This window comes from Misgurnus anguillicaudatus, chromosome 4 (genome assembly GCF_027580225.2).
Source record: "Misgurnus anguillicaudatus chromosome 4, ASM2758022v2, whole genome shotgun sequence".
Taxonomy (NCBI): domain Eukaryota; kingdom Metazoa; phylum Chordata; class Actinopteri; order Cypriniformes; family Cobitidae; genus Misgurnus; species Misgurnus anguillicaudatus.
In genome coordinates this window covers 21,783,300-22,071,657 of record NC_073340.2, presented here as the reverse complement: position 1 = coordinate 22,071,657, position 288,358 = coordinate 21,783,300, and the positions used below count along the sequence as shown (strand labels likewise).

General features: G+C 38.4%; 6 protein-coding genes across 13 annotated transcripts in view; 4 read left to right on the top strand and 2 right to left on the bottom strand.

Annotated features, from left to right (window-relative positions):
* ndel1a (nudE neurodevelopment protein 1-like 1a) overlaps positions 1 to 3,200 on the bottom strand; it is a 14,794-nt gene extending 11,594 nt beyond the window's left edge. For 3 of the 6 annotated variants that reach the window (XM_055176099.2, XM_055176103.2, XM_055176102.2), the window contains exons 1-2: positions 3,068 to 3,200; positions 1,240 to 1,336 (exon numbers count right to left, since the gene is read on the bottom strand). In XM_055176099.2, the coding sequence (XP_055032074.2) occupies positions 1,240 to 1,325 (86 nt within the window). In that variant the 5' untranslated portion in view covers positions 1,326 to 1,336; positions 3,068 to 3,200. Of the gene's footprint in view, positions 1 to 1,239; positions 1,337 to 1,593; positions 1,755 to 2,935; positions 3,032 to 3,067 lie in introns of those variants that run through there. The other 3 variants (XM_055176100.2, XM_073866982.1, XM_055176101.2) reach the window with 3 other exon arrangements.
* Positions 3,201 to 6,773: 3,573 nt separating this feature from the next.
* itgb3b (integrin beta 3b) lies at positions 6,774 to 29,026 on the bottom strand. Its single transcript, XM_073866981.1, has 18 exons — positions 28,981 to 29,026; positions 28,650 to 28,725; positions 27,337 to 27,458; positions 26,040 to 26,261; positions 24,878 to 24,963; positions 23,817 to 24,021; positions 23,472 to 23,724; positions 21,158 to 21,320; positions 20,885 to 21,046; positions 20,691 to 20,786; positions 20,440 to 20,529; positions 17,268 to 17,402; positions 15,672 to 16,098; positions 11,576 to 11,798; positions 9,232 to 9,332; positions 8,987 to 9,106; positions 7,890 to 8,056; positions 6,774 to 7,375 (listed from the first exon to the last, which is right to left on the bottom strand). Exons 4-18 carry the CDS (start codon positions 26,200 to 26,202, stop codon positions 7,307 to 7,309), a joined length of 2,460 nt encoding a protein of 819 aa, XP_073723082.1. The 5' UTR covers positions 26,203 to 26,261; positions 27,337 to 27,458; positions 28,650 to 28,725; positions 28,981 to 29,026; the 3' UTR covers positions 6,774 to 7,306.
* On the top strand, positions 28,759 to 44,497 carry synpo2lb (synaptopodin 2-like b). The gene is made up of 4 exons (XM_055176087.2): positions 28,759 to 28,892; positions 32,763 to 32,914; positions 32,996 to 33,702; positions 39,848 to 44,497. Exons 1-4 carry the CDS (start codon positions 28,791 to 28,793, stop codon positions 42,493 to 42,495), a joined length of 3,609 nt encoding a protein of 1,202 aa, XP_055032062.2. The 5' UTR covers positions 28,759 to 28,790; the 3' UTR covers positions 42,496 to 44,497.
* A 3,013-nt stretch (positions 44,498 to 47,510) lies between these two features.
* Positions 47,511 to 52,067, top strand: myoz1b (myozenin 1b). Of its 2 annotated transcripts, none has more exons than XM_055177105.2 (6): positions 47,511 to 47,663; positions 48,285 to 48,378; positions 50,478 to 50,647; positions 50,843 to 50,927; positions 51,054 to 51,228; positions 51,345 to 52,067. In XM_055177105.2, exons 2-6 carry the CDS (start codon positions 48,294 to 48,296, stop codon positions 51,574 to 51,576), a joined length of 747 nt encoding a protein of 248 aa, XP_055033080.1. In that variant the 5' UTR covers positions 47,511 to 47,663; positions 48,285 to 48,293; the 3' UTR covers positions 51,577 to 52,067. The 2 variants fall into 2 exon arrangements, with proteins under 2 accessions (XP_055033080.1, XP_055033079.1); XM_055177104.2 differs by having other exon boundaries at positions 51,051 to 51,228.
* A 910-nt stretch (positions 52,068 to 52,977) lies between these two features.
* Positions 52,978 to 258,204, top strand: usp54b (ubiquitin specific peptidase 54b). Its single transcript, XM_073866980.1, has 29 exons — positions 52,978 to 53,117; positions 111,358 to 112,105; positions 132,019 to 132,111; positions 143,326 to 143,460; positions 149,618 to 149,731; positions 151,004 to 151,086; positions 156,186 to 156,291; positions 163,235 to 163,381; positions 167,291 to 167,440; positions 167,546 to 167,717; positions 171,926 to 172,102; positions 172,619 to 173,234; positions 174,757 to 174,882; positions 174,991 to 175,151; positions 175,739 to 175,858; positions 180,313 to 180,481; positions 184,743 to 185,680; positions 185,770 to 185,891; positions 186,948 to 187,088; positions 238,930 to 239,072; positions 239,753 to 239,886; positions 244,120 to 244,323; positions 244,406 to 244,577; positions 245,234 to 245,398; positions 247,571 to 247,678; positions 250,510 to 250,696; positions 250,871 to 251,083; positions 254,125 to 254,190; positions 255,232 to 258,204. Exons 2-29 carry the CDS (start codon positions 111,959 to 111,961, stop codon positions 255,415 to 255,417), a joined length of 5,295 nt encoding a protein of 1,764 aa, XP_073723081.1. The 5' UTR covers positions 52,978 to 53,117; positions 111,358 to 111,958; the 3' UTR covers positions 255,418 to 258,204.
* Positions 258,205 to 268,565: 10,361 nt separating this feature from the next.
* ldb3b (LIM domain binding 3b) lies at positions 268,566 to 286,767 on the top strand. 2 transcript variants are annotated; one of them, XM_055176492.2, is made up of 9 exons: positions 268,566 to 268,711; positions 268,944 to 269,136; positions 278,803 to 278,954; positions 282,087 to 282,162; positions 284,149 to 284,171; positions 285,141 to 285,359; positions 285,649 to 285,812; positions 286,046 to 286,082; positions 286,187 to 286,767. In XM_055176492.2, the coding sequence occupies exons 2-9, from the start codon at positions 269,041 to 269,043 to the stop codon at positions 286,281 to 286,283; spliced, it is 864 nt and encodes a 287-aa protein (XP_055032467.1). In that variant the 5' UTR covers positions 268,566 to 268,711; positions 268,944 to 269,040; the 3' UTR covers positions 286,284 to 286,767. The 2 variants fall into 2 exon arrangements, with proteins under 2 accessions (XP_055032467.1, XP_055032468.1); XM_055176493.2 differs by having other exon boundaries at positions 268,662 to 268,812.
* Positions 286,768 to 288,358: the final 1,591 nt, after the last annotated feature.

Below are 288,358 nucleotides of genomic sequence, written 5' to 3'. Positions count from 1 at the left end.
ATAGTTCCTACTCATATCTGCCTAGAAAATCACAACTTTTTACTTTCCGTCGGTCTTAGTACACGATGTAACTACAGAAGGGTCAAGTTTTAAATAAGAAAAATATCCAAACTCTTTGGTTATTTTTTAGCGCGATGCTAATGGTCTAATCAGATTCAATGGATTATGCTAAGCTATGCTAGAAGTGGTAGCGCCAGATCCGGAGATCAGCTGAATAGATTCCAAAACAGTAAAAATCAAATGTTTAACTCTAGGGAAGCTGGAAAATTTGCAATTTTTTTTATTTGAGTGTCCCAGTGTCCCTTTAAATTATATATTTTTGGCACCTGAATTTATCTCTGTTTATGCAATTTAATATGTCTTGACATCTGGCAGGCAAAATCATCCAAACCTCAAAAAGATTTGAGCTATTCTTTATGTCTGTAGCATAAAATGTGGGGGATGAGTTACGTGCCAAAATTTATTACTTGGGGTTAGAAGTTCAATTACCTAACAAAGACATTTATTAGACTTTTGTATACAAACTAACACATGTATTATTATTTATTATTTCGAGTCACTGGTGTATAAATCAAAGAGGAACTGGGTTTTGTAGATTAAATGTTTCATTCATTTTAAGGATGTCTTGTAGATGTAAAACCTCCATCACCATACTGTACAGTACGTTATTTTCCTGCATAACCAGGTGTATACGCTTCAGATCATATATCACAAAGTTGGGTGTGTACGTGTGTTTAAATTTCTGCTTTGATGCTATCAGCTACCACTGTTTCTGCAAAAGATCTGAGCGTCTTTACAAAACCATAAACCAGCTTTGATCAAGAAATGCAGTTTCAGGATACAGTTTACAAAGCAATGGCTTTCAGTCTGAATCTTACTCAATCTTTTTAAACTACAACATTGTCGAGAGCTTTTCATGGGGAAATGAGCAGCGGAGGTCTGTGTCCCATCACAAAGATTAACCCACTACAGAAATTCCCTACTGTGATGAATTGAATTACAGGCAAATGCGACAAAGACGAAAAATCTGATTCTGAATATTACAAGACATACAGAAACTGTCTTAACATGGCTCTTGTAATGTAAATAAGCCAGCATTAAAGCCAGGTGTTGATCTAGTTCAAGCAAATGTTCACAAAAACATTGTGAACAGTGCCTACTGAGGACAACATGAAAGAAACCTATCAGGTATCAGACCACAATACCCGAGCTGTGTCTGAGTAACGCTCTGCGACTTACTTTTTTTTGTACTTGAGTGAAAGAGTCTTCCAGAAGTCAATTTCCTCGTCTTTGGAAGCGAATTTTGGGATCACATTTGCATCCATGACAGATAAACCTGAAAGATGAAGCAGTATTTGTGAACATACAGTACTACTTAACTGAGAAATTAAGCCATTTATGAAAATAAAGGTTTAAGACCCAACACAGCAAAAGCAGACAAACGTCCCTCAAAAAATTATAATAGTATAAAGGACAAGTTTGCAAAGGGTGTTAAATCAATGGCAAATCAAAAAACAAAACACTTCGTGGTCCACAAAAATGGATTTTTCATGAAATCTGAACACAGTGCCTTTAAACTGGAACAGTGTGTACCTCAATTGACTTCTAGAGAGGACTTTGCTGATATCCCAAATAATCAATAGGGGTAGCGTGCAGACTGACCCAGCCTGTGATCACATGACCACCCTGTGTTTGTAGGACCATGGTGGATATCACAGCCCAGCAAATATTACAGCTATCTAAAGAATTGCAATCTCAAAACGAAAACAAAAATTGGTGTGTGAACATACAATAGATTCAATTTAATGCAGCCTTTATTGTACAGATCTACAAAGACATTGTGCTTGATGTCAAACAAAGAATTTTGTAAAGCATGAGGTCATCTCAATTCCAGAACACCCAAACATCACAGCATTATTTTTTTATTTTCAAAAACACCCAAACATCATTGCATTGTTCTTTCTCATTTCCTTTTTTTATACTTTTTATTCATACTTTCTGATTGTCATTATATTTCAAACCTAAGGTGGTATAAACCAAAAAATGACATCCATCTCACTGGACTTGCTTTTGTCTCTATGCAGAACTCACTGGAACTACTGTAACCTGTTTTAAGAAATGTGTATATTCTAAATTATTACTAATAATATTTTAGAAAAATAAATGTAAAAGGAAACAAATAAGAAACACATTTGAAACAAATAAGAGCTGACAAAGACACACGAAAAATGACCTTCAGGTAATGTAATAACATTGTAGCATATTTATTAAAGGTAATTAATTAAAGGTAATTAACACCAAATAATATAGCAAAAACAATGTAAGGTGGATTAATTAAATTTAAACATCAAACCTGTTGTTGTGGTTGAGCTTGCCATGGTACATAATAGATCATGAATGAGCTCATACAGAGATAAAAACTCATTTTCAAATAAATCTAAATATCTAAATAATATAATAATATATAAAAAATAAACAAAATATTGCCAAAAATACACTTAAAAATACAAGTTTATTAATAATGAAATAATATTTTAACGATGATTAATGACCATTAGCCTATAAACTCTTAATGACCTATGGTGACTAACTGCTAAATACATCACATACATATTTAACACAGTCTACCTAACAACCAAACAAACACATATCATGTCCTTTATCGTATCTACCGCCAACAAACGTGACCAAAACCATCAAATATATCATATTTGTGTGATGATACTGATACACCTGACACAATATAATCGCTCTTTAGTGAATAGTAAACCACAGCGAAGCAAGTTGGCTATATGCTAGCAGGCTAACAACAACAACAACAACAACAGTGATGAAGCGATTTGAATGCACAGTGATAATGACAAAACAAATAATGTCACAAATTTATATTACTGACTTTTTACGGTTTAAATTAAAGAGATATGTCTAGTAGTACCGTTACGTGGTGTTGATACAGCGCACGTAGGGTGTTGACATTTGCAGCAGTAAATCAGATCATCTGTGCAGTTTAAAGGTTTTTCATTATATGTAAAGAGAGAGAGAGAAAGATGTGATCTGAACAACTCACCTGAACATTTCCAGTGTATTTAACAAAAATAAGAGGACTGACTGTGCTCCTGGCACAAGCCTTTAGTATTTCAGCATCCTACTACACCCCTCCCTCTCTCCCTCCCTCTCAATTTCTCTCCCTCCCTTCTCCTATTTTCTTTCTAAATCATTAATTTACTCATTGGTTTAATTTAAAAAGACTTACAGTTACTTCAATAAATAAACATATGTCAACCATTTATTCAGTTAAATAATATTTATCAGAGAAAGTTAAATATCAAATACAGTGTTAAATGCGCGTTTTAAAAGCATGCGCATTCGCATCTTCTCATTGATAAAATAAGCAAATGAAAACTACCCAAAAAGTATACACAAACTTTATCTACTAGATTAGATATTTTAAAAGTAGATGTTTATTGTGAATGTTTTTATTTATTCACATTTCCAAAACATAATAATGCTAATGTCGGTTTAAATGCCACATTAACAGGTAAAATTCGATATTATCTATAGCAGTGGTTTTGCATCCATTTATTCATATTATGGAAGTCTATTTCCGACACGTTTGGGTAACCTTTTTTAGATTTCCTAAGTCATAATAATGACTTAGTATCTCATATTAATGACTTAGTATCTCATAATAATGACTTAGTATTTCATAATAATGGCGTAGTATCTCATAATAATGAATTTGTGTCTCATAATAATGACTAGTATCTCAATAGGTTTGTTCGACTTCATGCGGCACTGCAAGAACCGACAGGCGGATGACGTCAAAGTACAGCGAGAACGATTAGAACAAGCCTAATGACTTAGTATCTCATAATAATGACTTATTATCTCATTATACTGAATTAGTATCGAATAATAATGACGTAGTGTCTCATAATAATTCATTAGTATCTCCTAATAATGACTTACTAATGAGAAACTAAGTCAAAATCTTGAGAAACTAAGTCATTATTATGAGATAGGCATTATTATGAAATACTAAGTCATTATTATGATAGCCTATACTATGTCGTTACCATACTAAGTCGAAATAATGAGATATTAAGTCGAAATAATGGCTTATTTTATTTTCAAAATTATGACTTAATTTATTATGAAATACTCAGTAATTATTATAAAAAAGTTTCTTATTATTATGAAATACTAAGTTATTATTTATCAGATAATAAGTCATAATTATGAGAAAGTTTCTCATTATTACGAAATACTAAGTCATAATAATTTACCCAAACGTGGCGGAAATAGGCTTCCATACTTTATGGCCACACAAAGAAATTTCATGACACCAGATCCCAAACCTAGAATTAGAATTGAACCAAAACAAATTACATTTTAAAAAACTAATATTTTTTGTTGGTATTATTTCTCAGACGTAAGGAATTTACAATAAATTAATATATTTAATTAAATGTTAAATTGTGGTCCCTGGTTTGAGGACCACTGATACACAGCAAAACTTTAGACCCATTATCTTTTATATATAAGAATAAATCATATTTCCCCTGATACATTGTCTCCTCTTTTGCCCAAATAGTTTGTAAAATAAATACCTTAAACAAGTTTTACCTTACTTTTTCAAAACGGTAAATTTTAAGTAAATAATCTGCCAATGTCCCCTGTAAAACATTAGGAAAATGCAACAAAATCTCTCAAACCGTGATGGTAAAATCATTCCAGCAGATGGCGCTGTAATTCATGCCATTCACAGTCTTACTATTTGGATGCCACTTGAAAAATATAATATTATCTTCATAACAAGTAAACAGGTTAGACAATTTAAATAAAGTAAAATACGATTTAGTTATTACTCTAAAATATAACACAATATTATGAAAGACCTTTATTAATCTCATATTAACATCATTCACAAACAATGAAATAAGTACTGTATTATAATACTTAAGTTAATGATGTTACACTTAATAGTGCTTGTTAATTCAACAAGTACTATGGTCTAACAGTGCAAAACTATACAATCCAGGAGTTCATATAATGTCCATAAGGGGGCACTGTTACCTTACTGCACTTGAGATTGGATTTTTGTTATTCTATTAGCCAAATAATTACTTTTTATCCATTTATTGTTTATGTACATTATACAGTTGTGTTCAAAATTATTCAACCCCCCAATGCTGTTAAGGGTTTTAGGGAATTTAGTGTACATTTGTAATTGTATTCAGAATGAAATCCTACAATGACTTCTTAAAGAACCATATGCAACTAAAATGACATCAATTGGTTTTGTAATATAGTAGTAAATGTTTCTTTTGTGAATTCTTCATTGACACAATTATTCAACCCCTTAAAGAACTACCACTCTGAAGAACAGAGGTTCATTGAAGTGTTTTCAATCAGGTATTGAAAACACCTATGGATGTCAGGGAACAGCAATAAAGCCTAATAAGCACCAATTAGGCAGCTTTAAAATGACTGTGATACTCAACTCCTTCTAAACATTTACTGGTGTGGTTACAAACATGGTGAAGTCAAAAGAATGGTCCAGGAAGACAAGAGAAGAGGTGATTAATCTTCACAGGAAGGGCAATGGCTATAAGAAGATTGCAAAGATGTTAAACATACCAAGAGACACCATAGGAAGCATCATTCGCAAATTCAAGGCAAAGGGCACTGTTGAAACGCTTCCTGGTCGTGGCAGAAAAAAGATGCTAACTGCGACTGCTGTGCGCTATCTGAAGCGTAGAGTGGAAAAAAGTCCCCGTGTGACTGCTGAGGAACTGAGAAAAGATTTGTCAGATGTGGGTACTGAAGTTTCTGCTCAGACAATACGGCGCACCCTGCGTACTGAAGGCCTCCATGCCAGAACTCCCAGGCGCACCCCCTTGCTGTCTCCAAAGAATAAGAAGAGTCGACTGCAGTATGCCAAAAGTCATGTGGACAAACCACAGAAGTTTTGGGATAGTGTTCTGTGGAAAATTAGAACTGTTTGGGCCCATGGATCAACGCTATGTTTGGAGGAGGAAAAACAAGGCCTATGAAGAAAAGAACACCTTGCCTACTGTGAAGCATGGTGGGGGGTCAATCATGCTTTGGGGCTGTTTTGCTTCTGCAGGTACAGGGAAACTTCAGCGTGTGCAAGGTACCATGAATTCTCTTCACTACCAGGAGATATTGGATGACAATGTGTTGCAGTCCGTCACAAACCTGAGGCTTGGGAGACGTTGGACCTTTCAACAGGACAATGATCCCAAGCATACCTCCAAATCCACTAGAGCATGGTTGCAGAAAAAAGGCTGGAACATTTTGAAGTGGCCATCGCAGTCACCAGACTTAAATCCGATTGAGAACCTCTGGTGGGACTTAAAGAAAGCAGTTGCAGTGCGCAAGCCTAAGAATGTGACTGAACTGGAGGCTTTTGCCCATGATGAATGGGCGAAGATACCCGTAGATCGCTGCAAGACACTTGTGTCAAGCTTTGCTTCACGTTTAAAAGCTGTTTTAACTGTAAAAGGATGTTGTACGAAGTACTAAGATTGAATGTCACTTGGGGGTTGAATAAAACTGATAATAATGTGAGCACAGAAAAGACATTTGTGGTTATTTCATTATAAATATTATGTTATATTTGTCTGACCTACACATGCCTCTTTGATGTAATTGTAAGCAGGATGACTGAATGATCAAAATCAATGTCAAACCGGCCAAAACAATCAATTTCAGGTGGGGTTGAATGATTTTGAACACAACTGTATATATAAGTGTTTACAGGACCTGTGGGTTGGATCTTAGCTTTTGGAGCCAATAAACATACACAACCAATATTTTGTACATGATCAAGCTAAACCTTTAGGATGTTGTAGTTTCAGAAGATTAAATGCTCTAACTACAGCTAACAGAACAGTTTATAACATGAACATGATGTCATTCTAATGAAGAGTTATACAGTGTTATCACAAGCCATCAGTAGTTGCAACGATTGCTCGGGCTGTTCGCATTTATATCTGCCACAGCACAGAGCTCAAGAGTAGAAGTGGGAGGAAATGGTTTGGCGTGTGCTCCTGCAGTGATATAGAGATAATCCTTTATCCAGTGACAAAAAGAAGACTTTCACAAAGAGATAGTATAAGTCTGAAAAACCTAGTCATTTCGGACTGTACATATTTACATTGATAAAATGTACAACGCTTTTGCATGATCTTGAAATGTTTAAGGAATGCTGGGAGGGAACTTGGTAAAGATTGACATTATCTGTCAAATCTGTCAGAAGTTCATCCACCGGTCACTGTGGTCAGTCCTTGCCTCGATACGTGATGTTGGTGAATGTTGATGTTGCCCCTTTGTAGAGAGGGTTGTGGCCCTACGCGTTAAAATAAAATAAAACGCAAAGTTAAATAAGAAATGTTCTGTATGCATTTGCATCCGACTAAATTTGATCCTCAAACACTTCTGTAGGCACACATTACTAAGATAAAAGGTTTAGCAGGAAACATGGTGCTAAACAGCAGGGATCAGACAGTTCACATGTGGCTAGAAAAGCCCTGTCTCGAGACCTCACCAGGAAAGCATCATTAGCATTGCCTAATTTAAAGCAAAACTTGCCCAGGGGTATGAAGGCGTTTCCTTGGTTCTGTAAGGAAAGCAACATGCCGCAGAACCAATAAAATCATCCTGCCAACATCTATAACTCACCAAGACACTTAAACACAGTAACTTGAGGTCTTTACATAAAAAACTGGTGTGTGTAGTATGGCATGCGTGTTTTTATTACAAAAATATATATCCAGTTAGCTAAGTGTCTGATGTACCTTAGATACACACATACACAATGTACATAGATGAAACAACTTTAAGTGTGTTGTTAGCTCACTAACCGTTTCCCATTTGGCACGCGCCCTTTCCTCCTCGAACTTTGCAAATTCACGCCGATCATGGATAGTGATGAGAAGTTTCCAGATCAGCAGTGCAGCCAGACCCAAGAATAAGATGGCACCTGCTACTGACAGCAGCACCACCAAAATATCAGGGCCTTTAGGACAATCTGATGCACAGGAAATGGAAATTAATTAATTACAGAATACGTTGATTAAAATGAAAAAATCCCACCAAATTTACTAAATGAACATCTTAAAGGAAAACACCACAGCTTTTCAATATTTTACTTTGTTCTACCTTAACTTAAATGAATGAATACATCCTATCTTTTTTCAATGCGTGCACTATGAATGTGTTAGCATTTAGCCTAGCCCCATTCATTCCTAAGGCTCCAAACTGGGATGAATTTAAAAGCCACCAAACACTGCCATGTTTTCTCTATTTAAAGACTGTTACATGAGTAGTTACACTAGTAAGTATGGTGGCACAAAATACAACTTTTGTTTGGAGCCATAGGAATGAATGGGGCTAGGCTATTGCTAAGCGCTGTACAAAGATTAAAAGTGCGCGCATTGAAAAAAGATAGGTATGTATTAATTCATCTAAGTTGAGGTAAGAACATAGTAAATATTGAAAAACTGTGGTGTTTTCCTTTAAACTGACAGCAATTTTCAGTACTTTTGTACTAAATATTCAAATGCATAATTTTCCATAGCCAACATATTCTTGTTGTAGATTTTCTTTTCTCTGAGTTTATACCTCCTGTCTGATTACTCAGTATGGATTGTAGCATGTCAGCATGTTCCTCAGTGGCTTGGATGTTGTTTATTGCTGTTTTTACAAGACGGGTGCTCCCTGGGTTTTGGGGATGTGTTACTTTCTAGGTAGCTAATAGAGCCCATGTTCCACATATGGGTCCATTAAAGTACAGCAGCAGACTTGGACAGCAGGCTTTTGTATTTACAACCTTAGCTACACACACGCACACCTTAACAGCGCAAACTTGCAACACTACAACCCTATGTGTAAAAAACATAGACCAAACCACAGCATCCGCTGGGCTTTATCAGCAGTGAAAGTATAAATATAGTGTTACCTGGTTCTTTAACCAGAGACAAGATGGATTTGCCACTGTTGTCTTCATAATACTGAAACCTTTGCACACAATCGTCTTCATCTTTGTAAGTGCAATTGACTGCATTCTTATCATGGAACACTGTAGGATAATATAAGGTTACAAAACAAGATTACAAAACTGAGCTAAATGTCTTTCATAATTATGTTTCAAATTTCAAAATTTGTTTTTGTTTTAATCAATGACAAAAAATGCAATAATAGTACCCAGATCATCCACCAGACTGATTTCATCTCTGCAGATTCGACTGCACGTCTCATCATCGAATAGCTTGCCCCTCTTAAAGTGTTTACACTCTACACAATCCCTACAGCACAAAGAAAAGTAAAGAAAAATTTTTATGTAAACTCTGAAAAAAGTTCATAATGAAATAATAATTTACTGTTGTGTTAAATGCAATGCCAATATGCAATGATAACAATTTTAAACAAAGTAATGCTACACTGCAGTCACATGAACTCATCTAGTTGCATGTTTTCAGTGCTATTGAATTATCGGCCTAAACAAAATGTTTAAAGGTCCCGTTCTTTCTGGGTTTTTGAAGCTTTGATTGTGTTCACAATGCGCAACACAACATGTGTTCATGTTTCACGTGCAAAAAACGCTGCATTTTTCACACAATTCACCCATCTGTATAGCGCTGTCCTCACTGTCCTCAAAACGGGCTGATATCTTCTTGTTCTATGAAGTCCCTCCTTCAGAAATACGTATCGAGTTCTGATTGTGTCGTTTGTTTAGTGTGTTGTGATTCGATAGCAGCTTAGCTTGCCGTTAGCTTAGCTTGCCGTTAGCTTAACTGGCGACTGACGTATTCCTGTGGGCGGAGTTAAGTCAAAAAACTGTTCTACTGACATCATTAAAGCAGGAAGTAGAGGGCTGTAGTCCAAACCGGCCGTTCGCTGTAGGCTTTAAAAGGCGAATTCTGTTAAAGAAAATATATCACCTGGCAGTGAACTTTTGAGCTCAAAGTTCACTGCCAGGCGATATATTTTCTTGAACATGTTATATTGCACACTGTAAACACAATCAAAGCTTCAAAAACAGAAAGAACGGGACCTTTAACTTATGGTAATCCAATTAGAAAATGATCCATCAGGTCAAATGCACTGCATTGTGGGATACAGTATTCTAATGAATTTGCTTCATAATATACTGCAATTTTGAAAAATAGATTATCTGGGTGTCCTATGCATACAGAAAATATAAAGTGTGGTATAATCCTATTTTAAATGCAGCTTGTATTTTATTCATAAAATTTGTCCAAAAATATTAGATATATAAAAAAATTGGGCACTACTATTGCTTTGAATGGAGACAATGCATCACTCAATAAGGCCGCTCTGGAAACGTACCCCCCGCCTTCAAGGTAAAAGAACAAATCGTTAATCAATAAAGAAGACTGACGATTCTCTGGGGGAGGGGCTTTATACAGAGTGTAATGAGACGCTTGTCAACATGTGCGTATGCGCAGTAACCTCAAAATAAGGTGTTTCAGCGCACTATAAGGAATTACATTATATTACAGTTGATGTCAGGTTTAATTGTTGGTCAAAAATATGTTGTATAATTGTGATTTGATCACGTGATTTCAGAGATCTGCACTCTAAGAAAGGATGTGTTCATTTTTTACAAATTTTTTGTGTTATGCTTCAACACATGTGTCATTTTGTGTTGATTTTGTGTTAAAAGTAACACAAAATGTGTTGTTCCAATAACAACCCAGAGATATGTGCATTCTGGGACTAATTTAGTGTGTTGTCCCTAAACCAACACCGATTGTGTTGTTTTAACATGGTTCCCACACCTTAGTTAACTTCAAATTCAAGGACCTTTCAAGCACTTTTCAGGTCCAATACCCTCAAATTCAAGGACTAAATGTGGGGACACAGTTCAAATGAGAGGAAGGTTACATCGTGTTACCTTTTAAGATACATTGTTACAGTTTCCAACTCGTGCTGCGTCACAGCGGTTCGTCTGAATGTGTATATCAAATTCAACCAATGGTGAGGTTTAACGACAAAGACAGGGTGACACGGGAGCCAGGAAGTATATCGCTATCTGAAATATTGCCAAAGACGACGTTACAGGGATGCAGGAAGTATGGCAAGGGAGATGGAGCGGCTCGTTCCTTTATCAGGGAACAACAGTTACATACATAACCTGAGACGTTTTCATGTGTCAAACACAACTATCCAAAAAAGCATTTTGGGATAAATCAACATTCGCAGACAGAAGATATAAGCATTTAAAGCAAACAGTTTAGCACGTGTGCTTAAAAAGTCTAGAATTTTTATGATATTATCCTACACTACACAGGGAATAATATGGATTTTTTCCCCAGAAAACTTCTTGCATAAAATAGATTCAAGCACTTTCAATGACCTGTATCTATGTATGTATATTTTCAAAACTTCCCAGGGCCTTGAATCCCCCCCCCACAGTTTCACAAACTTTCAAGGATTTTAAGGACCTGTGGAAACCCTGGAGGCGCTGTAAACATGGCCGACTAGTGGTTCAACTTCCTTAAATGTTCTTAATTAACACACTTACTTCTTCAAGGTGCAGGCATCAGGGCAAGTTGGGCATTTGTCGCATGTAGAGCCGTAGGCACCAGGTTGAGTGCACTCACAGCTTCCACACACACACTGGCCACGCCCACTGCACAGCAGACCCAAGCTAGACATACAGGTGTCTGTACGAGTAGAGCAGTTACAGTTTTCCCCCTTCCAGTCTGGATCACACTGGCAAAACCCACACGAACATGTTCCATGACCTGGAATAAGTCAAGAAAGGAAAAATGAACAACAAGCGACCAAATGACCGGAAAACAATTTACAAACAGATGACTGTACAAAGCTCAGTTGGTCATATGTTTTGTTTTATTTCAGCCAAACTAGACATTTCTAGGTTAATTTTAACCCAACATTTGGGTTTGTCAATATTTAATCCAACCTTAGGTTAAAACACCAAGCTTTCATTGCTAGTAAGACAAACTTTGAACCTTGCAAAAAAAAGCATTTCTGGTTCCTTGTAGGAATTAGGTTCATAAGCAACTTTCAGTGAGGTAATTTTGAACTTAAGCCCATAAAATTGTAAGAAGTTGTACATTCCAAGCATGCATAAATTACTCTTTCCCAAAAATGCGCTGATGACATGGTTCACAAATCAAACTCCACTTCAAAAATATTTCATTTTATAATTTCTTAAAAAGGGCATATGGTGCTGGGGAATGTCAGGAATGTGACAGGTTTATGAACAGCTTTGATAAGCTTCATATATTTCGACAATATACTGAGGCCCCATTACGTGTGGTTTGTAGTTATAAACACATTTGTAGGCGATTACTATTGTTTATTTCTTTGCATAATGGTGGTGTTGTTAACTGTATTTTTGATGAACAAAGACAAACATTCATTTTGGAAAAGGAAGTGCTACAGACAATGGCTAACCAAACGTAAAAATAGCAGCATTTTGGATGTAATTACTCTCTTACCACTAAAAACAATACAAACCCAAAAACCATTTTCTTCCCCCGCTGCTCTATTCTTAGTTTAGTGACATCATGTACATGATAATGCAGAAAGCTATTTTCTGGATAACGTTGGACTTTTGGGATTAGATTTAAGTCAGACTTAAGAAAAATATGAAAAATGTCTGCATGTTATATGTAAATCTTTTCCTGATACTTAAAGTTTGTTACAGCTAAAGGGCCGCAGCAATTTTATCAAACTTCAAAGGCCCATTATGAAATCTTCCAAAATAAAGAATTAAGAGATCTGGTTCTGCTTAAACAAGAAAGGACATTTAAAGAGGTGCACAACAGTGTTTCGTAATTGTACGCAAACTATGCACCCATTCTAACCCAAACGCACCCCGGTGAAACATCAGCACCTCGTTTTTAAAGCAAGCACTCTGGACTCAAACAGGTCAACATATGGTTTAGTCTGCCAAGTGCCCCGGAGCGTGTTTATTTATATGAGGAGCAAGAGACGTTTTAGTGTTATTGTAGGTAATTCTTTCGAGGTGAGGTGAGGCAGGGAACAGAAAATCTCGTAAAGAGAGGCTTTCGAGCGAATGTGTTGCAGAAAACATAGATACACATTCAATATACTGTTGTATTTTGGGTTACTAAACATGACAGTGAATAATATCACAAATATAACAGTTTAATAATAAAAAGCAGAACTACTTTAAATACAGTAGACCTGTATTGCACCATGTAAATAGTGTGAACAAAGCGACTAGTTGTCATATGCGTGTTTTGTCACAATATATGCATTAACCAATAAGATTCGATGTTATCAACATGCCACCATATTTGAACTTACCACACTGATCTATCTAATTCACTGATTGCTAAATAAACTCAAAATATTCAGTGTTTCTCTCACAAACATACAGAATCAGCATTTCACGACTACACATACAAGCCAGCTGGAGTCATTTGGCTTACTTTAATGATGGATGTACTGTGTGTTTTTTTTGGAGTTTAATATTAAAAAGCAGAACTACTTTAAATACAGTAGACCTGTATTGCACCATGTAAATAGTGTGAACAAAGTGACTAGTTGTCATATGCGGGTTTTGTCACAATATATGCATTAACCAATAAGATTCTATGTTATCAACATGCCACCATATTTGAACTTACCACACTGATCTATCTAATTCACTGATTGCTAAATAAACTCAAAATATTCAGTGTTTCTCTCACAAACAGAATCAGCATTTCACGACTACACATACAAGCCAGCTGGAGTCATTTGGCTTACTTTAATGATGGATGTACTGTGTGGTTTTTTTTGGAGCTTTGCCATGTTAGGCCCCATATAAGAAGAGTACACGACGGCATTTTAATCTTTAATTGTTTGTGTTTAACTTAAAAACGGAAGTCATATATATATCTGGGATGCACAGGCAGAGTTGATAAGTTTTAAATTAATGTAATAGAATATGAAAACCCATTTTGATGGGTAGACCAGACTACTTGAGGTGAAAATAGTTTTAATTCATTTAAACTACACTCACCTAAAGGATTATTAGGAACACCTGTTCAATTTCTCATTGATGCAATTATCTAATCAACCAATCACATGGCAGTTGCTTCAATGCATTTAGGGGTGTGGTCCTGGTCAAGACAATCGTCTGAACTCCAAACTGAATGTCAGAATGGGAAAAAAGGTGATTTAAGCAATTTTGAGCGTGGCATGGTTGTTGGTGCCATATAGGCAGTCTGAGTATTTCACAATCTGCTCAGTTACTGGGATTTTCACGCACAACCATTTCTAGGGTTTACAAAGAATGCTGTGAAAAGAGAAAAACATCCAGTATGCGGCAGTCCTGTGGGCGAAAATGTTTTGTTGATGCTAGAGGTCAGAGAAGAATGGGCCGACTGATTCAAGCTGATAGAAGAGCAACTTTGACTGAAATAACCACTCGTTACAGCCGAGGTATGCAGCAAAGCATTTGTGAAGTCACAACACACACAACCTTGAGGCGGATGGGCTACAACAGCAGAAGACCCCACTGGGTACCACTTATCTCCACTACTAATAGGAAAAAGAGGCTACAATTTGCACAAGCTCACCAAAATTGGACAGTTGAAGACTAGAAAAATGTTTCCTGGTCGGATGCGTCTACATTTCTGTTGAGACATTCAGATGGTAGGCTGGTGGTGGTGTTGTAATGGTGTGGGGGATGTTTTCTTGCCACACTTTAGGCCCCTTAGTGCCAATTGGGCATCATTTAAATGCCACTGCCTACCTGAGCTTTGTTTCTGACCATGTCCATCCCTTAATGACCACCGTGTACCCATCCTCTGATGGCTACTTCCAGCAGGATAATGCACCATGTCACAAAGCTCGAATAATTTCAAATTGGTTCCTTGAATATGACAATGAGTTCACTGTACTAAAATGGCCCCCACAGTCACCAGATCTCAACCCAATAGAGTGCATCAACTGCAAGATGCTATCCTATCAATATGGGCCAACATTTCTAAAGAATGCTTTCAGCACCTTGTTGAATCAATGCCATGTAGAATTAAGGTAGTTCTTAAGGCAAAGGGGGACAAACACTATTAGTATGGTGTTCCTAATAATCCTTTAGGTGAGTTTTAATAAGTTGCCCTCTATTGCTAACCCCAAAGTATTGCAGTACTCTTGTTCGTCAGTCAGTGCACCCTTCCCAAGCATAAACATCTGCCTAAACTCTGCCTATGCTGGGATGGCAATGAAGATAAGTAAATTATAATATTTAGATTTTAAAGCAACACTATGTAGTTTTTTTTACCTTTAAATAATGTCTCTAAAATTATTTCAGTGATAGAACAACTTTTAACTGGACAAGTTGTACTGTTGCTGCAACCTGAGCAGCCTCCTAGCTGCTACAAGCACACTCTGAAAGTGCCGGTGGAGGGTAGAGCACACAGCCCCGCCCCTCCCCCTGCCTGAAGAAGAGTGTCTGATACTGGCACTGTTGCGCTTTTCAATCACATGGGGGAGCTGTAAGTCATTTTACATGGAAACTACATAGTGTTGCTTTAATATATGGGTGAACAAATGTTGCAAATGTTAAAAGTACATAAATTCATTTCATAAGTATTATGCACTTAATTTTAAAAACCCTAATGCTTTTAAACTCATACCTGAGCAGAGCTCGCCTTTGTACCGCAGGCAGCTGAAATCATCACATTCGCATCTCTTCCCCCACACCTTGCCGAAATCATTATTGTGGCACACGCACTGGCCACACACGCAGTCGCCCCGGCCGCTGCAGATCACTTTGTCCGGTCCGGTGCAGGTGTCCTGCTCTGTGGGACTGTAGTCTCCCTCTGCACACTCACACCTGGGACCCAGTCGTCCCGGGTTACACAGGCATATTCCACACTCGTAGGTGCCATTGCCATGGTGACAGACGGGACTGTCGGGCACGGCCTTCGCTTGGCATTTACACTCGCACTCGAAGTTGACTGTGATCTGCAGGGTGTCTTTAAAGCCCACAGGTTTGATGGTGAAAGTCTTGCGTTTCTCCTTAGGACAGCCCCTGGCTCGAGCCTCTACTGTAAATGACACCTGGAAAGATGGTACAGATTAGGAGGAGGGTGAACACTACCAGTCGATAGGTTTATGGTCACTTACTCGTTATTTATTTATATTTTTTCCATGATAATAATAATAATTCCCTATTAAAATGCAAAAGTAGCCACCTCTAGACTAATGTATTCTTGGCATTTTATAAAAAAACTCCTTGAGGCCCACTCAGATGCTTTTTAACATTTTTGTATTTAAAGTGGTTGATTTGGAGCAAGTTGATTATTACACCAGAATGAGAGTATAGTTCCTAACCATATCTGCCTAGAAAATCGCAACTTTTAATTTTCTGTCTTGGTACACGATGTAATTACAGAAGAGTCAAGTTTTAAATAGGAAAAATATCAAAACTCTTTGGTTAATTTTTAGCGCGATGCTAATGGTCTAATCACATTCAATGGATTGTGCTAAGCTATGCTACAAATGGTAGCGCCAGACCCGGATATCAGCTGAATGGATTCCAAAACGGTAAGAATCAAATGTTTAACTCTAGGGGAGCTGAAAAAGAGCATATTTTCAAAAAAAGTGGAGTGTCCCTTTAAGCCTGGATTTCACAGACAGGGTCACATACATGTGTAGGTGCGTCTATGTATGATATACATGAGTCTTATTATTCCAGTGTTCACAGTGAGTGTGCAGACAGCTTGGTGTAATACAGTACGTGACTGGACTGGACTGACAGACTGTCTGAACTGAGGTCATTGTGAGTCACACCAGAGTACAGGAAACAGACAAGTCTGATGCCCAGTTACACTCAGCAAATAGAGCTAGCAACAGTTACTCCCACTTGTCATATGTGTGTCTCTCTCTCTCTCTCTCTCTCTCTCTCTGTGTGTGTGTGTGTGTGTGTGTTTACAGTTAAGCACTTGTTAGGAAGGGAGTGAAACCAAAAAATGTCATGCAATTCATTTATCAAGGAAGGCAGATTACTGCACATCAGAAAAGTCATTTCCTATTCACACTCCTCCTTTATATCGAAAGGATACCAGACTAGAGGGAGTGCCAGATCTGACATTAAGGGAGTTTTTGAATAAACACTTTAGTTAAGCATTAAGAAACATTTTACAGAGAAACTGCAATAAAATAAAGAGTGAATAGGATGAGAAGATGAATGAGAAAAAGAGAAACAGAGATATAGAGATGGTACTAACTGTATCTCCTCTTTTGAGGCCAGAGCAAGATCTCATGCCTGGGATGACCTCTCCATTGAGACACGTTGCGTTAAATGTCAGACTAAGCTCTTCAGGGACATTCAAGAGTTCCAGCTCAACCTTAGAGCGCAGTTTCTGTTATACAAACAAACAGATGATGAGTGAGCACACACAGCTCAATCTGAGTACTTAAGAGATATGGACGACAGAAGCATTTTACAGTAAGGTGACCAGACGTCCCCGTTTTCCGGGGACAGTCCCGTTTTTTGGTGTTCTGTCCCCGACTGAAGCTGTCCCCGGAAATGTCCCTGTTTTACAGCATGTCCAAAACAACCAGCAAATACACTGATAAACCCGATCAACATAGCGTTTGTAGTACCATACTGGAGCAATCATGTAATGATAATTTTCACCAGCAGAGGGGGCCGCAAGCTACTGATTACTTGCGCACCCCACTGATTTAGCGATGAAGAAATTACAACGAGACACATGAGAAAGCATCATTATCATCACTCAAGTTATCATAAGATATGAAAACAGTTAAAGTTATGGGGGCTTAAGGTACTAACTACTCATGTTAAATTAAAATAATAAACCAATGAAGTGAACTGATCACAGTATGTTACGGAGCATTTGTTTTGTGTAGGCTAAATATGTGTACATTTTGCATTATTCCTTCTGTTCTTCACGTTTACAATGTTATGAAATCAGCTGAAGTAGTACCAGAAGTCATTTTTGATGAGGTATGTCTCTTGTGTAAAAAACGGGAGAAAATAGAGTTTTAGGCTACAGAAATTGTTCAATTAATTGAATTAGAAACAATGCAAAAATGACTTTCTTATTAGTATTTTTCTCTTGTTTTCAGACAAAAAAATTCTTAAGTCAAGATGCATTTTCTTGATGGGCAAAAAGACCTAAGAACATAAGTCTATTTTTTAGACCAAAATATCAAATTTGTGCTTAAAACAAGCAAAAAAAATCTACCACTACTTAAGTAAAGAAAAATATTTTTGTATGTTTTAAGCACAAATTCACTTAAATTTATTTATTTTTTTTTGTCTTTAAGCTAGATTTTTCTTAGGGGATTTTGCTTATCAAGAAAATGCATCTTGTTTTAAGATTTTTTAGATATTTGTATTGAAAATAAGAAAAAATTATATTAAGTAAGAAGAAATTCATTTTTTGCAGTGAACCCACAACAATAAAAAAGAAAACTTAAAAAAAAAATTTGTCCCCATTTTTTAATTTATAGATAACAACAAATGAGATTTTAATGATTTTTCAACATTTAACTAGGAAATGTCCCCGGTTTTCATTTAAAAAATCTGGTCACCTTATTGTACAGGAACATTTCAGGTTTTGAAAAATTGAAATCGAAAAAACATCATCAAGCATCTTAAGCATTTAAAAGCATAACTGCAAAACTATTTAAAAATCCTTTACTGATGTTTAAAACGTACAGGGTTTGATTTAAATGGAAACAAGTTGGATACAACTTCCCACAAATAAGGCCGTAAGTAAATCTATTGCGCTAGCCTTGTGGATATACTTTCAAAACAGTGTATTTATCAGTGGCAGCCAGTGACTTTTTCGAGTGTGCTCGATGCGAAGTTCGTCACAACATGTATGTACCCGTCATGTGTGTGGTTCCTTTTTTTAAATATGTGTTCTGTGCATCGAGAGATCCTGTTTGCATCACGTGTCTTGTCAAAACAAGTGCCTGCCGCAGACGCGCCCAAAGGGTCCATAATAAAAGAGACGCTCGCGTTTGCCAGATACTCTCATAATCTCATGCGTGATCAGAGTTTACTGTTAAGGGAGTGTCTTGCGTGTATTTATTTTGTGAACGTGAGCGTTTCTTTTATCACAAACGGTTCCGACGCATGTGCAGCAGGCACCCACCTTAACAAAACACGCGATGCACATGGTTTACATGACGCAACAAAAACATATTTTGAAAAAGTAAGCAACACACATGACACTCTGAACACTTATTTTGAATTAGCGCCCCTTAGATGAGCAGTTACAAGCCGCCACTGGTATTTATTTAACTTATTTAACCCTGATACAGAGTATAGAGGGTATGCACGTGAGGTGACATCACCTTCTACGAAAGTGACTACGGTTATGCCCACTGAGTGGCAAAAGACAGAGCGGCAGCATTTGTGTACAGTGTGAAATTAGCAAAAATACGGTGAAAACGTGCCGAAATGGGAAAAAAGCTGTTGTGCGATAGACTGTACTAACAGATTAACAAGAATTCGGAGCAATCGTTTTACAGACTGTCAAAAAACACTGAAAGGAGAAGTAAATGAATCATCCATGCCAACTGACCACAGGTGGGTTGATAAGTTGCTAGGGTCACTATCAAGCAGAGGTTTACTTTCTACTTAAAGTATTTTTTCAAGTATTTGTATTTTATCAGTGTTTTCCTTTGGAAAACATATATTCCAAAGCATATTATCATAATTTTTACTCTATTACATTTCATCAATACAAGTTTTTGTTTTACATTTAATATTTAAGTACATTAATGTCAATTTTAATGTAATTAGGTATTAAATACATCTTAATATGCAATATTAAAGAGTACGATTCTATGCTTTAGATATAGTGAAGTAAAAATTTTCCCAATACAAAAACCCTAATAATGCACAGATGCTTGAAAAATTTAACTAATGTAACAAAGTATTGTCCACCTCTGCTATCAGATCCAACTAAATTCAATTTAAGCTGATAATAGTCAGTTTTACTGGCATTTTTGCAGCAGTCACTATGAAAACCAGCCATTGTGTTGAACGTTTGCTACTCAACAGGGCGAGTTCCGGGGTGTGGTCACGTGCAAAAGTGACGTCAATGCATACCCTCTATTGCACCACAAATAACATGTCTCTAGCTGTCACTGGGCCAGTACCCTTTCAAAAAGCACACTTTTGCACCTAAAGAGTTCATATTAGTACCTCAATTGGCACCAAATGTATACATATTTGTACCTAAATGGTACATACTGGGACCTTTTAAAAGGGTACAGTCTGGGACCATTTTCTTTCTGACAGTGCATATATTTCTAATAAACTATTATTATACATTATTACTATCTCATTAAATCTGACTGACAAATTGAACTATAATAAATCCAAAACATTGCTTAGATAAATGTAATGTGTATTACAGCATATGCGTCCTGGATTAACTGGATCACGTTATGTGAGTCTTCAGAAAGAGTCCCCACTGCAGTACCAGGAATCAGTTCACTGTAGTTCTACATTAGATAAAGAGAGGAACAGAACCATGATATGGGGAGAGAAAGGTCAAGCCAAAATCATTTAAAGTGTGCCTCAAAATAAATCAAAGTAATACCATTGGCTAGCCCCCCCCCCCCTCGGAAGACAAGCAGGTTTGGAGAATGAAAGGCATTTTTACCTTATATAGTGATTCTACATGGCTGGTCACGGCAAAAATCAGATTTATGTTGTTCTCAGACATTTTCTCTGTGATTAATGCCAGGGATGGATAGTCCTGTTAAATAGCATTGAAAACGTGTTATCTGTTAATATGCACATTAATACCACAATATAGATTAGATTTAACTGACTTATGTAAAAAGAGATCAGTACCATAGTTGTTGACATGTTGTAGACGTTGTCTGTGCCCACATAGCATTGACCATCATTGGGTCGCACGATGCCTGCCAGGCGCCCGTCCAGTGCAACGTGTGTCTTGGCATCTGTGGTGAAAACCAGCAAATGAGACGCATCTGGCCTCCAACCAATTTTTTCCTACGACAAAAATGGTCAAATAAGAGTGCTCACAATAACAGAAGACTAAAAACCACCTATTTAAAAGCTGTTTATAAAAGTGTGCTGTTTGTAGTCGGTGAAGTATCTAACCTTGCACACAGCTGCCTGTATGATGGCGTCAAAGCCTCCCTCCGGAGCATCTCGGTTTCGAGACACCTTCTGCTTCTTCACCTCCTCTGTAAAGCGGTTCACCTCCTCTGTCAGAGACAGAACGTGTCTGTAGCCAAACTGAGGCTGGCATTTATATGGGATTCTACATCATATAAAGAATAAAATGATTGTTGGCTTATTTTTGGTGTTAAGCACTTTGTTAAAAATTGAATGTATTTATTATTTGTTAGTCTATATTTGAAAATACCATTCAGAATAGGGGAGAAAAGCAATTATTTGAAAGCAATAAATAAAAACATGAAAATTATGAACAATAAATAAAAATGTGAAAGACCAGAAAAAGGCATTAACCCAACAACTGCTGCACTGTGTATGGTATTGATAATTGTAAGAAATGTATTATTTATTAAAATGAGAATCTTTGTTTTGTTTTGTCGGTATCTAAACTTTACTAAAACAGGTATTTTCATGTTAAAGATTCATCATTATAGATGCTGGTGACAGAATACATTTACATTAAAAACAAAGATACATTAAAGGGCACCTATTGTGCCCATTTTTACAAGATGTAATTTAAGTCTCATGTATGCGTGTCTGTGAAGTTTTAGCTTAAAACACACCATAGATCATTTATTATAGCATGTCCAAAATGCTTCCATTTAGGTGGGAGCAAAAACGTGCTGTTTTTGTGTCTGTACCTTTAAAGGATTAGTCCATTTTCTTAAAAAAAGCAAATCCAGATAATTTACTCACCACCATGTCATCCAAAATGTTGATGTCTTTCTTTGTTCAGTCGAGAAGAAATTATGTTTTTTAAGGAAAACATTCCAGGATTTTTTTCATTTTAATGGACTTAAATGGACCCCAACACTTTACAGTTCCAATGCAGTTTAAAATTGCAGTTTCAAAGGATTCTAAACGATCTCAAACGAGGAATAAGGGTCTTATCTAGTGAATCGATTGTCATTTTTGGCAAAAAAACCTTCTCGTCTTCCTCTGGTCCTGTGACGCATCAGCGCGACCTCACGTGATATGTCATCATGTCAAGAGGTCACGGATGATATATGCGAAACTACACCCCACTGTTTACAAGTGTGAAGAAAGAGGACCGCTCCGATGTTGTTGTTTGTTGAATGATACTAATTAATGTCTTTGTGTCAGTTTATTGTTTAAAATGGTCCGCAAATGTGCATTTCATATATGTAACACGTGACCTTTTCATGGGATTACGCAATTACGTGAAGTCGCGCTGGCGCGTCACAGGACTGGAGGAAGACGAGAAGTTGTGGTTTAAAAGTGCATATTTTTATTTTTATTGCCAAAAATGACAATCGTTTCGCTAGATAAGACCCTTATGGCTCGTTTGAGATCGTTTAAAGTCCTTTGAAACTGCAATTTTAAACTGCATTAAAACTAATAAATGTTGGGGTCCGTTAAAGTCCAATAAAATGCTGTAATGATTTTTCTCAAAAAACATAATTTCTTCTCGACTGAACAAAGAAAAACATCAACATTTTGGATTACATGGTGGTGAGTAAATTTGAATGATTTTTTTAAGAAAATGGACTAATCCTTTAAATGCAAATAAAATACTGCTCCTAACTCCCTTACCAAAAGAGACAGTGATACATTTGTAGATAAAATAGATCTGATTCCTGTGAATACAGTCTGAGACAATAGTATTTTACTATTAAGATATGTCAAAAACTATCTGTCAGTCAGTGGCTATGGGCGTGGCTTCATTAGTGTGATGTCACATTACCAAGGGAATCCAAATGTCATGACTCATGTCTTATGAGACTGCTCTGGTTTAATGTGAATTAAAAAGGGAGGAGTGGGTGTTTTTTTCATTGTAGGGTGTTTGTGTTCACACACTACCAACACACATTTATATCCAAACACCTTGTAAAAGTGGATTTTGCATAATAGGTGCCCTTTAAAAATATGATTCTGCCATGAAAGATTGCATAAAGGAAAATAAGCAAGTTCTTAACATATAACTGGTTAATGTTAAACCCTGTAATAACGCCAAAGCTGGTGATGAGTGTTGGTCATTCACTAAAACCTTTCCTGGGGCAAATGAGTCACATCAGTCAATGAGGTGTTTACCAAAACTGCTTACAATGTATCACTTTTGTGTCTATCTCAGCAAATAAGAAACCACACACAAGACATTTCAACCATAAAAGCAGTGATCAAATTCTGCCGGCCAACAAGCACACCACCCATTTACATCATGTCATTAAAATCCCTATGTAATTTAGTGTAAATATACGTGTTTGTCATCACTCACGAGTAGCAGGGATTTAACACAGCCTCCCGAGGGGAGATGTACATGTACGGAGACACCGGTTTATCCACGAAAGCTCCGAAGCCCATCCGCAGATTACTGGTGGTTTTACTCATCTCCTCAGCCAGGCCCCGTCCCAGCCTCCGTAATTGAGACAAGTCATCGTTCATGGAGTATGACAGGTCCATTAGATAATACAGATCCACAGGGTAGTCTTCAACTTGCCGGACTTTTAGTTTAAACACTTGGGAATCATCTGTAGGAAGCCAGATGGATATGTATTCCCTTCAAGATATTAACCCATTATTAACAGAGAAAATCACACATTAGATCTGTACCCGAACTCACCAGGTCTAAGGGTGATGTGCATGCGCTGTGGTTTGATCTGTGTGACGTCGGTGGTGGATCCCGAGGCCTTGTCACTTAAAGGTTTGTCCTCTATCACAGACGTTTTGCTGGTGGGATTCTCCAGTGCTCTTTTACCGCATCCTGCTTCAATAAGATTCCTCTTTAGGTCACACCGGGATGAACCAGAGACATTGTGTCCAAAACCCTGATTTAACAAATACATTTACATTTATGCATTTGACAGACACGTTTTTGAGAGTGACATTACAAAGTATCCATTTTATTACTGTGTGTGTTTGCGGTGTTAATGCACTGTGAGCTTAAGTTTTTCAGTATACTTAATTTGACCAAGCCTGAATAAATAAAGTCCTGCCTACACAATAATGCAAATGTCAGTAAGTCTTAGTGGGATGGGTCAAATAAACCATCTGCAGTTCTGTTTGGTGCAGCCTAACACATTGTCTTTAGGAAACAGCTCTTGTTTTATTTCCTGAACATCAAAATTTTAGAACATGTGAGTCATAAAAAGTTTTTGAAACTCTCTGTTAAAATAAAAATACAGTGTAAGATCCTTTTCCCTTATGGTAAAGATACAGTCCATTGCAGTGCTTACAATAAAAATGAAAACATAGTGCGCTGTTATATCTAATTAAAATGTTATTGACTACTCTCTAAACAATGTGGAGGGTGGTAATACTCTGTCAAACCATAATCTTTAAAAACATCCAGCCATAATAAAAATACTAATTCTTATAAAGTTGAAACATATTGTTACAAAACAAATCCTTAATTCTGAAATTAATAAGCTTAAAACTTTAGTCTGATCACAACAAGCCCTTATAAACTTAATAATCTAAACATCTGCATACAGACTGTCACTCATATAAAAAGGGTCAACTATATCCATTTCCTATATAGTAAGCTAAATGTAAATTGTATAGAATTGTAAGTCTGATTGTTATCTTAATCCTATAGCTCTCCTACAGTATATCAATCCTATATTACACTCATCGATCTCAGCTATAAATAGCACATTTTTTAAACATTATAATGCACCACACCTCTTCAAAGCACCAGGCACAGGTAGGATGCACAGCCAGGCACTGCTGACATGTGCTGGCTCCTCTCGAAGTACAGATGTTAGAGCCTGAAAGAAAGAAAAAGAAGAACATTTATATTTGATTTGGAGGCGGTTTCCCGGACAGGGATTAGACTAGTCCTAGACTAAAATAAATGTAAGGGTTGTCCAAACTGAAAACAACTTGCACTGACATATCTTAAAATACATCAGTGTCCTTTGTTTTGCCTCAAAATGCACACAAGTAATTTTTTTAGTAAGGCCCGTTTGTTACAACTAGTTATATTTCCTAATTAAACTAAGGCCTAGTCCTGGCTTAAGCTAATCCCTGTCCGGGAAACCGCCCCGTGATGTCCAGTTTTATTTAATCTGTTACACAGCATCCAAAAACATAAATATGTTTGTAAATGTTAAACAAGGGAACTGATGGAGCAGTATACCGAAACATTAAGGGGTGGTTTCCCGGATGGGGATTAGCTTAAACCAGGACTAGGCCTTAGTTAAATGGGATATTTAAGTCATTTTTAAAAGCATAATTTATAAATAAACAATACTGGTGTGCATCTTAAGACACAACACTCGTACTGATATATTTTAAGATATGTCAGAGCAAGTTGTTTTCGATCAAGACAACGCTAACATTTAAGTTAGTCTAGGACTAGGCTTAAACCCTGTCTGGGAAACCGTCCCTATGAGTTATTGCTATAAAAAAAACACACCTACACCCCTGATCAAAGGTCAGTCTTTCAGATGATTGGAAAAGTACATAATTTAGTCAAGTGCATATAAAATGAACACATGCCAAATTCTTCATAAGAAGGAAAGAAAGAAAGAATGCTGCGACATACTTTAGTATTTACTATAGCAAAATGTAGTTCATTGTAATGGAGTGTAGTATATAAAAGAGTAATTTCTATACATTGCTAATGTATACTATAATATCTGTAAGCATTAACAACAGTAACTTGACAAATTGTAGTAAATACTGTAGTAGGCTATACTTGAAAATTTACTGTAGTGAGGTTTTAAAACTACAATCTAGGAATTTTGCTTTAGCTAACTAATTAAGTGTACTACAATATTTTTCATGTGTAGAAAAAGAAAGAAAGAAAGATCTAATAAAACTGGAAGAACAGAAGACATACCTTGTACAACATCTGTTAGGAGAAGACAATAAATCCATAAACTGTAGGTGAGTTTGAGTGAAGTTTTCTCCATCATCTTGTATGGTTGTTTAGTAGATAAAGGCGTCTGTGCTACAGCTCTCGGCCGGTCTGTACTCTCCTCCCTCCTGCTTCCTTGCAACATCACAGTTAAGTCCAAATATAGAGGCAGATCTGCCAAAAGTGAGTTTGTTTTCCGAGGGGCTGGTGGGAGGCAGAGGAGTGGTTAACTAACACATTTACTACAACTGCTAAGCTTAAATGCTAACCTTACATTCTTTCATCATGCCATAATGATTAAAACATAGAAAAGTGACTTGCAAGGATCACTGTGTACCAGATGAAAAATATTTTTTATATTATTGCAAACCGTGCTAAGATTCCTGGAATGGGGGTTTTGACCTTACCATAGTAAATATTAAAGTATACTACAATTTACTATAGTTTGCTCTAGTGAGTATACATTTTAGTATACTAATGTGCTACAGTATATATATATATATATATATATATATATATATATATATATATATATATATATATATATATATATATATATATATATATATATATATATATATATATATATATATAACTAAAAGTGGTTCTTGATTCTTGACCACAGTATATATATATATATATATATATATATATATATACTGTGGTCAAGAATCAAGAACCACTTTTAGTTATATATATATATAAAAAAGTGGTTCTTGGCTCGTAATAATAGGGGATCCATTTTTAGTGCTATATAGCACCTATGAAGAACCATACGGGGGTCATATAGCACCACATATGGTTCTACATACCACAATATGGTTCTTCACAGGTACTTCATCAGTGCTATATGGCACTTAAAGTGGTTCCTCTATGATTACAAGCTAAGAACCACTTTTAGTGCTGTTTAGCACTGTTTTTAGAGTGTACTACATCATTTTTCATGTGGGACTTCGTTACATAAATAACATACAGAATAAAAAGTGAATTACCGTTGTTTATTAATAATATTATAGCTCTGTATGATACAATTTGTGTGCAGTAAACTTGTGAAATGTTTTTAATCATTTTAGACCAAAATTCGATAAAAAGTGGCAATATGAAAATTATTATTTTACTTTTTATCCGTTTCTAAGATCTAGTTTTTGGTTACCTTACATGTAATCTTTCTGATATCATAAGTCACCCTCCCCTGTCCTTATGAAGGTGATTCTGTTACCTGATATGCATAAAGGTTTTTATCCACACATCCGCCCATTCAAGCCCCTATTTAACTCACCCAGATAATATGGCAGCTGTACTCCCTCTAGTGGTTGTTGTTATCCTATGAAGGTTTAACTTGAGTTCCTGTGATGGCCTGGCCATCTATCCAGGGTTTAGGACAGGATAACGTGCACGTGGCTGGGATAGACCCAACCCCCAAAAGACAAGTTAGTTCAGAGAATGGATGGATTTTGTAGTCAGTAAATATCTTGTAGTTAAGTTTGTAGAACATTATGTTCGGTCACAGAGTAAATGCAGGCTACTGATAAATGTATACCTTAAATGCACTATAAGTGGATTAAAGTGTCTGTCAAATGCATAAAAATGTAAGAGAAAAACATATGCTCTTAAACTTTTAAGAGTCTTCTGTCTCTGTGTATTATTAAATGTTTCTCAAAAAAAAAAGATATCATAACCCACCACACAATTTGACCAGACACAGCAATTACTTAAAAGGGCCATGGAATGAAAATCTGACTTTTTCCATGTTTAAGTGCTATGATTGGGTCCCCAGTGCTTCTATCAACACAGAAATGTGAAAAATTTCAACCCAGTAACTTAGTTTTGGTAAACCATTCTCTACAAGCACATGAAAAAATAGGTTGTTGAAATTTGGCTCTCCTTATGATGTCATAAGGAGCTCTCATTATAATAATACCAGCCCTTAATCTGCACTATCCAACCACAGCACTGCCATTTAGTGCAGAGAAAAGCACAATTAAGTTTTAATTGCAACAAACCACAATCATTGTGATCAGTGTTTAAATTTCATCAGCTCATTTGCGTTAAAGGACACACCCAAAACTGCACATTTTTGCACACACCTACAAAGTGGCAATTTAAACATGCTTTAAAAATTATTTATATGGTATTTTGAGCTAAAACTTTACATATGTACTCTGGGGACACCAAAGATTTATTTGACATCTTAAAAAAGTCTTGTGCTATGGCCCCTTTAAATTGCATGTATGCCTTTGGCAGACATTTTAACCTGAAGTGCATTCAAAATAATACTAAAAAAAAGTCCTCTAACAGCTCCCTTCAGATTCTGAAGGCATTTACAGATAAAGCTCGGTGGGACTGCTGGGATATTTTTAGAGCGTCTATCAGCATCCTTGGATGTGGTTGTGGATTGACAGGACAACTGTGGCTATCGGGATGAAGGAATGAGGTCCTGGATCTAGACCATGCTCCCCCACTCGCCGAACAAGCATTCCAATAAAGAGAGAGCGAGAAAGATAGCGCCTGTTCGCACTTCCTCCCACCCCCTTTATGCTCTTTCCACACTTCACAGGCTCATGACCCGTGGGGTGTGTTATCTACAGTCACCTCTCAGGACGGGCAGAAGCACTGCAGGCAGTCACAGGCCACCGAGGAGGACTGAAGATCCAGGGATGGGACAAGTCTACTGAAGACAATTAGAGACATTAAAAGAAACATTGTAAGAGACCCAAAGGAAAATTAGGAAAAATGGTGGCAGAGGAAGTAGTAGTGACCCTCTCCGGAGGTGCACCATGGGGTTTCCGATTACAGGGAGGAGCTGAGCACCAGATGCCCCTCCAAGTTGCAAAGGTAAGCGGACATGGTTACCTGGATAACCATGTTATTCATTTGATTGGTAGTATATGAAACAAGACTTCGTAGTGATGTCATACTCCACCTGTCACAACCACATCATGCTTAGTATCCGTCCAGATTCGTCTGCAACTTTTTCGTATAATACAAAATCTGCTACACAAACACAATAGTACACTATAAATGATTAAATCATTGATTTTGTCAGAATGTGTAACATAAACTAATACTGTAGTATACTTAAAGATCTAGCATATTATATATTTATAAACCGTACCATAGTAAATCTTAAAAAGTATACTTCAGTATTACTACAGCTTATCAATTATCTATTGTCAATAGTACAGAGTACTATATTAGGCCTATACATTAACAAAATGTAATTTATTCATATACTACAGTTTACTATAGTAAATGTGTGCTATGTGGGATGATAAGCCTTTATAAGAGTCTTATTTAAGGGATTTTACATGCTCATGTAGCCCATACTGTCACGGGAACAAGTTTGTATTAAATTATAAAAACAAGTATGTACTAATAATACTATATGTTTATTTATGTCATTTGTGTGACATCTTGGTATGACACTTGGCACGCATATTAAATAAAGCATATAACATTTTTCATAACCTGAGATTTACACACACGTATGCATGCACTAAATGTCTTTTATTTAATAAACACAACCATATCAATAAGATAATACAATCACATCGTTTTGTAAACTACAGGCCCCACACTACCTCCTTTATCTTGTGATAAATGTCTGTTTAAGTGCGCTGCTGCAAGCATGCCTGGTCTATAGATAAAGCTGCAGTGCTTTTCACCGTGCGCCTCTTCACTCTTATCTAATTGGCAGCTTTTTGTACGGCTTTCTCTGGAATCCAGATCTTTCAGAGCAGCATTCCTAAACAGTTATATCTAAATGAGGATGTTATTTCAGGAGTGAGTAGTATTACAGCCCCGCTCTCTACTTATAAACCCAGTGCGCTACATTTGTTAGGTGACAACTGTGTGCAATGCATTTTGCCTGATCTAAGGGCTATTTTGGAAGGTTGAGCAATGACAGATACCATATGGGCTACTCTGAGAAATTTCTGAGATAATTGGCTTTTGTACATTTAGAAAAATCTTTTTTCTTAAGGAAAAACCACCCAATTCTATCATTAAACCCAAGGTCACCTAAGCAAAGTCTGTTCTGTCTGTTTCCATTCATAGTGTGGCTCTTCTCCACGACCACCTCTACTTTTATTCAAGCTATTCTCATCCTGCACGATCTCTGATTTCTTCTTTTAATCCTGGCATGTCGAACGACCTCAGTGACACTTGCTCGGCCAGCAAAATTGAACTCTCAAAATGCTCTGGCAATGCCCGAAGGGTTCATAATTCAATGTACAGTAGGGCTGGTGCTTATAACGTCAATGCCAGGTGGCTTTTCGGATACTTTTAATCCACCATTGGCTCTGTTTACTTTATTAGTACGCAGTCCACTTCAAAGAAACAGGCTTTTGTTGAGTTTTAGGTGAGGGACAATTGACTCTTTACAACTTTATTTAGGATGTGAGGAACAAATGGTGAATGCATGGCATGCTCTGGTTCAGGTCTGCCAAGAGGTAACAGCTGCCCTGGCACCAGCTGCACATGTTGTTCCCTCTACTTGCATTCTCAGACCATTTGATCGGCGATAAAAAAAACACGAAAGGTAAACGATCGGAATCTATTTCCCCTAATGCCAAATATTTGAATGTGTCCCTAAAGGCATTAAAGCTTTGCACATTGTGTCCCTGCTTTTTAAGAAGAATGTGTTTAGATTTTTAACAAATAAAAGCTCTTTTGTTTGTTCATTTAGATCGATGTTTCAAGCTTGCAATGTGTTGTTTGGACAGAAACAAGAGGCGAAGTTGGAAATGTGGCCAGACTTTTAGCCTGGTACGTGTTAGAGAAGTGAGTGTGGTCATATTTGACACATGACCTCAGTAAGGCTCTCGAAGGAGATGGAAAAAAGCCATGTGGGCTTCCTTAGGGCTGTCGTCCTCTCTGCCAATTTGTCATTAAATTATTGCAGATACAAAACCAACTGGATAGGACCTTTGTGTACAGTTATGGCCTATAGTTGAGTCCTAACATCAGGTTTTGATGTACTGTCTATGTGAAAAGTAGTCTAAAAAATAGATAATGTTGCCATTTGCTATTATTGATTGTATGCCAAGTCCACCAAATGTAAGCTGAGGCAATCAGTGAGCTGCCCGGATCAACAGATTGTTCATTGGTTTATTAGTAACACATGTTGTTAGTCATTGTAGATATTTATGATGTGCGTACACGAGGGAATTTGGTTGCAGTAAAACCAGAAAGTATTAAGTCAGTTTCGTTAATAGAGCACTTCACTTTTCACAATCTGTATTGTTTTAAAGCAGCTTTACAGAAAAATACCGTGGTGGTACTAGTGTAGTAGTAACTAATGTCTTGCTTGGGTAGTTACATTAGATGTAGTCTCAGCCTCAGACGTCACGCCCACAAACTGTATTGAAGGTCTGGCTACGCGAGACTACATTAGATGCAACTTTTTTTAATCTGCTGAACACAAAGTAAGATATTCTGATCCATGTTCGTTACCAAACAGTTTTGGAGCACTATTGACTTCCATAGTATTTTTCCTACAATAAATTAAATGGTTCTCCAAAACTGCTTGATTACAAACATTCCTCAGAAAATCTTCCTTTGAGGGGTTAGTGATGAGAGGGGTTAGTTTTTAGAAATGCATTCAATATCATTTACTAAAAAAGTAAAAACTTCATTAGTTTTAGCTGTTGTCGAGAGAAATAACCTTGGGAGAAACTCAGCTGGAAGACCAGTTCTGGTGGTCTAGCTATAAAATGTAAATCTTGTATCAAAGCTAGTTAACTAAGTTTATTAAAATGTGTATTCGTTTTGTGAGATTTGTGTACTTACACAATATGCTGTACTCGGTTAGGACATTTGTGTCAAGGAAACTCGCCTAGCTCCGCCGCCAAAAGTACCTCACGTGTGTTCATGTTTATCCGCCGCTGCGCACAATAATTCGCTTATGACATCAGAGTACCGCGAGAGTAATTCTAAATCAGCGCTTTTAAAATACTTCTCGCGATACTCGCGCATGTCATACACTGATCGACAGTGAAGTATTTTTTTCTGAAAAAAATATAAAGAGGATTTTTTAAACATTTGGGTATTTTGGAATACAAACAAAGTAATTATCTTTTATTCAATTGTATATATATATAAAAAATATGTTATTTTCTTTTACGGAGAAAAGGACTTCTTTAAAGGTCACATTTTCTTTTTAAATCCTATTATAATGCAAAACTAGAAGGACTATGACTAAGACAATGCTTAAATAATTGTATTTTATACCCTCCTTATACTTTTTAATTGTGTCTTTTTCATTTATTTTTTAAATTCAAAATGTTATTTGTGCATTCATAAGGGCTGTTAAAAGCTTTATGGTGGCTGTTTACAATGTATGCAAAAAGAAGAAGAATATTTCAAATATTTTTAAAAATTTGTTAATAATATTTTGTATTATTATTATTGTTTTTAGCTGCAATGGTGACATATTTTAATTATTATAATTATCACTTTTATAATTATTTTCACTAAGACCAAAGGTACGGAGCACATGGTAGGGGCTTGAGCAAATATAGACAAAGTCAAATATAGACATTTTCAAGGCTTTTAAATCCAGCCTGTGGGTTGTCCAGCCATAGCTTGAAACAACTCAACAATTTTTAGAGTGATTCATTATATATTTAGATCCATGTACTCACTCAGCTTACTGTGTTTTGTAAAGCACATTCATGCTTCCTCTGTCTCCCCCTGCTGGTATAGGTGAGAAAGCGCAGTAAGGCTTGCAGGGCCGGGCTCAGAGAGACCGATGAGCTGGCATCAATCAACGATCTCTCCTGTGAAAACCTGTCTCATGCTGAAGCTATGAATCTGATTGACAGTGGCAGAGGAACACTTCATCTGCGAATTAAAAGGTGAGAGTAAAATCATTCTTGTGTTTTTTAGTTATGTTATTAAGTTTCATCTGATTTAATCACTCTGCATTTCATATTAAGGGCCCCAGCTGCCTTTCAGTCAGTGGTGCTCTTGGGTCGGGCCCCCTCTCCCCGTATTGATAAGGAGTATCGTGCAGCCTTAAGAGCTCTATCCCCACCACTCGTCTCTAAACCGTCTGGTGTTAACAGGGCATCGCTCCTGTCCCCTACTGGTGGGATTGGGTGCCTTACGTCCCCTCCAGACAGCGAGGCGTACTACGGTGAGACAGACAGCGATGCAGATGTGGTGGCACAAGAGAGGCAGCGCAGACAGAGACGACGAAGCCCCAGTAACTCACCCGCCAAGAGCCCAAGCCAAGTCTCACCGCAGGAAGAGGAGACATCAGAACTTAGCGGCTATGAAAGTGCCCAGGATGTGTGCACTTTCCCTCAGTCACAGAGCTGGGGTGGGTCAGGTGTGAATGAACAACAGCACGTGATGCCCGGGGTGGCCCGCAGAGAGGTGGTCTTTCAGCCTCCCCAGGTTGAGTGGTCACACCAAGGAGAAAACTCCTCTGATAATTCTGATCAAAGTCCATCAGGTGCTGCAGAAGTGGACAGCGGTTTTCAAGAGCCACCCTCTGTACCTCCTCTTGTTTCTCCAGAACGGGCCAGAGGAGCTCTCATGCTGGCATCTCACAGACAGATGGTACCCATAGTGGGCCCTGTGATTAACCCAGTGGATGAAGAACTCAGTGTTACATATATGGACAAGGCCAAGCAAGCTAGTGAGTATAACTCAATATTTTTGAACAGTTTATTAATAATGCTTTTGAATGAGAATAAGTTCAGTATTTGCAAATCTATTGTCTCCGTCTTATTAGCTTTATTATGGACCCTGCAGCATATTGCATTTACATTACATTACATTTAGCAGACACTTTTATTAAAAGTGAGGAAGACGGCAAAGCGATACATTATAGGAAAGCAATAATACGGGAGGGCTATACAAAGTAAATTTCTGCTCACAAAGTTTAAGCATTCTTTAGAGAAACAACCTGTTTGGAGAGAGAGAAAAGATTAGGTTTATTTCATATGCCTTTTGAAAATGTATACATTTCTAATATTATGAGAAACTCCAGATTTTTTTTTAACCTTAAGTTTATGACTTTGTGGCTTTTCAATGAGAAATTATGATAGATGAGCAATAAATAATGTCTGTAGTCAATGGTAAATTTGTTGAAATTTTAATGTTTGCATAAGTATAATTTTTTTTTAGGAGAAAGTACATCAGCATCTTTCTCGTACTTACTATGTCATACTTATTATGACTTCTCAACCCATGAATACGAATTTCCCAGTATAAGGGATTGGGGAACTGAATTGTCACTAGTTAATTTGCCTTTTTTGGATACTGTCATAGAATTATCTGAACATAAGCTGGACCTAATTTAACTAGGCAACATTTGTTTAAAGGGGACATATCATGAAAATCTGACTTTTTCCATGCTTAAGTGATATAATTTGGTCCCCAGTGCTTCTATCAAACTAGAAAATGTGAAAAAGATCAACCCAGTAACTTAGTTTTGGTAAAACATTCTCTGCAAGCATGTGAAAACATGAAATTGAAATGTAGCTTCCCTTGTGATGTCAAAAGGGTATTAGTTCTCATTAATCTGCAGTATCCAACCACAGCACTGCCATTTAGTGCAGATTTCAACTCATTTGCATTTAAAAGGATACACCCAAAAATCGCTAAAAAACTACAAAGTGGCAATTTTATCATGCTATAAAAAATCTATATGGTATTTTGAGCTAATCATTCACATATCTACTCTGGGGACACCAAAGATTTATTTGACATCTTAAAAAAGTCTTGTGAAATGTCCCCTTTAAGTGCTCTAATACAAGATTTGTAACATGAACATGATGAATAGGACATGTGGGTTTGTATGGTTAAACGATAGACATCTATTATCACTTAGGGTGTACTCACTTTTGTTGCTATTTTGACATTAAAGGCAGGATAGGCAGGAATTATCAAAAAAACTTTTTTACAAATTTTACAAAAACTGTCTTTATATACCAATACAATAATTAAAGTGTAAGTACTCTGAAAAAGAGAGTATAAAACTCGAGTGTCTGTAGACCTCTCATGAATGTTTTAAACACAGCTAATTATTTCCATTCGGGACAAAACAAATGATTGGCTTGCGCGACAATCACTCTCTCTCGCGACCATTGCACCACCCCTGCTGCTAGGGGTCAGCCCACACATGCACACATCCGATTGATTTGAGAGTGCACGAGGCACCCTAGGAAGAGAAAAAGTATGGCAGAGAAAGAGCATTCAGAATCAGAACTCACAGTACCTGCATATGCAGTCAGCGAAGGCAAACAAGGCAAAAAAAGGAATAAACGAAGAAATCAAACGAGAGTAAATATCGCGTGGCTTTTTCCCGAGTCAACGATGTGGTAGCGGTATTGTCTCCGGAGTCTAGTCCTCATCAGAGTCAACAATGCTTTCATCACGGAAACTCTTACATGCAAAACACCTTATATGTTATGAATCTTCCACGAAATTCACCTTCATCACAGTGTAACTGATAGTAATAAAAAAAACTTGTATCAATGCAACCTGTTTTTAGCTTTGTCTTATAAATATAACTAGCTCGTTTGTTACCGAATCAAACAAAATATATTTTAAACTTTACCAGTATCGGTATGCTAGCTTAATAGTGAGTACTTAAAGCTATCGTATTTGTTTTATATTCATAGTGATAAAGTTAGGTGTATTATTACATGTGATTGTGACATGATGTTACTACATCCACCGCACTCCTTCCTCTCCGCTCGTCTGAGGTAAATGCCTCTCCCAGCAGAGTCGGTCAGCGTTGCGCGTTCATGTGTTTGGGGGCGTGGCTTTAGAAGAAACCCAGAAGGGAGGGGGTGGAGTGAATGGAAAAATTAGCGTGAGAGGTCTACAGACACTCGATTTTTATACTCTCTTTTTCAGAGTACTTACATTTTACTTATGTATTGGTATATTGAGACAGTTGAACCAAATTTGGAAAAAAGTGTTTTAGACTTTTTTTAGACTTAAACCTGCCTACTCTGCCTTTAATGGCTATATGTTAAGTTATTTTCAGAAGACAGCAAATCTATACTGCTATACAAGCAGCACATTGACTACTCTAAAATATATTCAAATTTCATTATTGTCTCTTGAGAAGATATACATAACTATTTGCTGAAATGGCAGGGGTGTACTCACTTAAAAGATCACTCACTATAAAGATATAGTATATATATATATATATATATAAACTTTATTACAGGCCTAGACCCAACAAGAAGACATACAACATAAAAAACAAACAAACAAAAAGGAATAGATACATAAACACATAAAGACATAGTGGTGGGTTATTCTGTAAAATACAGGTCTATGCTGCACAGAATGTACTTTTGGATTTGAGTTGAAGCAGCTGGCTAAAATCAAATAAATAGATTAGATGCAATGTAAAAATGTCTGTGTCTTTAAGTGAAGAAAAAGTATTCCTATTGACAGCAAATCGGATAAGGCTTAACTGGGAATAATCATAAGCTTGATGTGTGGGATTTATAATTAAAAGAGTGGTAAACACATACAGATGATGGTGACAGGGGTTCCTACATATCCCTCTGCTTGTTTTAACATTGGGTAGGGTGATGTACGCAACCTAGAAGACAGCTAGAAACTATATTTGTACTCTGACTCAGGCCTATAATGCAGGCCTGTGTTGCATGCTAGGAAAGGCATGTCCAGTTGCTCTGTAGTGTCAGTGTCAGTTCATTTTCTCCGTTTAAACTTTTTTCATTAATAGTGACACAAAACATTGCATCACAGGAAGTGTTTTCTCTCTTTATTATCTCTTTTTATTATTTTGTGTGTATTATTTTATTTATACATTATTAAGCCTTATGGGTTTTTATTTTTTTAACCATTAATAAATGCTTATCTTAGTATATATTTATTTGACAACACCTTTAATGGCACTGAATGATAAAAGTAAATGCTCATTACCTTAACAAGAAACAATATACGGTAATAAGAAGCTTCAGGTACAAAATATTTTATTATTAATAGTACAATATAACATTTAGTCATGCCTGTTTGTTTTTTCTAAATCCAAGGGCAGATTTAAGTATCATACGGCTTTAGGGATTACTGTTAGATGAAAGCTTATTCATCCCTCGTATTCAAATACAGATCGTAAAAACGTAATACAATACAAATACAAATACAAATAATGATGTTTAATGAGAAGTAGACTGTTTTAGAGTCAAACGAATACTGTATAGGCTATCTTATGTGAATTCTCTGATGGGGTGCGAATTCCTCGCTCTAAATGCCTTTGGGCTTGGTTGCAGGTAATGATGCCATGCCTGAAGGTCACTTAGCTTTCTAAGACTCTGAGAACTGTAGTAACTGACAGTCTGAGCCATGAAAATATATTTTTTGGCATTTATTTCACCTAGAAACATCTAGAAATGTTGTTTGCGAGTTCTCGTGTGCGTGAATGGAAAGGATCATTGACAGCTGCTCTTCATTTGTCACAGTAAGTGGTGATATTACAGAATAAGCCAGGGCTTTCAGACAGTCTTGGTAAGAAGAGATGAAGTGTGCACACCTGTTATTGTGACAGCACAGTGGGGGGTCAAGAACATAGGGATGGACAAAATACTGATGCACCCATCAGTAGCTTTAAATATCTTTATAGATAATAAACCAAGATTAAATAACTTTTAAAGAGGAATTGTTTGAATACAATATATTCAATTGTAGTTACAAGCTTAGAAATGGTTAAAAATATGCGCAAATATTGATATATGTTTAGTAAAATACTCTACAGTGTGATATTAAATTTTCCCACCGTCAAAATTTTACCTGGGTCTCTGTTTGATGTTTGAAGGTTGAGCTTAGATTTTGAGGTTAACACATTGAGCGGTAAAGATTTTGATCTTTGTGACCCTGCATGACAGGTCACCCTATGCCTCCCATCCAGCCAGAGACGGAGGTGAGCCCAAACAGGTGGGAAATATCCGTTAGCAGTGGTCACCGACTGAAATAGCCCGAATGACATAATGGGGTTTCTTTGGGCCTGTGACAGGGTGTTGTGGTTAGACAAAAGGTCTTTAAAAGGCCTGACCCCTTTCTACGGACTGGGTGATTTTGTACCAATGTGGGCAGAGGACCCAAGTAATTCTGGCTGTGCTCCACTTGTATGTTTGGGCATGTGCTGCCAGTGAGGCTGGCTTGTTTTCTCACTGAACAATATGAGAAGTCTCATATCGCCCGGAGAGGCTGAACATGAACGACACATCTATGCAGGTAAAGACCTGAGGGTTTCTGTAGAGGTTTGAATTGGTTTTGGATTGAAATGCTGGTAGGGAGATGTTGTTTTAGGGACATGTTCTTTGTGGAAAATATGTTCGATAATGAAATGAAAGGCAGAAATGAATGTTTACAGTGCCTTTGCTTTACTACTGTACTTAAATGTTTAGATACATTTTTACTCTTGGGTTAATATAAAATAGTAATATTTTTCAGTTTTTTTAAAAAAAAAGATTGTTTATCATAAAAAAATGTGATGTTACAGTACATGTAAGTTTTGACATAAGCAGGTATTTAATAGTTAGTCCATCTTTGATGTAGGGTTATCAATACTAGGGTTTAATAATTATAGATGTACATTTAGATCTTTATTGCACAAAACTCTCACGTTGATCATACTTGGATGTATTTAGGATGTTCAAAATATATGATATATACATTATCAAAGCATCTTGACTTTTTGGGGTTTGTTTGTAAAGCCAGATGTCAGATATCAGATGTCTTTACTCTGTCTTTTAACATAGACCCTCGTTCTCCAGGGGGTTACTTGCTCAAGCTGTAAGAATGTGATGGGCTATTTGTAGAGGAGATTGAGCTCAGTGATTTACCATGAGGGTTTCTGCCAGACATTTCAGCATCCAACCCAATGCATTATAGTGTCCTATATCAGAGCTATTCCGACTCCACTTGAAAGTCTGTTCCATTTATTACAATGCCAACTTGATTTATCACAAAGTGGTAACTGATTTTGCTTGTTTTTGCTTTTAAAGGTACTGCTTTATAAAAATCATAAGTGTTAATATACTGTATGTCTAGAAAACTCCTCCTTGAAAAGGTAATGGAGGTAATGGAAAAGAACAACACTGTTATCCTGTGTCATACAAATTCAGACGTCATGTATTAAATATGAATAAAACACTATATGTGTGTTAATGTCTCATGAATGTACATCAATGAAAATTTGCGATCAAATGTTTTTATTAAATTCCTCAAAAACTACGATTAGGGCAATTGTATGTTACCTGCATTAATTTTGTGCCCTATAGTGTTAATAAATAGAACCAATTGTCTAATTTGTATTTACTTTTTACATTTACATTTTAGCAGAAACACCTAAAACAAAGTTGATACTAAACCTGTATGGTCCGGTTTCACAGACAAGGCTTAAGCTTCCTGCCAGATGAAAATTCATATTTGAGATGTCTTAACTGAAAACAGCTTGCATTGACATATCTAAGAAAGATCAGTGCCATTGTTTTATCTCAAGATGCACAACAGTAAGACACATTTATAAAAGTTACTTAAATGTCTTAATTTAACTATGGATACCCCTGGCCTAACCTGAGCCCTATCTATGAAATCAGATCTATATCTACAGTACTAAACTATGAAAGAACAATTATAGAGCCATATAATCATCATCTGGGTATTCGTACATTTGAACGTAATATCTCATTGGCATGTGCCATAAACTGTCATTTTTTTGTTACATTGTTCAAGTAAACACCTTGAAAGTATTTCTTACTGATCACTACACACTCTCTTTCTCTCCTTAGAGCTACACAGGGGTGAAAGTTTACAGGATAAGCAGGTGAAGGAGGCTAGATCCAAGTGCCGAACCATCGCCTCGCTCTTGACCGACGCACCAAACCCTCATTCTAAAGGTGTGCTTATGTTTAAGAAGCGACGACAGCGTGCGAAGAAATACACTCTTACTTGTTTTGGCAGTGTAGACGGAGAAAGCTACAGTACCACTGAAGGAGAAACAGAAGACGAAAGCTTCTTTCCTGGCAGTGACTCTGAATTTGATGAAGACGGTTTTTCTGCCGCACCAGACCCTACTTGGGATAGCGGTTATCTGGATGTTCTAGACAGGAGAACTTCAGCGTGTGTTGCGTCTGACAGAGATGTAGAGACCAGTCCAGGCCTAAACGCCACCTCAGGAAAAGGAGCTCATCTTTTTGAACAACAAAGGAAAAGAGCAGAAGAGCATATGTCAAACCTGGTTACATCCTCTGCTTTGCCCAAACCACAGCATCAGGAAGACTCGACCTTGACATATACCCCAGTTACTCCAGTTGCACCCCTGAATTCTCATAGTACCAGTATGCTGAACGGAGAACCTTTGGTGGTGAGCAGGACAAGCGTTGTGTTGTCCTCCCCTGGCCAGACACAGATGCCATCAATGGCAGGAGCTTCACAAGAACAAACTGACTCGTCGGCTGCCAGCTCAGTGCACAACAGAACCGCCAGGCCATTTGCTCCTGGCTGTGTAAGCCACAGAGCGGCTACTGCTCCCGTAGTCTTTAAACCCACCACTGCCAAAAAAGCTGGATCACAGATCCAAGCTGTGTCTGTGGCAACAATCCCAGCATCCTTTTCTCCTGCTAGGTCAGAGGTGAAGAAAGCCATATCAACAACATCACTGTTTATTCCTGCCAGACCAGCCACCTACAATGGTCCTTCCTCTTTGCTTTCTCCTTCCTCTGTCACTTCAGGTCCATTTTCTCCCCCCGCTTCAAATGCTCCACATTACTCCTCAGCCTATTCCAGTCCCTCTGCCCCGTTTTCTCCAACAGCTTCCCATGTATCATCATTGAATTCACCACATGGTACGGTTCAGCCTTATTCTCCATCTCAAAAACAGGCAATGCCCCTAAGTCCTCCTTACCAGGCGGTTTCTTCTCAATATCAGCCACCACCACCACCAATTAATGTTACAGAACAGCCTTTCTCTCCCACCTTCACAAATGCCCCAGCCCTTCACTATGTGTTTGCTCCTGCCCCTGTCTCTGTCCCTGTCCCTGCCCCTACCCCGGCCTCTGTACATACCAATGCTCCAGCAACCCCAAATGTACAGTCTTGCCCATCCCACAAAGTTTCTTTCAACCCATTTGTTTCTGTAGGATCCACTACCCCAGACACACCAAATACACCAATGCCCCAGCAGTATCAAGAAGCAAAATCCACTGACGGGATCTCTTCTCGGGAACAGCGGGTCTCTGTACCGGCTGCCCGCACTGGTATTCTGCAGGAGGCTCGTCGTCGTAGTGCCAATAAACCAATGTTTAATCCCCAAGAGGAGAAAAAGCCTCCTTCATACAACCCTGAACTACTGTCTCTAGTACAGAACCTGGATGAAAGGCCCCGTTCTGGTGTGGAGGCTGGGTTTGAGTCTGGCCCTGAGGAGGACCTCCTCAACTTGGGTGCTGAGGCTTGTAACTTCATGCAGGCCCAGAAGAACAGGATTCCACCACCAGTGGCTCCTAAACCAGCTACCCCAGCTCCCGAGATTTCTCAGATGCGAGGGAAGGGGGCAGAGTTATTTGCACGCAGACAGACTCGCATGGATCGTTATGTGGTGGATAAGCAACCTAAATCTCCAGCCCAGCCTCGTGACCCTTCACCCACACCCTCTCTCCCAGGTCACTGGAAATACTCTCCCAACATCCGTGCCCCGCCACCTATTAATTATAATCCACTGCTGTCACCATCCTGTCCTCCAGTGGCCCAGCGTGGCACCAAGGCTAGTGCTGCATCAAAAGTTGGGGTTAAAACAGTGCCTGGCCAACACAAACCAGGCATAAAGGCTCTTGACTTTGTGAGCAGGCAGCCATACCAGCTCAACTCCTCCATGTTCAGTTATGGCGGTGGAATCCCTCAGACCACTGCCACTTATCAGCAGCAGAATGGTGTCAACATGACAGGCAGTTCCCTAAACATGCCAAAGCAGGTTCCTGTTAAAACAAACCGTGTGTATGAAATCAAACGTTTCTCTACACCTCCTCCCATGTCTGCACCCACAGCCTTGACCCCTATTGTAATTGCCCCTCGCTCTGCCACCACTCTTGGTGAGCCGATGTGGCGTACTGATATCACTTCCCCACCTCCTGTTGCTCCACGACCCATGGCACCATTCTCCCCACCACCTCCTGCCCCTACAGCAGCTCTGCCTGCTCTCCCCAAAATGTCCACTACCCCTGTGCTTAATTCAGTGCCTGTTCCACAACCAGCGCAAGCCTACACCCCATTCCAGGCAGCTAAGCAGTTTCAGAGCGCCCCTGAGTTGAGTCCTCTATCCGCTGGTGTGCGATCCTCAGTGTCTGGGAGCAGCCAAAACCTGCGGGTACCCAGACCCCGCTTCAGTACATCAAGTATGGGAATCCAACCAAATGTGTGGAGGCCTGGCTCTGTGCATTACTGAGAATCCACTTTGACACTAATTACCAGCCAGAGGCAAGAGCACTCATGTGCTTGCTCTGTTCTGTCAAATGAATTGTGCGACTACAGTAATATGACAAAAGGCATCAGTCATAGAACTGATGCGTTTTCCTGCATGTTCACAATTTTAGCACACGATTGTACTTTGTTTGTTCATTACTCAATGACACCACTATTAAGGGGTTGATTCACCTAAAATTAAAATTCAGTCATCTTTATTTAACCTCACGTAACCCTACTCGAACCCTGCAGGACTCAAACCAGCAATCGGCCCGGCATGGGAGTCAGGCACTCTAACAGGGAGGCTCAAGGCCACAATCTCTTGAGATTGGGAAATAAAGTTCAAAGATGACAATTTTCATTTTCGGAAAACTATTCCTTTAAAAGAATGCAGTAATATCACACTGTGAAGACAAGCTTAATTTATGGTGATGAACAGATGAAATGCACACTGTCACTATTTGTTAGATGAACTAAATTAAATATAGCCACTAATGTCTGATAACCATCGCTTTTGATGTTATGTACAGTACATGGGGCCACAAGGAAGATAAGTAATACTGTATTAATGATTTGTATTGCTGGTTTATTCACTTGGGGCCACAAGGATGTAATGATAAAGGTTGAGAAAACTGTGTAATGACAAGACCCTATTGTGTCAGAAGATATTTAAGGCCAGAATCAAGTGTTGTAGAATGTTCAGAGATGTATCTGCTCAAGTTGTATCAGGGTCTATGTGACAAAGAGATGAAAGAGGTGTATAAAGATTGTGACAACAGCTGAAATGATAAAGAAGAAGAGTCCTGGAGAGATGGTACAAACCAACCATGCTTTAACTCATGCTTTTGAATTGCTAGCTTATCGACTTGCTTCCGCCGATGTCTTGTTACACTATCCATCCTTGACAGAGAGCAAAATATCTCTTGTGGCTGAACTGCAGGCCTGTGTAAAGAGTGTTGCTCAAAGGCTTTGCTTCTTGCTTGACGGGGATCAGAATGGATGCTTGATGCATGCACTCATTTCATCCTCATAATGCTACAAATGCCGAGCCTGAGACTGACTGAGTAATTTGAAAAGCATGTCAACTCAACACTCGGGAATTGTGCTTGAGCCTTTTTATACGACAGCCGAAGAGACAGAGATGCTTGATGACAAACTGATTGCACTGCTTTATCTTTGTAACATATTATGTGAATGCGACATCTCACCACTTTCTGCTGTGCTTGATCTCATTGTGAATAATGCTTATGACAAACAAGTATTACATTCATATAAATCACTTGTGTGAGCCGTTTGGCAGCAGTTGTGAAATATGGACATGCCTAGATTGCTTGCTTTGCTTATTTTATGAAAATAATAATCGATGGTCAAAATAAGGGTCATGTGATGGTGGGTACCATTTCTTAAGGATACACTCTAAAAATGTTGTCCATATTTGACCCAACTATGGGTTCAAACAACCCAACATTTTTAGGGTGTAAGATGGTTGATTGGAAGTAATATTATATATTGTTGTCATATAATTATAAAGTGATACCTGATTCATTTTAATATTTGAAGTATGAAGCAAGAGAGAAATATTTTAAAGCAAGAATGGAGGAAAAGGCAAGTCAGTACTTTTCTGACCTTGTGGGTTACTGTGTTGCTGTATACACTAAAATACAGTAATGTCGTAGAGTATGTGTGAACCAATTGGACTGTCAGAATGTATGCCATGCATCTACACAGCACATTTATAGGTATATTTCTTTAGTAAAAGTGTTATATGTTTGCTTTAAATATTTGAAAAATAGTGTAAATTAAATGAATTACACTTAGTTATATTGCTTTGGGTAATTTGAAGTTAATAGCAGGATTGTGCAATTGCAGAAATTGATGGAGTAATGGCGTTTTAGTTTTGGGGGTTGTGGGTTTGGAAAGAGAACTAATTTGTACTGTCTGAGACACTAATGTAGAATAATTTAAATAAAAATTTAAAATTTCAACTGTGTATTCCTTTTTTGTTGTTAACACACACTTCTGATCTTCTCATGGGGTGCACTGCATAATTCATAAGACAATACGTAATAGTATGTAAATGTAAGAGCCATGGTCTCAATGTAATGTCCATGGTTTATCACATTGGTTGCCAACCTGTGTTCATGACCCCCTAAAAGGGGATTTTTATATGCTTTATGTTAAAAAAAAGATGCATAAAATGTTCTACTAACTTTTTAATTTATGCTTGCAATAAGACGGTAGGCTAGTTAAAATGATTTTTTATGTCAAATGTTTAATAATAATTTCTATAATATTTACAATCTAAGTTCCCCAACCATATATAATACGCACACACACGCATATATATATATATATATATATATATATATATATATATATATATATATATATATATATATATATATATATATATATATATATATATAATTAATAAATAAATGAATACAAACAAAATAATAAAGAGAGAATAAAATATTGTATATACACACATACATACATACACACACACACACACACACACACACACAATATATATGACATACTGTACAAAAGGCCACCACCACCAGATTGTTTTAGAAGTTGTTTTAGAAGTTTTAATGTCCGTTCATATTCATATTCATTTTTACATTTAGTTTATTAAGAAAATAAGGAATAAGGAATATGTACAAAAAAAAATGTTCAGGCCTAAATGTCTTCTTTAGGCATCGTCTGTGTTTAGTGTGACCTCTCTTGGCAGAAATTAGGATTTAATTTTATTTAGGTTTAAGAGTTTCCTGCTGTTGCTCAAGTGGAAGGGGAATTTACCCTAAAAACTTCACACATCAGTTTACATTTTTATACAGTTTTTAATACTACATATGTAACAGTATGTGATGATTCGCCACACATACACATTTCTGTATTTCTGGATGTATTCTAATAAAGAGACTGAGAAATAATAATACATTGCAAAAATAACAAATCTAATTCTGGCATGGTGGCCTATGACTTTTGCACAGTACTGTACGGTAGTAAAATATTTTCATGACCACACTGAAGAAGTAAAGTGACTACATAGTTAACTATGTAACCCTACCTCCGCTCCCAACTGAACCGCCTTCTGATCCTTCTATGGTCTATATACCATGATCTTATGTCACAAGGTATCAGGTCCTAACTTTAGCCATAGGTCTGTGTTTCTGTCAGGAGCCACATTCCTTCACTCTTTGGCCGATCCTGCTGTTGACGACCAATGATAAAGTTGCTTTGTCCTGTCTGGAGTCAACCAAACACAGCCATGTTATTACAATGCAAATACTGATTTGCTAGGTTTCTGTAATGTCAACTCTACCTAGAAGTTAAGTACACCAAGACCAATTAATCTTGTGACATGCAGCTTACCCAAACACAAGTTTGCAAGTTAAGCAACTTGCATAAGTTAAGCAAGTGTGTGACAAATAAGATCTGCCCAAATGTTTCTTGAAAATTGGTAAAAGGACTGATTTTATGCTTTGGATTGGACAGAAAGAAAGAAAACCATATTAAGGTTTACTGTGCAGACTCCAAACTTGTAAAGTGCAAACTATAAATCTTGACTCCTCTCCAGCAGTAATATATCTTCATTACGGATGTCTGTCAAATGCACCACTGCCTGAATCTGCTTCTCAATAAGGGGACCGCAAAATATATTGCAGAAGATCTCAGCACAGTATCAACATCATCACTTTATGAACATACCAGCATACTGTATAAAGAATTTTTATATTTTTATGTAAAATATATATTGCTGCATACATATGTAGAACCTGCATAAAAACATTAAACTAATTTGCATGACATTTGTGAAAGGCAAAACAGATTAAAGATGGGATAGACAATTTTAGGAAAGGCTAGCCATAGCAAGCTAGCTTTGAAAGCATAAGATTCCACCCTCCCTTCAGAACTCTCCAAAGCCACACCTCCTATTTCTTGATTCAGACATTTTCTTCTTCATACCTGTAGCTGCCTTTAAAGGGACATTCCACTTTTTTTGGAAATATGCTCATTTTCCAGCTACCCTAGAGTTAAACATTTGGAACCCATTCAGCCGATCTCCGGGTCCGGCGCCAGCACTTCCAGCACAGCTCAGCACAATCCATTGAATCTGATTAGACCATTTAGCATTGCGCTAAAAAATAACCAAATAGTTTCGATATTTTTCCTATTTAAAACTTGACTCGAAAATAGTTCCCTTGGTTACTTTCAATGGCAGGGGACTATTTTCGGGCAGTGCGTAATATCACTACGCCTGCTGCAGCCATGTTACATCAGCAAAGTCACTGATTATTACGCCAAAATGAGAGTATAGTCCTAAACATATCTGCCTAGAATTTTCTGTCGATCTTAATACATGATGTAACTACAGAAGAGTCAAGTTTTAAATAGGAAAAAATTTGAAACTCTTTGGTTATTTTTAGCGTGATGCTAATGATCTAATCTGATTCAATGGATTGTGCTATGCTATGCTAAAAGTGCTAGCGCCAGACCCAGAGATCAGATGAATGGATTCCAAAACGGTAAGAATCAAATGTTTAACTCTAAGGGAGCTGGAAAATGAGCCTATTTTCCAAAAAAGTGGAATACAATATATAATACAATGATTGGGTGAACATTTTATGGTCCTGCGCCTTTAACAGAAGATATATATGTATATAAATATATTTAGACCGTTTTACTAGTTATTGCTATCAGGATGTGTAAAGATTTTTAATAAGCATAACAAAAAAAATTCTTGACAAAATCACCATACCTAAAAGATTCTTCTTAATGTACACCAGACACTACATAATGCATGCAAAATTTAGTCCTAACAAAAATGTTAAAAAAGTTCTGAACATCTAAGACTACAAAACACAAAAGATAACAAGTGATAAATCTTCAAGAAAAGTATTTCCCATCAGCCCTGGTCTATCCTGAGCTATCCACAGCACCCTGGAGTAAACCCCCTCCCAAACCCCTCACCCCCAAAGATCTGTTATCCCTAATGCTGCTAGTATTTCACTCTTCCCGGGATGTAGAAGAGAGCAGTAGTGGCTGGAATCCTGGATAAACTCAAAGAATTGGATTAACTTAACAAAGTGTACTCCTGGGAACCTTGGTTTGATTTTTAAAACACTGCTTGTGAAGTCTCAGGTAAGAGGAAATATTGTGTTGTTTGAATGCTTTGATTGTCTTCATGCAGGCATTAAGCATAGTGAGCTTAATCTAATCAGGCTGGTATACTGTACTGAGAGATAAGAATATCTCAATATAATTCATTATTGTATGACATTTTGGACATTTTAAAAATTATTTCTTGGGAAGGGCTGTTATCTCGTCCTTTTAATAAATACAGTTGTATTGAGTTAATAAATTATAAACATATATAAATAAATGAAAATCACTGAACAAAATACTAAACACTCAAAGAGAAAAAAACACTCTTCTATTTTTTCATTGTAAATGTTATTGGTATAACTCTTTAAAAGAGAGATGTAAGTTAAAACATGCTTGTCCATAAGGTACAGCATGCATTTGAGGAATTTGCTGACTAGTTGTGCACGGTGGACTTATTTAGTTTGCGACAACAGAAATACCCCTCTTCGCAACAAGAGACCGGTGTCTCACATACCGTAAGGTTTCTACTTTTGAAACAGAAACAGTTTTTTCATAAATATTCAGTAAATACTGTAAATATATAGCAATGTATCTTATCTATACTCTTCCTGTGTATATCTAAAAATACATTACTATAATCATTTATTTCTAACCCAGTTTGCAGTTATGCCTGTCTCTGGACCACCTGTTCCACCCAAGAAGAAGATGCCTTTTAAAATCATCACAGATCTTTCAAACATCTCACAACATGGTCAGTGGTGTGCATTCATGTTTATTAATGCAAAAACACTCATAGTACAAATACACAACATATGTATATACACACCATTCTCTTTACCCTGTGAGGGTCACAATTACCAAAAGCCTTTGCCGGTGTCCTATATCAACTTATTGTCAAGTACCAAACACTCACAGGCTCTCACTAACTTTCTCCAAGTGTAAATCTCATAGTGGAACACTTAATTCATGTATAACCTTTAAAAATAAAAACACACACACACACACACACACACACACACACACACACACACACACACACACACACACACACACACACACACACACACATTCTGGTTTCCATGTTTTGTGGGGACATTCCATAGGCGTAATGCATTTTATACTGTACAAACTGTATATTCTATTTCCCTTACCTACCCCATTCCCTAACCCCAACCATCACAGAAACCCTTCTCCTACTTCACATTTTCAAAATACATTTTTTTTATTTGATTTATAAGCTTGTCAAAATGTCCCCACAAGGTCACAAAAACACTGGTATTCCTATCTTTGTGGGGACAATTGGTCCCCACAACTTGATAATTACCAGGTACACATACACACACACACACACACACACACACACACACACACACACACACACACACACACACACACTTGACATAAAGGCGTGCAGTTATAGTACTGCAGGACTCTAGAGAACATGCATGAGAAATCTTGCACATTAATGTGTGGCTGGATCTCAGTTTGATTTGCTTTAATGTACTGCCATTACATTCAGTGATATGTCGAATTTGAACTATTGTGATGACAGTGCAATGCAAACAATCTCTTTTTGAAAAAATGCGGCTGCTATACATTAAAACCCAGTGTAATGAGGGGTTAGCATAAACATTATGACTGGCCAAATTTATATGGAGCTAAATCTCAAAGGCATTGTCAAAATGTGGGACTTCACAGCTTTCCTGTAATGAGCAGCTCAGTGTTTATTGTAGGTGATATGTATGCGTGTATGTGTGTGTGTGTTTGTGTATGTATGTGCATCTTTCTGGCAGAGAGCTCCTAACGGGCAGTCTGTTTACAAGACAAATTCTTCCAGATAACATTTCAGAGCCAATTAAATTAACAACTAAATTATTGCCAATAATAAGAGCTGTTCAACAGATTTCAAAGCAGTGTTTTTTCTTTAATCTATTTCAGTCCGGTCTGTCTCAGAAGCATTCGCACACTGGGATATAGACAGTGTGATTCATGATCTGTTAAATCTCATGAATTCATAATGAGAAACCAGAAGGATCATTGTGGTCAGAAGCCTCAAAAGAAGCTTTAATAATGTGCTTGTATTTCACATGTAACCCTGACCTCTGTAAAAAATAATGAAAGTACATTTAAGTAAACAAACATCTCTCTTTAATGTGATCATGGTCTTCATGTGCCATGTACATTTTTATGGTATATAAAACACACGGGCATACTGCGGCTGAAGCAGGCCAAGGTTTGATTTACAGGACAATGCAAGTAGTGCTCAGCACAGCATCCTTCTTGTTGATGTCAGATGTGGCTTGACTCCAGATATTAAATTGGAAAAGGAATATGTGTAATTAAACTGAATGAGTGCAGGGCGTGTGTCCTGTCAAATAGATTCTATTTATTCAAACCAAAAAGTTTAAATAATGTTTATAGTTCTGAAAATGATGGGTCTTTTTTAGTGCTGGGCAAAGATTAATCGCGATTAGTCGTATACAAAATAAAAGTGATTTTTTGCATAATATACGTGGGTGTACTGTGTCTAATAATTGTGTATATTTAACCAGACACACATTCATATATTCATTTCAGAATTGTTTTACTTATATATAATTGTTTTTAATTTATTTTTAATATAGAATATATAAAAATATAAATAAATATATATAAACATGTAAATGTTTCTTAAATACATATATGAATGTGTGTGTATTTATTTATACATAATAATTACACACAGCACATACTCATATATTATGCCAAAAATCACTTTTATTGATTTATTTTATTGACAGCACTTTTTTTTATATGGGTTTAATATCATAAATCTTCATTTTCCTTTCCAATGATGCTAATCTTAACCAGGCGAGGAAGACGAGAAAGCTGAAGTCGCCGAACTGGACCTGGGGACCAAAATCAAGGCCCCTAAAGATGTGATGTTGGAGGAACTGTCCCTCCTAAATAACAAGGGCTCCAAAATGTTTCAGATGAGACAGCAAAGGGTGGAGAAATTCATCGTCAGTGATGAGCACCTGGTCAGCAAAAGCAGCATGAGAGTGACAATAATTATTTTTAAACCGTAAATTAACTAAGGCCTAGTCCTGGCTTTAGCTAAGCCTTTTCTGTGAAACCAGGCCTTGAAGTTTAGGTCTTCACCCAAGGCCAACTAGAAATTTTTTGGCAGATACACCTGCTAGATAAAAAAGTTTTTTGTCTCTTTTGCTTTGTAGAAAAACCTTCAGAATCTGGCTCCTCCTCTTGGCTGTGAAATGGCAACTCCACCTGCGCCATCTCCCAAACCTGAGCCACCTCAAGGTAAATTTAACCTTAGACAGTCTCATGAAAGGTGTAAAATGCTTTATTTTTTATGAAGCATATTTGTATAATCTATGAAAGTAATTATCTGGCATTTGTTTCATTCATTAATCATCTTTATGGCAGATGAAGGAAATGCTGAAGAGGAGAAAGAGCAGAGAAGATGTGAGTATGTTAAAACATATGTATCACCATGGGAACGTGCTATGAAAGATGATGAGTCACTTAAAGAAACCATGAAGTTGAAGATGCCAGGGCCTCAAGTTTTCAAAGACCTTCCCAAGTACAAGAGCTTCAACAGGTAATACCGCATTATTATTAAAAAAACTGCAAATACAAATATGTAGCAGCATGATGTATCGGATAACTACAACTTGTTAACCTATTCACCTGATCACCTGCTTGTTTTTCCATAAGAATGGCTCTTCCCTTTGGAGGATTTGACAAGGCCTCTCATCTTCAGACCTTTGAGGTCCCTGAGCTCAAGGACGCTAGTGAAGAACCACTAACAGTGCCTGTGCTACAGTATAACATTTGCTCTCGTCCATCTTTCAACCGCACTCCAATTGGCTGGACGTGTAATGAGGAACAGAGCCACATAAACATGTTGGATAGCATCCCCTTTGAGGGAGAAACTGACGACCTTTGAGAAATCTGCCAATCACAGGCTGAATAATGCAGACATATACATACTTAACTTTAAGACCATATGTAGATGCATACACACATACACACACAAGCAAATAGGGACCTTATGCACTCTTATCCACAGCTGGCAGAGGAAGACATTTAGGTGATTAGTATTTATTTACATTTTACATGAAAAGCTTATAATGTAAGAAATGGTTTGCATTGATCAGCCCATTGTTTTGTGTGTTCTTTGCTGATCTTGTTGAGTGATCTTATTTGCTGGTTCATGCAGTATTTGTTTAAACATATTGTGCCTAATTTACTGCCTAAACGAATTGTTCACTAAAAAATAAAAAAGTTTCAAACATCCTATGACTTTTTTGGAACCAAAACACAACAAAATCTTTATTTTTGGGTGCAACTCTTCAGAAATAGACATTATAGTAGAATATGTACACAGTTAAAATGATCTCATCCTAACATTACAATAAATCTTTATCCCTAAAGAGACCATGGTGTGATTTTCTCATACAAAGAAGCTAACTGGCTTGTATTGTTTTGTGTACTGCAACAATGCTTTTCTCTCTTCTTAAACAAAGAAAGTCCAACCATGAAAAGGTAAAAGGTTTTCAATTATGTCAAATGTCTGTAATGGCCCTTTAAAATTGTGATTTGTTCCACATCACAGATCTTGTTCCTTTCTATCCCTACTGAAAAATGCAGATAAGACCAGCATAAGCTGGTGAGCTGGTTTTAGCTGGTCTCGCAGCTTGGTTTTAGCTGGTATTGCTGGTTTAGCAAGCTGGTCTAGCTGTGTTTTGGTCACTTTTTAAGATGGTCTAGCTGGACTTAGCTGGTCAGGCTGGAAGATCAGCTTAGACCAGCTACTGTCTCTGCCACCTTAAACCAGCTAAAACCAGCTACCAGCTAATGCTGGTCTTTGCTGGATTTTTCAGTAGGGATTGCATCAAATAATAAAATAATGCAATCTTATATTTTGATTTTTTTATAATTTAAATTAAATTATAATAGAAAGTGTGATTTGTGATTGCTAATTAATTTTAACTACAAAAAATACCCCGTTCTAATGATTTACAATAAACGTGTCTTTCTGAACAAATAATTTTTTTTAAATTTATATTAGTTTTATTATTTTATATATATTTTTAACAACAATTCAATCAAATTAAATCCATTTATGAAATGCAGATAGATGTCATCAGTTATTTTCTTTCGTCCGATTAGTAACCTTATTATGCTGGATTTCGTTAATGTGCTTCATTTAGGATCCATGCCCTCTAAAGAAACTAAAATCGATTACGTAATTGTCCTCGACGCACAGTAGCCACCAGCTCCACTAGAGGGCCGTCAACCTGAAGAGAAGAAAGAGAGAAACAGTTATCGCGAGATCTGTATTTATCCGAACCTCTGTTCTCGCGAGAACTTTATGCATTTGCTGCGGCGCTGGATGGCGCTGGTGGAAATTTGGGAGATCTCGTCCAGGTTCAGCTGAGCTCGGACAGGACGCGAGTCTGACTGCATCTGTGCGCAGATAGAAAGGTGAGTGAGCACTCTTTAAACTTGATTTACGAGAGCCTTTTAAGATAAATTGGATATATGCGCAAATTAAAAATAGCCGTTAACGTGTAAGCGCAACTTGATGCTTTCCAACACGCGTTCCAGATGTGTTCTCGGTATGAGATGTGAAACTGCTTAACACCAGCGTCTCCCTGATTAAAGTCATTAATGCTGTGAGCTTAGCTGGACCATCTATTTGCTCTCTAAAACATGTTCTTAATAACAGGTATAATAAGGTCGCTAGCGGTTCTTTTTGCAGGCTCGTACTCAGCATCTTTTCCATTAGTTCAGATTGACAGCGCATATGTATTAACGAATGTTCTCTGCCTTCTAAAATGCTTGCTCATCTATTAATGCGTTACTTTACACATGTATTACATTTTAGTGCGTGCTGTGTGAGCAGTTGTTTTGTCTTTGTATACGATAGTGTGGATGGCTCTCAAACTATTTTTTCCTGCAGTTAACATTGACTTACGGGCGCGGACAGCACATGGTCGATAATGATTTAGCCTTGCGGTTTTATTTTATGTGATTAAATTAACCGGCCGGTTAGCGGACTTCATCGCCTGTGTTTCTGCGTGTACCTCAACACATTTTTGGGCGGCATATGCATGCATGCGTTCACGCGCATCATCAGCTGATTTATAGCGTGTCCGTGATGTTCGACATACACGTGCCAGCCTTGAGCATCAGCACCCCGCCGGTTTCATCAGCACACCCCGAGGCATTGAATTAAACTTAAATCATTGATAAAGTTCATTAAGACATTTGTTTTTGCAGTTCACTCAGTTTTATTTGTATCATAGCTTTGTTTAATTGCATACATTTCAAGAGATAACACATTTATAGTGTAGAGTAGCTTAAAGACATTTTATTTCAAATCAAATGCACTAATATCTAGGCCTTCGTTGAATGCATAAGCATTAAACACATTGCAGGGTAATGTTTTAGTTTCACAGACGCATTCATAACTTGGTGTTGTTAGATGCATTCACACAACAGATGCTCATATCGGCTGTGAGATCACTGATCACTTTAGATTTACAGCTGTTTCATTACAGTAGACAGTGATTGAGATAATCTCCATTAATATTGAATGATAACCATATAATTATTTCAGACGCAGTGCTTTTTGTTTATTGTTTGTCGGTTTTATCACATTAAAGGCATGCAATTATGTCAATGACGGTCGTTCCTTAGAAGAGCTGCTGATGCCCATTAGGAGTCCCTTGTGCTTTTATGCACTACATGAGTGGTCCTCATGGCGGTCATCAGTCAAAAGGTTTTCTCCACTCCACTGAGAGTGCATGGTAAAAGCATGAGGAAATGAAATGAGGGGGTTTCAGTGGCCACGTAACCCTTTTGGTTGATTTCATCATGAAACTCAGGTTGTAGTTCTTACACAACATGATTACAAAGCTGTTTTAAACCCTCTCTCGGAGCACGTCGCATTCCCAGTGTTTACGGCTGGGGGCGGGCATTTGGAAAAGATTGAATTTTTATCAGCTTGTGCGATTATATTTCTTCTCTAAAGGCGGTGGTATTTGGCTTGGTTGTTAACAGGTAAAAGTGTACAGGTTGGTCATAGAGAGCTTGATGACAGGTTTTTTACCACTATAATTTGTCTTGATTTTGTTTTCAAAGGTAACACACAAGATGTGTTAAAACAATACAAAATGTGTTGTTCCAATAATAACACAAAGATGTGTCTAATTAGGGACAACACATTTAATATGTCGTCCTTAACTAGACACAAAATTTGTTGTTTTAAAACAGCTGTTTTAAGAGTGTATATAGACATTTTATGAAATGATGATGCTGTAAAATTGATCTCATAGTACTTCACAAAACATCAAATGCTCAGTTAAGCCTAAGGACTGAAATTGCTATACAAATGCATTCCTTTGGACTGATGATGTCTGGCGTTATACATATTTTAAACGCTCTGTGCTTTTCAGAAGACACACATTAGCAGAATATAAAATAAAACTATGTGGTTTTAGAACACAGTGGTTTAATGTAGTTAGATTTGCGACTGTGGTGTGTTTTCAGGAGGTGCTTATCTAAATACAGTCATCTTTCTCACTTCTCCAAGTGTAACACCAAACTGACATACACGTCATTTCTGTGTCATTTTCATTATTTAGCATATAGCCTGTGTCAATCTGAGTGAAATGCCACTAAATCTAGACAGGCTCGGCGATGGGGAGTGAGATAGTAAAAATAAAGGTGACACAGCGTCTCTCTCCACTTGTCTTTGACACCTTGTATTCTGTCTTATCTTGTCTGTTAATAACGCATTGTAGCATTAATGAAACGTTGAGCTGTTTATGCAGGTAAATACAAAACAAAGTTTGTTTACATAGGATTTTTCAAAGTCATACACTGTAAAAAATGTCTGTAGAAATTACAGTATTAATGGGTATTACTGGCAACTAGCTGCCAGTAACTTACTGTAGATTTTACATTCATGTTATTTACTGGCAACATTTTGTTCAAAGTTAAATGAACATGACATTTTTTTTGACTTTATCTTCTACAGTAAGTTACTGGCAACCAGCTGCAAAATTACAGCAAATTTTTTAGAGTGTAGTAATTTTTGATCTAAGGGGTCGTTTACATGACAACGTTTTTATGCGCTTTGGCTGTTCGTTTACGTGAGTTGGGGTCCTGAAAATGCGAACTTTTTAAAGGTCCTGTTCTTTCTGTGTTTTTAAAGCTTTGATAGTGTTTACACTGCGCAATATAACATGCGTTCATGTTTCACGTATAAAAAACGCTGTATTTTTCACACAATTTACTTATTTGTATAGTGCTGTTTTCACTGTCCTCAAAACGGGCTGATGTCTTCCTTGTTCTATGAAGTCCCTCCTTCAGAAATACGTATGGAGTTCTGATTGTGTGGTTTGTTTAGTGTGTTTCGATAGCAGCTTAGCTTGCCGTTAGCTTAGCTGGCGACGGACGTATTCCTGTGGGCGGAGTTAAGTCAAAATACTGTTTTACTGATGTCATTAAAGCAGGAAGTAGAGGACTGTAGTTCAAACCGGCCGTTCACTGTAGGTTTTAAAAGACGAATTCTGTTAAAGAAAATATGAGGCTGTTTACACTTGGCATTAACATGTGTTTTCGTCAATCGGATCACAAGTGGACGACGTTAAGGCCAGGTGTAAACGGTGTTCAAAACGTTTTGAGCTCGTCCACTTTCGACCACTTTCAACCACATCCAGAGGTGGTCGAAACCACTTTCGATCGGATCGCTTTGGAGTTGCGGAACGCATATGTGGTTGAATGCGTTCGAACAGCCACACGCGACCGCCTTCTCTCCGCCCATTTATCTAATCTGAGGTATTAAACACAAGTTTCACATCTTTTTTGACTTCTGGCATGAACATTCGGTGAACAGCGCTATTTTTAGCCTTTCATTGATAAAACTAAGCGGCTGATCTCCGTAGTTTCGTTTTGAAAGCGTCTGAAAGTTGCGCGATCCTATTTCATCAATTGCGCTGAAAATTCAAAGAAAGCTCTTACATACTCATGTACAAAACACTGTGCAGCATGTTTACTTGCTAAACAAGCAGTGCACTCCGACATTATATTAGTTTGCGTCCATATAAACTCATAATTACTCCCGCTCGGGTTTGAATGACAGCAGAGAGACTCGCCCACCGTCTCACAGACCACCCCCTCATAGTATTCAGCACAGAAGCGGTTGAAAGTGGACAAAAGAGACGGATTTAAATACCAGGTGTAAACGTCATGTGTCTCTCTCGTCCACTTGTGATCCGATCGATGAAAACACATCTTAATACCAAGTGTAAACAGCCCCTATATCGCCTGGCAGTGAACTTTGAGCGTTATCATTTTACAGGTATTATTTATGCTATCATACCAACATTACACACTAACTAGGGTTTAAAAAATGGGATCAGAAAGAACGTGACCTTTAAGATGAGTTTTAGAGCGGAAGTTTTTAATAACTACGCCTTGTAGTCTCCGTGTAAAGTATAGGGATGTCCCGATTCGATATTTTGGATTGGTATCGGGGCCGATCCAGGCTTTTTGGCTGGATCGGACATCGGATCGAGGACCGACAACATGACCGATCCAATTTCGATATGTGCTTTAGCCATGGTTGTTACTGACAAGCTATCAGTCAAAGTTCAAAATAGTTTAACTTTTGCGCTATGCTCTGTGACGATTACCCACGCGTCCAATAGAAACGGGGCATTCAAACAAAATGGACGAAGAGCTTATACTCCGAATTCCCTGAGCTCCTACAGAGACATCGGAAGGAAAGCCGTGTCATGGAAACACGTAGCAATTGAAGTTGGCATGTCAGGTGTGTTTTAAGTCAAGTAGTTTGTTGTAGGTAGGCAGCTTAAAGATACGTGAAATAGAGACGGGCAACATCAGTCTCTGTATTCCTCATCAACTATTTAACCCAAATATAAACACTGTAGTGATTTATTGAAAACCCCGCCTACTTTGGTCTGGCCAGCAGAGCACAAATCGCTTGGCTGCGCTGAACCCAGCGGCGAGCGCAGCACACACCGCTTCCTATGTGAAAGCCGCATAAGCCGTTAGATGGATGCAATTCACTTTGTGCTGAGCACATGATAAATCTATTCTCTTTGTGTTTTAACAGTTATGAACTTGCCATTGTGGTGCGAGGATTCTCATGAGAGGATGATTCAATTGCATCAATTCTGCACCCAGGAAGCCCATAAGCGTAGTGTACAAGATGTGTAGGTGCATTAATTCTGCACTCGGAATGTGCAAAAACTCCGGTCAAGCATAATTCCCAAAATAACCATCTGCACACTAAAGCTTTTTTACTATGACATGATATAAAAAATATTAAGCATAGATAATTGATCAAACGTACCTATGTTCTCCTAAACACTGCCATGATTAATACTTACTAATGTTTTCTGTAACTTGTAAATTATTTTAAATTATTGATTTTAACATTTAAAATGATACTAGATGTAGCAAAAAGCACTATAGCACTATATAGTGTATCGGATATTGGTATCGGCGGATATTCGGAATTCTGGTATCGGAATTGGATCGGAAATGAAAAAGTGGGATTGGGACATTCCTAGTAAAGTATTACACCTAGAGATCGACTGATATATCTATTTCACAATATTTTCTATGATATATAAGCATTTTTCCTATTATCGTGTATTGGTTTTGTAAAATCGGATTGACCGATAAACACCGTCATTCCGCCGGCGTATTTGCAGTGCCTCCAGGTCTTGTTAGAGCAACACATCAAGACCTGTCAATCTTCATATTATGTCAAAGTCCCTCTCCCAGAAAATTCTAATTGATGATTGGCTCTTTTTACCGGAATAATAAACGGAAGCTCCTAGAGGCCTACCACAGATGGGGTAAGTCACAAGAAAGCTACACACACAAAACACTATCCCGGTATCTCTGGATAACAAAACACAGACATTTAATACAGTTTTACTTACCGCCTGCGACTCATGACCCGGCTGTGACTGCCCCATTTTAACAAAAACCCAGTTAAACAAACACACACGCACAACCCTGCTACTACCCCAGATAAACAAACGAAATATATTGTTTCCATAATGTTGGGTTTATTGGGAAGCTGAACAAGCTTACATTTTCCTTACAAACAAAACACACTTCTCTGGTAATGTTGATTTTGTATCAGCTCTTGGTTGGTGTGTGTGTAAATGCGCTTTTCTAGGACTTCCACTGTACGTCCTGCGCTGAAATTGCCCATAAAAGAAATAAAGCAAGATTGTTACATATGAATCTTTCATGTTCAAAAAACACTTTCAGAAACTTGTACAAACCCTGGTGAAATGCATTCACAACAGAAATACTTCAACTGCTACAACTACAAGTGATTCATGCAACTGCTTTTTTGACAAATTGCCCATGTTTAGCATAAGACACCCTACTCTTTAAATGTGTTAATAAGTCAAAATGCATGAAATAGCTTTAGACCCCCTCCCCTTTAAATATCTTTGCCGTTACCCAGCAGTCCATGCGACGAAGTGTCGATTAGAAGGAGGAAGATGAGGGCTAAGGGAGCCATATGGAACAAGGCCAAACTTGACTTAATTAACATCTTGTATGCGTAGTTAAATTATTTTGGCCATACTCATTCTCTTAAACCAATATTTATTCTTCAACAGGCTCTTAATGATTTAAGTTATTCTAAAATAACAAGGTTTTATCATCGCAAACATGCCTTCCTTTCCCCTGTTGATACATTGTTCCATTATTCATAGATGTTCAGAAGTCTTTGATTCTACTTTGTAATTATGAATATTTAGTTTTTCCATTGTTTAATAGGTGCTGTTTGTATAACTGAGTTGTGGTGTGTCAACATAATTCATTGGGAAAAATATGCACCAACAATAGCCAAATTAGGTAATGAACCTACAGAATCATTGAATGCAAATTATTTTTTTTCCAGTTTTGTTAATAATGGCCATCTAGGCATTTGAGATGTTCGCTGCCTTCTAATGCATTTTTGAAGTCGGATGTAGTTTGTAGAAGCAATATGTCATATAAAATTAAGGCACATTTGCTTCAAAATGTTTGATTTATTTACTACATTTCCATTATGTGTGCCCCCTAGTCATTTTTAATGAAGTGGCATAATGCTAAAGCCAAGATGCTAAATGTAAAGCCATTTTTAAGCTGTGATAACATGTAGATGTGTAATCAGAATAATTTACTGAATCAAGTCTAGACAGTTCATTGTCATATCCAAAAGAGTTTCAATACATTCTAGGGGCCATTTGAGAAACAATGGGAGCCACCTCTTCACAAGAGTCATGTAATTGAAGCACTGCCTGCAAAAGCTCAATTACTTGGGCTATATTCATGAAGTAATAATGGTGTTCTCATAGTTTGTCTTGACGGCTTGCTTTCCACAGAAGTTAGAAAGCATTGAAGAAAGTGAAGAGTATGAACTTGGGTCCTCCCCATTGTCAGCTATGTCTATTTGGAGCTACACATAACCCACTTACTGGAAAACCACATTCTGCCTCCTGTATTAAGTTTTGAAGGAGAGTACGAGCAAGGGAGAAAGAGAGAAAGGACAAGACCAGAACTCTCACACTGAGTTGTTGTGTAAGATCTGTTCTCTGTCATCTATCTTCTGGTGAGCTTGGGGCAGATCATGTTTTTATCACGGCTGGCTCAGTTTTTTATTTGCACTGGGGTTGGGTTTGTGATCTAATGATGTGGCTTGACTATAGGTAGGCTACATGTGTGTTTTGGATGCTGACCATAATCTCCAGGAGCTCTAACCTGCATTCGAGGCTTTGTTTTTCCATGAAGCTGAGAAAAGTGTAGAGAGCTTGTATAGAGGTGATGTTGAATAATATGCCAATCTCTTGTAAGTGTAGATGCCACCTGCTGAGGCCACCTTTCTAATGACTCTCGCTATCACAGCGTTGACATGGAAACCTGTCTCATTTCAGAGAGTGTAACCTCTCCTCTCCATCCCTCTTCATCTTCTTATGAGTGGTGAGATGGTGCTGAGTTGCAGACACTGATGCTCACTGCAGACGTGGTATGACCAAGATGGCTGTCATCATCAGATTAATGCCGCGATCACACTAGACTTTGAGCATGCAAGTATTTGTCGGACATTACTGTGAATATTTGCTGGGAACGGTTTGTCAGTAAGATCTCTGCCTTCGTCCATTTGTGCTTATTATGTAACGTTATGTACCGGTTTTCTACTGGTTACATATCTCAACGCGATACGAATTCGCAGGTCAGAGTTCACCAGACTTGAACTGTGGTACGCAGCGAACTGCTAATTACGCCGGTTTCACACCGCATGCGTGAGCAACGCGTATGCGTAGCGTGAACAGTGCGTGAGGAGAGGGCTTGCTGCGCGTGGCCATTTTGCTTTCACACCGGCTGCGTTTGCAGCCCATACTGTGCAGTTTAAATAACAGTATAAAAATCTCAAGTTCACATTACATTATTTTTTAGGGATGCTCATATCAGTTAATTTTCCTGACCGACAACCGTAGCTTCTAAACCGAACATTAACCGTTAAGATTTTAATATGAAATTGTCATTGAGTAAAAATACAGTTGACGGTTGTCTGTAAACTAGTAAAAACAAAAGATTTAATTTGAACGTGCAAACAGCAGCGACAGATCAACAACAGAAGCAGGATTCATACATTATCAGATATTCACGCAACATTACCTTATTAAAAAACACACGATCAGTCCAGAGGATTAATATCCAAAAAGGGCAGATTGTCTCCGTTTCATCTACCACAGTGGTCATTTCTAAAGCAGGATGCTTTTCAGAAAGTTTTGCTTTTGCGTCGTCTTTCTCCGTTTGTGCAAAAAGAGAGATGTTTATGGACAGGGTCAGAGGCCATCAGCGAACGTCTGTCCGGATGTGCGCAAGACGGACCGCGTCATCTTGCGCGGACACGCGCGCGTCTCCATTTAGCTTCCAAACACGCATACAAATTATTTCTCATACAAATGATTACTTTATCAGACCGTCAGGGCAGCAATAATTTGTGTCATTTACAGGACATTCACAAATTGAAGATAGAAAAAGTGGCGAAATGTCTGTCGGCTCATGACGACACGCACCATGTATTAACAATTTTTTTTTATTTTAACTGATAATGTTAATCGGTCATAAATTCTTACCTTCGGTTAACGGTTAAACGGTCAATGTGAGCATCCCTATTTTACATGCATTTATGAGCAAAACCTCTTCAAGACGCTTTTTGAAGGTCAGTGTAATATATATAACTGTGATTTGTTTAATCCACATTGTTTTCGTGCTGTTCTGGTCCGTGTAATGACAAATATAGACACAAAACACAATTATAGACATAAAAAGCCCATGGCACATTATAAAATCTGTTTCTCTGAAGTTTTACGATAAAATAAAGAATTCACTCAGTGATTGACGGCATTAAGCATTCGATCGTGTTTCCCTTCAACAGTTTAAGCATAAGATTTAGATTTATAGATGAATCTATTTCTCTGAAGATTATTAAGATAGATGAGGACTCATTTGCATAGAGTGAATGCACGCAGTCTTCTGGCAACAGTGTGTTAATATTTCATTGTTTTCTTTTAAATTGCTCAAAGTCATGACTGTTTCAAACACACTTGGCGTCACATTCGTGATTTTACTGTAAAATTACACTTTTTCGCGTCAATCCACGACCATTTAAAGCATAAACAATGCACTGTCACTTTAATTGGGCGTGAGCAGCGCAGCAAAGATAGAGCCGACGCCGAAACGATAGCAGCACTGCTGCTTCAGCGACGCTCCTGCCACGCGAGCACGCGCTGCTCACACGTGCGATGTACATGCTTTAACTTGTTAACATGGGAGCCGAAATAACCATGCGCTGCTCACGCTTGCGGTGTGAAACCGGTGTTATTGTCACACAAGCTTGCGTTTCTGTCTGACACATTCACATGCGTATGAATAGAAATCAAGTGGAATGAAAAGTCTAGTGTGACCGCCCCTTAAGGCATTGGTTCCCAACCTTTTTCACTTTTTCAAAGGACCTCTAGTTGCCCATAACAATATTTGAAGGCCCCTGCAATTAGTTCATTTGCATACTTCAACTGCACAACTTTCTGCATACAATTACACTCGAATCTTTGCAAGCTGGATTCCAGGTTCCTCTGTAAATACACAGTGGGTCGACGCTCATGGAATTGTGCACGCATCGGTTTCAGTCCACGGCGTCCTGCTAATGGGCCAAACGAAGGTAGAGAGGAAAATCGCACAGAGGGAACATTTGCACCTTAATTAACTTTTTTCCTCATTCCGTGCATGGGTTGAGTATTGATTCAGTGCAGGTGGGATGTATGAACTCACAGAAACCGAAAACATATTGACTGGATCACTTCAGACAGAATCAATTTGTGTAATATGACAAGAAAATGAGCAATGTGGCAGATGGGCCATTGAGTAAAGAAAAAATGAATCCGATATGATTTCCCTGTTTAAATGTCACACGCTACACAAGTGTGCTTCACGTAGTAATGAGGCACAGTTCTATTGATGTAAATTTTTTAATTTAGCCAATCTCTAATACGACTTGGGATGGGTCTACAGTGCAAGGTGCTTCAGATGTTTGTTGGTTTGCGCTGGCTTTTTGAGAACTTCATCTATACACATTCATATTCAAAGCTAGAAGTCCCGAGTACTAACGTTTCGTTACGCGGCACTTATTTGTTTTTACCGAACAACACGTCTTACATGAAAAAGTCTGATGGAGGTCATATAACCCAAGTGAAAAAATTACATTTTTAATTATAATCTAATTGGATGTATAGTTCATTTCATCTTATTTTAAATTAGTCTATTAGTTATTTATATAAGGCAAACAACCAACTGGTCAGATTTGTATCTCTACTAAAACTAAACAAAATCTTGTTTAGTTCAATTTCATCCTGAAAACGTATGGTAAAACTTCATTACCGTTTTTCAATATTTTACTATACATACCTACCTATATTTTTTCAGTGCGTGCACTTAATCTTTGTACAGTGTGTCGTGAATGTGTTAGCATTTTGCCTAGCCCTATTCATTCCTTATGTTGCATTTACACCAACCGCGTTTGAAGTGTCAAAATCAGTTTGCCGCTTGAACAGTTTTAATGCATTCGCGCGTTTAGAGTGAAGTAAACGCGTGGAAAAAGCAAGCATTTGACTCGCGTCAGAGGCAAAATCCGCTTCTTGTGGGAGGGGCAAGTGCTATGCGGTTGTCTGTTTGCAAGATGACTGATGTTGATTGTGCATTTATCGAGAGAGTTACCGGTTTGTATTTGGTAACCTTACTATAGGGGGAAAATTAACGGCGCGGGTCGATAAACGTCACCTGACTCAAAAGTGAAATGTGTATTACAACTTACCAGGTTGCCCAATGTCCTCCCTGACACTCTTCCAAGCGAGGTCTTTTTATTCCTGTCTCTATAGAAATAAGAACTTGTGTCTTATAGCTCCGGGTGACTCCTTACGGACAATATCAAGCGTTCCTTCAGGTTGAATGAGTGATTCCGGGCGGGGCTGCCGCCACAGCAGCAAGCAGGCTCCTGATTTGTTAATGCGGCGCAAAAATTTTTTTTCAACTTGGGCCTCAGCCGCCAATTCACGTCAAACGCAAAATGCACAAAAAGCACCATTTGCACGCGAATGAGGCGGAATCGCGTCTTCCGCACCAAACACCTCATTCGCGCCGCGAGACCTCCAGACGCGTGTCAACGCCTCTTCACATTGACTTAACATTGAAATCACTTGCGCTTCATGCCTCTACCGCGGCTGGTGTAAACGCAGCTTTAGGATCCTAACAGGGATGAATGAAGCCAACGGGCTCAGTAATATTGACAGAAGTTTGAGCGAGAGGGGGTTTGTCAGGAATGATGATGTTACTGCGCGCCAAGGTCGAAGTGCTGCAAACTAAGTGCTCTTCCGCCATACAATATAGTTCTCATTTTTATTCACTTAAAAATCGCCACGTTTTATTTTGTGTCACCATACTTACTCGTGTAACTACTCATGTAACAGTCTTTAAATAGGGAAAACATGGAAGTGTTTGATGGCTTCTAAATTCATCCCTGTTTGGATCCTAAGGAAAGAATGGGGCTAGGCTAAATGCTAACAGAGTCATGACGCGCTGTATAAAGATTAAGTGCACGTATTGAAAAAAGACATTAGGGATGCATTAATTTGTCTAAGTTGGGGTAAGAACATAGTAAAATACTGAAAAACGGTGGTGTTTTCCTTTAAGGCATCATCTTGCTTTATACAACACATTGTTAATTCTAATGAACTTGCATGCATTTGCCATCGGACACAAAACATGTCATCTGCATTGTAGTAAATGTGATTCCATGAATATTGGTGAGAGATATGACAACAATCGCAGCCACGCAACAGCGGCTGAACAAACAGTTCCTGAGATAGCCTGTCAGAACTACCAACAATTTCAGTGCACACGCCAGCTCTCTTTACCCCTGCCAACACATACGATGCCCATGGGAGAATTAAAAGCTGTTTCCATGTGAATGGTTCTTAGGTGTAGTGAGCAATATCAAACTTGCAATGGACCCTTTCGATAAAAAAGGCAAATCATAGTGGCAGATAAAGATTTTTCTGTGATTTACAGAAACTCTTGGGATTGATGAAATGACCCGATGACCTCTACTGATGGCTGGTTCCTCATGATACACATTAAGGGGTCAAGGTTTGCCTGCTTTGCATGCTCCAGTAAGCCCATGCTGGTAGATGCAGTAACTGCTCCATCTGCTTAAAAAATGCATCTTTCTTTACTGACGGCCATTTTAAAGAAGGGCTCCCAAGGAACACACAAACCGATAAAATGCACCTTGAATGGGCTATAAGTACATAAATAAACGTATAAATGTTATGTTATCTTAAAAGTATCCATGCATTCTAATAAATATATTTTTTGTTGTTGCAAAAAATCCAATATTTCATTATATTATAAGAAAAGTTTGCTTCCTAGAAAGACCGTGTGCTTCCTTGTGGTACTAGGGTAGCTAGTCAACATTGTCTGGATGTTTTTCCTGACAAGTGGTTATTCACGTAACATTTATACCTCACATGTAAAGAATAGAAACTGCCATTGAGATGAATGGGAATCCAGGTATCATACACCTGCTGTATCACCCAACACTTAAGGCAGCAGGATCACCTTTTGTGCGCCTGAGATGCAGTGAAGCCTTAAAACCGTTGATAAATAACCGTGATTTGTTGTGTCGCATGGGTCGGTTTTTCTGCAAAGCAAGCAACAGAAATAGACGGCACAAAGTCGGAAAGTGCTGGCTGGAGTAAAGCTGTGGAAGGTGTGCATGGGGCGATGGCAGCGTGCCGTGCAGAAAGAGGAGATGAACTTGGCAGGCGAGAGGAGATACTGGAGGGAAGTGTAGACATGGAGAGGGATGAGTGCCGTTAGCTGGGCGGGGCAGCGAGGAACGAGAGGTCTGGCAAAGTATTACACTGAATTTTGGGGTTAAAAATATTTTATTTCATTTGATTTGGAAATTGCAGTTTGGCAGACACTTTTATCCAGAAAAGCTTACAGTACATTCAAGCTTCACATTTTGTCATCTTTTTACAGGGGCCATGCTAAATCCTTTTCTCAATTGCAGTATATGTGCTGTAATAGTGATGCAAAGTACAGCTCTGGCCAAAAGTGATGTCTGGAGGTGGAAATTTGTACAATATTTGCTTTTAATGCACCCTCAGGTGCACAAAATGATGTGTACAGTATGTATACTGTAGATTACAGAGAATAAAGCATACGCTGAATACATTATGTTATTAATATCTGTTGATCTTCTTTTGTGGTAGTATTTTGTAGTCTTTATCCTGGGCTATGTCTTTTTAAACTTTGCACATTGTTGTGTATAATTCTGTATGCAACATCAACATGCATACAACATTTTTTAAGAATCTTTAATAAAATATTTGAATAAAGAGCAAAGATGTCGATTGTTCAGAGTTGGACATCACTACTGTACATGCAAACTTTGAATAAATCATGTATGCACAAATATATGTAGATGACAGATTAAAGTCACTCTCTGATTCAGTTCATCTAATAAACGTGCTTCAGCAGCACCACGACCCAACATGACTGTCTGATGCTCCGTGTCTGTGTACAGTTTCAGGCAGCCTTGCGTGACCTAGATATGAACTTGTGGTTGAATTTGTTCTATTGTTACATAAGGTAATAGGATTTAAAAGCAAGTTTCATCCCACCCCAACCTTGAATCAGGGTGATGCTGTGACTACGTGTCCCTTCAGGAAATAATAAAACCAAATTTTTACATGTTGTATACCTTTTTGTCTCTAAAATGTGTGCGTGTAATACTGCAGTGTGCTGAAGGTACATTACAAGACTGCCTGCGATAAAGGTCTTCAGTAGAGATTTTAAGATGCTCTCCTTAGCAGGTGACCATAGTGTTTACTGTAATGAAAGCATTTCCCTCTGGGCAGTTTGGAAACAGGCCAGTAAAATAAGACTGGACATGATATTCTCATCAGTGGTGCTGTCATTATAATATTTATGCTCTCTCTCTCTTTCTGTCTCTCTCTTCGTCTCCCTCCTTCTTTTGCGCTTTAGGTCATGTCTGTTATGCAGTACATTTTCATGTCCACATCAATTATCTATGTATTATATTGGATAAAAAATGTTATATATATATATATATATATATATATATATAACACTGACTACGCTTACATGTACACCAATAATGGGATTATTTCCAATAATCAGAGGACTTGATCGCTGTAAGATGTTTGCATGACTGGAGCTACCCTTTACTTCTGTTTACATTATTCGCACATAACCCAGTCCCTCCAGAAAAACGTTATTATGTGATCGCATGATTCAATGCATAATCAGCCAAAGTCCGCATATTTATGCATGGGCCGCATTTTTTTTACGCCGCACTTTCGCTGCAAAAGTTGCAGATTTCTGCTCGCAAAATATGCAGGGCTTGGATGATTTCATAATCCCTGCATTTTCTGTAAACAAAAACAGTATAACTAACTTACAATGGAAAGTACCTGGTACTCAAAATGTGCCAAAAAGTTTAGCTAACTATTATTTTTGAGTTCATTCAACATCTATCATAGATTTAAGTTAACAGTAAATATTTTGTTGAGTTTTTACAACTACACTAAAGTTGAAGAGTTTAGGAAACTTGACATTTTTTTTAACTTCAAACGCCCTCTAAATTTATACCAAAAAGTGACATCATCGTTGAATGGGCACGCAGACGTGTTTCAAACAGATTAACTTGCTCTTGGATGAAAATAATTACAAACTTTTGTTGGTTGTGATGAGTTCAATTTGCCAGGTAAGCTAAGAAAGAGTCTGGCACTGCGAATTTACTTCAGTTTAAAGTTAAATCAACACGATTGGTTGAGAAGGTTCCAGTTCCCAGCATGCTTTGCATGAGCCCGCAATATGACAGCATTTTTTGAAATTAAGTGATATTTTATGTGGTTTTAGTAAAGAAAAAGACTCAGTAGTGTTAAACATTTATTTATGAAGAGTTTGCTATTTTTTATTTTTTTTGCTTACCATTGTTCAGAAGTGTAGTGCCTGTGCTTAGGCTGTAGGTCAATAATGTGTTGCTTTATAATCTAAACAAACATTTTGTGAGAGTCAGCACTGAGTTAAATCTCAACACACTTTCACTGGTATTAAAATTTTATGAGTCACATGAGTTGTTTCTGTGATTTAAGAACAAAAATTAAATTGTAGTTGGTTTACTTAAATATTTTGAGTACTCTGAACTTGACTAGTTTTACAGTGTACTATTAAGTTGTGAAATGTAAGTATTTGAGTACAGGAAACTTATAAAAACAAGGCAATCAGTTGCCACAAAATATTTAAGTAACATTATGCAACTTAAATTGTAGTAGTAAAGTATATAATTTAATTTATATGAAATTTAAACTAAGTTTAGATAAAATAAACATTTTGATTTGAATTGAAGTTGTCAGTAATCAAAACTTTTAGGTTTGCAAACTTTTTGGAGTTAGTAGAATTTATCCGGGTTTACAGTGTAGCAAAAAGTCACATATATCTTAGCAGAAAGTTGAAAAATGTTGTATTTACTTCACACATGCGCAGCCATGTCCTCTGTTGTCATGGGAATGTTAGGAAGTGATGAAATTATGTGACGTGAACATCAATGAAAAGCTGCAAAAAGTTCACACAGTTTTTGCAAGTTCCCGCAATTTTGGCAAGTTCCCGCAATTGCCTCGCATAAATTGCATAAATATCCCGCATATTCACTTGCATTTTTTAAGAAAACATGCTGCAAGATCAAGGATTTTTGTTCTGAAAACGAGGTGTGTTTAGGCTCATTGTTGGCATGTTGCTATTTTGAGGCAGCTTAAATTAGACTATGCCATTGACCAACTAAAACCTAGTCTAAAGTCAATCGTACAATATTGTTTTTGTTATTTAATGAGCGCGTTAATAATATGCGACAAGGCGCGTTTGCTTATCTCACACATGGATGCGCAGCAGCACATAAAGTTTTTAAATATAAAAAAATAGGGAATCAGCATGGTGCAACTGGCTTTTGAAGGGGGTGAGAGCTGAGACTCTCATTGGTTAATTGCACTTTACACCCAAAATACACTCATTACGAGAATAGGAACTCTTTTAGACTGTGTGCTTGGCGCACAAACTATTTTTCTGTCATTAAATTAGCAAAAGTGGATTCGGACACACCCGTTTAGACAATGCACTCAGATAGTTAAAATAGGGCAGTGCCTATTTTATACGCTGCTGTCACGTTATTTGAGCTGTTTCTAGATGAAGGCAGACTGCTTACAGCGAGTCATGTTGACAGAGAAAAGCTCTGCCTTGTAAAACGCGTTTTCTGATGCCTCTTTTATCAGATACAATTTTAGCCATTTCAAGCGCAAAATAATTTAAGACCTTTTTTTTTGGCAAACCTTTGAAAATAACCCAACAATTTTTAGAGTGTACAAGTAAATAGTTTTAATAATCAGGTCTGATGCTTTTATAGCGATTATGGCACATGCATATTTATTTCAAGTTATAGAGTTCAGAAAGTAATGCATTAATAGAAATGACTCCTGTGCTTTTTTGCTTCAATCTGACTCGCTCTACATGTTCAAATCCAATATTTTACAATCATTAGAAACTAATGTATTTCCTTCTGCATCATTAATTTTGGCTTTATTTCACAATTACCCATTTCAGCACAATTCTGTCTCAGTGCTGTTTCTGTCCTGTTATGGGAGTGGAGAGGAATGGCGATTGCCGACTGACAGAGAGCTCAAGCTCCACCGCTGTCCATGAAAATCACATCAAGCGTGTCGTCTCTGAGTCAGAAATAACATCCTTAGCTATGTATGATGGGTCTGAGTGGAGCATTATGGGTCTGTAAAGGTTGCACTGTTAAAGAGTTTATAGATAGACACATGTTAGGCAAAGAGAACTGTGCAGAAGACGTGAGAGAATTACCCAACACCCCCCATTCCTAATCTGACCTTTCCCTTTGTAATCCTGTCTGACATTTTGGGCACACAGCTGTGTAATTGATGCAAAAAATGGAAAAGAGGGACATGAAATGCCAGCTGTGTGCGTTTGACTGCTTCAGGCGTACACATACCATTTGTACAGGTGTCTATACCAGCCCTGCTTCTGTGATGAACTGATTGTGATGGTATTGCGGACACTATAAAATGTCTGTTTCATAGAAAAGAGAGGTTTAAGGCTTCTGGCTCTGGTGTTTGGGTGTTTCATCAGGCTTAGCTCTTAGTTGGTCATCCATTGCCGCAGTTTAATGCAGTTTAATTGCCTAAATGTCTTTTCGCTCTCTCTGCTGTGCTTCATGTGTGGCAAGCATTTTGTGCAATTATGACAACAGTACATTAGAGGTATTGTTCACCTAAAATTTTGATTCTGTGAATACATACCTGTTTTAAACGTACCTTGTTACCAGAAGCTAGTTATTGCAGTTCATAAAGTTTGAAATATGAATATTTTGAAATATGGATATTTCTCATCGATTACCCGCTAAAGACTTTATTAAACTTTTGGAGCCGTATTGATATAGTTCTGTGAAGGATAGATGCACTTTTTAGGGGTAATTTTGATATTTGGCTGGAGTATCCCTTTAATGTCGAAGGCAGCTCATAGTGAAAAAAGGCTGGCAATCTTTAATACCATAAAAGCATTATAACAGTAGTGCATTTGATTTGTCCAAATAAGTGAATATTGACCTCAGATTTCAATCTGTTCATCTTACAAAGCTAATGTATAAATTAAGATAACTTTAAAGCTTATGGACGAGATGTACTATAAAATTGTTTTAGGTGTATTATGTCCTTTCTGAGCTTGACAGTTTGTGGTCGCAATAACTTTTTGTTCTTTTATATGTGATTCTTAAAAAAACCTGTATTTATTTTGGTATATTCAGGGTTTCCACGGGTCCTTGAAATCCTTGAAAGTTTGTTAATCTGGGGGGGAAAATTCAAGGCCCTGGGAAGTTTTTGAAAATATACATCCATATATACAGGTCATTGAAAGTGCTTGAATAAATTTTTTGCAAGAATTTTTCTGGAAAAAATCCATATTATTCCCTGTAGTGTAGGATAATATCATACAATTCTAGACTTTAAGCAAACGTGCTAAACTGTTCGCTTTAAATGTTTATATCTTCTGTATGCGAATTTTGATTCATAACAAAATGCTTTTTTGCATAGTTGTGTTTGAGACATGAAAATGTCTTGGGTTAAGTATGTAACTGTTGTTCCTGAGAAAGGAACGAGACGTTGTGTCTCTCTTGCCATACTTCCTGCGTCCCTGTAACACCGTCTATGGCAATATTTCAGATAGCAATATACTTCCTGGCTCTTGCGTCACCCTGTCTTTGTCTTTAAGCCACACCATTGGTTGAATTTGATATATACATTCAGATGCACTTACCCCTGGAGGCGTCCTCAAAGTGTCACCGTAGTGACGCAGCGCGAGTTCCCTCGAAAGAGAACTTTAACAATGTATCTTAATAGGTAACACGATGTAACCTTGCTCTCACTTGAAATGTGTCCCCACATTTAGTCCTTGAATTTGAGGGTATTGGACCTGGAAAGTCCTTGAAAGGTACTTGAATTTGAAGTTAACTAAGGTGTGGGAACCCTGTATATAAAATTTTGGTCTAAACAACACTTTTATGTACTTATGTATACAAAATAAATTTTTATATAGCTTTTACAAAATTTAACTTAAAAAAACCCCTGAGACTTTCTCTTTCTTAAAGCTTAAATTTAACCCATTATTAATTTTTCATTAGTTTATTCCTTTGAAACTAAGTCTTGCCGGCGCACCTCGTTGTATTTTAATCACAGGTCACGTATTGGCACACATTATCTGCTGTTTTGGCCCTGGGAATTCCCAGGGTGCACTTTTTTTGTCTGTCTTTCAAAGCTTGTACATATTTAACGGCTAATTGTTCCCAAGGGCACGTGGCAAAGGAGGGACATTGATGGATCAACCAACCAAAATATTTTGGACTCGGCTTGTCTCTGCTAATATACCCATTAAATGATCTGTGCGTGTGTGTATTGCACATTAAGACCCTGCATGTTGGAATGAGACCAGCATTCAGTCTGATGGAGGAGGCAGGTAAAGAGGGAAAGGTGATTGTCAGAGACGGTGAGAGTGCTCTCGGATGGGTATTCTGCAGTGCAATGCTGGCTGATGGATGGAAGGACTGTTTAGAGAGATAGATGGCCTTATAAGTGTCTGATATGCTCCGAATGCTCTCAGAAGATCCCTCTTGCCTGTGCTGCAATGCATTTTAATGCACATGGAATGAGAAGGAAAAAAGCAAGTGTCATTTAATCTGTAAATTGCTTAAAAAAGCCATTAGCACCTTTCCACAGGTCTCAGATTCATTTTAATGCTAGTACACACACTGTTGATTACATCGCTCGGCACACATGCATTAAGTCAAGGGTTTTTGTCACATGGGAGACTGCAAATCCTCCATGAATTGGTTTCTTTAATTACTCGTTCGCTGTCCTCATGCTGTCCACATTGGACTGGAAGAGGCTGTTCTAATGCAGGCTAAAAGGCCCAATGTGGGCATCAGGGACATCTTTGTTTTTTGTTTCGCTGTGAATCATGCATTGTGTTGGTCCTCGTAGTGTCGCTGACCTGTATCAGGCTGAGTCAACTATTGTTTTTCATGTCATTCAAAGAAGAAAGGACAGACACAAAAACTGTTTATTTCATCGGAAGGGGCATCTGTTTGTGTCACCTGTGCAGGGTCCAAAATTAACATTCGCCAAGAACCAAATGCAAGAATTGTGTGTTGGCAAGTTGCTTGCCAGTAGATACATAATACATGGTTTGAATTGCGTAGTTAGATTGATAATAGTACTAGAAAACACCTGTTATGACTTACGAATGTCTTTGACAGCTTTGGTAATAGATAATATATGTAATGTTTTTCCACAGAACTCCCATTTGGCACAGACTGTTCCCGAAAAATAATGACCTGTGCAAGCAGCTTATTACCGTGTAAAGTAAAATTTTGAGGGAAGGAGGTTGTTCCCCAAAATCTCACAATACATGGCCCCGGTCATCCTCCATGATGCTACCACCTAGGGGTGGCATGGTTCATGAAAAAAATCTGAACCGTTCGGTTCGCTTGTCTCGGTTCGGAGCCCTGTGCGTCGCACGGTTCAACGGTTCATGGCATGCGCAATGTAGCCTCATGCCCTGTATATGTGACCTCAGATAGCGTGTTTTCCTTTCACGCAAAAGAAGAGGTGACTGGTTTGGAGTGTAGTACTGCAGGTTATGTTACGTGTAGAAATGGCAAGTGGGAGAGAAAAGGAAGTCTGCCCGGGGTTGGAGGATGCGCCAGCGTCGTATAAGTTTGGTGTGTGGAAACATTTTTTATTTCATGTTACCTATGATGACAGCGGAAATAAAAGAATAGATAGAACTGCAGTCTACAGGTTGAATGTGTCCGAACAGCCACAGGAGACCGCCGTCTCTCCGCCCATTTATCCACCTATTAATCTGAGGTACTGAACACATTTTACGTCTTTTCGTATTCAGTGCTATTTTTAGCCTTTCATTGAGAAAACTAAAGCGGCTGATTTCCGCGTAGTTTCATTTTGCTAGCGTGTGAAAGTTGCGCGATCTTATTTCATAAAATGCTCCTCAAAGTAATCAGGACAGAAGTGGTCAAAAGTGGACAAAAGAGACGGATTTAAATATTACAGGTGTAAACGTTATGTTTCTCTCTCGTCCACATACTCTCTGCAGTATATAAGCAGCCTCTCAGTGATAAATCTAAGAGCTACACTTAAGTTGGCATTTTGATAAATGCAAGTTATCTTTGTGTGCTAAAAATGCACATAAAGTTCATGTAGATGGCAATACACATTCTCTTTTTTGCCAAATAAACGAAAAGCATGTTGAAATCATCATTGTCTTCCCTCTTGCTGTATCAAAATCTCACCTGGCTTTCCTCAGGGTTGGTCCCAATAATGTGCTTAAAGTCAATTTCAGTTTGTACGTGATTACATGATATAACTTTTTTAATACTGTATCCTAAATTATGGATAATTAATACATTAATAAGATAATACATTTCTGGAGTGTTAAAATTAAAAGAAAAAATACAACCGTACTGAACAGAGAACCGTGACCATAAAACCGTGATACGAACCGAACCGAGGGTTTTGTGAACCATGCCACCCCTACTACCACCCCCATGCTTCACAGTAGGGATGGTGTTCTTGGGATGGTACTCATCATTCTTCTTCCTACAAACACGTTTTGTGGAATTATGACCAAAAAGTTATATTTTGGTCTCATCTCACCATATGACTTTCTCCCATGACTCCTCTGGATCATCCAAATGGTCATTAGCAAACTTTAGACGGTCCTGGACATGTGCTGGTTTAAGCAGGGGAACCTTCCGTGCCATGCATGATTTCAAACCATGACGTCTTAGTGTATTACCAACAGTAACCTTGGAAATGGTTGTATGGGGTGGACAGGTGTCTTTATGCAGCTAACGACCTCAAACAGGTGCATCTAATTTAGGATAATAAATGGAGTGGAGGTGGACATTTTAAAGGCAGACTAACAGGTCTTTGAGGTTCAGAATTCTAGCTGGTAGACAGGTGTTCAAATACTTATTTGCAGCTGTATCATACAAATAAATAGTTAAAAAATCATATATTGTGATTTCTGGATTTTTTTTTGGTTATGTCTCTCACAGTTGACATGCACCTACGATGACAATTTCAGATCCCTCTATGATTTCTAAGTGGGAGAACTTGCAAAATAGCAGGGTGTTCAAATACTTATTTTAACCACTGTATCTATCTTCAGATTTCAATGTTGATTTTTTCACTTGTGACAAAGGCCAAATTGTGGACCCTGGATCTCCACAGAAACCCTTCCAGGACTCATATTGTCGACCATTTTTCATAGCTCAGATTAGGAGAGCCAGTAACCTTGGGATTTGAGCGTTCCATTTATATTTGTGAGGACACACTGTTATCGCTCTATCCCCCACTGATGATTTGGTAATGTGTGCCAACGCCCCTTGTGGAGTGTTTAGTTTAATTAGTGCTGACTGTTCAGATAAATGTTTAGATCAGAAATGCTAACGCTTCAGATCGCTCATGAAAGTTAGGATCAAAAGGGGACGCCGCTAGTCTCCCTTCGTATCTGTGCCTTTGAGCGTTTCTGATAATGAACGTTTATACGAAGCGGAAATTGTGATCTTTGATCAGTTTGGTTTGAGTTCAAGTCAGGTTCCACCAAGAGAAAGATAGGGGAAGAAAAGGGCCATTACCAACCAAAGTGTGCTTTTGATGTCCTGTCATTTTGATAGAGGAATCAAGAGGGTTGAAGGGTTGATTCCCAGCTTGAACAAGCGCTGCAGTAACTCCATAAGACTTTCTGATCTCATACCTTGCAAAGTTGATGGTAAAATTTATGCTGCATTGTTTAACAGAAATGGCCTTTTATTTTCTGTATGTTATTTCATTAGGCTGGGTTTTTATACCAGTGAAACTAGGGTTTATGCTTTAACAAAATTCATAGGGAGGTCACTGGGGATACTGTTAAACCTAAAAGTTGTATCTTGATATGATTCAGCCTTTTACTAAATATTATTGTTTATGTTTTAGCTCTCAAATGGTTTAAAGCGTTGTTTTTAGAGAAATAAGGATACATGGTTTAAATTAGACTGTAAATTTAAAGGGGATAATTTAAGATATAAACTAAATCTTTGGTGTCCCCAGAAGTGCGTATGTGAAGTTTTAGCTCAAAATACCCCATAGATAATTTATTATAACATGTTAAAATTGACACTTTGTAGGTGTGAGCAAAAGTGGGCTGTTTTTGGGTGTGTCCTTTAAAATGCAAATGAGCTGATCTCTGCACTAAATGGCAGTGCCGTGGTTGAAACATGCAGGTTAAGGGGCGGTATGGTGCATGCGGTATGGGTTTTGTAGAGGGGACAAAACGCGCTATTCGCGCGTAGTTGAATGCTTGAACATTTGAGTTTACTCGCTCTACATCATCATTAACTAGGGGTGTAACGGTACGCAAAAATCACGGTTCGGTGCGTACCCCAGTTTTGAGGCCACGGTTCGGTTCATTTTCGGTACAGTAAGGGAAACATGCAAACATTAAACTGCAGGTTGTTTACTATAAACTTTTTTACAATTTGTTTACACTTTTTAAACACTTTTAATTAAAATATAATATATAAAATATATATAAAATGAAAAAATAATAAATAAAATACTACTGCAAAGTTCTTTTTTACATTATTTTATAACAGTAAGTAACTCTTTTCTTAACCTTCTCTTAAACTTTTTCTACTTAAACCTTGCACTAAACTAACAAATTAAATTCCTGAATACATTTATGAACTATTAGCCAACATTTTTGCCACCAAACATTTTCTGTTTTAATTTATTTTGGATTGTTTAACTCACAGTATTGAATTGGTTATGTACCATCTCTGTATAAAAATAATATTACTGCTCTATGTGTAACTGCATAGCAAGCAACATGATGATATACTTATTATACACTCATTTTGAGATTAGTGAGTTGCATACATAGCCATCTTTGATCTTTTGCACGTTTCTCCTAATCTTTGCTTGTGTTGTCAATGTAAGCTGTGATTTAAACTAACGAACCCCTCCGCAGCTGAGTAACAGCTGAGTAAGCCCGGGTTACAGCTCTTCTCTGACAACAATGATATGATTGATGTGAGGTGCAGATGAAAAATCTGATCACGCATTCCTTATTCTCGCTGTCACAGAAAGCGCGTCTCATGATTGCGTAGCAATGAAAGACGTGCATCCTCTCACGCACTTTTGAAAGAACAAAACAGCGCGTTGACGCGCGTTTAACATGCGCTTTTAGACACGACACGTAAACGTTTACATCAAACGAATATACAACTAAGTAAATAAAAACCTTTCTGCGGGCCGAATTATGTTATATGTTTGACAGAAGACTTGCGCTGAACACGGAGACTTCCGCCACTTAATATGTTCGTGTGGAAACCCACGTATTGTGTTCCGCACAGCCGCACATAAAAGATTGCATTCGGCCTTTCGGTGCACATGTGCACCGTGCCGAAAGCCCTGAACCGAAACGGTCTGATACGAATACACGTACCGTTACACCCCTATCATTAACAGTCGAAGTTCAATTCCAATTCTCAAGAACACAAGTACAAAGGACGCATGAAAATACCCGGATGAGTTCTTGATTTCGAGGATGCATTGAGTGCAGAAAATATCTGATACGCTGAAATCTGGGGAGGTCACGTGACCAGCAGGAAGATCGCACACATCTCAATTCTCACAGGTGCGTTCTGTGTTCTCGCGACCTGCTGAGTTTGTTCTTTCGAGGTCGCCTGGCAAGACCAGTCTCCACGAGAACACAAGTCCATTCTTTGCGTTCTTGGAATTGAGAAACAGCCTTTGCCACTCCGCATGCTTCCTCTAATCACGTTACTACTACAGTTAGGTCCTGATCGGTTAACTCGTCGCGGAAATCCGCCGAAGTTCAGATTTTTCAACTCGCCCGTTTTCCGTGGCAATGCTCAATTCGCACAGAACGCGCCTTCAATGCGTTCTGCGCCTTCCGTGCGTTCCGTGCCTCTTGCGCCATTTGCGCTGCGCTTACCGCGTGTACCCTGCCGCAGAATGCCTAATCGCGTATTTGCATTGACTTAACATGGAAATCACTCGCGCTTGCCGCGTCTACCGCATCTGGTGTAAACCCTGCATTATCCCCTTCTGACATCACAAGGGGAGCCAAATTTCAATTTGCCTATTTTTTCACATGCTTGCAGAGAATGGTTTACCAAAACTAAGGTACTGGGTTGATCTTTTTCACATTTTCTACGTTGATAGAAGCACTGGGGACCCATTTATACAACCCAGTATCATGAAATTACGTACCTATGATCACGTCATTTTGTGAGTCTTTTCCGTGACACTGACACGTTTTTCCGCCTTTTTCCGTGAACATGTCACGTATTTATTTTTACGTGTCACTGTCACTTATTTGTTACTCAACGGTTTTGTCCTGTTTTCTTATCATTGTCGCTTCGGTTTAGTGTTAGATTTCCATAAAATGAAATCCTTACCCAAACCCAACTCTAACCCTAATGCCAGGCGACAATGGTTTAAAAATCATGAAATATAAAAAAATACATCATGAATAAAAGGTATGAACCAATTGAATACTTAAAGTGACATCTTAACGCAAACACCAAATCTACCCCTAAATCGAAGCATCAGTGGTTTGAAAATAGGACAAAACAGTTAAATAACAAATACGTGACAGTGACACGTAAAACAGAAATACATGACATGTTCACGCAAAAAGAAAGAAAAACATGTCAGTGTCACAGAAAAGACTTTACGTGACTATAGGTACATAATTTCGTTATACAGGGTTGAATTATAGCACTTATAGAAAAAGCCTGACTTTCATGGAATGTCCCCTTTAAAATGTTTCATGTAAGAATTAATTAGTAGTACAAATAAATTTCAATAATAAAAGGATGTTTTTTTTTGTATTTCCAATGAATATTTTAAGCATACTGTATATATTAAGCAATATAACGCATATTAAAGTAATTTTTGTCACCAGTTAAATCAAATTTGAGAAATGACGGTCAGAGTCATTATATTATTGTATAGAATGAACCTGCCAGAGGTCAACACAAAGGACGATTGTTAGGATAAACCTTTATAAGCTATATGAAATAATCTTTCTGCTATAATGGTTTGTTTAATCTGATGCATAAAGGAATTCCAGTCCCTCAGGAGCTGAAATATTACATCTGTGCAGTCTGTTGAAGTCTGTTCTTGTTAATATTTGTTTGCACGCGGGCAGCCCCGTGAGGGTCATCTCATCTGGCCAGACCTCTCTCTTGTGGCTTTCGTGAACCCAGCACAGCAGTAAATCTCCTTCGGCCCAGCATCACCACACTTTAGCAATCAATAAAAGATTACTTCTCCTTCACGAATCACTCGCACTGAGAATGCATTAGCTCATCCCTTATAAAGCTTTCTTTATATTTTGGCACTGCTCTTATACCATTGTGGAGTGCAATTTAATATTTGAATTATATGTGGGCTTGCAATCTGATCAACAAATTGTAGAGAAGCTACATTTATTTCTGTTCTTATTGTGAGGCAGTCTGAAGAAATATTAAAACCACAGGATTCAAAGCCTACAGTAGTTATTAAAGTGTGTAAGTGAACTGTCTATATCTATGATGATTGTTATTATTAATGCATAAACTCATTTTCTTAATAAAATCTTTTTTCCAAAGTGACTTACAAGGACATTCAAGTATAAAATTTCTCCTGTGAGATCAGATTTTTGTCATAGAAAAATTGTGCCTAAAATGTTAAAGACAGAAGAGATGATGGATATGCGCACAGGATTCTCCCGAAGTGTTTGTTTGTTTCTTGGTGGCGATGCACTGTTGGTCCATCTGATGTGTCAGTTGAAGATATAAGATCACGCCCTCTTTTGTGAGTCACTGGATGAGTCATTTTGGTCTTCAGGGACCTACAGTCATCAATATGCATTAACAGCACCTTGGCACTTTGCTCCTTCTCTTGTGCTGAATCTGCGAGTTTAGCCCTGTACATGGCCCAACACTGTAGAGGAGATACACAAAATCGTTTCCTTTAATCTGCCTGACAAAACCAAGCAGGATCTCATGCACAGCTGTACATATAATCAGGCGTTATGTATGTAACTAATCCACTTCCACACACTACAGTAGGCTATATGATGGAGTGAGCCGTTGTTAACGCTTTGAATGAAGCATAGAAAAAGATGCATTTATCAATTATTGACACTGTCCTTCTCCATCATACAAACAAATATTAAGGTAAATGACAGCTTAAACTGCATCTAAATGTAGTTTTAAACGTAGGTTCGGGAGGAGCCTAAACATTCAGGCCTGTCAATCATCTTTATGGGCGTATATAAGGCAGCCCTCAGGCCTCCAGGTCCAGATGCAATTTTTCTGTCATCCCTCCTCCCCATCTCCTCCTTCACTGCTCTCTTTCTTCCTCTGTGCAGTTCTGTTGTAGTAGGGTTAAACTTGGGGCTAGATCTGAAGGTTCAGAGCACTGGTGCAGAGCTCCCTTCGAGGATAGCAAGCCAAGTTTGTTTACCATTAATCATTAAGATCTGGATGCGCAGGCGAACTAGTGAATCATTTTCATTCATCTTGTATGGCTACAAAATGTACTCATTCAGAAAAATTGACTGTCCCTGTGTTGGTGAGATTTCGGGTTATATTACTGGAACATTCCAGAATAAATACTGTGTTGACCTCATTCTGTTTCAAATTGATATGACTATTGAATGAAATGACATTTTTTCTATGGAACAAAGAAGAGAAATTGTGAAGAATGATGATGTTGTTCTGTTTTCCATATTATGACAGTGGTGACTGAGGATGTTCAGACTTCGCGATATCATTTCAATTCACAATCCATTCAACATGTGATGATTGTTTGGAAAGCAATTTTTAGTCTGACGTTTCTTGTCTACAAAATAAGAAATTTGAAGTAAAAATTGTACTGTATACCATATTATACCATATATAACACGACAAAAATCAGGACAGTGAACATAGAATAACGTCTATTCTGTTTCAGAAAAGGAAAATGTTATACACTCACCTAAAGGATTATTAGGAACACCATACTAATACTGTGTTTGACCCCCTTTCGCCTTCAGAACTGTCTTAATTCTATGTGGCATTGATTCAACAAGGTGCTGAAAGCATTCTTTAGAAATGTTGGCCCATATTGATAGGATAGCATATTGCAGTTGATGGAGATTTGTGGGATGCACATCCAGGGCACGAAAGCTCCCATTCAACCACATCCTAAAGATGCTCTATTGGGTTGAGATCTGGTGGCTGTGGGGGCCATTTTAGTACAGTGAACTCATTGCCATCTTCAAGAAACCAATTTGAAATGATTCAAGCTTTGTGACATGGCGCATTATCCTGCTGGAAGTAGCCATTGGAGGATGGGTACATGGTGGTCATAAAGGGATGGACATGGTCAGAAACAATGCTCAGGTAGGCTTTGGCATTTAAACGATGCCCAGTTGGCACTAAGGGACATAAAGTGTGCCTAGAAAACATCCCCCACAACATTACACCACCACCACCAGCCTGCACAGTGGTAACAAGGCATGATGGATCAATGTTCTTATTCAGTTTACGCCAAATTCTGACTCTACCATTTGAATGTCTCAACAGAAATCGAGACTTATCAGACCAGGCAATATTTTTCCAGTCTTCAACTGTCCAATTTTGGTGAGCTTGTGCAAATTGTAGCCTCTTTATCCTATTAGTAGTGGAGATGAGTGGTACCCGGTGGGATCTTCTGCTGTTGTAGCCCATCCCCCTTAAGGTTGTGTGTGTTGTGGCTTCACAAATGCTTTGCTGCATACCTCGGTTGTAAAGAGGTATGCACTCGGTTGTATTTTGGTTATTTCAGTCAAAGTTGCTTTTCTATAAGCTTGAATCAGTCGACCCATTCTCCTCTGACCTCTAGCATCAACAAGGCATTTTCGCCCACAGGACTGCCGCATACTGGATGTTTGTCCCTTTTCACACCATTCTTTGTAAACCCTAGAAATGGTTGTGCGTGTAAATCCCAGTTACTGAGCAGATTGTAAAATACCACACCCCTAAATGCATTGAAGCAACTGCCATGTGATTGGTTGATTAGATAATTGCATTAATGTGAAATTTAACAGGTGTTCCTAATAATTCTTTAAGTGAGTGTATACAGCTAAACAATACTTTTTAGATAATTATTTCATGCATCTTAATGGTTGAACAAAAATACAAGCTACCGTACACATTTCTTCTTTCATGTGCAATTACACTATATAAATTGTGATTTAAGATAACTGAATGTTGCATCAAATAATGCTTTAGGAAAGCTTTAGGCTATTACTTTGAGGTATTATAGTACTGTAGAGAGCACACTTTTATCTTAGAGTCAATGGTCAGACTTTTCATACCAAAACAAAATATGTTCTGGGCAGAAACCAAGACACTGGAGACACTTGCAGGTCCAGATGTGTGCTAACAGCAGTAACATAACTGGCAAGCAGGTGATCTGGGGTAGTGAGGCGTGTGGGCAGAAAGACACTACTTTAACGGCAATGCTTGTTTGTGTACAGTCAATATCTGCTGTCTCATATCACTCTCTTCCCAGAGCAGAACGGAAATGAAATGATATCAAAAACAATCCATCATAAAAATAAGGGGCTGGAGGGAAAACCATTTTGTCTGATCAGCTAAGGTGTGTTGACGTCCTGATGCACTGGCTGGAGTTGCTTTGTGACATTTACGTGCATTTTAGAGCTTTACTTTAAAAACCACACGTAGTTCTCAGGCAGCAAGTTTCAACATTTAGCCTACATTTATTCATTTGGCAGACACTTCAACTTACTGTAGCATTCAGTCTTTACCTTTTTTATTAGCAGTTTATTCAGCAAGTTTCATGGAAGCCTTCAAGAATTTGCTGAGGTCTTTCTTTGGCTTTGTTTAAACCCACAGCAAAAAGCTACTTTTAAGCATGTCCATCTTAAATAGGCTTTGTATTTTGTAGTCTGAACAGCCCAAGATCATGTGAAATCAGAGTTTTTTGTTTACATTTTTTGTAAAGGATTCAATTTTGTTCTTATTTAAAGGGACACTCCACTTTTTTGAAAATATGCTAATTTTCAGCTCCCCTAGAGTTAAACATTTGATTCTTACCATTTTGGAATCCATTTAGCTGATCTCTGCGTCTTGCGCTAGCACTTTTAGCATAGCTTAGCATAATCCATTGAATCTGATTAGACCATTAGCATCACGCTAAAAAATAGCCAAAGAGTTTCGATAATTTTTCTATTTAAAACTTGACTCTTCTGTAGTTACATTGTGTACTAAGACTGACGGAAAATAAAAAAATGGGATTTTCTAGGCCAATATGGCTAGGAACTATACTCTCATTCTGGCGTATTAATCAAAGAATTTGCTGCCGTAACATGGCTGCAGGATATTACGCAGCCGAAATTAGTCACCCTTTGTAACTTTCAATAGCAGCGGACTATTTTTCGGGCACTGCGTAATATCATTGCACCTCCTGCAGCCATGTTACATCAGCAAAGTCCTTGATTATTACGCCAGAATGAGAGTATAGTCGTTCCTAGTCATATTTGTCTAGAAAATAGTCATTTTTAATTTTCCTTTGGTCTTAGTACACCAGTGGGGAACCTTCAGGGCCTTCTACGCCTTCAGAGAAGGCCTAAAAAAATTAATAAAAATATTTTTTATAATAATACTAATAAATAATAAAGTATTCAATAAAAATATGTTTTTACATGTTTAAATTTATATTTAATTTAATTTAATACATGTAATATATTTTCTCTCATCTATGTTCTAACGTTAAGCTTACTGTCAGGTTCATATCCAATCAGAATCGTCTGTCTCTATTAAGGCCCGGTAAACTGGCTCATTCATTGGTTAGGACTTCAAGAATCCCAAGGAAGGCCAAGCTATGTGTTTTGGTGTGGAGAGTGACGGGCAAATCGACCAATCACGCTTTGATTTCAAGTGGGCGGGTAAAAAACAAAGCATTGTAAGCCTTCATGAAGTCCTAATCATGCAACAAGCTGGATGCGAGCTGCCGTAAAACACAAAAGAAGAAGAAGTCCTAATCATAGACCGTCTAATGGCCCGAATCTCTGCGGTGAGAGTGGTTGAGGTAAATGGCAGAAAACGTGATTGACGTTGTGGCTAGTTTGATAGGGCTGAGGTAAAAACGAAATTACTTAAGCGGGTACTCGTGAAGAGCACAGCCGAGAGATGCGCGTGCAGCTGCGCTGCGCATATCAGACATGAACACGAGAAAAATAATGGGTTTAATTATACTTTCACTTCCTGACAGTTTTACTTGAGGATAGTAATGACTGCAGGCGACGCCGAATTACATACAATATAATTACCTAACTAAATCTCAGAGAATGCAAAAACATTCACCGGGGCTCGGGCTAGGGATTTTGCGAGCCCGCAAAATATAACAGTTATAAGCCACAAGGAGGTGCACTGAGAACGCAGGGTGCTATATTTCCCCTTATGAAAAAAGACTAACAAGCTATCCTACAGCTAAATATATATTTACAAAAAACAAAAATTAAATGCAAATTTACAGAGCACCAGAGTCTGTATTTGTGTTTATCAGTTAGATTAAAGTAATTTTAAACTTTAAAACTGCATTTAAAGGCAAACGATGCCTATTCTGTAATTTAACTTTGCGTGCTCAGAATTTTTACACGTTCACTGTATGATTTAACGAAATACGAATAGCCTAGTATTATATTCTGAATTTTAAAATTTATGAAAAACAAACTACTCTCAATTTATTTTGGTGTTTTTTCCCCCATGCTCACTTGTCTCCATTTTCCTGTTTTTAAGAATTAAGGCGGTGTAGTAAGTAGAACCTATCCATTAAATTTGTGACTTTCATTTATTGCGCCATGCGTAATTGCGCATGGAGAGGCATTTGCACTTCATTGCATATTTTGAAGGCCCAGCTGAAGTACTCACGGTTCGCCACTGTAGTACACAATGTAACTACAGAAGAGTCAAGTTTAAAATAGGAAAAATATCCAAACTCTCTGGTTATTTTTTAGGTGTGGATTGTGCTAAGCTATGCTAAAAGTGCTAGCGCAAGACCCAGAGATCAGCTGAATGGATTCCAAAATGGTAAGAATCAAATATTAAACTCTAGGGGAGCTGGAAAATGAGCATATTTTCAAAAAAGTGAAGCGTCGCTTTAAAGTATTTTCTGGACACTTACAAACTCACTTTCCCGTTTGCGTTTAAACGTAAAGAGAGGGACTCACCCACAACCCCTTAGTAATCAGGAAGTGGTCGAAAGTGGACAAAAGAGATGGATTAAAATACAAGGTGTTACTCTAAATGTGTCTCTCTCGTCCACTTGTGATCCGATCGACCAAAACGTATGTAAACAGCCCCACAGAGAAGCACAGTGTGTGATGGTGGCAATGCAATGTTTTTATGGCCCTTAGTCAATTGTTAGAATCAGTATTGACAGTATTGATGCACCCTCGAGAGGTTTGTCAGTGTCAAACATGTTTTTGAGTCCATATCTCAAGGATGATCGCCACCAAAGATGATAAAGGTTTTGTTTATGTAAGAATATCCAAACAGGCATTCATATGCTAATGCTTAACAGTACATTCCCTCTGCCCTACTTAAAAGAAGTTGGCTATAAAACACATTGGCATATCTTTCCTCATTACGCATACACCATACACCACCCTTTGGCCAGCACGTTCTTCACGACTCCTTGTAGGGGCTTTGATGGCATTTGCCGTGTTCCTACTTAAACCAGGCTTTCTCCATTCTCTGGCTTAGATTCAGGTCACTCCCTAGAACACAGATGGTGCCTAGCCCCAGTGATGGATGCCCGAGTATCGAGCGTTTCCGCAGAGCGGTGAGATACATATGAAAGTCTTATCGTACCAGCCGATTGGCAGTCCATCAGAGTGCTGAAGCCTTTCGCTATAACTCATATTCGAGCGCTCCGTCCTTATTTTCCCTTTGCCTGTCTCTTGCTGTTTGATACAGCTCACTGTCTGATAAAGCACATACAGTGTGTTCCCTGATTTGCCTGTGGGGAATAGACCTGCAGAGACGCTTCATAGGGAAAATGATTCATTTCTGGGTGTGATTAAACTCATGCTGATTTAGCCTTTTCTGTGATATTTGGGTTATGTACAGCTTCAGTCAGTGGGAGACCTTGAATTTAATTTTTCTACTTGATAAATCTTCTCAAAACACTTATTAGTTGTATTTTAAGGGGGGTTCTCAACATGGTGAAGAAATTATCTAACTGTGGTTAAAAGAAATCTCTCATTTTTGATCAAATCTGCAGGATTTAATACAGGATCAGGCTTAAGAAATTTAAGTAGAAACCGGAAAAAGTCATAAGAGAAATGTCAAAAATAAAGTTTTTCTGTCTCCAGAATGTCTCTGTGAAATTTCAGGTCCAAATACCCTATAGATCAATCACCTTACTTCATTGTTCATAATAAACATGCGGTAACAAATGATATAAAGAAGATTTAAAATAGAAATTGTGGCCTAACTGTGGTCTTTTGGACAGTTGTGGGTGGGGCCTGCGCAAAGTGATGTCGGTTTGCTTTAGAAAAAGCCAACAGCCGATCCTGTGAGACTGTTGAGGCTTTGCGTTGATTTAGGGCCCGTTCGCAACTTCGCATATCACTTATTTTGCGCATTCAAGTTCGTTATTTCAAATGTAGGCGCGCGGTATGCGGCAATAACTTTGCAAAATACTAATGCTAAAAACTTTTAACTTTCTGACCCATTTTTTAAACCCTAGTTAGTGTGCAATGTTGCTATAATAGCATCAATAATACCTGTAAATTGATAAAGCTCATAGTTCACTGCCAGGCAATATATTTTCAGAATTCGCCTTTCAAAGCTTACAGCGAACGACCGGTTAGGACTACAGCCATCTACTTCCTGCTTTAATGACGTCATTAGAACAGGTTTTTGACTAAACTCCGTCCACAGGAATACGTCAGTCGCCAGCTAAGCTAACGGCAAGATAAGCTGCTATTGAATCACAACACACTAAACAAATTTCACAATCAGAGCTCGATACGTATTTCTGAAGGAGGGACTTCATAGTTCAAGTTCAAGTTCAAGTTCACTTTATTTATATAGCACCTTTCTTAACAGCCACATGGCTGACCAAAGTGCTTCACAGTGCATCTAACATTTCACATACAAAATGCACACATACACAGTTCAATACAGTCACCACTAAAATAACAATTCTTTAAGAAAGATTAAGATATAGAAAAATAAAAAATAAAATAAAATAATGTATTCATATAAATGTATTTCTTCATTTAGCTGGTAAGAACCCCTGGGCAATCATGAAAAGGCTTGAGAAAACAGGAGGGTCTTTAACAGTGACTTAAAACTAGAGATGGAAGGTGCTGTCCTAATTTCTAAAGGCAGGGCGTTCCATAAACGAGGACCGGCTAGAGAAAAAGCACGCTCTCCTCTACGCTTGAGTCGTACACGAGGGATCGCTAGCAAAGCCTGTTCAGAAGAGCGAAGAGTTCTAATAGGAGAGTAGGGATGAAGAAGTTCAGATAAATATAGGGGAGCGGTGTTATGAAGCGACTTATAAACAAAGAGTAGAATTTTAAAATCTATTCTCTGAGAAATCGGCAACCAGTGTAAAGATTTGAGAATCGGAGTAATGTGATCATATTTGCGGGAACTAGAAAGAAATCTGGCAGCGGCATTTTGAACTAGCTGGAGGCGCTTGATCTGACATTTTGATATACCACAATATAAAGAGTTGCAGTAATCTAAGCGCGAGGTTACAAATGCATGAACAGCCATTTCTAAAGTCTTAGGAGAAAGAAAGTGTTTAATTTTGGAGAGAAGCCGTAATTGAAAAAAGCTAGACCCAATTACTGAAGAAATATGTTTGTCAAATTTTAAGTTTTGATCAATGAAAACGCCGAGATTCTGCACTCGTGAAGATCTAAATACCGATAAACTCTCTAGATTAATGTTTGAAGACTGGCGGTTCTCATTTGGGTTGAACACTATAACCTCAGTCTTTCCTTCATTTAAGAATAGAAAGTTTTGAGCCAGCCACAATTTAACCTCTTCCAAGCATAGTAAAAGAGATGAAATTGCAGTCGGATTATTTTTCCTGATTGGTAAATAGATTTGTGTGTCGTCCGCATAGAAGTGGAAGGATACACCATGTTTCCTGAGAATTGAACCCAGGGGTAACATATATAACGAGAATAGAGAAGGAGCTAGAATAGAGCCTTGTGGAAGGCCACAGGTTAGCAAGGCAGGGGAGGATTTAAAGTTGTCTAGTTTCACTATGAACTTTCTATCGGTTAGGAATGACCGAAACCAGCTCAAAACATTTCCTTTTAGACCTACCCAGGTTTCTAGCCTTGATAATAACAGAGAATGGTCTATAGTATCAAATGCAGCAGGTAAATCAAGAAGAATGAGAATCACAGAGTCTCCAGAGTCAGTAGAAAGGTAAATATCATTTAGAACACGCAGAAGGGCAGTCTCAGTACTGTGAGCAGATTTAAAGCCTGATTGAAAAATCTCATAGATACAATTTGTATTCAAAAAACTTTGAAGTTGATTTAACACAACTTTCTCCAAAATTTTAGACATGAAAGGCAGGACAGATATAGGTCGAAAGTTTTTCTGGATTGAGGGGTCTAGTGACGGCTTCTTGAGTAGAGGGGTAACAGTGGCAATTTTAAAATTGACTGGGACGGAGCCAGTTTGCAGGCACTTATTTATCAAGGACAGCATGCTTGGACCAAGTGAGTTAAAAATCTGATTTAAAAATTTAGGATGAGTTATATCACTAGGACAGTAGGAGGGTTTAAGGTTGTCAGTCACCTCCTTCAGTTGCTGGAGGTTGATGGGCTCAAAAGCTTTAAAAGATGCAGAGGCCATTGACAAGGATTGTGAAGAGATAGGAATTTTAATGGGGGGGGCACTTAATCTAAGTTTGGTGATTTTATCACTAAAAAATCTCGAGAAGCCTTCACAGACAGCAGTAGAGGCAGCAGGCACACCTTTAACAGAGGGATTTGTCACAGATTTAATAATAGAAAATAAAACTTTCGGTTTAGAGTGGTTTCTTTCAATTAAATCAGAGAAATATGAGGCTTTCACAGATTTGGCTATATTCTGAAAAGATCTAAGAGAGTCTCTGAAGATTTGAAGAGAAACATGCAACCTGTCCTTTTTCCATTTGCGTTCTGCCTTTCTGCAGATTTGTCTTTGGATGCGAGTCTCATCATTTTGCCACACTTCAGTTTTTGTTTTTTTCTTCAGAGGTTTTAGGGGAGCAGTTTCATTTGCCGTCTCAAGCCAGGCAGAATTTAAAAGGCTAAGATGCTGTTCAGCATCCAAGTCAGATAATGACTGCTCCATAAGCAACTCCGAGAAGCAGTTGGCAAAATACGAGTTAAAATTTGTGCTAAATTGTGGAGAATAAAGACGAGACACACTTCCAGGCACATTTGAAAAGTGAGAGATGACTGGAAGAGACAGAGAAAAAGTTATAGGCCTATGATCTGAAAACATAGCATCAGAGAGCATGATATCAGTCACATCAAGTCCATATGTTAAAATCAGATCGAGCGTATGACCTTGGATATGGGTAGGGTCGCAGATCCACTGGGATAGATTGAATGTTTCAATCAAGTTTAAAAAGTCATGTGATAGGGGTATAGACGGGCAGCAGACATGCACGTTAAAATCGCCCATCAATAAAAAGCGATCATAACTCATCGCAATATTTCCAATTAGTTCAGTGAGATGCTGTATAAAGTCTGTGGTCGAATGTGGAGGTCGGTAGATCACCCCTACACACACTGGACCATTCCAGTCTAAGTGAAGAATCTGAGCCTCAAAACTGGTAAATGTTCTAGTTGGAGTTAGACGACAGCGATCAAATAGGGGGCTTTTTAGAATGGTAGCTATGCCCCCTCCGCGTCCGTTTGGACGTGGCGTGTTAAAAAATTTACAGTCCACGGGTAGAACAAGGAAGACATCAGCCCGTTTTTAGGACAGTGAAAACAGCGCTATACAGATAAGTCAATTGTGTAAAAATACAGCGTTTTTTATACGGTAAACTTGAACACATGTTATATTGCGCACTGTAAACACAATCAAAGCTTAAAAAACAAAGAAAGAACGGGACCTTTAAGTCAACAATTTAGATGAGGGTGGTTCGGCTGACAAAAAGTTTGAAGCTTTAAAGGATTATTTACTGCAGATTGGTTGACTAGTCGTTTACACAACCCACTGACCAATTTAAAAAATATATAGGGTACTGTAGGTTTAAATTGACGAGAACTAATATTATGTCAGAGTCTGCTGCTTGTGTTGTTAGTAAACATGCTGCACAGTGTTTTGTACATATAAATGTAAGAGCTTTCTCTGATATTTCAGCGCTATTGATGAAATAAAATCGCGCAACTTTCACACGCTGGCAAAATGAAACTATGAAAGACGCGGATATCAGCCGCTTTACTTTTCTCAGTGAAAGCTTACAGATAGCACCGTACACTGTGTGTTTGCGCTAGAAGTCAGAAACGATGTTAAAGCTCACGTAACACACGCTGTTTCTGCATTTCTGTTGTTACCTATAGAGTAGTATGACATCCTTTATATCTCTGAAGAGTCTTTAGTTTAATCAGATTTATAAAAGAAAGATTAGCTTTACCGAATCTTTCCGATAACGTACGAAAAAATGAAGAAGGAGGAGTTACTTTCGCAGGAGGAGCGAGTACAAGTCATGCAACACTATACAACACTGTTTTAACTTATGATTCACTACATGTTCGTGTCATTTATATAATATGCACGCGACTATTTCCAACATAAGACAGAAGTCTTACTTACCACGTGCAACTCGTCATGACCCGGTTGGGAAAATCCACTGCACGCAAAACTCCGCTGCTACCCCGGATAATAAACTATATCCATTGTTTTCATAAGGCTGGATGTCTTCTCCTTACATCCAAAAACACACTTCTTCATTCGTGCCATTGTTGACTTTTGAAATTAAACAAAGCTGTGTGGCGTGATAAGCTGTTAGCAGCTCTAGCGTCTCCCGCTGATTGACGGGTGGGCGGGGTTTTCCGGGGGAAGTTTTCCGGTGGAAGCCCATATAAAGAAGTGATACGTATCGAAAACCCCTGAAACGTCAGTTAGAACTGTAATTGAAAAAACTTGCCAAAACTTGTATGAACCCTGGCGAAGTGCATTCTGCACAGAAATACACTGTAACACGTCCAACTGCTGTTTTGACACTTTGCCTACGTTTAGCATGAGGAAACAACTCTATAACTGTGTTAATAAGTCAGAATGCTTGAAATACCATTAAACCCCCCCCTTTAACATTGTGCTCGATACATCACATTAGATAAATAGGCGGAGAGTAAGCGGTTTCATGTGGCTGTTCGAACACATTCGACCACATGCGCGTTTACACCACAAAAGCCATCCGGTCGAAAGTGTTTTCAACTACCTCTGAATGTGGCCGAAAGTGGATGAGCTCAAAACATTTTGAACACCGTTTACACCTGTCTTTAGCGTCGTCCACTTGTGATCTGATCTACGAAAACACATCTTAACTCTTTCGCCGCCATTGACGAGTTATCTTGTCAATCAAGAGAAAATGCTTCCCTGCCAATGACGAGTATTTCTGGCTTTCCGCAATACCACTATTATCCACCAAGTTCCGCAACTTTTTAAACCGGGAAGTATTGCCCTACGGCAAGCGGTTGCATGTCCGTGTCTGTTTTAAAGATTGCTCTGAATGGGATATCTATGAAAAGTCCGTCACAAAAATGGAATTATCTCTGCTTTTTGCTCAAAATGTGGTGTTTTTGCAGAAACCTACCCATATTCAAGAGCTGATTACAAAAGAACTACTGAAGGTAGGATGAAACAGATTTTTTGTTTGAAAGCAGAGGGTCTGTTCTTTCATTTGGTATATTGTATGTTTATATTTAAGAAGAACATTTTCTGGAAGGTATTAAACTTTTGTGAAAATCATGAAAAACGCTGGCGCTGGCTGGCAACTTTAAAAAAAAACGCTGGCGGTGAAAGAGTTAATACCAAGTGTAAACAGCCATAGTGAATGTAGTTTTTGAAGACTTCAGGAGACGTTTCTACTAGATGCACACACACACACACACACACACACACACACACACACACACACACACACACACACACACACACACACACACACACACACCTGCTGTGTGCCAATGTCACCCAGGGTTTTTTGTCACTGTTAAATGGAGGGAGAAGAGCGGCTAGAAAATGGAGTGTAATCACTCTCTCCACTGCACTGTGTGGACACAGCAGGAGCTGGACAAAGTGTTAGGAGACAAACACGCACGCACACAATTTCATATGCTATTACGCAATCTCATAAACACTACGGATAGACAAAATAACATGGTTTCAGTTTCTACTAGTCAGTGGGTTGTCTAAATCAATCATCAGGACCCCATCCCAAAATGTTTTAGATGTCTCCGTACATAAAACACCTGATTCAGTTCATCAGCATGTTAGTGTGTTAATAAGGGAACCAGGTTTCTTTGACTTCAGCGGTGCTTCACGGACCGATCAGGGTGTGACATCACAGTCGCACAAGAGTCATTTAAGGACTCCGTATGCATTCAAACAGCTCTTGTGGTACTGCGATGTCATGCGGTGCCGCATGAAGTCGACCAAGCCTTTGTGCAAGAGGGCTGATTGGTTGAATGGGGATTTTTTATAGAGAGACTATGAAAACGATCTGGAAAGGGGGTCGCAAGGACTTGAATGAGAAACACTGATCTAAATGACTATTTGACGTTTAAGGTTCTGTAGTTTCTCCAGTTTTTGGACTTTTTGTGACATTACAAAGTAATTCAATTTATTATTTTATTTATTTACATTTTTTCTTTATTTTATTCACAATAGACAGCGTTTTGTACTTTATTCTGAAAATGATATTAAAATAAAAAATTCTATGATTTATGTGAGCAGCACCAATGTGTCAAGATGTTTTGTGTGATACTTTGTCTGTTCCTTTAAAATTGATTTAACTGAAAGTACTCACTATTCTTTTTAGCTTCACTCCATCAGCCTTGTTTTTTTGTGTCGTCTTTGAAGTGTCTGGCCCCTGGGCGACATGGGGGCGCTCAGTTTTATAATGTGTCTGCTTTCACGTGCCGTCTCTGAAAATGACGAGGAATATCCTCGCTTTCTAAAACCCAGAGGAGCAGAATTGTCATAATTGTGAAGTCAGGACGCTTGGACGGCGTGAGGTGACCGCAAGTTTAATGCCGCCCTGCTGTCATCACGGGGGACAATAACCGAAATGGGATTCGCGACGGGAGCATAAAAATATTAACTTTGCGCTAACAATTAAACCATTGAGCTTTAAAATCCCACCAGCAGATGTTTGTGCTATTTTTATTTATTGGTTTGATGCTATAATGAGTAAAGTGAAATAGTTTATTTTCAGAAAATACATTTGTGGCAGAATATATGTGCTACTTGTACCCTCTGTAAAGTGACATAGTTGCCATAAAACATTTTAATGATATACCTGAATGATGCCAGTTTAATTTAAGTTAAAAGGAGCATATTGTGGTTTAGTGCCGCTAAGGGCCACTCCTTTATAAGCGGAGCCTCAATGATGGGGCCGTAGGGGTGCATAAGACAAAAAAGGTTAGGAAACACAGTGTTTGCTTCTGGCATGTGTGTCTATCCCCTAATGCCCACTCCACCACGGCAAAATTGAATTGAATGAAAACAAAGCCTTTTAAAGGGTCCCTTGAAATGAAACTGCTTTTTTGGCATCCAAACCCGTCGGTGTTGGCGGCTCTCATGCTGGCCTAGGTTTTACCCATCGGCCACTCGCGCCCACATGCCTCCTCTGCATATCCACAATCCTCCTGAGTCTTTTACAAGCGGTGGAGAGTACTCCTGTGGATTTAAAAATGGCACCTTTTAGCGACTTCTTCCAGTCCCCCATTTTCAGCTGTGGTAGCAACACAATTTTGGGTAATGTGCTGGATTCAGCCCGATAGTTTCTCGTCATTCTCGAGTGGCGGCACGCAGAGGAAGCGATGCAGTCACGCCATCCCTGTCAGCGGGAGTCAAAGAGAGTTGTGAGGTGACACGGACGACTACATGCAGACAGATGTCAATGCAGGCTCCAGGACCCAGACAAAATCAAAAGGCCGCCACAAAAAAACTACTGCCCTTGAGCTAAACGTGCTGTTTCATTACACCCATTCCCAAAGAGGAACATTTTGCTACCTCATACTTTATCTGAGCTCGGCCTTTGTACTGGCAAACAGTTTCAGGGGAAAAAGATTCCATCCCCAGGTGATGCTTTTTTGTCATTAGTTCAGTCAAGGGCTTAGATGTGTAGAATAGTAGAGACATTGACTATTTAGCGGTCCGGATGAAGTAAAATGTATAGAGGCTGTGATTACATTTCCTCATGGGAAAATGGATAAGAGATAATAAGGGGATATATTAGCCTGGGTGCCAGCCGATCTTAGCCCCGCCCACCACAATTTGAAAAACGGGGAAGATCGGTCTGGGGATTCACCGTTGAGGAGCTACTATGCGAATACCAAAACCGTCCGACGAATCAAATTGTGAGGGCGGGCTTTATACGATGATGGACAGATGATCAACAGTAACGTATCAACCACTTCACCAAAGAGCGCGTGTGTTCAATCTGTTTACAATGAAATGGCTGCCGCTGGTGAATTCAGATGTGTGGATTCTGACATTGAGTCTGTTCTAAAAGATGTCGACAGAGCATTGATTTAAAAAGAGGAACAGAGAAACGCGATCAAGGCATTTGTTTATGTTTTCGCCGTCCTTCCTATGGAGGACAAAGTTAAAGAAGCAACTGAAATGGGTATCATGGCGATGCAACTCGCCGTGCACGACGAGATGGATATAATTAGCGATCGTTGCCAGCTTCTTTACGGAAGCCCGGAATCGTGACTGCTGAATAAGTGGAGGGACATGCTAGGCTCCGATATTTTTCAAGCCAACGTAATGGGTAGCTATCGTATTGGATGAAGTTCACCTAACGTACAAATGGTAAGAGATAGTCTTACTGTATGACTTAGTAAATACTTAATGTTGTGATATAAATGAAATGTTGTAAACATAGTAGGTGTTGATGTACCTTCGCTAACTCAGACTAAGTATAATTACAATGATGTTAGTATCATTGTAGCGAAATTACTAGCAGTTCGGTCAGGCTGCTAAAGACGCCATTTCAACATAAGTCACACACTCCGTTGCTCTGATTGGTCGTATGTCTATCCAATTGAGTGCAGAGGCATTTTTCGGTTGAGACACGCCTTATAATTTTAGCTCAATGGAGCGGTATCAGACTTAAATTCTGACTAGAATTGAGTATGACAACTTCAGGCTAGGGATATATACTTATGGCTGGTATTTTACTTTGTTACTCATATTCCCTTGTTTTTGTGAGTGGCGAATCAACAGTTTTTCTCTGGCAGCACAATATAACACAATATATTATTTTAACCTTAAAGTTTTATAATAAACCTCTACTTAGTCACACTTCATAAGCAGGATGATAACAGGCTAAATAGACTTCAGTCAACATAGATGGAATTAGGTGACCATATGACCAAATTCTTATATCATGATTTGAGTAGGCCTACTTTTATATCATGATAACTATATAATACCTGATCCAGTAATACTGTTACCCATGCGTTTTCTTTTTCAGCTGTTTACTTTCTCTTAAAGGGAAATTTCATCGCTAGAAACATTCATCTTTATTGAAAGTGGGTCATATTTGTAGTCGAAATGTAACATAAATTTAGAATTTTGTGCCTATTTGACTAAGAAGACAGAGGGCCCTATCTTGCACCCAGCGCAATTGACTTTGTCAGTGACGCATGTATCATTCGTATTTTGCACCAACGCACAGCGGGTTTTTCCCTCCACAGACGCACATCGGCAAACTAGAGAATGAACTTGCGCTCCCTGGGCGGTTCAGCGCAAAAAAGCGTGTTCCGGTGCAAACCATTCCCTGATGCTATTTTGCAGTTTCAAAAAACAATTGCGCCACTGACCAAAAAAAAATAGTCTAAAGTCAGTGGCGCGTTGCGCGTGGTTCATTATGCTATTTTAAGGGCGCATGCTTGACCATAATAGCGTGCACAACGCGCACACACTTTGCTTATCTAATCTACACAGATCCAACAGTTATTTTTGCAAATCATAAATTGTTACAATAAAAAATATTAACACATGAGATAAGGGAAATCATTGTGGTGAGCATTGTGGTGATAGTTTTTATTTATTGTGTGGCTGTGTAAAAAAATTCTCATGCAAATAACGATTAAAATATTTTGCTGTATTACGTTTATTTTATGTAAATAATAATTAAAATGTTTTCATAAGAAACCTATAATGTATATGAACTTGATTTGTAAGTGTACTTTGGGGTTGGACCTTGCTTGCGTTTCTTGGGTCCGATTTCAAAGCCCCCAAACTACCAGTGGTGAGGGTGGACGCAGCGATGTCCTCTGCTGGCGTCAGGTCGTGTGTAGAGGCAGATCCACCTCCCGTTACACGGCGTGCCCGATTTATGCTAGCAAGCTTGGGATTCCCCCGTCTCCTGACATCATTGTAGCGCTTGGCGCAACGATGGGGATGCCAGCTGATGAGACAATTGTGGCTATTTTCTCTCACGCCTGTTTAACCTACGCTGATTTGGGCGGGTTTCTCCCATCCCCATACAAAACAACTTCTCTGTCTTTGACTGCTCTTACAAGAACGTGGGTCTCCTCGGCTGTGAACCGCTCCAGGCGTGCGCCTGGTAAATCCGTCATAATAATAGCAACCCGCCATGGAACTTGCGCCCTTGCGTTTAAAGGGAATGTTGGATAGCGTTCTGATTGGTTTATTTGACGTTACGCCCAAACCACACCTATGAATAATGAACCTACTTCAGACCAACCCCTTATTGATTTGCGCCTGGCGCAAGAGTTATTTCTCGCGCCGGGAAAATAGCAACAGCGCCCAAGATCCGCCCACAAAGTCACTTGCGTTTTGCGCTTCGCACTTGCGTTTCAGACCGTTAAAATAGTGACTTAAGGGCACATTTGTATGGAAAACTACAACTCCCACAATGCACAGCTCTGCAAGCCACTCCCATTAATCAGAACACCGCTCAGATATGCTATTGAGTACATAAATGCCACATTAGTATAACAAAGAAAATAGAAACACTCACTTTATAGTCAGACGTCCGTTTATCCCTGCAGGCTTTGGGTGTCGCTTCCAGTTTAGGATTCTAAAATATATATCCAGGACGCCGCTGTACATATACGGTACAAAGCTTGGGTAGGAGCAAGCTTCATTCAGTTTCTGATATATTTTTGAGAGTGCTTGGCCAAACATGTATATCCCAAAGAAGAAAATGCCGCATCCTGCACACAAACGCGTCCACCGCTCAGCGCTTGTGCTCGTAAGCTGAAACACGTCTGTGAAATAAACACACGCAAAGTACCTCTTCTTGCCTGGGAACATTCACCAAACAAACCATATATCCTGATCTGATGCGGAAATGTTATATAGAAAGCACACAGCGAGAGTACAGCCACTACTAGTCCGTCCAAGCTCGAGCCAGTCTTCCCCGGGCTTCTCTACGCAGCCGAAGCCCATGCTCTAACCTACTCCTCGGGATTCTGTTCCTTCATCTGCCTCAGCTCTTTGCTGTATTGTGGCTCGTAAAGGTGCTATGAACAGCGGATTAGAGCATCACGCTTGCAAAATCACCCTCTTCCATATCATATCGATTACCTTCCGCTATTATTGTAACATGAAGTCTGGCTCGCTCCACAATGTCTGTTAGCTTAGCTTAGCATAAAGATGGCGCCTGATCGTTTTTTTTTTTTGTGTTCGTATATTTTCGTAAGTCCCACCCACTGATCTGTAATAGGTCTGTAGCGTGAGTGGGTCCCACCCACAGACCCGTCGTCAGACCTCAGTCTTAAGGGGGGCATATGAAATGCATGGGAGGGCACACTTATTATTAGCGTACAGTACGTATACTTATAATAATATATACTCTATTCGCGCAGCACGTAATCACCACGTTAAACAACCATCAGCAATATGACCAGATAGCCTATAGCCTACACACCACATTACATATAGAAACAATTTTATGAATATCCATAAATCTATACAACATATTACATGTAACACCAGAGACATCTCTCAAACATTGCATTTTAAAGCAGTCAACAGAGGGATATCCATTGCCATGAGACACGTGCACACACACACACACACTCACACACACTCACACACACACACACACACACACACACACACACACACATTCACACACGCACGCAGACTTTGAACCTACGGTACTGTGGAGGCAGCGCTGTCATCTCACCCCTCCCTCCTGTCAGTACAGCGGCAGGCGGCGTTTCTCCGAGCAGAAGCTCCTCATTAATAAAGTGTCCACTCGGAATTAAACTTGTGAGTGAGGTCCTTTTCAGAAGAAAGCTGAATCACCGCAGTGAACAAGTCCATATGTTCTGAATGTAGTAGTCTGTTAGGCCCGGGGTCGGGCTCCACGGTAGAGGTCTTCACGGGTCCACTCAGACCCGAAAACCCGAGGTTTCACATGTGCCTCGGACACGGGTCGGGTACAACAATAGCGGCATCGGGTCTCGGGTAATTTAAAAATGAATGTGTTTTTTCTGAACGAACCCGAGAAGACCCGAACTCTCTCGCCTGTGTGCGTCAATGTCCTTTTCAAACCTCTCATCTGTTTGCCAAGAGCGCCTGCGACATTGTGTGGTTGTCGGAAGGTTCATTTTCGTTGAGACAAACATGTCAGTCAATTATAAATTTACATTTTAGCGGTTACGTTGGTGTCGTCATCAGATAACAAAGTAAAACCAATGGATCAGCTCGCCAAATTGGTTGCAAGGCCACCGGAGTTTCTTTCTGTCTGACTGCTGCGCGTCTTTTGGAGACTGTTGTTGGGCTTTTAACCATTTGCGGATAATATCCATCTTAAAGCAGTATAGCTAATGCCTGGCTCACACTACAGGATTTTTAAAATCCTGGCAGATTTTGAAATCTGGTTGCAGCACACACATAAAGAGAATCTTGTCAGATATTCTTCTCTCAAATCTTAAACATGCTCACATTACAGGAATTTAAAATCCTAGTGCATCACACACTACAGGATATTATTAAGATTATCTTGCCAGAGCAAGCACTTCACGTCACCTCAGGAGAAGAGTATATAAAGGAATGAAGATTATGACACATTTATTATGATTTCTTTTTAAATATTTACAAAGTAGCAGCTTTCTTTTTGAAACCTAGGCGATTTCTCCTCTTCAGCTCTTGTTTATGAGGCAACGATCATGATATGTTTTAAGGATGTGTTATGCAGGCAGTGTTTGAATGCATACTGTAGATGTGTGCACAATCTAGCACCAACTCAAGTCTAATTATATGCAAGATTAAATATAAATACATCTATTTAAAAACATATTTTTTATATAATTGGCTAGCCTATATATCATTATTTTTTGCACATTTAAGAGTTATTATAAGTGATCTAGGCTATTTCTATTAATGCTCTGTTTTCCTGTTCCTTCCTAACAGGAATATTATTGTAGGCTAAGCGTTAAATGACTGATACTTGGTTAAACTTGTTTTTGCACTGTTGTTTGTATAATTCCACTGTATATATACTACTCTGCGGTGATATTGTTTTGTAGCTAGTTATTCTTCTGAGGCTGCTGGTCTTTGAGAGCTTATAAACAAATTTTATGATAGTTTTATAATGACAGTAAAGTTTCTATTCTATTCTATTTTATCTTGCAGTTTAGGGTCTAGTGTTTAATTCAGTATTTACATTACCAATGGTTTTGGACAAATATGTCATTTAATATGAAACGTTGTAAGTGTCGATATGAGGCTAATCAGATTCTCAAGTGTGCAGTATTTCAGCAACCAGCGCTGCACTTGGGTGAGGTTCAAGCGGATCATTTATATTTCGAACAACTAATTGCGTGATATAACATAATGTTTGTTAGTACATATCCTGCATGCCGGTGAACACTGAACAGCAATGCATGCATGATGACCTTAAATTACTTTTATGGTTATATGGTCATACAGATAAAAACTTTGTGCGTCTGTAAAGTAATATTTAAAACATGATGCGCTTTCTGCCGGCTGCCCCATCGGGTTCTGTGCGTTTGTGGAGCGCGTCCCAAAAAAAAGAACTGAAAATCGTCATATCATTTTAAATTAATTTTGTTAATAAGCTAATTATTTAAGTGCAACTTATTTCGTGTATGCCTATTTATTTTATTAAAATTCCTCTATACACATAATAGCTGCAGGTGCGTGATGTGACTGACCATCATCATGTTCTGTTGTTTTTAGGATATTTTAGATAATGTTTATGACAACGTGAATCAAGCAAGGAATTAATTTCTATATTTTAAATAGTCTGTCTGCCCCAACGAGCTGCAGTTGTGGCGGAATGAGTCCGGCTGCGCTGTCTACCCGTACAGCAGCTTGATTCGCGGTCCCGAAAGCTGTCAATCATCTCCGTCTCTCAATGATTATTGTGAAAGTATGACGTAATTATGCGGATTTAAAATCCTAAATATCAGACATGTTTGATAAGATCGGGGCGGCCCCGATTTGCTTGAGAGCATATCGGAAGGGGTAAATTTAGATTTTTAAACGTCTCACATTACAGGATAATCTGGGCCGAACTTCGGAGCCGATCAAGGTCCATTGCCCGATTTTCCCTCGGATTCTCGGGAGGGGAAAATCGGGGTAAATTCGGCCCGATTATCCTGTGGTGTGAGCCAGGCATAAGCGAAAACTCATCCAGTTTAAAAAAAGTGCGGTAACTGTTGAGCGGCTACACTGACGTAGGCTACTTCACGTACGTGTCGTACGTAGCCTCGTGATAGGCTGTTGCAGTGTAGCTAGATTCCCATCAATCAAACAAAATCACACCATTGTTTTTTATATTTTTAATGTTTGAATTATAAAGAATACAACATTAATGCACCACAAAATTAGCAACATTAATAATTTAAAATGACAGTATTTTTTTAAATACTGGGGGGGGGCACAAGCGTCCTTGAGGGCGGGCCCGGTCCCCTAAGCGACGGGTGTGCCCACCCATAGCCCCCACCTTGCAAAAAATGAGGAATGAGTGTTTGTAGTCTTTCCCCCTCGACAAAGATACAGGACTTCCTTCTTTCAATTACGCAAAATGACGATTTTTACATAATTGAAAGAGGGAAGTTCAACACTGAAATCTGTATTTCAACTGTCTCAGGGGAAACTGAGGGAATGATGCACAACCATTCAAAAACATGACTGGGGTTCGAACGATACAAAGTTTAATGCAAATCAATGAAGTGTCCATTTAAAGAGCACCAATGGACCGATTCACGTTTTTAAATTTCCTATGGTGTGTAAGTGTGTATTATCAGGGTTCCCGCGGGGTCTTAAAAAGTCTTAAAAAGTTTGAAATTTAGAAAGTTAAATTTAAGGCCATTAAAAGTCTTAAAAATGGCCAGATTTTCACCCTAGGTCTTAAATTTAATTAACCCAAGTCTTAAATTTCTTACCTCCTTTTATTCCCGAAAAGGTTGTCCGAAAAAAAGGTAAATTAAAATGCCTCAGTGACGGAGGAAGAATGTATTTGATGGGTGGGCCTCTAAAAAGAAAAGTTCTGCACTTTGCGTGTCACTGAATGTCTCTTCAATCCAGTGTTTAATCATTATTTTTTAAAGAGAATACAAATGTAGGCTATTATAATCCACACAATTCATGCCATAAGCTATATTTCAGATGTTGTGATCCGACTGTATACTGTAGGTTTGGCCAGAAAAATCTTTTCTGTGTTAATTTAACCAACTAGCCCCGTGGCTTACCAGAGCATTTGCAAGGTTCTGAAACAGAGGACCCAGAAGCGAAAAAATCAACACTGCTTTATTAAAAATCAACTTAACAGTCAGGCCGTCAAGTCCCGCGCCATCAAAAGTGAGTCAACTTTAGTGTTACACAGTTTTCATATGCAGCCTACAAATGTGACCTCTGGAGGCTACAGCCTTCGGATTTAGAAACGGCCTTGTTTGCAACACACAACAAACCACGAACAGCCTTTTAATAGTAAATTTCCTTTTCATTTCATTATTGTGTAATTAGGTAATTAGAGAGGGGAATAAATGCGATGGCAGTATAGTGCATATTTATGCACATAACGTATGGGTGGAGAAAGTGTAAAACATGTTAACAAGGCACATATCAGCAGCTGACTACTGATCTTCCCATATTAGTGGATTTTATTTGTCAAAAAAATAAATAAATAAATAAACAAAGATATAATAAAAATATAATGTTTTGAGAATTTCTGAGATCATTGTGCCGCTTTGGTCTTAAATTTCACTCATAATGGTCTTAAAAAGGTCTTAAAAAGTCTTAAATTTGACTTGGTGAAACCTGCGGGAACCCTGATTATAGTACATGTTAACGATATGCAAAAGGTACAAACCCCAAAGTAAATGATGACGCGAGCTATCGTCTCCAATGTAAATCTTTTTTCTTGGACTACAACAAACACACGGATTGAAGACAAAAGTTTACTTATTGAGATTAGTGATGTAGACAAGACCGACATTATCATAATTCCTCCCGCTTCGGACTCACAGCCTGTAAGTTAACTCCTGTTAGCAACCGAATCTTTCAAACATGTTAAGGAACGTCAGATTTCCAGCTGATGTCAAAGGTATTTAAACCAATCACATCGTACAGATTAGCTGGCCAATCAGGGACACAGAGCTTTTCAAATTCGTGCATTTCAGGAAGAGAGTGAAATCTGGAGCTACAAAAATGTATGGTATGTGGAAAAAAGTTTTTTTAACCATAAACCACCCAAACACATTGTATTTTATCAAATACACAAAATAACATTGTTTTTTAGCAATGAAATAGGTGCCCTTTAAGACTAAAGTCTGGATTGAGTATACTGTTACACATGCGTTTTCTTTTTCAGCTGTTTACTTTCACTTAAGACTAGGGGTGGGCGATAAACCAGTACTTGATATACTCACATAACCTCGATAGAGACATTACTGTTGACACATTTCTAGTGGTTTAATCTATCTACCGGTTTATTGCCCACCACTAGATGAAATGTTTAACTTGATATTAATGAAAGACAGGTTAATTTAGAACAAAAAGAAATTCCTATCAACATAAGTTTTATGTCAGCTAAATACATAGTAGATAGTAGGTTCAATTGACTTGCATTACCAATTTGATTAAACTTGCGTGCAGCACTTACACTGTGTAGACAACAAAACGTATTATGTCTTTCACAGGAAACACCCAGCTGTTAAAAAGATAGTTCACCCCAAAAAAAATTCTGTCATCATTTTCTCATCCTCATGTTTTTCTAAACCTGTATGATTTTTTTCCTAATGAACACAAAAGAAGATATTTTGATAAATGATGGTAAGCAGCACACTACTGATTGTAACCATTGACTTCCATAGTAGAAAAACTAATACGATTGAATTCAAAGTGTACCGTCCACTGTGTGCTTACCATCATTTATCAAAATATCTTCTTCAACATTAATCATAATACTTCCATAATATTTGTTTTCCTACTATGGAAGTCATATCATTGCAGCAGTTGTGAGCTCCATGCAGTCGTGTAAATCTGACAGAGGTTTATGTCAGCAGTAACAGTATAAACAGTATAAATGCTGAGGTGCTCTTCATAGGTCCTCAGGGCTCTTAGGAGTGTTGGTGGTTATGTGAGTCAGGTCTCAAGTGCCACTTCCAGCACTATAAAAGTGTTTGTTAATGGCTGTGGCTTTATATGAGTCTGCAGTGCTGTACTCTTACTGTACATTGTATTATCCTGACCGAGTGAGGAAGCAGACTGTTGATGTAATGCATAAACGCATGAATGCAGTACACTAAGCACAGATGAGAGAGACCAATTAATGACCTTGCAGTAGTTATGAGTCATTCCTGAGTGTTCCTTTATAGCTAAAGTTTGATATAATAAACCATATGTTCAACCCAAAAACCCTATCTGTTATCATGTATTTCATTTAGTTTAGGGTCATTGTAGCTGATAATTATAATAATAATGGATAATAATTGTAGGAAATCAAAACATTTGTTATTTTCGACGAGGTATTTGTTCCAGAGTTTAGTCACTAGCCAGACCATTAAACAAACAGAGACCGGAAGTTAACTTATTCCCGGCCAGCCATTTTTTGGAAAGTTGCCCACCAGCATTTTTTTGTGATTTTCACAAAATGCCTTCCAGGAAAACTTTCTTCTAAAAATATATAAACATACAAATATATCAAATGAAAGAACGAACCCTTTGCTTTTAAACAAACAAACAAACCAAACGGGAAAAAAATTATATATTTTTCTCTGCTTATAAACTCTTAAATTTTCTTTAAAAATAAATTTTTGTTTTAGCAAAAAGCTGAAATAATTGCATTTTTGTGAAGGAATATTGTAAGAGATCAGATTGAGAAAGATTATCAAAACATACACAGAGTTTAAAATGAGTAAATAACGTATTGGCTTCAGTTTTTTCATAAATTGGGTAAGAGCGGTATTGCAGATTAATATAAAAATTAATCAGGAATACGTTTTTTGAATGCAAAATGTTTTCTTTTAATTGACTAGATAAGTCATCATTGGCGATGAAAAAGTAATTTTTCGTCCAGACGCGCAACCGCAACAACGCACGTGCGTCCAATGAAAACGTTTATACCGTGATTTTTCAAAGATGATTATCATAATAACGTGAAAAACTAATACCGTTACAACCTTACTTCTGATACAGATTATTTTTATGACATCATTTTGCACTACAGTTTTCACACTGTGAGGTAAACTAAGCGCTACTTGCTATTTTAATAGGTTGAGGGGCCAGTCAGGATGTCCCGACCCAATTTTCTGTTACAGAGGAAATTACATCAACGCATTGAGCAGATCTGCACCACGCTAGGTGCTGTTTAGGCTGTGAAATATAAAAAAGGCCCAGCACAAAAAGGGCTCAATAGAGGTGAAGAACAAAGTTCACGAGAGGATACACGTGTCTGTCAATCTATCAATCTCCCTCGCTCGCCCCTCTTTGTAAAATCCCAGTGCCCTCTGTTAGGTTGCCAAGGTATCTCCACGGCTGCGGATCCTGGCAGCGTAGCATTGGAATGCTGCCATTTGACAGAATTAAAACAGGATTTAGGGAGGTGTGTGTTTGGGGGAATTGGTGGCCAGCGTTGAGGTATAGAGGCGGGGCATTGCGGTCGCTGTGCACCAATGTTACGTAACATGTTTACCAACACTCTAGCCAGGAGGCGATTACTTCCCACAGTTTATCCTGACCTGTTCTGATTAATAATGGCTTGTGATTTGTGCCCAGCCATCTGATTGTTGCTGGGTTAATGAGAAAGCCCACTTTAAGGCCCCAGCTCCAGAGGAAATGGTCTGTTTTGAGCTGTTGGTCTTATGTGTATGAATTGTTATGTGCTGTATTGGGCCGAGCTCATTTGTATAATCACAAAGTCCTCTCCTTTCCCTCATTAGTTTGTTCTCGCTTTTTCTTTATCCCGATTCTCCAAAACTGTTGGCTCTGTTTTGCTCTGCAGTGCATTATGTAAATGCAGAAACCCTCTGGTGCAATGGTTCCACTGTGCCAGCTAGCGTATGACAGTATAGGCTGGGGCATCGACCGGCACAGCCCATGACTCACAGTTGAACCCTGAGCTTGTGCTTCTCGGGTCATGTGATCCTTAACCTTAGTAATGGTATCTGCTGAGAATGAGAGTCCAGCATCCAATGTAGACTGGTAACACAAGCAATGGTGACATCAAAGATATTGGATATAACAATATTTAGCACTCCAATTACTATGAATGGTGGAAAACACAATGCTATATATAGCTGCTCCTCCTTGTGTCAGCGTGAGTTTCTCCGGGTACTCCGGTTTCCTCCCACAGTCCAAAAACCGTAGGATAGGTGAATTGTAAATGTCAAATTGCCCTTCTTCCAACATGTGTATCAATCAACTTGTGTGGATCAACTTGTGTACGGTTCAACTGGTTCTTGTCATGAATATCGCTAGAGATGCTGGAATTCAGTTAAAATTAAAGAGAGAAAAACAGAAGTGTTGCCGCTCATGCCGACAGAATTCCCGCCTTCCAGTTAAAAGGACCAATCATCAGTTGATAAAGACGGACAATTTCTGTGGTAGGGTATATCGTGTGAGGCACTTGACAACCTGTGCGCATGTGCTTAATAAAGGTACCTAACAAAATTATATATTTTTAATAGCAATTTGCAGTTAAAGGTGCAGTGTGTAATTTTTAGTGGCATCTAGTGGTGAGGTTGCACATTGCAACCAATTTCTCAGTCCACTGCTCACCCCTTGCTTTTGAAACGCACCGGACAAATATGTCATTGTCGGAGACAACTTGGAAACAAAAAAGTTTGTCCGTTAATGGCTTCTGTAGAAACATGGCGGCACAAAATGGCGACTTCCACATAAGGGGACCCTCTGTGTATGTAGATAAAAACGTCTCATTCTAAGGTAATAAAAACATAATGGTTCATTATAAAAGGTCTTTATACACCCCTGATAATATGTTTTGTATATTATTTTGCATTGATGTCAAGAGATCCTTCTAAAAATTACACACTGCACCTTTAAGCAAAAATTATGAACAGTTCTACAAAGACTTTGGTGACGTTTAACAGGCGTCTGGAGCATATTTTCTTGCTTTGTTTCTATTTCCATTGTTTAAGTATGATGGCATCACATGAGAAGAACCACAGTTGATATCCAGAGCTTGCAAAATTTCAAAATCTCCGGTAGCCCTTCGGGCAGGCACTCTATCGTTTTTGGTAGCCCGAAATGAATGCAAGTAGCCCGAATAAAAATTACAATACAAAACATCTATTAAAACACAAACTAAACATAAAATTACAATCATTAGTACACATATTTGCTCCTACAGTGACTGAAGTGAAATATCTATAAACTTCAGATTCTGAATCTAAAATATATAACTGAAATGACTTTGTGGGCATAAAGCACAGGGTTCCTCAATTAGTTTTACCACCGGCCAAATTTTGCCAATACAAAGCCAATAGGGCCTCTAACCACAATGTTTAATCTGCTATTCCTTTTGTTGTTCAAAAAAACTGGATTTCCATGCAAACCAACTGTTCCTGCTCATCTCCACATCAGATATACTCAACATTTAATAGTGGTTCAATGGGTCACAAAACTCACAGTTTGGATCATCCAGTCACAGATTGGATCATTTTTTGATCAGAAAAATAGGGGCTACTGTCGCTTTAAGAGCGATTCTGATATATACTGTATTCTTCTTCGTAATTCTCTTCACTGCCCATACAATCTATATCACTTTGAAGCTTGCTGCGAGAGATTTAATTTTTTACGTGAGGGATAGTAATGACTGACAGGACGAAGTTGTAGGATTTTGCACAACAAATCCATGACAAATCGGATTGCTTCCTGTAGTGCGGCTTTGCGAGATCGCGAAAGTGAAAGTAAAACTCGAGCGCGTGCTCAAACGCTATTTACATACCCGATGCCTGAATTTCTTACACCACAATTGCCCATCCAAATCTGTGAGAGAATGCATAAGCATTTAAATATATTTTTCCTCCCTATAGGTCAAGATAGCCCGACGGGCAGGGCGAGGATGCAATTTGATAGCCCGACTGCAAAGCACATAGCCCTGGGACATCTTGCTAGCGATTTTTGCGAGCCCTGATATCCCTTTAACTATTTCCCCACTAGCATTTTTTTAAAAAGTTGCCAGCCAGCACCAGCATTTTTCATGATTTTTACAAAAGTTTAAGCCTTATAGAAACTGTTCTTCTTAAAATATAAAAACATACAATATATCAACTGAAAGAACAGACCCTCTGCTTAAAAAAAACAATGTTTCATCCTACCTACAAATTTTGAGATAATTCCATTTTTATGAAGGACTTTTGATAGAGATCAGATTTGGAGCGATCCTCAACACCTACACGGACATACAGCTGTTTGCCCTAGTACGATACTTCCAGGTTTTATAAGTTCGGGAAGAGGATAATAGCAGTATTGCGGAAGGCCGGAAATACTCGTCATTGGCAGGAAATTTTTTTTTCTTAACTCGTCAATGGCAGGGAAAGAGTTAATATCTCAATTATTTCTCGTAGACATCAATGAAAATAAATGGAGAGACAATGGAAGCTTAGGTCTGCAGCATCTCAGATACTGTGAGGTCAAGATCCAGAAATCTCAGAAATGTCTCCATCAGAGTTTCAGCGGAGATCTCAACAATGTCACAAAATGAGCTCAGATTTGCCAAGTACTTAATTAAATGTCTATATTGTGAAAATTTCAATATGAACTCTTTATTGTAATTTAGCAGTCTCATTTGTTTGTGTTTTTTCTCATTTGTAAGCAATTTTAGGAAAAACTTCTTGGACTAAAGGGGTGTGCACACCAGTGATGCGTGGGTTGATCCAAAATGAGTGGATGCCTGCGGTCACTCGTAGTGACCCGCAGTTACGAGTTATCCAAAAATATTTTTAATGATATTCGGGTCACGGTCGGTCCGGTCGTTTGAAATAAAGATGCCAATTGACTATTTCAAACTAGCCTGGCTCCGCCCTCCTACGTTCTTCCGCTTAATTTTCATTTCGCTTCAGAAGAACGTCTGGAACTGCTCTGTAGAGTTTTGTTTTCTCCAGCAAAAATCTGCAGGTCCAATCAGCGAACAGCGGGGAGTGGCTAAGAACGCTGAGACGTTGAGGTCGTGCGCCAGACTGAGTGACATACGTCACGACCAAACGTTAGCGATTGGTTATGGCAGATTCAGTCTGGGCAGATCCAATACTTTTAAACTTCAACAGAGGACCCTCCGTAACGGAAGTAACGCATTGCAATGGAGCGTGGCCAGACTCCCTGTACAAATGAAATGAATGTACGCGAGTCTGGTTGCACCAGGCTAATTTCAAACAATTACTACTTTTAAAAAATGCGGCCCAGGAAGCAGGTCGGGTACAATATATATATATATGTTTATACATTGACCCACGCATCACTGGTGCACACCAAGACGTTTACTCCGCAATATGTTTCCAATTGTTTCCAATGGAAGCGCTGAGCTTTTTAAAATGCCAGCAGCTGGTGAGTTTTGTCCAGGCTGAGTGCCGACACTTTTAAGCCACGGCGTTTTAAGCCACGTTTAAATGCTTGGGTGTATACGCACCTTAAGTTGATACAGAAATGAAACAACTGAGAAATCAATGAAATCTCCTGAGCTATAGAAGAGCAATAAAAGTTTCCTCTGGGATGTCATGCAACCCATCCACTGTAGCATCAGTTGACTACCTGTTTTTTTAAATCCAAACTATGCATGGTTTTATGATCTTTATTTCATTGTTTTTGCATTCAGCATTGTTTTTCTCTGTGCACAAACAGACCTGCGGACCCATATTGGGCCCACCAATCTAGAAACACCACCTTAACATATATCTCTGTACCTCATGCTTGCACAGAGTTGACCTTGATTAAAAAGAGCAGGAAAGATTTCTTTCAGTGACCCGAAGTAACACCTGCCTCGGGTCTGTCACGGTCAGTGTTCCTGCGCCTCATCTTCCACATCAGAACATCGCTTACTGTGTTTCTGCCTCAGGAAAACAAGACACACACACACACACACACGCACACTGCAGAGCTTTGCTCAGGCTCCGGACGGACCAATGTTTTCTATGTGAATGTGGGTGTGTATTTATGCAGTAATGGGAATAGGACATTTGCTCAGCACGCTGCTGCCTCGAACCCTGCAGGAGAGCTCAGAGATGCAAACTGTGTCCTGGCCTTTTTCTCCCTTTCCTCTCGATCACATTCTGCTGCCCGAAATGGAAAAGTGCGCCGACGGTATGATGCTGTAACTACCGTACAATAGTGGAATTGTGCCAGCCTGTGGAGATTTTACTAAAATGTTTTTTGCACATTAATTGCTTATCTTGGCAAATTCACTCACTTTTATTAATCAGAATCAGTCCAGATACCACCTGCGTATTTTTGACATCCATTAAGATCTGAAATTAAAAAGTACCTTTCATTTGTGAGGCATTTAATTTGGTGGATTGTCCAAAAATTTTACAGCCCATCCCATGGGGAGGGTGCATAAGAAAGAGAAAAAAATCAAGAAATTAATTTCGCAGATACTGCATCATGGGTTTTGAGAGGGATTACATGTTCTTTTGTCTAAGGAAAATAAACCGAAGATCAAACCTTTCTTAAGGTCACCTTGTGTGTTTGTGAACATATTATTTGCTGGTTTTCTAAAAACGCCCCTTTCACCATTTACCAACATTTCATTTATCCCTAAACACATGCCATTAGCTGAGACGACATTTGTCATTTCAGACAAACTACATTGTTTACAGCAGGGGTCTCCAACCTTTTTGTAAGCAAGGGCTACCACAATGGATAAAACAATCTGGAGGGCTACTTTTTGATATAGTCTACTCAAAACTATTTGTTTTACTTGTTGATTTTATTTTATTTTACTTGTTGATATGAAGAGTTCCAAAACGCAATAAATCCATTTTTGACTAATTTCGGTAAAAAAGGTGTAAGTGACAAGATGAAAATCACTATTTTCTGTTACAAACTTTCACATAACCTCTTTAGGTTATATATAAAAAAAATCAAATCCATAATTTGATTTTTAAAGATTTATTATAGAAACCTGATTATTTTTTTCCACAAAATGCAATAAATCCATGCCTAGGGGAGTGGCATTTATTGAGTTTTGGGAAAAAGGGAGAAAACATGACAGAATAACACGGCGGATATTGAACTTTGCGTAAAATTAAGAATTGACTGACCTGATACAATACTGATTTTCGCGGTAACTTAACGCGTTTTGGAACCAAACTCTTCATATATTATAGTATTGTTTAAAATGTTAACATACATAAACCAAGCCAAGCTAATATAAAAATATGTAATAGATAAATATTACAATTGAGACTATTAGAATGTGCTTTGACGGGCACCTCACAGACTCTGTATGGGACCACGTTGGAGACCCCTGGTTTACAGTATGGCTTTGTAGTATTTTCAAGACCCTTTTAAATGATCATGTGACTACCCTGCAAGTCATATATTTATTTTTAATACTTTAAATGTTTGGCACTTTTGAGCAAATATTACCTTAAAATTATGATGAGAGGTGGTGGCTGTGTTGTAATTAATGCTTATTGGCTACTATTCTGTTATTTTCAGGCCATCTGGGTAAAGAAAGGATCTTCTGGTCGGGTGTTTCAGAGTTGAAGAGCTGGAGGTGTACAGCAGCGTCAAGGACATCATCTTGGTTGCAGCCCATATCAAATCTACACATACTCACACACACATACAAACAAACACACAGCAACAGGCACGCAGCTGGTTATAACCAGGCCACTCGTTGCATTTGACTCCGCTTTGTGGTCTCAGGTGCGAGGAGCTATTTAGTCACGACAGACAGACATTAGTGAGATTCATTTGGCCCTCCTGGGAGAAAACATCACTTTTTTGTTTACACCTGTTACCACATCTGAGATTTTATCGCTTCATTATATATAAGATTTAGTTTTTAAATACTTGCCAAACAGCCCCCCGACCCACAACCACCCACTCCTGACCCACAATCCCCTTTCTCATGGGAGTAACATAGAGGCCAATTTAGGACATACACTCTCTGCTCTCACTCCCTAAATCCACAGACACGCACAAAAGTCATCTGCACCTTGTTCAGGATGCCCTCCTCCTCCACCGTGATTGGCTGGGGAAGGACGCGGCTCTCGTGGTGATTGGAGGGGGGAGGGAGAGGGGCGGAGCTGGACCCATGTCGTGGAAGCGGAACTACTTTGCGTCGGGCAGCAGCGGGCTGCGGGGGATGTACACCCCTCGCACCATGACCTCTATCGCTCCCAGCAAAGGCCTGAGCAACGAGCCGGGTCAGAACAGCTGCTTCCTGAACAGCGCACTACAGGTAGGACTTCAATAAAAGCATTCGCATTACATTTTTATCCAAAGCGACTTGCAAACTTTACATTTTATCAGTATGTGTTTTTTCGCTGGGTTTGAATTCAGCTGTACTACCTACACAATTTGTTTGAATTAATTAATATTTAAAGCCTATGGCTCATGAATATTAAATAGGTAGCCTGACTGGACTCTCTATAAAGAATGCCTACTGTAGCAGAGCCAAGCTTATTAATATTCATGAGCTCAGGATTTGAGGTATGGTTGCATCATTACCTGCCCATCTCTAACACCTGTTCCAGCCGTTGTTACAGATGCTCTGCATCACAGAACAAATACTGTTTCGCAGTAAGAGCAGTGTTTGATGTGCTGAAATGGATGCAGAGTTCACGCAGAGTGTTGTATGTTGTCTGGCAATCTCTCCACCGCTCTAGTTCTCCGTCTTTTGTCTTTTTTATGCTGGATCTGATGTCACCGTGTGCCTCCGATGGACCGATTTTAGCAGAGCTTTATCTGGGTCTTCCTTGTAGGCTGTCCTCACTGTCTGGCCAAACGGTCTGTCTGCTCATGAATTAAACATCCCCCTACACTACCTACATAACACTGCTACTGTATGAATGATTTTATAAGACAGTCGACTTTTCTAGTACTTAGGATGTGTAAACTGTACAGTATTTTCATAATTGACTAGATGAATTAATTTCTATGCCGCAAGGTGCACTGGAAAGAATCACGAAATTACTGGTTGTTTCTAAAGTTTCAAACACTCTTCCATCTCCACTGGATCGACAAACAGATGGTCACCCTCAAGTCTCATCCTTAGATGTCACGCTCACGTAGCACTGGTTGAACGTCTGATGCATAAAGGGGGTCGCACACCAGCCGCGCAGCCCAGCGTCGCGCCGCGTCGAGTCGCGTCTACGACAACTCGGAGGAAATGTAAACCGGAAGTGCACATTAAATAGCGCGAGCTTCGACAGATAGCGTCTACTTCAAAATGTAAAATATACGTTAGCAGCCAATGTTAATCGTTAATGATTTGGGACAAATATGATGTTATTTAATGTTAAACTATGTGAGTGGCGCTGTGCCACGAAAGGGATTTGAGCAACTTCCTGAGTGAAAGCTGGGCGGCGCGGACAGGCGGCACCTGGCGGCGCCGGTGTGCGTATACTCATAGAAAACAATGTGTTAGATTTTTTAAGAACTGCGCGTCCGGTGTGCGATCCCCTTAAGACACACATAATTGGAAAAACTTTTAGAGTGTCTGAAATCATTCTGATTATTTCTGATCATTCTGCTGGTCTGAAAAAAAGGTGTAGGGGCATTGTTGCCGCTATTTTACGGCAACTGAAAATAATTGTGACATTGACCAACTATAAGTTAATGGTGCAGTATTTTTATTTTTATTTAAAGCGTGCTTTTGGAATATGCGGCTGGAATATGCCTAAATGTCATAATGGATGGTCATTGCATGTGTCAGTAATGACGAATGAAATTGATTTCCTCTCTGGAGAAGCGCCACATAGGTACAACCCTTTTTGACCATGCGCCTCACGAGGCGAACATTTTTCTGTTGTTAAACTAGCAAAAGCGAATTCAGACATGCCCTTTGTGCACCTGCGCCATGCCCTTTAGATCATGCACTTAGATCAGTAAAATAGAGGCCATTGTTTTAAGGAAGCACCAGAATGTTTGTCTTTTTAAAGGGATAGTTAACCCAAAAGTGAAAATTCTATGTGATCATTTTCTCACTCTCATGTTGTTACAAACCTGTATAAATTTAATTGTTCTGATGAACACAAAGGAAGATATTTTGAGAAATGTTTGTAACCAAACCGTTTGTGGACCCCATTCACTTCCATAGTAGGAAAAAAGAATACTATGGAAGTAAATGGGGTCCACAAATGGTTTACTCTGAGGGTGAGTAAATGATGGCAGAATTTTCATTTTTGGGTGAACTATCCCTTTTATGAGCAATGCTAGATGCTGACAAAGTCTGAAGAAAAAAATGTGAAGAAAAAGAGATTAGATCATAAAAGTTTTATTCTTACTATATTTGAGGAATTCTTAAAGACACACTATGCAGTTATTTTACCTTAATATAACAGCTTCAAAGTTATTTCAGTGGTAAACAAAGTCATAGTAGGGCGAATCATCCTCCTGTTGAAGCTCGAGGAGGACGCCGCTAGCAAAACCAGCAATGCAAGCTTGAGAGAACCGCCCCTGACAAATCTTGCGAGAATCACGACTTGCTTTACGGCAACGACGTCACACACGTTAGGCTTGTTCGACTTCCTGTGGCGCTGCAAGAACCGACCGCCGGATGACGTCAAAGTACCGCGAGAATGATCCGAGGCGGCACTTTGACGTCATCCGGCTGTAGGTTCTTGCAGCGCTGCATGAAGTCGATCAAGCCTATAACAACAACTGCACGCGCGAATTTGAGACATGATGGTAAACGATTTAAAAGTTTATATATTTATATATTTGATTTTTAATCATAGCTGATAGTCTTACGACAATCTTAATTGGGGTTTCAACACTAAAATCAAACACTTTTCAACTTAATTCAATGAATAATAAAAACAAAACCTATAATTGACATAGTGATGAATTCACTAAATTAATTAGAGTCTTATAAGAAAAAGGTCAGTTTAGGGGAGCGTGTTTAATTACGGACTCATTCACTCTGGGGCATGGTGAAAAATATTTAAGTTGGTGGCGCCTTTCTGCAGTGTGAGATATCGATTTTGCTGATTTTCCTACACATCACGCATCCTGAATATGCCATTGTAAATAGACTAACACAGGCCCTCTAGGGCTCTTCATTCAAAAGTCCAGCACAACAGATCCACCCAAGTCTGTCGAGGGCTAAAATGAAACCAATGATGGATGCCATAATTTAAGCCGGATCAGGCCAGCCAGGTGCGTGGGAGCGAAAGGTCTGGGCTTCATCAAGTAAAGACTTATTAATAGGTAATGAAAAATAAAAATGGGCTATTATACTTATCCCACGCTGGAACACGACACAGAAAAGAGGCTCAGTTAAATAAGCCCTGTGACAATGGCACCTGCCAGGGGTTCATCGTACCTTCCATCCCGTTTTCTGTTTGATCCTCAGAAGATTTGTACAGCGCATTTGAATTAAGTCTTCAGTCCTGGAAATCAGGTCGCTTCAGGACCCTCTGTGGCTTTGCGTAATAGCGGTTTGGAATGGGTCTTGGCAGACTCCTCCAAAGATTACAAGTTTAATTTAAGCTGGGAAGTTGGATTCTGAGTTTCCCCATTACGTTGGTTCTTAGCCCTGCCCTGTTGCGTTTTAAGTACAGTAGTTTGAAAAACTCTTAATGTTTTTTGCTCCGAAATCTGGAGGGGCTTTAATCAGTAACTCAGGGTTTCCTACTATATTCTAATTTAATTGAAATAATACTAAAATACTAAAATCACGTAGTATTTTATGACTTTTAATGGATTCAAAAAAGGTACAAAAGTTGTCACTGGGATGGTACCTTTTAACCTTTCGACGCGCACTAGCTCGGGGGCGGAAACGCTGCTAACAATATCTATATAGCCTACTGTCTACAAACATTAATAATATTAACATTACTATATATCGTTTAAAAGGTCTACGGGTTTAGCATCAGTGTATGGTCTCTGTTTTGAGATACAGATGCTCTAGCATCATAAATATAGTATGTTGTTACAGAAGTCCAGATGACAACATGCAAAATAGAAACGGGACTCCTTACCTTGTGTTGATATAACGATCGCGAATCGAATCCAGTCTAGGCTTGCCGCGATAGTCGGTGAAACGGTGATAACCGGTGCTTCAGCCTCTCACCGCTTAGATCACTTGCCCACTGCGACACCGTCGTTTTGATATTTTTGTGTAATTAAATCATTTAGTTTCGTTAGAGAGAGCAAACACTTACAACTGAATGTGTCTGCTGCGGAGCTGAACGCGCGTCACGTCACAGAGCAGCAGGTGTCAGATTTAATTTATTTCTGTCAGAGTTTACGAGGCGAGCTGACTGACCAGATGATGACAGAAGCCGCGTGCTTACTCGTTTTTGTTATAATATACATATATGATGTTTAATATAAGCGAGATCGTTTTTTTGTTGTCTTTTGCATCAAGAAAAATATTAAACCCATCATTCAAGCAGCGCTTTTATGGAGAAGTAGTCGGTTGCTCTGCTTGGGACTGGCGGGTTCTGTGAGAATTACCTGCGCACATTGACTCAAGCACTTAATTAAACCAGCTGTTGCACTCGCATTGCACGCAAATTCATACGCGATTTAACGCAGCGTACGCAAGCAATGCATTTAAAAGTTGCGTAATTCAAAAGTGAAAGTAAAATGTGCACGTCTGCATGCGCATTTATAAGCCCCTCCCACCCGGTGATACCGGGATCACCGAGTTTGTGACGCGCCGATTAACCGGTGGGAAAGTTACATCACCGCGGCAACCCTAATCCAGTCTGTTTCAGATGTGTGAATAGCCCATAAAAACTCTCCAATAAAATACATCCAATGACCATTTTTGTCCACAAATGCGTATAATCCGTGAAATATAGATATATTGTCCATTGTTTACATCAGATTTCACATGAACGTCTTGTATTCAATATACAATATTCAATATAATATACAATCTGAGGACTATTTACATCGTAACACTTGAAGAGTTTCGTGGCAAAATGAAATAAATAATTTTTTTTTACATTTTTGTTAAAACATGTTTATTGTTATGTTATCATGTTATTATTTTGTTTTATGGTGCTACTTGGTTTTTAAAAGTAGGCGGGAGTATAATACATAATATCCAAAATCGTGACTTCATCTGACTTGCTCGTTTCTCTAATGACTTCATGGAAAATATTGATAGACAGAATGTGTAGCCAATTAGATAATGAATCCAACAATCTTTGTGTGATGTTTTATTTCCTGGTGTGGAAACTGCATAATAATAATAATAAGAAGAAGAACGAACGTGTATGCATGTAAACAAAAGACTTTTATTTTGGGGCATGACTGGCACTTAGAAAAGGCACTAATCTTACAAAAACTCTTGCAAGAACCTAATTTTTGGGCCTATTGACCTCAAACGTGAAACATAACTTCTTTAGACTTGTGGCTTTGGCATCATTGCATTTCTAGGTTTCACACACATAGTTATCATTAAGATTTTTAGTATTAAAAAAAGATGTTATGCAAAAAAAAATTATTACAATGTACTTCAGCCTCTCTAACTTTTTTCATTTTTATCTTAAAATAATTTTGAAACCTGGAAAATGAAGCTAAAAGTATCTTCTTTCCACTGTTACAGTATGCTTATACTCTAAATGGTTTAGTAATAACAGCTCTTTTAGTGAAAGTAGGTCTTTTCATGGTTTGGGCCAGAATGGGGGTGCTTTTCAAGAGGTTAAAAAGGTCCATTTGTATGTACCTTTGAGGAACCTATGTACTGTACTTCTAAGGTACCCATGTGAAGCTTAAAGGCGGAGTCCATGATGTTTGAAAGCCAATGTTTATATTTGAAATCACCTAAACAAACACGCCCCTACCCCAATAGAATCTGGACCTTCTGTTGATAGACCCGCCCCACACATACGCAACCCGGCATTTGATTTGATTTGATTGGCTATAAGTGTGTTTTGGTAGTCGGCCCGTCTCCTTTTCCAACGTGTTTTTCAAACATCGTGGATTCCGCCCTTAAGGTACCGCCCCAGTGACAACTTTTGTACCTTCTTGTACCTTATTTCCTGAGAGTGTACTAGTGCTAGAGTAAAAATATAACAAAACAGTCTATTTATATTATTGGTAGTAAAGATTACAGACTCAATCTGGCACCTGCATGCTGTTTGACTGGCAGGTGGCTGTTATTAAATGTGTATCTGCTGTAAAAACCCAAACTAATGCAAAAAGGTACAACAAAATGATTCTCCCTAGATTTATAAAGGCTGTTTCATATAAAATAAGCAGACAGGTATTTATAATGAAACATACATTTAGCTTAAAGCGGCACTAAATTTTTTTCAAAATATAGGCTCATTTTCCAGCTCCTCTAGAGATAAACACTTGATTTTTACTGTTTTTGAATCCATTCAGCCGATCTCCGGGTTTGGCGGTACCACTTTTACAGTAGCATAGCTTAGCATAATCCATTGAATCTGATTAGACCATTAGCATCGCGCTCAAAAATGATCAAAGAGTTTCGATATTTATCCTATTTAAAACTTGACTCTTCTGTAGTTACATCGTGTACTAAGACCAACGGAAATTAAAAGTTGTGTTTTTCTAGGCAGATATGGTTAGGACTATACTCACATTCTGGCGTAATAATCAGGGACTTTGCTGCTGTAACATGGCTGCAGCAGGCGCAAAAATATTACGCAGGACCAGAAAATAGTCCCTTTGGTAACTTTTAATAGCAGGGGACTATTTTCAGGAACTGTGTAATATAAATAATAATATATCGGAACTCTTTGGTCATTATGAAAGCAATGCTAATGGTCTAATCAGATTCAATTGATTATGCTAAGCTATGCTAAAAGTGGTACAGCCAGACCGACTAAATGGATTCCAAAACTGTAAAAATCAAATCTTTAACTCTAGGGGAGCTAGAAAATGAGCTGGGAAATATTTTCAAAAAAAAGGAGTGTCCCTTTAAAAAAGCCTCTAACATTACTTGCCCATGGCATACTGTGGCATTTCCTCTTTTTATCACTTTTCATTCTTGTTCAGCTGTCATCTCTACTGGTTTAACACCACACTGTGTGGCTTGTCTCAGTGAGCACCTGTTCTGAGAGTGTTGTGGTTTTTTTCTCATTAGGAGGAGAGCAATAAGCCACCATCCGCATTAAGCCTTATCAGAGCTCATTTGAATAAACAGCCCGTGTCCTTGACTGAAGCCGGGCCACGAGTACGTCTGTAATTATTTCGGTCCGCACCTTTGCCTTCCACTCTGGCCCGGGTCACATGACCCTCCTTCCTTCATTAATTTATTTCCTCTGGCAGCCAACTTGATCAAATCCAGATTTTATGGTGATTGTGGCACTTAAAAAGCCATTTCTCAGCTGTCTTTTCTCATGGCAGCTGTGAACGCAGTCATTACTGATAGCAGTACCTTAAAATGAAACAGAAGAAATGGGGAAGAAAGATTGAAAAAACTAATGAGAGATGGCAGAGTTTATTTTTTACTCCTTAAAGTGACTGATTAGCATAATCATAATATCCATTTTCTAACTAAAACTAACAGTGTGGCTTTCTTTCTTTCTTTCTTCCTTCGTACCTTTCTTTCTTTCTTTCTTTCTTTTTGATGCAAATTCATTCTTTTATATATTAACTAACTGTATTATTTATTTAGGTGGAATGAATCATGAATATTTATATAATTTAGTAGTGATATAAAAAAGCAGAATTACAGTAAGTTAGGGATTGCTGAGTCAAGGGTAAATGTGACCCAGTCATAAGGGTGAAATTTAGTTTTTTTTATATCATCTGAAAGTTGAATAAATAAGCTTTTACCATTGATGTACGCTTTGTTAGGATAAGACTATATATTTGGCCAAGATAAAACTATTTGAAAATCTGGAATTTGATGGTTCAAAAATTTTAATATTGAGGAAATCGCTTTTAAAATAATCCAAATAAAATCCTTAGCAACTGCGTTCACTTACAAACATAAAGTTTTGATATATTTATTGTAGGAAATGTACTAAACATCTTTACGGAACATGATCTTTACATAATATCACAAAGATTTTTGGTATAAAAGAAAAATCTATAATTTTGACATATATAATGTATTTCTGGCTATTGCTACAACTATGCCTGTCACCCGTGCCACCTAAGACTGTGGTCCAGGGTCACAAATATGCATCCATATTAGCCCAAAGTAATTTATGTGCTTTATGTAAACATTGTGGAGCTATAGAGGAAGACATAATTAGGTAACTTCATTAACTTCATAAAAATTGCACTGGGGAACATGCAATTTTTGTTTCTATGCACAGATTAAAATGCTTGCAACTACTGCATACCATGTTACTGTAATACTGTTTTTAAAACTGTATATAAAATAGTTTAATAGAACTGAATAAAACTACATTTTCTGTCACTGGGGTGGTACCTGAAGGTTCCGTTTTGTACCTTTACAGTTATACTAAACATAATAAAATTTGGACCTTTTTTGGTACATTACTGTACCTTAAAGGATTAGTCCATTTTCTTAAAAAAAAAAAAATCCAGATAATTTACTCACCACCATGTCACCAAAAATGTTGATGTCTTTCTTTGTTCAGTCGAGAAGAAATTATGTTTTTTGAGGAAAACATTCCAGGATTTTTTTCATTTAATGGACTTTAATGGACCCCAACACTTAACAGTTTTAATGCAGTTTAAAATTGCAGTTTCAAAGGACTCTAAACGATCCCAAACGAGGCATAAGGGTCTTATCTAGTGAAACGATTGTCATATTTGGCAAGAAAAATAAAAAATATACATTTTTAAACCACAACTTCTCGTCTTCCTCTTGCTGTGTGACAAGCCAGCGTGAACTCCCATAATTCCGTAATGACTAGAAAGGTCACGTGTTACATATATGAAACGCACATTGGACATGATAAGTGAAAAACAATGGTCTAGAAACAGCTAATCCTTATTGTAAGCCTAAACTTAAAACAAACTGTAAACTTATTTCTGAAATCTGATTGGTTGATTGAAATGTTGTCCCAGGGTCAACATAATGTTGCCCTGAGGACATCAACCACTTGGCAAAATCAGGAGAGCCTTTCTGACTAGTGTTGCCAGATCTTGCACGAAAAACTGTGAACAAGAAAAATCCAATAATAAACTGAAATAAATCCAAATGCTTTACCTCAAAGATCAAAATTCTTGGACCGGCATTTTCACACTTTAATAACACCAAAACTTGATCGCTTCATGAGCCAAAAGCCATTGTGTACCTTTAAAGGTACAGTTGACTGTTTTGGACCCCTAAAATGTAACTGGTACATAATTGTTGTATTCTCATAAAGGTACGAAAAATAACCTTTGAGGGTACCACCCCAGCAATAGAAAAGGTACCTGTGTACCTTTGTACCTGTTTTGTACCTTTTTTTCCTGACAGTGTAGATATAAAATGTTTAAGCATCATATAAAAAGTTGTAAGCTACTGTAGATATTTGATGCAGTTTTGCTCCTGAGTCACTGAAATTCTCTTTGGCTCTTTCATATTGTGTTTGTGTGTCTTTGTTGATGTGACAAAATAGCGGTTACGTCATCTCTTTTCTCACATTTAAAATATTGCACATAAAGTGTGAAGATAGCTGTTAAAAAAACAACATTTCAAAATAAAACTATTTTTATTTATTAGCACGGTTCAGACACACACACACACACACACACACACACACACACACACACACACACACACACACACACACACACACACCACCATGCATATGTTATGTATGTCTAATACATTTTAGAGCTCAGTGTCAAATACGTGACCCTGTTTGTAATATCCAGGCAGTTATAATAATCTAATCATGAGATTAAAGGCATAGTTTACCCAAAAATAAATTTTCCATAGTATTCTTTTTTCTTACTGTAAATGTCAATGGGACTTGGGAGTAAATGATGAAGGAATTTACATTTTTGTGTGAACTATCCCTGTAAGAGCATCAGTTTACAGTAATTTCACAATTTTTTAGGATGCTTTTATGTAGAAAAAAAATGACTTAAGGTGGGTTTTCACAGACTGGGCCACATAAAACGACAGAAGGGTTTTCTTAATGTAATGGGACAGGTGGGATAGGATTTTCTGTTTACAGCGATCTGGAGGCAATGTAAACATCTGCAGGCACTGGCTTGTTTACAGTAAGGATTAATGTACTTGGTAGGAACTGGAAGCTGCATGGAAAAGTCCCAGTGGACCATTATAACTTGGCTGTTCCTGTCACACAGCTGCCTAACCTAACCTGAGACAGGATAGCTTCGATGTGGATACACAGTCGGAAGGAGAAATCCCATAGGAACATTTTATTACTTAGACTGAGGTTGATGTTTTAGGGCTTAGGAAATGTAATTGAGTTATGTTTCATTTAAATATCAACTTAATGAAATGTTTGCTTGGAAGAAATGGAAATAGATACAAATATTCTTACAGTAATGTATGTTGGATAGCATAGTTCAGATCATTTGGTTTTGGAAGAATTTGATGTTTGAGTTTGAACTTCTAAAACATTAGATGAAACTCGTCCCTTTTCTGAAGTGCAACATCAAGAGGCTTCGGCAGAAGAATTACATTTCATTGCATTTTAAGAGAAACAGCTTATTTAAATGGTTGAAGTCTCAATTGTTGTTTTTCTCATTCTTATCATCTTCAAGCAAACATAGGATAAAGGATTGCTAAATTACGTGTAAGTTTTGTGGTTATATGGTCAATAGAGATTCAAAAGTTCAGTTTTAACATGCAGCACATATTGGCACACACAGGACTAATAATTGAATGCCTTATGTGCTTTAGCATTTCAAACACTCAAGCTGATAAGCATTTTGTGTTTTTTTTCTGCTTTTTCAAAGTGTGCATGTGAAACAAAAAGGAGGAGCTCCTCTGAGAAATCAGACTGGAACATCTTTCATGAGGCTGTGTCCTTTAGCTCAGTACCATGTGGTCTGCTTGACTGGAGATGTGGTCTTGAAAACCCACTCTGACAGTCTTAACCTGTAGAGGAGACCACAACCTGTCTCTTCTTTTCTCACAACCTGTCAGACATGCACAGAATTGCAGTGACCCAGATTATAAGCCACATATTCTGTCAGTCACCCTTTGACCCTGTGTGCATGTTGGCCTTGTGGTGTGAATGGGCAAGGAGCAAGCTTGTTGGTTGTCACCATCATGTTATACCTAGAAACCCTTCTAATAAGTCGTATATTAAAATTTAGTATTTTTAAAAACTGTAGTAGTAGTAGTAGACAGTTGTTAAATATGTATGCAGGTCTTGTGTAAAAAGAAAATGATATAACTAGGACGAGAAAGATCGGAAAAAAATAGCCACTGGTGCTCATGGAGACACAGGTTTGGTCACAGGTTCCCATTCCCCAAACAGTTTGTATTTTAGATATAAACACCTGTACTATTTTTATCTTTCAAGGCCTTTTCTTTCTTCTCTGTATGTCAATAACGCATTGCAAATCAATATTGTGCAAATCAAAGCCTTGGCTTATCTACGTTGAAGACCCCCCCCAAAAAATGAAAACTTAACTTTCTTGTTGTTGTCCCCACTTTAATATATATTAAAAATCCCATGTTTTACATGATTTTTACTTGTCTCTTCAGAAAGAACACTTAACAATCCTGTAAGATTTGCCTTGGCTTGTTTCCATAGTGGCGAGGTGAGGATGAAACAATACCAGAGAGGAGGAGAGAGAGCTCAGTGTGACTTTACAAAGAGAAAAGAGTTCATTAGGACGACTTCTTTACAACTCCCATAAAATGAATTGCAAGCGCAAGGATCTAACAAAATGTCTGTGATATTAATTACTGCCTCTAGGACAGAAAAAAGACGAGAATGTTGAAGAAACTAGAATGTGGCTTGCAGGCTGGATAAGGTAGCAGATGCCTGGAGACCCTCCTGCTCTAAAGTGCATGAAAAGACCTTCCTCTCTCCCCTTCTGTCATTTCTGTCCTTGTGTTTAGCCCTTATAGTTTCATGTCTTTTGTGTTTGTTCCAAATGCGTACAAATTATGACCTGGAAGAGGTTAAACTTGCCGCCTGTAATGTTGATTTACATTCTACCCTAACTTCAGTTTTATTTCCTAGAAAAATTGTGCAAATCTTTGACTAATCGTGTTAAGTTAGTGACAGTGTTTCTTGCGCTGGCCCTGCTGTTTAAATTTTTTAAAGTTTTATTCAAAGCAATAATAGATTCAAAGTGTTCATTTTATCAGTATGCATCCATTTGGGTTAAAATGTGTACCTGTTTCTGGCAACCAGTGTTAACCGACCAATTGTTGACTGGCTTGAGCTCCTTATTTTGTCGTCTTCTTTCAGGAGTTCACCTAATTGACACTGGTTTCACTCAATACGCTGCTGCAATATAGACCGTTTCAGCAGTAACAACATAAACAAGCGGCTGCACGTAACTTCCGGTAAAATCCGCTAAGAATAAATAACAACAAAGTCCTTTAACCGTAGTTTATTTATATAACAAGCAAAAAAACAACACACAGAATACCAAGGAAACCAAAACAATTGTTATTTTCGACGAGGCATTTGTTGAAGAGATCAGTTTAGCAACTAGTCAGACCTTAAAAAAAACGAAACCGGAAGTAAGGTTAGGATCCAGACGTGTATCACGTGCGTCCGATGAAACCGTCTATTACAGTACTTCAAAATAGTGATGCACTGAAATAAAAATTCTGGGCCAAAACCGAAAATTCTGGATGCACTTGGCCGAAAAAACATAAATGACTTTAATACAAATAGTTTTTGTATAATTATGTCTTTGAAAATAGCCAAACATGTACGTGCATATCGTTTATGCCATGTGCTGTGTATCATCAATAATTTGGGGTTATGATACGTGTCATGGTGCAGGGATTGCGATACGCAGGGCTTCCACGGGTTCTTGAAATCCTTAAAAGTTTGTGATTCTGGGGGGAAAAATTCAAGGCCCTGGGAAGTTTTTGAAAATATACATACATAGATACAGTTCATTGAAAGTGCTTGAATCTATTTTATGCAAGAATTTTTTGGGAAAAAAATCCATATTCCCTGTGTAGTGTAGGATAATAAATGCTTTTTTGCATAGTTGTGATTGACAAATTAAAAAGTCTCAGGTTACGTATTTAACTGTTGTTCCCTGAGAAGGGAATAAGACGCTGCGTCTCCCTTTCCATACTTCCTGCGTCCATGTGACGCCATCTTTGGCAATATTTCAGATAGCGATATACTTCCTGGCTCTTGTGTCATCCGGTCTTTGTCGTTGAGCCTCACCATTGGTTGAATTTGATGTACACATTCAGACGCGCTTACCCCTGGAGGCGTCCCCAAAGTGTCACGGCAGTGACGCAGCGTGAGTTCCCTCGAAAGGGAGCTGTAACAGTGTACCTTAAAAGGTAACACAATGTAACCTTGCTTTCACTTGAAATGTGTCCCCACATTTAGTCCTTGAATTTGAGGGTATTGGACCTGGAAAGTCCTTGAAATGTCCTTAAATTTGAAGTTAACTAAGGTGTGGGTACCCTGGATACGATACAGTGCATTTTTTATTTATTTTTATTTTTGCTAAAGTGCGCAGAATGATATATTGGGATATTTCTTTAATTTTGGAATAGAATTGGATTTAATTTTAGGAAAGCTAGCATCAAGAACACACCACCATAGCAAGTACTTCCTGTCACTCTTGAAGTTTACAGATAAGATTAATGCTATCTAACGGTCGGGATATAAACTTAAAACGAAGCATCTGCCATTAATTTTTTATGATAAAAAAAATCAAAATTGCATTTTTTTGATAATCAATACAGTATTGGCAAACAAAATATCCCTATAGTCGCATGTATTGATATTTTCTTACACCCCTATTAAGAATTTATGTATATTTATACAGGACTTAAAAGGGGGCAGCATGCACGAATCGAGTGGCGGCAGTTTTTGCAAATGTTTTTTTCCTTTTTGCATACCCACCTTCCTCACAGGATATTAAGATCGAATGGTCACTGACGTCTGACGGGAGGGGTACGGTGGAGCTTGTGCATCTGTTAGTCTGAGTCATCCCGACCTGCCCACATGGGAATCACACGCAAACAGACGCACTTGCCGCTTGACTCAGCCCTTCGCCTACACAAACTTCATAGCGTCAGGGTTTCTCCCCTGGGTTCCTGGTGGAGAGTGTAATTCATCACTGTACTTAAAGTTGTCTTGGTTTCTGTGAGATCTTTGACATATTTGCACCATGCAAAGCCTACTGTTTAGTCGGGGCACACCGAAAAACATTCTTACTATTAAATCTGCTTTAAGGCCCTCTCTCTCTCTCTTTCTGTCTCATCCTCTCTTGCTCTCTCTCTCTTTTTTCCTTCACCACAGTACAGTACAACTGCTGCTTCTCTCCCATATCCGCTCAGCTCATCGTTCAGCGAGTAGCCGATTCATCACAACTAAATAAAATAATGAAGGCAGGAGAAAAGCGCAGACGCCAGCACCACAACACAATCTGTCATCCTCTACCCTCTCTCCTTTCACTCCTTCAGCTCTGCCACGCTCCTGTCTTTCAGCAGGAGCCCTTCAATTCAGCCCCATCCCTTTAAAGTGTGTTATCAAAGGCCGGGCATTCGTATCAAGTGTGGCCTGATAAGTCCGAAAAGTTGTCTCTCTTTAGAAACCGTGTGTATGAGGTTGGTTTAAGCCCATTTAATATTGGATTAAAATAGGGTCCGTACTTAATCTGCCTAAGCCTGGTCTCATCTTCCTGTGCCATTAGGCGCACAGCTTACATTATCGCTTATGTGCCTTTGCAGCCTTTTTCGCCGTGTGTCCCGGTGCCCTTGAATTTAACCCTTTTCAGCATCATTACACTACATGTATGTTCCCTTTATCCCATGCTATTTTAATTTTATTGTTGCTATACATTTTTGTTGATTGATTGTTACTATGAAAAGGGCAGGAAATTATTTGTCAAAGAGAAGTTTGTTGCAGGCCAGACTTGAACCTACAACACCCACATTGGCACCATGGCATGCTGCAACCACTGCACCACAACTTTATCAGCCTGTTATATTAGATGTGCTTTTGACCTTCTTTCTTTCACTCCTATAGTGGAAAACTCTCTCTCTCTCTCTCTCTCTCTCTCTCTCTCTCTCTCTCTCTTCAGGAGAGTTCAGATGAGCAGAAAGCAAGGGCAGGCAGGTTGAAGCACACAAGTGCATTGTGCTCTTTAAAGATGGAGTTAAGAGGAAACCAGGCCAGACTTAAGAGCAGCAGATCTGTCCTGAGACTGAACTGACAGTCACATACTCTTGGCACAAGGCTTTTGGGAAAAGAGAAGAGAGGTCAGACTCCAAAGTCTGCTCTTGGCTTTGTGTGTATGTGTAAAAAACTTTGTACTGTATATGTGTGTGAGCTTTCAACGGGACATCGGGAACAGATATGTTTTGGAGCGTAATGTGTTGTGTAGTCTGTACTAAGGCCAAAATTTCACCGCAACCTGAACTTTGGCTAAAACCTGAAAGATTATTTTATCCACCTGTTTCTTGACGTAAATGTGGGCGCCGCCATCTTTGAGCTTTCCGGTTTTTGACTTCCGGTGAGCCACTAAAGCTAATGGTAGTCTATTGCGAAGGACACAAGTGTGCCATTTTGACTGGCTGTTTTTATGTTTATTATGAAATATAGGAAGATCGACATCATTTGTGCAGTTAGGGGTTGCCATAATAGCTACAAACGCAGTAAATCTCTACAAAACATTTGTTTTAACCATAATCCATGCACAAGAACTGAATGTGTATCTGGCGCACATGTACTCATCATCTGTATTATTTAAAAATCCATCCAGTAAAACCTTTCATAGAAACTGCCAGTAAACAATAAATACAATAATTGTTTAAAAACAACTAATATTATGCTGATAAAATTATGCTGATTTCTTTATTCTGCTACTATATATTATTACAAGAATGCGATTACAGTACAGAATATATACGACATAATGTTCTTAGTTAATGTTTATAATAGTTCGTAATGTGTTTGAGCGTACTTTTGTTATGTTTTAAATGAAAAAGCAAATAATTTCATGAGCTCATGTCTTCACTTAGTGCGTAAGAATCGATGTAATAATATTTTCATAAAACAAAAACAATACTCAATACATGTAGTAGTTTAATACATTTATAATGGTTTGTTCAAATATCTTACAATGTGTTGAATGATACTGCTGACTGTGTCGGACTGCGTGAAGCTCGACGTGTCACCGTACACAAGTCCATTAAAAATTACTGTTTAAAAAAAAACCTCACACAAGAGGGACAGATTAACATTTTTAACCATTCCCTGAAAAGTTAAAAACACAAAGTCTTGGTAAATTCCATGTACAAACAGTCGACTGACTTTCCCATTGTGAAGATACTGGTATGTCTCTGTGCTTTTATATTTGCGCATTGAAGACCCGTCACCTCCGATCAACAACACAAAATTATTAAATATATATCTTCATATATCAAACCACTTCTTAATTTCATCCTCACACTGGTTCATACATGGCAGGTGTAGTAAATATTAACTGTTTAAATCATGTTTTATGCGTGCTCCCTCTACCGGCTGGCTATTGAACCGGAAGTCTTGCGCAGGAAGGGAAATACGTCACATCACTCACTTCCGCGTTCGAGAAACAGGTGGATAACTCAGAGAGAAATAAAATGAGGTAGAGAGCGTTGGGGAAATTCAGAAGTAGATACCATTAAATAAGAAAAAAGCATTACACAATCCCCATCCACAAATTTAGCTCAATCAAAGGGGCTTTAGTGTACCTCGGACTTAATGTAGATGCTTCGTGTATTAGTTACGAAACACACCTATTTATTTTCCATCACTCTCAGGGGAGTCCTGCACTTAGCGATTTGTTCAAAATTGTCTTCTTGTTTGTTTGTAGCTGCAGTTTATACAGATAGCTGCATTACGCAGGTTATTGCAATGGGTCGATGCAGCACTTGATGCAGGAAATATATTGCTGGTCTTTGCTATCCTGTCATCCTGTTTTTTTAACATTATAACCATTAGTCTTTAGTTATGTCATAGCCATGAATGCCAATTTGTCAGGTGGTGTCAGGGGGAGGGACATCTCATTCTAGAAAGCACTTGATTGAACAAAAATATCTGTAGTGCAAGATGAGTCATCAATATTTTTTGTCCATTTTCCCAGAAGAGGGATTACATACATATGCTAAAGTTTTATTTTGACAACTTAGAGGGACAGTAGCATAGATAACATTCACAACCTGTAAACTTTGATTGAATACACTTTATACAGTATGTTAAAATGCAGGCATTTGCTGTGGTGCAGGCTTTTACGCCATTACTGCATTGTTTGCAGATAAAACTGATTTCGACACAAAGTGAGATTTTGCAGCTTTTCTGCGTTGTTGTAATTTATGTTGCTTTGCTGAGGAACAATGCTGATATTTTATGCGTTTGTCTGCGTGTATAAGCCCAGATTTGGATGATGATATGGTTTTATGTTCAGTAGTGGAAGTATTAGCAACGAAATAAAGCTTTGATCATCGCCGTGGCGTTTGTGCATGTTCAGGTCCAGATGGTTGCTTGCGGGTGAAGGTGCAGTCTCACTGTGTTTTACGCATTAGTTCTGCAGGTTCTCCGTGTCTCGCTGTATATGAGGAGCGCGAGTCGTGCCCGGGGCAGGTGAACTCTTAACAACTCCAGTCCGCAGTTTGAACTGCATGTTAGGTCTTGGTAATTCATAGCTTCGTATCTCTGCAGCAATCTCCCCCTCTGCGCTCCACACGCGCTCTCATTCTTACGCATCTCTTCATTTCTCTCTCTCTCTCTCTCTCTCTCTCTCACGCTATCTTCCCCCTCCCCTAACATCTCTCTCAGTTGCTTCCTCTTGTGCACCTCTCTTGCCCAGATACTTTGAGTCGTCACATCTTTCTCTTCCGCTTCATCCCGTGTCCTCCCTCTTTTCCGGCTCCCAACTTCATCCCTCACTTTGCCGGGAGCCGGGGATCTGAACCTGTGCTGGACGGCTACTGGAAACAGTGAGTTCCTGGTCTGTCGACAGGATTAAGTGAAGTGGACAGCTGGCAGGCGATCAGTGTGAGAGGGAGCCAGTACTGGCTCATATTTATTGAGAGGATTGCGCAGATTTTGGCCGATCGCTGCGGGACGGGGGGCCAGGAAGCCTCTGGGCTGTTTTGTGTTATGTGAAAATCTGCCCTGAGGGTGAGTGAACTGCCGGACTAGTTTTGAAGCATTGAAATGCGTTTGCTTTTTAAAAGTATGTCGAGACCACTTTACAGTAAGTAAGGCATTCATCGGCTGACTTTCCTGGAAAGTCAAGGCTTAGTGAAAATATAGCTTTTTAAAGTTTATTTTAAGTTTGTATGAACATCTTGTGCAGTCTTACACAGCAACATGAAACTGTATTTTTGGAATACCTGTCTAAAATTTGTGATGGTGGAAGCCCAAAAAGTGAATTGCTTTAGCATGGGTTCGATCCCATGGAACACGTAATACTGAAAAAATGTATAGACTGAATGCATTGTAAATCGCTTTGGATAAAAGCATCTGCCAAATGCATTCATGTTAAATCACATACTAGAATGTTTGAGGAGAATTGACACTACTTTAACTCTTTCCCGCCATTGAAGAGTTATCTTGTCAATTAAGAGAAAACATTTGCATTAAAAAAACGTGTGCCTGATGAATTTTTATGTTAATCTGCATAACCACGATTATCCACTAGATGGACACACTTACCCAATTTATGAAAAAACTGAAACCAAAACGTTATTTACTAATTTTAAACTCTGTGTATGTTTTGATAATCGTTCTGAATCTGATCTCTAACAAAATTCCTTTACAAAAATGCAATTATTTCAGCTTTTTACTTAAAAATTTTTTTTTTAAAGAAAAATACCCATATGCAATTATTATAGTAAGTGCTACCTTTACCTTTGACACATAAACGTCATCTTACGTTTTTTAAGGTGGAGTAATAAATAGTGAATTTGCATTTTGGGGGGGGGTAAAAGATCGGATTCATATCCGTTTTGCCAAGATGCATCGGATCGGATCGAGTTTATAAGCAGAGAAAAAATATAAATAGGATGAAAGTTTTTTCCCGTTTCATTTGTTTGTTTATTGTTTGTTTGAAAGCAGAGGGTCTGTTTTTCATTTGATATATTTGTATGTTTATATATTTTTAAAAGAAAATTTCCCTAGAAGGCATTTTGTGAAACTTTTGTGAAAATCACAGAAAATGCTAACGTGCAACTTTTCAAAAAATGGCTGGCGATGAATGAGTTAAATATGTCCCATTTATGACTTATATGGATGTTTGGTTGCTTAAAAAGGGGCAGTCTCAAAGGGCCTTTTAACACCTGGTCACTTCATGTGTTTTCTCTGATCGAATAGCTATCTGATTTGTTAAAACGATTCCATTTACATTTGACCACATAAATGCGTCTTGGCAAAAAAGATATGAATCCGATCTTTTACCCCCGCCCAAAATGTATTACTCCACCTTAAAAACTTAAGATGACGTTTATGCAACAAAAGGTATCACTTACTGTATGCTGAAGCTCGCAGTACCTCGCAGCAGGAGAGTGACGGCGCGGTGATTTAACGTATAGGTCCTTGATGGGAAAAGCGTTCATAAAACTCTCTCACAAAGTTTTATTTCTTTATCTATCATTTGAGTTTGTCATTAGACTCTTTAATTGGTTCTAGGAAGCTTTTTTACCCGCTGTCGTCGCTCCATAAAGCAACGAGCGTGTTGTCTTTGTTTGTTTGCCTCTTTGACGGCTAACTTCTGGGTGACGTGCTTACGTTTGGGAGGAGTTATGCGCTGAAAGATGTGGTTTCATCAACCAGATGTATTTACACTTGTCCTGTTTCGTCTGAAATGCAGCCCAGGCCACCTCACGAAGGGGTTTGAGCGATCGGATTTAAATCAGTCTCAAAAACGTTTCGGAGGGCATTTACACCAGGTCTTTTTACGATCGGATAGCTATCCGATAGAGAAAACGCATGAAGTGACCAGGTGTAAACAGCCCCATAAAGTTGGTTTTGCTTAAAAATCCGCACAATTTACTATACTGTAGTTATGACAGTTTCCACCTGAAAGTGGTAGGAAAGCTTATATACACGTCTACTTGTCTGTTTTTTATCACAGGTCCTTTGGCATCTTGACATCTTCCGCCGAAGCTTCCGGCAACTGAACACCCACAAGTGTATGGAGGACTCATGCATCTTCTGTGCTCTCAAGGTGAGTGGTACCAGACGCATCCTAAATTGGACCCATTCGGCACATGTGCACACTAGATCTGGTGGTGCTTCTGTCTTAGAAAAAATGGAATTTCCTTAAGTGGCCAGCCTGATCTCCTAATGATCCAGCAAGACTAATTGACCTCCAACTAGGGTGGCCAGTTCCGCCGGACACGTCCCGAACATGTTTTCGGTTCAAGTCGCGTTGCTCGACCGCATACGCCATCGAGGTTCTCACATTTCAGTTAAAATACATTAAAAAATTAAGATTTATTTATTTTAATACATACAATCATTGTAGTTTCATTCTTACCTTGAAATGTAACGGTTGCTTTTCTGAAATTTAACCCGAAATATTCAACCTTGATGACGTATGCAGTCGAGCAACGCGACTTCCAGAGAACGAACCTGACGTGTCCGGGGGAACTGGCACGAATGGCCACCCTACCTCCAACCATCAGTATCCTTAATTTTGTTCTTGAGAAGCTCTTTTTAATTTCCTGTCTGGTGGCTGATTGAAGGGGGAGGAGTGTGAAAATATCCTAGGAAAAGCAACTTGGGATGTTTTTGAAATAATAAGCAAATATCCTGCGCTTCGGTCGGCCCCAGGCTATAAGTAGCTGTGCTATTTAAAGGTGTCGCATACCAGAAAAAAAGTTAAAAAACGGAGATGTTTCTTTTAAGTGCCTCCCGCTTTGTGTTGAAAGACATCCTCGCTTTCGGATTTGTACTCAAGCATTTGTTTCCAGAAATATCACCTCTTTTGTTAGCTGTGGTTTTGCCTGAGATTAAAGGAGAGGTACAAATAGTCTGCCGTTCAGAGCCTGATAGATTGAGAGGTCTGTTTCTTTCTTTACTTTGTGTTTGAACTAATCTTGTACTGGTCCAGGGTGATTTACCGCGTAATCACACGTTTGAGGTATCTTTCTCTCCCTGAACTAAATACTGTACCTGGTTTCTGGTGCTGATGTAAGCACAAGCCCTTCTCCATTGTTTCCACGGCTACCTGTTACCTTGGCTACTCTGTGCTCTGATGGCCCCATGTCACGCCTACATGATGCCATAAAAGCAGCCTAATGCTTGGTATCGGTTTCCTTGGAGTGGGTTTTCTGTGGGTTGTGAGATTTGGACCTCTCTGTGGTGCAGTTTTGTTTTGTATAGGATGTTGCAGGATGTAATGGAATTAAATGAGATTACTTCCTAGTGCTCTTTCAGAAATTCTGCCTTCTGTTGCATATGGAGAAAGGTGTTGCGTTCTCTTCTGCGAAAGGATCTATTTTGCATTTTACGGTGCTTAAAGTGTTAAATACACACAAGGTTATGTCAAAAACACATTTAAGTTGAACATAATCACAGGCGGTTATATTTTAAGTGAATGTAAACAGTCGGTGATCATGTGTATTGTTATATTGGATCAGTGCATTAAAATGACAGTAGCCTAGTACCTGCTGCAAAGTCTGTTATGTTAATGATAATGAAACAACAAACTCCTGTCACTCACTACTGTTGGCTGAAAAAAATTACCTTTAAAGGGACACAGGCTCCCCTAGAATGAAACATTTGATTACCGTTTTTGAATCCATTCAGCCAATTTCCAGGTCTGGCGGTAACACTTTTAGCATAGCTCGGCATAACCCATTGAATCTGACTAGCCCTTAGCATCGCGCTCAAAAATTACCAATGATATTACGCAGCACCCGAAAATAGTCCCCTTGGCTACATTCAATAGCAGGGGACTATTTTCGGCCACTGCATAATATCATTGCGCCTGCTGCAGCCATGGTACGGCAGCAAAGTCCTTGATTATTACGGCAGAATGTGAGTATAGTTCCTAGCCATATCTGCCTAGAAATCGCAACTTTTAATTTTCTGTCAGTCTTAGTACGCAGTGTAACTACAGAAGAGTCAACTTGTAAATAGGAAAAATATCGAAACTCTGTGGTTATTTTGGAGTGCGATGCTGATGGTCTAATCAGATTCAATGGATTATGCTAAGCTATGCTAAAAGTGGTAGCGCCAGACCCGGATATCGGCGGAAGGGATTCCAAAACAGTAAAAATCAAATGTTTAACTTCAAGGGAACTGGAAAACGAGCCTATTTTCAAGAAAGTGGAGTGTCATATTCATTGTAAAACCATCAGCAATGTGTTTGGAACTGTGGAATGTGGCATCTATGTATGTATATATCTATGGTCTTGATTGAATGGAGGCAGGGGCTAATTTGCATATTTATATCTATCGTTCGAGTTATTGTGATAGAGTAGAGGCGGGGACTATTTGCATATTCATAAATTCACACATACTAAATGAGGTAAGCGTGTAGAGTTAAATTCAAGCTGTTTTAAGGTATGAATGAAATGAATATAACAAGAAAACAATTTGCATATGTTGTTTTGATGCTTAAAGATGTGTTTTAAGTAATACAATTATCGACTACGGGGGACTTTAATAAAACTTGTGTATATTAACAGAGGTTGCAGTGTTATATGTTCATTTCTTAAAAATACTCTAAATGAAACACGTTACAGTTTTTGCTGGCTTTATTCGTATCAGCATCAGCTATTGGCTTACATGAGCAGAAAATTATCGTTTAGAATTTGAGCTCCTAAATTTTATTACCTGGAAAAAGATAAGTCAGCATCAGCCATGTAGTGCTTTGTTTTTGTGAATGGTGCATTTGATTTGTATGGTCTTTAATGCATTATTTTAGGAATTGACAAGTTTATATAAGATATCTTGCCTGTATGAAACACAAAAGCATCTATGAAATCCATTTCAGTGATTAAAATTTGCTCTCTGTAAATGAAATGTGTGTATGTGATGTGCTGAGACAGCAAAAATCAGACAGATTTGTACCATGAAAAGCCCTTAACATGTTGGTCAGAATTTATAATCGGTTACCAGAGCACTGTATGTCATTTACACTCTCTCACTTCCTGTTTTTTCAGTCCTTATTTCTCACTGTATTACCTGTTAGTAAAATTAGATGTCGGTAAAATTATCTCCTTTCCTATTCACTGTTAAACCACTGGGGGACTAAAAGCATTCATGTCACCCAGTGATATCACAACAAACCTGCAGACTTTAAAAAGATACATTTCACAGAAGAATTAAATTGTTGTCAAAATAACAAGCTTTAATCCCGCATAATGTAATTTAGAAATAATGATAATATACTAAAGTAATTAAGTTAATTTGACTGTGTTTTATTTCGGTTACAGTTTTTTTTCTCTAACCAGCTTTTATTTTGTCAAACATAATAGTGCACTTCTGCTCAGGCCCTGTGGCGAAGCTCAGTGTCTGCCACTGAGGTAGATTGTTGCCCCTCTGGTCTTGCCCTGGGCTCTTTTCTTCTACCGATTGTTTCTGTTAGACCTCATGAGGCGGTGACTCTGTCTTGCGGTCTTCGGGACCCTGGTGTAGCCTTGCATGGCGCACATTGTCACCTTTCTCATTTCTAATGGAGGAACGTTAGCATTGCTCCATCGGTTCTGAGAGTTCCTCACGCGTGCCGCCCGCCAGCCGCCTGCTTGCCAGCCATGTTATTGAAATTTAATGATCTAACGCTACTAATGAGAGCCGAAATAGACCCTCAGATGTGTTTATTGTTGGGAATATAACATTCATTTATTGATGTAAATAAGCCGAGATGTGCATTGACAATAAAACCACTTTCATTTTTCGCACCAATATGCAATACTTTTTACTGATTGCCTTTTAGACTTCATTGCATTTTCCACTTTTTGCACTTTCAGCTTTTTCCATTTACTGTTTATGGCTGTTTTGTTTTGTCTAAGGCCGTAAATGTCAGTTATGATGAGGGCATGTCGACATTTGTTATGTGACAATCAGAATGTGTATTCTCAACCCCCTAAAACCACTATCCTCACCCCTTTTTTTGACAATGAGACTGACGAAGCAAGCAATAGCCTTCACTTTATCGTCTTTGTTAACTATAGACCCGATATAGCCCAGCTATGAGTAACCCACTTTTAAAAAACCTTGAATTTGTTTTCTTGAAAATGTGTTTTTTGTCAAAATAACTTGCAAGATTTACTCAGTCAATATTATGATATACACTCACCTAAAGGATTATTAGGAGCACCTGTTCAATTTCTCATCAATGCAATTATCTAATCAACCAATCACATGGCAGTTGCTTCAATGCATTTAGGGGTGTGGTCCTGGTCAAGACAATCTCCTGAACTCAAAACTGAATGTCAGAATGGGAAAGAAAGGTGATTTAAGCAAATTTGAGCGTGGCATGCACAACCATTTCTAGAGTTTACAAAGAATGGTGTGAAAAGGGGAAAACATCCAGTATGCAGCAGTGCTGTGGGAGAAAATGCCTTGTTGATGCTAGAGATCAGAGGAGAATGCGTCGACTGATTCAAGCTGATAGAAGAGCAACTTTGACTGAAATAACCACTCGTTACAACCAAGGTATGCAGCAAAGCATTTGTAAAGCCACAACACACACAATCTTGAGGCGGATGGGCTACAACAGCAGAAGACCCCACCGGGTACCACTCATCTCCACTACAAATAGGAAAAAGAGGCTACAATTTGCACAAGCGCACCAAAATTGGACAGTTGAAGACCGGAAAAACGTTGCCTGGTCTGATGAGTCTCGATTTATGTTGAGACATTCAGATGGTCAAATCAAAATTTGGTGTAAACAGAATGAGAACATGGATCCATCATGCCTTGTTACCACTGTGCAGGCTGGTGGTGGTGGTGTAATGGTGTGGGGGATGGCACACTTTAGGCCCCTTAGTGCCAATTGGGCATCATTCTGACCAATTTCCATCCCTTTATGACCACCATGAACCCATCCTCTGATGGCTACTTCCAGCAGGATAATGCACCATGTCACAAAGCTTGAATCATTTCAAGATGAGTTCACTGTACTAAAATGGCCCCAACAGTCACCAGATCTCAACCCAATAGAGCATCTTTGGGATGTGGTGGAACGGGAGCTTCGTGCTCTGGATGTGCATCCCACAAATCTCCATCAACTGCAAGATGCTATCCTATCAATACGGGCCAACATTTCTAAAGAATGCTTTCAGCACCTTGTTGAATCAATGCCACGTAGAGTTAAGGCAGTTCTGAAAGCAAAAGGGGGTCAAACACAGTATTAGTATGGTGTTCCTAATAATCCTTTAGGTTAGTGTATATATTATATGTAATAATATTATAAGATATATATTTTCACAGAATGTACTTTATTTCATTGTTTAGGATAATTTTAAACAGTAAATCACAAAATACATATACTGGTCATCAAAGCTGGAAGCTGGTGCGCTGAAGTCCCAGCTTAACAAGCATTGGCCAGTCAGCTTAATTAGACCATGGTAATTGAAAAACATGATGGTCCATCAGCTAGAGCGGAACCAAACCAGCATTTACCATGACATTTATGATGGTCTAAGCTAGTCGTTTTTGCAGAGTTGGTGGAGAGGCTCATGAAGTGTAGTAATGTAGTTAAGTGGGTGACCTGTATTGATCATTAACCCGCATTGGATCTTCAGCATTTAAAGAAACCCACGCACTGAAACACATAGACAATAAATGCATGCTGTGCGACTGTATTCTAATGATGTTTACTTTTATAGAAGCTCCGTTGTGAATACTGTGACATTTTTTTTGTTATTTTAATGCAGTCAATGATTGAATTAAACCCAATTACAAATTGAAATTGAGATTCAATCCCTCTGCAATTTAAAAAAAGTGAACCCAGGGAGTGTTTAATATTATTGTAGGTTTGTACGTCACAAGACGTTCTTCCTATGAAAATGTGTGCGTATGCATTGCCCTTGTGAGTTTTGAGCAGTATGTGTCACTGCTGAGGATTGTGTCTTGTGTCTTTGAGCGGAGGTTAATGTCTCATTTCACAGGCTATGCCTCAGGGCTCGCAGCTGACAACACAATCTATGGTGGATTGTGTGTGAGTGTTTTTGCATAAAAGTTGGCTTTGAATAAAGGCAGTCCAGTCTTGTATGAGCGTAGAAGTTGCAAAGGTCCGCAAATATTATTATTGAAGGTAGAATTAGTCAATTAATCCACACAAACAAATCAAGTACATACTTTTGCCTTTCTTTCAGACTATATAATTTCATAGCCGGGGAGAGTGAATCAATACTACAGCATTGTCTTTCTCACTCGATAAGTTCAATGCTGGACTGGGGAGATGCGGGATAAAAGAACACAGTTTTTTTTGCATTTCGAAACGTTGAATGCTGCATGAAGTTGGTAGAAGTTGGATCGTGTTAATCCGATTACCTCCTAAACATGGTCTATTGTAAATTATTTTTACAAGCTCATCTGCTCATCCATTCTTAGGGGGCGTGCACACCAAAGCTTTTACGCCCACGGCTGGCACATGTTTTCAATTGTTTTCAATGAAAGCGCGCCGTTTTTTAAAACAGCCAGCAGCTGGCGGACTTTTTCCGTACTCAGCGATTGAGCGTCGAGAGTTGAAAGAGATTTAACTTTGGATGAAATGCTCAGCTCGTCAATGTCAGTTCTCACACGGCCGTCCAATCACAGTGGAGGAAAGGCGGGACAAATATCACAACAACTAACCAGCTCACAGCTCAAGTATCACAGCTACTAAAGCGCTCAGTTGAAGAAACCTGACGCTCAGCTGAAAACACAGCTGGTATTCAGCCGCGTTTAAAAGTTTTGGTGTGTACGCCCCTTAAAGGTGCAGTGTGTAATTTTAAAAGGATCTCTTGACAGAAATGCAAAATAATATACAAAACTATATGATCAGGGGTGTATAAAGACCTTTCTTTATGAACACCCTACTGAAAAATCCAGCTAAAACCAGCATAAGCTGGTAGCTGGTTTTAGCTGGTTTTTGCTGGTTTAAGGTGGTTTATGCTGGTCCTCCCAGCCTGACAAAGCTGGTCATGCTGGTGGGCCAGCTGGTATTCCAGCATGACCAGCTAAGTCCAGCTAGACCAGCGTAAAATGTGACCAAAACACACCTAGACCAGCTTGCTATGCCAGCAAAACCAGCTTCCTACACCAGCAAAACCAGCTAAAATCAAGCTGGGGACCAGCTAAAACCAGCTCACCAGCTTATGCTGGTCTTAGCTGGATTTTTCAGTAGGGCAGTTATGTTTTTATTACCTTAGAATGAGATGTTTTTTTCTATATACACCGACGGATCGGATTATTTTTCAGATCAGCAAAAAGGGGGTGGGGAAAATCTAATAACAAATAAAGAAATTGCAAACATTTATAAAAAATAACTAAGTTGCACATTAATAAGGGCTGACATTAGCATAAGGTACAGAAATCGAATTAAATGCGTTATAACACTGTCTTTATTGTATAAATTAAATATATTATTATTTTTAGAACTACAGAAGTGATTTTCTCTTTGTCTTGGGTTGTTTGATTAACATTATTAATGACACAGACTTATTGAGGTTACTGTCTCTTTAAAGGCGGAGTCCACGATGTTTGAAAGCCAATGTTGATATTTGAAATCACCTAAACAAACAATAGGTGATTTCCCCAATAGAATCTGGACCTTCTGTTGATAGACCCGCCCCACACATACGCAACTCGGCAAGGATGTTGGTTAGTAGACACGCTCCTTACTCCTGATTGGCTATAAGTGTGTTTTGGTAGTCGGCCCGTCTCCTTTTCCAAAGCGTTTTTCAAACATCGTGGACTCCGCCTTTAAGACCAAATAAGCAGAGACTGGTTTCTGACTGTAATCTAAATACACTTAAGACAAAAAAAAAATTTTATTAGAAAAAGAAAAAAATGTGGAGATCATTTTGTTTATATGTGTCCTGTCAATAATAGAAAGATTTTATGTTCGCTTGTTTGCGTCTCACTCGTGTGTGCACTATTGAGGGCACTTAAACGCGCGCACACAGAGACCGAGGGCGAATCCCAAACAGCGCAGCATAAAAACGTTACATTGTTTTTCATTGCTTAACTTTATTCGCCAAATGTATGTTAATGGACTACAGTATGAGACACATTTGCGCGACTCTCTCTAAAGTTTACACATCAAGAGTTCTGATCTTTGAAGGGCATACTGTGTGATAATCACGTCTGGACCGGACACATTCAACCGCATGTGCCTCTGTGCGTACAGACAACTGCTCACTTTAGCACCTTTTTGCGGTTAAATACATCCACACCGCATACATGTTGCTTCAGACAAGCACATGCAGGTCGCAGTTTCTGTTTGCGTCATCACAACATTTCGGCCGTATTGTTTTGGTGATAAATGTCTTTCGTCCGAAAACCAAAATGCTCTTTTGGGCCATTTTCGGACTAAAATTTTCGGTGACCGAATATTCGGTGCATCCCTAGTGGAACTTGCTGTAACGTCCTTACTAATTTAGTGAAACAAGCCTGTGTGTGAGAGAGAGAGGGAGGTGTGTACTGCTATCTCGCTCACGCTGAGGAGAGCAGAACAGACTGCAGTTAGGTAGGGCACTGATTGCCTAAATGATATATTTGCTGCGTACACAAACCAGACTTCCATTTGGCCCTTATCTGTCCTGAGTGTTTCATCAGCTCAGAGAGAGAGAGGGGGGGGTAGAGAGTAAGGGTAGAGGACTATAAAATATGTCCATAGGTGAAAATGACTCCAGGCTGTTTGCCGGTCTGAGGTGTGTGTGTGTGTGATTAGGGCTGGGGAAATGATGCAGTGGCTGAATTTTCCTCTCATTGAGTTTCCTCAGTGGGGTACATAACCCTCTGCTTTTGTCCCGCCCACTCTCACTCTCTCTCTCTCTCTCTCTCTCTCTCTCTCCTTGGCGCAGTGCAGTCAACCCACCGCATTACCTGTTTCAGTGCCATCGGCCTGTCCCGCTCATGGGAACCCCCCATCACACCTCCACCGAGGGGCTGCATTGGGCATTGTGCCCACTGCATACATTTATATAAGGCTTGCAAAACTGCGGTGTGTACGAGTGTGTGTCGGTAGCTGCAGTGAATATTTGCCTTTACTGTAGCCACTAGCGACATGAGTTTCGCCCGAGTCCATTTGTTCTGCTTATCAGAATGTCCTCTGGTAAAAGCACATTGTGTTGCAGTCATTGTTCATTGGGTTCAATAACAGATGCCAATGCTGATGGACGTGAGAATGGATTTCGCCGCAGGCTTTTAGGGCTCTGCGTTTGTTTGAATGTTCGGTGTTAATGAGCTCAGTATCTCATTGAAACCGTTGTCAGCTAGAGCTACTTTCTCTCGTTTTTAGCGAGAGACAGGACAAGCTGAAAAGCTTGTCTTGTCTAACGAGAAGTTGGCATAACTCGCAGTGTATTAAAGCCGATGTAAACACAATTTTTGGGTGCCATAATATTTGCATATTTGCCGTTTCAAATCCTACTGAGGTGGACAGCCTAGCTGGACAGCACTGTCTAGGTCAGGGGTTTTCAAACTGGGGTCCACCAGAAGGTTTTAAGGGGTCCCTAGAATATTTTTGTGAAATAAAAATAGTAAGTCTATTGCAGGGTTCTCCAACCCTGCTCCTCGAGAGGTACTGTCCTGCAGATTTTAGCTGCAACCCCAAACACAGGTGAACCAACTAATCAAGGTGTTCAGGGTTGCTTGATAATTACAGATAGGTGTGTTGGAGCTGGGTTGGAGACACCTGGTCTATTGTGTAGCCAATTATTTAAGTTGTGAAACAATGTGCTATCTTTATGATATCACAATTACTGTTTATCTAACACAGTTTCAATGTATCGTTATGCAAAATAAAATGGATACATATTAAGAAAGGGGTCCTCGGAAACATTTCATCATACTGTAATTGGGGGTCCCTGCCATCATAAAATGTTAAAAAAACCGTAGTCGAGACCGAGTCATATTTAAAGGGACATTCCACTTTAAAAAAAAAAAAAATATATATATATATATATATATATATATATTCATATATATATATATATATATATATATATATATATATATATATATATATATATATATTCATATATGGTTATATATTAAAAAATATGCTGTAATGCAATCATCTTAAGATTAAAAAACTTGTATAGTTGCTCCTCTATTCCCTGTCTATCTGAAAGCTGATTGTTCTGAAAAATGTGGTGTGCCCTGATTGGCCAGCTATCTAGTGCATTGTGATTTGCCGAATACCTTAAGTGTGTCATGGAAATGTTACGCCCCTTACCATATTAGGATTATCAGCTCCCAAAACATAGCGTCTCCATGACATGGTGTTTGCAGCGGCTACAACAATACTTTAGTGACAATAAAAGTTGCGCCTTCCTTTTTTGCGTATACATATGTGCGTGTCACCAAATATCCACTGAGAGTAGACAAGTTGTAGACCCAAGTGCAGTTTATTTAACAAAACAACATGAACAAACACAAAACATGACATGGCATGAAAATCTAGCAGATACTGATACATTAAACAAAGCTTGACAAAAGACAATGGGGACACAAGGGCTTTATAGAGACAAGGAACCAATCAGAACACGACACATCAGGGAATGGGGAAACAAGAGACAACCATGGCAGGGAAGACTTTTAAAATTAAAGACATGAACATGAAACAGAGAACTTCATAATAAAAGACATGAACAATAAACACAACACAAATGTGACAGTGGAGGTGTGTTTGAATAAAACGTTTCAGGAAGGCGTTGATGAGCCGTCACTTTTAGAAAGAATATCTCTTTGGGTTTGAGACTTCAATCTCTGCGACTTTATGAATTTTCTATACAGTATGCACAAATGGCTTTAAAACACTCTAAAGAAAAAGGAAAACATGAAATCCATCATATGACACCTTTAAAGCATATACAAAAATTACTTGACATATGTGAGTTTTGTCACGATACATGCGAGAACCAATGAGATTCAACGTGTCAGCATATTTAAACTTACTACGCTAATCTGTATATTTCCATGTATCAATGACTACATAAGATCAAATTACTTGCTACAAAGCCAGCGTTTTATGGCCTTGCAGACATGTTCGATCGTTTGCTGATTTAAAACTGAAACAAAGCTTTCATGATTTTTACTGATATAGTAGTTGATCTTGTTTATTATTTGTCTACTCAGTCGTATGAGACAGGAAAGCCTCTTTTCCATCTGTGATGCGTTTACACCACAAGTTGTTGTGTGTTGTTGCCCCGTCTCAATTTCTTCCATTTGCTGTTTTTATTTTTTGAGATGTCATTTCTGTTTTCGTTTTCAGAGCATCTTTGCCCAGTTCCAATACAGCAGTGAAAAGGTGCTCCCGTCCGACGCCCTGCGCAGCGCTCTCGCCAAAACCTTTCAGGACGAACAGCGTTTCCAGCTGGGCATCATGGACGACGCGGCCGAGTGTTTCGTAAGGCTTTATTTTATATCCTCGTCTCCCCCATGTCACGGTCTCTCCTCATAACTCACAAGTTATTTTTGCTGATATCACGATAAGCTTACGTCTTATCTCATTTCTTCACATCTCGCACTTTCTCTGTGTCTCCTTTGGCTCTGTTTCTGCTCTACAGGCATTTCCTCTCCTTCTCTCTCCTCGTCTCGCTCTCTCTCCTCAGGTCACCTTTCTGTTTTTCCTTTCCTCTTTTAGATTCTGTCAGCCTTGATCTTGAGAATCTAGACATGTTATGTGCTGCGTTGCAGGCACTGCTGTTTGTGCACATCCTTGCGATGTTTGACTTACCTTAGAAATAGAATCGTGAACTCTAAGGAGCTTCTTATAATATTTATGGATTTCACCCAGTACACAAATCAAGCTGTGTTTCAGTGATGTTTATGACAGGACATGTTGACATGTTTTTGATGACTGTATTTGATTCAGAGAGGCTTGCTCATGGAATGAAATGCGGTTTTACATTAAACAGACTTTGTGAGCAGGTTTATTAGATTTATTTGAAAAATTATGAATCAAAAAGGTTTTCATTGTTGAAAGATTGAATTGCACAGCTTTTATCTACCATGCATCATGGTCATATGCCTGTTATGTATGTAGGGTTGCAAAGTGGCGGAAAGTTTCCGGTAAATATCCATAAACTTTCCAGGGGAACTTAATCTGGGTGGGGAATTTTGAAAATATTGAAAACTTAATGGGAATTTACAGGAATTTGTGGCAATTATTTGAAAAATTTGAGAAAATGAATATAAACTATATTATATAATCAATTTCCATATATTCTCATCGAAACAGGGTTCCCACGGGTCCTTGAAATCCTTGAAAGTTTGTGAATCTGGGGGGTGGAGTCAAGGAGTCAAGTGTTTGAAATATACATACATAGATACAGGTCATTGAAAGTGCTTGAATCTATTTTATGCAAGAAGCTTTCTGGAAAAAAATCAATATTAATCCCTGTGTAGTGTAGGATAATATCATAAAATTTCTAGCCTTTTAAGCACACGTGTTAAACTGTTCGCTTTAAATGCTTATATTTTCTGTAGGCGAATGTTGATTCATACCAAAATGCATTTTTTGCATAATTGTGTTTGACACATGAAAAGTCTCAGGTTACGTATAACTGTTCTTCCCTGAGAAGGGAATGAGACGCTGAATCTCCCTTGCCATACTAGGGTGACCAGACGTCCCGAAAAATTCGGGACAGTCCCGAAATCTAAGCTGCTGTCCCGAATCCCGAATCCTGCTCTAATTGTCCCGAAAATCATACTGAAGCTAAATCTTAATCCCGAATCCCGCTTTAATTTCCCCGATAATTAAAGCAAAATCTTGAGTAGTAGTTGTCTGATAAAACATGAGCGAGGAGTTTAAGTCATCCTGCAGCCAGCCCCCGCCGGCTGCCCATTGGCTGCAGCCCGCCGCCGCCGGCTGCTCATTGGCTGCAGCATCTTGTTTTTATACTGTAGGCTCTCATTGTGCTGGCAGCAGTTAAAACCTCCGCGAAATATGCTGACGTTGTATTGTTTCTATTAATTTATCTAATTCAGATATATGCAGAAAGACAATAGGACCTTTTGTTTTATAGAGTTGACTAAGAGAGCGAAAGTTGCAGCAGCCGCGAGGACAGTTGAAAGTGCAGGCAGTGACAGTCAGTCGCGTGAAGGAGTCAGATTGGTCGAGGACAGGCAAGGCACTTTGTTAAAAATACTTCTAAACGTATTATATAAAAAATATTTCTATACGTATTATATAAATTTATACGCATATGTACTTATATTAATAAAAATATGATTAGTTCAGTAACTTCAGTTTGAAATTCCTTATTTTTATTATTAAGTAAAATAAAGAAAACTATTATTGTATGAACTATTACTGTATAAAGTATAAAATACTATACGTATTATATAAATTTATTTATATGCATATGTACTTATATTAATATGATTGATTTAGTTTGAAATTCATTGTCTTTTATTATTAAATAAAATTAATAAATAAAACTATTATTGGATGACCCCCCCCCCCCTTACGTCTGCCCCCCCGTCCCGAATTTCAGCCAATCTTCACCCTATGCCATACTTCCTGCATCCATGTAACGGCGTCTTTGGCAATATTTCAGATAGCGATATACTTCCTGGCTCTCACGTCACTCTGTCTTTGTCGTTAAGCCTCACCATTGGTTGAATTTGATATACACATTCAGACGCACTTATCCCTGGAAGCGTCCCCAAAGTGTCACCATAGTGATGCAGTGTGAGTTCCCTCGAAAGGGAACTGTAATAATGTATCTTAAAAGGTAACACGATGTAACCTTGCTCTCACTTAAAATATGTCCCCACATTTATTCCTTGAATTTAAGGGTACTGGACCTGGAAAGTCCTTAAAAGGTCCTTGAAATTGACGTTAACTAAGGTGTGGGAACCCTGTGGGAAGTTTCCAACCTTGAAATTCCCAGAATTTTGCCACCCTATATGTATGGTTATCTTTCATTAGCTTTGGTCTAAATTACAGCTGTCACTATGATTAAATAATCATCTAATCACGATTGTTTGACCTCATCGCGATGATTTTAGATCACCGCAATGATTGCACATCTCTCTAAAAAACACAAGGGGGAGCTACAGCACCTGTATTAACGAGACCGTGTCAGATGGCGCTCCTTAACTGACAGTGGAACACGATATATTGCAAAGCCATTCAATACAATGGATAAAACTGCATTTATAGAAATGCTGCAAAACTTTGATAAGCAGTATGAACTGCCAGGTAAAACATATGTTTCCAAAACAGCAATTACTAATTTAGGAAGTGAAGGATGCTATTCTTAAGGATCTGTAAGGAATTGATGCAGCCACTACAGACATGTGGTCCAGTACTAATATGACCTTAGTAGGATTGGCTACTATTTAAGGCCTGTTCTGGTATATTTTTTCAGACACTTTATTGTGTTTATTTCTTATGAAGAATTTATAGTTTTTAAAAGATATATTCATTAAATACTTACTTTTGTGTAATGTGTATTAATATTTACCATTAGGTAAACCTATTTAAATTATTAAAAATAAATTAAATAATCATAACAATGTGTGAAAGTTAAATTAAATGTCAAAGCAATAAAACAGACAATTAATCGTCATAATCATCAAAACCCTAAACAGGCAATTAATTGTCATAATTGGCACAATTTATTAAACAATTTACCGTCTGCCAAATTTCATAACCGTGACAGCCCTAGTCTAAATCTGTAATGTTTTCAGGCATCCAGAATTTAACACTTTTCCAAACAAATAAAAAGTCTAGATTTTATCGGACACATGCGCGTTGTTGCAGTTATGCACCTGGTCCGAAGTTAACTTATGCCGAGTTCAGACTGCACGATTTTAGCCCTGATTTTGACTCGCCGACAGGTTTTGAGAAATCGCTGACAAATGGCTGAAATCACAGGCAAATCGATGCTCGTGCACGCGAGTGACAATCACACAGTGTGAATTATAAAAGACGCGTTCTGAGAGGATTGCGACGAGTCGCCGACACCTGTGAGATATTTGGCATGCTAACTATCTGGACCGGTCGGCGATTCAAAATCATTCCGTGTGAAATGTGTTTTGACTGACAATAACATCGGCGATGACCTACATCCAATGAGAGAGCAACATACAGGACAGCTGGAAGTTCGGGGAGGAGTCTCTCCAAACATTTCCTCATTCATAATTTTTATTTCTTTTTCTTTCTGCTGCAAATGAGCGCACATGCAATTTGTATGGTAAACTTCTTGCGGATGACCATTTTTAATAATAATCCCAGTCTCACGTGAGAACTCCGGTCTTGCACGCGTGACCTCGCGCTGTTTCCTTCATGTCACTTCTCGCGTGCGTTTGGCTGTGAGACGTAGTTTGCGGACCGGAAAAAAGTTATCGGCGATTCTTCTTACGATAAAGTCATGCAGAATGAAAACCCCTGTCGCCAATCCATCATGCAGTCTGAAAAAGCAGCGACTGAACGCTTCCTCAGATAATCACGCAGTGTGAAACCACAGGTGACCCGACTAGTTTGAAAATCAAATAGTTTGAACTCGGCATTACGCTCTGTGTTTGTTTATCGGTCTGGCTAGTAGCTAAACTCTGTAACAAATACCTTCTGAAAAATAAAAATGTTTCGGTTTCCTTAAGACGAGGGGAGACGTCGAGCATAGATCACCGCTGTACAAAGTAGGTTTGGCAGTTTAGCAGCAAGCCAAGAATTTAAGGATCTTAAAGGAACAGTATGTAGGATTGTGGCCAAAACTGGTATTGCAATCACAAAACTTGTGGCCAAAACTGGTACTGCAATCACACAACTGGTGGCCAATACACAAAATAACAACATAACCATCAGTTGAGGACTGCAACTCCACTTTTTAAATGACAATATCCTGACCAGACCACTGTTGTGAGTGATATAAGTATTTGAAATGAAAATGATTTCTTAATGTCTAGTAACATATCAGGGCCATTTTATGATTAATAGATATACATTTCTTACATACTGTTCCTTTAAATTCTTAGGGCCAGATGGGTAACAGTGGCAACGTGTGTGCCCGATCAAACCATCTATACACTATTACAAAGCATCTGCGTAACAGTAGACAGTAAGGCAGTACAGTCCGTTTTGTAATTGTGACTCTAGAATTCAGCTTGTCCTCTGGACCCCTACTATTACTGAAGATGAGATCAGATAATTTCCCCCCATAAGACCTTTCTCCACTCACCAACTCACTCCACTAATCCCCAGACCTGATTATTTGGCTCTACCTGATTAAGGACCATAGATTGCGTTTATCTCACATTTATGTCCTTAAAGGACACGCTGCGTGAGCATCAATACAGATAATTGCTTTTAAGCAAATAAGCAATTGAACGATCATTCACGGGCCAGCAGCTGAGCTGTCCAATCAAGATAGCTCGCAGAGAGACCCTTTGATTGGCTCTGTCTTAAATACCCATTTATATGCATCCTGTACTGTCTGTGTCAGGGCTTTTCTGCCATAGATTTGTGAATGCAGCTGTGCTTACTCATAAGGTCACAAAAGACAGCATCATCAAAGTGTTATTTAGTTCAATTAGCACCTCGTCTGCAGTTCTGCAACAAAGGTCCGTTCCTGTCCCGGACTTATTATTTTTAGCTGCGGATCTGTTGAATGAAGCTGCCACAATTTTTCTATTTTGCTTGACTGCCGCATTTATGAGGCAGAGGCGGGCACAGAGCCAAGCCACTCGTCTCGCCATCCCTCTCTGCTTTTTGACGCCGACCCCTCTCCCCTCGTGCACGAAGGGTGGTACATTAGCGAAATGCCAACTCTTTATTTTTGCATTTCTTCTCTGTGCATCTGCATCCCTGCATACATAGTTGTGCTATTTTCTAAGTGATCAAAGGCCCTATTGACTTCTATAGTATTCTTTTTTCCTACTATGGAGGTCAATAGGGCCTCTGATTGGTTTGGTTACAAACATTCCTCAAAATATATTCCTTTGTGTTCGTCAGAACATAAAGCTGTGTAAATTTATTGATGCATCCTTATTATTTCTTATGCATCCTTACTTCTGTTTTAAAGTGCACTGCAAGCTCCATGCGTGTTGGAGGAATGGTCGTTGGTTGTTAGTGAGATGAAAGGAGCAGAACGGAGGAGTTGATATATGGTCCTGTTCACTTCCTTCGCCTTCTCTCTCTCCCCCTCGTTCGCCCCGTATTCCTTTGTCAGGAACTTGCAGTGTGATCGATTGATTTTAAATTTGTTCAGCCAGGGAATCAAAAGGACTCTTATGAAAAATAGATGTGTTCTTCTCACTTGATCAGATTAACGTGAAGTGAGTGCTGACAGAGAAAAATGAATATATGAGTCGGACCACACAACTCATTCTCTTTAACGCGCATACACAAACAAAAACTCAAAGACACCTCATTCTTTAATGGCTCGCACAAACATTCAAATTGTTGTATTACAATGAAATGCACTGATAAACGTCCTTTTCTAGATTTGTTTATCAGAGGGAGATCAATGACACATAACCCAATGGACAAATGCTCGGGTTACACACGCAGACACTTATTGGAAGAAAGCCAACCTGTCTGTTTGTTTTTTTAGGAGAACCTCCTGATGAGGATACACTTTCACATCTCGGATGAAACCAAGGAGGACATTTGCACGGCCAAGCACTGCATCCCACATCAGAAATTTGCCATGACACTTTTCGAACAGGTTGGTTGTAGTCTTTCACTAGGGGGTGGAATCCATTTTAGTCTGATTTAAGACTTAAAGAATTAGTCCATTTTCTTTAAAAAAAATCCAGATAATTTACTCACCACCATGTGATCCAAAATGTTGATGTCTTTCTTCGTTCAGTCGAGAAGAAACTACGTTTTCCGAGTAAAACATTCCAGGATTTTTCTCATCTTAATGGACTTTAATGGACCCCAAAACTCAACAGTTTCAATGCAGTTCAAAATTGCAGCTTCAACGCAGCCCCAAAGGACTCCAAACGATCCCAAACGAGGCACAAGGGTCCCATCCAGCGAAACGACTGTCATTTTTGGCAAGAAAAATAAAAAATATGCACTTCTAAACCACAACCTCTCTTCTTCTTCCGGCTGTGTGACGAGCCAGCGCAACCTCACGTAATTGCGTAATGACATGGAAAGGTCACATGTTATATATATGAAACGCACATTTGCGGACCATTTTAAACAATAAACTGACACAAACACATTAATTAGTATTGTTCGACATACAACAACGTCGGAACAGTCCTCTTTCTCCACACTTGTAAACACTGGGGGGTAGTTTCGCATACGTCATCGTGACCTCTTGACGTGATGTATTACGTGAGGTCGTGCTGGCGCGTCACAGGTCCGGAAGAAGACGAGAAGTTGTGGTTTAAAAGTGCATATTTTATTTTTCTTGCCAAAAATGTTACGCTAGATAAGACCCTTTTGCCTCATTTGGGATCGTTTAGAGTCCTTTGAAACTTCAATTTTAAACTGCATTAAAACTGTTAAGTGTTGGGGTCCATTAAAGTCCATTTAAATGAGAAAAATCCCGGAATGTTTTCTTAAAAAAAAAACACAATTTCCTCTCCACTGAACAAAGAAAGACATCAACATTCCGGACGACATGGTGGTGAGCAAACCATCCGGATTTTGTTTTTAAGAAAATTGACTAATCCTTTAAAAAAGATTAAAAGAAATCGTGTTGACTCACAAACATTATGTTAGCAGCTCAAAAGGTTGCAGTTTTGATCCCAGGTAATGCACATAATGATAAAATGTTGCTTTGGATAAAAGCGTCTGCCAAATGCATAAATGTAAATGAATCTGTTAAAGCTCTTTTTGAATTACAATCTAACTCACTCCCTGAACCTCTGAATCAGTATTTGAATCGTAATATTCACATGTATGATTCACAACATTCGGCTTCTTTGTGTTTTCTGCAACTTTGAATATATTTATATGTTATGTGTTTCTTTCCTTTTAGTGTGTTTGTAATAACTGTGGAGCCACGTCAGATCCTCTCCCATTCATTCAGATGGTGCACTACATCTCCACCACCTCTCTGTGGTAAGCGAAAGACCACACTTTCACACCAGTATGCATACATAAGAATCTCCAAGGGAGCTGCACTTAGTAAATAATCAAGTAGTCATTTAGCAGATGCTTATGTCCACAGTGACTAGCACGCATGACATTTATTGCTCCCTGTTATCTTCTACTCAAGACGCAAAGTGGTGGCAGCACATGCATTTGAACCTACAACCCTCAGATATTTAACCACATGGTGCCACATACCCCAGACGTCATTGTTTCGGTTTGCCTTGTGCTGCAAAAATGATGGATTCTCTCACTGTTAAGAAAAATTTGAGACTTAAGTGGGCTTTCTGAGCATGTGCGTGGTAGTTTAGAGGTGGAAATGGAGGATTGTGGCCCCTTTGTCACCCTGATGTTGACTGAGGGGTTTGATTTACACATAAAACTGGGACCTGAAGGTAAGCAGCCATGCACACACTGTATATCGCGTAAGTGACTGACCAGCTTCAGCTCAATGCTAAAGCCAACCCGCCAGGCTGAAATAAGGCTCTATATCACAGGTTATTAGCTGTCATCACACATACCAGCCCCACAAGAGTAATCTGGCAGAGCTATGTACAGGAAATGTCTCCACCACCCCTCCCTTCTATTCTCACACCGTACAAGTATACAGTATTCTTACATACATTTACTGTTTGTATTGATTTTAGTTATTAGTCTCTGACAGACTCTACCTGACCCTCTCACCCCCCGGTTTTATATATATATATATATATATATATATATATATATATACACAGCGGGGAAAATAAGTATTTAACACATCAGCATTTTTATCAGTAAGGGTATTTCTAAGTGGGCTATTGACACAAAATTTCCACCAGATGTAGCCATCAAGCCAAATATTGAATTCATACAAAGAAATCAGAACATTTAAGTATACAAGTTGAGTCATAATAAATAAAGTGAAATGACACAGGGAATAATTATTTAACACATGAAGAGAACAAGGTGCAAAATGGCATAGCAAGCCAGGAGGAGATCACTTGAAATCTGTCAGTATTGAGAGAGAAACCCTGCCCCCTATCAGTACTAATTGATATCAGTTACTTTAGTCCTAATTGATGGCCTATAAAGGCTTCTCATTACCCAGGAGGCGCACAAGTAAGACTTCATGATGGGTAAAAGCAAAGAACTCTCTCAAGATCTTCGTAATCTTATTGTTGAAAAAGCATTTTGATGGGAATGGTTATAGGTGTATTTTCAGAATGCTGAATGTTCCTGTGAGCACTGTGCGGGCCATTATCCGTGGGGGCCAGATGTGTCAAATACTTATTTTCCCTGCTGTATATACATATATATATCACATTTTTAGCTTTAATTTATAAGAAATGTTCTCTTTCTCGCTCTCTCTCATATGTAATATATGGCAATTATAAGATTATGAGAAAGTGGACCACTCAGGACATTGGTAGGACACAACCTTATGCTCCCCATGGAGTGATGTCCCCACCCCCATTATGTCCACATTCTGGGAAATTATGAAGAAAGACCAGCAGTGTCTCCATCACTTATATTTTCCCCACAATAAAGATTTTAGAGGGTTAATAATTTTGCATTCAATAAGGGAGAATTAATTGACTCATAACATGTTTATTTGCATGGAATTACCGTGAATTACGTACATAACTGTGGACTTTTGAATGGAGTATACAGTGTACATCTGGTACTGGCATACTTTCCTGTACATTGCTCCACTGGAGTCCACACTTTTTTCATGACAAAAAAACTGAAATGCACCTGCACTTCACCATTATTTGATCACCATCAATCTCACTCCGCAGCATATTGCATGCATTGTCACGTGCCCTTGTGGCAGTAAATTATAGTACACAGTGTTCCTTCACTCTTGTATTCTTGAACCCCTGCCAAAGCCTTAAATTTAATATGACAGCATTTCTATGAAAATATACTCTGTGTCTATATACATACACACACAAAAAAACAATGACTTGACACAATATGCAATACTCACTAACTCTGTGTTTTAATGCAAAAACATAACTACTAAATCAGCCTTGCACCTAGCATGGATAACAATGAATCTCGTAGGTTGTTCAAGACAGATTAAACAGGTTTATCTTCACTACAGCACTTACATTTATCATTTTGAGAGGACTGCTTTACAATTCTACACTATAAACTCATCTACCTAGCACGGCACACACATAATACTTATGATAAACTTATTTTCATGAATGTAATTTAATCCATGGTATGTTTTCATGATTTGAATTGTAATGAAATGTAGTAGTATAACTTGGTTAAAATACACAGCGTATGTTTTAATATTTTATTAACATAGTTAACTTTGTTATCACATCGTGGTTCGAGCCGTGGTCATATTACTTTTCAATTATATTCACAGTCTTTTGCGATAATGACCAGCAGACTAAAAATGGCTCCCGTATTGGGAGTCAGATGAATATGAGAGATTGATTGCATTACGCATATAAATGGGAAGTAGTGTGGATGGCAAAATGGATCAGAAATTTTCATGCAATTTATAAATTGACCATAAATAGTGCAAAGCTTTCATATTACCATAATGACTCACCATGAGATGCATAATATTCTTAAGAATAATGGTCATGGTTAAGAATCTGATAATTGAAGAAAAATGCCTGAAAAAGTGCAATGACAATGTCAGGCACCTTCTTAAGAGCGTTTTTAATGTGCTGTCTAAGATGAACTTTAAACACTGCACGCTAAACAGTTTGAAGAGCATTTCAAGGTAAGAGTCTTACATTACTACAGAATTGTCAATTGCCGTTTGATCTGCAGCAATTGTTTAAAAAAAATAAAAAATAATAAGAAGAATACAATAATATTTAAAAATAATAATGTAAAAATAATAATATAACTTAAAGGGGCCATGGCACAAGACTTTTTTAAGATGTCAAATAAATCTTTGGTGTCCCCAGAGCACATATTTGAAGATTTAGCTCAAAACACCATATAAATAATTTATTATAGCATATTAAAATTGCCACTTTGTATGTGTGTGCAAAAATGTGCCGTTTTGGGTGTGTCCTTTAAAATGCAAATGAGCTGATGAAATTCAAACACTGATAAAAATTATGGTGGTTTGTTGCAATTAAAACTCAATTGTGCTTTTCTATGCACTAAATGGCAGTGCTGTGGTTGGATAGTGCAGATTAAGGGATGGTATTATTCTAATAAGAGCTCCTTATGACATCATAAGGAGAGCCAAATTTCAACAACCTATTTTTTCATATGCTTGTAGAGAATGATTTACCAAAACTAAGTTACTGGGTTGATCTTTTTCCACATTTTCTAGGTTGATAGAAGCACTGGGGACCCAATTATAGCACTTAAACATGGAAAAAGTCAGACTTTCATGCCATGGCCCCTTTAAAAAATACAATTTTATATTTACTTCAATAAAAGTCAGTGTAAAGTTGATCTGCTGTACAATATGTATTTAAAGGCGGGGTGCATGATTTTTGAAAAAAAACTTTGGAAAAGGGAGTCGGGCCGACTACCAAAACACACTTGTAGCCAATCAGCAGTAAGGGGCATGTCTACTAAACAACATCCTTACCTTGGTTGTGTATGTGTGGGGTGTGTCTATCAAAAGAAGGTCCAGATTCTATTGGGGTAGGGGCGTGTTTGTTCACGTGATTTCAAATATCAACATTGGCTTTCAGAGATCATACACCCCGCCTTTAAATATCATAGAGAGCAATATCATAATGATTTATTTGAATGTATTTTTTCGTTCAATGTAAGCAAAATAAAGTTCTTATAAACCCATTTTGGTTTTTAATCTATGTAATTAAAAATTTAGCCACCATAGGGGTCCTTAAACTGAAAATGGTTGATGACTTTTGTCCTAATGTCAAAGCAAAAAGAGGAATGTGTTGTCATATCAGCTTGGTGTATTATATGTAGTTCTAAACGTAAGTTTGGGAGGAGTCTAAACATTCAGGCCTGTCAGTCATCATTATGGGTGTATATAAGGCAGCCCTCAGGCCTCCGGGACAATTTTTTCTGGCATTCCTCTTCCTCCCCATCTCCTCCTTCACTGCTCTCTTTCTTCCTCTGTGTAGTTCTGTTGCAAGCGAGGGTTAAACTTGGGGCTCGAGCCCTGGCCTCAGGTTCGCTCTCTTTAAAGGTTCAGAGAGCAAGCCAAGTTTGTTTACCATTAATCATTAAGACCTGAATGCGCAGGCAAACTAGTAAAGCTTATTGTTGGCTAACATAAGACATAAAATATGAAATATCGCTGAAAATGAGAGATTGAAATGGTAGATCTGTCTATCTGATGTAAATCAGTGGCTGTGTATAGGTTGTCTTTAGCCCTCAAGCGGCAGTCTCGGCACATTTCATCCTCATGAGCATATGCTGACAGACGGTTCGTGGCTGCAGATATTCTGCGTGTCAAATGCATGCTATCACGCTTGGCTTAAGGAAACATTATCCAGTAAAGTCTGCCGATTTCTGCGTAGGCCTGCGGCTCCCATCCTGATGGCGAGGGAACAGAGAAAGTGCGCTGCTACATTAGTTTGTAATGTCTTCTAGGGAATAGTAATCTACCGAAGACAAATAACATTTCATCTTCGGGTAGACTTTATATGGTTTTTAATCATAATTTTATTCCTTAGACTGAACCGTGTTCAGCAACCCTTGGGAGTACGAGCGATTCGACTGCAGTGTTTGTAATTTCGTTTCGAGATCTTAAACCTCCCCAATAAATAAATAAATACATGAGGGATAATGTACAGTCAGCTGGTCCCGTAAAACCCTGTCAGGAATTATATCGCAATAACGGCTGACTGTGTGTGACACTATATTTTCCAGCATATTGCACAGCCACTTGCCAAATAAAAACTATGAATGAGCATAAAATATTGATTGAGAAATTATTTTATTATGGGTGAGGAATGAGTCTGAACATAACACTAAGACACTGCCTTCGCCAGTGGCCACAAATATCACGTTATGTAAAAACATAAGCTGTAATGTATGTAAATGTAGTGTGCACACATGTCAGCGTTGTTTACACTGGTGCTTGAGGACACGTCTGTCTCTTGTTCCCTCTGCTGCAGTAACCAAGCCGTGCGAATGCTGGAGTGTAAGGACAAGCCCACCCCCGACATGTTTGGAGAGCTTCTACGAAATGCCAGCACCATGGGCGATCTGCGAAACTGTCCCGTAAGAGCATACATACATCCTCACACACTGCGAGAAACAAGGAACAAAAGCTGTACCCTTTTAAAAAGTACACCTTTGCACCTGAAGAGTCGATGTTAGTCTCTCAGAAGTATATATTGGTACAAAAGAGTGTATATTAGTACATCAAAGGTAGGGGAGAGCGGGGCACAGCCTAGCTTTTTGGTTTTGGCTCAGTCCTTAAAAAATATTTGAGATTGATTAATTATATTTTTACATAAGAAACACACACATCTCTGCTACAAATGAACATTTGAAGTTTGTTTCTATTGCTTACCATTCTTGGACAATTACACTAAACGTGACATAAGTGCAAACGTTACAACTTACCCCATAGGTGGGGTTAATTGTAACAGGCAGGGGGTTAGTTGTAACACTTGCTAAAAATTAAGTTTGCAGGCATTTCAATACTAATTTGTCTATATACTTGAAGTGAATATTGTTTATATATCTGTCTATAATAGACATCTACACTATTCATCCCTCATCTATCCATAGTTCAATTATAAATGGATACAAATGTCTAAATATTTGAAAAAAAATCAGCACAATTATGACAAAAAAGCACATTTTTTATGTGTCCCAGTCTGTAAAAATCATACTAAAGTGTAGTCTCAAAATCAAATTCTGAGATAGTGAAAATCAAAGTCTGATTTTAGCCATTAATTAGGGGTCAAGCCCAGAATGGGCGAAGACCCCTATTGTATCTGTTAGTTTTCTTATTATTCTTCCGTCTTCTTCTTCTTCCGCCATTGCGTCTATGGCCGCCCATTATGAAATTTGGCACCCTTATAAAGGACTGTCCAAAAATTCTCCACAGCAAATTTGGAGTCTTTATATCAAACCTGCTAGTGCCACCAACAGTCCAAAGTTGCACTTACGTTTTTGCTTATAACTTCTGATCCATAAGGCCTAGAAATAAAATTCTTGTTTCCTCTGATTCATTGGCTCAAGACGATTTGAATGGATCCTATATTTTGAATTATTCGTAAAACCTACTTTTGCGAACTCGTCCTTGAGCTTTTGCCCGATTAACAAGAAAATCGGCATGTAGCGTCTATAGACCCTCAATGCAAAAGTTATGGAATTCATGTCGATTCGTCAATCCGTTTCCGTAAACCGTGTCAACAAATTTTACGTAGATCTCTAAAAACGGATTTGAGGCTGTATCTTCGCAAACTTAAGCCTATTGACACAAGACTTGGTACTTGTCATGGCAGTTAGAACCTGAGGGTGCATGCACAGTTTCGTCACAACGCCACCTAGTGGTCAGACAAATGTTTACATGCCTATAACTTTGGCTGATGTCGACCTATTTTAGTAGGACTTGTTACCTTGTAGTCCTGAACTGTTGCCGAATCCAACGATACTAAACATGCCATGTTTGGCCTTACACTTCGCAGCAAAATAGCCCTTAAAAAACATGCGCGAATATCTCCGTGAGCGTTATTCCGATCGACTCGAAAACGCCATAGGAAGAACATTACATTACCTTCTGAACAAAAACCTGTATTGGCGCTATATTACAATTTTCATCAGAAATGGCCGAAATTTGCGAAAAACAAAAAACTAACTTTAGTGTTTTTTACACACATTTGGTTATATCTTCGCACTGAAAATAGATTTTTTTCACCAGATTTGATAGGCTGATGTATGACCACAGTCTGAGGCTACAAAAAAAAAATTGTATGCTTGCACCACTAGTTGGCCCTATAATTAAACAAAACCTTTGAAATCAAGCAACCCTATGGTCATACAACTGTTTCTTCACTAAACTAAAGTGTATAGTCATAAAACCAACTAGATGCAACACAGTTATGATCTGAGGGTGCATGCACAATTTTGTCATTGCGCCACCTAGTGGTTTTGAGATAGAAATATGTTATTTTTTGCCTAAAACTACTGCTGCAGTACAACTGAAACCTTGAGTCATCATGGATTAAGCCTTTAATGGTTTGTAGTATAATCATTGGTGCATTCCAATTCACTCCCTAGCAACCAATGAGAATACCTTATCAACCATTTTTGCAAGAGGTATATTTCTGCTTTAGAACATCGTAGAGACATGGGGGTGGGCTCTTTTGACTCATGACACCACTGTAACATTTTGTGAGCTGAGTATTGCCACTGCAAGCACCACTCACATTTTCTTCAGTGTTCTAGTTGTCAATGCTCTTCACGAAGAGAGGGAGAGATTTCACTGAATGAGAACACAGCTTTTTTGCTGAAAACTGTTATAATATTTTGTCTGAAATCAAGAGATTTTCCTATGTTCTTTAAACTGCTCATCTGAACTCAACTTTACTTTCTCCTGTGCCATTTTTGGCTTGACCCCGGAAATTGCTGCTTGCAGCTATATTTTTATTATGATTTTAATCTTTGACATTCAATCATTTAACACATCTCTGTGTTATTTTTAGAACAACACACTTTGTGTTGTTTTAACACATCTTGTGTTGTCCCTTTTATTTATATGAACTCTAAATCAGCACGAAATGACACATAATGTGTTAAAAACAACACATAATGTGTTAAATAGTTTAACACAAAGCAATGCACACTAGGTGTGTTGTCCTTAACTAGACACAAGATGTGTTAATTTAACACATTCGTTTTAAGAGTGTACCAAATGTATACATATCTGTACCTAAATGGTACATATTAAGACCGTTTTAAAGGGTACTGCCCTAGTGACAGCTTGGGACAATTTTTGGACAATTTTTTCTGATTGTGTATGAATAAAAAATACACAATACAAGTATACAATTGTAAAAATAACAATAAGAAATTCACAGTATAATGATATACTGTAGGCAGCGATAAAGTGATGTAACAACCAGATGAGGACAAAAAGTTCTGGTACAGTCTGGTATAAAACTGCAAAATTAAACATCCCAACGTGTTCAGATATAACTAAGATATAACTTTCTTTTCTGACATAACTAAAGCTGCACCAGTAGATAAATCTAGCCAGTCTCATGTAGATGCGTTTAAATAGCACAAAGTGTGAAAACTCGTGCAATACATATGCCAAATTCCAATTTTGCGTGCATATGATACGCCAGTCCTTTCCATTCACTTAATACAGTGCATCTTTTTGTGTCGTTTTATGTATTTTTTAAAACAATTTTCGTTTTAGTTTGGGGTTAGATTTGGGATTTGCTTTAGGATGTTATTTAATATATAGGTTTCTCCATGTTTTGTTTATTTTTAAGCCATGGTTGCTTGGAGTTGGGGTCAGTGGCGGCCGGTGACTTCTTTTTTCGAGGGCGCCCAATGCGAAGTTCGTCACAACATGTATGTAGCCGTCAAATATGTGTTCTGCACGTCAAGTGATCCTGTGTGCATCACGTGTCTTGTCAAAATAAGTGCCTGCTGCAGATGCGTCTAAAGGGTTTATAATAGAGACGCTCACGTTTGCCAGATACTCGCATAATCTCATGCGTAATCAGAGTTTACTGTTAAGGGAGTGTCTTGTGTGTATTTAGTGAAAAGTGTATTTAGTGAAAGTGCGTCATTACATGACGCAACAAACACATATTTTGAAAACACCATCAACACACATGACACTCCGAACAAGTGGTTTGAATTTGCGCTCCTTGGATGAGCAGTCACCAGCCACCACTAGTTCGGGTTATGATGTCATTTTATGTAACAAAAAGTTGTTCTAACCCCAAACTCAAGCTAAAATAATAAAAAGATATAAAAAAATTGAGAAACCAATACATAAATGACACAAAAATATGCATTGTATTAAGTGAAGGGGACAGACTGGTGTATTATATGCATGCAAAATTTGGTGTATGTATTGCACTTGTTTTCACACTTTGTGCTATTTATACGCATCTCCATAAGACCGGGCTGGATAAATATAAACTCAAAACTCTAATTTTCGCCTTTCAAGTTAAATGCAATATAAAGGAAATGTATGACGCCTTAAAATGTGTACAGATATGTGTATATGTTTGCATTTTGATTTGATCAAAATGTTTGCATAACCTCATTTTTACACCACAGACACTCCAGAGAGGATCTATTAAGACTGTCTGTTCTTTGCATTTGGAGATAAGCCGCTTGTTCCAGCACGGTTTTTGCTCTTTTCTCTCTGCAGACAACAGACCCCCAACGCACACAGTCCTGCCCTATTACATCAGCTGTTGATCAGCTCTTACCACACACTGTTACCCCAACCCCACGCCACAGGATCCATCTCATTTCATCATCCGGAAAACAGACTCCAGCTCCATTCAGTGCGCTAACAGAGATTTTTGTGTCAGCAGCTTTGGAATCTGCTCTTATCAAATCAGCAAAATGAATTGAACTTTTGTTAATCTGAAACCCGTGCCTTCATATTTAGTGTTTATTATTTTTTAACAGGAATAAAATGGCATTATTAAAACCCAGCAGAGCACTGAGATCTCGCTATATTGCATATCGACACTTCTCTTAGCTTAGATGTCTGGTGTAAGTGCATGTGTTTATCTAGATTCTGGGCACTCGGCAGGACACGCTGTGGTACTGAGGCTAACAGTGATCTCTAATGGGACACTGTGTGTTTGTCCCAACTCTCAGCACTACTAATGCCTCTGTTTTTTCATTGGCTGATTTTGAAGGTGTGTGTGTGTTTGAGCTGGACTGACTGAGGGTCAGAAAGAGAGAAACAATGCTCTATGGCCAATTCTGAGAATCGGTTCTTTGTTTAATCCCTTCCTGCCCAGATCTATCACCGGCCTGGTGCCGCCCGCTGACCGCTCTCTTTCTCCATGGCTCAAAGGCAGTGCCCTGTTGGGTTTTTATGTATGAGGGAAGGGGTCAGACTGGCAGCGGTGCTCGACGCCAGAGCTGTTCTCCGTCTGTTTTCTTATGCCGCTGCCAAAGTGCTGCATTCAAAGAGCCCTGCAAGAACATTGGGTGCTGAACATAAGGCCCTGCTGGAGCGTGTATATCTGTTTGAAGCACTCCTTTTCATCTGTTCTTAACCTTTTCAACCCACACCTACACATGTGGTTAAGATCATCGTTGGGATGTATCAGCGGTTAGAGCCATGAAAATAAATTATGGAGACCTTTATGTAAAGTTCCTGTCTGTTTTTATTACTAAAGTGAAAATATATTGAAAAATATTTAGCGCATATGGAGGACCAAAAATGTGTTATTAATTCAAAGGGCTATTACACTGTAAAAAAATTAACTTTTTTTACTTAGTATTTTTGTCTTGTATTCAGTACAAATATCTAAAAATTCTTAAATTAAGATGCTTTTTCTTGATGAGCAAAATGACCTAAGAAAATATAAAATAAATATAATATAAAAAAATGTACAATTTAAGTGAATTTGTGCTTAAAACAAGCAAAAATATCTGCCAATGGGGTGAGAAAAAAAAAATCTAGAAATAAGTTTTCTTTTTTCTAAAACACTTAATACCAGCTAAATTTTCTCACCCTATTTGCAGATATTTTTGCTTGTTTTAAGCACAAATTTACTTTAATTTTATGTTTTTATTAAACATAAATAATTTTTTCTAATTCTTGATATAAGAATTTCTAGATATTTCTACTGAAAATAAGAAGTAAGAAAGTCGTTGTTTTTTTTGCAGTGCAATGCAAAAAATGCTTTCAAGAAAAAAATTCTTAGTATTTTTGTCTTGTGTTTAGTAAAAATATCTAAATATTCTTAAATTAAGATGCTTTTTCTTGATGAGCAAAACGACGCAGAAAATAAGTCTAGTTTTTAGACCAAAAATATCAAATTTAGGTGATTTTGTGCAATTGATATTTTTAGTCTAGACTTATTTTCTTGGGCCGTTTTGCTCATGAAGAAAAAGCATCTTAGAATTTTTAGATATTTTTACTAGTGATGCACCGATGTATCGGTCGCCGATATTTATCGGCCGATTTTTGATGAATTTGAAACCATCGGCATATCGGCAATAGCACGAGAAAGGCCGATACTGATTGTTTATTATTAACCGCATAAAGGCAATGAGTTGCATGTCTGTTGTTCAATTAAAATAATTTAATGTTCTGGTGTGCACTATACTTAAGCACCGAAAGAATACCTTTTGTTGAGCTGGCTCAAATGTCTTGGACAATAAAAGAAACAAACTGCACTTTAGTGGGGGAAAAGAAGTCCAACTTTTTTTGAAGTAGCAATATTTATATGGTCAGTTGAATGTTAATGTCCAATCCATGTTCAGTAAAAATAATTTGTTGCAGGTATAAACTATCTAATAGACCAACTGTATAGTATTGTACACAAGTGTTTAATATCGGTATCAGCATCGGCCAGAAGTTGTCTGTTTAAATCAGTATCAGTGCATCCCTAATTTTTGCTGAAACCGAGACAAAAATACAAATAACTTTTTTTCTTGAAAATTATTTTTTGCAGTGTAGACTGCCATCTACTTAACTATTTTAATTCAAACGACTATAATTAGTTTTCTCATTTAGAACTTAGTTCCCCCATAAGAAACATATGATTCAGATAAGGAATGGTATGCAATAAATAAAACAAAAATTTACCATATAAGTTAATATTATTTACATATGTTATAGTAAATATGTACTGTATATGAGACTGTAAAATCCAGGCTTAAGTCTTATCTACTTTACTCATTGATTTCATATTGATTTCAGTCTTTGACCATAGTCAGTATTAAAATAGTTATACTTTCACAGTATGTAGGATGTTTTTATGTCGAAAACAGTATAAATTACATAAGCTGAGTATTCACAAGTAGGGTCCCATTAATACATTCTATAATTTTTTTTCTTAATGTTTTTAAACCTGATGGAGTTTGCGTATGCACAAAATCCCTTCCAAAAAAAGTCACTTATCACTGTGACACGCAATTTTCTCTCACACACTTTCTCAATCCCCTGGAGAAATGCAAACACTCACAATATTAAACTCTTTCTGTGTTTCAGAGTAATTGCGGCGAAATGCTGCGGATCAGACGGGTTTTGATGAACTGCCCGGAGATCATCAGCATCGGCCTGGTGTGGGACTCGGACCACTCTGATCTGGCTGAAGACGTCATCCACAGCCTGGGCACGTGCCTGCGGCTGGGTGATGTAAGACCCACAGACAACGCACACACACACACTCATTGTTCTTTTGTCACTATCTCAACACAATAACCTTGAGCCTCTAGTGCACCGTCTCTTCAGCAGAATAGAGAAACACAGCGTTCTTTTTGTCACATTCAATATTTGGCTTTACAAAGTGTTTTCAATGGCCCCTTAGGCAAAAATTTACATTTAGGTTTATTCATTTAGTGTGTGCTTTAATCCATTGAGGAATTTTACAAGCATGTGTTTGTGACATAATTTTAAATGATGTGTCAGGAGAAGCCATTTTTTACTTAAGAGATTTATTGTAAGAGGTTGTAAAGTCTAAGATTTGTTAAACATGTTTTATAAAGGTTTAGAGAGTTTACAGTAGAGCTCATGTCCTCCTGCCCTTTCCACCTGTAATAGAAAGGCTAAATCAAAGGGCCAAAAGTCCAGTCAATACATTGAATAGGTGCATTTAAAAAGACTGAAGTAAGAGGCAGTGTAAATGTATTAACACATGAATAACAGTCACAAGATACCTTTCTTGCCCATGAAATACCATGAAAAATATGTTGTATTCTTTAGTATTTTCTATGTTGTATTAAAATTACTATAGTGATAGTATATTGTTACATAACCTTACCGTGGGAAATATTGAAGTGTACTACAGTATTTGTAGTTTATGAATTCACTATATTTAAAAGATTTATTCACTTTCCTAAAAAAAAAAAACATGGGGGTCTTTTTTTTGTCAAAAATATATATATTTTTTTAGGAAAAAATTCCAGGCTTTTTCTCCATATAGTGGTCTTTAGTGGACCTCAACGGTTTACAGGTTCAATGCAGCTTCAACGGCTCTAAACAATCCCGACCGATGCATAAGGGTCTTATCTAGCGAAACGATCATCGCAAAAAATATGTAGCCTACATTTAAACCACAAGTTCTCGTCTTGCACTAGCCTTGTGATGCGCCAGCGGGACCTTCCGTATTACATATTCACGTCAAAAGGTCACGTGTTATATATGTCAAACGTACACTTGCGGACCATTTTAAACAATAAACTGACACAAAGATTAGTAGCAATCCATATACAACAATTTCAAACCGATACTCTTTCTCCACACTTGTAAACACTTGAGCGATTGTTTCGCATACGTCATGCGTGACCTTTTGACGTGATTACATCACGCTGCCGCATCACAGGCTAGTGTAAGATGAGAAGTTGGGGTTAAAAAGTACTTTTTTTTGGCGAAAAAACTATTGTTTTGCTAGATTACACCTTTACGGTACATTCACATGGGGCGTAAGTGTTAACGCTTCCCATTCACTTTTAATGGGTGACGTCATGCGTTGTCGAACTGAATTGTGGATCGGCAGAAGTTGAACATTTCTCAACTTTTCAAGCAGAAACGCGTGCGTCACCCAATCAGATCGCCTTATGCAAATAACCTAGACAGTGCCAGCCAATTACGTTTATGGAAGACTGGAGCATGTATCGCAGCCACTGTGATTGGCTGCCATTATTACCATAAATTATTTCATTAATAAAATGACAAGGAAAATACTAATCAATTATAAAAGAGGTAAAACATCTCGGTTACAGATGTAACCCTCGTTTCCTGTAGGAAGGGAACAAAGACGTCACGTCCAGTCGCCACGGCCGCTGTACCGTTGCTTAGTCGGCCGGCCTTTAGATGGCTCCTCAACGAAAAACTACTGAATGCAGTCTGTTGCTGGCATTTATACGGGGAGCCAGCATATGCAAATACTGCATGCCAACATTCATTGGCTCTTTTACATACAAGCGAAGCTGATTGGTCTCTCGATGCGAGTGCCCAATTCGTCGACTGAAAAGTAATGTGTATTTATCTCATATTTCTATTATGGGTCGCAAAATGAAAAGTTTGGAAACCACTGGTTTAGAGCCCTTTGAAGCTACATTGAAACTGTAAACTGTTGAGGTCCACCTGAAATGTTTTTCTCAAAAAACTTTATTTCTTCTCAACTGAACAAAGAAAGACATAAAGCAATATTCCACTTTCATAAAAAAATCTGATAATTTCCTCACCCCCATGTTATCCAAGATGTTTAATATGACTATACTGTATATTAAGTGTAAAAATTACTACATATATTACACTATACTACAATTTACTACAGTTTGCTATCTTTCATGTGCCAATGACTTCACACAACACACACTCCTGATCTATTTTTAGGCTGTTGGCTAAATATAAATTTTTACAAAAGCATTGTGCCAAATTTGACTGTGTATTTAGTGTCTCTAGCAAAAAGCTTTACGTTTAAGCAAAAAATGTAAAAGTGGGCCTTGAGAACCCTATTTCTGCTTTTATGCACTGTCTAGCACGGGTCCGATTGGACAAGTGATGGTTTCTGTCAGCTTACTTGAGCATCTTTCAGACTGGCCTCCCTTAATGTCAAGCCCTTATCTTGTTAAAGGAATAGTCCATTTTATTTACTCACCACCATGTCATCCAAAATGTCATCTTTGTTCAGTCCAGAAGAAATTATGTTTTTTGAGGAAAACATTGCAGGATTTTTCTCATTTTAATGGACTTTAATGGACACCAACACTTAACACTTAACTCAACACTTAACAGTTTTTTTCAACGGAGTTTCAAAGGACTATAAACAATCCCAAACGAGGCATAAGGGTCTTATCTAGCGAAACGATTGTCATTTTTGACAATAAAAATAACAAATATACACTTTTAAACCACAACTTTTCGTCTAGGTCCGGTCCAGCGCAACCTAACGTAAATGCGTGGTGACGTAGGGAGGTCACGTGTTACATATATAAAACGCACATTTGCGAACCATTGCAAACAATAAACTGACACACAAACATTAATTAGTATCATTCCACATACATCAAAGTCGGAACGGTCCTCTTTCTCCACACTTGTAAACACTGGGGCGGAGTTTCACGTTCGTCCTCTGTGACCTCTTGACGCTTTCAGGACGGGATCTAGACGAAAAGTTGTGGTTTAAAAGTGTATATTTGTTATTTTTATTGTCAAAAATGACAATCGTTTTGCTAGATAAGACCCTTATGCCTTGTTTGGGATTGTTTATAGTCCTTTGAAACTCCGTTGAAAAAAACTGTTAAGTGTTGGTGTCTATTAAAGTCCATTAAAATGAGAAAAATCCTGCAATGTTTTCCTCAAAAAAAATAATTTCTTCTGGACTTAACAAAGAAAGACATCAACATTTTGGATGACATGGTGGTGAGTAAATTATCTGGATTTTTCTTTTAAGAAAATGGAATATTCCTTTAACAAGATTTCTTCTGAACAACAGTATAAATCTCAGTTTTCTTATGTTGAAACATTTAAAGGTGCAATATCCACAATATTTGCCTCTTTTTCTCTGATTGATAAAGACATTTTTACGTGGGTTGACTTCAGATGATGTCATACTCATATAATCCGTGAAATCGTTATTATTATAAGCTTATTGTTGTGTGAATCGAGGTAATGTAAGGAGACAGTTTTATACATTTCATAAACTTGCTCATTAACTTGTTTTTGTTTATTTTTAACAAAAAAAGTTACACTCTTAGAAAAAAGGTACAAAAGTTGTAGTTTTTTGAGACTGGGACGATACCTTTTCAAAAGGTCCTAATATGTACCATTCATATACATATATGTATCAGTCTATTAGTACTAGCGTGTACCTTAGAGGTACCAATATGCAAATTAGGTTACATTTTGGAAGGGTGACAACTTTTGTACCATCATGTACCTAAAAGTGTACCTTTAAATTAAAACACATTAGTGTAGTTGTTTACATTAATCATCATATCAATGGTGATGTATCATTAAAGCCAAATAATTTAACCCCTGCTCAAAAACAACATGTGATTGATCCTAAAAGTCAGTTTTGTCTGTTTTCTCGCCTCACAGTTGTTCTACCGTGTGACGGATGAGCGGGCCAAGCAATCAGAGCTCTACCTTGTGGGCATGGTGTGCTACTACGGCAAGCATTACTCCACCTTCTTCTTTCAGACCAAGATACGCAAGTGGATGTATTTTGATGACGCACATGTGAAGGAGGTAATGATACATACTCTTCTTACCAGCAGCTGGTTTAAGTGTTTCTAATTCTATGGTTGGATACCGAAGTCTAAGGTTGATGCCGGATGTGCTGATTTCCCATAGATCGGACCTAAATGGAAAGACGTGGTGTCGCAATGTATAAAGGGCCACTACCAGCCGCTCCTGCTGCTGTATGCTGATCCCAGAGGGACGCCTGTGTCATCGCAGGACACGCTGACAACACAGCTAGATTTGCACCACAGCAGCAAAGCTGGATACGACAGCGAAGACTCCGGTGAGACTAACAGAAAGTGAGAGATGGGACAGAGAGGGTTAAACTAAAAATTGGACCTCTAAAATTCTCAGCATCATACTTACATAATTTACCCAGATATGAAAACTTATTTTAAGTACAAGCCATTTTATACAATTTTTAAAAAAAATACAGTAGCTGATATTTTATATGGTAGCTTTTAAGCTACAAATAAGCAAGCTATTTCATTTAAAACCATCGAGAAGCTTTATGTAAGCAAGTTATTGACTAAAATTCTCAATTTTATGAATTTATGATAGATACTATATATTGATCTTTTTTTGTGATTTATGTGATTTAAGGGGTCATATGATGCGATTTCCTGTTTTTCTTTGGAGTGTTAAAAGCTGTTTGTGTATATAAAAAAGCCATAAGTCGCAAAGATTAAAGTCTCAAACCCAAAAGGATAGTGTCTCTAGAGATATGCTCATCCATGCCTGCCTAAAATGCCTCATTCAAACACATCACCACATATCTAAGTCATACACTCTAAAAAATATTTAACCCAGGGCTGGGCAACTACAGGACAGAACACACCTCTGGGCCAAAATGACCCAAACAATGGGCCGTTTCAACCCAACTGCTGGGCTATTGTTAATCAACCATGTTGAAACAACCCAATAGTTGGGTCAAAACAACCCACCACTTGGGCCACCCCAACCCAGAAATGTGCTCTGTCCCACAGCTACCCAACCCTGGGTCAAAAACAACCCCGTATTTTTTAGTGTGTAGTGTGGTAAGAATTGCATACTGTAACACCGCCCAAATATATACGCAAAAAAGCGCAACTTTAATTCTTGCTGCAGTCTTGGTTCGGCCATGTCATGGAGACGTTGTGCTTTGGGAGCTGATAGTCCAAAATGGTAAGGGGCGTAACATTTCCGTCACACGATTGATGTATTCAGACAATCACAACTCGTTGGACAGCTGGCCAATCAGAGCACAGCGCGCTTTCCAGAACGATGAGCTTTGTAAAAATCAATGCGTTTCAGAAGGGCAGGTCATAGAGACGAAACAAAACACGTAAACACGTTGCATTACACCAAATACACAAAATAATGTTTGTTTGAATGATTTGTTCATGAATCAGACAGATCCGGTTTTTACATTTTTTCACTTAAGCCCGGAATACACTGCACGATTTTTGTCCTCTTATAAGATCATTACCTTATCACACTGTGCGACATGTATAGTTTAAACTCGGGTACGAGAGGCATGTAGACTGTACGATGATGACACGGAAGCTTCGGCGGGTGCGTCACACGTTGCGCAACGTCACCAGCATGCGCTCGTGGTAAACAAATACCGGCGCGCAGGTCGTAGCCTCAAACACACTGTGCGGTGATCATGCCGAATTTCTGACACTGCCAGAAAACTATCGTAGGCTTTCTTTGGACGCAAGACCGGGTAAACGGCCGTCTTTGAACCTCTCTCACTGTACGACATAGGACCACCAATGGAGAGCCACGATCACAGAAATCGCGACGATAGTTTCACGATGGCAATCTTTCGTCTGGGACAGCCAATTGTCGTGCAGTGTATCCCGGGCTTAAGTTGAGACTTAGTGATTCATTATATAGCAGTGACCTGACAGAATGTTAATTTTTAGGTAAATTGTTCCTTTAAAGGAGCATTTCACCCATAGAAACATTAATCTTTATTGAAAGTGTGTCATATTTGTAGTCGAAATGTAACATACATTTTGATTTTGGTGTCTCTTTGACCGAGAAAAGGGATGTTTGTAGTCACACTCCCTCCACAAAGATATTGGACTTCCTTCTTTCAATGATGCAAAATGATGATTTTTACATCATTGAAAGAAGGAAGTGCAACACTGAAATCTGTATTTCTCCTGTCTCAGTGGCACATGAGAAAATTATGCATGACCATTCAAAAACATGACTGGGGTTCTAACTATACAAAGCTTTATGCTAATGATTGAAGTGTCCCTTTAAATTTGTTTATTGAGCAGTAAAAGTTATCTAGCTGTTTAACCAAATATATTGGATATAACAAGATTGGGCACTGCTATTACGATAAACAGGGCACAATGCAACACTCAATATAGCCCCACTGGCAATGGAAGTCCTGCCTTTGTTAACAGAACCAATTTTTTTAATTGATAATGACCACTGATCTATATAAATGACTGGATTGCGTGTGACGTCACAATTGTGAAGCTACCACGCCGCCATCTTGGTATGCCCAAACATTCTATTAAATGAATAGGACTTTATCAGATTTTAATGATAAAACACTACTTTACCAGTCTCCATTGTTATATCTGAAGTCTCACTGTTTATTATTACAACGCAAACGTCCTAAGCATGTACATTTATTTATTTATTTGAACATTTCACTTTTTAAACAGTGAGTTTGTATACATTCATTTTCATTACAGTATCAGATCAGTGGACAGAATGCAATGGTATTTAAAGCATTCTGACTTATTAACACAGTTTTAGTTTTGTTTCCTAATGCTAAACATAGGCAAAGTGTCAAAAAAGCAGTTGGGCGTGTTACAGAGTATTTCTGTGCACTTCGCCAGGGTTCGTACACGTTTCGGATGGTTTTTTCGATTACAGGTCCAACTGACATTTCAGGGGTTTTCTATACGTATCACTTCTTGATATGGTCACTTCCCCCGGAAAACCCGCCCACCCGTCAATCAGCTGGAGATGCTACAAACTTACTTTGTTTAATTTCAAAACTCAACAATGGCACTAATGAAGAAGAGTGGTTTTGGATGTAAGGAGAAGAAATCCAGCCTTATGAAAACAATGGATATAGTTTATTATCCGGGGTAGCAGCGGAGTTTTGCGTGTGTGTTTGATGCACTGGATTTTCCCAACTGGGTCACGGGTTGCATGCGGTACGTAAGACTTCTGTTTTATGTTGTAAATATGCACGTGTATATAATATAAATGACACAAACATGTTGTGAATCATAAGTTAAAACAGTGTTGTATAGGGTTTCATGACACGTACTCGCTCCACCCGCGGTAGTTACTCCTCCTTCTTCATTTTTTCGTAAGTTATCGTTAAGATTTGGTAAAGCTATTCTTTCTTTTATAAATCTGATTTAACTAAAGTCTCTTCGGAGATATAAAGGATGTCATACTACTCTATAGGTACTCCAGATTAACATCAGAAATGCAGAAACAGCGTGTGTTACGTGAGCTTTAAAACAGAACGCAGCAGACCCTCACCTTTACGTTTTCTATAAATCTCTTATCCTGCACGATTTTAACATAAACATTGCAAATAACATCAAAGTTACAATTAATTTACGTACATATCCAAAAATTAATCTTTTGTGACTGACACGCTGTAAACCGGGTGAATTTAGATCATGATTTTGAATGCAAGTCAATGACGCCCTCTGCCGGTTGGGAATACCAAGATGGCCGCTCAAACTCTGCGACGGCTTCACCTCTCGCTGTTACGTTAAACTTTCTATGCGCAATCCAGTCATTTATATAGATCAGTGATAATGACTTACGATTTCTGGGAGATGGGCTCTATCCGCTTGTTAAGTCATTACGTAATACTCAGAAGTCATACTCATTTCATAGAGGATATTATTTAAACAGCCGTTTATGAGCACTATTTATTCATATTACACATTTAAGCGAACATTTTATATGTATATAAACATTTTAATGTACACTCACAGTGTACATTGCAGGCTCACGGTATCACTGACAGCAAGATATTAATAATTCGTAAAAAATCCATGTCCATGAGTCCAAGTCTGGTTATCTCGGATTTTGTTATGAAGATAAAAATTTGGATAGAGGGTTTTTGGTAGTTTTGCATTATGATACGAGTGTATATTAGCGTGCATGATGTCAGACTTAACAAACAAATACAGTGTAAGGTGTTTTCCAACCTGTGGGCATGCATACTGTAGTAGCTAAAACAACCTTGAAAATGTGTTTTTGCGCTTAAGAAACAAAAGTTTTAATGCAGTTAATTTCAGGTTTAATTGTTGGTCAGAAATATGTTGTTTAATAGTGATTTTAGCACACGCTTTTAGAGATGTCTGTCTTTCCACATTGAAGTAGATTGGATTTTAGTCTTGCTTGACTGAATTAGCTGCCTGGGGGCGTTGCAAACATGGCCGCCTAGTGGCGCGACTTCCTTAATGGGAATTTGTGCTAACTAACTCTTCTACTGAATATCCTCAGGAAGGGAGCCGTCGATTTCAAGTGACACACGCACAGACTCTTCCACAGACAGCTACAGCTACAAGCACTCTCGATCGCACCACGAGTCCATGGCCTCCCATTTCTCTTCTGACTCTCAGGGAACTGTGGTGTGTAATCAGGACAGCAGCGGTTCCCAGAACAGCATGGACACTGCAGGTGCTCCAGCGCAAAATTATTGTGTCATTTTCTTTGTGGAATGGAAAATCTCTCGAAGTAACGTTAACCTCAAATCTTATTTTGAACAAAATACTATTATTAAAACGAGGGCTTCACGATATTAAAGAAAATGCAATGACTTGCTCAAAAATGCGATATTCAATATGCAATATAATAATGCTCTGTAAAATTTACTAGTAGTGAAAATTTAATAGACATTTTACCGTTGCCCAAAAATAAATGAAATAAATAAATGAAACCAAACCCCCTGTAATGACTGTTGACTTGGCATACATGATGGAATATCATAAATCCAAATTCAATCCAGACTATATCGGGTATACATTCGTCACTAGTCAGATGATTCCATTATGATTATTATGTCAACGATTCGATTCAATCCGATATTTTGATGCATCTTCAATTTTTAAAAACGGCGCAAGCACTGCTTTTTCAATATTAAGATGATTTGTTTTAGGACTATTGACCAAACATCCCAATTTTTGTTTTCTTCAGGGGAGGTTCTTAAAGATCAGGCCACTCCCCTTTGTACGCAAAGGCCTTCCTCTTCTGGCCATTTGCAGGATTACAAAGAGACAGTAAATATGATTCACAGCAGACCCCTCTCATCGTCCTCAAGCTCAGGGGTGGGTGGATCAGAGGCTGGTGCTCAAGCTAGAGACTGGGAGGACGAGAGCACCAGTAGCGAGTCAAAATCCAGCTCCAGTGGAGGCCGCTATCGGCCAACCTGGAGACCCAGGAGAGAGGCCCTGAATATTGACAGCATCTTGAGCCGGGAGAGGCATCGGCCACCTGGCTACGCCACGCTCGGACCCTCCCCGCTGCCGGAAGATGTGGTAACAACCAATAAAAATGAACTGGTTTCAGGGGCTGCTGAAGAGGATTCAAACGTAGCAGCAATAGAAGCAAGAAATTTGACTGATGGCTCAGGGGGCGTGTCAGAGTTGGGGGTGGAGCATTTACACATCCCACCTCCTTTAAGAGGCATGGAGCAGCAGCCACGGCTGATTCAAAGGATGGAGAGTGGCTATGAAAGCAGCGAGAGAAACAGCAACAGTCCTATCAGCATGGACATGCCCCTCAGTGACAACCCAAACACCAATGCACACAGGTAACACAGCCCAAATTGATGTAAGAACGTCTTTCCTAAAAGGGGTATTAAGTATTTGTGTGACCCTGCCTGGTCTTACTGTAAGTAAAGTTGTAGCAAAATCCAAAAATACATTGTATGGGTTTTGTTTTATGCCAAAAATCATTAGGATATAAACATCATACAGTATGTATAAATCTTAATTTATTTATAACTGGTTTTGTGGTCGAGGTTCACATATTTGCCATTGTAAAACATTTAAAGCGATACCACAAATATACACTCACCTAAAGGATTATTAGGAACACCATACTAATATTGTGTTTGACCCCCTTTTGCCTTCAGAACTGCCTTAATTCTACGTGGCATTGATTCACCAAGGTGCTAACAGCATTCTTTAGAAATGTTGGCCCATATTGATAGGATAGCATCTTGCAGTTGATGGAGATTTGTGGGATGCACATCCAAGGCACGAAGCTCCCGTTCCACCACATCCCAAAGATGCTCTATTGGGTTGAGATCTGGTGAATGTGGTGGCCGTTTTAGTACAGTAAACTCATTGTCATGTTCAAGAAACCAATTTGAAATGATTTGAGCTTTGTGGCATGGTGCATTATCCTGCTGGAAGTAGCCATCAGAGGATGGGTACATGGTGGTCATAAAGGGATGGACATGGTCAGAAACAATGCTTAGGTAGGCCGTGGAAACCAATTGGCACTAAGGGGCCTAAAGTTTGCCAAGAAAACATTCCCAACACCATTACACTACCACCACCAGCCTGCAAAGTGGTAACAAGTCATAATGGATCCATGTTCTCATTCTGTTCACGCCAAATTCTGACTCTACCATCTAAATGTCTCAACAGAAATCAAGTCTCTTCAGACCAGGCAGCATTTTTCCAGTCTTTAACTGTCCAATTGTGGTGAGCTCGTGCAAATTGTAGCCTCTTTTATCTATTTGTAGTGGAGATGAGTGGTCACCGGTGGGGTCTTCTGCTGTTGGAGCCCATTCGCCTTAAGGTTGTGCGTGTTGTGCCTTCACAAATGCTTTGCTGCATACCTTGGATGTAACAAGTGGTTATTTCAGTCAAAGTTGCTCTTCTTTCAGCTTGAATCAGTCAGCCCATTCTTCTCTGACCTCTAGCATCAACAAGGCATTTTCACCCACAGGACTGCCGCATACTGGATGTTTTTCCCTTTTCACACAATTCTATGTAAACCCTAGAAATGGTTGTGCGTGAAAATCCCAGTAACTGAGCAGATTGTGAAATACTCAGACCGGCCCGTCTGGCACCTACAACCATGCCACGCTCAAAATGGCTTAAAACACCTTTCTTCCCCATTCTGACATTCAGTTTGGAGTTCAAGAGATTGTCTTGACCAGGACCACACCCCTAAATGCATTGAAGCAACTGCCATGTGATTGGTTGATTAGATAATTGCATTAATGAGAAATTAAACAGGTGTTCCTCATAATCTTTTAGGTGAGTGTACACAGACACTGCAAGTCTGAATGTAATGACAGCTGTTGTCTTGTGCCTCAGGGACAATGGCAGTAAGAAGCCCGTAACTTCAGGGCCCTCTTGGCGTACAGTGCCCAAGTCCAAAAGTAGCAGTGCCATCCTGCAAGACCTCAAATCCCCCATCTGGAGCAGCACTCCATTGAATTTGGGAGAGTCAAAGCTGGTAATTTTCCTTAACCCAGTGTTGCTACTTGCATTTAAGCTTCTGGGACATGGAAATTGTTACTTATTGATGTGTCTTGTTTATGTATGTATAGGAGAGGGCCGCAGTGAGCTGGATGAGTTACAGGAAGAAGTTGCCCGCAGGGCACGACAGCAGGAGCTGCAGAAGAAGAAGGAAAAGGAAAGAGAAGCAGCCCAGGGCTTCAACCCCAGACCCAGCAAGTTCATGGACTTGGATGAACTTCAGCACCAGGGTAAATACCACACGGGGCAAAACATAATAGGCAAGGAGAGATGAATTAAAGATTTGTGGGAAATCCCTGCTGTTACTACCATCCTAAATTAGCCATCCTGGTCTGTTTCGATGGTTTTAGTCACTTTAGCTAGACCGGCTGGGAGGCCTGCTAAGACCAGCAAAATGCTTTATGCTGGTTAAATGGATAGTTTTTTATAAAAGGGAAGTGAAAGTTTATTTTTACAGTCCTCCAACTGTACTGTAAGATCTTTTTCTGATGATAAAATGATTACATGCACTATGCAAAATTTTACTGTAATATCAGACAGATGCCACAACATGCATAAAAACACAATGTAATCCCAAATCACTGTTCTCTAGCCAGTGTGCATGGTGTGTGTACGCATATATGTTTTATGATGTTTTCTGAGTTGTGTCGGTGGCGCTCAACTGTGCGCTTGTGTCAATGGACGCCTCCATTTCCGGTAAGCTGTGCGAACTTCATAAGCGCTGTGTTCCCGAGAACACGCTGATAGCTCCTGTGGCCAGTGTTCGTGCGTGTATGAGCGTGTTTTCAGAAACCTGGCCTTGGTGTGTCAATTGCAGGGAAGGGGGGCAGTTTTGAACACTGCCTGGCAGAGGCTGACTCTCTGTTAGAGCAGTCGCTGCGCCTGGAGCAGGCGGGGGACACCGCTACAGCCCTGGCGCTCTCCCATCACGCTGTGTGTAAGTAATTCTAACCTGCCTCTGCTTGCTACGCCCAACTCCTTCGCTACCTGTTCGGGTAATCGTTACTTACCTGGCATACGCTGTTTCCATTTAGAAGTCCATTTAGTAAATGTTCTTGCTACATTGACACGAAGGTACAAGTAACATTACAACACTGCCTTCCCTTCCTGCAGCACCCCTATAAGTGTGTGTGGCGTGTTTGCTTTTGTCTGTCTGTTTCTTTATCCGCGCCTGTTTTTCTCGCTTGTGTCGTGTTTTGTCATCATCTTGTCTGTATATCTGTATATTTGTGTTGTGATCTGAGTAACAGTTTAACTGATACTCGGATTCTGATTGGTTGAGCAGGCATGTGGCTTTGCCTGTTGGTTGTTGTATACTATAATGTCATGCAATTGAAAAACGAATCTGTGCCAAAGGAAACAAAATTGAACAATAACCTCATTCTGTTTGCGAATTTTCTATTGATCTATTTGTATGTACTGTATATGAAATAAATATGCCTCATTCATGGCTGCACACTAAGTGTGCTTGGTTAGGTCCAAATCCATTCTAAATATTGTCTGACATAATATTGCAAACCCCTTATAAATCCTTTTTGGTGAAAGGATTGTGATTTCTCCTGAGCCGCCATATGGGGATACTGCAGTACAATCCTGCCTAAATCTTAATCCTTCCCAGATTGACAAAAAAACTCAAAAATGCCTGCCCGTGTATCTCGCATTTACCTGGAACAGATTTAGTTTGAATTGCTGGTGGACCTGCTTAAATGATTAATGAACAGGGAACAATTTTAACCCTGACAAAACTCTCCATAAGCTATTTATACCGCTCTGTGTTCGCAAACCTTACATATCTGTCTCGCTTTGTTTGCATAAAGGTGTGTGCATGTCCGTTTGTGTGCAGCAAAGCCCTAATATATGTCAAATGAAGACAGCTTTTGTAAATATTACCACTCATGAAATCCTGCAGACCTTTCTCTGTCCTGGGAATGATATTATTTCCCTTAAAAACTAGTGGTTCTAGTTTGAGAACTCTTGTTCTACAGTAGCCGTAAACAAGCACCACTACGTTGTCTCAGGCGGTGAAATGTTTGTCTTGTGGCGGCTACCGTAGCTTTTCTGTGTTTTGAAATGAAGGGGTGAGCTGTGCACAGAGTTGTTGGTTGCAATTTGCAATCGTACCACTAGATGCCGCAAAAACTTACATTGGACTGTGCGTTCACACAAGATGCGAATAAAGTGAATGAATTGCGCTATCCGCGCATATATTTGGCACATATATAGTTGGTTGCTTAAACATTTTAAGTTAACTTGCTTCATTCGCGCGTGAAATTCACATCATTTGCGCGTGAAATTTATGTCATTTGCACTTAAAATTCGTGTCATTTGCGTGTGAGATTCAGACTCGAATATATTCTTAATTTGCTATATATATATATATATATTTATACTACAGGTCCGTTGAATGCATGAATCTGATTGGCTGATTAACGTTCTGAGATGTGCAATTATTTTTTGGGAAATGCACGGCGAACGAAATTCCAGGCAGCTCTCTTGACCGCATTACAGTTCCACGTCACTTCATATCACTTCATAGTTAACTGTAATAACGGACTAACAAAAACAACATGACAGACGATTTTCCGAGGCAATGACAGCGCTGTTAAGAGACGCACAGAGGTAGCCTTGTTCACACACTCTCTCTCTCTCTCTCTCTCTCTCGCTCGCTCACTTGCCCTCTCTTTCCTTCTTCTCTCTGTCGCTCTCGCTCTCTTTCTAATAATTTCATTAATAATTGCATTAGAATGCTATCAACGGCTCAAGCCTCCATTGCCAGCTTTAAAGTGACGTTTTGGATATATTCCTTACATATATAGCTCAAATTGAGTAAAGAACGTTTTTTTTACAATTTACCAGATTGTTCGACCTCCTCACTTTCTTCCAAGCAAGATCCCTTTTATTCCTGTTTCTATAAAAGTACAAAGATGTGTCGTACAGCTCCAGGTGTCCACATACAGCAATGATGATTTTGTCCTCCACTGTTGTTTATTGTTTTTACCTCAGCTGGCTAAGTTGTAATCACATCACTACTAGAGCAAGCTCCGCTCGGCGCGAATATCCGCCAAAGTTCAGATTTTTTCAACTCGCGCATCAAACCCCGAAAAGCTCAATTTGCACTGCGTCATTCACGCCGCCTTATTTACGCGAGTCACATCATTCGCGCCACCTCATTAGTGTGAATCGTGCCGCAGAATCTATCACGTTTTTGCATTGACTTAACATGTAAATCACTCCCGATTAACACTTCATTCGCGTCACACCATAATTTGATCCCAAAGCAATTTTTGAGCATCTCAGTTTTTCAGCAAGGGTTGGGATATGTAAAGTTTATTATGCGGCAGATTTACTAAACAGGGCAAATTAGCGTGAGAGCGCAATTTCAATAAAGCGCCGATGGATGTGGAAATTTCTGTGGGGGATTTACTGACAAGGGTCAGGCTAAAGAACACAGGCGCAAAATTATCACTTTCATATTAACCAATGCAGTCTATCAAGAGCAGCACCAATTAACGTCGGGTTTAAGACATGCATTTTAATCATTAAATAATGATGCAAATACCAATATATTGACGAGTGCAGACCTTAGTAAATCGCGTGAAAAAACAGGTACAGCAGTGAAATTCGGACTGTGCCCTGCATTAACAGGCACGTGTAAAACAATGTTTTAGTGTAAGGTGATCAAGTTACGAGGGTTTATTAGCATGTAATAACAAAGTAATAGCAGTGTAATAATAGTGTAATAAATTTGCGTCTGAATAGAAAACACCTACACGCAATGCATATGGAATAAGGTCAGTCCCAAAAACAACTTTGCCTTTTCATCACTAATTTTTTCTTTAGTAAATCCTAGTAATTTTTAACGGCAAAAGAGGCGTTTGCATTTGTATATCTGGCCCTATATTTGTCTGTGTATCCATGTTTGTGTGTTTTGTTTCTGGCTGTCGCTTCCTGCATCTTCAATGTCTCGTGGCTTGCCTTGGTGTGCTGTCCTATACTCTGCCTACTTGCACCCCTCCAGAATGCCGTCAGTTCCTTTTCAACTCGCTAAAAGCGAGGCGTGTAAGCTAGCTGAGGCGCAGCTGGTGTTGACAGCAGCAAATGTTCTCAAAATAGCACTTTTATGATAGGCAGAATTAATGCTAAACCAGACTTACTGTAAATGAAACGGGTTCAAGGGAACCATGGCAACACTAACCTCTCATGCGGATTTCCATGTAGCAACCATAGACAGGAGAGCAACCAAATCATCTGTTTCCTAATGCGAACTCATTTTGAGTTGCCAATTACATTGCAGGCGTTGAACATTAACCGGTGTGATCTGTGATGAAACTCAACATGTTATGTTTGGTACACTTTGTGTATGATCCAGTCACAGGTGTTGGTTTCTCTCTTGTTGTTCACCTATGTGCTTCTTCATAATATGATCTTTCTGAACTCTGTTTAACATGTCACTCATTGTGAATGGGTTTGTTCAGTAAGCAAAACACTGCACATCCACAGACAAAGTTCTGTTTCAGAACCTAGCGAGCTGCCTTGTTGCCAATGTAGGTAGCTGCCTTTTAAGACGTCATCATGAAACAAAAAAAAGTCTAAATTGGTTAAGTGGGTAAGTAATAAATATATTGGATACAATGGGTCATAATATAATCTTTTATTTACACTAGTACTTTTCAGGGCTCCAGACTGCATTTTGACACCAAAATTTGAGAGTGTGCCACTGAATTTTACATCCAGTCGCACCTTTTGACCTTTTTTTGTTGTGATGTGACACTGAATTTGAAACAGCACATTGTACTTTCTGCATCAATCATCAAAGTTTTTATTAGTAATACAGTGGAAATTAGTAGAAATGTGATTATTTGGTTAGCATGTTAATTTACGGTGTGTGCCCCTAAATTTTCTGGTTGCGCCCCTAAAATTTTCAGTTGGGGGCCACTGTGCTCCTAGTCAAAAAAGTTAGTCTGGAGCCTTGTTTTTTAGTTTTGAATGGAATATAATCAACTCTCATTCTCTCGCCTTGTCTGTCATCTTGTTTCCCTGGGTTTGCTGCAATGCATTATGGGATTGTCCACTTTGCTGCCTTAAAATTTGGCTGCAACATTAAGATATCTTAAAATGCTACCTATATAGGCCACTCTTAAGGTTTTGAAACCGAATGAACCCACTATGTAAAAACGTTGATGAAATAGTGTGCCAAGCTTTGCCTATTGAACACAGCCTAGACCTCATTGTGGGGTAAAGGTGGGATTTATCCCACCATCACCCTCTCTCCTTTCTTTCAATTTCACTACTGTCGGCCCCTCATAACTCGGCTCTTCTTTTTTCTTTTCTGCATTTTTTTCTTCTGCTCTTTTCTTTCTTCTTTCTTTTTGTTGTTCTTTTGCATTATAGCTAAACTAAGATTTTCCATGCATGAGGGCAGTGCTAACACTCATAGCAGGACAATGGCTGCTGACGCCAAGCTCCAAAAATGCATGAGGAGAGCGCGGGGCCTACAGCAACGCATGCAACAACAGCAAGAGAACCAGCAGGAGCCCAGCTGCCCACAGGGGCCCTCCAGGTACCTGTACTGTCACCATGTGTGTCTAGATTATTCAGATGAATACTGTCCCAGACCCCTGTGTCTATTCCCAACAAGCAGTTTTGTGTTTATAAGACATCTAATAGCCGCCCAAACACAGCCCAGACGTCTAGGCTAAAATTCTTACATGATTGAATATCATACATCTCACAAAACAGAATCAAATTCAAGTTTATTATGGGGTACTCATAGCCGGACAATATTAGGTCTAGTTAACCTGGATGGTGAAATGACGGCTATTGCTTGCTGGGTGGTGTACAAGCATTGCTAAAAACAGCATTCAGCACAGTTCGGCAGGGAGTGTGATGTAATGTATAAGCAGAGTTCATATTTGCAGGTATAAAAATGCATGGATGAGGAAAAAGGTTTACTTTATGTAGATTTATAATTAAGCTTAGTTCTCTGTCAATATTCATAGTGCCTATGAGAAAGCAAGTTAATTGTTGTTTTGCTTAATTTTGATATATTATGTTTATCTTGTGGAATATTATAAGAATTAATGGCATTTAGAAAGTCATTAAGAGAGAAGCACTTCATGTTGTAATTGGTTTTAAATGGCACTAAGTGTTTGCTGTAAAAATGTATAACTCTGTTTGAAGGTGGGTCTTATCTTTATGTGCATGATCATATTAATTTTTAGTTTAATTATTAATTATTTTAGTGTGTTTATGCAACATACTACAGTAGTATGCAAACCGACAGGGTACTGTACCAACCATCTTATTGTATCACAACATTTGTGTAGTAAATTGTTTTGTAAGTAGTTTTTTTAAGGTATTGCATTTTTGTGGTAATAACAGCTGCGCTGTATTTTCTCAATATTTCTGTGGCGTGATTGTAATGTGATTCGGTGCCATTTGTAACATATTTTAGGCTTTAACATTCACATGACATTTGCCAGAAAGCCAATTAATTTCTTCTATCAATCCAGATTATTAAAGGATTACTCCACTTTCTAAGAAAATGTACTCACGCCCATGTCATCCAGGTTGTTTATGATTTTCTTTCTTTAGTCAAAAAGAAATTAAGTTTTTTGATGAAAACATTCCAGGATTTTTCTCCAAATAGTGGAATTTTTCTCCATATAGCGGTTTGCAGTTCAATGCAGCTTCAAATGGCTCTAAATGATCCTGAAACATCATAATTTTCACTCTTTTAAAGTACTTTTAAACCACAACTTCTCGTCTTGCACTAGCCATGTGACGCGGCACCGCGACCTTGCGTATTAAAGTGATAGTTCACTTTAAATGAAAATTCTGTCATCATTTACTCATCCTCATGTTGTTCTAAACCTGTATGAATTTCTTTTTTCTGATGAACACAAAAGAAGATATTTTGAGAAATGATGGTAAACACACAGCAGATAGTGACCATTGACTTCCATAGTAGAAAAAAAAATATATGATGGAATTTAATGGGTACCGTCGACTGTGTGCTTACCATCATTTATCAAAATATTTTCTTCATCATTTATCACAATACTTCCAAAATATTTTTTTCCTAAAAAACTATCCCTTTAAGGTCGACGTAATCACGTTGAAAGGTAACGCGTTACTTACAGTATGTGAAATGCACACTTGCAGAACATTTTAAACAATTACTGACACAAAGACATTAATTAGTATCATTCCACATCGGAACGGTCCTTTTTTCCAGACTTGTAAACACTGGAGCGGTAGTTTCGCATTCTGTACGTCATGAGTGACCTTTCGAGCGATTACGTAATACGTAAGGTCACGCTGGCACATCACAAGGCTAGTACAAGAAATTGTGGTTAAAACGTACTTATTTTTTTGGCAAAAATTACAATCTGTTTGCTAAAGAAAACCATTATGCCTCTGTTGGGATTGTTTAGAGCCCTTTGAAGCTGCATTGAAACTATGGAAGAAAATGTTTTCCTCAAAAACATACTTTTTTCCACTGAACAAAGACAGACATAAACATTTTGGATGACTTGGGGGTGAGTAAATTATCAGAAATGTTTTTTTATGAAAGTGGAATATTCCTTTAAATCCCCCCTAACCTAGAAAATGCACTTTTAAATGTGTTTCTAGCTGAAAATGAGTCGCCAGTGTGTGTGCAAAAACATCCCGTTATCATACAAATCCATTTATTCTTTGTCTAATCTCCTTTAAACCAAAACAGTCACACAAAACAGGCTGTTGGGGATCCCCTCTCAATGTGATGTCACATTGATTACGCCACCCAACCATAACCGCTCACAGACTCCCCTTATGAGCGCGACTCATAAATAACTTAAGAAATCAGATTAAACATGTTAAGTAATTATCTGTCCACCCTGCCTGCCATAGGGCGCGAAATATACATTAACACATACATTTATTTTGCTCAATATAAACAATATAAACATGTCCCTTTCATTCTCACAGCGTCATATTTGTGTAACAATGCTTCCCATTGGCCAGAGGTGTCTTACCCAGACATTTACCTCATGGAGTCAACAGGGAAGCCAGTGAATGATTTTACTTCGTATTTATATATTATGTCTTTATATTTAGAGTACTGAGTGCACTTTTCCGTCCAGCCATACAACTAGCCATAGTAATGTTTCCAGCAATCACTGGATAGCGTTGTTACACAAATTTGAGAGATGCTCTGTGAGAATGAAAGGGACATGTTTTTATATTGACCAAATTAAATGTGTTAATGTATCTTTGGCGCTCTATGGCAGGCATGGTGTACAGATAATTACTCGACATGTTTAATCTGAGTGATTTCTTAAGTTATTTATGCCTGCCGGCTGTGAACGAACGTTGCTTTGTTCCGCTATTTTCTATGGAAGTCTATGCGAAGTCTAGTTTGTTTTCTCCCAAAAAGGGGCGGGGACGAAATTTACAGTCAAGTTCCCGGATGTGCCGGTAGTTCGTATTTAAGATCTGTGTTGTAAATTGAGCTGAAACTTTACACACACATTCTGGAAATACCAGAGACTATTTTTAGATTGCTGAAAACACCTAGGTTAGGGGCCCTTTAACTTTCCGTTAGCCTAAGGATTGGACGCAGAAGGTATTAGCATCGGTAAACTACAATATTCACTTTTACCCATGCACCTTACAGAATGCAGTTTTACTAATAAAGCTCCTCCCAGGACAATGCAACAGCGAATGCAGCAGCATGTCCTAAAGAATACTGTTGCTTTGTTTGTTTTTTGTCCCCCACTTTCTTTTTTCCCTGCATCGATTGAAGGCGTTGATGTGATGTACGGCCTGACCTGGCCAAAGCCCCTTGGGTAATTACCAAGTGTAGTGCTCGAAGGAAGTATTTACAGTAAATGAGCACTGTAGCACATTAATCAGAGATGTTTACCTCTGCACCGAACTTCTCCTCGATCACCAATGTAACCACACTATAGATCAGGGGTTTACTGCCTCCCCAACCTAACACTTTTTGGACATCTGTCTTCTTTGACACCTGTACTGCATTTGTAAACATGTGACAGCATGCACTGCAATTGAATGAAGTTGGTTATTGTCATCTATTGTTTCATAAATACTGTGCATTCAGACGTTAACTCTTTTGGCATAAAGGTATCATAAACTGTTTGAACCAGGCCTGGATGTGGATATTAATTCTGTGCTTCTTGCATCTCAGTTTTCACACCGCTTTTTCACTTTCCTGCTGGATAAATAAAGGTTCTTTTGTGTTGACGTCTTTCATACCCAATTGCAAAATCATGTAAGACGTAAATATTACAGCATTAGATTTTAGTAACTTTGTGCTGAAAACTGCTGAACTAAGAAACAAAATCTGAGCAATGTGCATCTGCCATTTTTCAGAGGCCTTTTCCCACTATTAGATAAAGATTTATCAGCAAATGAATCTATCACACGGGTCATCGACAGGGTCAGTGAGGGCCGGTTGGATGCAGCACGATTGATGATGTTCTGATGGGATACTCTGCAGTGCTTTATTAGAGGAGAATGCAGATAGCAAGCAGGTTTCCCTTTTGGAGGAGAACCAATTTCGTATTCCCACACTCTTCGGTTCTGGGGAGCTTTTGGGAGTATTTACGGCGACTGTAACTCTGGTTTATGTGACGACTATGAAAATTATGTCAAGGTCGCGTAGTGCGTCAGCTGTAGAAAGCACGTGAGGACTGTATGTGTGTGCTATATAAGAAGTGGCTCATGAATTTTGTAGGGTTGTGAAGGACGTAGGTCTCCTTGAATCGAATTCCTTATTTTTCTAACCAAAATCCTTTCTCTTCTTTCCTCTTTAGTGAACAGCCTGGCAAGGTCCAAGTATTGTTGACAGACAACCAGGATTCTGTGCTTGGCCCACCCTCTCCTCAACACATGAAATCACCTTCCTCTTGTACAAACTTCCCATCTCAAGCCTCTAGCCATCCATTGTTTAGCAACGCTCAACCTCCCCCTTCTCAACCACACCCCCAAGAGCCCAATGAAGATGGTGATTGGTCAACACAGACTGAAGAAAAATGGAGTCGTATGCAATTGTTAGACGTTCTTCACGTGTCAGGTGTCCGGATTCAGCCCATTCGCAAGCACCTGGCCATATCGCTTCCCGTTTTGCCCCTTGACTTCTGGGGTACGGTGGGAGAAAACCAAGTAGTCTCCAGCCAGCAGCATCCTCAAGCTTTGTTCTCTCAATCTCCATCCCCAAATTCTTCTTTGTGGCAGGGCACTGCAGATGGGCCAGATCGGATACCCCAATCCGACAAAGCCACCGGTTCATCACCCAGGCCCCCTCATGTTGAAGAGAAGGGGCAGATGCCCCGACGTGGCCCCGTATGGCAGCCACTATGCACCACTTCCCAGACACGCTCACCTGCCCCGTCTAACTCCGCCACTACACCGACTCCTCCTGTTGCTGCTCGTCATTGGTCTTCCTGGAGCCTGGATCGTCCCGACGCTGTCGTTACCCCATATGAGACGCCACCTGACCAGAACCAACGGACCCTTTCGCAACAAGTGCAAGGAAGGCATTTCCTCCCTCACAGCCCCATGAGCACCAGAAAGAAAAGTGTACCTTTGCACACCACTTTCCCAAATGCCCCAGGCAAGGAGCTGGAACCCAAAGAGCTCGAAGACCAGGAACTCTCTGAATTGGACTCACTCTACCAGGCCAGTCTCCAGGCTGGCCCCAGTCCTGGCCGAGCCCTGCGTGGTACCAGCTCACCTGCTGTTGGGAGACCAGGTAAATGAACCATCTTGATAAAAAGCACACTGTTTGATATCATTTTCGAAAGTAACGTAATTAATGCCAAACCTGGTTTCTTTGCACAGTACCTCCATCTGCAAGAAAGCTGCTCACTGGAGTAGGACGCTCTCGGACCCCCACGGCTGAGCTTGAGAGAACGGCTTATGGACCACCAGGTGGTTACAGCCCCACTGGGTACATGAACACGGTAAGATATAAATGTCTGCATTGTTATTTATACATAAGATTGCATACCTACTGCCAGGATTCATTATTTACATTTTATGTGTTCTGTTTTTTTCTGAATTTTTGTGGATACAGTATGTGCCAAACTAGAAATGTATGTGAGCTTTCAGTTTTTTAGGGTCATTTACATTTTTGATTCTGGCAAAATTAGACTTATGAGGTGTCATGAAACATTTTGATAAAAAAGTAAATGCAAAGTAAGAGTATAAAAATAAGAAGCATACAGTTACAAACATCTCTTCATGTATTATTTTGCACATGATTTCAAATGACATTATACAAACCAATTTTGTTGTTTTTCCATTTTTAAGGGGAACATTTTCATTACCGTGTCCATGACTGAATTTGGGCTCTTTGACACGGAAAATTTATAATTAAATAAGCTTCAGTGCATGTTATACTATAAACATTTACAGTAAAGAAACATGGTATTTGGTGATTATTGGTAAATGTAGAGACAATAATAAGGAATATAAATGTGTCCAAGAAAAAAATTGTCATCCTCCGCAACAATTTAATTAATCATTTTTTAAACCCTCAATGAACTAACCTTTTTTTAAAAAAATGTTGGAAGGGACATAATTGACTGTGACACCCAAGATGGCTACCAGGCAAGCAGCAATTTTTTCTTTTGTTTGTCATAGTACCTGGAAAACTTTTTAGTTCTCATTACCAAAACATGAGTTTGTCAATGCATATATTTAATGTAATATCATGTTGCGGTAATGATAATTTTTGATAATGATAATCTAAAAAATGTAAATAATTATATAGGAAATATTTTTAAATCATCTAAAAATAATGGTTATACTAAGTTCAGACCTTAATCTTATATGTGCAAAAAATTGGCTTCAAGGGCTTTTTAAAAAATCTGATGCTGGACACCTTTTAAGTCTGGATTTCGTGAGAATCACCCTTTAGGGTAAATGACCCTAAAACTAAAATCAGTAAGCATATTTTGAGATTTGTTTGGGAGTAATGTCTGGTTCCACGCTTTGTATTTCTTTGTTCTCTGAAGCCCCTGTCGATGGCCACTCGAGGTCTGCAGTCGGGAGAGGAGGACCAATACGACGCGGATCACCTGCGACGCATTGCCCGCAGCCTGAGCGGAACCGTTATTGGACGGCGACAGAACCGCCTTGCCGTCACCAGGAGCTTTGTAAGTATCCCTCTTTTAGTCTTAAATGCACTTCATAGCACAAAGAAACTTGGCAACCTCAAAAACTGATTATTCAGTCATTCCTCTGTAAGAATTCTGCCCACATTAAAATCATTATAGCAATTTTAGACAGTGCCTTATTTAATCTGAGCAGCTTATATATATATATATATATATATATATATATATATATAGTTGTGGCCCTACTGACTACTGGGACGCTCAAGAGGCAGCTATGGTTGCCAAAATAAGGGGGAAATCGGATATCTGTCCCAGAAACCTGATAAGAGTGCGGTTACATAAGCAAGAAAGAATGTTAACATCTAGCAGGTCCCTCTTTAGGCTGATCGATGCGCACTGCCTGTCTCCTGTCAATCACTTTATGGAAACTTTATGCACACGCTAAATTTAATATACATTTGCTCATTTTTTAAAATATGCATAGTTCATATAGGGGTGGTAGATTAAGCCAGGAATAAGCCTTATTTATATTTTAGTTATGTTGTTTTAAAAAACACATTGCTGCTATGTATTATGTAACAAAACATATATTTAAAAATAGGTCAGTGCAAGCTGTTTTAAGTTGAGACAGCTCAAACATGCATTTTAGTCTGGGACTAGTCTAATGCCCTGTCTGGGAAACTGCACTATAATGTGTGTTTGTTATAATGTATTTAAATCTGTCATTCACACAAAGTTATGCATGTTCCCCACCACTTTTTGTGTAGCCATATGTTGGGTAATTTGATTATGTTTTTGGGCACCAAATAAATGTAGTGCCTCGTTCAAGACATTTTACAGTTTTTAAATTCATTTTACAAAATTTGTTAAAAAATCAGCACATAAATGCAGATTATTCACTTTATTTATTTATATACTTGTTCCTCATGCACAATTGTCTCTAAAAGTAACTTTAGAGATAAAAAGCATTTTTAGTTTAAAGTCCCACGTGTGCCATTTTTTCATTTAATAAAAAATTACATGAAGCCAACAGATTCAGTCTGGGCCTGTGAATATGTAATGGATACCAGAAATATATGAATAAATACTGTCACGTGATGTCCGAGTGTACTCGCACATGCAAGGACACAGATACAGTACAGTACACACGTAACTTGTCAATGTCTTTCTAAGTCATACTGCCATCCAGTGTCCATATGCTGTAACTGTCACTCCATTAAACACCAGGGGTCTTATTTTTAGTCATACAGGACAAATATATCATTTATCATTATGTGTATGTGTATATATATATATATATATATATATATGAAGAGTTTGGTTCCAAAACGCAATAAACGCCATTTTTGAAAAAAATGAGTTACTGCCAGAATCAGTATTATATCAGGTCAGTATTATAAAGTAAATTCTTAATTTTATGCAAAATCCAATTTCCGCAGTGTTATTCTGTCATCTTTTCTCCCTTTTTTCCCAAAATGCAATAAACGCCACTCCCCCTTTTCTACAGAATGCCATAAATCCACTCCTCCACAGATTACAGCGCACCTCACGCAATGTAAACAAAGAATGGCGGCGCGCTGAGAACACGGAATCCTAGTTTTCCTCATCTACTTTGTACTTCGTGATTACCAAACAAACAAAAACAAAATAATACTTTAATAGCATTGATAAACCTGTGATGGTTTTCTGTGACGTGAAAGAAACGTAAGCCATCAACATGTAATAATTTACGCAGAGGAACTCGGGAGACCGGTGCTTGTTTGGCCGGGCTGACAGCATCAAGTTACTGTCATGATAACACATTGACCCCAAGGGATCTTATGAAAAACCTTCCATAATTTTACTCAGTCAACGAAAATCGAGCAGGACCAAAACATTTTACAGCTGATCGCTTTGAAAAACGTTAAGCGAGGACGTCAGTATAACCGATGACTTCTTAATATCACAAAGTAAGTGTTTTGATTAATGACAATAATGTTTATATTTTTAATTAGTGTGTACAACTAGTCAACTAAATGAATATAACATGGCAAAGATGAATGCACATTTATATAGGCGATTGATTCAATAGATTTATAGCATTTTTAATAAAAACTTGTCATGGATTTATTGCATTTTGTGGAAAAAATAATCCGTTTTTATAATAAATCTTTGAAAATCAAGTTATGGATTTGAATTTTTTATGTTTTTATAACCTAAAGATGCTGTGTGAAAGTTTGTAACAGAAAATAGTGGTTTTCATCTTGTCACTTTCTTGGTATAGAAAACACGTTTTTACCAAAATTTGTCAAAATGGATTTATTGCGTTTTGGAACCAAACTCTTCATATATATATATGACTTGACTTTACTTGACTTGCATTTGGCAGACACTTTACTCTAACGTAATGTAAGGTGCATGTTAAAATGTTATTCATGCTAATTAAAAAAACAACAATAGGAATATTTAAATTAAACAATAGGAATATTTAAATTATAGAGGCAATATCATTAAATTGCCCACATACGTGCATTTTATAAATAAGACCCCTGATTCTGATAACGCTAAGGTTAACTTTTGGCATGTTTGTGTGATTAAATTCCTCATCTTATCCTCTCTTTGACTTTCCCCACTTTATTTATCATCTGCTGTTTGTGACTGAATGGACTTACTCTGCTTTGTGCATATAAATGTATATGTGTGTCCGTGCCATGAGCATAAAGTTGGGCGATGCCTGGGTTACATCATATCAGTGCTCTGTGTACCCACCTAGTTGTCTGCGCTGTCCGTCAGAGCTTCATGTGCTTCAACCCAGCTGTCTTCATCTCCTTCCATCATCTTCATCCATTTCCCATCAGCCTGGGCTCTTGTGGAGAGGCCCCAGGTAATACTCACTCTCATTTTCCACTTCGCCGACCTTCTACATCTTCTCCATTCAGTGGGGCATTGATTTACAGTACACCTTCCACTTTGTATTCATGCTCCTGCCTTATAGCTTTGGTCTAGTCCATGTGCCACTAAACAGTGTGTATCCTGTTGTTAACTGGTTGTTTTCTCTTTGATTGGTCCGGATCCCTATTCCTACCCCACTGCAGGACATCCCCAAAGGTTCTCCGAGTTTCTGGCTGTGTTTGACCGGCGTTAAGCTCTCTCCTGTGGGCAGCACTACAGTCCAACATTGAGTTCACATCCAAACCACTGGACCGACCTTCAATGCTTAATTGGCTTTGGACACAAGTAGAAGACACGTGGTACTTCAGCCCTGGACGTTTTCCCAGAATACCCTTTCTGCACACTCAATCCCATGCTCTTCACCGCATCTTGGAGGGCTGGAAGGAGCATGAGCCTGATCCAGACCTGACACAGCTTCAGTCACCCCGCATTCGGTATTATTCCCGGGGCAATTTTTCTTCCGTTACCGTGCGCTTTTCCTATCATGCAAAACACTCAATCCACCGCATGTCGGAAAGAGATAGGATAACCCATTTTTCTTTTTTGTGAGGTGTGTACAACAATGGGATGGATGGTGTGATGCTTTTGGGTCTACAATGTGTGTGTGTGTGTGTGTGTGTGACTAACCTACCTGTATGGTCAGCCCTGCAGCATGCAATGTTAGAAGCGTGGGGCTCAGATTAAGACCCCCGCAGTGAGCCAATCAACCCAGAGCACTTAATTAAATGCTTTTTAATGGGAAACATTCATGTGTATGCGTGTGTGTGCGTATGCATGTGTATTTGTGTTTGTCTGGCGTGTGTGGGGAGAGGGGGGCCTTGTTTAAACCTGCCCGCCCCTTCGTCACCTATCGGCAAGGACACTTATTCTTCGTCTCACTGATGCAAATCCTCAGCAAGCGACTGTTGAAAACTGCTGAGCGTCTTTTCCTAACTTGTTTTGGATGGTACCTGCAGATGTGAAAAACGTACACCTGCAAAGAGATGAGAGATGTTTTGTATGATGTCATCTCTCCGCTCTGGTGCTTTTTCTCAAAGCTGGCATGTAAATCTGCAACCCTGGTATGGAGAGCAGACAAAACTGATCTCTTGTAATCTTTTCCTCCTATTTCTGATACGGGCATTTCCTGTAGCGCACAGCTGTTTTGTGTCTCCGGTTACAGGCAAAGACTGTACACATTACGATCAGAATTTATTGTTAAAACTAGAAAATCATAAGAAATATACAGAGGAATGGTGAAACTTTGACGTTATGGAATGTTAATTAATTATTATCTGCATTAAGAGAAGTATAGTACACTTCAGAAGTGTAAAGCTGGAGAAAAAACGCTATTTTAATTCCATTGACCGTTCTCCCGTTTATACAGGGAGATATGCCAAGTTAAGCTTCCTTTTAATTGTTTTGTTTTTTAAAAAACTTGAAGTGACACTGAAGTCATAGCTATAAGGGACAGGATGGCACTTTAGGCCTGTAAGATGGAAATCATCTCATTTGTTGTTTGTAGAATCTACATGATTTAAAGCAACACAGCTGAAGAATGTTTTGGCCCTAAAAGCTTTGCTACTTTAGCACGAAGCTTATTCACTACAGTGTATTTGGACAATATGTGGGGCCTTGAACATGATAGTATTTAAATAAATGTGATAAGATGTACTAATAAAGATCTGATACTGATCTCATATCACAATATAGTATGATTACTGCAGTATCCATACTAATCATAATGTGGTGTGATATGTGTTAGTTTGACCTAAATGACTGACCTAAAACAGTTCCAAGATCCTATTTAACATCGTCTTAACCAAAGATTGGCTCTAACACAAAGATATTTGCTTTTTTTACTACTTCGTAGGTCATTTTCGCTTTTGCGTTTTTTTTTCATTTGAAGGATGTGTCAGAATGTAGCAAAGGTGGTGTATACGAGTATGCTATGCAAAATGCTCTCTCCTCGAACTACCAGCAAAGAATCAGACTGGGACAAAAATCTAATATTTTTTCTTCTTTTTTCCTATATACTGAAGAAAATGTTTTCCTGCTGATTACAGTTAACAGCCTTGAATGCGAGTTATAGCCGGTGGAGATAGATTTCTCAAAGACGAAATGGCATTTCAATGCTTTTCAATATCGGGACTCGTTTGTAAATGCTTGAGGTTGAGTGAACTTGTATTTTTGCAATAAAGTTATTACCAATGCACTCCAGCAGGGGCGCTGCACAAACGCCTGCACTCTGTGTCTATGTGTTTTTTTTTTAAATAGGAAGTGAAAAAATTTGCCTTCTACTGTATGTAAGAATCAAATAGCATTATACTGAGTACTTTTTGTAAGGGATAATGCATAGGCAGCTGGTTGTTATCGCAGAAATAAGCACTGACAGTGTGATCAGGACCGACACGAAGCGATATTCCGCGATAACATTTCGCAATAACAACAAGCTGCCTGTACTTTATTACACAGCTGTTTGCTTCATAAGTAAGGTAAGGAATGTTAAATGAGTCAATGACGTGACGTTAATTATTTTGTGTCCCTATGGTTCAATTAAATGTAAAAGGGTTAAAATTTCAAAATAAATTAATACATTTGCAGATTACTTTTGAGGATCAAGTCTAAAATTTCTGGTTTTACTTCATTTTGACAGAATATTTGGGGGATAATTGCAAAAATGTCAATGTGGTGTAACCGGTCTGTGTCAATTGGTGTAACTAGTATTTTTTTTAAAATGGGGAATAAAATATATCATCTAGTTTAGTGTACACTGAAAAAAATTATTCATTCAATGTACTCAATTTTTTTAAGGTAAGTGGTTGCAATCAATTTATTTTTAGCTACATTTAAACAAAATTTTTTTTTATTGTATTTTATTTTACAATTTTTTTGTTTAAATATAGCTTAAATAAATTGATTGCAACCACTTACCTTAAAAAAAAAATAAGTAAATTGAATGAAAAATGTTTTTTAGTGTAAAATGATTTTTTACATACATTTTTACATCATTTGTCAAAGATTATTTAGAAAACAGCTGTTGTTAGCATATGTCAGGACAAATATTACAAAAACACATTAAAATTTACATTTAGAAATAACTAATAAATTGATATTTTAAAATTATTATTATTATGATTACGCTTACATGCCATCAATGTGGATAAAATATTTAATAATTCTCATTCTTTGGTGCAATTGGCGATTACACCATTTGACATTTTCAGGTCCATTCACATTCAGTCTTAACGTTCATAAAAATAGTGCAAATGTAATTTTTTATTGTATAAAATTAACATAAATACACTATGTGCATTGAAATAAACCCGATGCGTGCTTTTAAAACAAGTTTTTAAAGAAGATTTTTGAATTTCTTATCTTGCCAAACTGGGCAATATTCAGGGTTCCTATATGGGTCCTTGAAAGTTTTTTTATTTGGGGGAGGGGGAATTCAAGGCCTTGGGAAGTTTTTGAAAATATACATACATAGATACAGGTCATTGAAAGTGTTTGAATCTATTTTATGCAAAAAGTTTTCTAAAATAAAAAATCCATATTATTCCCTGTGTAGTGTTGGATAACATCATAAAAATTCTAGACTTTTTAAGCACACATGCTAAACTGTTCACTTTAAATGCTTATATCTTCTGGATACGAATGTTGATTCCTACCAAAATGCTTTTTTGCATAGTTGTGTTTGACACATGAAAACGTCTCGGGTTATGTACGTAACTGTTGTTCCCTGCGAAAGGAACGAGACGCTGCGTCTCCCTTGCCATATACTTCCTGCGTCCCTGTAACGCCGTCTTTGGCAATATTCTAGATAGCGATATACTTCCTGGCTCCTGTGTCAGTCGGTCTTTGTCGTTAAGCCTCACCATTAACTGAATTTGATATACACATTCAGACGTACTTACCCCTGGAGGCGTCCTCAAAGTGTCCAGCAGTGACGCAGCGCGAGTTCCCTCGAAAGGGAACTGTAACAATGTATCTTAAAATGTAACAAGATGTAACCTTGCTCTCACTTGAAATGTGTCCCCACATTTAGCCCTTGAATTTGAGGGTATTGGACCTGGAAAGTTCTTGAAAGGTCCTTGAATTTGAAGTGAATTAAGGTGTGGGAACCCTAAATATTGATAATGAAATATCTGGGAATAACAAACCTGCAAATGTTGCGACTGGCCAATCAGAATCAAGCATTCCAAAGAGCTTTGTAATAAGAAGAGATGAACAAACCACACAAGAAGGTAATGTATAAAAGTGTATTTCTCTATACTAAATACACTGTCGATAAAAATTGTCAAAAATGTCTGTCGCTGGGGCAGTACCCTATAAAATGTCCTAATATGTTGCATTTAGGTACAGATATGCGTATATATGGTACTCTTTATATGCAAAGGTGTATTTTTGAAAGGGTACTCTACCTCCCCAGTAACAGTTATGGTCCTTTATTCACTGTTTCTTCTGACAGCATAGGTTCATTTCTCATCGACTTACCACTTATTCAACTGCTACGTACATTTACCCACAAGTACCTTGAAGAAGTATGAAGAAGTTACAGATTGAGTGTAACAGCTCATTGCTATGGCTGGGATTCTTCCCTACAGTATACAGTAGTCGTCTTATAAGTCGTCTTCTTCACCTTCAAAGCTTTAGGGCCTACAGGATACTGTATGTAGAGTTTTTTTCATCGAGTTTTGTCATCCTGCATGCTGTCGGATCAGTTTTACATGGGTTAGGTTGTTCACACAGGACACTTTATATTTAGGAACATTTTGAAGGGCTCATCCTTCTTAAAAAACATGAAAGTATTTGATTGTACAGAAATCTGTGTAATGCAGGATGGGTCGTCTGGTCCATTTTTAAGAAGAATTCAAAAGTGAAATTTGCAATTTCTTTATAGGCATAACATAAACACAAACCAAAATACTCCTGGGACTTTTATTATGTTTCACTGTAGCCTTGTCATGTGCTGCACTAACAACTTCACTGTATGGTTGCTGCCCACAGTATATACCTTTAGGCCTACTAGAACAAAAGTATGTCTCAGTAGTAGTTTAAAGGGAAAGGATACAAAAAGTCTGGTTTGGCAGAATGTCAGTTTCCTCCACAAGGTGTCAGTATGGATGGTTGTCTAAACATTTATGTTGTGTATTTCCTTTTTACACATAACTTACCACGTTTAAGTCGTTTCTGAAATGATGTTTTGAGAAATCCTGTTTCATGACGACATATGCACAGTGAAGGACAGTGGATCTTTTGTTTTGTAGTGTCCTTCTGGAAATTGTTACAGTACCAATAAAAGATAAAAGAATACTTGAAAATCTGGGAATGCTTTCTTTTTGTGTGCAGAAGTGCTTAGTTCTTTTCATTCTTGAAATAATTGTAAATTTGGTTTCTTTTAGTTCATTTTAACAGTGATAGAAAATGTTTTGCAAACCACAAATGATCTTTTGTGTTTTAAACCGTATTTGTGAATGTGGCACAGGAGTATTGCTTTTCATTCTTTGTGTGTGGTGTGGTGCTGTTCTGAGATGCTCTTTCTGAAGTTGCCAGAGGGAAATTAATTTATCCAAACTGCACATAGAAATTACTGTTTGTTATTGTGTTTTACTAGATAGACGAAAGGAGAATTTTAAGTATTTTTGAGTATAAAACACAATTGTTATCAAACAGAAAACATCTGTGATTGACATAAGGGCTTAGGTCTAAACTAGATCCAAATCAGTTTGGGATTACTGTAATAATACATGGCTTAAAATGACTTTATACAGGCAAGTTATCACAAATGATTGAAAGAGAGTAAGGCAAGTCATCAAAATGTGTACATCTTGTAAGATAATTGTGATTTAAAAAGATTTAAATTAAATGTGACAGTCCGTGAAAACCTAGCTAAAGTATTTTTTTCTTGTGATTTACTGTTTTCTACATAAAATCATTCTACATAATGAACATTCAGTGAAAATATAATCGTCATAACTGACTAAGCTCATGAAATCAATCACTGAAATCAAACTTTGATGTTATTAATCATAAAAATGGATCATGTGAGTTTAGCATGGATTTCACAAACATGGCCACAAATACGTAACTACATAATGTCTCCATACAGTATGTAAAGGTAGTATTAGTTACATAATTCTTTAAAGAAAATGTAAAGCGGATTAATTGACTGTGGCCATCATGTCCAGATGTTCAAATAGGCCCTATTTTAACAATCTAAGCACATAGTCTAAAAAAAGTGTCTGAATCCACTATTGCCAATTTAAGGACATGAAAAATGGTTTGTGCGCCTAGCACACAGTCTAAAAGGGTTGTTCCTATTCTCCTAATGAGTAATGGGTGTGTTTTTGGCGTAGCGTGCAATAAACCAATGAAAGTCTCATCTCCCATCCATTTTAAAGACTATTTTAGACCACCAGTTTAAGATTAATGTGATGTTTTTAGTTGTATTGATGTTTTTAAAAGTTGTTTTCTTTCAGTCATGGAAATGTTTGTATAGCCTACATGATGAGTGTAATCTTAAAGAATAATTTACAAATGTGCAAGAAAAGCTTTGTACTCTAAAATACTTTATTTGTAACAAACAGGGGATAAAGAATTCATAAACGTGTGGAGAGCCGAAACGTTTCAGCACTTGGACAGCACCGTTAGTGTTTCAAAAAGCATTACTTAAAGGGACAATAAGTAGGATTTTCCCCCATCTAGTGATGAAATTACGAATTGTGCTCTCTAGCACCTCACTTTTCTAAATGCGTGTTGCAACTATGGACACCCATAGTTAAGGGTTATGTACTCACTGATCTCCTTGTCCGTTTAATCAAAAGTAATCAAATTTACTTTTCTAATCATTTTAATTTCATTTAATTCACTATTTAAAATTTTGACCGCACTTTCAACCTGTATTTATAAGTTACAGCATCTCATCACTTAAAGGCACATTTTGGCCACTAGGGGGCACTAGACATGTATTTTTCACGTCTAGCGCCCCTAGAGGCCATAAGAGCCGCAAAGGAAAAGAAGACAACTCTTAAGGTCACACCAGTCCTACCAGCATGTCATATGAATATAATTTAATGAGTTTTATTTTTTTTCAAATGCCAAAATAGCTCACGTTTACAAGCCAGTTGTGATGCTGGTCGCTTGATTAAAGTTTATATAAAAACAAATATTGCCTTAAAGAGGAATTGAACCGGGGTCGCCCGTGTCGTAGGTCTGTGACACAACCACGATGCCACAGAAAAAAAACAAAAATTTAGTATTTGGGCGCCAGACAGCTATATATGCAACATATGCACACAATATAACATTACTTACTAGTCCAAAAGCATGACGGCCAAGTCAGCATCGGTCAGGAACCCCTCCTCTAACTTAGTTCACGCCAGCGAACGAACGCTGGCCCAATATTGATCCTCGTCTTTCCTTCTATTCTATCAATCTCCCGTTTTCTCTTTCTGGTCTCTTCTGACAAAACCTTAGGTTTTGTTTTCTTAGTTGCTGCATAAATGTATATTTAATATACATTGATATATACTGTAACTATGTATGGTTGGCTTTTTTATGAATGGTGGACATGAATAGCTTGCAAAAGCAGTAATAGTTGTTCAGTACTGAGTGGTGATGTTCACGTTGGTGAATCAGATGTGATTTTCTTTCCTCTCTCATCCTCATCCATACATGTGCCGCCGGCTCACGTGCACCCGGCTGCAACCGCTCGAGCTATCTACGTCAATAAGAAGCGTCTTGCCTTGCTAAAAATAACCCCGACACGAGAGGAAGAGAGAAATAGAAACTGAGGGTTATTCTTACCATCTCTCTGACTGCCTGTGAATCGTGACTTGTTTGGCCCACTAGTTATTTGAGCATTTCATTATGTATGAATGTTTGTTTGTATCACACAACAGTGTTGATTCTGAAGACACCGGGGCAGACGGGGTTGCGTTGCTAAATGTGGCACCCACATGACTGTTTCTCTGCATGTTGTCAGAAAACCCCACAGGCTTCACCTTTGGTCAGTTTGATAGTTTATGTGCTGAGTCACAGTTAAGCTCATGTTTTGAGGTCTTAAAGGGGACATTCCATGAAAATCAGACTTTTTCCATGTTTAAGTGCTATAATCGGGTCCCCAGTGCTTCTACCAACCCAGAAAACATGAAAAATAGCAACCCTGTAACTTTGTTTTGGTAAGGTTCTCTCTGCAAGCATGTGAATAAATAGGTCATGCGGATTTCGCTCCCCCCATGACGTAGGTAAGGGCTCCAATTATAATGATACCGCCCCTGCAACTGCGCTATCCAACCATGAACGGCCTCACGAGTGCGATAGACAGAGAGAAAGAATGACTGACAGCACGACGCGTTTGTATTCCATCAAACACAAACAGGAGCCTACAATCTTATAACTTGTAGTTTTAATAATCTTTCTAAAGATTGAATTAACGTTCTAAAGGATTAACGTTACCTTAGTGCAAGAGAGAGAGAGCGAGTGAGCGAACGAACGAGAGAGAGAGAGCAACGCGACGGTTCGCTTTCAAGTAAGTTATGTTGTTTAATATGTTTCTCTGAAGTTTATATGAATGAAAACGAGGATTAATGCACTGCACGAGACAGAGTGAGTGAACAACGCGTATTCACTATCATACACAATAAGTAAATATGTTGTTTAATGTTTCTCTGAAGTTTCAAATGAATGAGGAGTTACAAAATAGATGAGAGACTGACAGAAACGCGAATGTGTTCAATATGTGTGCACAATAAACTTAAACATGTCATTTGATCTGTTTCTCTAAAGTTTAAGCATTAAACGTGTTGTTTTATTACAGATCATTTAAATGTGCTTGTGTAGTCTGGTCAAAAAGCAAACTTCTGAGTGTTTGTGGACGTGTATTTTATTGTAACATGCTGAAACTCATTATGCCTGTTTAAAACAAGGGCAACATGAGACCTTAAGTCTTTATTTTTATTCCACACTGTTCCCCATCTGCTGATAAACATGTATTTAGTATGCATAAAACAGATAATTGACTTTTTAAACTTGTTCATATTTATAATGCTTAACATCGCTCACAAACTTCTTTCGTGAGAGCATCTCCCGCGAGGTTCTGTCAGCTCTGCAGCGGGAGCGCTTGAGACTCCGCCCACCTGAGCAGCTCGTTTGGATTTAAAGGGATACACACAAAAACGGTGCATTTTTGCTCAGCCCCATAAATTGCCTATTTTAACATGCCACAATAAATTACCTATATGGTATTTTGAGCTAAAACTTCACATATGTACTCTGGGGACATCAAAGATTTATTTAATATCTTAAAAACGTCTTCTGGAATGTCCCCTTTAAAACTTTACTGCAAAGTAAAACAGAATGAGTACTGTACATACTTAACTACTTTGTGGGGTTTATTTTTTTAAGTTAACTTCTTAAGTAAGAGTCCAATTGTACTGTAAAAATGCTATTGTTTCACTTTTTCTTCATGCATTTATTACAGTGTTTACAGCTTTATCATTTTGAAAAACTATATTTGATACACTCCATTTTTCTTCAATGACAGTAATAAAGCTTGTGCTAATGCATAACCTGAAGATCAATGTTAACCCAGCATGATTTGAGGATGTATCAGAAAAGCGTCTTGTATGCTTCAATGGAAACAATATATTGTGTTTATGAGATTTTTATAAAAATCCACACCTCTTTTTATATATAAACTGTATCTGACATCAATCATAGTGATGTACACAATAAATCTGTTTTATCGCTACAGTCCATGAACTCTATTTAGGTAAACTTGGATTAATTTATGTTAATCAGTTTCCAGAGACACGCAGAGAGTTCAGTGGAAATTCATTAATTTTCCCATGGCTGTCCCTGTTACTCAGGACACGATGATGGTTGAGAAAACATTAAAACGCCGCACATCATGCTCTAACTGTCATTGCTTTTAGGATATTGGTCTGGTGTTGATAATGAAGTGCATATCTGAGTCCTAAGCAACAATATTCATTACATTAAAGCTTTCCATGAGTGCAATGCAATTGTGTTGCCTAGCAACAGTTATAACCTTGTCATACTGGCTTGTAAAATGTTGAGAAAGAGATTTTTTTTGGTCCAAAAAAGCTAAATTCCAAAACATTATGTATTTGTTAAAGTTGCATTGTGTAACTTTTAAAAGGATCTTTTAATAGAAATGCAATGTAATATACATATTAGCAGTGGTGTATAGATGGTTTCAGCAGTAACAACATAAACAAGTGGCTTTTGTGGTCAACACATCAGTGTTGTTTTTGGCAGTCCTTTTAGATTTAGTCTTAGTCTTTTGGATGAAAATGCTTTTTAGTTTTAGTCACATTTTAGTCACTTATAAACTTGATAGTTTTAGTTGATGAAAACACAAAAAGGTTTCAAGCCGCATTCAGACAGACAACGATGTTATCACTGTGTGTCACCCGTCTCTTTCAATGAGGCATTTCTAAATCTACTTGTCATAAACAAATAAGTAACATCCACGATAGTAACTGACAAGAGAAGTATGACGTGAACTCCACTGCTTCGTTCTCATTGGTAGTCGCTCCTGAAATTCGCTCGACTTTTGCATAAAGTTAAACTTTTCTTAACTTTTCATACGGTCGCCAACGGTCACTTTCGCTCATGCCGCCAGAAGTTGCCCTGTTTCCATCAGGCTTGTGCACAATTCAGATTTGAATTGAGAATGACTCCTTCATTCCAATTCAATTCTTGAATTTGAATTGAATTTGAATTAATGTCAAAAACAGGATTTAGAATTACAATTCGAATTTGAATTAAAAGAAGCAGAATTGCAATTCAATAGAAATTCAAAGAAATTCATATACATATTATACAGTAAGTAAAGTGTTAAAAATGAAGCTTTCAGTATATGTCAAATATGGTTGCATTACATATTCTATAAATTAAATAAGTTTGAACTACTTGTACAGATAAAATTAACAGGAAATGTTTTCCCTCAGGAATGAATGTTAAAAACTCTAGTCACATAACAAATAATTAAGTTCGATTTTTTTGTAATTGTAATTTTATGGAACACAATGGAACATGACTTCATTTCCCAGAATGCTTTACTTTAACCTTTATTTTAAATAGTTGCCAAACAATTTTCCAAAGTAACTTTCCTAACACTGAATGTATGTGAGGTTATTTCTGTTGTGTGACTGTGGAATTTCTTTGAATTGCCATGAATTTAATTCCACTTCCTGTCATTCAAATTCAACTTCCTTTAGGGCGGAGTCAATTCAATTCAAATTCAAATTCATGAATTGGAATTCTGAATTGTGCACAAGCCTGGTTTCCATTAAAATGAATGAGATTGTGTCGCTTTGCTACTGTTGGTCGCTGGCTGTCTGAATGGGGCGTTAGTCAAGTTTAAGTCAATTTTATTAAAAAAAAAGTAGCCGCGGCATGGCGGCAGCCGGGTTGTGGGCGTACCCAAAACAAGGAAAGGAAGCGGCAGCATTGCTGTTACTTTTTAGCTAAAAACAGACAGATTTCATGCAAAATAGGGAGAAATGACATGCATTGTGAACGCCATTTTCGTTCCATCTCGTCAACGAAAACTCGAAAGCGTCTTGTCATGTTTTAGTCAGCTTAGAGCCATTTTTAGGTAGTCATCGTCGCGTTACCGTCATAAAAAAGGTGCGTCAACGAAATCATTTCATTATTGTCATCGTTGACGAAAACAACACTGCAACACTTAACTTCCGGTAAACTCCGCTAAGAATAAATAACAACAAAGTCCTTTTAAAGTAGTTTATTTATATAACAAGCAAAATAAACAACACATAGATTATAGAAAACCAAAACATTTGTTATTTTCGATGAGGTATTTGTTCAAGAGTTTAGTTTAGCAAACTAGTCAGACCATTAAACAAACAGAAGCCAGAAGTAAAGTTCGGATCAGGCTCATAATCGCGTCACCGCATGTGCGTCCGATGAAACCGTCTAAAGACAGTTTCAGTAACAACATAAATAAACGGTGTTTTACTGTGTAAAATGTGTATAATAAAATGTATACAATGTTGTTGGCTGACAAACCTCCCTTTACATAGCAGTGATCCGTGATATGGAAGATATTTTGAGAAATGTTTGTAACCAAACAGTTCATGAGCCCCATTTACTTCCATAGTATTCTTTTTTCCTACTATTGAAAGTGAATGAGGTTCACAAACGGTTTGGTTACAAACATTTCTCAAAATATATTCCATTGTGTTTATCAGAACAAACAAATTTATACAGGTTTGTAACAACACGAGCGTGAGTAAATGATGACTTTTTTGGGTGAACAATCCCTTTTAGTAGGGGACAAGTACACACCAAACCCATATGTAAATACAAGAAACCTGGAAATCTCAGTCTTTTAACACAACAGTAAAATCAATGTCACTATCCTAAAAGCTTAGAGCACTTGAAAACAGTTTTTCTGATAGTATTTGAATGTGATCTCACTGGGCCGAACTGAATTTGAGGCTGTGTCCGTTTAAAAGACAACTTTTCCCAAGAGCAAGTAGAGGAAAAGGTGATGGATTCGTATAGTCACAGCTCTAGGGTACAAATAACACAGAAAACTACTCTATGCTGAAAGATCCCTGCATCCCAGTGTAGTGCAGATTTTATTGGTGAGCAAATAAAATTAAATACTAAAGGTTACTCAAGGAAAAGAGATGAGAAGTTAATAAAGCAATAAGCCCCAAGAAGCAGTGGATTACCAGTGCATTTTATAACAGCTAAGGGGCGTTGTTAGGCACGACACGAAGCGTAGTCATTTATGCATTAACATTTATATTGTGCAACTGTTAAAATTTGTATCAAATTTGTTTGGAAGCATGCTTAACTCTTTCCCTGTCAGCGTTTTTATAAAAGTTGCCAGCCAGCATCTCTTATGAGTTTCACAAAGTTTAATGCCTTCTAGAAAAAAAATATTTTTTTAAATAAACATACAATATATCAAGTGAAATAACAGACCCTTCAAATTTTTTCTCTTTTTATCAACTCTCACATTTTGGGCAAAAAGCTGAGATAATTGCATTTTTGTGAGGGACTTTTGTTAGAGATCAGATTTCAAGCCATGATCAAAACTTAAACAGAAGCTGTTTCTCAATTCCAAGAATGCAAAGAGTGGACTTGCGTTCTCGTGGAGATCGGTCTTGCCAGGCGACCTTGGAAGAACGAACTCAGAAGGTCGTGAAAACACAGAACGCAACGCACTTGTGAAAATTGAGATGTGTGCGATCTTCCTGTTGCTCACCTGACCTGACCTTGTTTTGCTGCAATGACTTCTGGGGCGTGCACTCGATGCAGCATCGATATCAATAACACATCCAGGTATTTTCATGCGTCCTCTGTACTTGCGTTCCTGAGAATTGGAATTGAACTTCGACGGTTAATGATGACTTAGAGCGAGAATACAAGGACGCAAGATCGCTGAAGAACGCATATTGAGAAACAGCCAGAGTTTTTGTGGATACTTAAGTGTTTATCATAAGTTGTGTAAAATCGCCACCTCGTGGATAATGACGGAAATATGGATTGGCTTAAAAACTCCTCACAGAAGTGTTTCCTCTTAATTGACGAGATAACTCAACAATGTTTATTTACATTTATCTGGATATCGCTATTAATTGTGCAATTTTTTAAATTTTTAAAATATGATTAAAGACTGTGGTGTTTATTTTCATAAATCAGTACGTTTGGACAGTGGCGCAGTGATACTTAAACTATGTAATGCAGTCTGAACCGTAGGGTTACCAGGGTATTTTATCACAGTTTAGAATGGGTTTCAACCAATCAGAATGAAGTACCAGAACTGCCCGTTTTTTTAAACCATATTAACAATGTCCATCTCAAAAGACTTTGATATTTTATGTGGAATTGTTTTATTGGGTGCCAAAATGTTTTCAGTGCATTTTACAGGTAGAAGTGAGAAAGGGCACAATAAAAGAGTGAATATGATATGTTTGAAACTCAGTTGCGGCCGGTGACATATTTTTCGAGGGCGCTTAATGCGAAGTTCGTCACAATGTAGCCCATCATGTGTGTGGTTTGTAATTTCAAAAAATGTGTTCTGCGCGTTGAGTAATTCTATGTGCATCACGTGTCTTGTCAAAATAAGTGCCTGCTGCAGATGCGTCTAAAAGGTTTATGATAAAAGAGACGCTCGCGTTTGCCAGATACTCGCATAATCTCATGCGTAATCAGAGTTTACTGTTAAGGGAGTGTCTAGCGTGTATTTTGTGAACGTGTCTCTTTTATCATAAACGGTTTTGACGCGTGTGCAGCAGGCACTTAATTTAACAAAACATGTGATGCACATGGTTCACATGATGCAACAAACACATATTTTGAAAACACAAGCAACACACATGACACTGCAAACACTTATTTTGAATTTGCGCCCCTCGGAAGAGCAGTCACGAGCCGCAACTGTTGAAACTGCTACTGTAGTTTCAGGTTGTTCTTGAGAAGTTACAGGTATATGCAATTTGGATCTACTTTAAAAAAAATAAGTGTTATCTTTACATTTTTATCAATCGAAGTCATTTTTAAGTGAATCCGACTCTTACTCTGATTTAACGTTTGCACACACACACACACACACACACACACTTGACTTACCTCATGTCTCATCATGTTGTAGTTGATACTTACCAGACACCACTCTGTTTCCATACGAATATCCTACACTGTAAAAAAAATCCGTAGAAATTACAGTGTTATTGCAGCTGGGTTGCCGGTAACTTACCGTAGATTTAAATTTATGTTATTTACTGGCAAGAGTTTGTTCAAAGTTAAATAAATGTTAAATATTAACAAGTCTTTATCTTTACAGAATAAAACTATACAATAACAGCCTCATGCAAAGCATTCTGGGAACCAGAAATCATCATCAACCTTTTTCTGTTTTTTTGTTTCCCAGAATGTTTTGCTTGATGCTGTTTTTTAGTTTTACTCTGTAAAGACTCATTTAACTTTGAACAAAATGTTGCCAGTAAATATAGAAGTGCATTGATCAAACTTTTCATGGGAATTGAATTGACCTTACAAGGGCAAAGTTGCATATTTTCCAGTGAGTTAATTAAGAGTATTACGTAAGCCTGTGAGCTGTGAGTTCATGATTGCTGATCAGAATGACTGGAGAGAGAGAGGATGACCTCATTATTGACTGCATCTGCAAGAGAACGCTCAATACCTTTCCTGGTAACATATAGAATCCATCAGATTTCCTTTTCTTATCAGTTCATTCAAGACGTATTCCCAAAGTTTTCCAGGAATAAAACAAGCTGAATTCATTTGTGAGGTCCAGCATTACTTGGCGGGAACAGCTAAAGGGTTGTCCTTGTACGTTCAATAAATGTCACTACACACCTCACTCACTTGTCAAGAATTTACCGTAGTGTGTTACCACTGTGTCATGCGTTGAACCTCTTCATGTAGTTTACACACTTTCATTCTGTTTCTGAAGGTCTCTTAAAAGCAATCCATCAAAAGAACATTAGACCGCCTACATGTCACAATAATGGAACGGATGTGAAAACTGCTTCACCTTCTTAGAATTGTGCTATTCCTTTGTCTTGATGCACTTCCAAGGACTTTAAAACTGAAGTAAATATATATTTTACTGTTTTGTGAGAGCCAGTATGACGGTGTGACAGGGATACAATATCTCCTGTGTCTGAAGGTCATGTGGGCAGTACTTTTTACGCAAGTGTGTGTCATGACAAGCTCAAAGAGAAAATAAAAATGCATTCAAAGAAACATACAATCAATTTTTAGCTTTTTGAAATTGCATGCATTTTAGCTTCACTCAAGATGCCCTGTGAAATACAAATGTTTGATAAGAAATCTGAATTAAGAGTTGAGAGCAGATTTGTGCTCAGCATGTTGTTGATAGGAACTCTCTTGCTCATACATATTTTTCAAAATGGTTCCAGATTTATCAGTGATTTTGCAATGTTAAAAAAGATGCATGTTGCTGATATGAAATATATTTTTATATCTCTAGGGAAACTTCTCGGGCTGGCTTAAGTTTATATACAGTACATTTATTTCTTGTGTTCTGGTTGTGCTTTTACAACCATAGTGACCTGCTGCTTTACATGCACGTAAATTCCTTGTCCCACTTACTTTTATAAGTTTAATCAATTTGAAATTACAATAAATTTCAACATTCTTGACTAGTGAGGAGTTGCTATAAATTGTAAAAATAACATTGAAATAACTTAGCTAATTCAAATTGTAAATTAGTAGTGCAATAAGGAATTTGTACAGAGTACAGTTAAAGCAAAAATTACCTGATTTTACAGAAATTTTGGTTAAAATTGACTAATTTGTATAAATTTAAAGTGAATCATACAAAAATGTATGATTATGAAGAAAAAGCATCAATGAAATCTTACACCTGGACCCACTCACAGCGATGCAATTGAAGGACCATTTTTGGCTAAATGGTTCCACAAAGAACCTTTAACATCCAAAGAACCTATCTGTTCACAAAAGGTTCTTTTAATGTTGCTTAGAGGTTCTTTAGATTATAAAATGGTACAGTGTATACATTAGCAAATTTGTCACTTCACTTATGGTTTCAGCAGTAACAACATAAACAAGTGGCTTCCGTGGTCATCACGTAACTTCCGGTAAACTCTGCTAAGAATAAATAACAACAAAGTCCTTTTAAAGTAGTCTATTTATATAACAGGCAAAATAAAAAACTCGTAGATTACCTATAAAAACCAAAACATTTTTTTTAAGAGTTCAGTTTAGCAACTAGTCAGACCATTAAAAAAACAGAAACCGGAAGTAAAGTTCTGACCAGACGCGCAATCAGGTGACGGTCTATATCTCAGCTTCTTACATCAATAGTACTTGAATTTTGGCCTGCATGGGACCCAGCAGCATCATTACCATCTATATTTTCTAGTGTATAGACGGTTTTAGCAGCAACAACATAAACAAATGGCTTTTGTGGACACAACTTCCGGTAGATTTCCACATAGGATCAATAACAACAGAGTCCCTTTTACAGTAGTTTATTTCTGATTATACAACAAGTCAGTTGAATGCTTGAATTTGATTGGCTGATAGGGCGATTAATCTCGTGTCCCATTAAAAATGCTTGTCTGAAATCGATTCTGATCGGTTTATGCACAGCTTGTGCTTGTACTATGGCATTTGGTCAGTAGGGAGTCGAAGTCGTTTATAACGTGCATTTAAAAAGCAACACTTGTTAAACAATATCATTCAAAATATTCTTTATTATCATAAAAATACCTGAAACAATTTGAAGAACAGCGATATAAATATTCCTATAGACATTGGAATAGCGTTTGTAATGCTACTTCTTCTGTGGCACAAAGGGAGCGTCTGCACGAGAGCGCCCCCTGGCTTTGGGATGTGCCGGGATTTCACCGTAATTCATTCAAATTCATTCATTGAGAAAATGCGCATTTGCACGATTAATCGTTACAGCCCTATTGGCTGATGAACGTTCTGAGGTGTGCAATTATTTTCTGGAAAACGCACGGCGAACGTAGTTCCAGGCAGCTCTCTTGACCGCATTACAGTTTCATATTACTTGCATAGTTAACTGTAATAACGGACTAACAAAAACAACATGACAGACAATTTTCTGAGGCAACAACAGCGCTGTCAAATCCCTTTAAATATGTCATGTGATCAATGTCTTGAGGTGTGGTAACCGTAGTATAAGCAGAATAATTGACTCCAGGCCGTTGAATAATTGAAAAATGATGCACACCCGTAACGGCCACTCCGCTTCACGATTATTACTTACTTATAAGGGAAATAAATGACAAGTAAATTTCCACATACTGTATATACATTTACATGTATGCATTTGGCAGATGCTTTATTGTGTTAATGATAAAATATAGTGTGGTCAAAAGTCGTCTTTCTGTGTGCTCTTCAGCAAAGACATACTGTATTACCATGGTTACATCCCTTACATAGCATGGGTGAAGGACTTTTTAACCACAGATACCCTTCGGATCAATTATTTCAAAATGTATTTCAAAATAATGCACACTGTGTGTCTCGGTAGGAGAAACCTCAATATTTCTGCACTAAAAAGTTAATCTTACCTGGTTATCACACCAGCATATGTGCAGCATCTCTCTCATAGGTCACAGTGTCGAGAGACTCAGGCAAATTATATTGGAATGTGAACTTTTCTATTCAATAGTGTTTCCATCTATTGATTTGTTACATGCTATATGAAAGCCACTTGTTAATCAGCACTTCTATCATCAGTGTGGTTTGCATTTCATTTTGAAGATGTGATGCTTGCAGTAAAAATTCACAACAAAAGGCCCTGATTAATCGTAAACTACTGCTTTCTAATGATAAGGAGCTGCTGTTGGGAAATCATTTATATGGATAGCTGCAACAAGTGGTTTTCGTAAAAAGAAAAGAAAATGTGGGGCAAATAGGTTCAAAGCAATGGAGAAAGCAGGAATGATGGTAATATGCAGAGGTATACTGCAGCTTGAAAATGTTTATCTCATGATGGCACCTACACCTGTGTCTGCAGGTTTGTCCTGTGCCTGAGTTTACCATTTCATGCTGTTCGTTTACTCCATGTCTGCACATTATCTCACACATCGCTGTTTGCTCATCTGACCCCTATTTATTTAATAGATGCTGGGCTGCACCTGTGTGTATTTGTGTGCGTGTTTGGATGTGGGAGGGAATGCAGTGGGATGGGATTATTGTGGGATTAATGTACTTTCAAAAATCCCATCTCCCTGTTTCCATGATAATCCTTCCATCAGTGCAAATCCTGGCAGTTTAGAGGAGGCCCTGTATGCTTCTGATCACAACAGCAGACCTTCACCCTGATCCCACTTGACTCCAACTTTTGTCAGAAAATCCACACGGTTCCTGCAACACACAATCAGTTGAGAGAAAACACAACTTTAAGGGCTTATTTTCTGACCACTTGCCCAGTTCATTGTTAATTTTTAATTACAACTGGAACGTGCAGGAAAACAGTTTAAAAAGGTCAGTGCGTTGTTGACTTAATTATGAAATAAATATACATTTTTCTCATCTATGCCACAACAATTAAGCAAACAAAAGGCTTAGGTATTTTAAATCTGAGTTTTAACAACTGCATTTAAAGGACAAGTTCTGTATTTTTCACTTAAAGCCCTGTTTTTAGATTGTTTATAATGAAATAGAACGGTTTTGACTGAAATTTGGACATATGATGCTGGCCCGAGAATTTTTGGGTGTTTGTTGTATAAGCCCACCACCTCTACAATGGCTGCATAGGTGCACTGGAACGATTCTTCCTAAAATGCATTAAACTTTCGTTTACAAAGACGTGAAACTCACTGAGTGGTCAGGGGTGTTCACTGATATGCTCACACAAAAATCACTGCAAAAGATGCTTTCCAACAGGTTTTATCGTAGTTTTTGTCCAACTCCATTGACTTGTAGATGTGCTGTGAGGTACGGTATTAAGCCCGATTTATAGTCGTGCGTAAGTTCTACGGCGTAGGCTATCCGTAGCCTGTGCGTAGCCTGACGTGTACCTCGCAAAAATTTTAACAGCGCGTCAGATCTACGCGGGCCGCAAGCACTGTGATTGGTCCACCAGAACTTCTCCCGTCATGTAAAAAAGCGCGTCATAGGTATTTCCGTTTGTGACGGTGAAAACAAAGATGAGCCAAGTTGAGGAGTGATTTAACTCAAACTGCATCAAAAGTTGTTTATTTACTTCCATCATTGCTGGTCTTCTCAAATTATACACAACAAGTTGCTGTTTCTTCTTCGTTTGTGGGTCACTTGCCAAGCTTCTTCTTCTTTGACGTTCGTGCTGCTACTGTGGTTACACGCATGGCTACTGCCTACCAGCGGTCTGCGCGTGTGTTTGGACGTCGATGCGCACAACAACGCAAAAGTATGAAATGAAAACCGACGTGGAACCTACGCCCTCGCGGCTATGCCGTAGGACCTACGCACAACTATAATGAGTTCTTTACTCCGCCGCCGGGAACTTTGTATTCCTGCAATTGGCAAAGGTGGATTATCGCCACCAACTGGGCTGGAGTGTCTATTATTCAAGCTCTCAACGGAAGAATATACGGGTGTGAGGCGTTTGGAAAAATAGGTCCACAGAGCGAATGGTAAAACACCTGTTGGAAAGCATCTTTTGCAGCGATTTTTGTGTGAGCATATCAGTGAACACCCCTGACCACTCGGTAAGCTTCACGTCCCTGCAAACAAAAGTCCAATGCACCCTAGAAAGGATTGTTCCAGTGCACCTATACAGCCACTGTGAGGGTGGGGGCCGATACAACAGAAAGCGAAAATTCTCAGGCCAGCATCATATGTCCAAATTTCAGTCAAAACCGTTCTATTTCATCATAAACAATCTGAAAACAGGGCTTTAAGTGTAAAATACCGAACTTGTCCTTTAATTGTAATTATTTATTCATTTGTTCTTTATTTTAAAATCACAATGAAAAGGAAGTAGCGCTTGTTTTATTTTCCTTGTTGTGACATATACAGTAACCAAGTAAAACTGCTTCTGAAATAAAAAAGGGTAGGACAGAACTTAAATTCATCCATCAAGAATTCATCGGATTGTTGGAAGTTAGGTCATGTTGCTATTCGCTGCCATCTTTTCCCGGGGCCCGCCCTCTCGTCATTCCTCATGATCGAAAGTAAAGAGAGAGAAGGGGAGGAGATGAGGGCAAATTAATTTTTTGAAAACAACAAAGCTCACGGAAGTCATTTGTAAAAATACCACAATATTCAAAAAAAATTACAGTTTTTCTTTTTAATTCCATTGAAACTTTAAAGTAGATATCTACACGCAGTGTATTTCCACTGAATGATCTTAATAGCAATAGCAGATTGTCCAGACTCATAAGAATGGCCGTTGGCAACAATAATCTCTATAGCTGCACATAATCAGAGAGTAAATGCTGTTAATCTGGGGTAAAGCCTGCAGGATAAACCCATAACTGAAGAAAACCACTGAGTGTTTGCCAAAGTGCTGTACTGGTTGTGCCGTTTTCCTTTTCTTTTACGTCAGATGTTAATATGGCTGTAAATAGTTTCAATTGGACAAAGATATCTGGCGATTTGAAATGGTTGGATGGCCTCACCGACCTTTGGGAGACTGCACGGAGGAAGCAATATAAGACCATCTTTCCTCCAGAGGACCCAATTCCAAATACATTCCAAATACCCTATTCAAAATCTGTTGTTTAATCCATCCAGTCATAATCATCTCCTAAAATAGCTGTGACTTACATTTCCGCTGCGTCAATCTTATTTTATTAATCCTTTTTTAACTTACATTTGTCCTCATGTGGACACTTAAGATCTGTGGACAAAGAACAGACATGGTTTAAATATTAATTAAAGGGACACTCCACTTTTTTTTAAATATTAAAAAAGTAACTAAGGGGACTATTTTCGGGCAGTACGTAATATCACTACGCCTGCTACAGCCATGATACAGCAGCAAAATCCTTGATTATTACGCCAGAATGAGAGTATAGATCCTAGCCATATCTGCCTAGAAACTCGCAACTTTTAATTTTTCCGTCGATCTTCGTATACGATGTAACTACAGAGGAGTCAAGTTTTAAATAGAAAAAATATCAAAACTCGTTGGTTATTTATTAGCGCAATGCTAATAGTCTAATCAGATTCAATGGATTGTGCTAAGCTATGCTAAAAGTGGTAGCGCCGGACCAGGAGATCGGCTGAATGGATTCCAAAATGGTAAAAATATAATGTTTAACTGTAGGGGAGCTGGAAAATAAGATTATTTTCAAAAAAGTGGAGTGCCCCTTTAAGCACCGGAACGTGCTAACAAACTATTTAAATTTTACTTAATTCAATTAAACAAAATACGTTTTATTACGTTATATTGATCACGCTCATTAGTATTTTAAGGAGTCCTCTTACACTTTTCTCACTTTTTTAACTTTAGTTTGTGTAATGATGCTGTTTAAGCATTAAAAGGATCTGCAAAATTACAAAGCTCAAAGTTCACTTCAACTTTTTAAAAACTACAACAAAGTTGTGATATCGCTTGATTACTTAATTACAACTTAATTACAGAGGTAAATCTGACCAAGACAAGATAGAGTCCAAATGCAGTCAAGACCGATAGCAGACTGAGACCATTAAAAAATAGTTTTAAGACTGGTCTTAATACGGGTCTTGAGTATACAACACTACTTCTGCTTGGTGTACACCTGGCAGATATCGAATAGAGTGATTAATGCCAGAGGACACAGCAGGCACAGAGGTGACATCCTGGGCAGCTTCATTAATCTTGTATGACCAAATTATCTTTGCAGGACTTCACATTTGGCCTGACACCCGCTGTGCCAATCTACCGATGACCAAACACAATGTGAGAGGTACAAGAATTAAGGCTGTAAACACTGATATACAATCACAGTTGTCAGGGTAAAAGCTGTTTGGTGGTTGTGTTTTCTGTCTGTGCTTTGGACACTTGACTGGTTCTGCATTGCATTAAGCTCATACAGGGATTGAGAAATACCCAGCAAGGGTGTGATTGTGTAGCTGAAGTGCAAGCCAGAAATATTCTCTATCATCTCTGTTATTGAACTCGGATGTTAAATGCAACACCAGAGAAAATTTTGCTTTTATACTGTAACGATGTTTCATGATTGTTAATTAATTTTTTTTCTAGTAGTAACTTTTTGATTCAGAGATTGTAAAATAAACGCATTTTTGAAAAAAAAAATGAGTTACTGCCAAAATCAGTATTATATCAGGTTAGTATTTAAAAGTAAATTCTTAATTTTACGCAAAATCCAATATCCGCCGTGTTATTCTGTCATCTTTTCTCCCTTTTTTCCCAAAACGCGATAAACGCCACTCCACATTTTCAACAGAATGCAATAAATCCGCTCCACAAATTACAGCGCACCATTCAATGCAATGTAAACAAACAAGGTCGGCGCGTTGAGTACACAGAATCCTAGTTTTCCTCATCTACTTTGTACTACGTGATCAACAAACAAACAGAAGCAAAATAATACTTTGATAACATTGATAAACCTGTGATGTTTTCTGTGACGGGAAAGAAATGTAAGCCATCAACATCTAATAATTTACACGAGAGGCACTCGGGAGATGGGTTTCTGCTTTCAGTCGTGCTAACACATTGACCCCAGGGGATCTTATGAAAAACTTTACATTATCTTACGCAAAGTCAACGAAAATCGAGCAGGACCAAAACATTTTACAGCTGATTGCTCTGAAAAATGTAAGTGACGACATTAAGTATAACAGCAATGACAGTGTTCTTAATATGTCAAAGTAAGTGTTTTGATTAATGCCATTAAAGTTTTTTTTTTTAATCAGTGTATACCACTAGTCAACTAAATGAAAATAACATGGCAAAGATGAATGCACATTTATATATTGATTGAATAGATTTATTGCATTTTGTGGAAAAAATAATTTGTTTTTATAATAAATCTTTGAAAATCAAGTTATGGATTTGAATTTTTTTATGTTTTTATAACCTAAAGATGCTATGTGAAAGTTTGTAACAGAAAATAGTGGTTTTCATCTTGTCACTTTCTTGGTATAGAAAACACATTTTTACCGAAATTTGTCAAAATGGATTTATTGCGTTTTGGAACCAAACTCTTCATATGTTTAAACAAGCTTTGCATCGTGCGCCCTTGAAAAAGAAGTCACTGGCCGCCACTGATTGAATTTTGCTTACAAACCGTAAATGAAAATTCTGCATAGTGCACTATTAATGCCTTTCTTTTAGATTTTATTAAACAGTTTATTTGTTTGTTCTTTGCAGATGCAAATTAGTGTCACCACTGCCATCAATAGATGTTTTTTATATCAAAGCCTTCAAATGACTTCACCTCCACATTGTTCAGAGTGATCTGAATTGCATGGAGCTGTCATATTTTAGCTGGCTCAAAAGCATCACAATTATGTGATTTGGTGACATTTCCCTTTTCAGTTTCCAGGAAACTCCTACGACTTTTTATTGTATTTTTACAGACAAAATGTCAAACGCAATATAGGGATTCGAGGGAATTGTGAAGCTGCGTACCTTTATGCCTTAACTTTACACTTTATACTAAAAAAATCATTCATTTCATAAATGCAAGCTCTGTAAATGATGTAAAGTGCAGTAGGCCAATTACTGTAGGATTTTTTAAAAATACTATCTTATTTAGCGCAAAACAGTGTTCCCTTTAGTCTGACAGTCGACATGTGATTGTTGACAATTGTATGACATGTCTCCATCCTTGTGTTTTGTTGCCATAGTTTCTCAAACCAGAATCTTCCTTTTAATGAACTAAGAGTGATTAGTTCCTTCCAGCTAAGAGCGTACGCTGTTATTTTGTTCAGTAATTGCTCTGTATTGATATCACTAAAACCACAATGGCATTGGTTCCTGCATGTAGTAAATAGATGCGATTTTTGTTTTGGCAGTTGTATGGATTACTTGTACTGTACAGTAAGCAATTGTTTTGTTTACAAGATTTTGTTTAAAACGATTCCAGGAGTTAGAGGTCAGGGGTGAGTGACATCACTTGAAGAAAATGGCAATTGCTTCACTGTAATTGCTTCTTTCTCTGTGCTTTCCTGTAGTTTTCTCATTAAAATAAAGGCACACTAGCTGCTCAATGTATTTTTAAATGCAGTGCATTCCACCTAGATTTATGGTCCAATTTTTCCACACATTGGGCAATGTGTCTCATGACACTGGACAAGCCGGTATAATAAGAGATCTGGAGTAAGACGATAAGTCTTGAGGAAGAAATGAAAAGCACCTTATGCCCTAAAAGCTCGTATTACACTACATTTCAGAGTTAAGATTTCCATAAATCTTCATTTTTGCTTTCCTGAAAAACAAAGCTGCCCTTTGTTAGCAATTCATGCGTTGTTTTCATGGCCCATATTCATGTATTTGCCCTCAAAGTACCTCCAAGTGTGGAAACTATTTAAAGGGACACTCCACTTTTTTTGGAAAATAGGCTAATTTCCCAGCTCCCCTAGAGTTAAATATCAGATTTTTACCGTTTACGAATCAATTACGCCGATTTCCGGGTCTGGCGGTACCACTTTTAGCATAACTTAGCATAATCTATTGAATCTGATTAGACCATTAGCATCGCACTAAAAAATAACCAAAGCGTTTTGATATTTTTCCTATTTAAAACTTTAAAGACTATTCTGTATTTACATTGTGTACTTAGACCAACGGAAAATTAAAAGTTGCGGTTTCTAGGCAGATATGGCTAGGACTATACTCTTATTCTGGCATAATAATCAAGGACTTTGCTGTTGTAACACAGCTACAAGAGGCGCAATGATATTATTACGCAGCAGCTGAAAATAGTCCTCTTGGTGACTTTCAATGGCAGGGGACTATTTTTGTGGCACTGCGTAATATTATTGTGCCTCTTCTAGCTATGTTACGGCAGCAAAGTCTATGATTATTACGCCAGAATGACAGTATAGTTCCTTCCTAGTAGGGCTGCCTAACGATTAGTCGCGACGAATCGTTTGCAGAACAAAAGTTCCCGTTCACACCATATATGTGGCCGCACTGTGTACAACAATTATGTACAAATAAATACATACACATGGATGTATAATTTAAAGAAAAAATATATTTATATAATAATTTATACATTATATATATATATATATATATATATATATATATATATATATATATATATATATATATATATATTTATACAACAGTTCTTTCTGGTTCTCGAATCTGATTGGCTAAGAGCTATGCGATATTGTGCTGATAACGGCACTGTAACCGCTTCACCTTTCGTATCATTCCGCCACCTAGTGAATGGAGGTCCTAAGCAAGCTCATCTCTGAATGGAAAAACACAGACGCGATGTTTTAATCACTCTCCGTGTGTCTCATTAGTTTACTAGCTCATAAATCAGTCTGTGAATCCCCAATCAGAAGTTATTATTCCATCAAAGATCAGCGCTCTTGTATGTTACGTTAAAGTTAATGGGAGAAATGTCTTGTCACATCGTGTGGACGATTAACACTTGGAAAGAGGAATATAAACACTCGTTTTTTTCTGGAGCTATATTTCTTATCAGAACGCGAAAACACCGTGGAACTGCAGGTAAGCACCAAAGCTTTTAAATGTGGACATTGATCATTTACTTTATTGTGACATGACTATTAAAACATGTTATGAGATATCGCCACTGGTATATTTATAAGCAGCATGCAAAAACATCTCTCTGACACTTATAAAAAACAGTTTTATATAGTACTGACAAGAACAAAGTTTAATAATAATAATCGAGTGCTCGTATCGCGTTAAGAATAAATGAGAAAGCAATAGTAACGTTATACAGGTATAGTTTTATTAACTTTTACCTCACGCCAAAACAATAACAACACAAAAGAAACTAAATATGAATAAAAAAACAAGTAATAGTTTGATCATGACACCAAATACTGCTGATTTGATCTCATTTTGACAATCATAAACAAACAAGGCCAACATGAGAGCCAGGGAATCCCTGTCAGAGATGTAGCCCAGAGAGGGCGGTGGTCAGCGGGGCGAGTGAACACTGACGTCCGCTCATGCTTTGGTTCTCATTCGTACCGAATCTCACTAAGCAAACGTTCAAACAGGCGCTATCTTTACTAATCGACTGCAGATTTAAATATAATACAGATACATTCTCGACTGAACTAATCTTAAAACTACACTTTGTGACCAAGAAACTGTAATATAAAGTAACGGCTTTTCCGTCCATTGAGTTGTTATGAGCTTCAAAGCAGCCGAAAGTGTTACCTGTCATTCTGGACGCCCTCAAATCCGTGGCGGAAGAAGTAGTTCTCAAACAAAGAGGCTTTTAAAATAACTCCGTTGTTCTTTTCTAGTTTTTGTTTTTGAAACGTGTGCCATCGAACTGTTGTATAAAAGCAATATCGCTCTCGGAGTCGTGTGATATAGCTCTATATCATCACGGCTGTGATTGCCTACCCCATTAGTCACGACTAATCGTTAGGCAGCCCTAGTTCCTAGCCATATTTGCCTAGAAAACGCAACTTGGAATTTTCAGCTGGTCTTAGTACATGATTAGTGGCGGCTGGTGACTGCTCTTCCAAGGGGCGCAAATTCAAAATATGTGTTCGGAGCGTCATGTGTTGCTTGTGTTTTCAAAATATGTGTTTGTAGGGTCATCTGAACCATGTGCATCACGTGTTTTGTCAAAATAAGTGCCTGCTGCACACGCGTCACAACCGTTTATAATAAAAGAGACGCTCATGTTTACAAATACACACAAGACACTCCATTAACAGTAAACTCTGATTACGCATGAGATTATGCGAGTACCTGGCAAACGTGAGCATCTCTTTTATTATATACCCTTTAGACGCATCTGCCGCAGTCACTTATTTTGACAAGACACACAGAACACATATTTTGAAATGACGAACCACACACATGACAGGCTACATACATGTTGTGACGAACTTCGCAGTCAAGTTTTAAATAGGAAAAATATCAAAACTCTGGTTATTTTTGAGCGCGATGCTAATGGTCTAATCAGATTCAATGGGTTATGCTAAGCTATGCTAAAAGTGGTACCGCCAGACCCAGGGATCAGCTTAAATGGATTCCAAAATGGTAAAAATCAAATGTTTAACTGTAGCGTAGCTGGAATTGAGTATATTTTCAAAAAAGTGGAATGTCCCTTTAATAAATACTCAAATGTCCAACTAATACACAAATGTGTGGTCACATACACATTCTGTACTGTATCTTGGATCTATAAGTCTGAGATCTAGCTGTAATGTATGTAGATTTCTTCAATTTCTAGGACAGTAATCAAGTAACCAAATGTTGATTTTGACTAAATTAATTCAGACTGTACACTTATTTATCCCACAGGGCTGTTGAATGCTTTATTCTGACTGGTTGATAAACGCTTCAAGGGTATGCATTACTTTTCGATATGCGCGCACCTGACCTGTCAAATGTCTTAAAAAAAAACATCAGAGCAATGTATGTGGTAACCGTGGTATAAGCAGAATAATTGATTCAGATCCTTTGAATTGTTTGAAAATAATGCACAACCACAGTGTAACGCTTTGCGTCGTGCCACATTACTACCTTGTGTGCGCATTATTTTCAAATAATTCAGTGGCCCGTCGTCAATTATTCCTTACATATACCATTTAGGTACAGATATATTTGGTACCAATGTGTACTTTTAAAATATGCACTATTAAGATACAAAGGTGCACTTTTTGAAAGGGTATCGGCCCAGCTTTTGTATCTTTTTTAGAGTTGTATGTTCAAAATGTCTAACTGCTCTTTGAGAATCACATGTTGGGATAACATGGGTCATCAGGTTTTCTGCAAACATGGATTTCATGTTGAAGTGCATGTTCAGTCTTTAAAATAAAGGTTCTCAAAGAGTACTTTCCAGCGATGCAAAAGTCATTTTTGGTTCTCTATTAAACCTCAAGTGGTCAAAGCAGTTTCTTTCTTATATTTTTGTAGTGTGTTGAATCTTTTCCCACTACATGTTTTTTTGATATTAAAGGTTTTTTATGCAAACACAGACAAGGACCTGTTTTTGGAAACTTTGTTTTAAAGAGTATTGTCATTAAATAAAATAGTAAAAACATCAAAAATTCATGTTACCTGCAAACTCAGCACTTTCCTGCAGTTTCATAACATTTTAATTGTCAGCTTGCTGCTGCACACACTTGATCAGCATTTTATAAATTTCTGCCTGGCTATTAATGAAAGAAAGGTGCTTTAGCACCTTACCATAAATGTCCTACTGGCACACATACAGTATACAGTACACACAGAGCAAACACACACACACACATGAGGCTGATGCTTACAGTTGGTTAAGTATGCAGGGTTAACACAGTGAGGTCGAGTTGCGTGTGGGATGTTTGAAGCATCACACACACAACATCCCTGCAGGCTTATTAGTGCCATTGACAAACTCATCACACGTGTTGGGAGCTGCAGACAGACAGAGGCTCAGGAGGACATCTGTACGGATAAATAAAGGGTTATGCTGTAGTTTAGGTTTAAGGAAACTCCTTCAGTGTCTCCTCTCTGATTTCCTCTCTCCGCGTGCGCAGACATGAACGGTACCGCGAGCGTGGAGACGCACGCGCTGTGGAATGACAGCGCAGTGAGCGCGTACAAGCTGATGGAGCTGCCGGCGCGTGCCACTACGGTAAGATGACAACGTTTTTAATTGAAATACATGTCGGGTATTTTGATTTTGACACTGCTGTGAGCGTTTCCGTATCGCAAAACCAATGCTTGACATAATGTGTGTCAGAGCTAAAGACAGTACCAAAGGAAAAGTTGTAGAAAAGACTTGCGCTCTGAGAAGAGCGCGTGCGTAAATGGGTCTTGCTTAATTAATGTTAGGTAGTTTACCTCATTTCATGGACATTCAATGATTGGCTATCAAAATTATTTTTAAGGCAAACACTTCATAAGGTTTATAATCTCTGGAGAGTGCAGGGTGCATTGAGTGCATGCTTATCCAAAGATGCGCAAATGACACAATAACCTTTGCAATGTTATGATTGCATGCCAAATGTGACTGGTAATCCGTCTTTTGTGCATGTTATACTTTATGAAAACTAACCATAATTTAATTTGAGTAAAAATGTCGTAAACCATTAGCATTTGTATTACTAGTACAAACAACATGGTTAAGCGGTGGTTCTGAAATCAGACAATGGTAAATTTGTAGCTGGTTTTACTGCAAATACCGTAGTTAAACTAGTTACTGTAGTTAATTTTTCGCAAGGGATAAGGCTTAGATATAGTAAATCACATTTTTTTCATGTGCATTGTCTGTCATAAACAAAAATTGCCTCATTTTTATTGCATAACTGGATTTAAGCTTATCCTCTACTGTGCGTTTATGTTTAGGGCTAAGTCTGAAAATGTAAGTAACTTTTCTAGGGCTGCATTATTATTTGAAGTGAGACTAAACTGATAGTTTTCCTGTAGGTTCATATCAGAGATGTTTTTTAGTGGTGATTTAAGTGTTCATGATGAATTATTTTGTGTCATCTTACTATCATGTTTTTAACTGTATTGATTTGTTAATATTGCTAATTTAAATAATTTAGTAATAACTAAATAAAACACATTTTATAATTTTATGAGAGCTGTTTAATGTTCTTATTTATATATTTACACCAGTGCTGCATATAGGGCTGCTTCTTTACAGTCTTATAGCAAATAAAGGGATAGTTCACATTTTCAAAAATGAAAATTGTGTCATAATTTAGGCAAGGCAAGTTTATTTGTATAGCACATTTCATACACAGAGGAAATTTAAGGTGCTTTACAGAAAACAATCTAAGAGAAAAAAAATTACTCACCCTTATGTTGTTAAATAATGTTTGAGAACTGATGGTAGGTAACCACACAGTTCACTGTAGCCATTGACTTCCATAGTAGGAAAAACAAATACAGTGTAAGTCAGTAGGTACCATCGATTGTATGCTCACCATCATTTATTAAAATATCTTTTATCTTTAACAACATGAGTGGGATTAAATGATGACAGAACTTTAATTTTTGAGTGAACTATCCCTTAATGACGAACTTATCGGACATAATAGAGAGCAGACAATATAAGTTCACACAAATGTCAGTTTTAAAAGCATGCAATTATGAGTAATAATATGGGCCCATAGTATGTGCTTTTCATTTACTTTGAGCAGTTCCCTGTAAAACCATTTAGACAGAAAATGATATAGGGGACCAACATATACAATATGAAGAATAAAACATGCATAATGCATATTTTCATTATGTGATTTCATCTGACGTTGTAGAATAACATCATATCCAAAATCTTATCCCATTTTTGGGTTAAAGCTATAAACTCAAGCCAAACTGATGCTTTGCTTTTAGCGGCTCAGCATCCGTCAGTATAACACATCAGATGAATTCTGTTAAATAATCAGGCTTTAGCATAGACTGAGAGTAATCCACACAAACACTTGTCATTGGGATTATATATAGGATGAATAAGTGCTATAGCGGTTTACAAACAGAAGGGGGCTCTATTCATCTGAAAGTAAATAGACATCATTTGTTAAAGTGCTTATATAAGTCCAAGGTTGCATTTATTTACTGATATAATCAAAAGAGTTTATTCAGAATAGTTTTGTATGAAGGTATAGCAGTTTCTGAAACTAGATAAATATAAAATATAAAATAGATACAGATAATGTGAGAAATAAGCAGAACTGTATCAGTGTATGATGTATATGAAGTGTTTCATTTATGTACATAGATTTTCAGCCGTTATATTTGTTGCTTTGTTTTTTACTCACAATTTTCACATACAGTAAGTGGATCTAGATATTTATTTCTGCTCATCTATATGCAGAAGTGTATTTCATTGTCCACAATTGATTTCCCATCTCAATTGTTGTTGATTGAATGTTGTTAAACCAGAACTACTCAGTTGTGTGTGATCACCTTTCAGCTTTAACCTTGTTTTGATTCGATACAGATGACTGACCCTGAAAGGGAAGGTGAAAGGTCATTTCTTTTAAGAGACTTTACAAATAGGATTTCTGGATACAAGTCATACAGATCTGTAATTGTCACTTAGGCTCTCATTGTTTGCCCACAGCTGTATTTCACTGCCTACGGTATGTCGATAAATACATTTTGTGATAGTACTGCATGTCAATCAGACAATAGGAATGATGTAACTGTTTGTTGAGGGGTAACAACAATAGGCATACAAATGTCATCAATATAATTGATAATTTAGAAGGCCTTGAATTTAAAATCTGTTTGGTTTACCTCAACGATTTATAGCTTATATTAACTATTGAATAAATTTCCCAGTACAACAAGGTTAGATAAAATGTCAGCTAATACCCTTCTGGTTTCTTTGATATCATTCATAGGGTCAGCGGACATGACATTAACTTCAGTTTGTCTGAAATCACCCTACATTAAAATCCAGTCAAGATGACAATGCAGTGCATGTTATCAGATATAAATATTAAAGGTGCAGTGTGTAAATTTTAGCAGCATCTAGTGGTGAGGTTGCAAATTGCAACCAACGGCTTAGTCCACGGCTCACCCCTCGTTTTTAAAACACATAGAGATGCTATGGTAGCCGCCACCGGACAAACATGTCATCATCGGAGACAACTTAGTAAAAAAATTGTCCTTTAAGGGCTTCTGTAGAAAAAAGGACTTCCATGTAAGGGGACCCTCTGTGTATGTAGATTAAAAGGTCTCGTTCTAAAGAGATAAACACATAATGGTTCATTATGAAAGGTCTTTATACACCCCTGATAATATAGTTTTTATATTATTTTGCATTTCTGTCAAAAGATCCTTCTAAAAATTACACACTGCACCGTTAAGTTGTCTTCGTGACTGAATAGCCACTTACGTTGGATTTTTGTACACTGCAATTTATGTGCTTAAACTAGGTCAGGGTTTGCAAAAAATAGCATAATGGAGATTTGAGAGTGTCTGGTTAATTCAGGCAGGCATGACCTCGTGCTTTAATGAAAATCTTTTATTCTGGATTTACCTATAAGCTTTATTTGTTGGAGATTACTACCACAAATTAATTTCAGTCGTATTGATAGAAAATCACTCATTTTTCATTTTATTTCTTTATTTATGAGTCACTAATGACTACAAAAAAAGGGATTTCATTTTAGAAGGTTTTTTTATTTAGTTATCATTTATGTATCAGACCATGCGCTCAGATTGTTAAAATAGGGCCCTTAGTGTCTATACATTTTGAAAGTACTCTCTCAGAAGAAAAGGTACATGAAGGGACAAAAGTTGTCACTGCGGCGGTACCTTTTCAAAAGTACACTTTTGTACCTAAAAGGTGCATATTGGTACCTTTTATGTGCACATTGGTACCATACCGGTGCATACTGGTACCCGAAAAGTACATATCTGTTCCAAAATGGTACAAATTAGGACTTTTTTATAGTCCCAGTGACAGAATTTGTACCTTTATTTCCAGACGGATCTCATGGAAAGTCGTGTTATAGTCACGAAAAATGTGATTCATTTATTTGTGTCCATGGCATGAAATTCACCTTTTTCATGCTTGGAGCACTAATGTCTTTTTGTGTCACTCGAACAAATATATATATAAATAGTTTTTCATGACCATGGCACGACTTTGTTTCGTGTCATTTTATGTATTGTTTTCTCCTACATATTGGATTTTTAAATGTCTTACCATTGTCGCTTGGGGTTTGGTTTAGAATCACTTTCTGTTACATTTTTAGACATCCTAACCCAAACCCCAACTTCAGGCGAGAATAGTTTTAAAAGCTTAAAAAAATGTAGAAACCAATAAATAAAAGTACACCCTCCTAACCCAAACCCCAAATCTAACCCCAACCCCAAGCGCCAATGATTTAAAAATAGCAACAACAACAAAAAAAGAAAAAACAACACATAAAATGACATGAAAAGAAAGTTGTGCCACGGACACGAAAAACTGTTTATAGAGATTGTGCAAGTGTCACGAAAAAGACATTTGTGCTCAAGGCACGAAAAAAGCTAAATTTCGTGCCTTAGACACAAATAAATAAATAAAAAATTTCATTACTATAACACGACTTTCCATGAGATCATGTTGTTATTTCTGGGAGTGTAGAAAGTCTACTGGGTTGTTTCAATGTTTGAGTAAAATACTGTCAAACTCAACTGTTGCTTTACATGAACATTGATATGTACGTAATACCGAGCCCCTAAGGTGACATTGGAGTAAAAAAAACCTCAAGTTTAGTTTCATGTGCTCATGCGAAACCTTCATGTGCAGAATTTTTTTAAGTTTACTTTCACTTTCGCACGTGAAAGTTTCATCGGAGCATGCAATAGTTTCACGTGAGTACGCGAAACGTCTCGGTTAGGTATGTAACCCTCGTTCCCTGAAGGAAGGGAACGGAGACGTCACGTCGTGACCGACGAATTGGGAACCGCTTCGCGGGTGACCTATCTACTTCGAGAACTATCAGAAACGCCAATGAACTTGGCATGCAGGTATTTGCATAATGCCGGCGCCGCCCCGCCAGGTGCGTATATAAGGCGCAGGTGCATAATACCAAATCAGCTATATTATTGCTGAGAAGCCGAGCAACAGTGCCCGGCCTGAAACAGCAATGGAACAGCAAACTGTGGCGACGGGACGTGACGTCTCCGTTCCCTTCCTTCAGGGAACGAGGGTTACATACGTAACCAAGACGTTCCCTTTCAGTCGGTCACTACGACGTCACGTCGTGACCGACGAATTGGGAATCCCTACCAAAACGCCACTGCAGCTGAACCCTTCCAGTGCCTGCAAAAGCCCTCCGCCCTCCACATAAAGGGGCGGAACCTAAGGCAAAATGCAGAAGGCCGGTCACTACCTGTTCCTTAACCCACGATAGTGAAGCAGCGAACTGGGGGAAGCGTCTAAACTGAGCGGAGCTAGAACACTGCGGAAGCCATCCCCTAAGAAGGTTAAATGGATGACATAAAAATATATGAAACAACCGACAGGTTGCTCAAAATAAAGTCTCTGAACAATACATGGTATGTTGAGATGTGCAGAGCAGGCTCTGCTAAGGAAAACGTGGAGGATTAGAACCCCACGGACTTTACACACAAATGAACCCCACGTAGGGGACAAATGTGGACGCCTAGCCTACACAGGTTTACGGAGAATACATCAGTGATAGGTTGACAGCAGATGCTCCGCAACACCAGCTATCAGGGCGGTGGAGGAGAGGCAAAAACAGTTTTTTAGACGTTTTTGCCCCGATGGCCTTCCATAATGGTGCAACTGTGCAGCACCAAAATAGAGGCTCCAAGCCGACACACGAGCCGACCCTCGGCATTCTTAACTAGTTAGTAGAAAGAACCCGAGTGGAAACCGGTTCGACACGAACACTATAGAATCTTGTGAACGTATTAGGTGTCGCCCAGCCTGCAGCTCTACAAATGTCTGTTAGCGAGGAACCGCGAGCCAGTGCCCAAGATGATGCCACACTGCGTGTAGAGTGGGCACGTAAATTAAATGGACAAGGCACATTCTGTTTTTGATATGCAAGGGCTATAGTATCCACAATCCAATGGGACATCCTCTGCTTGGTGCCAGCTTTTCCTTTCTGCTGACCACCGTAACAAACAAAGAGCTGATCTGAGGTCCTAAAACTTTGCGTCCTGTCTATATACACACGTAGTGCACGAACAGGGCATAACAAAGCCATGGCTGGTTCTGCCTCCTCCAAAGGCAGTGCTTGGAGATTCACCACTTGATCTCTAAAAGGAGTGGTGGGAACTTTGGGCACAAAGCCGGGCCGGGGTCTCAGTGTTACGCTGGATGCAGCCGGCCCGAACTGAAGGCACGATTCATCGACCGAAAATGCATGAATATCCCCTATCCTCTTAACAGAAGCCAAAGCAAGGAGAGTTAATGTTTACATTGTAAGAAATTTAACACTCACACTATGCAGAGGCTCAAATGGGGCTTCCCGGAGTGATTTCAGCACCAAGGACAGGTCCCAAGGAGGAATAGAGGGGGGACGCGAAGGATTCAGTCTTCGAGCGCCTCTGAGAAATCTGATGACTAGGTCGTGCTGACCCACTGTTCTACCGTTTACGGGTAAATGGTGAGCTGATATCGCAGCGATATCGACCTTAATAGTGGATGGTGACAGCCTATTCTCCAAACGACGCTGGAGATATAAAAGCACAACACTAATCGGGCATTCTCGGGGGTTTTCACTTCGGGAAGAACACCAGTCGACAAACAGGTTCCATTTAAGCGCGTAAGCCTGTCTCGTAGACGGCGCTCGCGCAGCAGCAATAGTGTTAGATACCTCTTGCGGTAAATCACTCATATCCTCCGTGCCCCGTCCAGAGACCACACATGGAGGTTCCACAGGTCGGGGCGCGGGTGCCATAATGTGCCCTCTTGTTGAGAAAGAAGGTCCTTCCTCAGGGGAATCTTCCACGGAGGGGCTGTCGCGAGGAGAGAGAGTTCTGGAAACCAACTCCTGGTTGTCCAATACGGTGCCACCAACAGCACGCTCTCCTCGTCCTCCCGGATTTTGCATAAGGTTTGCGCAATGAGGCTCACCGGAGGGAACGCGTATTTGCGCATGTTTCGCGGCCAGCTGTGTGCCAATGCATCCACGCCGAGCGAGTCGTCGGCTAGTGAATAGAACAGGCGACAATGGGTCGTCTCTGGGGAAGCAAACAGATCTATCTGCGCTTTGCCGAAACGTCTCCAAATTTGCTGAACCGCAATGGGGTGGAGTCGCCATTCGCCGGGACGCGCAGCCCGAGAGAGCGCATCCGCCTATACATTGAGCGTGCCCGGGATGTAAATGGCACGAAGAGACCTCAAATTCTTCTGACTCCAAGTGAGGAGGGGTCGGGCGAGATGCGACAGGTGACGCGAGCGTAAACCGCCTTGACGATTGATGTACGCCACGGTCGCAGTGTTGTCTGTTCGAACTAATACATCTTTGCCCCGTAACTCGTTGCTGAAACGGACGAGCGCAAGATATACAGCCCACATTTCCCGGCAGTTTATGTGCCAATGCAGCTGGGGTGTCGTCCAGACCCCCGAAGCCGCAAGCCCATCGTACGTGGCCCCCCACCCCGTGTCTGAAGCATCTGTGCATACTATCGCATGCCTGGAGACCTGTCTCAGAGGCACACCGGCCCGGAGAAACGCACGGTCTAACCACGGAGTGAAAGTGCGACGACACGCAGGTGTAATGATAACACGGTGAATGCCGCGCAGCCACGCTCTCCTCGGGACTCGATCGTGAAGCCAATGCTGAAGCGGTCGCATATGAAGCAGTCCGAGCGGAGTTACAGCTGCGGCTGCTGCCATATGCCCCAAAAGCTTCTGAAATTGTTTCAGCGGGACCGCGCTCTTGCTCTTGAATGTATTCAGGCAAGTCAGAATCGACTGTACACGCGCCTCTGTTAGACGAGCTGTCAAATCGATCGAGTCCAGTTCCATACCGAGAAAAGAGGTTCTCTGCACGGGGCAAAGCTTGCTCTTTTCCCAGTTGACCCGAAGACCCAAACGAGCGAGGTGTTTTAAAGTTAAATCTCTGTGATCGCACAGCGTCTGACGTGTTTGAGCTATTATTAGCCAATCGTCCAGATACGCGAGAATGCGCACACCTCTCTCTCTCAGGTGAATACACGGGGCGACAGAGAGAGCCCGAATGGGAGGACTTTGTACTGGTATGCTCGCCCCTCGAACGCAAAGCGGAGAAACGGCCTGTGTCGGGGGAGAATCGATACGTGAAAGTACGCGTCCTTCAGGTCGATAGATGCGAACCAATCGTTTGGACGAATGCATGGAAATATGCGTTTGGGCGTCAGCATTTTGAACGGCATTCTGTGAAGTGCACGGTTCAGCGAACGCAGGTCCAGGATCGGTCGCAAGCCGCCGCTTTTCTTGGGTACAATAAAGTAAGGGCTGTAAAACCCAAACCTCATCTCGGCTGGAGGGACCGGCTGGATCGCGTCTTTCGCCAATAAGACAGCGATCTCCGCACGGAGGACGTGCGCATCGGCAGCTCTCACCGTAGTGAAACGAACGCCGGAGAATTTGGGGGGACGCCGGGCAAATTGGATCGCATAGCCGAGACGAATCGTGCGTAAAAGCCAACGCGACGGGCTGGGAAGCTGTTCCCACGCCCCCAGATACCGTGCGAGGGGGACTAAAGGCACGATCGGTGTACCCGCGGCGGGCGCAACGGAGGTGATCGCCGGTGTGTGCGTAACGGCCGCACCGACAGCAGTGTTGTGTGTGATAACACTCACCTGAGTCCGTTGCTGGGTGGTTGAGTAAGGGAGGCTCTGCTGAAGACACCTCACACCACTCGATGCACCCTCTGGCGAAGGAGGAGGGAGACGAGGGGTTATGAGCCCGTAGCTGTCTCCTACCGCCTGAGAAGTCGGAGAGCGCGGTGGGGTTATGAGCCCGTGCGTCGCTCTCGTTCTCCTCTGATGAGTCGGAGAACGAGGGGGGGTTATGAGCCCGCTCGTGTCTCCGGCGCTCATCTGAAGACCTAGAGATGGAAGTGGAATTCGCTCTTTTTGTGAATTTGTGGGTTCCGACTGAAAAGTCGGCGGAACAGAAAAATGAAACAAAAGATTCCCCAACCGGCCCTCCTCCGGTGGGGGGAGTGGTGCCTTCACCATCTCCCGAAGAGCAATCCCCTCCATCTCTAGGTCGCCCGTCTCAGGGCCGCTTAGATCTTCTTTTACCACCCTTTGAAGCGGGATGAGCGGGCGGGGCGGGCTGCTGACGACCGGTTCCTCGCTTCTTAGAAGAGCCCCGGGGAGGAACGGAGGCGGCCGCCGCAGGACGCCCTCGGCGAGGAGCAGGCTGAGGCGCCGACGTGGATGGGGCAGGCGCAGGACGCTTCCGACGTGGCATGATCTGAGCGATGGCCTCAGTCTGCTTCTTGGCCACGGAGAATTGCTGCGCATACTCCTCGACCGTCTCGCCGAACAGGCCGGTCTGGGAAACCGGAGCATTCAGGAGCCGGGTTTTATCGGCGTCCTTCATGTCCGCCAGACACAGCCAGAGATGGCGTTCCTGGACTACCAGGGTAGACATCGCACGCCCGACGGCGCGTGCGGTGACCTTGGTCGCACGAAGCGCCAGATCCGTAGCCGCACGTAGTTCAGAGAACTCCGCCGAGTCGTGACCTCCCGCGTGCAGATCCCTCAGAGCCTTAGCCTGGTGAACCTGCAGCAATGCCATGGCATGCAGGGCAGAGGCTGCCTCCCCACAAGCCTTGTAAGCAGCACCGGACAGCGCCGAAGACTGCTTACAGGCCCGCGAGGGGAGAGTAGGCTGGTCCCGCCAGGAGGAAGTGACACCGGCCGGACACAACTGCATCGCGACCGGGCGCTCCACTGACGGGATACCAGTGTACCCCTTGGCATCCCCACCCTCGAGAGAGGTGAGAGGTGAAGGCTGATACGGCCGGTTCCGGGCGGAAAACGGGGTTTTCCACGACCGCGTCAGCTCTTCATGCACCTCAGGGAAGAAAGGCACCGGGGGCGAGGACTGAGAAGCCCTGGCACCCCCGAAGAACCAATCATCGAGGCGGGACGGTTCAGGTGGGGGAGGTTTAGTCCACTCCAAGCCGACCGCCTCCGCCGCCCGAGCGAGCATGGCTGCCATCTCAGGGTCGAACGCAGAACCCGCAACCTGGCCCGAAGGCGGGAGCGGATCCGGATCGACGTCCGAGGCTGACAACCCCCCCTCCAACGTTACGGTGGACATCGCGTCAGGTGGAGGCTCGACAGAGCGCGAGGACACCGTAAAACACGGGCCGCTCGTCTCCATCGGGACCTCCGCTGGCAACGGATCAGGGCGCTGGGAGCTACTGGACGAACCAGCAGACCGACCCAGCACCGTTATACGGAGGTCATCCTTCGCAAGTTTGGTGGCTGCACCCTTAGCAGCACCAGACTGGGAAGGCGGGAGCCGTTGCCGGAGGAACGACACCCGTCTCCGCAAATCCGCCATAGTCATGCCCTCGCAGATGGGGCATGAGCTATCACGCAACGCTGCCTCTGCGTGCTGGAACCCCAGACACGAAAGACAACGCTTGTGGCCATCCTGGGGGGCGATGAACACACCGCATCCAGAAACGGAGCACGGACGGAAATCCATCTTTAAAAAGACGACCCCGACCGTGACACGAATGAGTGGCTGTCTTTAAAAAGACACAAAGCTCAAACGTGCTGCTCTTTTAGGGAAATCACTCTTTGTGCAAGCTGGTGAAACACACAGGGAGAGGCAACGCACTCACTCGAACTCAAGTCCTAAATTAAATAGACAGAGAGAGAGAGAGAAAGGGTGGAGAAAAACACTGCGAGCCTCCGCTGAGGTGTCTTTGCCCAACCAACTTCAGCAATCTGAGATTTTTTCTTTTTCCTCCAAAAGAACAGGGATCTACAAAGATCAGTTTAAACAGCTTCTCGAGAGCAGATGTCTGCCGGCTTCGAAGCAATAAAGCTGATTTGGTATTATGCACCTGCGCCTTATATACGCACCTGGCGGGGCGGCGCCGGCATTATGCAAATACCTGCATGCCAAGTTCATTGGCGTTTCTGATAGTTCTCGAAGTAGATAGGTCACCCGCGAAGCGGTTCCCAATTCGTCGGTCACGACGTGACGTCGTAGTGACCGACTGAAAGGGAACTAAACTTTATTTAATTTTTGCTCCATGTCCCCTTAGGGTCTCCGTATATGTATATAAATATTGCCTAATTCGATTGAATATGAATGAAAAACGTACGATTATCATAGATAAAACAATAACGAAACCCTGCCCCTAACCCCAACGTCACAGCGGCAGTACACATTAATGAAAAAGTATAATGAGAATTATAGGAAGGGAGAGAGAAAGATATAAAACATATTGGTCTTTAAACTCCTCTGACTTTTCTGTCTTCTTTATTTGAAGTGATAATTTGCATTATGAGTGGTCTATATGGGTTGTGATGTTTCCCATCTGACCATGGTAAAAGCTGTAGTGACATGCCTTGAAGGAACGCGAGGATCAGATCTGCTCTCCCCGAGCACCATTCATTCCCATAAATAGAACGAGAGGGAGAGAGAGAGAGAGAGAGAGAGAGAGAGAGAGAGAAAATAATTTAATCTGAAGATCTATTAAAGACAGCAATAAATTCACAATATTTCAGCTTCCCCTGATTTTCTGCTGAGTGTGTAACACTTATGAGTGAAAAATAAAAATAACTGTCCTTAAATGGTGGACATCCCTGACCGATTAACACAAATAATTATAATAATATTCTTTACATTCATAGTGCTTTTCTGCAATACTCAAAGCGCTTTACATATGAAAGGGGGATTTTTCTCAACCACACCAATGTGCAACATCCACCAGATGATGTGATGGCAGCCATATTGCACAACACATCAGCTTATAATTGGAGAGGAGACAGAGTGATATAGCCGTGATGATTAGGAGGCCAATGGCCAAGTTTGGCCAGAATGGCGGAGCACACCTATACTCTTTTTCAAAAAACATCCTGGGAATTTTAATGACCACAGAGAGTCAGGACCTCAGTTTAACGTCTCATCCAAATGACAACCATTAATGAGCTTCTCAATGGTCATTAGCTCTCACTTTAGTGTAAACAGGGCCAACTTTGCCTCTTTTTATCCAATTCACATTTCTTCACCCATCAACAGATAAGTCATTAGGAGTCTGAAAAGTTTGACAACCTCGGCTTGATTTTAATGTCACCTTCCTTCACGAAAGTTCCTGCTGGAAATGGCAAAGGGTTTTAGCTTTTGTTGGAGAGGAAAGTAGATAATCTCTTCAGAAAGTCAGACTTCTTTAAAGCAGTATATCAGCTGTCCTTTATCATGGTGCCTATTTGAAAAGTTTGAGGCCGTGATCTCCTCAGAGATGTTCTTTACAGAGCAGGAAGCTGTCTGATGATTCACTTGAAATTGATTGTTTGTGTCTTGCTCTTTTCTAAACTGTTACTGTGTCTTTTAATGTGCTAAGTTGAAGAGGGGGCACATATAAACATGATTTTTTTAAAGATACACCTAGTGATCAATTAATATTAAGGCAGATGCTTATATGAGTGACCAATGAGGCTCACACCTCAGCTTACGACCCTCTTTGTAAGCCTTATGTAGTGCAGCCCACTTCAATCTGCTGCGATAAATTAATGGTACAAATAAGCTTCTTGTGCTCTTGTGAAGACTCATTTCCTCTTCATTATTCGTCTCTGTCTACCTTTTTATCCTTGCGTGAATATCTAAGTGATAGTGACATTTTAAGGACACGTCTGGTCTTTTTGTGCCACGCAATCATTCATCCAAGTGGCAGTACATTCTTCTGTATTGTCATTCAAAGCCATCATCAATAGACCTAACAGACAAGCACTGCACTGATATATGAGGATTAAACCAAATATCAATGTTGTTTCTCTAGATAATGGGAAATGGTGCTGTGAATCGCAGTTTGCATTGGACACAGTGCGGTCTAATGACTGCTTACAGGACTTATACAAATGTATTTAAATATCACTGCCATACTGATTAGAGGTTTCAATGAATCTGTAGTTGTTAGTCAGGTTCCCCATTTTATACAATCTATTATACAGTGAGTCCTGTCACTGTAAGTGTGACATTTAAATTATGGGCGTCGGAAGTCCAAAAAATGTGTGTGGGTCCAAAACATTTACTGCAAACATTTATAGCCCAAAAACTTAGTTTACCTTGTTGTGGTCCAGAGTGCACGGTACATAACAGAATCTTTTTAAAGGGTACTGCCCAGTGACAGCTGAAGTACATATTTTGACAATTTTTTCTAAATATCTATGATGTTTCTCTTTTGGTGAAAGGTGCGAAAGAATGCACTGATACAAAATGTTACATTGTTCTCTGATATCTACATAGAAGGTACAACACAGTCTAACAGCAAGTTGTGCAATAGTAACAAAATTTTGATTAATTTATTCGTGTTTGCTGACATGAATTTCCGCAGTTAAAAAACAGCGAACAAGAAAAATCCAATAAACCGAAATAAATCTAAATGCTTTACCTCAAAGATCAAAATATTGGGACCGGCACCCTCACACTTTGTTAACACCAAAAACTTGATCGCTTCATGAGCCAAAATCCATAAACGGTTAAGCGCCAAAACGGTATTTACGTACAAAAAAGACGAGGGCATGGCAACACTGCAAGATCGCGCGCTCTGCGCTGTGAAGCAGCTTCACAAAAGCGTAAAATACACAACGCCAAGACGGAGGTTTATTGCGAAACACAATGCTGTTAAATTATTTTGGTCAAAGCTGTGAGTGATAAGCACGCGAGACGGCAGAACGTTGCTATGGTTATTTCTGTGTCAATCATCACATTTTCGGGAGTGAGTCTTGTTCCGTCCAGACATGAAACGAACATTTAGGGGATTCACTCCCGCATTTTAATGCGGTTGTCACTCCTGAAAGTGTGCAGTGTGTACGAGACCTATATGTTGAGCATTGCTCTGATTTTGGCTGCTTCAGTAGCTTTATGTGTGTGTAAACAGACCTTATGTTTGAGCCTGTATCAGATTTTGAGGAATAATCAATTATTCGAAGATTGGAGATGGACGTTTCTGAGTGGTAAGTTTGTGTTTTTCAGTGTGGGCCTGCAAAACGTAGCTGTAACTTCAATAGTAGAACTTCAATCTAAACCAGTAATTCTCAAAGTGTGGTCCGCGGACCACTAGTGGTCCGCCAAACCCCCCCAGTGGTCTGCCAAAAGATGACCTAAACTAGGCAAGTGTTTATACAATCGTCACTTAATAAAGTAGATTTTTAATGCACTTGCAAAACTGTGATATCAGTTCTTGCCTTTCTGTTTTAATAATGTAAAAATGGATTGGTTGGCTAAACCAAAGAGGAGTCAAAAGAAAAGATCAACCGTCAACTGAAAGCAGCTAAAATTCACAGATCTCTTAGTGTTGTTATGTACTAGTTTTGGTTTCATGTGTAAAATCCCTGTAATTTCAGTGATTTTGGACATTAAGGGGAACTTTTTTTCAGTAGTTTATTGTTACCATAGTTACAACCATAGACTTCATATATCCATCACCTCAGTTTTAAACTAATGGCTCTTTGGAATGACATTAAGTTGGACCCAGGCTGTTATGTTTAATTGCATTTTTTTTTCACATGTGCAGTTTGTTGTTCATATTAAGCTGCAACTCATTTCACATTTACTTTTTCAAATGCAAAAATTCATATAATAATTTCTGAACATAGCATTGCATTTGTTTTAAAAAAATGTTTTTGACTTGAAACAGTTGCATATTAAACTTAAACTTAGCTTATCCTTCCTTTTTTTTGGGGGGGGGGGAGTGTTAGAGTGGGATTCTGTTAGGTGGTCCTCAGAAAAAAATTGGAAGATAAAGTGGTCCTTGGGCTGAAAAAGTTTGAGAAACACTGATCTAAACGCTAGCATATAGCATTAACTAGCATATAGTGCTAACTCAGCAGTCAAAATACGTTGTATTTAATTTAATGTGCAATTTAACATCGCGACTGTACTTTTATGTGAGATTGGCCAGTTTTCCAGCTGCCTTTTGCATGCACAAGGTTTACATAAGAAGGGCAATAGTGTTTGAAGCTCACAATATGTCATTACCATAGGTGTCATTATATGTAGGTGGGACCAATAATATTGGACCTACTCCCTTTTTCTCTAATTTAGTGCATGTCTATTCACTTGTCAGAGTGCCATCAGTCAAATTTATTCCACTAGAGGAATCCCCTAATAAATTAAACTCTGTGCTCCGCATTTTAGATACGACCTTGCATTTCACATTGCTTGCTCAATTTATTCCACATGCCTCTTTCAGTCAGACCCCGATACTATTTATATATTCACGATACAGCACAGCCTCTCGTACCTTATTGCTTACATATATATAAAAAGTTTTTCTCCTAGGGGTTTTTTCATCCCCTGGAGAGTCTGCCACCATTGGCTTAACTTAATACTTTACTGTATCTGTTACATTAAAGCAACACCAAAGAGTTTTTTTTACCTTAAAATAACGTTTCCAAAAAAGTTTCAGTGGTTCATCAACACAAAACAGGGTGAATGGCACTTTCACATTCGCTTTGCAGCCCTCTATCGGCCAAAACCGCACTAAAGAAGTATCCAACCGTCGGGTAGCGGTCCTGTAGTTCGAGTGAAAACTACAAAAACTTGCTTTACGGCAGACCTACAATCCAATCAGAGCCAGCTATGCTGCAGTATTTACGACAGTGGTAATGAACAATTACGCTTCTAACCTGTAGGGGGAGCAAAGAGCCAGAGTTCTTTAGTGTTGCTTTAATACTACGCTCACTTTTCTATGATTTTCCTACATCTATTAATGTAAAGTTGCTTTGAAACAATTAACAATTGTGAAAAGCGGTATATAAATAAAATTGAATTGAATTGAAACTCCATGTTGTCAAGCTCACATAACACACGCTGTTTCTGCATTTCTGATGTTAATCGGGAGTACCTATAGAGTAGTATTACATCCTTCATATCTCCGAAGAGTCTTTAGTTTAATCAGATTTATGAAAGAAAGATTAGCTTTACCGAATCTTTCCGATAACGTACGAAAAAATGAAGAAGGAGGATTTTCTACCGCGGGAGGAGCGAGTACGAGTCATGCAACACTATACAACACTGTTTAAAGGAGCATTTCACCCATAGAAACATTAATCTTTATTGAAAGTGTGTCATATTTGTAGTCGAAATGTGACATACATTTTGAATTTGGTGTCTATTTGACTGTGAAAAGGGGTGTTTGTAGTCACACTCCCTCCACAAAGATATTGGACTTCCTTCTTTCAATGATGAAAAATGATGATTTTTACATCATTGAAAGAAGGAAGTGCAACATTGAAATCTGTATTTCTCCTGTCTCAGCGGCACATGAGAAAATTATGCATGACCATTCAAAAACATGACTGGGGTTCTAACTATACAAAAGCTTTATGCAAATGGGTGAAGTGTCCCTTTAACTTATGATTCACTACATGTTCGTGTCATAATATGCACGCGCCTATTTCCAACATAAGACTAGTCTTACTTACCGCATGCAACTCATGACCCGGTTGGGACTTTTCAATGAAATCCAGCGCATCAAACACACACGCAAAACTCCGCTGCTACCCCGGATAATAAACTATATCCATTGTTTCCATAATGCTGGCTTTCTTCTCCTTACACCTAAAAACACACTTCTTCTTATGTGCCATTGTTGAGTTTTGAAATTAAACAAAGCTGTTGCGTGATGTGTGCAAGTTCTGTCTCCCACTGATTGACGGGTGGGCAGGGTTTTCCGGGGGAAATGCCCATGTAAAGAAGTGATACGTATAGAAACCCCTGAAACGTCAGCTGGACCCGTAATCGAAAAAAAACTTTCCCAAACTTGTACGAACCCTGGTGAAGTGCATTTGGCACAGAAATACTCTGTAACACGCCCAACTGCTTTTTTGACACTTTGCCCATGTTTAGCATGAGGAAACAACTCTATAACTGTGTTAATAAGTCAGAATGCCTGAAATACAATTGAACCACCCCTTTAAAGGTTCGCTTTATTACATGCAACCCATAAAAGTTTGTAAAAAAGGGGGATTATGCAAATTAGCTCATATTACAGTGTTTGATGACACAAGTAAGACATAATGGCCCTGTTTCCTGAAAATCACTAATCACCCTCATTATTAACTGAATGAGCTCCCTTTAAATGATTGAGAAGACAGGAAATAAAGATAAACACTTTTCATACTTAGAGGCTGTTAAGTATAACAGCCAGTTTTCATGTTTCATTTTACGGAAATTCACGGAAGAATTCATCGCTTTAAGGCTGAGCTGAAAAAATTAATAGCCAATTTGCGCCTGGTTTTCATAAAGCTGCAGAGAGCAAATGTCAACTTAACACGATATAGAGATATTAAAAAGGCTCTCAGCTTTTAAATCAATTTTCAGAGCCCATACTAAAAAGACCTGCAAGTGCACGAAAGACCTTTAGACTAATGAGAAATAGGACTGAGTGATATTGACCAAAATTAAAGGCGATATTAACGAATTAAAGGTACGAAAGCTGTCATTTTCAAAAAGTACGCATTTGTTCCTAAAAAGGCCAAATACCTCACAGATAGCTACTGTACTAGTACCTTACAGGTACATACTGTATCTATACCTAAATAGACCTTTTTAAAGGGTATCGTCCCAGTGACAGCTTGTGCACCTTTTATGAGTGTATCTTGGTATTTTTCTATAAAGTGGAATGAATGTTTACATGCAAGTATGTGTAAAATGTCACAATCATCTTTGTAAAAACAGTTTAAGAAGAAAATTAAATTCACAGGGTTTTCATCCCTGTTTGAAAATTTACATCTGCAAAGCAATCGAACTGGTTGGAAAGCTTACGTCTGACCTCATTTTACATTTTGAGTTTCTGCAAAGAGGGAGAGTCATATCAGACCATATGCCGACCATAATGACATCAATGTGCTATTCATTTACCTAATGCTGTTTGATCAGATGTCCACAATCATACACTGACTGCCATATTACACCATCATGAGGCAGATTATAATCTCATGAATTATATAATTCTGCCCTCTCTCTATAAAGTAAATGTATATTGCAACAGTTTGTCTTAATAATCTAATTCAAAACACTATTCATACTTTGCTGCCCTCCTTATATAAAATTTTAAGAATATGACAACTTACAAACTTTTTAACAGTCACAGATCAGAAACGGAATACTTTTTTAATAGAATTTATTCGTTACTATTCTGATCAGGCAACTCTCTTTTCCATTTGTATCTTCTAAATGTCAGCGTCTTCATATTTTGTCTTTGTCTGGAGTGCATTGAGTCAATTCAGAGCCAGCTGAGTGGTTCTTGGATAGACTGAAGTTTAAATAAATAAATTGATTCTAAAGTGACCGATGCTGACAACTGGTGAATTGAGGTGCAGTTTATTGAACTAATTGTTGCCTCTTAAGAACTGAGACAAGTCTGACACAAAGGCTAAAAATCAAAAGCTGACCATTTTTGTTATTTTAAAAGCTTTTTCTGTCCCACACTCAATGTAGTTGAAGGCAGTGGCAGAGTCCATTGTGCCTTGTAGTCTTTAAAAGCCAGGCTTCACTTATTTCCAAGATAAATGCATTAACCCTGACGGTATACTCTCAGAAATAAAGGTACAAAGCTGTCACTGGGACATTACCTTTTCAAAAAGGTAAACATTTGTACCCAAAGAGTGCATATTAGTACTTCAAAGGTACATATTGGTATTTCAAAGATACATATTGGTACCTAAAAGGCACATTTTGTAAATTAATAGTACATATTAGGACCTTTTTAAAGAGTAATGCCTCTGTGACAGCTTTTGTACCTTTATTTTTGACAGTGTATAGGTATAAAAGTAAATAGACATTGTAAAGATTATAGAATTCAGAGATTTAGAAGTGAAATGTATAATAAATTGTCTTATTGAGGGTTCCCACGGGTCCTTGAAATCCTTGAAAGTTTGTGAATCTGGGGAAAAAAATCAAGGCCCTGGAAAGTTTTTGAAAATAAACATATTACAGGTCATTGAAGGTGCTTGAATCTATTTTATGCAAAAAGTTTTCTGAAAAAACTCCATATTATTCCCTGTGTAGTGTAGGATAATATCATAAAAAATTTAGACTTTTTAAGCACACTTGCTAAACTGTTCGCTTTAAATGCTTATATCTTCTGTATGTGAATGTGGATTCATACCAAAATGCTTTTTTGCATAGTTGTGTTTGACACATAGAAATGTCTCGGGTTAAGTATGTAACTGTTGTTCCCTGAGAAGGGAATGAGACGCTGCGTCTCCCTTGCCATACTTCCTGCGTCCCTGTAACGCCGTCTTTGGCAATATTTCAGATAGCGATATACTTCCTGGCTCCCGCGTCACCCTGTCTTTACTGTTAAGCCTCACCATTGGTTGAATTTGATGTACACATTCAGACGCACTTACAGGCGTCTCCAAAGTGTCACAGCAGTGACGCAGCGCGAGTTCCATAAAAAGGGAACTGTAACAATGTATCTTAAAAGGTAACACGATGTAACCTTGCTCTCACTTGAAATGTCTCCTCACATTTAGCCCTTGAATTTGAGGGTATTGGACCTGGAAAGGTCCTTGATTTTGCAGTTAACTAAGGTGTGGGAACCCTGTATGATATTCAGAACTTAAGGATTCATAGACCCCCAAGAATTTAGTTTCACATTTCCCTCTGATCTCCAGCTTTATTCACCGCTTATCTATTACCTACAGGTGGCAATGGTCCGGGATACTCGACACCCGTTTCCAACCGTGGATGTTCCAGACCACGCTCATTACACCATTGGCTCTGTCATTCTTGCAGTAGGAATCACAGGCATGGTGGGCAACTTCTTGGTCATGTATGCCTTCTGCAAGTAAGTCTAAATGCTTCAAATATTGTTTGATAATTTGATCTATTGCACACAATTATGATATTATTCCTGGAAATTCTTGCAAACATTTATTTTGTAAACAGATAAGATGATCAATTTTCTCCTCGGATTAACAAGTCAGACATAAGTACTCTGTCAGAAAAAAATAGTAAAAAATGGTCCCATGCTGTCACTGGGACACTACCCTTTAAAGAAGTCCTAATATGTTTCATTTAGGTACACAGGTAAGTCAAATAAATACTTTGTCCCATAATCTATTAAAGGGACACTCCACTTTTTTAAAAAATATGCTCATTTTTAGCTCCCCTATAGAGCTAAACATTTGATTTTTACTGTTTTGGAATCCATTTAGCTGATCTCCGGGTCTGGTGGTACCACTTTTAGCATAGCTTAGCATAATCCATTGAATCTGATTAGACCATTAGCATCGCGCAAAAAATAACCAAAGAGTTTCAATATTTTTCCTATTTAAAACTTGACTCTTCTGTAGTTACATTTTGTACTTTTACCAACAGATTTATTATGCCGGATTATTATGCAAGAATGAAAAAAGTGGAGTGTCCATTTAAAGAAATTCCTATATTGTCTTGCATCTCTTCCTGCTTTCTAACTCATGCCTACTTATTGTCTAACACTTGACATTTACTTGTGCGTTTATCCAGGAGTAGGAGCTTGAGGACACCTGCCAACATGTTTATCATTAACCTGGCTGTTACTGACTTTCTGATGTGTGCCACTCAGACACCAACCTTCTTCACCACCAGTATGCATAAGCGATGGATCTTTGGGGAGAAAGGTAATCCAGTTGTCAGCTAATCAGCCATGACTGCTTGATCAAACTTCTTCCCCTTTTATCTTTTTTAATAGTTCAGATCCAAGCCTTTATAGTTGCTCACTCATATGGTAAGAAAGAGTGTAATTTTACCTATAACCTAAATGATGTAAACTTATACCTTACTGTACACCACCGCCGACTTGAGCTTCCAAAGTTTCCCGCAAGTCATTCATTTACAATGAAAGCTGGCTCCTTTCAGCTGCAAGGAGCGTCAAATCCATCTGCGTCGTGTTTTGAGAGACCAGAGCATCAATCTAGGATGGCCATTCGTGCCAGTTCTGCCAGACACGTCGCGAACATGTTTTCGGGTGCGTTCTCCGGAAGTCGTGTTGCTCGACTGCATACTTCATCGAGGTTTTCACATTTCACTTAAAATACATTAGAAAATTAAGATTTATTTCTTTTAAGACATACAATCATTGTAGTTTCATTCTTACCTTGAAATGTAACGGTTGCTTTTCTGAAATTAAACCCGAAATATTAAACTTTTTCGGGTGTTTGTTCTATCACCTCCCACCTCTACAATGGCTGTATAGGTGCACTGAAACAATCCTTCCTAAAATGCATTAAACTTTCGTTTACAAAGACGTGAAACTCACCAAGTGGTCAGGGGTGTTCAATGATATGCTCACACAAAAATCGCTGCAAAAGATGCTTTCCAACAGGTGTTTTAGCATTCGTTGTAAACTTGTGGACCTATTTTTCCAAACGCCTCACACCGTACATTCTTCCGTTGAGAGTTTGAATAATAGACACTCCAGCCCAGTTGGTGGCGATAATCCACCTTTGCCGATTGCAAGAATACAAACAAAGTTCCCGGCGCGGAGTAATACCGTACCTCACAGCACATCTAATACAAGTCAATGGAGTTGGCAAAACTACGATAAAACCTTTTGGAAAGCATCTTTTGCAGCGATTTTTGTGTGATCATATCAGTAAACACACCTGACCACTCGGTGAGTTTCACGTCTTTGTAAACGAAAGGTTAATGCCTTTTAGGAAGGATTGTTCCAGTGCACCTTACACACATTGTAGAGGTGGGAGGTGATAAATCAAACACCCGAAAGTTCTCGGGCCAGCATCATATGTCCAAATTTCAGTCAAAACCGTTCTATTTCATTATAAACAATCTGAAAACAGGGCTTTAAGTGTAAAATACCGAACTTGTCCTTTAACATTTCATGGTGACACAGACTTCAGAGCGGTCAATGCATCAACAAGCTTCCCTGTACTTTTTGACAAGCTTCCTTGCTCAAGTCGGTGGCGATGAATTGGAAATGAAGAGCTTAGTTCTTCTCAATCAGAAACCAAAAACCTTTCCTTTATACATAATCAGAAGGAAATAAATGCCTGCTCCAAGCTATACTTATGGTTCACTAGTGTAATAATTCTTATGTTTTATGTATACCTTTTCATTTATTATAGAAAGTGTGTAATACAAATACTTTAATTTTAATATTTTAAAGATGTAATGTCTTATATAAAGATAAAGATGAGGCATAAGGCTTTGAATGATCGAATAAGGACTTGACCACAAGATATGTCAGCTAACTTAAGGGTACTTTGATCACAGATGGACTTTTGTTTAGAGCCTTTTAAGCACTTAAAGTCTGTCCTTTGATGTGAAGTAGTTGCTGCTTGATTGATGGAGTGGAAGGAGCTCTCACAAGATCTCCCTCAAGGTTTTTTCGACGGCTTGTGAGCGATCAATTCCTCTTACGCTGACTTCGGTGTTGTCTCAACCCCTTATAAAAATAAAGATGCTACAAAAGGTTCTTCACAGAAGAACCATTCCCCTAAAAAACATTTAGTCAAAAGTTCTCAAAAGAATAATTTCTTTCTTATCTTTTTATAGTCTAAAGAACCCTTTTCCACTACAATGAACTTGTTGTGAAACAGTAAGGTTCTTTGATTGATAAAGATTTGTTATGGAAAATTATTCTTCTATTTTAGAGGTCTCCAACCCTGCTCCTGGAAATCTAAAATCCTGCAGATTTTAGCTCTAACCCCAATCAAACACAGCTGAACCAGCTAATCAAGGTGTTTGGGGTTGCTTGATAATTACAGATTGGTGTGTTGGAGCACAGTTGGAACTGAAGTCTGCGGGACAGTAGCTCACTAGGATCAGAGTTGGAGACCAATCAGGATACGCTCGCTGTTACTTTCTCTCTTCGTGTTGTCGCTTGCTCTGAGACCTTGTAAAAATTTTTTGAACATGACCTCTTTACTTTGCACATTTTCAAATAATTGATTTCCGGGATATTTAACATCATTCGTGGGCATCAGGGAGCATTATATGGGAGACTTCCGCAAGGTACGGAAGAGGTGGTCTGACAAAGTAATAACAAAACCTAAAAGTAGATTTTGAGGACCAGCCAATGATCCATACGACGTAAACCCACAATACCTGGCATAATATTAAAATATTTATGTAATGGAAAATGTTTTCTGTTGGGTTTATGGTAAGCATTAGAGAACAAAAAATATGAAACAACAGTCATAAAGGGATGGACATGGTCAGAAACAATGCTCAGGTAGGCTGTGGCATTTAAACGATGCCCAATTGGCACTAAGAGGCCTAAAGTGTACCAAGAAAACATTCCCCACACCATTACACCACCACCACCAGCCTGCACAGTGGTAACAAGGCATGATGGATCCAAGTTCTTGGTCTGTTTACACCAAATTCTGACTCTACCATCTGAATCTCTCAACAAAAATCGAGACTCATCAGACCAGGCAACATTTTTCCAGTCTTCAACTGTCCAATTTCGGAGAGCTCGTGCAAATTGTAGCCTCTTTTTCCTATTTGTAGTGGAGATGAGTAGTACCCCGGTGGGGTCTTCTGCTGTTGTAGCCCATTCGCCTCAAGGTTGTGCATGTTGTGGCTTCACAAATGCTTTGCTGCATACCTCGGTTGTAACGAGTGGTTATTTCAGTCAAAGTTGCTCTTCTATCAGCTTGAATCAGTCCGCCCATTCTTCTCTGACCTCTAGCATCAACAAGGCATTTTCGCCCACATGACTGCCGCATAATGGATGTTTTTCCCTTTTCACACCATTCTTTGTAAACCCTAGAAATGGTTGTGCGTGAAAATCCCAGTAACTGAGCAGATTGTGAAATACACAAATCGGCCCGTCTAGCACCAACAACCATGCCATGCTAAAAAATGCTTAAATCACCTTTCTTTCCCATTCTGACATTCAGTTTGGAGTTCAGGATATTTTCTTGACCAGGCCAGACCCCTAAATGCATTGAAGCAACTGCCATGTGATTGGTTGATTAGATAATTGCATTAATGAGAAATTGAACAGGTGTTCCTAATAATCCTTTAGGTGAGTGTGAGAGTACTTATGGCAGCAATGGACTTATTTGACCATGCTCTATGCAATTAAAACTCCTGTTTTAGTTGTGATATGTCTTTCAAAGCAAGAAAGCTTCAATGTGAATGAAGCATAATAGAGAATATACACTGAGACAATGGCTGTAGCAACACGAAGCAAGTCCGCTATATGGTGTCTCGGAGACTGAAATAACTGGAACAAAGTTACCCTCCAAGAAGCAAGTTTTATTTCGGAAATATTCCAAGGCTTTGAGCAACCTCTAGATGAACAATTCAAAATTTTGCAGTGTGTTTTTACTGATATCCTAACACATTTAGGGGGTGAGAGTTTAAAAAAAAAAGGTCCATTATAAGGACCACCCTAGTAGTCATGAGTTGTTTATATCCTGTCTATGGTGTTTTAGTTGAATTAGTAGAAAACACTGCCAGTGCCAGTTGCTTGGCTGGTGCACAACCCAGTTTCTTTAACTTATTAGCTCCAAATTCAGTTTGAAGACACAATGCAGCAAAAGCCATATTGAAATATGCCAGCTCTGACCTGTCTTTGTTCGTATCTGATCTGGCTATGTTTCTGTGTAAATCTGTGCAAAGGTTGAAGCATTGTATTTTATTATTTTCTTTTCTCACAATTTCATATTATTCTGAAATAAAAAATTCATTCAGCAAAGTATATTTCTGTGTAAATGCATGTGGGCTGTGCAACATTCTGTATAAATGCAGCCTTTTGTGTTATCCTGTGTATAGCTCTGCATATATATATATATATATATATATATTTGCAGTATAAAGAAAGACGTCAGTGTTTGAACACAAGATGAAGCTTTCTTTTCATTTTTTTTCTTTCTTTGCAGCCTGTGAATTATATGCATTCTGCGGTGCTCTGTTTGGTATCTGCTCAATGATCACACTCATGATTATTGCGGTTGATCGATACATTGTGATTACACGACCGCTGGCGTCCATCGGCGTCATGTCACGCAAACGCGCCCTGGTCATACTCGCTGCCGCGTGGCTGTACTCAATGGGCTGGAGCTTGCCCCCGTTCTTCGGATGGAGTAAGCGATTACAAGCACCCACATGATCACATACACGCAAACAGCAGCAGACCGTGACTGAATTTTATCTTCTCATTCACAGGCGCGTATGTTCCCGAAGGTCTGCTGACTTCCTGTTCGTGGGACTACATGACCTTCAGTCCTTCTGTTCGCGCCTACACAATGCTGCTCTTCATCTTTGTGTTCTTCATTCCCCTTTTTGTCATCATGTACTGCTACATCTTCATCTTCCGGGCCATTCGTAATACCAACAGGTGACAACGAATGAACAGCAGTAACATCATTTTTATTTACCTCTACAAGGATAGTTTAAGATTTATAAAAAAAAAACAATATTGTGATTTTTCAGTTAATGCTTCCTCTAAGCTCAGAAGACACCCTTACAAGACCTTACAATAACTATTAAGAATGCACTGAAACCCATATTTGTTTATTTAGAATAGTATCCGCCAATACAATGATAAATCGGTTTACACTTTGTTTCAAATTATTGTCGTGAAATCCTAGCAGTGCAGTGGGTAGAGTACAAACTTACACATCATGAGTTCTGACACGTTTTTCCAGTCAGGATATAATCATTAGCTGTTTTAAAGCAAATGCCTGATGTCCGATAATGGATTCCTTTTATCTTTAGCTGATATGGATTATAGGCCAATAATCGGTGCATCCTAACTCTTACTATTAAGGCTTTTCTAGCCCAGAAGAAAAAGAAGAAACAGGATATTGTAAATGGAGGCGTGTTAGTGCTCAAAAAGAGATTGATTTCAGATGCTGTGTTTACAGTGTCCTTTACAGAAACAGAATAATGAACTCTGTTTGTTCACTTTGTTAACTGATGCATGTGTTTTCTCTGCCTGTGTGTGTGTGTGTGTGTGTGTGTGTGTGTGTGTGCTTGTGATGGGGATAACAGAGCTGTAGGAAAAATCAATGGAGAAGGAGGGCACAAAGACTCCATCAAGAAGTTCAATCGGATGAAAAATGAATGGAAAATGGCAAAAATAGCGTTGATAGTGATCCTACTGTATGTCATCTCCTGGTCTCCTTACTCCTGTGTGGCTCTTACAGCTTTTGCTGGGTGAGAATAAACACATCCTTCCCATGATGCATAGCTGTTTTGATAGTTTGTCTTACTGTTGTGATACAGTAATAGGTTTATCCAACATTTTCTATTGATATTCTGATCTAACTTAAAATATCTTGTTGATCTCTAGTTATAACTATATTCTTAATTATGAAGAGTTTGGTTCCAAAACGCAATAAATCCATTTTGACTAAGTTTTCTATACCAAGAAAGTGACAAGATAAAAACCATTATTTTCTGTTACAAACTTTCACATAGCATCTTTAGGTTATAATAACATAAACAATTTAAATCCATTATTTGATTTTCAAAGATTTATTATAAAAATTGATTTTTTTCTTTTCAAAATGCTATTGAATCAATATATAAATGTGCATTCATCTTTGCCACGTTATATTCATTTAGTCGACTAGTGGTATACACTTATTAAAAAAAGAAACATTAATGGCATTTATTAAAACACTTACTTTGTCGTATTAAGAACACGGTTATTGCTGCTGTCATTCTTGGGACGTTGTCGCTAAACTTTTTTGACAGCGATCAGCTGTAAAATGTTTTTGTCCTGCTCGATTTTCGTTGACTTTGAGTAAAATAATGGAACGTTTTTTTAAGATTCCCTGGATTCAATGTGATAGCATGACAGAAGCTTGATGCTGTCGTGTGAGGACAAGCCAACATTTTTCCGTCGCCCGAGTGGCTTACGTTTCTTTCCCGCCAAAGAAAACCCCCACAGGTTTATCAATGCCATCAAAGTATTATTTTGTTTTTGTTTGTTTGTTGATCTCGAAGTACAAAGTAGATGAGGAAAGCTAGGATTCTGTGTATTCAACGTGCCGCCATTATTGTTTACAATGTGTGAAATGGTGCGCTGTGATTTGTTGAACGGATTTATTGCATTCTGCAGAAAAGAAAGACTGCCGTTTATTGCATTTTGATGAAAAGGTAGAAAAGATGACAGAATAACACGGCAGATATCGGATTTTGTGTAAAATTAAGAATTTACTTTTTAATATTGACCTGATACAATATTGTTTTTGGTGGTAACTTAAAAAAAAAGGCGTTTATCGCGTTTTGAAACCAAACTCTTCATATTCTTTTTGTTTGTTGTATTTATTGCTGTTCTGTAATTACAATAGGAAAAGCTGGAGGCAACTTTACCATGCTAAATGTGTGTTTAAAGTATTTATAATTCTCTTTCACTGCCTAGATGAAACAATAACACACCATCTACCAATTTAAGTCAGTTTAAAAAAAATTGTAATAAAAAGGTCCCAAACTTTCATTGGGACAATACCCTTTAAAAACATAATATGTTTAATTTAGGTATGCAGCTATACATTTGGAATCAATGTATACCTTTGATGTGCTAATACACTGTAAAAAGTAAAAGTTGGATCAACTTAAAAACTTTTTTTTACTTTTTTAAAGTGAAAATTTAAGGTGAAAATATTCGTTCAATTGGTAATACCCAAAATATTTAAACATTTTCAAATTAAATTTTTCACTTAAAGTGAAATTTAACATTTTAGGCGTTACAAATTGAAGTTTTTTTTTTTTTTAAGTTAATCCAACTTTTACTTTTTAGTCTTTTTTTCAGTGTATGTGGCCCTGGACCGTAAGTCGCATGGGTATATTATATAGAAAAAGTAAAAAAATACATTGCATGACTCAAAATTATAGATTTTTGGATGCTGCAAGATCGCAAACAAAATTGGTCAGAAACTCGCCACAAACTTGCTCTCATTGCTACCCGCTGTTTGGGGATTTCCCATTTAAAGTCAAAATGAAATTTAAATGAAAAGCTGTTAATTGTTTTGGAACAATGTGGTATTTTTATTTTTACAAATGACTTATCTGTGAGCTTCATTATTTTTAATTCATGTGGCCTCATAATCTTTAATCAAAAACGCAAATCTCCTTCCCTCCTCGAAATGATCTCTTTACTTTTTGAAAGTATATGACCCTCAGTTTTTTTCTGACAGTATGAAACAAAGATATTATATCATATTTCCTTTCCAAAGTATATCACATTCACACACTTAACTGAAATATTCACCTCTTTTAAACTTTAATAAAATCTGTTAAACAGACCTGATGTCTGTCATGTTAAGCATAAGAGCGTTATAGCAGTGTCTAATGTGCAGTGTCTTCTCGCTTTTTCCAAAGCTACGCTGACATGCTCACGCCGTACATGAACTCTGTACCTGCCGTGATCGCCAAGGCATCTGCCATCCACAACCCTATAATCTACGCCATCACTCACCCAAAATACAGGTCTGCAAGGGCTGGTTCTGACTTCACTGAATGAGGTTGGCAAACTTGCGTCACAATTGAATTCTCAATCGCTCTTATTGAGCGCTGGGCGTATGTCGTCTCTGCTGGATAAAAATTGACAAGACAGTGTAAGAGCACTGAAGCACAACAGCACACCTGACTCAGACAGCTCAAGTGAAATGAAGCAGAGTTCCACAAGTAATACGGTACAAGCTGCGTGCTCAATGGCCAGGCAGACTCACACTGTTAGCAAAGCACACCGAACACAAACACAAATACCTTGAGATGACAGAGGTTGATTCTGAGCTTCAGATTCATTTGAGATTAATTGATGTGCTCCTGTAAAGCTCAGTTGTGTTAGCAACGAAAAACGACATTAAAGAAAAAAGTCTTTCAGGTATTCTGTATTTCATTTACTTGAATACTTTTGAATACTTTTAATAAGATTTTCTATAAATAATATTTTACATTCATTGACAGATCAGTAATTACAGATATTAGTAGATATCTTGTACGTTTTTATCTGATTCAGATGTCTTTTCAAGTTTGTAATGCGAAAAATCGTGGAATACATTGGTTTGGTTCAAGGTTTAGAAGTACAGCTTTTTCTCTCTTTCTTTTGGAAATAAATAGAAAAAAATACTTTAGCACCAAGCTGTTAAAATAGTAGGTGGTCACATATATAATAAAATCTTGAATATGCACTCATTAAGGTTTTGCAAATTAAAATAGTTTTACACATAAAGCAATAAATAGCATTTGAAGAATTATGAATTATGAATGAAATGTTGTATATTCCGTCCACCAGACAGACAGTACAGAGTAAGTACAAAGAGAAAAATGTCCAAATAAGAGTCTCTTTTGGAGTAATAGAAAACACACTGTTCCCAATTATCAAGTGGAATTTTGACACAATGTAATAACTATATTTTCAGTGGTGTCCTTACATAATTAACCATTATGTTTTATCACCTTAGAATAAGCCGTTTTTATCTACATACAATGTTGGTCCCCTTACATGGAAGTCACCATATTGCGCCGCCACGTTTCTACATTAGCCCAAAATGGACTCTACAGAGCACGTTTTGTCACAGTGGCTATGTTTACATGCACAAAATTTTGTCAATCCGACTGAATTTAATACGATTGAAGGTTTACATGCACCCTAAACATTGCAATTTGATTTAAATGTTTGTGAACATGTACATTATATAGAATCCGAACCGAACGTCTACGCAAGCGCACAGCCAGGGTTGCCAGATTCACGTATCAAAACCATCCGAATGGACATTCAAAACTAGCCCAAAGCATCCCAATGACTGTCCAAAGCCCAAATATCAATAACTAATCAACGAAATCATTTAATCTTTAAAATGCAGAAAAAAACAACTGGTGGAAACAAACTGTAGCCCAAATCTAAATTTGGAAAAAGGAGAGGACTTGGCAACGCTACGCTGTGGACAGCATCTCTCGTCGAGTTCACGCTTTATCTCTGAATAAAAGTCAAAACTGAGTTGGAGAAAGTTGTTCTTAAAAAGTTTTCAGATATAGGTAATGAAAATACACTTTTCAAAAGGCACAACGCTATTTTATTGTTTTAACTCAATAACGTTACCTTAATAATGCGTTGCCATTGTCTTGCTATTGCGTGTTTCTGTAACGAGAATCATGTGAAATAATGGATCATTTTAAGACGTGAACTTGAGCACAAATTTCTGCGCATGAGCACAATTCACCACCCCCTTTAATACGTATCCGATCTTCCTCAATCGTATTGATTTACATGAAAATTTTTCAATACGATTGAGCCACCAATACGATTACAAACAGATTATTTGGTTGCATGTAAACATACTTAGTGGTGTCTCAGATGACGACATGTTTGTCCTGTTATGGACAAAAAAGGCAAGTGTGAGTGGTGGTCGTTGATTGCAATTTGTGATCTCACCACTAGATACCGCTAAAATCTACACACAGCACCTTTAATGTTTTCCAAAAGCGTTTACAACATTTTGGCGTTTTATAGTACGTGTAAACAAAGCTTGCTACATGCTTTTGTTTGTATTTATCGCTTTGTAGAAGATTGCTCAGGTGCGAAGGCTTGTGGTGTTTCTTTACAAGGTATGATCGCCATCTACTGGCCTGGCATGCACAATACAGCGTATTTATTTATCTTTGCTTTTTGACAGTGTTGTCGTGTGTATGTGAAATTTTTCATAAGTGCGGATGACTACATCGTTGTCATGTAAACACAGCCTTACTGCAGGGATATCAATCAAAGCATATTAATTACCACAAATCCTAACATATACCTGCCCTAATTCCTACTACTTAATACATGTATCATCGGTCCTATGCTTTGCTACATTTATCAAAGGATTTTACACATCGTTTGTAAGGGAATATGTAATGAAAAACTATTGCAGTATTTCTGCAGCCTGGTGGAATGGCAAGGTCGTCTGTTTTATTTCCTAAGAAATACACACGAAGAAAAACGTACACTTATTCAAGTAAAACACATCTATACGTGTTCTCAGTATACACTGTGCCCTTTAGGTTATTAGTGTAACACATGACTATGAGTCATATGTATAAGTGGAGAGTCCATTGAAAAGGTCTTTTGTATTGGTAGAGTGTACTGATTATGTGTTTGCACTGATTTTCCCCCATTTGAGAGATATCCACTAAATGCTTACACACAGAATCATTCATAACAAAGTGTATGGTTACTATCCACCAGTCCTTTGATTTCCTCCCCTTTAAATGCTTCCATTCTTCTCTGTGCATCTTCCCCCTCACCATTTTTTATTTCTTTTGTGTATCTCTCTAAGGTCTGCAATCGCAAAATACATACCATGTCTGGGAGTACTGCTGTGCGTGCCACGTAAAGACCAGTTCAGCAGCAGTAGCTTTATGTCAACACGACAATCCACCGTGACCAGCCATTCATCCGAGACCAGCAGCAACCTACACCGTGCTGGAAAAACACGCTTGTCCTCAGTGTCCGACAGTGAGTCGGTAAGACAACACTTGTGGGCTTGAAACAGACAATATTTACTGCGAGTTTTTGCCTGTGCAAGATTTATGTCATGCATTTTTGTGAGAAGAGTCGCTAAGAGAAGAGGCGCTATAGCTAGCATTACTGGTTGTGCTACAAATATGCATAGTGTGTGATGTGTATGGGAATTACAGGGCTGGACAGATACGGAGGTGGACCTCTCCAGCGCAAGTTCCCGTCCTGCTAGTCGTCAGGTGTCATGCGAGATACGTAAAGACTTGTCGGACATTAAGCACACCAGCTCTCTGAGGCTAAAGATCAAGAGCAGAGACTCGGGTATCTTCGACAGAACCTCAGCCCAGAGCCTAATTGAGCCGGGCCTAAACCGGACATGTGCCTACATCAGCGTAAGTGAGAGTCCTCAATAAGTGTCTTCATTAATCACATGCTGCCCAGAATGCTCAGTGCACTTTGATTTATGAGGTTAGGAAGACCACATTCATCTTAAGAGAGGAAATGCATCTATCAGATTTAAAAATGCATGGTCATTTTATGCCATCTTTCCTCTCTTGAAGATAATACTTTTGGTTTTGAACAGTACAGTTCTAGATTTCAATAGAGTTCTAGTTAAATTCTTTTAACTGCACTTTAACCGTGGGTTTACACCAGCTGCGTTTGAGGCAGCGTCTACCACGCCTAGTTTGCGGCTTGAACAGTTTGAGTGTACTCACTTCATTCACGGGTGAAAGCCGCGCATGAAATTCTAGTTATCGAGACATTCACGCGGGAAATTGGTGTCATGGGAGGGGCTTCTGCGACTCCGCTCACTTTCTGTAATCACGTCGCTACTAAAGCAAGCTCCTGATTGGTTAATGCTGCGCATTTTTCCTGCAAAGTTCACATTTTTCAACTCGCACATTTGCCGTGGCAATGCTCAATTTGCACCATTCGCGCGAACTAGCCACGCGAATGAGGCGGAATTGCGTCTACCCCTTCGCTCTAATCGTGTCATGATGCATTTACATCAGCTGCGGTAGCAGTGAAGACGTGTTGATGCGCGTCTGGAGGTCTCTAGTCTAGTTCGCGCGAATACCGAGTTGAAAAATTGGAACCTTTGGCGGATTTTTGCACTGCATTAACCAATCAAGAGCCTGCTTGCTGCTGTGGCGGCAGCCTCGCCCGGAGTCACTCATTCAACCTGAAGGATCGCTTGATATTGTCTGTAAGCAGTCACCCGAAGCTATGCGACACAAGTTCTTATTTCTATAGAGACAGGAATGAAAAGGACATCGTTTGGAAGAGTGTCAATGAGCACATTCTGGTAAGTTGTAAATACACATTTCACTTTTGAGTCACGTGATGTTTATAGACCCGGGGCATTTCCGCCATTTTTTAAACTATTTCCCCTTATAGTAAGGTGACCAAATACAAACCAGTAACTCAATCCACAATCAATAAATCAACCATCTTGCAAACAGACAACCGCATAGCACTTGCCCCTCCCACAAGAAGCGGATTTCGTCTCTGCTTCGCTCTAGATGCGCAAATGCATTTAAACTGTTCAAGCGGCAAACTAGGCGCGGTAGACGCCTCAAACGTGCCTGGTGTAAACGCAGCATCATTCACACCACGAGACTTCCAGACGCGCGCCAAAGCGTCTTCACATTGACTTAACATTGAAATCACTTGCACTCGCAGCTGCTGTAAACGCAGCATAAGAACGTAATGCAATTTAAAAAAAAAATTCCCTTGATTCGTTGACATGCATTATAAAAACTAATTTTAAAGGCCACACCCTTTGGAGGTTGCATTTGTCGGTTGCATACATCATTGAGGTTCTCTAGTTTTGGAAAATACATTGACCTTATTCCTCATAAAAATATAATCGCTATAGTTTCATTTTTATTTTAAAATGTAACGGTTGCTTTAATAAAATAAGACCTGAAATAATTACAACATATGCAGCCGACAAATGGGATCTCTAGAGCAGTGGTTCTCAAACTGGGGGCCTGAGATGGTTCTAGGGGGGCCCCAGTTAAATTATATTTTATAAAATACATTAATTTATCATAAATTCTGTGTAATTAAACCTCATTAAAGTAAGGCTACTAAACAACAGCACAACATTGTATAATGTAATATGTTTTGTTTAATTTAAATTTTAAGTTTTGGAATATTTTATGTAGTACATTTTCTTTGGAGGGCCATGAAGGGATGCGCCATACACAAGGGGGGGGGGGGGGCACGCCGAAAAAGTTTGAGAACCACTGCTTTAGAGGACACAGTATTTATGGGGCGCTGGTCCAAAAAAGGTTGAAAACCATTGATTTAACCCAAATGGTTGGGTTTGTCCCTTTTTAACCCAATAGTTGATTAAAAACAACCCAACATGTTTTTGAGCAACAGGTACTCGCTCAAGGTGTTATCTACTGCTGCTATATTTGTAGACAGCATTAGGGTTACCAGCCAGGTTGCTGTAGTCTTTAAGGGGCGTCTTTGACATTTAAATAGTTTGAGCTGCCTTAAATTAAAACACTGTGTACTGACATATCTTAACATTGATCAGTGCCATTGTTTTGTCTTAAGATGCACACCAATATTGTTTTTTGTAAGGTTTGTATTAATCAAAACCCTGTCTGGAAACTGGAACTGCCCCTATAAGCTTTGATCCCTGCTACCTTTACTGCACTTGTAATTGTATTGTACAACATGACAGATAGTACACAGACACACTAACTCCCTTATGTTAATTGATTTAGACAAATCCTGCATTTCTGTACTTCATTTTCCTGTTGAAACTATAGTCTGCTTTATTTTTTTCTTAGTGCTAAGCTGATGTACAGATAATTCAGATCAATGGTTTCAGGTATACTATCTGTGTTCCTATAGCTTTAGCTGAGATCATTACACTGGCAATACCAAGGTCAATGGTTTTAATCTCAGAGAATGCACAGGCATCAGATCATATATATATATATATAGCTTGAATGCACTGAAAATTGCTTTAGATGAAAGTGTTTGACAAATGCATGAAACTGATGAAACAGAGCAAGCAGAAGATGTATGAAATGGTGCGGTTCAGCGAGTTGGGCGTGACTTTAAAGAATAACCCCGAATAAGGGCATGTCACATTGAGATTAAGACTGCTTGAATTCTTCTGCCATAATCTACTGGTTTTAAAGAGATAATCCTAGAAAACAGTTTATCCCTGGTCATCACACTCAAGATGAATAACATTAGTGTGTCCACTGGGTGGCACCTTCTGGTCCCCATCAGCCCTTCTTTTAATTGTTTTAATTTAACAATAGAACTAAGAAGCTGACATAAACTATGTGACAACTGACAGCCTATAGGTTTAAACTTTATTAATAAGAAAAGAAGTTTGCATTAAAAAACATCACGTTGTTCAATATAAATCTTATTCTCATTTACATTTTCTCTTTCTCAGACCCTGAATGACAGAGATGAGATCTCAGAGTCTGAAGTCAGCCTATCCAGCTGTCTGTTGTCCTCTGTAAGTGCACAAATATTGATTTTACACAGATTCAGTTCCTTGGTCTTAAACTTGTTGATTAGTTTATCACCGTCATGTTGTTCTTAATCTTGTATGAGTTTCTTTCTTCTGTTTGAACACAAATGAAGATATTTTGACAAATTATGGTAACCGCACAGTTGATGGACTCCCATAGTAGGATAAACAAATACTATGAAAGCCAAAGGGTACCGTCAACTATGTGCTTACCATCATTTATCCAAATATTTTTGGTGATTAGTAAAATAAAGAAACCCATACGGGTTGAGTACATGTATGGAGGGTAAAAATTGACTTAAGTGTAAATAAATAAATAAATGTAGAAATAAATAAATAAATAAATGTGGAAATAAATGTAGAATAACACAAATGGTACAAAAATAATAAAATTAAAAGTTGATACTTTTAAATATATATAACAATATATTTATTTGTGTTTTTATTTATTTATATCTGCATGTATTTATTTCTGTATTTCTACATTTATTTATGCATTTAATGGTGCATTTATGTATTTATTTATTTGCAGTTAATATATTTAATATATATTTATGTATGCATTTAAATAATTACTTATTTATTTCTGCTTTTAATTAATTACTTATTTATTTATTTCTGCATTTATTTATTTATACATTTATTTATTCATTATTTATTTCTAAATGTATTTATTCATGCATTTGTTTATTTATTTATTTCTATATTTCTACATTTATTTATTTATTTATGCATGTATTAATTTATTTATTTATTAATGTATTTATTTATGCATTTGTGTATTTATTTTTTTACTTGCACTTAAGTCATTTTCTCCTCCATACAGGGAACTGTAATGAAATTAAGAAAACGTCCTGGCCTCTCTAATGCAATAAAGAAAATAATGATTTGGTTCAACGTTAAAAAGTCAGGGATATCCAATTCTTTTTTTTTTTGGTCTGCAAGCCATTTTTATGTTCCAAAATCCATGTGACAATAATTTTTTTAGCCTTTAATAATTCTCACTTTTTTCTGTCTCACATACAGCCAAGTTTGGTCTCAGAGAAAGCCGAGCAGAACAGACTTTCGTCCCTAATACCTTCGATCGTCGTCACATCAGAATCCAGTCCCGCTCTTTTCTCGGCAGGGCGTATCGGCTGTTCCTCCAGTCAACAGACAGGTGTTTTGGTGGAGTCAGAAACTGTCACTGTGCATCCTCCTGGGATTGACTGAACATGGGCTATATTACTACTGACTTTACTGCCGTATACTTCAGGACACTTTCTCAACAGATTTTTGGTTATCTGACTTTACAATCCTTTTTCCCTATTATTCTTTATACAGGGCTTTAAAATAGCACCCGCTATGTTGTTTTATTGTTCAAGATTTGGCTGGGCTGAGGTGAAAATATAGGCCATGGGGTGAATAGGGTCTATAGTTTTACAAGAAAGCTGGGTGAGGACCCCACCTTTCAGTGGTAGGTAAACCCCCCCTCTCAGGGATGAAATGACCCTAAAGTTGGGAGTATAGTCTGTTGTTTTACTTGTACGCGAATATTTGACTCGTACGTGTACACAGACAGCACCAGCCTGTTCTCTTGTAGGCGCATGTGCAACCTACGTGTAAAAAGTATATGGCTTTTTAAATATCCAGTGGTGTGCATACAGTACGATAACTGCGTCACGCGCACTGTACACAGACCATCGCGTACGCGTAAAAGATGGACCATACTTTGGCCTTGCCACCTAGAAGAATCTGTACATGTGAGCCTTTGACAGTGTCTCCGTTGTGGAGTTTGTCTTGCTCTTAAGATTTATTAACATTAATTTATATGTATGAGCAGTTTCATGCACAAGATCAAAAACAACTATATGACCTGAAGATGCACTCAGCTCAGTAGAGATCTGATCTAAGTACAGTATGAAATGTTAGAGCCCTGTGTACAGGTATAATCTTAACTGTTAAATGCTCACTAAGTAGATCTTTAAAGGTGTGTAATTTTAAGCAGTTTTCAAAATATTCGACCTTCTCTGCCTGAGGTCGGGCAAACAGATACCTCCATCCCAAACTAATGACGCTGGTTAAGCCATTGTTCAGTCCTTCCAGAAAAGTTTGAGTTTTTTTGTGAATGTTGCGGGCAAAAATTCTTGATCTTGGTTTTCTTAAAAAATGGCTGTGCATGTGTGAAGTAAATGCAAAATTTTTTTAACTTTCTGCTAATATATACGTGATTTTTGCTACGAAAATGCGTGGATTATGTAATCATGCAAGCCCCGCATATTTTGCGAGCAGAAATTAGCAATTTATGCGGCAATATTTTGCGAGCAGAAATTTGCAATTTATGCGGCGAAAGTGCTGCGTATTTAAAAAATGTGGCCCCTGCATAAATATGCGGACTTTGGCTGATTATGCATTGAATCATGCGATCGCATAATGGCGTTTTTCTGGAGGGACTGATTGGGATGCCAAACAATGTTAAGATATGCCGCAAATCCACTGTTTACATTTTATCAGGGGAGTCAACTTGCATTTAGTTTTCTCTGCAATTTCAGCTAAAATAGGAAAAAGTAAGAAGAAAGTATATACCTCACCTTTAAATTATAGAAGTGTTGCCACCAACGTCAAGCATGTTAAAGGCGGGGTGCATGATTTTTAAAAAAACACTTTGGAGAGTCGGGCCGAGTACCAAAACACACTTGTAGCCAATCAGCCTTCGTTGCCTGGGTTGCATATCTGTGTGGGTCTATCAAAAGAAGGTCCAGATTCTATTGGGGTAGGGGTGTGTTTGTTTAGGTGATTTCAAATATCAACATTGGCAAAGATCATGCACCCCACCTTTAACATTCAAGACTTTTCCTGATGTTACGAAATCTGTCTCATTTGGTTTATTCTATTTTTTAGCACTAGATGGTTAACACGCATATAAAAATATATAAAATTGAATGTTGGAAGTATTATTGGAAGTATGTTCAATAGGTGATATTTACTATATAATTCATTTCATTTTATGACGCTCCCCTACACTCTTTTTACCCAAAAGTTGTCAACGGGGCGGTACCTATTAAAAAGGTCCTAATTTTGGTACAGATATGTTTCTTTGGGTTATCATCAGTGTTGGGGAAAGTTACTTTTAAAAGTTATGCATTACTTTTCATGGAAAGTAATGCTTACGTTACTTTTAAGCTATATTTGCGTTACTTTTTCTTACTTGGCTGAGACTTGATCTCTTTAAGGCCTTGCAGGTGTTTTTATGACTGAAAAGTTCTGCTTTCGGAAATTGCATATTTTCATCTCAAAAATGTCCTGCTGTGGCCTGCCATCTTCGTTTCTGACTCAAACTGTTCCTGCTCAGGCGCGCACACTTCTACGTTACTATGTTCAGTGTAATACAGTACATTGTTTTTTTAAATCAAATTTATTAAACTAAAAAAGTAACTTGCATAATTTTTTTTTAAAGTAACTTAAATATTAATTTGTACATTTAGAAAGTAATGCGTTGCTTTACTCGTTACTTTAGAAAAGTAATATTATTACGTAATCAAGTTACTTGTAATGCGTTACTCCCAACACTGGTTATCAATATGTACATCTACATCAGTGCTTCTCAAATAGTGGGGCGGGACCCCCAGAAGCGACACCAAGGGGGGGCGCACGAGACCCCGGGGAAAATACTTTTTCAGGAAGTGATTTTTTTTGCACCGTCACTTAAAGACATTACACCCCAAACACGCTGATAAGCCGCTTGAGTTTTTTATTATTATTTATTGATTATATTTAATTTAATTTTTCAATATCAAATGGTCAAAAAATATACTGTAAATAAGGATAGATTTTTTTATTTCAGGCAAATTGATGCATTTTAAGTCTTTACTGTTACAGACTAAAAAACAATGTTAATAAAGTTATTCTTTGTTGTAAGTTGATTGATATTTCTTTTTTTGTGTTTTCTTTAATGTTAATAAGGATACAATGTTTTGCAGATGTGTACTTTTATAGACAAATTATACTATTTACAGTCGCGGCAGAGAGTTGGGGGGGGGGGCGCGAAATGTTTACTTCTTCCTGGGGGGGGGGGGCGTTAAAGAAAAGAATTGATAAGCCCTTATATACATAATGGTACCAATATTCCCCTGTTAGGTATAAAAGTGTACATTTTGAAAATATACCGCCCTGATGACAACCTTTTTCTGAGAGTGTACATCTGTTAATTTTCTCATTGTAAGTGATTGCATGCATTCTTTATAAAAAAGCTTAAAAATATTTGGTTTTAAGGTTCTCAACTGTCTGTACAGTCTACAATTAGATTAAAATGTGATAATTGTCCTACTAAATGTGAAATGATTGATCTCAGAGGCCATGTCTATACCTTTCAAATGCAGATTTGCCTTTCTAGTGGATTTTGGAGATGCTTAAGTGGGATTAATACACCAGCATCTCTTTAGGGATTAGAGGAGAATGCTTTTAACAAGATTAGTTTTTGAGGTTGTGCTCAGTCATATCTTCCAAATGACTGGTGTGCACTTAACTTTACATAAACACTTTTTTAAAACAGTCTTCAAAGCAGTATAAATCACAGCACTTATCTTTGTTCAGTGAAACTTGTTTATTCTGTAAATATAGTTTGGTTTATTGATGTTGATCTTCTAAATGCTGTTTCCAGTTCTACTAGTTGCTCAGCTGATAAAGCAGTAATAATAATAATAATAATAATTCCTTACATTTATATAGCGATTTTCTCAGTATGCTTTACGTATGAACAGGGGAATCTCCTCAACCACCACCAATGTGCAGCATCCACCTGGATGATGTGACGGCAGCCATATTGCGCCAGAACGCCCACCACACACCAGCTTATTAGTGGAGAGGAGACAGAGTGATATAGCCAATTAGTATGAGGGATGATTTGTAGGCCAATAGGCAAGTTTGGCCAGGATGCCGGGGCACGCCCCTACTCTTTTCGAAGAACATCCTGGGATTTTTAATGACCACAGAGAGTCAGGACCTCGGTTTAACGTCTTATTCAAAGGACGGTGCTTTTTTTGACAGTATAGTGTCCCCATCACTATACTGGGGTGTTAAGACCCACACAGACCACAGGGTGAGCACCCCCTGCTGGTCTCACTAACACCACTACCAGCAGCAACCTAGTTTTCCCAGGTGGTCTCCCATCCAAGTACTGACCAGGCTCAACCCTGCTTAGCTTCAGTGGGCAACAGGGTGATATGGCTGCTGGAGATACGAGTAAACACTAGGGTCCTGGGATTGATTCGTAGGAAGCATGAGCTGATTAAAGGGATAGTTCACTTTGGAATGAAAGTTCTGTCATCATTTACTCATCTTCATGTCGTTTTAGACCTGTATAAAAAAAAATTCTGATGAACGCAGAGGCGGATATTTTGGGAAGTGATGGTGAGCACACAGCAGATGATGACCATAGACTTCCATAGTAGGAATAAAAAAATATGATGGAATTTAATGGGTACTGTCAACTGTGTGCTTACCATCATTTTTTACAAAATATTTTCTTCATCATTTATCACAATACTTCCAAAATATGTTTTTCCTACTATGGAAGTCAATGGTCACTGTCTGCTGTGTGTTTGCCATCATTTTTTGGGGTATCTTCTTTTGTGTTCATCAGAAAAAAGAAATTCGTACAGGTGTGGAGCAGCATGAGGGTGGGAGAGTGGTGACAGAATTTTCATTTTGAAGTGACTATCCCTTTAATACAATGTATGTATTATGCGTTTTGTCCTACAGTGCATTTGGGAAAAACATTTTATTTGTCCATGCATTCCCTTGGAAAGAAACCCATGACTCTGGTGTTGTTATGTTCGTGCTCCACAAGCTTCAGGAATTTGCACTTTGCTACTTCGGAAAATAAGTATGTGATGAATGCCTATAGACAGTAAATGTATGTGTAAATGCTCGACTGGCATACTTTCTAAAGTTACCAGGGTGCTCTATTAATTTATAGTTAGTCTGTTGATTTAAGTATCCTAAGCAAGTTTGATTTACAGTAAATTGCACATCAGCAACGGTTAGATTGTACATTTTAAATGATCTATAATTTTGTAGCTTATATATGTCAGCACAATGTGATAAGGGCTGCAGGTTGTGAAGTGAAGACAAGCTTAAGCTTGAGAGCTTATGAGCCAAAGACATAGCTAATATTGAAATCTGTCATACAGTCTGCATCACCCCTACCCACACTGAAAGTGAAAGAGCGACTTCTGCAGCGCAATGATTTGTTATGGCACAAGTCTGTCCCTGAGACCAAAACCATTACATGTGTTCCCTGTCAAGTGCTGCAGATTAGATGGTGATAAAGTGCTGGTGGCTGATGTTGTGAACCTCAGGACATGTGCCTGAATTCACCAGCCCACATTAATTAATGTCCCACAGCTTACAAACTCACGCACTCTCTTCCCTCTGCATTAATGCATTTGTTTTTTCTATTATCACTAGACAAAAATGTGTTTCGCTTTTGTCATTTTTCCTGCATGCATGTTTTCAATAAGTATTATATGTTAATAATGCCCTATAGAACCTACTGTACATTTAATTTATAGATTCCAAAACCTTGCATGGATTATGTCAGTGTAAGCAGTAGGGGAAGTGTGCCTGTGCATTTATGTAACAGATTCAGAAGTGTCTGTCTCACTCTTACACTGAGCTCTTAACAAGGTCACAAGCCTCTGGAGATAAGATTAAAGAGTAAACAGCTCTATGGCATTGACTTGTTCCCTCGCAGAAGCTTATAATGGAGTACAAACTGTAGCATGCATGGGCTCACTGACCCAAAGTAGGGGTCATCCGAGTATCTCGGCTGAACTTACAATTAGGGCCACCATGTTTAATGCCTCTAGACTGAAATCTGTTTTTATTTATTTCAGTGTATTGTTTCTCTTATTCTGTAATTCTTGTTTGATGCTACTGTCTTTGCTTTTTCCCCCTGTTTTGATTGTCAAAAGCATAAAAAAGCCTTCATAGTTTATCTTGCAAACACTTTAAAACATTTGAAAGATTTTAAATTGATTTGTTAAATGATGTATCTGATTGATAGGTAATAAATATAAAATTCTAATGAGTATGCATTATGACAGATTTTACGTATTAATTAGTATTTATATTATTAAGTGGTATTTATGATTTTGACACTTTACAATAAAGTTGTTAATGTTAGTAAAGGTATTAGCTTAAAATGTATAATATAACAATAAGCAAACTAGTTTTTCAGTATTTATTAATCTCCGTTAAATTTAGTTAATGCCGATACAATTGTTCGTGTTAGTTTATGCATTAACTAATGTTAACAGTTACAACTTTGATTTTAAAAATTTATTAAATGCTGAAAATAACATAAACAAAGATTAAAAATGCTGAAGAAGTAGGCTATTGTTCATTGTTCACGTTACCTAATGCATTACCCAATTTTAACAAAAACAACCTTTTTGTAAAGTGTGACCAAAATTATTTAAATTGAGCAATGTAGTTCTGTTCTTTTAATGTTTTGTGGTCTCATTTATTTTTTTAAATAAACCATTTACACAGTTTGTGAATCAAAATATTGCATTCTGTCCATTAAATACAGTTCAGTTGACAAAAGAATTATAAACTTTGTTTTTTAATTCACAGAAAACCTTAAGAAGTTGACTGAACTCATAGTTGACTTTTTCCCTCAATTCATTTAAGTAATGGGTCTCCCAAAAAACTTATATATTTAAGTTCACTTAACTTGGTGGCCACATAGACTGAAATTAAATTGTTAAGTTCACCAAACTTGAAGTTTGTACAGTGCACTTAAACAATTAAGTTCACTTGGTGTTCATAAGGACTGAACTTAAATTGTCATTTAACTTTATATAACAAGGTGTAATGAAAAGTATTCAGGACTGACTCACAACAAACTGAAGAAATGTTATTAACAACTGTTTACATGTTGTTATTCTTTAACCGAAATGAAATCATTCCAAATTTTTTTGGGCGCAAGGGCTTATGGGTATTCCTTACAGCATTTTTAAACTGATAATTTATAAAATAATTGATAAAGTTAATTGCACTTGAATTTTTAAATTTTAGTTTTTTGTAAGTTAATAATTAAATTAACAGATAGTTAAGTCAGTGGTTCTCAAACTGGGGGCCGGGGCCCCCAGGGGGGCCGCGAGATGGTGCCAGGGGGGCCCCAGTTTTATGACATTTCATAAAATACATTAATTTATCATGAATTCTGTGTAATTAAACCTAAAAAAAATAAGACTACTAACCAACAGCACTACTTTGTATACTTTAATATATTTTGTCTTATTAAAATGTTACGTTTTAGAACAAATTTGTTATAAAAAAAATTTGGGGGGCCGCGAAGGAATGCACCATATACAAGGGGGGCCGCACGCTGAAAAAGTTTGAGAACCACTGAGTTAAGTTATGGATCCAAAATGCAAAATTTAAGTCATGATTGCTTGACTTTTTGAGTATGGACAGCATTAGGGCTTTGAGTGTTCTTTTAACTTGGTAGGGACTGTTTGGGGGCAATTGTAATGCTGAGGAAAGGTCATATAACCCACTCTATCTTAAAATAAATCCTACACTGTCAACAATTTCTTGTTGCACCTAAATGCAATATTTTAACCCAAAGTTTTAAGTCTTTAAACAAACTTTAATTAAATGGTACAAGATAGACATATTAACACAATTAACTCAATGAGATCATGTGAAGATTATATTCTCTATATTTTTAAAAGCAGCTCTTTTAAATGTGGTTTTACATTTAAATTTAGTGAAATATGCTTATTTTCTAGCAGAAAAGTATGTCAACAGACAAACAAGGTGGCTTGGGGGCAATCTAACACAATGTTACAATTGCCCCTGATGTTGCAGCCATGATAAAAACTTCCACAGCTACATTAGCATAGGTTAGCAGTTTTTTATCAATAGAGGGTATGCACGTGACGTCATATTCGACAAAAGTGACTGCGGTTATGCCCACTGAGTGGCAAAAGACAGAGCGGCAGAATTTGTGTACAGTGTAAAATCAGCGAAAACACGGGAAAGCGCATCTAAATGGGAAAAAGCTGTTGTGCGATAGACTGTACAGATTAACAAGAATTCTGAGCAATCGTTTTACAGACTGCCAAAAAAACACAGAAAGGAGAAGTAAATTGATCGTTCATGCCAACGTCCACTGACCACAGGTGGGTTGACAAGTTGCTAGGTGGACAATACTTGAGTATTTTACTTTCTTTTTTCAAGTATTTGTATTTTATCAGTGTTTTTCTTTGGAAAACATACATTTCAAAGCAAATTATCATAATTTTTACTTTATAACATTTCATAAATACACGTGTTTGTTGTACAATTAAGATTTAAGTACATTTACGTACCTTTACACAAGTAAAATTACACAATTTTAATGTAATTACTAATTAGGAATTAAAAACATTTTAATGTGCAATATTAAAGAATACACAGTATGATTCTATGCTTTAGAATGTAGTGAAGTAAATTTTCCAATACAAACACCCTAATAAAGCACAGATGCTTGGAAAATGTAACTATTGTTACTACGTATTGTCCACCTCTGCTATTAAGTCCAACTAAATTCAATTTAAGCTGATAATAGTCAGTTTTACTGGCGTTTTCGCAGCAGCCACTATGAAAACCAGCCATTTTGTTGCATCATTTGCCACTCAACATGGTCATGTGGAAAACTGATGTCAATGCATAACCTCTATAACCCAGATAAAATATCTAAACTAAATTAGGCAGCAGAAAAATACTGTACATCCAAATATTTTCATATCTTAAATTCTGTGTGTTTTTTTAATTATCGTTTTTCACATGCAGAGAGAGAATCCTACTCAGCATCTGCAGATTCAGTGTCATCGCTCTAGCTTGTTTCTGTTTGGGGGAGTTGAGTATGTTACAATCGCCCTCTGTTACAATTGCCCTCAGTCTCCCCCATCTGCACAGTGACCCAGCGTATATGCTCTATGACTGGAAAGAAACCATCTGTACATTATGCATACTTGTGTGTTTTGATGTGATTTAATTTGCTCTACTATAAATGAATATCACATCAACTCAGTAAAACTTTCCCTTAGGTTGTTAGCATGAATTTGCCAGCAGTGTCATAATATAAGTAAAATGTTAAAAAAATATAAAGATAAAAATTAATTATTAGCCTAAAGTTGAAGTACATACTGCAGGCAAGTTATTCTGCTATCGCCTCATATCTAAACATTATCCTGCACTATTAAGCAGAAGCAAAGACCTATGGTTTAAAATCAAAAACCATGTCACAGTAAATAAAAGGTGAACAAATGTGAGTTAGTTTATGACTCAAAGCTTACGTTTTCATATACCAGCATTGTTTTGGTAATAACAGTTGTAAGGATGGAACCAGAATGCTTTTTGTGCTGTTACAATAAAAGGCTTCACTGACAGGCTTCACTCAGAATGACCTCAACAAATGATAACTTGGATCCTTCATGAAAGCACTGTGGATGGCACCGGATGACCGATGGAGGTTTTGCTTGAAAGTGCTGGCAATGTCAGTCATCATTTCTGACAATGGACTACTTTCAGCTCAACTGTTGACGACAACAAGTTCGAGAGATTAACAGACATGTTCGCCAGTCTCGCAAGTGACCGTCTCTTCTCACAGGTAAAGGTCTTGTTGAAATGTATTGAACAATTTCTCAATTTATTGCCTGGTAGAATGAATCCAACCTGATCTCACAAAAATCCGTGTTATAGTTACGGAATATTTAATTACTTTATCCGTGACCATGTCACAGAATTCAGCTTTTTCCGCGAGGGGACCGCGGATGTCTTTTCCGTGTCACTCCCACAGATTGCTTAGCCGTTTCTCAATATGCGTTCTTGTCTGTACTTGCGTTCTTGTGGACTTGTGAAACGTCATCAGTCGCGGCCCAAGTACTGTTCCAATTCAAAGTTCGCATCAAGCCCAAGTTCACATAAAATCCCCGGATGTGTTCTTGATCCGCCCATTTTATCGAGGACGCATCAGAGGAGACTTGTGCTGCATCCGAAAACTCAAGGCAGTGACTCGTTGCCTCGCTGCCTCATGAGGAAATGACTTCGGAGGCATGAAGGTAGCTCAGAGAAAGATTTTCGGACACACTTCTAAGGCAGCGTGTTTGAAATTTAAACAGAGAGCGCCTTTGTGATAACTAATCACATATTTGAAAACTACAATACTAATTTATCGCTAGAAATGCAATTAAAAGGTGTAAAAAGTGAAAATATACCTTTATTTACACTACATTGGTGGTCCAGTCGCGTCCTTGGCCGCCATTTTATTTTTCGAACTCGACCGGACTCGACCAATCACATTCTTAATGTACGTCCACGCATAGGTATCTCAGGAGACAGGAAGTAAACCAAACATTGAATTCGGGCATGCCTTGATGCCTTGCTGCCTTGGAAAGCTGCCTCAGAAGGCAGCAATTTAGAGTTTTCGGACGCAGCCTTGTGTGGACTTGACAGCGAAGTTTCCCAGAATGCATTTCGCGTCAGAAGTTCGTTCTTCCGAGTCTGAACTTGCAAGTCCGAACTAGGAAGGACACAAGTCCGAACTTGGCGTACTTGATATTGAGAAACGGCTCTTGTGTCATTTTATGTATTGTTTTCTAATTTTTTTCTATTTTCTTACCATTGTCGCTTGGGGTGAGGGTTAGAATCACTTTTTGTTACATTTTTAGACATCCTAACCCAAACCCCAACTCTAACCTCAACTCCATGTGAGAATTGTTTTAAAGGAACATGCCCAGATTTTGGGAGTTTAGCTTATTCACTGTATCCCCCAGAGTTAGATAAGTCCATATACCTTTCTCATCTCCGTGTGTGCTGTAACTCTGTCTGACTCAGCCCCCGCTAGCTTAGCTTAGCACAAAGACTGGAAGTAAATGGCTTTAGCTAAGCATACTGCTCCCAATAAGTGACAAAATAAGCGAACATTTTCCTATTTATGTGTTGTGATTTGTATAGTCACACCGTGTACAAATAACAAGGTCATATAAGACACAGCTATCTTTTAAAGGAATAGTCTACTCATTTTCAATATTAAAATATGTTATTACCTTAACTAAGAATTGTTGATACATCCCTCTATCATCTGTGTGCGTGCACGTAAGCGCTGGAGCGCGCTGCGACGCTTCAATAGCATTTAGCTTAGCCCCATTCATTCAATGTTACCATTTAGAGATAAAGTTAGAAGTGACCAAACACATCAACGTTTTTCCTATTTAAGACGAGTAGTTATACGAGCAAGTTTGGTGGTACAAAATAAAACGTAGCGCTTTTCTAAGCGGATTTAAAAGAGAAACTATAATTTAAGGCGTAATAACACTTTTGGGAGTACTTCGACTTGCCTGAAAAGTCTGCTCCCCTTCTCACTCTCATAATGGGAGAGGGAGGGTGTTACTGCGCCGAGTCGAAGTACTCCCAAAAGTGCTATTACGCCATAAAATATAGTTCCTCTTTTAAATCCGCTTAGAAAAGCGCTACGTTTTATTTTGTACCACCAAACTTGCTCGTATAACTACTCGTCTTAAATAGAAAAAACGTTGATGTGTTTGGTCACTTCTAACTTTATCTCTAAATGGTACCATTGAATGAATGGGGCTAAGCTAAATGCTATCGAAGCATCGCAGCGCGCTCCAGTGCTTACGTGCACGCACACAGATGATAGAGGGATGTATCAACAATTCTTAGTTAAAGGCGGAGTCCACGATGTTTGAAAAACGCGTTGGAAAAGGAGACGGGCCGACTACCAAAACACACTTATAGCCAATCAAATCAAATCAAATGCCGGGTTGCGTATGTGTGGGGCGGGTCTATCAACAGAAGGTCCAGATTCTATTGGGGTAGGGGTGTGTTTGTTTAGGCGATTTCAAATATCAACATTGGCTTTCAAACATCATGGACTCCGCCTTTAAGGTAATAACATATTTTAATATTGAAAATGAGTAGACTATTCCTTTAACAGTATACATACTGGGAACTATATTCTCTGAAGACGAAGCACTGCTACTTGGGCGGAGTGATTTGCACAACTCTGACCGAACTCTCTGCTCCTCACCAGGGGCTTCTCGGGTGCTGCGAGCAAATTTACTCCTTCTGAGAAAATAGTTACACAATAGTTATACAAATCACAACACATAAATAGGAAAATGTTCGCGTTATTTTGGGAGCAGTATGCTAGCTGAAGCCATTCACTTCCAGTCTTTGTGCTAAGCTAAGCTAGCGGGGGCTGTGTCAGACAGAGTTACAATACGTACGGAGATGAGAAAGGTATGTATGGACTTATCAAACTCTGGGGGATACTGTGAATAAGCTAAATTCCCAAAATCTAGGCGTGTTCCTTTAAAAGCGGAAGAAAGACATGTAGAAACCAATACATAAAAGTACATTTTAACCCAACCCCAAATCTAACCCTAACCCCTAGCAACAATGAATTGAAAATAGGAAAATACAATGAGAAAACAATACATAAAAAGACACGAGAAATCCGTGGGAGTGACACAGAAAAAACATCCGTGGTCATGGAAAAAAGCTGAATTCGTGACATGGTCACGGATAAAGTGATCAAATTTTCTGTGACAATAACACGGATTTCCATGAGATCATGTTGCTAAATCACTCACTTTTTTGAGACATGCTTAAGCACATCTATGAGGTCGCTTTAGATACTGAGCATGCGCACAGGTTGACAAACACCTCATCACACTGTATAAAGCCCATCCCATCAGGGATTGGTTATTTTAACTGGTAGGTGGGGCATTCGTCAACAGAGCGGCCATATTGAGTGTTGCATATGCCTCATTCAGTGCTCAATCTTATTATTTTGATCTATTAGAGTAGAGGACCAATAGTGTGTTTGCTAAAAATAAAAACTATTATGTGTACATGCAGCTTTTGATATGCTTGGATGAATTAACTTTACAGAAGAGACGGCTGTCAACACATTCACACAGGATTTGTAAACTTGATGTCTCAATCTCTTGAAATTTAAAGAGACCTGGAACAAAGTCCTCAGAGGATTCACACGAGAACGAGCTGTCAATGTGTTGCGTCACTGTTATGAGGATAAAAGTGTTCCTGTAACTGCTAACACCAGAGCTTTGAATCCAAGGACTTACTGCAATAAATACCTCAAATGTTGCTTTTTTGCCAAATAGAAATGAAGAAAGGGCTGTAGATATGGTATAGCTGTAATTGGGTTCACAACCTTAGTCAAGTTTGCCACTAGAGTTCATATAATGGCTTCTTTTTGGTTATTAGTTGCTTAATATCTACACTGCCCTGTGAGTGAGCGACTATAGGAGTACAGTGGAAAAATGTGTTACCCTAAGAAAAGGCTATATTCGCCATGTGAATCATGGGGGGCAGGCATCCGGGGGTGTCCCCTTACACACCATATAAGGGCCCCCCCGTGCTTGGGTGTTATCACTTTCTGCAGAGAGATCTATTCTTAGGCTGTCTGTCCAGGCCATCCGAGCAGGCAAGAACTCTTCTCCTTATGCTTTTTAATTTACTGAAAAATCTGTGTAAACAGCAGTGGGCTTGAATTCTTTGTTGCGTTAAAGTCTGATCAATTGTGTGGTATGTTTTGATTTTGTGCGCATAGGGCAGAGTGTAGTTTATGTGTGGCGTATATGGTTTTGCGGAGACTAAAGAAAATAAGGTGTCACTTTGTTTTTCACTCTGTTGGTTTCTCTTTGTTTTTGTTTTAGAAGCTTCTCGGTGCCTGCGCGTACCCGGGGGTTTGGTAATCCCGACTGCAGGGAAAAGTAAGGAAGTAATTGATCCAAAAAGAAGATTGTCTTCAAAATGAACAATTACACAGTAACTCTGAGTGGACCTGCACCATGGGGATTCAGGCTGCAGGGAGGCAAAGATTTCAACATGCCCCTGACCATCTCTCGGGTGAGACAACAACACTGTCTTGTCAATAAAACATCTTCGTGTATTGATATTGAAAACATATCAAACATTTGTTCGATCTTTTCTAGCACATTTTAAAATTTTGACCTTAACAACAATAATAAGGCAAACAGTGAGTCACATTAGCGGCAGGTTTACATCATACGTTATTATTATGTAACAATACGTTGCAGCTGTTGTATTGGTTATTGCCCAAAGAGTTTTGGCCCCTTATGCTTGAGAAAGATGAGAAGTGCTGTGGTGTATTTACAGTGGAAAAGTCTATAAATAGCAAATGTGATGCAAGCCATTAGAAAACAAATCTGTACATGGCTCAATGACAAAACAAGCTTCTAAAAACTAAAATCTTTTAATTATTATGTAATGTGTGTTTGGATTCAAGCACAATGTGTTTAATTTTTTTGTTTGTTGACCAACATTTCAGTACATTTTAATGATTTTTTCCCACAATATTTTTATATTCCCATTGCCAACATGCCAGGTGGTACAATCAATCATCTATTTGCCAGATAAGGTTTAATGCGCTCCCCGTGTCATGCTGATTGCTTGTTTATTGATAGTGGCATTTACAATTATTTTCCAGAAAATAGTTTACCAATTTTACCATAAAACAACCATAAATTTAAGAACAATAAAAAGTATAATAATAATTATAGACAACGTTATATTGTATTTATTAAACCTTAACTTAGCTTGCATTTATTTAAAAAAATTATTAAGTAAATAATATAGTTATTAAATAAATTATTTAGCTTAATGTTTTATTATTTTTTTAAGGGCATAGCAGTTGCACCCTTTTGACTTCTACTTGGATGCTGGTATATAGACAAATCATAAATATACTTTTAAAATACAATTAAAATGTGTTTAATAAAATAGCATTTTTTTTCTAGTTTTCTGGTTGTACCACCTGATACATAAAGCGTTTCAGACTACTTATTATATTGAAGTAGCAATTTTTTTCGAATTTGAGAGAAAAACTTTATTTAGTCATAAAGACCACCTGGGGTTTACTGGATGATGTGATATCATGTTTACGACCTTGGCATTTGAGATCATCCAAATTGGTGGACAAAAGTTTTTCAATTATCCTAACATCCCAAAAATTACACTGTAAAAAAATTTGGTAATTATGCAGCTGGTTGCCAGTAACTTACTGTAGAAGATAAAGACTGAAAATTTTTCATGTTCATTTAACTGTTGCCAGTAAATAACATAAATGTAAAATCTACAGTAAGTTACTGGCAACCAGCTGCCAGTAATACTGTAATTTCTATAGAAATGTTTTACAGTGTACTGATATTTTGTATGTAGGAAAGGTTTCAAACATAAAATAATTTTATTTAAAAAGTCATATTTTGAATTTTTAATCATTTAAACTCATAATTTCAACATGATCTCACAAATTACAGTGAAATAGTTACGCATTATTTTGCTCAGTTTTGCGTGGCATTGTCACGTATTTCCACCATTTACGTGCCCGTGCAATGCATTTCTTTTCCGTGTCAGTTTCACGTATTGGTTACTCAACAGTTTTTCCAATTTTTAAACAAATGTCGCTTCGGTTTGGGGTTAGATTTGCTTTTTGCGTTAGGATGTCACCATAAGTATTGGTTTAAACTATTTTATCGTGGCATTGTCACATATTTCCACCATTTTGCGTGTCCGTGCCACGCATTTCTTTTCCGTGTCAGTTTCACGTATTGGTTACTCAACAGTTTTTCCAATTTATAAACAAATGTCGCTTCGGTTTGGGGTTAGATTTGCTTTTTGCGTTAGGATGTCACTATAAGTATTGGTTTATACTATTTTATCGTATGCTTTTTAAACCATTGTCGCCTGACGTTAAGGTTAGAGTTGGGTTTGGGTAAGGATGTCATTTTATGTAACAGACAGTTGTTCTAACCCCAAACGGAAGCGGCAATTAGTAAAAAAAAAGTTGAGTAACCAATACGTGAAACTGACACGGAAAAGAAATGCGTGGTACAGGCACGTAAAACTGAGCAAAATAATGTGTGACTATTTCACGTATTTTGTGAGATCAGGTTGCATAATTTGTATGGCCATTGCCCCGCCTGCCTCTTTAGGTGCAAAAGATGAAAGGGTACCACCCCAGTGACAGCAAGAGACAATTTTTGACTATTTTCTGACAGTGTAGGATCTCATGGGAGTTCATTAAATGCATGTTCGGTTTGTCTCACTATACTGTTGGTTGTTTAGGCTAGACAGATTATATAAATGTACCCAAGTTTTGTGGAAAATGCACAGAACAAAAATGGATCCCCATTCAGCTGAAGGCTGCTTTCCAAGAAACTCTGGGTGGGTCTAAATGGCTTCACAAAGGTGTTGTCTTACCTGCCAAGCAAAACAATAAGCTGTGCTATTGACAGAGCAGCATGTATGCCTTATATAACAGTATTGCTAATACAAATCATGACATACTTTACTACAGTCTTGCGCTCATATAGAAATTCTCATTTCATGGCCGAATCCCTCAGAAGTCTCATTATGGATTTATTGAAGATTGTATTGCGGTGTTTTTTCATAGGGTGCAGTGGTTTTCTGTCTGCTATGACTGCAAATCACTGACCTTCTGTAATGAATCACAGGCCGTACGTGCGTTTCACACCAGATACCTTTCTCGACGTTGATCGGCTTTAACTTCAATTCAAGGTAGAGAATCAGTCTTTGTTTGTCAAGGTCGTGGTATCGATACAGCTTTATGGGATTCTGCAATGTCAATAATACATACATCAGGCTCGGATGTCGTTTATTATTTGTTGGTACATTAGTTGAGGTATCTGTCTGGATTTTAGATCTAGTTTCTCCCAACTCATGTGTCGCTGAATATAGATGTGGAAGGAGTCTGTGTGTTAAGCATTATACAATCAAATCTTTAAAAAATGTAATAAGAGATTTGCCGACTTCCGCAAAGCACTGCACAGACAATCTACTTTAAATCTTAATCCTGGTCCCAAGGCAGATCAGTCTGCTGGCTTCCACAACGACAGCTGGTAATTGCATACTCTGCTTAATTCATTTTTTAAACACTTTAATTTGACCCTGTTTAGCTATATGATAAAGAAATATAATACAAATATGCAGTGTGACATTTATTTGGCTGAAGACATATAGTATGAAATTGATCTAATTTAATACTTTAATTCAGTAAATTATGACAATACTGAATGATATTTTGTCTCTATGTGATAAATACCCCTGGATATGTGATATTAATGTCAACAGAGGTGATAAACAGCTTATGATTAGATTTTGTACTGTGGCTATTGACAAATGGATTTAGACCTGCGATGCAACCTTTTGAAATACATCTCAAACTTTTTCAATTTCAAGTTTTGACCATGCATGCAAACTGTGATCCAACTTTAATTTAAAAGATCTAACCTTAGTGTTGTGTTAGACAAAGACATTGTTGAGTGAGTGTTGTGTGTGTGTTTTGTGAAGGGAGGTGCATATTTTAAAGATGCCATACCACACTCATAAAATAAAGGTGCTACAAAAGGTTTCTGAAAGGGATGTCATAAAAGAACGTATAAATCTTACCATTTTATAGTGTAAGGAACCGTTTGTGAAGGTTTTTTATAGAGCCAAAACTTGTGCTTTGATTGCATTGCGTAGCACCTTTATTTTTAAGAGTACATAATCGAAACATTTTAACCTGCTATAAACTAGTAATTCAAAAACTAGTGACAAGAAAATCTTCTGAATTGGTAGCTGTTTAGTCTCATTTGCTACCAGATATAACCGTACAGTCACATTGCCTGCAGACACTTTTGGCACCTGGCTGCACGCCTGACTTATGGTCAGATTTTAGCCAGCACTGAAGGTCAGGCAAGCAGAAATACATTTGAGGGCCATATTGGCAAACAGTACAGAGACAATGGTTTAGCAGTGGTTCTCAAACTGGGGTCCGGGGCCCCAGGGGGGCCGCCAAATGGTGCCAGGGGGGCCCCAGTTTTATGACATGTTATAAAATACATTTATTTATCATGAATTCTGTGAAATTAAACCTAAAAAAATAAGGCAAGACTACTTTGTATAATTTAATGTTTTGTTTAATTAAAATGTGAAGGAATGCACCATACACAAAGGGGGCCGCACGCTGAAAAAGTTTGAGAACCACTGGTAGGAAACAATAGATGTATGATATAAGCTTGAGGTCATTGTGAATTTAAAAAACTGCATTGAAAGCGTTGCAGAAAAATAAAAAATTAAAAAAGTTTATTCTCTTTAAAGGAGAAGTCGGTGGAAAGCTACTTAGACATTCAGAAACACAGAAATAATTTTTAATTAGAAACATTTTTATTTTAATCAAACTTGTTGTGTCTTTGTGTGAACCAAAATATTGCATAAGCCAAATGCAGTCTAGAACCCAAATAGATCTCATTTACGGCAGCTTCCACATAGTGGCAATAAATTTTGATAAGAGAGCTTGCTAATGATGCATTTAAATTGTCTGGTTTTCTTTGAGAATCTGCCAACGCCAAACAGCTTTGTGAAGACATACACAGATAGCAGAAAGTGTTTTGACTATGTGCTCTCAGATATTTCCCAGTATTACATGCTGTAAAAATACTGTTATTTTGTTACAAATGCATGCTTAAGTAGATTTCCTTTAGCTTTCTCTATATTTTGTGCTCCTGTATAGCTCAGTGGTAGACCATTGCGTTAGCAGCGCAGAAGTAACCCAAGGAGCACACATACTGAGTAAAAGAAATGTATACCTGGTAGAGTACTGTAAGTCGCTTTAAGTGTCTGCCAAATGCATAAATGTAAATTTATTTGCATTTGTCAATTGTCACATGAAGCCTGTGTATTGCAATATTTTGTGAAATGTTAAAAGCTTTTTTAAGCTGCCTGCTGTATGACATCGGGTAACATTAGGCCTTGACTAGAGGCATAAAGGTTGACAGGGTCGGGCCGTGTTACACATGCAAGTGTGCTTGTGCTTATTAACAGAAAATCTAAATTAATACACTGCCATCAGCCTTCAGAAATATGCACATAACTATTAGTTCAGATCATCTGTCCAACTTATGCTTCTAGTCAGACCCAGTCAAAAGCAGACAAAAAACAATTAAAGCTGACATTTAAAGAGCTCTACATCATTAAAGAGTACCAAGAGCTTTGGGTAACCAATTTCTCTCTAACCAACTGACAGTGCAATTCCCCTTTCCACTTCTGTATTACTATACAGTCCCAGTTTAAACAAATGGTCTATGGTCTGAAAAGCATATTGGAACAGCATACAATCTAAAAAATGCTGGGTTATTTTCGGATTTATGGAATCCGAGCACATTGCTGAGCCACTAAATTAAGTTGCCACCCTTAAAGGATTAGTACATTTTCTTAAAAAATCCAGATAATTTACTCAACCCCATGTTATCCAAAATGTTGATGTCTTTCTTTATTCAGTCGAGAAGAAATTAAGTTTTTTGAGGAAAATATTCCAGGATTTTTCTAATTTTAATGAATTTTTAAAATTGCAGTTTCAACGCAGCTTCAAACAATCCCAAACGAGGCATAAGGGTCTTATCTAGCGAAACGATTGTCATTTTTAGCAAGAAAAATAAAAAAATATGCACTTTTGATCCACAACTTTTATTCCTCCTCCGGCTGTGTGACGAGCCAGCGTGACCTCACGTAATTGTGTAATGACGTCGAAAGGTCACGTGTTACATCTATGAAACGCACATTTGCGGACCATTTTAAACAATAAACTGACACAAAGACATTAATTAGTATCAGTCCACATACAACAATGTCAGAACGGTCCTATTTCTCCACACTTGTAAACACTGGGGCGTAGTTTCGATACACCACCCATGACCTCTTGACGTGATGACGTATAGCGTGAGGTCGTGCTGGTGCATCACAAGACCGGAAGTTGTGGTTTCAAAAGTGCATATTTTTTATTTTTCTTGCCAAAAATGACAATCGTTTCGCTAGATAAGACCCTTATGTCTCTTTTGGGATCGTTTAGAGTCCTTTGAAGCTGCATTGAAACTGCAATTTTAAACTGCATTAAAACGGTTAAGTATTGGGGTCCATTATTAAAGTTCATTAAAATGAGAAAAATCCTGGAATGTTTTCTTCAAAAAACATAATTTCTTCTTAATTGAACAAAGAAAGACATCAACATTTTGGATGACATGGTCTTGAGTAAATTATCTGGATTTTTTTTTTAAGAAAATTGACTAATCCTTTAAGGGTGGCATCTTAATTTAGTGGCTCAGCAATGTGCTCAGATTCCATTAATCCATTCTTAAATGCATTTTAAGTTGCTTTGGACAAAATCTGGCAAATGCATAACCATATTAATTTTGAAATATAAATCATAAAATCCTTGCTAATATACACATTATAAGTGTGTTTTATGATGTTATACTTCGGTAAAATACATATGCAGTTATGCTAGAAGTGATTTATTCTATAGCCACAACTTTGGCGTAATGCAAACCTCTTCATTATACACTCTTAAAAAAAGATAAAAAAAGATGCAAAAGTTGTCACTGGGGCGGTACCTTTTCAAAAAGTACAGTTTTGTACCTAAAAGGTGCATATTGGTACCTCAAAGGTACACATTGGTACCTTAAATGTACATACTGGTACTTAAAAGGTACATATCTGTACCAAAACGGTACATATTAGCACCTTTTTAAAAGGTACCATTCACAACTTTTGTACCTATCTTTCGAGGGTACAATTAACCCTGGCTTTTTTAGTGTATATTCACTTGTTTACCCAAATGCTATAGCAGGAATATTAATGAAAAGCCATTAAATGTTTGAAACTAAATATGAAACCAGGAAAGAGACTACAATAAAAGTTGTGTAAGTAAGCAATAAGGTACGAGAGGCTGTGCTGTATCGTGAATAAGTAACGGCTGAAGGGCGTTGTTAGGCACGACGTGAAGCGGAGTGCCTGCAACCCCTTCAGCCGTTACTTATTCACGATACAGCACTTGCCTCGAGTACCTTACCGCTTTTATAAAACGGTTACTACACAATATTAAAGTAAAAAAAAAATTAGTGCAACTTTCATGAAGTTAAATCAATAAAAGCATTCCTTCCGCTAGAAAAAATAGTCCCTGACTGCGAACAACAACATGAAAGCTCAAATAAAAACAACAAACTGTTCTCAGACTTTGTCTCATTATATGTTTATGTGTTGCTAAGGGTGTTGCTAAGGGCGCAGTGATATTAAATAGAACCGTTGGGTGAATCGGTCATAGCAGTGTTTTATCGTGAATAAAGCACACCTATTGACCAATCAGAATCAAGGATTGGAACTAACCGTTTTATAATTGGAATTTTGATTCCAAACCTTATAGTTAATGAACTATATATGATCTATTGTGAATGGCTCTTTTGACACATAGATTTAAGCAGAATTACACCACAAACATTTATCCTGCTTTTTGTATTTACTTGATGTGATCCTGAAATTCATGCTGTGAAGTCTTGATTTTGAGTTGCTGTTGAAGAGTCCTCTAAGTGCGTTTTTGTGTAAATTAACATTTTTATCAGACTCTTTATGGATTCTTCCAACAAACCTGTATTTCTGAATGGCCTGAGGACGGGATTAAGTTGATTTGAAATGAAAGTATTTGATAAAAGTATAATACGTTATCTCATTTTTGACAGAGTTGGCGTTTAGCGGCTTTTACAACTGAGCTTCCATGATAAATAAGTCAGTGCTTTCTTAATAATAAAACCAATTATGTGTAGTTTGGCTTTAGGATATTAACTAGTAAAACATTACATAGAAGAGAAAAAGGAGTCTATCTGCGTCTGGGTTGAGTAATGGCAGCAGGTGCGACAGAAGGCCTGGTGGCAGGATCCCAGAATACAGGGTTAAATGCAGTGGGCGTCAACAACAACTTTTATTTTTAACTTTTTAATGAGCTGCCTGAAAATACAGCCAACTACGTGCTACAAAGATGGGATTTCAATCTCTGTTCCGCTTTGAGATTCTTCAGTTCTTCATGAATATGTTTAGCATGTGTGGCATGACGAGGGGGTGCTAGTTTAGCTTCATGACGAAAGCAGCGATTTTACATAAAATTCCGACTACGCCACCCCGGGACTTACACCCAGGGAAATATTCCTTACACCCAAAAGGGTGGAAAGGCACACAAGTTCGTTCCTCTTTAAATAGAGTGAGCAAGAGACATGGGTATAGTACAAAAATACATTTTATTTAGACAAAATCCTTTAAAATGAGCACTCCCAACATACGTCAGTCACTCCACTTCAAAATGCACAATCACCACAATCAAATCTCAAAATGAGAAATTAATAGAAACAAAACAAAACAAAACAAAACATACAAACCAGCAGGGCTGAGGTTCCCAACAGGAGAAACTACTTTATCACGACTCAGTGTTTACAAAAGGCACACACACACACCCCACTGTGCACTCAGACTACACAATCACACACGTCAAGTGTTACACAGCACGCCCTGAGGAGGAAGCACCACCACCGGAAAAGCTCCATCACCCGTGGGACCCCAGCTCCTGCAACAAACCAAAATGATATAAATAATTTATTCACACAAAATAAAATGGTGACGATCAGCCTTATTTCACAAGGCCGACGGCCACCACAGACAGTAAAAGAAAATAAACTAATAATTTGATAATTAGTTAAATTAATTATACCAGTCCAAACCACCTGTATGTAATAGGAAGCCAGTATATAATGTAAACATGTACCATTAACAAGGAGTCAATTATAGGCAGAACACAGTTCTCAGGACCCAACTATAATGAACAATCCTATATACTAGCATCATTAGGTCATCTGAGCGAATTCTCACAGACACAGGGGTTGTTCGTCACCAATAAGGGAAAATAAACAAAAAGAAACACAATGATGATGATGCATTAAAAACAGCCACTGGAGAGGTACTCGTTCTCATACAGAGCAAACCACGGCTCTGTGATGGTCACATTAAAAGTGGAGCATTATTTCTAGCCGCTCAGCAGAACCAGACAAGGTACAGTCCCACGTGTAGCAGTGCAGCTAATGACGTTGTTAGCAACGGTGCAACACCGTAATGCGAGAAGCAAAGACACAGCGCAACGGGAGACACGGCATAGAACGAAAGGGAGACTCCTACAGCGAAACAAATATAACGTTAAAACTACACACAACTCGAACATTAAGACTTCGTGCTGGACACTTACCGAAAAGTGGCATCACCCCAGACAATTTACTGTTTTGAGGCACAGGTTAACCAACAGCAGGAAAACCCTAAGCCAACTGAGGGTACACCATCACGTACACCACGGACAGGACAAGGGCACCAGCACGACAGACAACACACTAAAACCAACACAACATTACTTTTAAATGACAAACAGATTAAAACTGCTAACCATAGCGTGTTAGCAAGAACTCACCTGCCGCTAACGTTGCAAACCCCCAGGGGGGGGGAAGTCGGACATGACGCATCCAGAGCAGCAGCCAATCACCGCTTAAAAGGGGACTGCCACTCTCTGATAGGCGATACCAGCTGTCAATCACAGCTCACCTAATCCTGCTACACATGCATAATAAGTGAGAAATAGAGACTGAGCTGTGTTCATAATTAAAATTAATTCACTATGTCTGTTACCAGATCTTACCAGGCAGCAAGGCGGCAAATGGAAGCCTCAATCAGGGTGACATCATTACAGCAATTGATGGAGTCAGCACTGAGGGCTTGACCCATCTGGAGGCCCAGAACAAGATCAAGTCTGCCATCTCTAAACTCAGCCTCAGCATGCAGAGGTAAACATCAACAATGTGCTCTCAAGCCGACCTTTAACTATTGATGCTTAAAGTTTAACAGCTTAAAATGTGCCAACACATAACTTACAAAGATAACTTAGAATCCACCTGACATTTTGTATCACGGGGTCTTATATCTATGTTTCACATAGACTGTGATTTTAAGAAGATTAGCCAGGCTGGTTCTTAAATACACAGTTAGAAAATGGTCAAAATATGTACCCCAGCTGTCTCTGGGGCAGTACCCTTTTAAAAGGGTCTAATAAGTATCGTTAGGTACAGATATATATGGGTGATTCTCACGAAAACTTGGTTTTAAAAATGTCAAGCATGAAAATGTAAAAATTGCTTAAATTTACTTTTTTTCCCACCAGACATTGAAAAACAAAGTCTGGAGTAAATGGGAACATTAATTTAAAAACTTTTACTTATCATTTAACACTTTTTGTAACATAATTTTAAAAATTAGTCTTAAAAATCTCATTACCGCACCGGTCAGAAAACATCAACACTGACATATTTTCAAAATGACATGAAAAACCTGAAAGAACATAATTTGGAGATTCTGCACATGCATTTAAAATCAAAGTATTATGCTTCTATTAATTAAATTAACATTTAATAAGCATCTGTTGCGGTAATGATAATCAAAATGTCGTGTAAGCATTCTGGCAAGACAATATTTCAAATTAACTGTAAAAAAATGATCTGGTAGCCATCTTGAAGTAACTGGTCCATGTGCTTAGTCACTCAAAATCAAACTTTATTAAAATTCTGTATGTGTGCTTAAACTGTTCTCAAAAAGTGTTGCGGAGGATGAGAATATGAGAGATGGACACATAATTTTCCTAATTTTTCTTCATTATTATTATACATGAATATTCAGTAAATATTTTTTCTGTCATCTAAAGTAGTCTAGCAAAACATCCATTTATTTTTTTCTTAATATTTTTGTTTTAATTTGATTAAATTACAACATAACGCATGTTCAAACACAGCCGGACACATTGCGGTAATGAGAATTTCAGCAGAAAATGAGATAAAATTTCCAATTATAAATTCTTATGTTGAAATCACACATTGTGCAAGGTAGAACACAGTATTGTGTTAATTCTGATGCTTTTTAATGTTACTATATTACACATTTTAAAGCTAAAATCATTAGTGCCGTGGTGTTTCAATGGTTTCGTGAGAATCACCCATATATATACATTTGCCACAAATACATTTGAGATATTATATGCATCTTTGGTACCAATAAGCTTTTTTAGTACCAATATGTACCTCTAGGTACTAATATAAACTCTTTAGGAGCAAATCTGTACTTTTTGAAAGGCCTCCTAAATGTGCTGATATCAGAATTGTTGCATATATAAAAAAATGATAATTATTTACCAAAATATTTACAAAACATTCTGCATTGAATATCTCAATTGCAAGAAGATTTGCTCTTCCAAACAAAGCCATTCATATATTGATGAAATCTGTCACAATCTTTTTATGTCAGTCTCCAGTCAGGGTTCATCTGACTGTATATGCAGTGTTAGCTGATGGATTCCAGGAAAATGTCTATGCCCACTGACTTGTGAAAAGCCCCCCAGTGTTACAGCCTTAATTTGCCCTTACAACAATAATGAGGATTTTTTTTTAATGGGATACTACTGGGAGTTCACTCCAGAATCTTTCCTTATAGTATTTTCAAGGCCAAAAAAAACTGTACATTGTCAATTGTTTAGGCATTCATCGTACTGAATGTATTGATTTGTAAGCTACTCAACAAAATTGAAATGTGACATGTTTTTCGTTAGCACTCTAAACATAGGACAAATTGACACAATGATTCATTTTAGCCTTTACTGTGTGTCTGGAATTCTGTGACTATATGTCTGGTACAGTTTAGGACAGCTAAGAGATAATATTTTTGTTCAATATTAAAGTACCAAATAAGCTGTGTTCCACAGTTGGTAGAGCAATGCATGTGTTTGCAATGCAAAAGTCATGGGTTCAATCCTAGGGAACACACATACTGAATAATATTAGTATATGCTTTGGATAAAACATCTTCAAAATGCATAAATAAAAATGTAGGTAAATGCAAAATCAATCTGTACAGTTTAAATACCACTAATTTTCAAATTAAACCATGTCTGTTCTATATATACTGTATATATATATTTGCTGGTAAAATATATGTGCTCTGTACAAGAATAAAAATAGATAATGTCAATGATGTCATGCCTTTCAACAAATGATGGGATTGGGATACATTAAAAAAATCTCAAATATGTCTTTCCCTCAGTTTAATCATTGGTTATGGGCATGACATCAATTCAGTTGCATCATTTGACATCAAACCTTGCAACTAAATCACTATGAATAAACACTCAACCTGGTTTTGCCAAGTGAAAGATGTCCTCAGGGCAACATATAGTGTTGACCCAAGGACAACATTTTTGTAAATAAAACCCAAACCCCAACCCTAACCATAACTGAACTGAACCCTAAAATGGGAAATGATGAGTAAAAAAACAATGTCTAGAAGCAGCTAATCCTGGTTGTAAGCTTGAACTTGAAACAAACTGTAAACTTATTCTTAAAATTTGATCGATGAAATGGTGTCCCAGGGTCAACATAATGTTACCCTGAGGACATCAGCCACTTGGCAAAATCAGGATAGCCATCATGGAGCTCAAACAGTCACTAAATCACTAAACAGTGCAATTAAATCACTATGATTGATTGATGACTTGAATGAATACATTCATTAATTTAAAGCAGTGGTTCTCAAACTTTTTCAGCATGCAGCCCCCTTTGTGTACGGTGCATTCCTTTGCGGTCCCCCCAAAGAAAATGTATGACAAAAAAACAGTTCTAACACTTCACATTTTAATTAAACAAAACATTAAATTATACAAAGTAGTGCTGCCTTATTTTTTTTAGGCTTAATTTCACAGAATTCATGATACAATGTCATAAAACTGGGGCCCCCCTGGCACCATCTCGTGGCCCCCCTGGGGGCCCCGGACCCCAGTTTGAGAACCACTGATTTAAAGTAACTGACACTTATGACACATATAAAGTCTAATGTTTTACTATTTCTGACCTCTGCTTTGAATTCCACAATGGTCCCAGGTCGAGACGTCCCGCTCCTGTACCCACAGCCACTCCGAGAATGGACTCACCCATGCCAATTATCCCTCACCAGAAGGTAAAGTCACATTCTCTCCCATTAAAATATTCCCTGTGTCAAGTGTACATGTTAAACTAAACAGATTATTTCCTCCCTTGATTTCTTATGAGTGAGATGCAAAATATGACCTGCATTTCATAATATAGATGGGTCTATATATTAAATATGTACCCCAGCTGTCATTGGGGCTGTACCCTTTTAAAAAGTACCGCTTTGGACCTAAAGAGTTCATATTGGGTATATTTTGGTACCAAAGAGAGCTTATTAGTACCTCAAAGGTACACATTTGTACCAAATCTGCCCCTAATGGTACATATAGGACCTTTAGGGGTACTGCCCCAGTGACAGCTGGGACATATCATTTGACAATTTTTTAACAGAGTAAAGGCGATACATTTCTGGTATGGGAGATCCAAGTGAGAGAGTAAAATGAGAAGAGATTGTAAAAACAACCATTTTCTCTGAAGCTTAACACTCAACTCCCTCTACAGGCTTCTGCAGGGACTTCCTACAAGCTGTTTCTCTCAAGTTCCCCACTGGTCCAGATCTCATTTGCATTGTTGTTGCCTAATGAATTCTGTTTGATGTTCTTGTGCTTCTCCATACCTCATTTGCAACTCTTTGCGTGGTTTTCCACAGTCCAAGAAACTCTCTTAAAATCTCTTATTGCAAACATGAGGTGGATCCTCGAACCTGAAGGAAAATGCAGAAATTGCCAGTATTCATCATGAATTTTATTAATGATCAGGCTAAACCCCATGTGTCTTCATATTTCTCATTTTGGATAAGGATCGAAATCCACCCCAAACCAGAAGGGGCAGTATAACTCTCTATATGCTTGTATTCACCAGATACTAGTCAGCAGGGCAGGGCAATCTAAATGCAAACATGCCTTTCATAGGCTAGGTAACCTGATAAGACCTATCCTACATATCTGCATATTCATGAGTAATGCGGCAAAGTCAGTTACATATCCACATGCTAGTTGCTTGTGTTAACTTTCCAATAACAAGAATTGTGGAGACATTGACTAGCCTCACCTGTATCCCCCCAAAGAATACCCAGAATATCCATCATTCCCTCATGACATTCCGCTTCACATGCAATGTATCAGCTAGGAATGTACTTGGCAGCGGGGGACCAGCGATCCGTTGAGCTTACCTGACTCCCCTGCCTGCAATCCAAGCGGGGCCTGGCCAAGTCATATCTGTATCTATAAATGTAAGCTGTTTCCAAATGACAACATACTACGGTTATTTTGGTCTTGTGAGGTCTACATCTCTTGCCATTATATAAGGTTTGCCATGCTTGGAATATGCTCAGAATTGGCATATATATTTCGTCAACATATAAAGGTCTTATTAAACATATTTTAAAGGTTATTTCAACAGGCCCAGAATGTCACAGCTCTTGTAACAGATTATCTAAAATAAAGCCTTATCACAATGATGCCGTCAGATCTTCCAGCTTCTATTTGCAGCTCACAGGAACAAGAATTCATTGAGTATTTGCATCCATTGACTTTCTTAACCTACTGTATAGTACTGTGCAAAAGCCATGGGCCACCACCAGATTTGTTGTTTAACCAAAACTATTTTTTAGTCTCTTTATTAGTGTAAATCTTTGAGCTGTGTTTGGTTGTTTGGTTCAATAAGAGTTTAAACGTTGTTTCGCTTTCCCTGATCGTGGTCCACTCCTGGGGTCCCGCTGACGCCCAGCACCTGTTCCAGTCAATCAGTCTGTTCTGGGAACAAATCAAAATGTCACTTATGAGAAATGTGACCAGTATAACCATCTGTATTATGTCATCTATATTATTTACAGATTACAAGAAATCGGAATAGCTGCTAAGGTGTTTCTCGTTATGTCTAACTGCAAAGAGAAGCATATCATGAATTTGTTGTGCATCCATTAGCAATCATTTGCTCGAGATATAGCAATTCAAGACTAACGTTGGCTTTTTTTGTCTCTTGTTCTCTGTTTGTACCCTCTGTGTTGTCGCAGGTCATTGCCAACACACCTGCCAAGTCAGTAACAGTTTTCTGATATAAAATAGTTGAGTGTGAATGCGTAAGCTCTGAAGCATGGCCTCATGTAGAATTGTATTCATAGCTGGCATGCATATCATTTTATCTCTTGAATGTTCAGATTTGGACGTGATGAAATCCTGAATGCTTGTTAGTGAAATATTTGAAATATGGACCATTATTCAATTGCCAGAAACTGTTTAACTGGCAAATAGTTACATTAACCTACATACCTAGTGTGTGATGAGTTTTTAGCATTGTGGCTGTTTGTTGTGTTGATGTTGTATGGTAACCCACTACTACTTAATGTAAGTTCTGCATCCCACTATAGGCTTTGTGCCCAGCTGCACTGCTTCCTGGGCTTCGGCCGGCTCCTTGTTTCCTGTCTGCCATTGTTGGACAGGCTGATTAATCCAGGTGTGCCTGACCTCAGTAGTCACAAACAAACTGATTAATCCAGGTGTGCCTGACCTCAGTAGTCACAACAACAATAATCAGACACACTTGGATTGGTCGGTTTGTCCGGTGGTGGCGGACAGGGGGCGGGGAGCTGGCTGGGGTTCGGGAGGTGGTGCAGCTGGGCATAAAGCCTCTTTGCACTAAACCATGTCATTTTCAGGATGAAATGGTCCCATATAATTTAATAGGAGTTTAATAGGAGATTAGTGGCTTAAACTAAATGTTACTTCGCGGTTAGTTATTACACTTTAAGCGGCTACATATAAAGTAGCTCCAATTGAAATCTAATCGCATGATACCCTGTTACTGCAATTTAGTGCTATTTAATTACACAAACGCATGTAGTAAGTCAATGCTTAACCTTCTCTCTCTCTCTCTCTCTCTCTCTCTCTCTCTCTCTCTCTCTCTCTCTCTCTCTCTTTCACACATATATATCTGATTTTCCATCTAACCCTCACATGGTTTCTACCCATGGCCCTCCTTCAAACTCATCTCACCTGAACACTACAGCCAAGAGTACGTTCCCAATTTCAACCCCATCGCACTGAAGGACTCAGCATTGTCCACTCACAAGCCTATCGAGGTTAAGGGCCCCGGGGGAAAGGCTACTATCATTCATGCCCAGTACAACACTCCTATTAGCATGTACTCTCAGGATGCCATTATGGATGCCATTGCTGGTCAGGCCCAAGCCAGAGGAAATGAAGAAACCGCTGGATCTCCCCTGTCGTAAGTAGTTGTATCACAAATGTATTACCTAAACAGTGAAATGAGCTTCTTTTTGGGTACATTCATCTCCCACTTATATTTCATGGTATTTTTTGTCTGCAATTGGAAATATAAAAATGAAAGCTAAAAGCATGACATAATGTCCGAATATAAGTGACATAACATCTTTACTTTCTCCTAGTATGAGCACTCTGTATTCAGTTTTATGAACGTCATTGCTGCGTGTCTACACCAATTTAAAGAACACAGATGAACGACTTTTCATGCTTTTGTCTTTTCTGGGGATTAGTTCACTTCCCGTGAAGGACCCTCTTGTGGACAGTGCTTCTCCTGTTTACCAGGCTGTGATCAAACCTGATAAGGATCTTGAGATGTCCGAGTGGGCCCGGCGTGCTGCAAACCTGCAGTCCAAGTCCTTCCGCATCCTTGCTCACATCACAGGAACGGAATATAGTAAGTCAATATTTCTGTAACCACAACTTGGTTTTGCAAATCAATTCAACCTACTATTTTAAGTTTTTACCTGTGATAAGTTGACATAACTTCATTTGTTAAGTTACAGTAACATAAAAAATATATGCATTTTTTTACATTAAATTTATTTTGAAATTTATTTTTGGAGTATCAGTTCCAGGTAAATAGATCATCATTTCATTCATCATTATTTATCTTTCTTTCTGTAACAGTGCAAGATCCAGATGAGGAGGCTCTTAGAAAATCAAGGTAATCTTTGACACTGTTGAGACACAGATAGTCTTGCTAATTAATTTGAATCATTATCATGTGGTTTTATTTTAATTTCCCCTCTTTGCACTTCTATCTTACAGGGAGAAATTTGAATCAGAGGTAAAAGGCCCACGGTTCGCCAAACTGAAAAACTGGCACAATGGTCTGTCTGCACAGATCCTTAACATCCAAGGGTAAATCCCGGCTGATGTTACTGGATAGAGGTTACTGAGGAGATAACAGTCAAGAAGAAAAGGGGAATGCAAAGTCAGGGTGTGATAGGCCGAGAGGAGGATTCTAGTGACTGGAATGCGAGTTAGAGTTATAAACTAGCCTGTAAGTTAATAAACTGAAAGCTTTGTGTTTGATGTTCATACGTCTGTTTATTTAATGTAACTTTCTGCCACTGAAACGTAGTGCGTAGTTCTCAGTTGTCTTTTTTCTTTTCATTCTTCATTCTTCTTTTTTCATTCTTTTTTCTCTTTTGGCTGCTCTGTTTATCCTAAATTATTGCTGAGTAACGAATTGCCTAAATTAATTGCTTATGTACAAAACTGAACCTGAGAAAAATGATAAGATATATGTACCACATCCACCGCCATACACCACAGCATACACTGAAAGAAAACCAAATGTACTGTTGTTCATGTGAATAAAATATTATTCATTTTAACCAAATAAATGTGTACTTTTTTGGTGTGCATGCTAAAAGCATGTTAAAGGTCACGTTCTTCCTGATCCTATTCTTTAACCATATTTAGTGTGTAATGTTGCTATGATAGTATAAATAATACCTGTAAAATGATGAAGCTCAAAGTTCACTGCCAGGTGATATATTTTCTTTATAACACAATTCGCCTTTCAAAGCCTACATCGAACGGCCGGTTTGGATTCTACTTCCTGCTTTAATGACATCAGTAGAACAGTTTTTGACTAAACTCCGCCTACAGAAATACGTCAGTCGCCAGCTAAGCTAACGGCAAGCTAAGCTGCTATCGAACACATGTTATTTTGTGCACTGTATACAAAATCAAAGCTTCAAAAACACAGAAAGAACGGGACCTTTAAAACATTTTTGGATAAACTCTTTATTGCTTTATTGGGTAACTCACACATGCACAACACAAAGACTGCTTATTTGCACTGTCAGATATTACCTACTTCCATAATATAGTAGGTGAAAATCAGTAGTAGGCTATGTTTGAATTCATAGTATTTAAAAAACAGAAGCCAAAAAGCATCCGGATGCCTGCTACTTTCGGCTTGATTTTTAAATGTGCATATAATGGACACTTTACTATCCCATGAGGCCATGTGAACTGAGGAGCCGCCATAATCAAAGAGATGAATATAAAATATCAGAAATCTATGAAGTGGTTTGTTCTTTAAGTTAATTATTTGTGTGATTTAATTGTCTTTATTAAACAAAGCATGTGTAACATGACAATGAAAAATGGCAGATTAGGTATGCCCGAACTCAATACGCAATATGTAAAGACTGTGCCAAGAACCTAAGTGTAATATTTCATTTTTTTATTTATTTGTATAGCGCTTTTCACAATTGTTAATTGTTTCAAAGCAGCTTTACATGAATAGATATAGGGGAAAACACAGAAATATCGATAGATAATATAAGAAGCAGAATACAGCGGCTAAGAATTAACCGTACAAGCGAGCGTAGTAATAATGTAACGTATACAGGAAAGTGCTAAGTTAAGCCAATGTTGGCTGACTCTCCATGGGATGAAAAACCCCCTAGGACAAAAACCCTGTGGGAAAACTCCTAGGAGGAGAAAAACCCTTGAGGAAGATACATATATATATTTACAGTGCCCTCCACAATTATTGGCACCCCTGTTTAATATGTGGTCATGGACTTCTAAAAATTCTCCTTTTTATTTAAACAACATAGAACCCAAATGCAAAAAAAGGCAAAAATCCAACCTTTGATTTAAGTACATTACTTTGGTGGTAAAGAAGTTACACGTTTAGAAAAAGAAAACTTGAAATCATGCGTTCAGTATTGAAGGTCTGGCTACGCGAGACTAGGATGGGGCATATTGTGTGGCTCCTCCTCATTTTTTTCAATAGCAATAGCGTTTACCGTGCACTCACAACCTGAAATTTAATGAGAATAATGATGTCATAAAATCTTTCAACCACATTGTTGTAAGTGAGAGACTGTAAAATGTAAATGCTTATATCTTATAAATGCGGATTATGTCAATGTTTTAAGCGTTTATACTAAAAGCCAAAACTATTTCAATTTTGAT

Coding starts and splice junctions, on each gene's coding strand:
- itgb3b (XM_073866981.1), bottom strand. CDS start 26,202: ATGTTGCAAGGAAGCAGGAGGGAGGAGAGTACAGACCGGCCGAGAGCT. Junction 23,725..23,816: donor GCACATCACCCTTAGACCTG/GTGAGTTCGGGT, acceptor GGCTTCCTACAG/ATGATTCCCAAGTGTTTAAA. Junction 11,799..15,671: donor CAAAGGCGAGCTCTGCTCAG/GTATGAGTTTAA, acceptor GACTTATTCCAG/GTCATGGAACATGTTCGTGT.
- synpo2lb (XM_055176087.2), top strand. CDS start 28,791: ATGGTGGCAGAGGAAGTAGTAGTGACCCTCTCCGGAGGTGCACCATGG. Junction 28,893..32,762: donor TGCCCCTCCAAGTTGCAAAG/GTAAGCGGACAT, acceptor CTGCTGGTATAG/GTGAGAAAGCGCAGTAAGGC. Junction 32,915..32,995: donor CTTCATCTGCGAATTAAAAG/GTGAGAGTAAAA, acceptor TTTCATATTAAG/GGCCCCAGCTGCCTTTCAGT.
- myoz1b (XM_055177104.2), top strand. CDS start 48,294: ATGCCTGTCTCTGGACCACCTGTTCCACCCAAGAAGAAGATGCCTTTT. Junction 50,648..50,842: donor TCGTCAGTGATGAGCACCTG/GTCAGCAAAAGC, acceptor TTTGCTTTGTAG/AAAAACCTTCAGAATCTGGC. Junction 51,229..51,344: donor AAGTACAAGAGCTTCAACAG/GTAATACCGCAT, acceptor TTTTTCCATAAG/AATGGCTCTTCCCTTTGGAG.
- usp54b (XM_073866980.1), top strand. CDS start 111,959: ATGTCGTGGAAGCGGAACTACTTTGCGTCGGGCAGCAGCGGGCTGCGG. Junction 143,461..149,617: donor ACGACGCGGCCGAGTGTTTC/GTAAGGCTTTAT, acceptor TTGTTTTTTTAG/GAGAACCTCCTGATGAGGAT. Junction 239,887..244,119: donor ATGGATCTTTGGGGAGAAAG/GTAATCCAGTTG, acceptor CTTTCTTTGCAG/CCTGTGAATTATATGCATTC.
- ldb3b (XM_055176492.2), top strand. CDS start 269,041: ATGAACAATTACACAGTAACTCTGAGTGGACCTGCACCATGGGGATTC. Junction 269,137..278,802: donor TGCCCCTGACCATCTCTCGG/GTGAGACAACAA, acceptor GTCTGTTACCAG/ATCTTACCAGGCAGCAAGGC. Junction 285,813..286,045: donor CATCACAGGAACGGAATATA/GTAAGTCAATAT, acceptor TTTCTGTAACAG/TGCAAGATCCAGATGAGGAG.